Here is a 252,973-nt window from a genome sequence, read left to right on the forward strand (position 1 = left end):
CTCCGATTCTTGTGAAAGTGTTTATTGTGCCAACAAACCGGGCCTGGTGTTCATTACAGCGTGTTCATCGTTAGTCAGTGGATATTAGTTACTGGCTAACTCTTTAAAAGCACAGTATACATAAGGTATAATTTGGGTAAATATACCTGAAATAACCCGTTATTACTTTAATGCTGTTTATTGCTTTTATATAATGTCATAAATAATTGTATTTTATTTATATGTAGTCTTAAAGGAGAAGGAAAGGCATTATCACACGTTTATCACTTGATACTCCTTATGTTGCTGAATGTAACCATCAATAAGTATAGGGAAGTATATTATTTATATTTGCTTCCATGATGAGGGTGATTTTTGAAAATCCTACATGTCTTTGGCTTTCCAGTGCATTGGACAGGTTTATGGATATATAATACAGGCAGGTAATGATACAACTGGGGTTTATTAGCACACAATCCCTTTATGCAATAGCAAAGTATAACTGCTCAACAGGATCTTAACTTTAGGGGTAATTTGTAACGCATACCCTTAGAGAGCGCTTTTTGCTTCAAATGTCTAATTATTATTAACCTGTACTGATAAAGTGTCAACATATTCTGTAGTGCTGCACACCGAACATACATGTTATATGTAAGGGGTAGAGAGGACTCTGCTCAATAAAATGTACAGTCTAAAAGATAATAAATCAGTAGCACTAGTGTGAGGAGCACTAGTGTGAGGAGCACTGTCATAAGATGCACACCACTGCCCTGTACATTTATATATGCGCTAATGATCATAAATTAGGATAGCACACACAGTTATATAGTCCAAGTGCACATACCCACACACAATAATATCAAATGCAGGTGCACTTACCCACACACAATTAAAACATTTGAAACATAAATGTTCCACATATTTTAAATGAATGGGTGTTTATAAAGGCCTAAATGTGTAGCTTTCCTACCCTGCCTCTGGTAAGATGTGCGAGTGTCTCAGATGGGGGTGGGTAATCATTGCAGAAACAAAGGCAAACGGAGGGAAAGGAGCAAAGGTTGGATTAGGTTCTGCTCGATGAACAGGATAATTGCAACCCATGGAGATGTCTCCACGTGGGGTCCAGAAATGTTTCCTTCGAGCATAATAAATGGTGCATCTCTCCCTATTTGTTGCTGCTCAGTTCTGCCCAGACTGTGCTGCCGAGAGCCTTCTGATCAGACTATAGCAGACTCTGAACTAAGGCACAGGCACTACACATAGCTTGAACTGGGATCTCTTGTGATGGACATCAGCTACATATATCATAACAGTTTTCTGCTGAAACAGGGGTGGGTGTTTGTCATACAAACTTTACTCCATTAAAGGAGTAAATAAGGTGCAGCGTTTCCTTTCCTCCTTGTCATTTATAAAGTTCCCAATTTATTAACATATATAATTTTTCTAGACCATTACATATTACAAAGCTATTGTGCAATGTTTTTGACATGAGAGAGTGTCCGGTCATGACTCCTCCAGTTACATGGGAGTAGGAGAAACAATAGGTTAATATTACAACTAAAAATATACATTTGTTGGTTCAATAATAAAATTTTAAATGGTAGAGTGAATTGTTTGCTATGTAAACAGTGCTTTTTGTAGGAGACTTGACCACAAGCATGGATGCAGAGCTAGTAACCATTATCTATCAAGAGTATTGCTAGCAGTGCATACAGTTGTTAGAATGTTCTATTTCTATATGTTCTGGGTGCCCCCTACCAGAAGTCAGTTTGTCTGTTGTTTGATAAAGGTCATTTTAGGAGGATGAAGAGAAGAAGCTCCGGGGGGTGGTTAGAACAAGGATGGTTGTTTTGGTTGGAGGAGGCTAGTCAGTGAGTCTTTGGGAGACAAGGGTGCCTGTTTAAGAACCTAGAGTACTTCCATTACAGCCTGTAACACTCCAAAGAAGTACAACACTTCCCTTAACCCACAAGAAAATTATTTTCTTCTTACACCTAAAAGTTTGCATCTGTCAAGAAGGCCCCTCTAGGCTGCCTATACCCTGGATATGATGCCTATGCTGTTACACCCCTGCTGGTATTTGTCACTCATGGCAAGCTTGTTACATATGCCTAATGAAGTCTTCAGAGATTGCTAGTTAAAGCTTAGGAATACTGGTAAATGTAATTGCATTCCAAAAATGAATGGGCTAAACAACCAATGCCTCTCTTGTATATGTGCAGATGTGTATGCTAAACAGAGCGCACTATACCATTCCAGCACATACTCCCATTCTGCTGCCATTCATCTTGTTAATAATGAGCACTTGGCTGAAAGATCTGTGTCAGAACATGTCAGGCTTCATCTAGATACCAGTAAAAATGGTTATACAATGTCTTCCCTCAGTTGCTTTGGCAGAAGCAATAATATATAGAGCATTAGCATGCCCGTGATAATAAAATTCAGGGCACTTTGTACGTTGGTAAATGCACATAACTACATGCAGTTATTTGTAAAAACAGGCATATATAATAGGCCGGCATTGCTGCAAGGCAAATGATTTTGAACAACCACTTTGGATTATTAGAAATGATTCCATAAAAGAGGCACATGTATTAATCTGTTAACAGAAATGTTTCAGTGCATGGCCCCCCTCTTTCAGCCTTTTTAGGTGTTCTGTATTTGTAAAGACATACATTTTATTATATTTTATCATAAGGAATGGCACACAGGTTTTGCCTATAAATGACTAATACAATTTACAGTCCTAGGGGCCATATTATAAAAACAACTGTAAAACTGTAAAAAACACAGTAAACAGAACCTGAAAAGTGCACAAGCTTGGATCTTATATAGAAAAGCATCTTACACCCACTAAGATCATTTTATAATGGCCTTAAGTTGGCCATACACGGGCAGATTTAAGGTGCCGATTCAAGTCAATTGGGCAGTTACTCTGCCTGTGTATGGGGACCCCTGATGGCCCTATCTGGCCGAAAATTGTCCAGGTGTGGATAGGGCAGGTTTGATTTATTTAATCTGATTGGGGACCGCATTGGCCCATTGATGCTGTCCTTGCTCTGACCACTCCTATCTCCATCACTGTAATTCGATAATTTGCCCCCATGCCTCAGCAATTTCATTAGTCTGATATCGGTGGAAACACATGTCATTTGTGCATTTGTGGCCCCCAATCAAATTTCAGAAATCCTTCTGCTATTATGAAAACATATTCTGAGAAACTCTTACTTTTTTCCACCTTAGGGAACTGTTTGATCAAAACAACTCCACCCTTAAAGTCCAGGAATTGCCACAAGAGATTCTCAGCAAGTAGTGTTTCTATGACCCATACCAGTAGTGGAGATCAAGACTCCCCATGCCGAGTTGCTAGTGCTGCTTTAACTATTAAACCATTATCACAGCCCAGATAAAACCCTCATTCAAAACCTCAAAGGACATGTAAAGTTTATTTTACTGGGGGGACCAAAATGTTAGGTACCCTCAGTGAAATAGATTGCTAAGTTTTTTCCCCAGACTGGTGCTCCTGTTGATGAGCAAATTTTTGCACCAGAGTATACCTGTCAATATTTTACAGTAAGATAAGGAGATGCCAGCACAGTGCTCACACAGTTTCTCTCCATTTCAGTTTCTCTATTTCAGTGGAGGGGGGTTGGGGCTACTATCACTTTGGCACCCCCAGTGACTTTATATGACCTATAATAAGGCAGGGAAGGAGATTTTGTTAGGGGAGGCTACACAGAGAAGGCTTTCCATTTACGACCTTATAGTTATATATATATAATAGCCATAGTTCTATTGTTGGGGAGACTAAGGAGGTCATTTATGTCTGCAAGCACCATGGGCAACTTTTACTCTTCTATGCAACTTGATGCAACTGTGGTAGGCACAGCGCAATTGTGTCAAGAGAATCACATGCTTGTGTCTACAATGACAATGTAATTCTAGGTAAAAATGCTGCACCATGGGAAAAAACACTTGGCGATTATTAAATTGCTCTTTACATACTATGTTAAGGTAAGTGAATGTACCCTTAAGTCTCCATAAATCTTAATTATGCTTTTCTTATGGATCTCGGCTTATAGACCTGCTAGCCTATTTCTGTCAGAAATGAATTTTTCTTTCGTGTGACAATTTTTTCTTAAGTGCTACTTTTTTTTTACACTAGCTACTAGTTTTCTCGCTCCATGCATTGGGCTTTTTTCGCCAATGGCAAAATGTGGAATTTTGCCACAAATCCATGCCTGGTGAAAACATTTGCTCATCACTATTCCCAGATATTCATCCATGATTTTGGTCCATGTGATGTCTTTGCAGAATTTCTCCAATGTGACTCCCGAAGTCCCCGAATGAGTGATATTTGATGCACTGAGGTTAGACAATAATCCAATTAAAGAACAGCAAGTGTATCTCCTATCTACAGCTAGATGGATGTGTCTAATGTAAATCTGCCTATCCATTTTAGATAAACTAGTCTGGGAAAAAGACTCATCCATTTAACCCAAACTGAATTAGAAAAGCCCATGTGGGAATGCAAAAACGACAGAATCTTATAACAGGATTTGTAAGAAGGACACTGCTTTCTTAGTAGGATGGGAAATGTTTATCACCAATGGTCCTCCTTTATGCTTGATCCCTTGTAAAGGACAGTCTCTATGTACTGTATATGGGCAATTTCTGTATTTCCTGATTGGCTGGGGAGTGCTATTGGAAAGGACTCACTAGATGTATAGCTTGAAAGCGGGATTCTTACAGTTAATTGCTGTCTCTAATCTTTCCACTTCTTTCTAAGTGAGATCATGTTTAAAGATTAGTAAACCTTGTGCAATTTACATCTAGTGCAATCATGTTAATTGCATTTTTCCCAAGCATCTTCCAGTTATTGAACAATCTGATCACCAGGTCAGATTTTGTCTCTATTCCTCCTTCTACAGAATCCTCTTCTCCCCTCCCCCCCATTTGAATTCCTCAGATCATGAGCAGTTTTATTTAACCCCAATTATTGTTAAATACCAAATAGAGATTTGTAACTGAACTTTCTAGTATAAAATCCTAAACCAGCACCAATTTTAGGGCAGGAAAGAGTCTGGCACTTTATATCTACTCCATTAAGTTGCCAGGGAGTAAGAAGTCCACTCAGAATTCACCAAATGCAAGTGCATCTAAACTGCAGTTTGTTGTCTCCTCCCTTTGGTTATTCCCCACGATCCAGTCAAATCTCTGCTTTAATATATTCTCTCTAACTGTTCCACTTCATATACCTACCATTAATCTACACAAAAGTCACACATATTCTCATATCTGATACTTCATTCTAATGCTTTTCTTACTGGGATGGCATCACCAACACCCTATTCCAGCCCCCTCGCCTCTGACTTTGTCAATGGGTGAGCAAAAAAGGCCATCCAGATAGAGGCTCATTGACTGGATGTGGCCCTCTAGTGAAATGATATTTCCCCCATGTTGCCCCAAAGATCCATTCATTTTATCATAATTGTATTATAATAAAACCCCAAATGTAGTAAATTGCATAATTATTCTACTACAATCATCTAGTACTTTGCCTTAGCACCTCTAAATTATTCATATCTATTATTTTTTCTGGTGCCACCAAATGTTCTTATGCTGTTCTTCCCAGAAAAAGGCAAAATTGGTCATTGGGTTGAAAATGTTGGTTTTGACTGAGTAACAAACTTAATAAAACAAATATAACAAACACTTAAAAAACTCTTAGTAATAATAAATAATACAGTTCCCCTTAAAGGCTGTGGAAAGTGACAGTTTCTATGTTACCCAGCTTGGCAAATATGCCTTAAAGAGGATTAGTGAGTATTTCTCCCAGCACTGCTGCCCACACAGCAGAGATTCTGAGGACTCCAGTCCATGGACACTTCTTCCCTTGGGACAGTCAATGTCTCTGTAAGCCAAGGATGCTTTTTATGTTGAAATGCATTTGTTCCTGAAATGACTATACACAAGGGGCCAATTATGACCACAAACACATTTCCCATAATCCTAGTGCCATTGCAGTTGGCAGGTTGCATTGTGTCTGACGTGTAACTATTGACACAGTTTATGTTGCACCTCGATGCAAAATTTCTGGTTAATGCCACTTGCTGTCCTCCATGTTGTGGCCTAGGCCAGCTGCCTACTCTGCCAACCCCTAGTCCTGGCCCTGAGTATAATTGTTGACCAAGATCTGTCTCTCAAAAAAAACCCACAATTGTTACTAATTAGTCTTATATGTTCCCCAAAACCATCATCCTAAGCAGAATCTTTCAGCCAACCTTCACCTTCCCTCCCCACCTTGTATCTGTGATTATTACTGTGCAGTTCAGCAAGTGTGTGAGTTCTCTCTTATCTCTGTTGAACTGATTGAGATAAATAGTTTTCTTTTTCTGTTTAACAGACTCAGTTTATCGCAGGCTGTTTCACATTAATGATTGCCCACAATTTCACATAATAATTTGGAGACATTCATCAAAGCTTGCATAACTAAATTATAGGCCTCTGGTCCTGTAACGGCTGAGTACACCAGGCATGTTCAAGAATAGAATTTACTATTGAAAAGAGAGACACTTTATACTGCATGCTCAATCAGCATATAAAAGAGATAGGGTTTAAATCTGAAAGATAATATATATAGAAGTGCTGAAACCTTTCCTATGGACCCACATCATCCAATCCAATAACAGTGAAGGAAACAGAATTACATAGATCTATACTTTAAAAGAAGATGCATGGTTTACCTAAATACAGCTATAAGATCCATTATATGGAAACCTGTTATCCAGAAAGCTATGAATTACAGGAAGGCCGTCTCTCATTTTCAGCAAATAATTCAAATTTGTAAAAATGATTTTCTTTTTTTTGCTGTAATAATGAAACAGTACCTTGTACTTGATCCTGACTAAGATATAATTAACCCTTGTTGGAGAAAAAACAATCCTATTGGGTTTATTAAATGATTTTTTAGTAGACAAAGTATGGTTATCCTTATGCAAAGACCCCTCTTCTGGAAAACCCCAGGTCTAGAACATTCTGGATAATACCTGTTGGGATAAATGCACAATAAAGGATGGATACCAGTAGTTAGTGAGTGTGTGAGCAAAGAGTACAGGGGATCAGGGTTGGACTGGGCCGCCGGGACACCGGGAAAAATCCCAGTGGGCCCCGGCGGTCCAGAACTGAACTCTGACGCGTCAAATTTACACGCTCGGGGGAGGACGTCGGGTGGGGGACCCTGCGAGGGGGGTTAGGGGACGTGCCCGGCTGGAGGCACCTGGAGGGCCCATGGGACGGGAGCCCCGGTGGGCCCTTTACCCCCCAGTCCGACCCTGCAGGGGATCACTGGGTAGTCAAGTTGCTGGGGGCATACATTATAGGCTTGAATAAAAAGGTGGGTTTTAAATAATAGTTTGAAGGCCTAAAGGTTCTGTGAGTGTCTAATGGGACAGGGAGAGAGTTCCAGAGGATGGGTGAAGTAGGTGATTTGCAAAGTGCTGGTTATATCCGGGGGTGTACTTGGTATTTAGTGTGGATATGTATAGTAGCGCAGCACTGGGGAGCACTTTGCAGGTGAGTATAACAATCTTAAAGTAAATTCTGTGTATCACAGGAAGCCAGTGCAGGGACTGGCAGAGAGGGGTGGCAGGTGAGAAAGAGAAGAGGTATAGAAGTCTATTAGCAGTGTTCACAATGCAGTCATAGGCCCCTGGCACTCCCTAGCTTCTGAATGACATGCACATTAGTTGGCACACCAGGAGACTCCAAATGCAACTGTATCAAGAGGCAGGTGCAGTACTTTCCACTGCATTAGGAAATGCTTGTGCCATAGAAGGTTTAAAAATGCAAAGAGATGGAAAATATCAAATCAAACTTAAAAAAAAAAAAAATCACTTTACAAAATGTTATAAGAACTTTCTAGCAAAAGCAGTAATCTGGTCTTGCTTTATTGCAGGATGTAGCTATACTCCTGAGCAGGGCAAGTGTCTCACAAGACAAAGTAGGATCAATTATCCTTTATTGTGAAAGGCTCATTTAGATTTACAGCAATGCTGTCTGTAGGCAGTTGTAACAGATTTAGGTGTGAGAGTGGGAAATATATAATATCCAAACGGCTAAGGTGACAGGATCACAGAACACTACTAAATCACCAGTAAACAACTACAGGGGATATAAAAAGTAATTTACGTGGCAACACAATCCTTTAGGTAACTCTGGGTTATCCAAACAAGTCTTGATATAAATGTTACAAATGGAAAGCTGGGTGATAGCCTTAATATTTGCAATAATTAGTGACAAATACTGATGAGAGCTCCTTCTTTACCTCCTGTATCAGTCAGTATTTGTTTTATCTGAATATTTGATTTGTACACCAGGTCTGGACTGGGATTCAAAATAGGCCCTGGCATTTCAAGTAATCAAAGCCCTCAATTGCCCCCAGCCTAATAAATAGTGACTGTCTATGGCATCTTACACTAGCACCTCTGGCAGTGGCATAACAACACGCCTTTACCCTAAGGTAGCAACCAGCAAAGGCCCCTAGATTGAATTAGCAGTTACCAACCTCCTTTCACCTTTTCCTCAGACATAAACTTTTGCAGGTGCTGGAGAAAAGGGAAAGACTATTCGCCCATGCAGAACATCCCCTTCACCGCTCAGAAGAACAGATTTATAGTCATTGCACAGAATATACATCATTGTGCATTGGCCTTTGCTAGCTAAAACCCTAACACAAATATCAAGTCTTGTAAAGTTTTTTGTTGAGAGTATGGATGTTTTGTTTTCAGAGCAGCGAATATTGCGAATGTTTATTTCATTTGAAGTGATTTCTCCTGCTATTGTAGTTTATTAGAGGACTTTCATGGTGTTTGATCACAAAAAGTAATTTGTACTTATCAAGGACATGCAAATTACACTTTGAAAACTCCTGAATTCATAACATTGAATGGGTTTAGGACTGATCCAATAGCAGCGAGAATACCCTAATTATGTATAATGGATTTATTCCAACTTGAATATGTTTAGAGGCTATGACTTATCCTTGCCTTATTGTGGCTCTCGACTTTTCTGTACAAGCACAAATTAATGAAATGTTTAGGATATGTATATGTGGTAGGGAATCCTCTTCTAAATTGTCAGTCATTGTACAAAAGCATCTGGGCAATATACAGTGTTTTTAGGCCCAGATTTGTGGAACAGCAACAAAGGTGGCACGATTTCAGGGTTGCATGCACTGTGGGACAGGACGGAGAGGCAAAGTCCTGTCAAAATCTTCTCACCAGCTAGTCCTCAGTGCAGATCACTAGGAGTGGGTTGCAAATGGAGGATTATATTAGTGGCTGGGCGCCCCAGCCTTTAGGGACACATCATGTATAAAATGAGCCCTGGTGTTTTTGTCACTTCATTAGATGTTGCACAAAAATCCTATTTTAGAGGTTTGTTGAGGTACCCTATTAAAAAAAGGATTGAATGAATCATTTGTGAGTGTTGGCACAGTGTGCAAAGTGCAAATTTTGGACACTATTGCCATATTTTTGAATGGGAAATGTGCCTGACACAATTGCAGCTGAAACGTAAAAATTCTTGAAGTGGAACTTGCACTTTGGTGGGAATACTATTATGCCGAAAATCTTGTTAGTGTTTTTGTCATTTGAAACAGGCTGCTCTGGGAAACCTGGAGCTACCATCAACTTCAGAAGTAATGGTATCTCCAGAGATCCCCTGTGTCAACTGATGCACTGCGTGCAATTTACAAGAGGGTGCATGATGGACCAAGCAGGGTTTAGCCCAACTACATGTAAGTGACATGTAACTGAGGCAAGCATGTGGGACCCCAGCTGCAATTTGTTGTAGTAAATGTGCCCTCAATTGTTTTATTTGCTATACGATATCCTTGGGGGGGCCTATAATGGAAGTTACTTTCGTACGATTGGTGTCTGCCAACAATTTCATGTTCAGAATATCCTCCGATTTGTTATTTTTAGGGCTTTATCCTACAATTTCAGTCTGAATGTTAGTTTTAGATTGTTGCATTGAAACGTATGACCGATATCCGAACAAGCTACTAATGGACCAAAGCACAGTTAAAATAGAATTTAAGCAGATTGAACACTGCTAGCATCCCTAGGGTTCCCAGAACATACTAGCCAGAAGGATGGCCTATCCTAAGTCACGGAACCATATGTCTACAGATTCATTTTAGTTACACGAAAAGGATACCGCTAATGGAATCTGAAATGTAAATTCTTCCCAGAAGTAAGGGGAGACTCGTAAATCAGGAATGAAAGGAATCATAAAGAAACATTCTAGCAAGAAACTTATCAGGAGCTGTTTGCTTTATGAGGGAATGAATCATGTATCACCTAAACTTCCCTGTATCTCCTCTAACCAGACTGAATCTAATCACTTTGACCCACTCATGTTTCTGTTCCAAGATTTTTTATTTATGTACAAAAAATAATAACGATAATTTGTTTTCAGCCACAAGACACCTTTGTGCTCCTATGATTTACAATCACAAGGTAAAAAATGGGCACAAAATCCAAATGCTTTTCATTTGCACCTCAGTTCAAAAAAATTAGATTATAATCTTTATGACATGGTGACCTTCTAGTGTGTTTATGATATCAGCCTAAGGCAAGATTTGATGCAGATTATTTAGTTAGAAAAATTATCTCCTTATCCAATTCCAAACTTCCCCATCAACTTCTATGCATTTTTCATAGAATAAACTATACATGTTTCTAGTGAAATTAAATCTTGCCAATTTTTTCCACTTTCCTACAGATTAAAAAAAGATTGCACATAAATATGCATGGTCATGTCACCAAGCTTGCACATATGCCTACTGGATTTGTACCCCTTGCCGTTAAATGGCATGGGTATTGTTGCCTAGTACATGGCAAACTGGTGCACTTGTTGCATAAATCTATTTATGTTCCCGGCTGATACATTTTCTCTACATGGGCACAATCAGGATATTCTGGAGTGTGTTTCATAGTTGAATTTCACCAAAATGTACCTTTTCTCTGTACTTTGTAGCAGAAATAGTGACTGTTTAATGACTTTGGGCAAAGTGAAATATTCCTGGATGGAAATGTAATTGTTTCTACTGTATGAAGAATAAAATACAGTTACAGACTGTGTGTGATGAGTATACAGTATCTTAGTCTCATAAGCTGTAAAATGTTGTTCCTCAAGCTCACCATTTCTAATTTCCTTTTCAAATGGCTACCAGAAAAAAAGGACTGGCTAACATGTGTTTGCTATGGTCACTAAGCTTTATGGGGTTAAACTGATCACATGATTATGTCACGTTAGAAAGGGTATTTAATGATAGTGTTTCACTGTATGTATATTGCACCCGAGGAAGGGGGGGTTCACCTGAGGTGTGCTTCTCCCAGTACAAGGTATGACTATAGGTCAGTGACCACTTACTGTCACTCCTTAATATAGTGATTTTGTCTTCTATCTGCTCAACGAGATGGATGTGTCTTGGGAGTCTGGTGTCAACAAGGCCTAGTAAAGAGTTCTACCCGAAAGGAACAATCATTCTAGAGAAAGTTTGGGAACAGGAACAGCGTTAATGAGGATTAGTCAGATTACAGGACTAGCTTTGTCAAGAGTATGCTCTAGTAGTTAGATAAGATAATAAAGCAAGCTAGAAAGATCTGCATTGTGCTCCACCTAAGGACTGATAGCTGGAGGTAGCTCTTCCTATGCATTACTGTCCTAAAGTGAGGGGACCACATTCCTGAATGGATTCAGGGTTAGTATATTGCTCCCTTAACAGTTTCCAATGTGGAGATCTGGATAACTGGCTGGTGGAAGCCTTAAAAGGGGTGTTCTCACTGTTGTGCCTGGACTCCCTTAAGATATTAGATATTAGTGTTCAGGACAACAGTTACCTACAAAGTGTCTCCACAGTGGTGTCACCCTGCTCTACCTCATTGATGTTTGAGTATTGATCCTGCGGTGTGGTTGGATAAAACCCCTTTAATTTAAAAGAACCTCTGGCCAAATGTAAGGCACCCCCAGTGATTGTAATCGCTTACCTGATACCCCAGGCTGGTGCTCCTGTTAGTAGAAAATTGCACCAGCCTATGGTACATGCAGGGGAGCAATCCTCTTCCTTCTTCCTCCTTTCGCATTCGATCCCAGGGCCACGCAAGCCGACTTTTTGTTAAAGGGTTAAAGAGGATTGCTCTTCTGCATGTAAGAAGCACCAGCCTGATTTATCAAGTAAGTGAATATAATCACTGGGGGGTCCCTAACATTTTGGCACCCCCAAGTGATTTAACCTTTCTTTCTCCTTTCCCCTGCTAGGTGCCCAATTTACCAATGTATGGACTGATTACATAACAAGCTTCCTCGCTCCTTATTTAAAAAGTCATGACTAGATGCAAGTAACGTAGCCAGCTGGACTATTGTCTGGATATTGTCTTATAGTGAGGGTTGTTTAGATGTTGGTTGGTAAAACCAATGAAATAGGAACTAAAGCCTAATGTTGTAATGTTGACGGATGGCATTTACTTACAGGCTTCTGGCTGCAACTTTATTTTGAATTTGTGGAGTATCTATTTTGTGTGGGTAAAAGGGTAGTTGTTCTAAATGTGTAGAGGGCTAATGTCCCTTTATAACATAGATGTAAACCTGTGACCCTCTAGATGTTGGGCTAAAACAACAATCCTGTCTCAGCCTTCAGTTGTAAGTAATAGAAATGGGAATTGAAACCCAGCACCATCTAAAGGACAACGGGGCCAGCAAACCTTGTATAGAAATAGGTTACAATGATGTTTCTGCCTTTGTTCATTTCATGGATGTAGTACAATGCTTCAATAACAAAACAACTAAAGAAGTTTAAATTAACAATGTGTGCCCTAGAAATGGGAAAGCTGTTACTAGGATACAGAGGTTGACAGACGGTCAGACAGATATCATAGGAAGCTGTCACTAAAGTAATGGTTGCTGGGGAAGAATATAGCATGCCGACTGGGCAATAAACAGCACAGCAGAGAATCAGGGGCATGGCAGCATGGGGTAAGAGCCAAGGGCAACAAGCAGGTTTATTGAAAACTATATTTGTGCATGTTTTAAGCATTTCTATAGTGCAAGAGTATTAATTAATACTTGTGAAAATTTTAAATACATTGATATCCCATTCATCTAAATGAAATGTAATGGAGCAGCAATGCAGATATTGAAAGTTCCCAATGGTAGAACACAAAATCTGGGTGCTATAGCCAATCATTGCTTCCTTTTGGTGTCCCATAATGCCTCAAAAAAGTGCATCAGTAAGTAGTAGTAGTGTGTTGTGTAGATGGAAGAACCCACACAAAAACAATGAACCCAAAAGGAAATGTTCATCTGTGCTTATGCACAGATACATGATTGCTAGTGATGAGCAAACTTGCACAAAATATCACAAAACTTGAAAAATGTACCCAAAATGTGTTGAAGTCAATGGAAAGGCAATATTTGGCCTAGGTTAAAGGAACAGTTCAGTGTAAAACTGGGTAAAACAGATAGACTGTGCAAAATAAAAAATGTTTTCAATATAGTAAGTTAGGCAGCAGTGGGCAGATGTCTAACATAATGGCCAGATCTCTACTTTCTCCTTTACAGCTCTCTAAGCTGTTAGCAGTCAGTAACCAATCAGTGACCCTAGGGAGGGGGGGGGGTATGGGACATAACTGCTCAGTTATTTTGCATCTGAATCTGACCTGTGTGCTCACAAACTATCTGAACAGTTATGTGCCATGTGGCCCCCCCTAAAGTCACTGACTAACTAAGAGGTTAGAGAGCTGCACTGTTTCCCTCCCCCCCCCCCCCTTTTTTTCCTTTCTGTATCCCTTCCCATAATCGCAAAATCTAAAACAAAGAATTGGAAAAAAAAAGAGGTTAGAGAGCTGAAAGCAGGAAGTAGTGTTCTGGCTATTATGTTAGACATCTGCTCAGCCTTTATAGATTACATTTTTGCCTAGCTAACTTTAGTAGAAATATTTTTTATTTTACCCAGTCTCATTTTTACACTGAACTGTTCATTTAAGGCTTTGTTAACTCTGCAATGGCTTACTGTATACATTGCCCTACCTGAGAAGCTCCTTTCAACTGTTCTTTATAGAAAACAAAAAAATCTTCCAACATGGCACCTGGACAGCTCCTTGGATATACAGGGGAGGGCTGGGGTGAGCTCCAATCTCATTGGTTGATGTGCATAGCAAGGGTGGATAGTAATGACATCTGCTATTTTCTTTTCTGGCGCAACAGAACGTTGTTGTTTTCTCCAGTGAAATAGACTGCATGGTCAGAAACAGACTGCACGTGAAATTCATGGATTCTCACCACTTGTGAAACTGCAAATTTTGCTACAAAAATTTACCAGACAATAAAGTTTGCTCATTAGTAATAATTGCCAGACATTCTTTCCAGTTCAAAACCGGACAAGTGACAACCCTAATGATCCTCATTACTCAGTGCATCAAAATAATGGGCATGTTATGTCAAATACGGAACATGAGATTTTTGAGAAAAACATATTCAGTGAGTTTGGGAATAGATAGATAAAATATTCATTTTAAATATAGAGACAATAGAGTTTGGAGATGTTTGCGGATCAGCTAACCATGTAACAAAGCATTGCAGCAACTTGGTGATATCGCTGTGTACCATGGCTGGAGCCAGATTTATGTGAAATCAATACACTGAGGTATTTAAAGGAATTCATGCAAATTCATGCAATTAGGGGATTGCTGGGTATTAGTGTGGTGGTGTGTGCATACTAACCATACATATATCAGATCAATCTCAGCTGAACAGTTTTGGTTTAATTCATTTGGTTTTGCTTGTTACTGATAATTCCAGTAGAATGGCCAATAAATGTAACTATAACTAGTGATAAGCGAATCTGTTCCGTTTCGCTTCGCCGAAAAATTGGCAAATCTTTCAAAAGATCCACGAAACGTTGAAAATGTCGTGCGGCAAAAAAAATTGTCGCCCGCGACTATTCTTTTGTCGCCTGCGGCTATTATTTTGTCGCACGGCTATCATTTTGTCGCCCGCTGCTATTATTTCATTGCCCGCGGCTATTATTTCGTTGCGTGGCTATTCTTTTGACGCCCGCGACTTTTCTTTTTTGACGCCGGCGACAATTTTTGGACGTGCGTCGAATTTTTCCGCAGCAAATTTTTTCATCCGTTTCGTGAAACAATCCGCCAATGGCGAAACGTGGAAATTCGCCATGAATCCATGCCTGGCAAAACATTTTGCCCATCACTAGCTATAACTCATCTTAAACTGGGGCACAAATCAAATCGCTCTACATTGGGAAATAATGCACCCCTATTTATTTCAGATAGAAAACAGGCATAGTCCACATAAGGATACCAAATAGACAATCACAGTGCTTATTTGGCATCCCCAAAGAACTCAAAGGGATTTTTCAAAAAAAAAAAAAACTCAATTATTTAATTAAACTGAAGTCTATGGGAAATGGCTTTCTCGTAATCTCTTGCTGTTTGAATAACGGATTCCATATCTGTACCTTGTACTTGATCATAACTAAGAGATAATTAATCCTGATTGGAGGCAAAACAATCCTATTGGGTTTAATTAATGTTTAAATTATTTTTTAGTAGAGTTAAGGTATGGAGATACAAATTATGGAAAGATCCTTTATCCAGAAAGCCTCAGGTGCCAAGGATTTGGGGTTATAGATCCCATACCTGTAAAATCTTTTTTTTGTGAGCCTAACTATCTTACACAAAAATATCAGGGGTCATTTACTAATTAAATAGCAGTGTGTAAAGTGCCAAAAACAGGTGCAAACCACCATGCGTCCTGCTCTGTACTGTGAGGAATTGCCACCATGACTACGATCATATTCTGTAGATTACTGGAGTTCTATCTTACAAGGAAAGGTAGTGGAAGTTCTCTCTAGAGTGTTTCCTTACTGAGCTAGCTTTACCCAGATTAATTGCTTATAAATTTAAATGATGTTAACAAAATATCATATTGCAAAATCATTATATCTTGGGCCAAGTTTTATAAATTGATCAAACCCAGTAGCCACTTGGGTTCATAATAAGGAGCGCACAGAAGAGAGATCTAAATATTTTATTTTTCCACCACATTCGTTACTGACAAAGCCCTTGCTAAATATTCATTAGAAAGTCATGGAAGATGTTCAGAATAAATGATTGCAAGAAGTTCAATGTTCAAAGCATCAGCTGACCTTACATAGAAATATCTTCTCACTTGTGTAGGACACAATGAGTGTATCTTGGCCTAGTTTGGGCACCCAAGATGTGGGCTAAAATGGGCTGACCTGATCATGTGGCCCCTGGTACAACATGGGGGTTACATGATCCTCAGTTTTTCTGCCTCTCCTGATTACTGTCTTATTCAGTAAGATCAGTCAGGTCCAATGCACTGACCTTCAGTTGGATAACTCATTCAAAGGGTCCAAGCCAACAGTTGATATCTGCTGGGCACCTTTAATGTGCATGTATGAGAAATGCTACTTTACGATCAGTCATATGAAATACAAAAGACAATATACCAGTCAGAAGGCATGTTAAATTATGTTGATTTTATCAACAAAGGATTTTGCCTGACCTTTCAGTACTATGAGTAGTTAAGCACTGGGTTATATCAAATCTGATGATACATTTCATTCAGAGTCAAATAGATTTCACCCCGAGCACCTGAGACTTATTAATACAGAATTATCTAGATATATGTATATATAGATGAGAAAAATACCGAACCAAAAATCTCATTAATAACTATGTCAGTATGAAAAATGGCATGAAACGCTCTTCTAAACGATATATAGTTTTCAGATCTTAATGATCTCTGTTTTCCTCTCAAGCACGTCTTTAACCATTGCCACTCACTGAACGGAGATTTTCTGGCTCTCAGCGTGGGTTCTTAAATTTAATCTGTGTGTTGTTTACGTTTGAACTGCAATAGATTTTCTGGTTATGTTTACAGCGAGTCTTCAGCGCGGATTCTTATTGTGGGCATTTCTGAGAATTCTCTCTGGGACCTCAGATTCAGCCTCGCGACTTTGTCTTATTGTCTGACAAAGATGTTGCAAGCAGCGTTCCCTCTAATTACTTTCCGACCATGTGCACAAAAATCATCTCTCCTTCCGAACACAGTGCGTTTAGAGAGGTGGGGGGGGGAAGAAAAGGTATTAAATTGTGTGTTTTCACATCAGATTCAATGTGTGCGCTGCAATTTGTTGTGTGCGCTGGCCTCACCGCTTAGAGGGAACATTGGTTGGAACAGTAAAGGCATGTACTTTAAAAAAGCATTTCACCTTGAAGTTATAATAAAAAAGGAAGGAAAACGCAGACTTAAACAGTTTAACTCCGGTTTCTTTGCTGAGCGATTTACCGAAGGCTTGTCGGGAATATTTTGCCGGCAGGTTCTGTTACATTTTTCTTTTGCTAAAGGAAAGTTTGTCTTTGAGCAGCCAGAATGGATATTTTATATCCAGTGGAGATAATAAAAGTCTGGATAAGGTTAAGATTTGAGAACTGGGACACACTGATCCCGTTAGGGGCAAGTTTATTCAAATTTGTGTTTGCGTAACTTTCCTGGATTTTTCTACCACAACTTTACTCAGTTTTAAAAAAAACCACTAATGTCCACTCATTGGTTAAAAACGACAACAAAGTGGAAAAAAGTGGATGCAAAAAACTGAAACAAAACCGTCAAGTTGATTGTTACAATTCGCCCAGGACAACTTCTAATGACTTCTACAGGACCTTGACAGCTTTTAGATAGCATATTTTTACTTTTAAGTTTGTTGTAGTTTTGACGCTAATAAATGCTGAAAAAATCCTGATTTTTTTTCACCCCATAAATTTGAGTTTAAGCGCAAAAAATGTGAATTACAAAAAAAGAAATACATATGTTAGTAAATGCCCCCTTAGGGATCATTTACTGTGCCCATGGGTGCAAGTATAAGAGTACTAAGGAGTGCAAAAGCTTGGTCCTTAGTGTTCTTAAAAAAGGCACGTGTGTCTGGCTGGGACAGCTACATGTCTTCACCCGCTCGGCCCTCATGGAATACAGGACAAACACAGACAAACGTTTCTTGCATGAAGACTATAATGAATGTTTTGATTGAACCAACGTGTGGTACGGTACCCCTGTTTAGCCTCTTGTGTAACAAACAACCAAGGCAAAGAACTTGTAACATCATGGGGTCTTGCTCCTCCAACACTGTACAGTTTAACAACATCCAGTCGAACCTAGTTATGTAGCTTCCACCAAGTTCTTAGTCCTCCCATGACCCCAGGTACAATGACACTTCCACGTCTGCCGGGTCCCACACCCTGCCCCCCCCCCCCAAGTAAGGGAGAGAGAAAAGCTGCCAGAGCTGCCCAAAGTTTACTGACCTGCTCCCCTGCTATTTCTCTCTTATCTCACCCAGCAGCCAATCCCTTCCAACCCCAGGAAAACTTATCCCTCCCCAAACCTCACAAATCCCAAGTGAAGAGAGAGGTTACTAGCATCTTAACTCCCTCATGCTCTGCTTAAATATGTGTTACTGCACAGTCACAAGTATTTAAACTTTGAAAAACAATAACCTGACTAACAACATATAAGTACTTGCTGTCACCCACATTGACATATATTACAAGTATTTGGTTCCTACATCCAAAACTTTTAAAGTTTCCACTAATTAAAAAAGGACCAAGCACAATCCCATATTGCACAATGAATTAAATAAACATTGTTTTTCTCCAGATACACGTATGGGACTCATTATCCATAAACCTATTATCGAGAAAGATCTGAATCACAGGAAGCCTATCTCTCACAGACTTCATTTTAATCAAATTATTCTAATTTTGAAAAATGACTTCCCTTTTCTCTGTAATAATAAAACAGTACCTTGCACTTGATTTTAAGATATAATTAATTCTTATTGAATGCAAAACAATCCTATTGGGTTTAAATGATTGTTTATTAGACTTTAGGCATGGAGATCCAAATTATAGAAAGACCCCTTATCTGGAAAGTCCCAAGCAGTCTGGATAGCTGGTGCCATACCTGTATTAGAATAATCTGTAACCTGTAGTATGTGGCAGGAATGTTCAATGTGCATCCCTCTAGTGGTTGTACTGAAATATTCATCATCTTCAAGAATTAGGTCTTTGCTCATGATGGGGGGTTAATGTGTTAATGTTGTAGGGTTTACAGGCCGAGCAATGCTGTTTTCTGCGTTAGAGAACTGCCTGAATGAGCAAATCCTTTTCTTGTGCCCACTGCCCACAGAAGAAATAATGAATACTAGTTACTCAGCAATACATACAACATATTAATATTGTGCATTACACCCCTGCTTTTGTTCCTTCCTAGATTGGGGGATGTCCACTGTTTGGTAAAACTAAGAAAATAACTCCAATTCCAACCATAACAAACAAATAAAAGCCCACAGATGTCTCAGTTCACTGCCAGATTACAGGGAACAAGCATACTGTACAAATACTGCATCTGTGTTCAAGAAAAAAGAACAAGACAAACGTTTGTCATTAATGATGTCATGATGTAATTATACTTCAGAACTATACAGTATATATATATATACACACACAGCTCTCAACAATTAAAAATTATAGATTAGGGCATTTAAATCCACATCAAGTTATTATCAGGCACACTTTTATGCCTACCACTGCCCACTTCTTGGTAAGGCCTTTTCTGTACCCCAGTTTGGTACTACCCAGTCCGAATCATTGTGGATATAAGCAGAGCTGGAAGTAAGGGTAAAAACAGCAGAGGTGCCATTTTGGGAAGTGTGGGGGGGGGGGGTGCAATTTTAGTAAAGAATTATAGTGTTTTAGTTGGTGTTGTTTGTTATAAATATCCAGTTTGCACCTGTTTCTTGGATGCCAAATTTCCTCAGACCCATTCTGGATATTTATAAATATATGTATGTGTTTATTTTGTGTAGGTTATAAACACGTCATAATGATGCAAATAGATAAAGCATACCTATTACAGATATTTTAGGGTAAAAGATACAAAGATCATATGATTAACTGTAATTACATTTCACACACAGTGCAGGGCATAGTTAGACCGAGGACTGGGTTTGTAAAGAAACATTATGCCTGTAATTCAGATGGAAGTCATTGCTGTTAATGGCTGTTTTACAATTACTTCCATAATGCGTTCATGCTCCGAATAGGAAATGGCTAAACTGGCACTGATCCCATAATGCAATATTCCTGAAAGTGTTTGACAAAGTGAAAAACAAAGAAACACATATAACATTAGAGGTAACATTCAGTATTACACCAGTGAGGATACATCTTGCCTGATGGCTTATCTCTGCCAGATCTCTTGGGTACCAGTATTTCCTTCTTTGGGATGTTGTTTGTTAGAAAGAACATTGTATAATATAAAGCTAATTTATTACAGGTATGAGATCTGTTATCCGGAAACCCATAATCCAGAAAACTCCAATTATGGGAATGCTATCTACTATAGATTCAATTTTAATCAAATACTTCCCATTTTTTAAATGTCTTTTTTTTCTCTATATTTATAAAACAATAGCTTGTTTTTTATTCCAATTCCCAACTAAAATATCATTAATCCTTACTGGAGGCAAAACAATCCTATTGGCTTTATTTAATGTTTAAATGATTGTTTAGTAGAAATATATTATGTAATCCAAATTTCGGAAATATCCCTTATCCTGAAAACCCCAGGTCCCAAGCATTCTGGACATCAGGTCCCATACCTGTAATAGAATTGTCTAAACAAGTAATATTGTGCAGTAAGCACCATTAACATTGCTGTATATCACTATATTTATTATCCCATTGGACTTTACTTTTATCGTTTTATTTATCAAATTGTATTGCAAAATGTGTTTATCACTCACAGCGTCTCCAGTACTGGCAATGCTTTCAGTGACAAAGAGTGGCTTCCCGCCGTACATGGTATGCTACATGGGCATATTCATTGCAGTGCTACCATCTTTTTCAAAATAACAGTATATGATATAGTGAGGGCAGACACTGAGACACAGTTTTTCATTCTGTAGTTCTGTGAGAATGGGATCTGACCACTATGCGTCTTCGTAACCACAGTGTTTTGCACAGCTTGTCTGTTATCTGCTATGTAAATTCCAGCCCTTTAGCCCTATTTCAACCTGAATGGATAAACTGCAGCAGAGATTCTTAAGCAAATACACAGTGTGAACCCATGCAGTGTTATAGTAATTAAACAGTAGTAATTAAACACATAAAACCCTTTGGTGTTACCGGACCTTACAAAAGACAGCTTTTCAAGGGACAATCAGACAAAGACAGAGAGTAAAATCTATGAAGCCAGACAGTGAAAACCACTGTAAATTAGCAACTACAGGAGTGCATACACACACTCACACATATATAGGATGGATACTATGACAACGATTGGATAAGGCCCCAGGGCATTTTTAAGACAGCTGAGAGAAGCAGAAGTGTGGTAAATAAATCAGGAGTAAATCAGCGTTGCCCAACACAGGTTCCCTTGTACCTCTGCAACTAACCCTTACATGTATGGTAGTGAGTTAGCCAGTGGGTACCCCTAATTATTTTCCTTTGTCAACATCGCTCCCCCATTTTCTCTTCATCACTCTACCCACTTTCTCCCACCTTCTTCAGAACACATTCCTTCTATTCTGCTTCTCACTCTCACTCTCTCTCTCAGGGCCTTTAGAAGAGAATCCATAATCCAGCAGGATGTATTTGTGTGTGTATTTTTGCTTATAGCTTTGGAGAGGATAAGGAGAAGTAAAGGCGTTTGCAAACAAACTCAGTATACAAATCTGAGTCAAAACAGATTATCTTTGCTTTAAGAGTTATTATGGCGCCAGAGGAAGAAGCTTGTTGCTTAAAATCTCTGTAATGCTTTGCCATTAACTGTCACACAAAGTTTATCAAGCAGTGTAATGTGCTTCGACAAATACTGCCTGGATTTCTACATGGTTATTAAGGTGTACAAACATAGGAAACTGCGGTTTGGATTTTACAGCTTTGGGCATCAGAGTGTACTTGACTTGCAATAGCTAATTACACAGGGCAGGGGGGTATAGGAAGTGTATGTGCTGTACAGCAGCCAAAGGGGAGCTCAGAACCTTTGTACCAAGCTGTCACTCTGCACTTACCCTTTCTGCCCTGATCCTACATACAGCACCTCCAGTTGTCCATGCAACCTAAGGCTGATGCCACACGGCGTATTCTAGGCAAGAGGAAAAACGCTTGCCAAGAATATGCTCCACTACTATAAATTTACCCTACCTTGTGCCTGCAGCCGAATGAATATGCTCAGGTGAAGACAAATGTAGCCGATATACATCAAAAAACGCGAGCCTTCATATTTTCGGTGGATATCGGAGGATGTGCCTGCACCCGAGCGTATTTCATTCATTTGGGTGCAGGCACAAGGTAGGCTCAATTTCCAGTAGCACGGTATATTTTCATCAAGCGTTTTTAGGCTTGCCTAGGATATGCCCATGTGGCATTAGGTATTAGACTTAAATTGTCCCATCATCTCCAACTGACTTAAATGAGAACCACCTGACAGTGCCAACTTGAAAATCATCACTAGAGCTTAAAACAGCTCCCTGCGTCGTTGGTCCTAGTGTTGCAATAATTGAATACAGGACAAATAGCAGGTTACTTTTTCCATCGTAACCTAGGGTGAGAGTAACTTGTCTGGCAACAATTTACACAGCAAAAATGTGTCTGATCACCATGATAAACAAACAAATCACTATGAATTGCCTGGTTAATGGGGTGATTCATCTTTACGTTAACTTTTAGTAGATTATAGAATGTCCTATTCCTAGCAACTTTGCAATTATTCTTCCTTTTTTGTAATAGTTTTTTAATTATTTGCCTTCCTCTACGTTGTTCTAGCATTCACGTGGGGGTCTCTGATCCCGGCTGCTAAAAACAATTGCTTTCTGAGCTTACAATTGTAATGTTATTGTTACTTCTTTTTATCTTTCCATTCGGTCCCTCTCCTTTTCATATTTAATCTCTCATTCAAACCACTGCCTGGTTGCTAAAGTATACAAGACCCTAGCAACAAGAGATATGATGAAATACCAAACTGGGGAGTTGCTAAACAAAAAGCCAAAATAACCAACAAAAAAAACACAAAATAAGACATGAAAACCAGTTACAAATTGTCTCAGAATATTGTTGTCTATGTCAAACTGAAAGTTAATTTATAGGTGAACAACCCCTTTAACTGCCAAATGTAGCCTTCGCCTGCGGCTCTCCAACTGCAGGGCCAGTTTATCAGTTCCCAATATTTTTCATTGATCAGTAAATAAAACATTCTGAGAAGTTGACCCGTGCATCTTTCCTGTCAGAAAGAACAGATTATATTGTTGGAAATTCTTATATGTTCCCAGGTTTAGCCCCAAAGCGTTGTTGGGTCTGTAGGAAAACCATAAAGCAGTATGGCAATGTTCTTGAATGAGCTGATGTTTAGTTCTGCAGCCTCCACATTAATGAGTGACCCTGTTTCTTTGTTTTTTAATTGGTATGTCTTAATTATGTTTAATGCATCAGAGCCATGAATATTCTGCAAAGTGTATTCTAATATATGGGGCTTAGTGATGTCATTACTTGGTGATGTCATCATGAGGAATCAGCACTAACTCATGCGATTTGTGTCACATGACTCATTACCACTTGTGTATTATAACAATGTGTATTATAACAATGACGGTGATGGCCCACGGAGAGATTAGTCCCCAGTGGTAGCCGAGTTTTAAGCATGGGTGGGTATTCTCCCAGTGGGCCATCACCCTAAGGGGTACATTATTAACTGTGTAAACACTGGAAATGCAGTGCTGTACATTTGTACAATAGATTCATAGTACAAACAGGGGGACACGCTTTACATTGAATAAAAATAAACATAGATAAGATACACAGCCACACAGAGCTTACATAAATACCATGAGCAAATTGAGTTTTTTATTATGGTCCATATGTGCTACTTGTAAAACTTTGTGTTCATGTACTTGTAGCTTTGATATTGTTGGAGAATTATGGGTTACAATGAAAAGAAACTATTAGGAACCACTTCAAACTCAGATAGTACTGCTTTAATACCTAATTTTAGACCTGGTTAGAGATTTGACACTTTGAAATAGTTTGAAATGGTTTGTTCTGTACAGTCAAGAGAAATTCAACAGGGTTAGAGGAAGATGTGAGGCACATTGAAATGTATGCAAAGAATTTTCCTTGACCTTCCTCCTCTTACTTGGTTCGAGTGTCTTAGCATGATGGTAATTCTTCTGAACTGTGTAACCCTCGGAATGTTCCAGCCTTGTGAAGATGTCGACTGCTCATCAGAGCGATGCCAAATTCTTCAAGTAAGTTGAACAACTGGGACCTGTACTTTACAGATATATACTATTATGGGGGAAATAGTAATACAGTTGTTGCTATGATATCTATGCATATCACATAATCCTTGCAGCTGTTCTAACAACAGAAGCAATCGAGTGGGCCTGGATGTATAGGAAATTTGCAGCACTCCATGTTGGCATTAGAAAAGCTTGCAAATGTGCAATCACCAGCAGGCAAACAGCGAAAGTCTGACTATTATTTACTAGAACATTGATCCCCAACCAGTGGCTAATTAGCAACATGTTTGCCCAGTGGCCCCAAAGCAGGAGCATACAGTATTTTTGAATTCATGGCAAGTTACACCTGGTGTACCACCAATCAGAGCCACCTATTGGCTGGCAGCCCATATAGGGGCAACCAAATAGCCAATTACAGCACTTATTTGGCACCCCCGTGAAGCCTTTTCATGTTTGTGTTGCTCCCTAACTCTTTGTACATTTTGTGTGTGACTCAAAATCGAAACCTATCTATCTATTCACGAAACTGCTGAAAAATCTGCAAAACGGCAGAAAATCTGCAAAATGAGGCTACTGCACGCGATTTTTGTAACGCAAACGTGGCTTTATTGACGCAATTGGAACTTTGTGACGGGGACACAACTTTTTCCTCAATCTGCAAATTTTTGACGTGGAAAATTTTTTCAGCAGTTTCACGAAAACAGTTGCCAATGGTGAAATGCAGAATTTGCAGCAAATCCATGACTGGTGAAAAAAATTGCTCATTACCAGTCCCTAATATAATCTAATGGCCTATTCTTTTTTAATTTTTTTTCAAATGTTTAGAACCCTATGAACAGGGGAAGGGCCAAACCAAATGTTGGACCACATAGTGGGGCTTGAGCCAAAATGTCTTTAAACCCCATTAATGCTCCTAGGCAGCCTTATAATTACAGAGAAATTAATCTGTTGATCATATTTCTGTTTAATGGGCAAAACACTCTACTGCATGGAGTACTTTAATTTCAGTGCAGATAGCAAAAAAAAGCGATTTTCAATAATTTTGCGGTCAGGACTAAGTGATTTAGGGGTCAAATTTCAGTGATTTAATTAACCAGAACTGTTGTGCATTTAATTCATCCTAATGCAGTTTCTATATATGCTAATACATGGCCATATGGTAATGCCTTTACTATTAAAGGTTACGCAAGACTTTTAACAATGACCTGCTATCTTAACAATTAAGGCCTGACAAGAGGTGACATTGAGCCTGCAAATATAGTAATGTCCCTGCACTGCGCTTCAGCTGAGCATTTCACACACCGATACCATGTTAAAGGAACAGTAACACCAAAAAATGAAAGTGTATAAAAGTAAAATATAATGTGCTGCTGCCCTGCACTGGTAAAAGTTGTATGTTTACTTCAGAAATTCTACTATAATTTATATTAATAAGCTGCTATGTAGCCATGGAGGCAGCCATTCAAAGGAGAAAAGGCACAGGCACATAGCAGATAACAGATAAAACACTATTGTATTCTACAGAACTTGTCTGTTATCTGCTGTGTAACCTGTGTCTTTTCTCCTTTTTTCCAGCTTGAATGGCTGCCCCCGTGGCTACACAGCAGCTTATTATATAAATTATAGTAGTGTTACTGTAGCAAACACACCAGTTTTACCAGTGCAGGCAACAGTGCATTATATTTTTATTACTTTAAAGCTCTTTTATTTTTTGGCGTTACTGTTCCTTTAAGATTAAACACTTAAAGCTGCGATGAAAATTCTCAGCTTTCCACGACTGATTTATATGTAAAAACATAAAAGTTGGGCAGAGTGTGATAAAATGACAAATATACTGATTGCTTATATTTTATATTATCTGATATCATTCTCTATTAGGTCTTCGATGACTTTATATTCATCTTCTTTGCAATGGAGATGGTCGTGAAAATGGTGGCCTTGGGCATCTTTGGGAAGAAGTGTTACCTTGGAGATACATGGAATAGGTTGGACTTCTTTATAGTCATGGCTGGGTAAGTTGCTTCTTTCTTAATCAGATATTGGCAGTAGTGTTTTGGTGAAACATCTGGCTCATTATATGTATGCAGTGGCTTTTTTTTTTTTTTTTTTTAAATAATCACAATGTGTATGATTTAAGGTGAGTAGTAGAGGTAGGAGAACACTGAAGCCAAGAAAACAATAATATTAGACAGAAGATGTGAACAAGGAGAAATATATACATATATATATGAAGTACAGTAGATTCCCCAGCTTCAGTTACTGATAGCTAGTAGCTAGATTATTTCTAAGCTGTCTATAGAGCAACTGTACTGCATTGTGCTGCATAACGTTCTGGTTGGGTTCAAAAGTTAAAGTATATATTCCATCAGGCGCAGAATTCAGGGCCAGTACTAGCCCCTAGGCAGGGGCCTCCTCTGCATACCCTTGGTCCAGGTTCTGTTGTCCCTACCACCACTTGTCACCTCATGCTCCCCCGCTGTGACATCACCGCACAAACACGTGCCTAGAGCACCTGGCCAGCTTTGGCCAACTCTGGCGGAATAAGACAAAATGAAGTCTCTGGCAATGCAGAAAACCTGCAACCTACTTGTGAATAGGGATTCATATTATATATATATACCATTTTTATATGCTGATATCCAACCGCAAAAAAAGTTCTTCTCTTTCTGCATCATTTGAAATCCTGGTAGGGGAGGAGGGACTAAAACACTGATGTGACATATTATAACAATTTGTCCACAGCTTACAGACAGCATGCAGGAACTACATAACCCACAATGCATTGTACTGTTCCTTTCCTTATTGACATGATGTGTGCAGGGAATTGTGGGATTGGGAGGATGCAGGTTGGAGGCAGGCTGAGGACAGTCAATTACTCTCAAATTAGCCAGCCAGATCAGCAGGGGAACAGGGGACCAGGCTTAGGTAATTGTTCCAAACCATATTATTGTATCATGAAAATGCTGCATATTTTTTAATTGATGTATATTGCAAAGTTGCTTGAAATTATGTTTACTTTTCAAACAGCTTTAGTTGTGTTTGGGTGGAGTTCCCCTTTAATATTGTATCCGCACTACCCTAAAACCAGTCCTAGTCAATAACAAGATTGTTCTTAGGACCGTGTGGCATTAATGGTCAGATATAAGTCAGGCTTGCACGCCTGTAATATGGTATAACAAGCTCTGCAAATGATTGTGCTTCTGGGCTGTAAGCAAACCAATTTCATCTGAAATGTTGCAAACCACTTTGTGCAAAATGTCTAAGCTCTAAAATAAAACATTTGTTTTCGATAATACGTTCAACAGACAAAAGAATGCTTTTAGAAATAGGGAAAACTGCTATTATTGATCCTCACTGCGGCAGGTAGAGAGAATATTCTTGCCAGCATCCTCTGCTCGACTAGGGAGAAGAGAATAGGGCTGAATAATTAGAACAATTTCTCAAAATATGTAGCTGCTTGTAGTATTTCGAAATTGTATAGAAACGTAATTCCCTGTTGTATTTGTTCATTTGCTTGCTAAACAAATGAAAATGTTTAGTGAAAGTATTGCCACGAGCCTCCATGCCTGTGTATGTATTTGTGTAATGAAATCAAATGTAGGCTTTTCCTTGTTGCATTTATTGGAAAGGAATGTAACTTTTCCCCAGTCCTGTCTAGAAAAGTAATGACAGAACATTAGTAATCAAGATAGAATATGGAATGAGGGTGTGGGTTCGTCACGGTCGCTGCGAGAGTTTTTCTATGCTATCCACATAGAACATTAGGCATTCGGCATGGTACAGCATGCTCTGCTCTCCGTTCCTCGCTATATCTGTCTCTCTGCTCCAGCACTCCCTATCTCTCCCCTCACATACAGCATACACTTCTTTTTATTTAAAGGCCGCATTTCATCACAAGTCACAGAAAGCACACAAAAGAACAGTGATGGATTTAGAGGGGGATGTTAGAAGAGGAATAAAAATAATCCGATGTTTGTATCAGAGGGAGGCAAAATATATCTACTGAGCAAAACAGTATTCTCCTTAACATACATGTGCAAAGTAGTGGAAGGGCATTTGGAACTGCATTACTATTTTATAGCTTTTCTCTATCGTTCTGATGCCTTGCCTGATACACAGCACAGTATGATAGTTTAATGTGACTTCTGGCACACAGCAACATTGCTTAAAGAGGATCTATCGTGTGCTCACTGTATCTTCTGCCACATAAATACATATCTCTAACTATATACATATCTCAGTTTATAATATGCATGCATTTATTTTATTCATGCATGTTATATATGGGCGCTGCAATGACACCTAGTAGAATTCAAAGCTCGGCAGGCTGTGTGACTGCTTTGACTGATATCAGTCTTCCTTCCTCAGAACAATTGATTTGACACTGTAAGTGCAATAATGACCCCATATCGCCTGCAGGCTTACTGACATTTATATGGTTATGCCACTTGTTGAGCAGAATATACAATGTGACAGAGCCAAGTAAATACAGTCTGTGTATATTTGGAATGTACAAGTCCTTACCATTCACAGGGCTGTGTTCTACTTATGCTGTAAACTACATTTTTTTACATCTGGGCATGGCTCATGAGAAAAGTTTGGGGATCCCTGCCCTAGTTATCAGGCAGAAGCTGACTATGAAGATCTTCATTCATCCATAGTATATCTAGCATAAGTAAAATCTATGGTAAATCTAAAGCAACTAAGTATAAGTAAATTTAAAGCTGTTATCTTACTTACATACATAGTTACGTAGTTACATAGGGTTGAAAAAAGACCAGTGTCCATCAAGTTCAACCCATCCAAGTAAACCCAGCACACCTAACCCACACCTACCAATCTATACACTCACATATATAAACTATAAATACAACCACTAGTACTAACTGTAGATATTAGTATCACAATAGCCTTGGATATTCTGATTGTTCAAGAACTCATCTAGGCCCCTCTTAAAGGCATTAACAGAATCTGCCATTACCACATCACTAGGAAGGGCATTCCCCAACCTCACTGCCCTCACCGTGAAAAACCACCTACGCTGCTTCAAATGGAAGCTCCTTTCCTCTAATCTAAAGGGGTGACCTCTGGTGCGTTGATTGTTTTTATGGGAAAAAAGAACATCCCCAACTGCCTATAATCCCCTCTAATGTACTTGTACAGAGTAATCATGTCCCCTCGCAAGCGCCTCTTTTCCAGAGAAAACAACCTCAACCTCGACAGTCTCACCTCATAGTACATATCTTTTTTATTGCCCCATAGGTTAGTGACCACTTTCTGAAACACTTTATTATGGTTATTGGAAAGGGGTGGTCCTTCCTCTTTGGGCTTCCATCCTTTGTCCAGGTGGATGTGTCTGGGAAACCTAGTCAAGTAATACAATGGCACTCAGGGCTACAAACGGGACAAGCCGTTAATTCAAATTTTATTGCGGTAGTGCACTACCGCAATAAAATTTGAATTAAGGGCTTGTCCCATTTGTAGCCCTGAGTGCCATTGTATTACTTGACAATTTCTGGACTTTTGGAGGGTGCCGATCCCTCTGGCAGTGAGCACCGGGCACTTAACTCATTCTGGAGAGTTAAGGGTGTGCGAGGAAGGTCTCTGTTGTAGGCTCTGGGAAACCTAGTGTCACAAGGTGCTATAAACAGTTCTGCTGTAGAGGGACAACCCTTCTATTAAAAGTTGGGAACAGGGACAGCCAAAGAGAGATTTAGTCAGATTACAGGACTAGTTTTGTCAGAGAATGTTCTAGAAATGTAACATAGTAGGAAATCTAGAAATAGCAGCATTATGCTCCACCCTAGGATTGATAGCTGGAGGTGGCATTACTGCCCTAAAGTAAAGACATCATAGTACTGAATAAGGCTTCAGGCTATTGTGTTTCATGCCTTAAACCATTTCTGCTAGAGGGAACCCTGACCTATAAAACCTACCAAGCAGTCTCCACAGCAGTTTCACAGAACTCTGCTCTACCTATGACTGTATCTGACATGTACAAGTACCACCTCCTTGATCTATGAGTATAAACCCTGTGGAGTGTCCTGTTTGTATTTCTATACAGAAAGAGGTTGTGGGAGCACTCCAAGGCTAAATAAAGTATACAAATACAATGGAAGTGCAACTGATCTGGCCAAATTAACTACAAACATACAAAAAGACAAAAGGGATTGATCAATGCACATTCCCTGGTCCCCTGTTTCATAAGTAAATTGTCTATTAGTTTCATGCTAGAGCATACAGTATATTGACAAGAAACAGGGGTTTTTAGTTACAAAATTATGATCATAAGATTGGTAAGCCCTGTTTGTATTTCTACACAAAATTAGAGAGCGGTAGTTGCGCAACCCCCTCATTCTTCCTCCTCTTCTTAGCGAGGGCCCATTTGGGAAAAAGAGTCAAGTGTGAACCATTTTCTACCTTCACAAACTGAAAAGACTTATCTGAAGCCAAGATAGGGTTAGTTTTTTACATACATATATCATGCATGATATTCTTGAACAGTAGCCTTTCCAAGCACCATGTGTGCAGCAAACCTGCTGGCAACTGGCAGAGAAAGGGATTCAATTTATTACTAACACAAGAATAAAAAAGGGATTGTATTGGAAGAGCAATGTTGTTTTATTAATACTGTGGTGGTTAAATGGAGAATCTCATAGCTAAAGGGCTCTAGGGGCTTGGTGGCGTAATTATTTATTTGTATATTCATTTTTTCACTCTTAGAAAATTGTAATTATTTGTTTAGGGGAATGTAGACTGAAGAAAATTGATTCCTGTCTCCAGTAGGGAAATCATATCCTGAATCTATGAACCAACACTGTAGTAGAACCATTAATCTGTAACCTTTTATTTTCTCACTTGCCATCCTTGCTATCCAATTCTTTCATAAAACATTGCAAAAGTATCTGGCATGGATGGGAATTCTACAACTTTACATCTTTACTTATATGTTAGGCATTATGTAGAGTAAAAGTGCCCATACACGTTCAGATCTGCTCGCCTGGCGATGTCACCAAGTGAGCAGATCTTCTTCCGATATCCCCCTCCTACTGGTGGGCGATACCGGGTGAATTAAGGCTAATTCGGTTGTTTGGCCCTGGGGCCAAACGATCAAATTAGAATGCCGGTAATAGGCGCAATCGGTTCAGGGACCACATCAATGAGCCGATACGGTCCCTGATCTGACTACATTTTTTAACCTGCCTGATCGATATCTGCCCGATTTCAGGCCAGATGTCGGTCAGGCAGGCCTGTCGCTTGTGCGCCTACACGGGCCGATAAGCTGCCAAATCAGTCTAAGGGACCAATATCAGCAGCTACAATTGGCCCGTGTATGGCCACCTTAACACATCCCAAAAGCACTGCTTTTGTTAGTATTGCTGCAATTCTGCAATGTCAAAAGAATTGACTACTTGTATCTGTATAGTTCTACCGGTTTATCGCCAGTACATTTTTTTGCAATTATTTTTGCATATGCATATCTTCAATCAGTGCTGGGAGAAAGTATTGGAGCTAAAAATGGCGACCACAAACTCCATGGAATCCTTAACTCTTCAATAGGGAATATGGAAAGTAGCTGGAGAATTTGAAAGAAAAATTATTATGGTTTCCTTCTCATTTAAGGGCAATGTCACACAGGAGGGCTGAATCACTAAAGTGCGATAAAATAAGCGCTATTTATAGCATGCATTAAAAATTTTATCGCTTCTTATTTTCCGCGACAATGCACGATTCACTAAAAGGATACTTGCGTTAATATAGATGCGATGCTGTTTGCGTTATTTAAGTCGCAAAGACTATTTTTGTGCGGTATTTGACACAATGCACACTAATTAACACAGTGCGCACAAATTGTCACCGCGTGTGAAAAAACGCACACCATATTAGCCATACACGTCATTACTTTCGGAAAACTACTGTTAATAATGCCCATTTCCCTGCAAACTGGAGGCTGCATCACTCTGGGGCCAACACAGACTTGAATAAATCCCACTGCAAACGCCATATTGTGTTGCCAAAAGCTCACAAACCGCAATTTTCTTTAAGTACCGCCTGCCCCAAGTAGGTGTTAATATTCGCATAGACTAATGCGATATTTAGCACGTTTAATGCTTCATATGTATTTGTGAATCATGCGTTAATACTATTTCTATTTGCTAATTAAAGCAATGCGTTAAAAAAAACGCATTTGGTTGCGTGCTATTTAACGCACGCGATATGCGACTTAACGCATGCGATATCGTGCAGTTTTTTCGTGTCAATTTTAACACAAAAATGCATGCAATAACGCTTATTGCACTTTAGTGAATCAACCCTAGGATGTTTTGTCCACCACTCCTATTTGGCTGAAACTAGTGATGAGCGATTTTTTTTCACCAGGCATGGATTCACTGCAAAATTCCACATTTCACCATTGGCGATTTTTTTTTTTCCTATTGGATGCACACAGAGTGGTGATAGGGGAACCTCAGTGTCAAAACGCTTGCTTGACCAGACTGAAAATGTTTTACCTTTCAGAACTTGCTATATTTTTGCATTCTACTCTAGCTGTCCTGCTCCAAACTGTTGTAGACAGAATCTGGTAAGAGAGGACATGTTAGCAATGATTCTGGACCCTTTTTGCCACAGATTGTACTTACGTTCCGGGCTGGATCTAGAGGGAGACAAAATGTGCCTTGGGTGGTATGCTGAAGTGGTGTCCAGATGGAGCATATATCCCCATATAACAGTAAACTACCTAGGTCTATTCTGACCCTCTGCTAGTCATATTCCAGTCCTCTGGCCAGGTGCTTGTGCCAATGGAACCATAGCAGCCAGATAATAGTTTGAATTCTAAACCTTAGAGTTGCAGAACAAAATGCTAAATATTTTTAAGGGTAGCTGCTTCTTTAACAAGATCCCAAAATGTAATACAACTTTGCATTTAGAGAATATTTTGATGTCTGTGATACATTTTAATCCACCATCATGTTTAATTATAATGAGTTCTGGATTAAGAGGATTCCAGTCTGTACTACAGTAGTGTCTTCTCAAAGCAGCACTAAACCTGAGCTACTTACTGATTTATATATGTGAGAGCTGCCGGTAATATAACATTCCCCCATTACATATGCATGACTTCAGGATTTAAAAAGCTAAAGAAATCTGACACAAAGTTGTGATCACAGGATAAAAAATGTAAAATGTAAAACTTCCAAACTTCCAAAAAATCCAAACTTGCACTGAGTTACACTCTAATGATCCATCAACACCGATCATTAAAATGAACAAAATATATGTCATGTGACTTCTTTTTGGAGCAAATTGTAAGGGTGCATTTGCTTTATCTGTAGCTAGAGATAAATGCATGTGTTTAAAGTTCTGAAAGTAAAAGCATTTTTAAGCATGTAAGAAGCGCAGAATTGTTTCACAACTGCAGGTCCTTAATTATTTCCAGGTCTCCAATTGAAAAAGAACTTCAAGCTGCTTTAAAATGGCTGCTTGTGCACTAACACAGCTCTTATGAAAGAACAGAGTGTCTTGATTTTTTTGGGGGGGTGCTGTTTTAGTAACCAACCTAATTTCTAATTGCCAAAGATTTGGAAAAAGATTTAGTGCATTTTTTAAAAATAATCTGACAAATACCCTCAGCTGAGTTAACACTACAGCACCAGTCCAGAATGGCTGTGTTTTCTTCGACCAACATTGCTATTCACAGTAATGAAGCCAAAGCAGCAGGGGTTAGAACCAGTAGGAAACACACAAAAGATTTCAAAGAGAGAAAGCAAAAGCAATTCAGTGAATGCAGTGAATCTGAAGGGTCACAGTCATTATTGCATCAAGTGACAAGTCTCTAGACAAGTCAGCAGTATTAAGACATATAGATGCTAATCCTTGAGATAAGAAATAAAATACATTAAGCCAATGATGGAGCAAGGTTGGCCTGCAGCTGTAGGATAGTGCACCTTGACACTTTCATATACTTGGATTAGGAAACCTTTTAGCAAGCTCTTCCAAACCCATTCTTTGCACAAGGCACCAACTATCTAGTAGTCTAGAACAAAAGAGCTTCAGATATTCTGACAAAGTCACAATGGGCAAATTCTAATAAAATGCTTTAGGAATGGGCTAGATCTTTGCCAATCCATGTGCCCCATGGTACTATGTCACTATTACCCACTGTCTGGAAGAGTTAGTGCCAGTCAAGGACCAACTTACATAAGAAGTGAGGCGAGAGAACTGTATTTAACTATAATATACATTTCTGCAAAGATCTGCAGGAATGTTTTGGCACTATATAAATAATCAGATAAATAAATTAAAAAAATATACTAGGCATTTTCTATTGTGGCCCACTTTAATAGAGATCAGTGCCAGTAGTTGGCTAACTGGACTGTACTGAACTAAACAAATAAGCATTTCTTCTAGTGATTGGTGACATTTTTTTGTGTCTCTTAACAAGATCATATGACAGTATGGATCTGCTCCAACTATACAACAAAGCTATGTTTGATTCTACTAGAAATGTCCAATTTCCGCGAATTTCCACATTTTACCATTGCTGTTTTTTTGTAAAACAGGCACAAAAAATTGCCATGGCCAATAAATTGCAGCGTGACAAAAAAAAGTTGAGTGGGGCCAAAAAAATTACGCACATCAAAAAAAATGCCCACAGCAACTTTTTTTCAAAACGTTTTAAAAGTTTCACAAATTTTTCTGCCAGGAAAGTTAGCTTGTATGGCATTTGTATAGTCTCCTTTATTCACTATTCTAAGTTGCTGATATCTATTGTTGTCAACCTTGAATAGTCAGCTTGTGACGAGGACTAACTACATCACATGGGCTTTGTGACTTTGTCACCTGGAAATGATCTTTTGGTGGAAAGTGGCAGTAATGGTAATGTTAAATATTTTCTATTCAGGTAAATGGGAGGTGGCAGATGCAGTTCTAGACACTTCTCTACTGTCTATAATATGCCAGTCAGGAAAATGCCCTGTGTGCCATCAATCCCAAAACCTTTAACAATGTTTCTATAGCCCTTAAGTATCATCCCACCACCCCACACTCAAATTATTTACCCACTTCTGTGCCTGAAACATGTAGGGCTTTAAGGCTTAGATTGGCTAAGTATTTCTTAAGCACAAAGACTTGGCATGAGTCTCATTCAGTTCTGTGGCTTTCAGTGACTCCCTGTGGCTCCCACTGGCTTCCACTAGCTCAGCTCTTCTCTTTTATTGCTTTATCTTTCCAATGTAATATTGTAGAATGTCTTAGTGTAATTACTCTCTTATAATATTCATAGGATATTAATGAAATTACATGCAAAGGGTAAGGCAATCCATTGGTTGGCAGATTTAGCCCTCAAATTTCTTTTTTTTTCGTTTTGGATGTTCCTCCACCTTCTTCATGAAAGCATTCATCTGATATTTGCTCAGTGAAATTAAGATTGCTCTTTGAATAGAAGACATAACTATAAAGCTGCAATACATTACACACCAGCTGTTATTAGCTGAAGACAAAACTATTCCCAAAGTGCTATCCAGAAATTATTTTACCACTATATCATATTGAATATTCTAATATTTTAACACAGCGGAAATTATTGTGAAGCTACATTACATAAGCATCTGCACTTTTATTGCCACAAAATAATCTGCAGTATCTATTTTGGCAGTAGAAAATCAAATAACCATAAAAATTGTTTCCTGATAAGTAACTGTAAGTTTAAACAAGTCGGAGGTACGAAGTGGGTTTCAAGCAGAGACATGTCCATTGTCTTTCAGTTAATGTTAAAAATGTCTGTATAATGAAAGTCTTCACACTCTGATTGGCTGCTAGAGATAAGTGAAATGCCCATGGTTGAGTTTCTACCAGAAACAAATCTGGTGTTCATGGAAACAGTTACTGTACAATAACAGCACTTTTGTCTGTTTTTCACCCCCATTGGAGTCAAAGTAGGACAATAGTTCCAAATTACCCAAAGCATTTGCACACTACTAAATCTGTCAAGTTTTGAACTTCGATCAATAATGTTGCCGTCTTTTGAATATAGGTTGGGTCTGTTCTAGCATTGCCTATTTCATTGCTTGCAGAAATGGTAACAACAATGATAATACATTACATCTTATCCAATTCTCTTTACTTGGACTTACATAACATAATGTGTGAAACCATCCTATTCATTTAGGATTACAATGTAAGGTCACATCAGCCAATTAATTTGGTCATACAAACATATTTACCTTATCACTGCACAATTTCAAATATTTCATTGCATTTTTTTATTGTAAATACTTGTACCTTTATTGCACACTTTTATTATATTTAATATTTGTATTTTTTTTTGTCTATGTAAAGTTGGGAGGAACACGAGTCAAAAAAATTTCATTACAGTAATGATGCTTCATTGTTATTTGTATATGACAATAAACTTGAAACTTGAAACAAAATTATGCAGAATATGTTTAAATCTACTTCTCAATTCCTGGATTTACTACAGTCAATACCAAATTAATAGAACCAGATAAATGCCAATGGACCAGTAATATTCCTCAAACAGAACATATATTTTCTTACTGACTTAGAAATGCTTTTGCATTATTATTATTGACAATCCCACCATATAACCAACTCTAGAAGCACATTGTTGAGGCATTATACCTGCCATCTCTCTCCCCACCAAAGATCTTCCTTCAATAACTTTAATAATTTAGATTCAGTTTAATGAGAATATATATGTTATGGTTTATTCTGGAACTGAATTAAGAGATAAATTGCTCTGATAGAAAATAACATAGACAATAATTCTCAATAGATTGCTATGATTTTCTTACAAGAACCTATTTCCTAGGTTTGACTGCTGCAGTTTTGTGCTGTGATGGCTCTCACATTGAAACCTTTCTAATCTGACCTTAAAGGAGAATTAAACCTTGACTAAGAAGTGGGGTAGAAATGCTACATGTTTGGAACTTCTGTACAAGCTCAAGGCCACCACCACAACCCTAGCAGTAAAGATCTACATAGTAACATAGTAACATAGTAAGTTGGGTTGAAAAAAGACATACGTCCATCAAGTTCAACCATAATGCCTATATATAACCTGCCTAACTGCTAGTTGATCCAGAGGAAGGCAAAAAACCCCATCTGAAGCCTCTCTAATTTGCTGCAGAGGGGAAAAAATTCCTTCCTGACTCCAAGATGGCAATCAGACCAGTCCCTGGATCAACTTGTACTAAGAACTATCTCCCATAACCCTGTATTCCCTCACTTGCTAAGAATCCATCCAGCCCCTTCTTAAAGCTATATAATGTATCAGCCATCACGACTGATTCGGGGAGGGAATTCCAGAACTTCACAGCTCTCACTGTAAAAAATCCTTTCCGAATATTTAAACGGAACCTCCCTTCTTCTAAACGGAGTGGGTGCCCTCGTGTCCGTTGGAAGGACCTACTGGTAAATAAAACATTAGAAAGGTTATTATATGATCCCTTTATATATTTATACATAGTTATCATGTCACTTAAGCGCCTCTTCTCCAGTGTAAACAGACCCAACTTGGCCAGTCTTTCTTCATAACTGAGACTTTCCATACCCTTTACCAGCTTAGTTGCCCTTCTCTGGACCCTCTCTAATTCAATAATGTCCCGTTTGAGCACTGGAGACCAAAACTGAACAGCATATTCTAGATGGGGCCTTACCAGCGCTCTGATCTGTGCCTACATTACATGGAAACCAGTGCCTTCTACATTGAAAATGAAAATGTAGCCATGTAGCATCAGCTTCTACACCAGACAAACCTCATTTTCTGCTTTATGAATTCTGAAGAAAGCCCAAGTGTAGCTTCTCAACAGCAGCCCAGGACACACTAAGCATCTCCAGTATTGACACCTAAACGATGTCCTAAATATGGATCATTACTGTTATAGGAATGCTGAACCTCCAGGCTGGCTCAGTAAGTGCAGTATATAAAAGCAATTTTAGGCATATTCTATCATTGGCTTTAGATCTTCTTTAATAGGGCCACCCCTTATGCATTCACATACATTTTCTCTTACTACTATCTCCAATTTCTTTTTAATACATTTAAAGACAATGATCCGTTGATAAACGCACCTTTTCTTCAAAGCGATTCCCTAATAAGTGCTTTCCTATTGATCTCTACAATCCTGCTCACCATTTCCACTTCATTCAAGAATACCTTCCATGTACGAGTTAAATTGCAAAAGCCACCTCTTGACTACAAGCCTTTCCTCTAACTGCCACATGTTTACAGTATATTCCCACCAGTTTCTCTCATAACTAGCTTCAGCTCCAGTCTTGTGGAGAGCTTTCTGCTCCATGTTGCACTACACTATGATCACATGATTAGATGTCCCCTACCCAGTAACCTGGAAATTCTCTCCTATCACCCCTGTTACGGTGCTACTTTATGTTAGACTATAAGATTTAGAGGCAGGGACTTGCCATTCTTCTGTTTGCTTCCATGATTATGCACTATGCATGATAATACAGAATCCCAGTTCCTTACATCTTCATGTAAATGGGTGCTATGAAGCACAACAAACAATAGTTTAGCAGTTCCCTATGACTGCATAGAATTTTGTAGCATTTTGTTGAATTTAAATGACTGTTTACCAAAGAGCAAAACAATGCATCTCTAGCAGAATATAATAAAACAGTATTAAGTTCAGTATTGATCCCAGTATAATATCATAATATAAAAATTCAGCGGACAAACATTTTTATTATTATTACAGAGAAAGGAAATCATTTTAAAATAAAAAGCATTTACTTCTGGCAAATAGCATTCCTATATTTTGGAGCTTTCTGCACTGAAATCCATTTTTTGAAAGAGCAAGCAGTTTTTTTTTATATTTAATTTTGAAATTTGAGTCGGGCTAAACATTCTTGGTTTCCCAGGAGCTCCCAACCATGTGACCCGTGCTCTGATAAACTTCAGTCTCTCTTTACTTCTGCACTGCAATGGGAAGGTAACAAGAGAGCATCTCCCTGACACCTCTGCTAAGGATGAAGACACATGGAGCTACTTAGTAGCAGCTACTTGTCACGGTTACTAGACGCCAGAAAAAACCCTGCCATAGACAATATTGAGAATTGAATCTCCTAACATGTAGACACAATTATCAGTAAATAATCAGCATTGTCTATTTCAGTAGCCACAAAGTACCTGCTACTAGTATCTCTGTGGGTCTTCACCCTAAAGGATTCAGCTGTCTGAACTGATAGTGCCTCCATGGGCTAATAGCACTGCTGATACTGTACTGAATTTTAGTCAGTGGGTAAACAGGCAAAACTGCCTTTACTGCCTCCCAATAATTTAGGGTGGCCTTTTAGGCCTTTCTCAGTTAAAATACACTGTGGGAAAAACTGCCCCATGTGCCATTAGCCTCAACAAGTTTATACAGTAAAGGAAATATACATATATACAAACAGTATGCACTTGGAAATAATGGTATATTGACTTCTATGAACAATTTCTCCTTATTCTAAATACATTATACAGTTGGGCAGAAGTAGTGGCACCCAAAAATACATTAAATACAATGAGAGACAGAGGGTAGTAGCACCCAAAATACATTGAATACAGTGAGAACTTTAGCCCCAAATACATTAAATACAATGAAAGACAATGACTTCTGACACCCCCAGCCCCCCTACCCTTACAAAAAGCAGGTTTTCTGAATACTGGTTCAGAATGAGACCATAAATCATTTGCATTGCTAAACGTACCCAGTGGTAGACATGAGAATAGTACACAAGAAGGAAAACCCTGTTTTGCTGTTATACAACTTGGATTGTGTTGACAGTACATTGGAGAAGGGGAAACAATAGCATATCTGAAAGCAGTTATATGATGTAGTGCTGGCTCCTTCTGAAAGCTCAGACTCAGGCACAATGCACTAAGATGGCACCTACACACCAGTATTACAGCTAAAAAATACATTTGTTGGTCCAAGAATAACTTTTTAAATGGTAGAGTGAATTATGTTAACAATGTAATTTAGAAATAAATGTGCACCATAAAATCATGACAGAATCCCTTTAAGGAAATGTGGATACAGTAGTACTTTGCCCAGCTTTGGGAGTAGTTTTTCTGGGGTGCAGGGACTGGGAATACGTATTTGTCATTTTGACTTTGACACTGTTATCTATGTGAAACTAAAACACAGACAAAAGTTTTGCCTCTTGGGAAAATGTCACTTGGATGAAACAAAAGGAAGTAAAATTGCAAATTCGTCTGTCATTTCTGTGAAAATGGTGTACTGTTGATAAATAGGCCCAATAAGCTTCCGAAATAACCTCCTCTTAAAACTCCTCCATAATAATCTAGTCAAATAAAAGTCAGTATGCCATCCCTGGCTGTGGCATCCACTGCGTAGGAATAAGCTGTTTTTCCAAAACATTATTCTTTACAGATGAAGCATATTGCTGCTTTTCTACACTGCGCCACATCCCATAAATTGAAATTATTTTGTGTAATGCCATAAAAAGCTCCCTAAGCTCCCTGGCCTCGAGAGAGTTAAACAATCTGGTTCAACTGAGGAAGGCAAGAGGGCTGCTGTGGAACAAACAACCTCATAAACCCTGCGTCCTCAGTGTGTCAGCTGGGAGATTGCTTAGCTTTTATTACCTGCAACCTTTATTTTCTGATCATTCCATCTGTTTTTTTGTTTTCGGCCCGACAATATTCATTTAGATAAATGCCACACAGAGTGAAAAGTGCAGGCACAATGAACACATGCAGAGGAGCTCAGCCAGAAGCTGTCACATGCAAAGCCATTATGATATACAGAGGCGTTCCAGTATATTCATAGGCTTGCACCATTAACCTTCTTTATAGATGGGTTGTGTAGCAGGAAACGTGTGAGTATATTTAGAGACCATGAAGACACATATGAAATTTACAAATACTACTTAGAAGCTTATATTTATGCCTGTCTATTCCTAATACAGAATCTGGGGATCCATTAAGTATCAGTAGAACAATTTCAGTCAATGAAAATATCACAGACTGATATGTTTGGTAAGTCTGTTTGCTACATGGGTCAGTTATGACTGATTATCAAGCTATCCTATTGTTTTACAGTTGATCAAGCCAGACCTGAAAATATATTGTCTACTGATACCTTCCCCTGGGAACTGTTCAAGGCCATTAGCTGCTCTATGCAGTTTAGTCATCTGTGTGTGTCTCCAGATTGCAAGAAAATCTTATTGCTAGGACCATGCCTGATAGATCGAGGATTAGCTGTCCTAGTGGTAAATATCTTTGGTCTTGGTCGTCCCAAAGGAAGTGAAGGGGAAGTGCAGCAACTCTTTACTTTTTGCTGTTTTAATCAGGCAAGTCAGACCAAACAAACAGAACAATTCAAAAATGGGTATATATGGGCACTCTACTACTATATGGACCAGGAAGGATCTGAAATGTGTCAGGCTTCGAGCTTTTGCCATGGCTTGAACCCAGATGTTTTTACTCTGAGTGAATAAAAGAAAAGTCTTTACTCTACGTTTGAAAGTGTGGCCTACTGTTTCCTGTGTTGCCTGATGAGCCGTTTCCTGGGGCCTTGCACTCTGTATACCATGAGTCTCCGGAGCTGAGGGACCACGTGAACTGGTATTTTGGCACATTTGGAGAAGTACAATTTCATTTGTCTCTTCTAATAAGGCATGCATTACTTTGAGCAATGGGGTTATATCTATAAAGCCTTCCGTTTATATATATATGACCTTGAAAAAGGTCCCAAAGGGGTCCAAAACGTCGGTTGTACATGCAATTATAATACACTAATATTTGTTTGAACCACAAGACCCTTGGTGCTGGTTGTGTTTGATTTGGTATCTATATGGTATTCCATGCACAGGGGCAGCTACATTGTAGCAACTTTCGGAGTGTGGTTCTGTCGTGTGGGCATTTTATATATATATATATATATATAATTTTTTTTTTATTTTTTTTTTTTAAGGCTGACATACCTGATTCCACATACTGGGAGGAAACTATGATACTCCCAGGAACCAATCCTTAGACTCACAGTGTAATACAACCCTTACATTGTTCCATTATGATGTGATGGATTCTGGCTGGATATTGGGTGGTAAACATATTCTCTGGAAAGTTAAGGGACTTCCCAGAATCCATCACTTTACAATGGAACCAGGTGAGAAATGGGTTGCATGACTGTACACTACTAGACCTGTAGTAAACTTTACACCTTCAGTCTGACTAAAGTAAACCTCTTATGATAATGCACAAACCTTGATCAAGTTGTTCTTAAACAGAGGAACCGACGAGGACCGATCCATATAAGAAACTCAGACCATACGTGACCCCCTTTAAATGGGTCCTCAAATCTCCAAAGCACCATGACAATCTCTACTCATCATCAGTGGACCCCCGGAGTATTACACAGACTGCATGGTGCCTGCGGGTTACTTGACCAGGAAAAAGTCAGAGTTATTTATAGATATAGTGGGAGATAATGGAATAGAAAAATAGTATTGCTCAGGTTGGGATAATTGCTTGTGCCAAGGGGCATCAACTACCTTATCATGTGTGAAAATTAGGGTTTTTTGGGGACAAGCCATCTATTATGGGGCAAAGCACAAGTGAGATTCTACATTTCTTTTATCTTTTTTCACAATGGCACCTCTAGATTGTTACATTGCATTTATAGGGACAGAAAGCCAGAAAAGCACTTGACCAGGATCTCAGCAACTGTGGCGAACATACCTGTATATTGCACTCCTCTAAACATTTAAAACTAAACACCAATGGTAAAATGGAGTCTATTTTGTAAGTAATATAACTGTACTCAAAGACACTGATGCTCAGAAGCAACATGATACTAAGTGCACTTACATATATATATATACACGGGGAGGTTGGTGATGTCATCACATTGGAATCTGTTACGTGTGTTCACTTACTGCTCGCAGTTTTCCCGCCATGCACAATTTATAAGGTGTGTGTATACGTCTCACTGTAACTTTGACAAAGGCTGGTGGTTCAGCCGAAACGTCTGTTGTCGTGCCTTTCTAAATAAAGTTCTTTATGGATGACTAAGACCTGTGAGAGCGGTTCTTTCCTGCATCATTATATATATATATATATACATAGTTACATAGTTACACAGGCATGTAAAAGCACTGGGTTGTACTGTAAATGTGTCTCTAGGGGCCCAAGAATTGCAGACTTTTATGAGCTACGCAGCTGAGCACAGGTGGATTGGTAAGCGGATGGGTAATTCTGTGAGATCTCTTTGAGCCACCTCTGCTTTTGTTTGGAGATTCGGGAAAACTGCCGCATCCTTGCATGCTAACACTAGCAAACCGATATTCCCAGTTACGTGGATGAAGGAAGCTCCTTTCACCCCACGCGTTTCAACATATATCTTTTTGTCACTAAAAATATTTTGGTTACCATGGAAACATCTCCTCCAGCATCATCACCTAGAACTGAGAGTAGAGACAGAGAGAGAAAGAGAGGGAAAAAACTCCACTATGAATAAATTACTGACTTTAATGTGTCATTGTTATGACACAGCAATTGGAGGACAGTAACTACAGGGGCTTAACCTCCAGGACCAGACACTTCCAGATTTAACAAGAATGGTAGCACTTTAGGGATTTTTGCTTCTCAGTAATCTGTGTCTGCTGTTTCGGGCCCATCTACTCCATCTCCCCTGTCACTCATTAGTGATAATTAAAGTTTTGTTAATGGGGTTGTTGGCTCTGAAAATACTGATTCCTATCCGAGTCTTGTTAAGGAAAGGAGCTAGAGGGAAGGTTGCGACAGCTGTACAAGTTGTCAGTGCCAGCCTACTTACAAACTAAATGAGCCCCTGTCTATACCTAAAGACCAGAGAGGAAGATAAAATTACATATTATACTGGTGATGTACAATATCAGCAATACTGCCATTCGTTTTTGGGTGATAGTTCTAGAAACACCACATTAAAGGCTTTTCTAGAGGACCTAGTAGCATTCTGATTCTGCTGAACTACAGTTTCCACAATAAACCGGAAATGACAGCGCATTGTGGATTGTGGTAGACAATAGTTTCATATTGCATTAAGTTTCATAGATTTATGAAAATGTTACCACTACCTGGTATTCATTGTGCCTGCTGTGCCCTAATTTATTTTTAATCCGCTTCCAGTATTAATATAGCCCCCTGGTTTCTGGTCTTAGGTATAGGTTTCACTGCAGGAAAGGGTACTGTGCACTTCTTTATCAAATAAGCAGGACTTCAACCCACTGATACCAACACACACGGGGAGGGGGGGGTCTGGGGAGTTTTGTAGAGAACAAGCTGTGTAATTCCAGGAAGTGCCACTGAGTGGCTACTGAAGAAAATAAAGTGCTGTCTTGTATAAAAAAGGGCATTGAGGGATGAAAATAGGGGCTTGGGGCTTGGTTGATTTGTTGAACAAGCATAGTATCCAAGGCTTTTTTTATACTAATATCTACAGTGAGTATAGCTATTGGTGTGTATAGTTTATATATGTGAGTGTACAGATAGGTTGGTATCAGTGTGTGTATATAGGTGCACTGTGGTTCATTTGGAGGGGTTGAACTTGATCGTCTCTGGTCTTTTTCAGCCCAGCTTAACTATGCTGCATCTAAAACCCAAATCCCAAAAAATATATGTTAACAAATCCCATGTAAATCATTGCACCATAGCTCATCAATAGGTTGCATCAAGCATTATTTTTACCTGCCGCGTGACAAACCTTCTTGTCAGTCCATGCTTGGTAGAATTGTGGCAGTGCGCTGTTCAAGGGAACTATTGCTTGACAAGCTCTGGCACAAGTGCTTGCAGGCAAATTCAACTTAAATCTATGGGGAGCAGTTTCAGCATGTTTGGTGCCCAGCTTTTGGCTTGCTTAAAAATGCGGCACTCAGATCCCCCATAAATACCCCATTTGTCATTATCCTTAAACAAAATACTGTATCCTCCTGGAAATGGGAGAAGTTTGCTTAATCAGCAATGAGAACTGTAAAACATTTTTCATGAAATGAAATGTAAGACAACCAATTTAAGGCACTACTTTAAAATATAGTATTGCTGGCAGGTTATGTGCTTGCAGCATTTATAATGCCACTCACTGAGCCTTTTCCCCATGTATGTAAATATAAACTGGGCCACTGAAACTAGCACATCAGTGAAGGTAGCTGGGTTTTTCTGTATGTTGAAAGACAGCTATAGTGCTTATCTCGGCTGATAAAGAAGCCAGCTACGAAAGAGGTTTTATCAGAACTGGCGAGGACTTACGCTGAATCAAATCCCCCTTTAGAATTAGATGTAATTTTATGCTCCTTTTAACTGATTTACACAGATTATAATGGAAATTGTGTCTTTGGTTGACAATTACCTGATATATAAAAAAGTGTTGGATTTTGCAAACCATGATTGATCATGGGAGATGCATTCCTAATTAGCCACTGTGACTAGCCTGCTGGTAGGGGTGACCATTACATTCTAATTGCTGATTGGTTTTTATGGGCAACAAAACCTGTGATGTTGGCTTACACCAGGGATCCCCAACCTTTCTCAGTCAAATGTAAACACAACACAAGCACCATAAAAGTTCATGGAGGTGCCAAATAAGGGCTAAGATTGGCTATTAGGGCCTCTATGCACACTATCAGCTTACAGGGGCTTTATTTGGTAGTAAATCTTGTTTTTATTCAACCAAATCTTGCCCCCAAGTCAGGAATTCAAAAGTAACTACCTGGTTTGGGGGCACTGGGAGCAACATCCAAGGGGTTGGTAACAAAGTAACATGTTGCCCCCGAGCCACTGGTTGGGGATCAATGGCTTACACACTGTAATAAATATGCCCCTCTATAACCATCAGGTAAATTCTCTTTCTTTGATGGATAGTTATAGAATCTATAAATGAAGCTCATTTAATGAGCAACGGGTTCTAGCCTGGAGGCCTGTTTGGATGAAATTTAGAAATTTTGGGTGGATGCTTATTTTACTGCCTAGAATTGCCCAGGATGACTGCTACACCAATGTGATATATAATTATCACACTATTATAACAGGGGTTGCTATAAAGGGAAAAAAACTACTTATCAAGATATTCTTGGAATCGTAGCAGACAGACAGGGCCTATACAAGCAACACTTGAACCCACAAACTTGTGCATGGCACGGAGAGCATCTCACACAGATGTGAGCTCTGTCCTAAATATACTTTAAACAGCTTAATTTCATGAAAAGTGACATTTGTTTTGTGAAATGGGGAACATGCACCCACTGAAACTGCAAAACGACAGCATAAATACAGGAAAACTTAAAATGCAGGAACATAAAACTGAGGTTTGACAGTTGTTTCAATTGTGTCCAATTATGTACAGTTACTGCATATCCAAGATGAGGCCTCAGTGGGCTTAAAAATCACTGAATGTACGTTACTAACATCAGTCAAAATTTTTCTGAAGGTCTGCTACAAAGGGTAGCTTTAGATATCAGCATGTTATGGTCTTGTATACTTTTGATTTGGATTGCCGTAGTTTAAAAATATGTAAGAATTATCTTGAATACTCTTTACTTGGAATTTGCAGGTATTTGAGTTATGGAATGTTAGTCGTCTGGCACTTAAAGGACCAGTTCAGTGTAAAAATGAAAATGGGTATAATAGACAGACTGCGCAAAATAAAAAATGTTTCTAATATAGTTAGTTAGGCAAAAATGTAATCTATAAAGGCTGGAGTGAGCAGATGTCTAACATAATAGAACTCTACTTCCTGCTATACAGCACTGTTAGTCAGTAACCAATCAGTGACTTGAGGGGGCCACATGGGACATAACTGCTCAGTTATTTTGCATCTGAATCTGACCTGCGTGCTCACAAACTAACTGAACAGTTATGTCCCATGTGGCCCCCCCCTAAAGTCACTGACTAACTAAGAGGTTAGAGAGCTGAAAGCAGCAGGTAGAGTTTGGGCCATTATGTTATGCCCACTCCAGCCTTTATAGATTACATTTTTGCCTAATTAATTATATTACAATCATTTTTCTATTTTACCCAATTTAATTTTAACACTGAACTGTTCCTTTAGGGGACATGTAGCCACTAATACTTCCTATAATACCATCCAAAACATTCACTGGAGCATTACTTCAGTTCATGTTTTGCCTTTTCCCTACACTAACCTCTGCACAGAATACACAAGCAAAGATATCAGCACAGCATTTCTCAGCATCATGGAAATCTTACAAGGTCTGCCCCAGGTCCCTGTTAAAAAAATCAGTTTCAGATTAAGCAGGATGTGCAGAATGAGATATTTATTATTCTTTTTTATTTAGAAAGTGCCAAAATGGATCTCCATTCTTATCAGTCTGGCTTTGTACTGACCTCTTACAACTCTGGCCTTCCACTGACATTTCAGTCTTTTCCGTCCCTATCAAACCAATCCTTAAGGAAGAGTACAGCTGGGAGCTGTTTCCGACATACAAGTCCAAATGTGCCATCATGTTTATAAATATGTCAGTCTGACACACATTACAGCTAAACTCCATTTTTATTCACGTTAACTGGTATTTAAAATTTTCTTGGGACCCAGCAATGGTGAATATCATTAGGGGAGCAACTGGCGAGCGAATCTGTCCCGTTTCACTTCACCGAAACATTTGCGAATGTTGGCTAAACTGCCAAAAAAAATAGCGAAGCAGCAAAAAAATTCCCAAAACTCATAGAGGTCAATAGGCACCATTTTTATGCTCAACAAATTTTTACGTGTGCAACAATTTTTATACATTACTTTTTTTCCTACTCCAAATGCATTAAAGTCAATGGGTGGGGGTTTTTTTGTCTCAGTGACATTTTTCTTGGCAAATTGTTTTGACGACTTTTTTTTTGCAGCAAATTTTTGCCGCAGTTTCAGAAAATAAGTTTGACGATGGTGGAATGCAGAATTTCATTGCAAATCCATGCCTGGTGAAAAAGATTCGCTCATGACTAAATGCCAAGCGTCAGCTAATCTTGCATGAATAAAACTATCATGTCTTTAAGGAAATATTATTTTCCCAAGCAGTTGTACTTCTTGGCCTGCAGAGCCAAATTTCCATTAAAAAATTTCATATGATGGAGAGATTATGGCAGAATCAGCCCCGAGTTAGTCTCAGAGCTCCATGACAGTAGTGAGATATGAGGTTCTGCGGTCTGTGTAAATATAAAATATCTGTGGCCTTAATGGCCTATGAAAGAAAATGGCTAAAAATGTTTTGCTTTACATACTTACTGCAAAGGTTCAGCACAGCAACCATGTAACACTAATAATCCATGTCTTCATCTGTAAGATAATAGCACATTGCAGACTTGATAATATTGTTACAACTGTTATTATCAGGATAAATAACAGGGTGAAGCAAACAGGGCTGTCACATTAATATCATTTAACACAAAATAGCCTTTATTTTTAAACATGTGCTGTAAATATATAAAACATATCAGAAGTTACCTTGGCATCTATGACAAACATAAAGGTAAGAGAGCTCCTAATACCTTTATCATGTACAGTTGGAGAGGGCCAACAAATATACCACATATTACTTCACTGGTTAAACGGCCCTTCTTGTTAACTTGTTCATTTATTGTTACCAGACCCTAAAATTGACATGGAAGTGGTGAAAACTGAAGTAAGTAGCTTTGACGTGCGCTGCTGAGCTAGGCCTTCCATGTGTCACAATGCATTCCTCATGCGTCGATGCTATAACAATGCTAATTATTACAAGCTTCCTGCCCGATTAAGACAAGTCATGTTTTGATTTCTAAGAATCACATCTTGCTGAGATCTGCGAATAATCCAACCTCCACTGCCATATATTTTGTTGAGATGGTGCTTATCATTTTGGGTCCAGCCACTTCCCAGGCAAGCAAGATTAGTGTTGCACACACTACACAAAATATGAACAATGTATTTCTATATGTGTTATAAAGCCATTTTCACAAATTAGAAAAAATGTAATTCTCATTATTAGCAGAAAGCTAATGGGCTGATTTTCCTCTTGCTGCGACATGCATTTTATACTTATTTGGGATATAACAAGCTGCTAAATATGAGGAGAAAATGTGTTATATATACAGTAAATGTTTCTATATGTTTAGTACAGGTATGGAACCCGTTATCCAGAATGCTTGGGACCTGAGGTTTTCTTAATTAATACCCTAGATCTACTAAAAAATTAAATAGGACTGTTTTGCCTCCAATAAGGATAAATTTTATCTTAGCTGGGATCAAGTACACGGTAATGTTTTATTATTATAAAGAAAAAGGAAATAATTTTTAAAATTTTTAAAAATCTGAATTATTGATTAAAATGGGACTCTATGGGAGACAGCCTTCCCGTAATGTGGAGCTTTCTGAATTACAGATTTACGGATAATAGATCCCATACCTGTATTTAATTTGAAACTACATAAAAATCAAATATATTGCAGAACAATTCTCTATAGTAGGATATATATGTTGTATATGATTACTCCCTGTTGTTTTTATTATTATGTTTATTATTAACATGTATATATAAAGTGCCAATACCTGGTGCTCTTACCTTCCAGTTTGTGCCTGTATGTTACCCAACCACTTAGATTGTAAGCTCTAGGGGGCAGGGACCTTCTTCCTACCCTGTCTCATACCACATGGCACTTAAATATATATATACATATATATATATTTATTGTATTTATTATATCACTTGTCCTCCCTGTGTGAAATTTTGTACTCTGTAAGATTGTACAGCGCTGCGTACCCTTGTGGTGCTTTATAAATTAGGTTATACATACATACATACATACATACATACATAAAACGCCAATATATTCAGCAGTGCTGTACAGTGGTTTTATCCAATGGACTTACATCATTACATACAAAGTAACCAATATCTGATACAAGAGGTGAAGAGGGCCCTGCCCAAAAGAGCTTACAATTATAAAGATAGGGGGTTGAGACACAAGATGTATATTTACAGATACAAAAAGGGCATTTAACAAATAACTTGTTTCATGATTTATTAAAGGGGTTCACCAATGCTAATTTAGTCACCATTTGGATGGTCCCTCAAGGATTGTGCCAGTTCCCCCGCACCCCCCAAGGTGCCCCTGCTGCGTCCCCCTCACCCCCCACCAGGGGCCCCACAGCACCCCCTAACTCCCCTGCCCTCTCCTAAGCGCACGTAAGTTAAATTTACTATTAGCACTTTGGGTGAGGGAGACAGGCAGCCTGGGGGTGGTTGGAAGGGATCTGGTCTGGTCCGGTGGGGTACTGGGAAACAGGTGGGCCCCACCGGGCCAGTCCAACCCTGTCCGTATGTGAGCTAAATGGATACACATGTGTGTGATCCTGGGGGGTATAATGGCGGCCTCTGGTCGCCATAATTAGAAATCCGGCGCTGCAGAAGAAACAGGAGAACAGAACAACATAGCCTACTAATGCCATTTTGTTTTATTGCTTGCTTGGGCAGTGACTGGAGACTTGTCACTTTCCGATTAGTAATGCACGGGATCTAATGTAATAGAAATACATACTGTATGTTGAAATTCTGGATTTTATATTTTACTGTTTTCTAGAACATTTTTAGACTAAAGATGCAGGATATCATAGTAATCCTTAGAGATCCTCAAAACACTATTTTATTGCAACTATAGTAGCCTCTGACAGCATTTGCAGCTTTAGAAAATATTAATAGCCTTGAGGTTGGCTTTACTTTGATCCCTATCTAGTAGCACAACTGTAGCTTTTAAGAGAACACATTTTACACAAAATTGTGGCAATTCTGTTTATGACTGTTCAGACTTACTGGCACAATTGATTCTGGTTTATACATCAATTGCACTAGATTGCACTGGCCTAGGGCCCTCACATCCATTGATACAGCAGTGCCAAAGTGAAAGTCAATAAGAAGAATAAGTAGAATGGGTAAAAAAGGGGAGTCAGATAATCCCCTGTGTAACCAAAACTGCTGGACAGTAAAGTATTGCTACATTATTAGCTTCTCTAGGCTGAACCTTAACTGGAAGCATAACTTTTAAGTGCTGTGACAGTATAAAGAATAAAAGAAATGGGTTCCAGTGGTTTAAACCATAAAATGAAGATTTATTGGACAGAAACAGTTACTTCTGTATTTAACAAAATGGTTGAGGCAATTGATCCAGCAAAACAATATCATGCAATATATAATAATCACACACTCAATTAGGTTAGAGAGTCTTTTAGTGGATAAGTCCCTTTCTACCCGTGGCCCCTACAATAATTCTCTTTGGTGGAGCACAGTACTGTTCTTGCTCACTAGCCTTGACTTATGACTATTTTACTCCCCTGGGGGGTACAGTGACAGGATGCTGGTCACTTGCTCACCTCTCTCTAGGGGTCCCTGTACCCTGCTTCAATAAGAACTTGGTCTTGGACTTCCTGACCTGTAGGGGAAGTTAACAGTTTAGGTCCACTACATTAGCAAAACACTTGAATTCCACTAGTAGGAATATTGCTTAGTAGCACTAGTTATATAGAAATGTGATTCTACAGTCACTAATATAGAGCTGCATACACAATACACCTCCATGACTCCATGTGGGAATTATCTTTTGAAGCATGTAAATAATGTGAACATGTATTGTCTTCCAGTTTTTAAAAACTCTGTATATAATATATAATATTTTGGTGATGTTGGTCTTAAGATAAAGTAGCTTTGATACGTGGAAAAGGAAAAGGTAGAAATGTCTCCAGTTAGTGATCTACACTGGTTCGTGCCTTTATATCCACTGACATGCTTATTGAAATCAGTCTTTCTATTTCAAACCACAGCAAAAAAAATTGAGTGAAATACTTTTTGATGGATGTCCCTCCAGAGAAAAAAAACAATAAGTAAGGTTCTCAGGAGTGGTGTTTTAGTATTGTTGTGTTCAACGGCACCTTGCCGAGTCATACAGAGATGTGAAGCGATAATACATTCACATTAGCCCTGTCTCCTTCACTCAGTACAGCCATAATTGGAAGGCTTTGCAGGAAGCGGAGATGTTTTAAGGAAGCAACACAGTATTATTGAGGTTGAATACTGAAAGTCCGACGCTTTCACAGCAACTGAGAAGAGGGGGAATGTGTTTCTTACCTACATGGTTTTTGTAAGTGTTTATTATAGAACAACAGATGAAAGGGATCATTATTAGTCTTTCTCAGTTTCATTACTATTGCAGACAGAGCAGTTATTCTTGTGCCAGATAGTTTTCTTTATGGGATCCAGTTTCCAGTTACAGTATAACACTGCTGTCTAACTGGACACTTGAAGATCCTGTGCAGCACTCCAAGGACTTTATATGATTGCCAGCCTGCTGAAGGCTTTCATGGATGTCTTGACAGTGTCGGACTGGGATGTGCCAGCCGTCATGGAGCCCTTCTGCCCCTGATGCAAGCTGCCACTGTACCTGCCACTCCACAGCAACCTCAGCAAATTTAACCCCCGCTCTAGTCTTAGGCAGTCTCCTGGTGCCCAGCTGGCCCAGTCTCCCCCTTTCCATGTTGCTATTTTATTTACATTTAGTTCTGGTGGGACTGCCTGAAGGGCCCTGAAAGAAATGCTTTCTGAACAGAGCTTAGTTGACAATGGCATGATAATGATGAGTGAATCTGTCCTGCTTTGGCGAAAAATTCACAAATTCACTTTTTTGACGCAACTGCAATTTCTTCCTCACTCAGAAATTTTTTTTCAAAATGAATTTTTGCAGCAGTTTTGTGAAAAATTTGCCATTGGCCAAATGTGGACTTTTGCAACGAATCCATTGCTTGCAAAACAAAATTGCTCATCACTAATAAACAACCATAGTTGCTTATGCAGAAACAAAGCAAAGTACAGACAATGTACTTAGTATATTCTGTAAGTATACATAATGAGACCATATCAGCATTAGCCCTGGGAAGGAAAAACATAAGCAAGGATGAACATAGGCAAGAAGGCTTCTCAGGCAACAATGAAGGGTTGAGGTTTCCCCCTCTGAGAGAAAGTTATGTAATACAGCAGTTCTATTTTATCACCCAGGCCTCACAACGAAAATGATGGTTTGGTCTACAGGAGTTTGCACACATTACTGTTACATTTTTATATTGCCTCCATAGAGGAGTCAGCAAGAGCAATAGTAGTAGTAACAAGTACAATTGGCATTTTTGGTACTTTAAATAGGTTATCTGAACAAGGGGTAGCAGAGAGTGATATACATGGGGCAGAAGGACATTTTCAAATCTCTGTAGTCATATGGAACATGACAATGTGCTTAGTTATCGTTTTTATAAAATGGGGCAGAAAGAGTCGGCACAAATTTGCAAATGAGCCTCACAAAAGAGGTAAAGAAATTCTGATGTAAAAAAGAAATGTCCCAGATCTGGTCCTGTCCATACAGATTTGTTACACAATGTGATAATATATCCTTTATGTTCTTTCCTCCAAAGAGGACATATACATTATATCTAGTCTGTTGATTTTAAGTTGTTACAGCTGAGGGCTGATATATAAAATATGGAAAGAATTTGTTTACTTTAGAGGCAGGAGAAAACAAGAGTAAAGAAAACTATGTTGGATATATTATAAGGATAATGTTTGAAGCTGCACAGCTAAAAAAGCTTAAGGAAGAAAGAAACCAGGTCATAGGATTTGTAGATTGAAGTACAGGTGTGTGTGTTTGTTTGTGTGTTTGTGTGTGTGTTAGGGGTATGGGGTGCAACAAATATAAAACATGGCTAAATAAGAGAGAAAGAATAAGTGAAGGAATTGCAAGAAATAATACAAATTACTGATTAAAAAGAGAAAAATAAAAAGGAAGAAATTCCCTTCTGAAGACACAGCAAGTAAGTACAAACCCCCTAGAGAGGCTGCTGGCTGTGTCAGAGATGGCCGCTGTCTGCCAGAGCCGCTCTCATCCAGACATAATGAGCTGTCTGCTTGGGTTACTTATCATTGCTACCTGCTTCTGCCTGACTTCCCAGGTATGTTCCTCCGAGGAGAGGAAACATACAGCCAGCTAGAAAAATGAAACAAGACACCTTGATCGCCACAGGCTGGGACTGCAGCATTACTTTTCTATGTACCAGTGGATAAAATGGTTCTAGTAGCATCACTTCTTTAGTGTATCATATTAAATGGATTCATTGTGAATGGTTTCAGAGATTTAATATAGTACATTACTAACAGATATACTATAATGAGTGAAAAGAGGGCTTTGGGTGATACCGGTCTTTACTCATATTGTTGTTTTCTTGTCCACGTTATATATATACTGCATCTGCAACTTTTAATATGAAGTGTAACAGATTCAATACTTGTTATATAAGTAATAGCTAATATACTAGATAATGTATTATGTTGATATTACTACAGTAGGGATGTATAGCTGAGAATACTCCATGATGTACAGTACACGTATGCGCTGGGGGGGGGGGGGTGGCACAAATGGGGGGCGGCCTCGGGTGCTTGGATTTGAAATCTGGCGCTGATTGCTACACTTATGATAATCAGGTCAGTAGTGATGGGCAACAATTTTGGCCAGGTTTCCCCGGAAAAGAATAGCCCATAGACTACAATGTATTGTAAAAAAAAAGTTCCACAGCATGGAAAAAGTCACAGTTAAAAAACGCCTATTGACTTCAAAGGGTTTTGTGAATTTTCACAGTTTTGCAAATTTTCTGGTTTAATGGGACAGATTCACCCATCACTACAGCTCAGTCTTTTTCTGTGGGTTACGCCCATAACTACAACTCTGTAGTGTTCTGTCTACTGGACTCGATACCTACAGAGTGGATGTTATGGGGCCATTTGCCTTATTCAACCCCCAGTTCCTAACTGAACTGCAATACACTTATTATCTAAGTTTTTATTGTAATCAGACTACCACTTATAACATAGAAGACTAATAATAGTGCTTTAAAAGAGAATAGCCTGGGAGAAAAGCTTTACTATAGGAAGCTTAGCAGGTATTATCTCTGAATTGAGTGTAATGAAACCTTTCTTAGTGAGACAAGAGACCTATCAAAATTCATATTTGTGAGATTTTAGAGGGTTTTTACTACTTTGATTAAACTCACAATTTAAAAGGCCTGAATGTTTGCAATATGAAAAACTTGATTGAATAAAATTGTGGAAAGTGGATAGTATAAGCTCAAAAAAAGCAAAAAAAAAAATCAATAAATAGTTTACATTCTGCGTAGCTCCCATTGACTTCTACATGACCTCACAAGCCTTTAGATGCCGAAGTTTTGTATTCAAGTTCTTTTTAGCTTAATAAATACTTGATTTGAAGTATAATTTGAGTTTTTGAGTTTTAGTGCAAAAAAACCTGGATTATGGTAAAAATTAAAATACAAACATCAATAAATTGGCCCTAAGTATGGCTACTGCTAGCAACTATAAGAAAAAGAATTTCTACTAAAAATTTTGGTCAACATTGAGAATAAAAGTCACTTTGGGTCAATTCCCCTTGTCTTTAATGCGTGACAGGGAGCCCCCAGACTGGGTTTTGTTGGTATTTTTTAATATACCCGAACCTTATTATAAAACAAGACTTCTCAGGTTCTCAGCATAACTGATGCTTTATTTATGAAACAAAGTCAAAGTCTTGTGGAAGCTTTTAGCAACACAGAACAATAACTGAAATGTGTCACAAACAGCTTCAGGTGAGACCTGAAAGTCTCAGCCTTTTATAGACATAGCTTATCTCAAAACTAAATGATGCCCCTTTTATAACTTTTATAACTTGTACTCTGTGGTTACAGCTGTGCAAACAGTAAAGTGTATGTGGGGGCTTCACTAGTCAGCACTATCACGTCAGGTCCCTGTGGTTTTATAAGATGGCATATTGAACTTATATTTTATACTTTAAATACAGGTTTATGGTATATTTACATAGTTTTACCTCTCCTGCCTTGGGTTGGCTTTATAGGGGATTTAATGTGTCCCTTTATACAGAACTTACCCATCATAAGTGAGTGTTTCCAACAATTTACCCTATGAAAATGTCACATATTAAAGCTGGACAAAAATATAAGCAATTCTCTTATAAAAAATGATGTTGTGTGCTGTCTGCTGCCTTATCAATGATAAGGAAAGATTAGTTAAACATTCCTACTTGTTTCAAAACTCTTTGTTTATGAAACTACCACTTGTTTGAAGCTTAGGCTGATGCCACCTGGGGCGGATTCTCAGCCTGCGGATAAACGAAGGCCGAGAATCAACCCCCAATGTTTCAAAATCTTATTGTTGTGCCTGCCCCCAGAGCCACTGCATCAGCCAATTCTGCTTTATTTGCCTATCACATGTTCAGGACTCTACACCATTTTTTAAAAGAACCACAATCCAAATTCCTGCCATAGCATCTATACTTTATTATTTAGTATCTCCCAAAGTATCTTGCGGCTCCTTATTGTGGAGTGTGCAATAATTGACTGCTAATTATAGAATGTCTTTTAACTCTTGATCAAAGATGATGCTGAACTTGCCCTGACACTATCAGAGGTACATCAAGGTTCTTATCACAGTTTTTATTGAACTCAGGCTGCACATACTATGGGGATCACAGCCGCTAACGCTAAATGCGAAAGTGTAGTACATGGAACACCAAGCCTCTTATCTATTATATCTTGACTGACAAATTCCCTCTATCCTGTATAGCATCTTCAGCTACCCTAATACGCCATGGTCATAACCTAATCTACAATATTTCTTGATTTTCAAAGATTTCAGACTTAAAGAACAGGTTGCTTTGTGTTGCCTATGTCAATCACAAATATGTTACTGGTTCCAAAACTTGAACAAGTTTCAACTCGTGAAAACTTCCTTTTAACTGACAGCTTAAGGGCATCTGCCGTCAATCTCATTTTTTCCATTGGGCAAACTCAAGAGGCAATGGAAAGCCGCCCCCCTTACCCTTATAACAGGGCCAAATTTCCATTTTGTTAACTAAAAATGTTGCTTTTTTATTGTAGAGCAACTGTACTTTCTGTGCTAGCAATCCTGTCCACCTTTGCCCTGGTCTGCCCTGGGGAAAGCTGGCCCAGAGGTGTTCCTGTGTAGAGTATCAACCACATACATATGGTACCTTCTTAGAGAAATTAGATTTAAGGACAAGGAACACTAAAGAAGCGTGTGTGTGCGGACTGAATGAATACTGGGTTTTATGTGTTCCCAAAGCCTGACTGATTTCTCTCCTTCTTTTCAGTGAGCCTGCTCTCCACAGGCTTTTTCAACAAGCTGATTTTCTGTATCAAGTGGAATTATATTTTTTCAGCCCAAGTGTATAAACTGATCAATATTCTCGCATGGATGCAGCCTTGTTGATTTAAATAGAGTATGATGACAATGTATTCTTCTTTAACAATTTTTCCTTTTGAGGCTAGTAGTGACTTTGCAATCATAGAAAGCCCGAGGCAACGGTTCCATTAGACAGTCACCATGACTGTATTATTAAAAAATAATCTTTTTATATCAAGATATTGACCTTGACTCTCAGTTGGCAGGTGATAAGAGTTTTGCAAATTATCTGCCCTTGAATATTGTGTCCAAATTGTCAACTGGGACCTGCACAGTAGCAGTGCTGGGATTAAACTCTCACAGGTTAGAGCTGAACGTTAGCCTTTCTGAACTCTGCAACATATGATAATGGCTGTAGGTCTCCAGAGCTTTCCTCATCTCATTTGCTATGGCTTTCTGTATTATCACGGATTGACATTTGATGGGAAAAGCACCAAGACAACTGAAGTTTCCTCTGTTTTTATTCTATTGTTTCCAACAGTTTTCATGTTAGCAAGTTGGTTTATAAAGGGATATAAATAATGTATAGCTTTCTGTGACTGGACTAACAGCTCAAACTTTTGAGATATTGCTGAAGGCTTGGAGTTTAGTTGAACTGGTGACTTCTGTTTCCTCTAAAGACAAATATGCTGTAAGCGAAGCAAAAATGATACATCTTATTTTTTTTTAATATCCCTATCCAGCTATTAAAGAAAGTGTCATCTTTAGTGGTGATGGGTGCTAGGTTCCAAGAATAAAAATGACTTATGTGAGGCTTCCCTAGGCAAGTGAGGTCTCTAGAATGATATGGTGAGTGGACTGAGCAAAAGGAACTGGAGCGATGCATTACCTGCTAAAAATCATTATCAAATAACAGAGAATTAAAAAAAGTAAATGCTATAAGATGAAAGAGACTGGGACTCCCATTCATGGCAAAGACATTTTTAAAAGCTGAGTAAAAGAATGAATAGTATATGATTCTTTAATTGCTTGCTTTATCAGCAGTGCTATCATTTAGATCAGGATGACACCAAAGACTGGTTCCTAATGGATTTGCTTCTGTTATAATCCAAAGTCTTGGATTTATAATGAATGGTGATGTACACTATTATGCTAGTGTTGCAAACAACTTTGAGTCTTAATAATAGTGAATGTTAAGGCTTCCTGGGGAATTTCTATTTAATTGTCCCATGACAATTACTGTTCCAGTGTATCTTTCTATAAAACTGACTTCCTTGGCTTAATGTGCACACAATCCAGATGGGATTGGTAAAGGGTCAATGTAGACCTGAAATGTTGCTATCCTGGTCTGTGCCAATTATGTGAATAAAGGAGTTTTTAAGAAGACTGAATTTGGAACGCTGTTCATAATTCAATCACAATCCAGACTGGGCAAACAATGGTATATTTTTTTATAAAAAGCACCCTATGGAGTGCTCTGTCCCCTGCACTAGGATAGAGCTCTATGATGGGGCACACTGACATAATGAGAAAGTGTCCCAGCTCCATCATTATCAGGGGACATGATAGTAATTTCGGTTTATTAATGACCCCCTTAAATCTTTGGACTCCCTCCAGTTCCATGATGCTGCATTTAATAAACTGCCTTTCCAAAACTGCACTGCCTGTTTGCGATAGTGTCAAAAAGCTTTATGGGGATCAAAAAATGATTATTCTGGTCTAAATACTTTTTAATGCAGTGAACAACAGATGATAAGGAAACCCTTTCCCTGGGTTAGTGTACCTCAGGCATTCTTCTGTAATAAAATACATGCCTTTTGTTGAAAAACTAAGCTATATCTAGGAAGAAAATGAATGCATAATGATGCCATGGGGCTATACCTTACAATGGTACAGTGATCCAGATTAAGTTCATGAAGCCAAACAACTACAAATATAAATTGTCTAGGAATTATATATAGAGCAGTTATGAATTGCAAATTTTCAAATATATAAATTGGCTGCACGCTCTAGCTCTGCATTTTGCCCTTAAGAGTTTCCAAACTTCAAACAGTTTTCACTTTACACTAAAAAGGGAAAATAAGGGGATATATATGTATATATGGGAGAGCAACACCCAGGGTAACTTCAAGCAAGTATCCTTTTGTGTATTCACAGAAAAATTTTCCACAAAACAAGACACTCTTGAATAGCATAAGCAGGAAACAAATTAAAGTTAATTCTTCTGATACCAAAGCAGACTGGGCCATTGGCTGTCGGAATATCTAACAAACCTGTTCTTAGGAAGGGCCTCCCGAAAACAAATTCAATAGTTTACTCACAGTATCATTTTTTTTCCCTCTATAGCTCTCCTCAAACTGCCTCAGCTTGTTTCACCTACTTCCTGGTTCCTATGTCCAGGAGATCTCAATTCTAGCCCAACCCCGTTCATCATAGGTGATGACTTATGCCTGTATGATGATAGATAGATAGACAAAAGGCACAAAAGGAAATCCCTACCTCTAGGGCCACATGAAAAAACAATTACTGACCAAGGCTCACTAAATAGTAAAGAGATACTTATTACCATATCTAGAGATACCTCAGTGTCCTTAGCCGCTCACCTCAAATGAATTGCTAACTTATCCCAAGATTGGATTTGTTATGAAGCCACCAGTTAATTTTGTATAGTGCCCTGATTTCATAATATCAATGCCCCATATTTCAAAAAACACCCCCAAATAAAAATTATATTGGAACTGCCTGTTTTCCACTTAACTTTTAAGATCATCTTCCTATCTATAACTGACATGGCACAGATTTATTTATCTAGTGCATGGGTTCCTCAAACTTTTTTTAAGCAAGAGGCCAGTTCATGGTCCCACAGACTGTTGGGGGGCTGGACTAAAGTCCTCCCCCCATGTCCTCATACTATGGCCTGCTCCCCAATGCATCCTCTGGCTCCCTCCTGCGTCCTCCCACTCCCCGCTGCTTCCTCCGGCTCCCTCCTGCATCCTCCCACTCCCCGCTGCTTCCTCTGGCTCCCTCCTGTGTGCTCCGGCTCCCCGTTGTGTCCTCACATCAGATCATAGTGGGGGCCAGGTAAATAACCCTGGGGGGGGGGCATATAAGGCCTGTAGTTTGAGGATGCCTGACCTAAAGGAAATTGAGGAACTGGCATGGACTTCAGAGATATGATGGTGGGTCATCTACTTCTCCTGCTCACATGGCTTATAGTTAAACAATATAACCGAGACACTATGACAGATCAGTTAGCCGCCTTGCAGATCCATTTAAAAGTTTTTCACTTCACCCCACTGCAGAATATTGTAGGAAAGACTGCTTACTGTTAATGAGCTGCCATGGCCATGCAGTGGAAAACAAAGAACGTATCCAGACATTCTGGATTTGTTCCCTTTGTTAATAGAAACCTTGAGCAGTGTGAAAGCCTTACCACTACCTTTGCTCAAACATAGTTATTACCCTGTAGGAAAAGTACAGTCATATTCTACATTGCTTAGCTATTTTCTCTATACATTGGCAAGGATATCCAGTACAAGCTACCCATGAAGGTTTGTGGACGTATACGGCAGCTGTAACATGGTAGCGTTATGCAAAAATCCTCCCACACACCCTTCATTCCTAGTTAAATGCAGCTCACGGAACCAATTTCTAAATATATAATAAACAATGCATTAACTTGCCATCAGCTGTCCCAAGCAGCTCTTCCTTACTGAGAAAGATATATATGCTCAATAAATCACACGCACTTTGGGAAGCTTCTTTGTGATAGAGATTAAACTACAATTAAGAGATTATTATGCATAGAGGTCCCTATCTATAAATATTACCAGGCTATCCCATTATATTTGTAAAAATATATATATACTAGATAGTCCATTTCTAACTTTTATGGCAGCCTTAGTAAGGTATGGTTCACTTCCCAGTTTTGCATTCAAATTCAATGGAAAGCATAGATCTGCATTACTATATACAGCAGGGATCCCCAACCTTTCTTACTCGTGAGCCACAGTTAAATGTAAAAAGACTTGGAGAGCAACACAAGCACCATAAAAGTTCATGGAGGTGCCAAATAAGGGCTAAGATTGGGTATTAGGCAGCCTCTATGCACCCTATCAGCTTACAGGGGGCTTTATTTGGTAGGAAATCTTGTTTTTATTCAACCAAAACTTGCCTCCAAGTCAGGAATTCAAAAATAACTCCCTGGTTTGGGGGCACTGAGAGCAACATCCAAGGGGTTGGGGAGCAACATGTTGCCCCGAGCCACTGGTTGGGGATCACTGATATACAGTATGACAACCACACTATGTAGCATTTAACATGGGGCTATTTATGTTGTAGAATTTGCTGCAGGCCAGGTAGATTTTACAGACTAACAACTCAAAAAATTTAGTGTTGATGCTAAAAAGACCTGTATAGATATCCAGACCTGCATATCCCAAGGCAACAAACTAGATTAAACGCATTCTGACACCAAAACCGTTATTTGTAACAATATTCTCAGCAATATAAATGTCGTTCCTAATAAAATTATAACAAAAGCATTGTATGGGTCCTTATTCTTTTTTATGAAGAAAATCATGGTGCTTATTTTTAAGTCAGTAGAGGTTTGTCTCAGGTGGCTTCCTATTATAACTTCTCATTGCTAAAGACCAAACACAATACATACAAAATAAAGGTGCCTAAACAATGTGTTTTCCATTATTGTAGCACTGTCAATCACATACCTTGTATCCCACAGGCCTGGGTGCTGCTAGATGTCAGTATATCAGCACCCGAATATGTTACGCAATGTTCCTCAAACCTTTTTTTATTAATACGCACAACCCATATGCAATCCCTGCTGCATCAGTTATGTGAGCTGGAAATGACATGTTCCTATAAGTTTATATGTATAAAATTCACCTGACGTTAGGTTTTGTGTGTGATTAATTGATTAAACTGCAATTCTCATGTACAACAGACTCGTACTTTAAAATTCTTCCCCAATTAAAAATGTAAAGGGTCATTTACCAATGCAAGAGCAGTGTGCAAAGTGTAGTTTCTGATACAAATCGCCAGGGTTTTACCTATAATGCAGCATTTCCCCCATAATTCCAGTCTAATTGCACCCATGCTCCAAAAAAGGCATCCATGGAAACTGCGCCTGATATGTCAAAATGGAATCAACAAAGCTTGCGTTTTAATACAAATAAGGTGCAAGTTGAGTTTGGAGAGAGTGGGGCTGCGTCACTTTCGGAGCGTGCATTGAAAATGGCTTTTGTATTTGCTTCAGCGGGTGCAAGTCTGGAGGTCATGGAACCGACTGTAAGTAGCTCCAATTGGCACAGTTGCATACAATTCAAGAGGCATAGGCCTGGACTGGCAAATGCCAGAGGGGCTGCTGTAAGATGCCATAGACAGTCACTATTTATTGGGCAGGTGGGGGCTGTTTGGGCCTCTGTGTACTTGAAATGCCAGGGCATCTTTTCAATCCCAGACATAAAGAGCTGTAGGACAGATGCATTGCAACCATGTGGAAGTGCAAGAGCATGTTTAGATGCAAGTACCCTTACAAACTGTGTTACTACGCACTCTCCATTCCATCTGTTTAAACTAGTGATAAGCGATTTTTTTCGGCAGGCATGGATTCACAGCCAATTTTCGCATTTTGGCATTTTGTTTTGTGAAACTTCTGTGAAAATTTGCCGTGGAAATATTTGTGGTGCGGAATTTTTTTTTGTCGCATGTCAGATTGGGAGCGGCCACATTAAAAAAGGGTGCGGCTGCGTCAAATTGGGCGCGGGCGTGTCAAAAAAATAATTTTCTTGCCGTTTCGCAAATTTTATGGTGAAGCAAAATGGGACAGATTGGCTCATCACTAGTTTAAACCAATCACCCTTGGCAATTTGTATATTATGGCAAATGTCAGAGGGTCTGCTGTATTATGCCATGTGCCATCATATTTTTATTGGGCTCAAGTCTTTACAGACTATTCACCGTCTACAAAAGTGTCCAACAAAATGATTTGCATGTAGTCAATTCATATTCCAGCACAATAACAGGAAGACAATTTGCGCTAGGGAAGGCACAGGATAGAAGGATAGACCCAAATACATCACAGTCACAACTGTACTTGGAACTTAATGATTACAGCAGTTATACAGCTGATCCAGAGACCCTGAAATCCCTGAAAAGAGTTGAGGCGTAGGATTTATTAAGGAAAACGCTTCCAATTAAATTATCTTGGTGGAATTCTGTAGGAGTAGAAGTGTGTGTCACTGTTTGTAGTTAGAGCCATGCAGAATAACTTTCCATTAATCAATTCATAACATGGCAGATCAGAATGTTTTTGTGAATCACATGTGTCAGGATTAACCCTGCAATGCTTTTTTTCTATTCCTTTGAATAGAGCATGAAATACTATAATCTATGTTTCTGGCACTATAACTTTCTTGGCAGGAATTTAACTGCCAGGGAAAGAGTCAGGTAAGACACCCAAGTTGTTTCTATTTGAGCAGGTATCTAAAAAGACAATGGGATTTTTCATTAAGGAGAAAATTCACCTTTAAAGGGAAAGTATACATTCCTTTTTAACATTAGCTGAATGAATAGGGCTTGTGCTAAACATACTTTATGCCAATTGTTTTACTTAGGAATATGTCTTAATTATGAAATATCTATGTTAATTGTTATATTTGGCACTAGGAACAGGAATAGGATGACAGTTTCACTTTAGCACTTCCTGTTACTTCCTGATCCCAATGAACTTAAAAGGAGCTGATAAAAATAATTACCAGTCCGCCAAGAAGCCTCTGATAATGAGCTGTTCATAAGCTGCTGCTTGGATGAGGGAGATGTTTGTTTGTTTGTTTAGAGTTAGAGAGGGAGCTCTGAACACATTGTCCTGTTTATAAAAGAAGAGAGGAAAGAGCAGTGAAAATTGCCCAACTTACTCCAAAAATCAAAAAACATGGATTTTTTTTAAAATGAAAACAATAGGCAGGATGTCATTTCAATACAAGTCCTATTTAATGTGTTCAATTTTAGCAAAGGTGTTTTTAGGTGTATACTGTCACTTTGATTAAAGTTTAATATGCAATAGATGAGCCTCTAATAATAAACAGTTTAACTGATCTTCATTTTTTCTAAAGATTGTGAATTATTGGTCTCCTGTTCTGCTTCTTTTCAGTATTCAGCTAAAAATACTATCTAGTTGTCAGAGTCACTGACCCAGAAACCAAAAACAGATTGACTGCAAAGTTTCAATGTTATTGTTATTCTTGTTTTGTGTTGTATTGCCTTAATTCTATCAACAGAGAACATATTTGCCCTCGCCTTGTTACTCACACCAGCAGTTATGTTTTACTTGTGGCGGATAACCGCAGGCTGACAATCCACCCCTACACTTAAAATATCTACTAGTTCCCCTCACTTCTTTTGAAAGCCTAGTGTTTCATGGGCTCCCCCAAAAGGGCTTGATTCTGATTATTTACAAACTATTAGCCAATCCCTTTACAAGGGAGAGCTATAAACTTAATTACATGCTAAAGTGGGACACCCACATTGGCAGAGTAATTGATGAAATTGAATGGGAAGCCATATGGGACCACAGGAAACGTGGGACTATTGTGTACAGAAACAGAAAAATATTTACAAAATAATCATGTTCTGGTACCGCACACCAGTTAAGCTCCATGCACTGTGTCTAGGAACTACACACAATTGCTGGAGGGGATGCGGACAACCAGGGGCCCTACCCCACATATTTTGGCTTTTCCCATTTTGGGATGAGGTCTTGATGCTATTGAGCCAGATCACTCTCCTAACCCTAGATAAGGACATCCTCACTTTACTCTTGGGGAAGCCCTTTAAAAAACCCTCGAAACATACACAAAAGCTGGTCAACCAGGTACTCTTGGTTGCCCGCATTTCTATGGAAGACACCCACCATCCCCTTCCTCTCAGAAGTAAAATAGAGGGTTAATAACATCAAAGAATTTGAATATGGTTTGGCCCGGTTACAGACTAAACCCCCCCCCCTCCACCTTTGAAATTGCTCTGTGAGGCTGCCATTTTATTGTTACTTTTTATTACTTAACTTTTAGGCACTTTACTATTTATCTTCCAATCTCTCCTTTAAACTACTGCCTGGTAGCTAGGTAAATTTAAACCCTAGCAGCCAAATTGAAGTTGATATTCCAAACTGGAGAGGTTCTGAACAAAAAAGCTAAATAATTCAGTTGCTAATATCTCTACTACATCATCTCATAGTTTATCATATAAAAACTCTATTGAAGTCTATGGGGAAAAACTGGACCTGAATTAAGAGAAAAGCATTCTCTCGTAAAACTGAATCTCGAATCTCTCCTAAAACTGAATCTCGTCCTTAGATTTCACATTTGAAGTTTCAAATTTGAAGTTGGACTTTAATTTAAATCTTTATCAGGATATTTCCAAAATACCAAAGCAATACCAAAATCATATCACTTGCTCTAACTTTTATTTTACTTTGATGTCCATCAGCATTTCCTTTTGCTTGTCTGATTATTGTTGTAAAGTTTGTTGTGTTTGATAAGCTAATTTATATAAACTCTTTATTAAGAATTCTATATCTGTATTTCAAGTTTATTTTATTTTATTTTATTTTATTTTAGTTTGTGCACTAACATCCTAGGGCTCATTTGTTAGGGATACAAGCTCAAACTTGCTTTGTGCTGAATACAAACTGTTGTGGAAATTTCACATACCGAAAGTAATTTGTGGTAAAAGAAGGTATGGTTTATTTGACATGTACGTGCCTTCTGAACAAAGCCAAGGGTTAGAACTACAGAACAGAAAAACACTGGGTATTTATAGACTTTGTCACATAAAAAACACATAAGCATTGTTGTTATTAGTTTACCAGTGTAAGTGCATAGAGATATCTGCTCACAGCTCAGAAAACAAGGAGCTGCTCTTAAAACCAAAAAGGTGGCTCTGTCTTCAAGGCCATGGTAGTAGTAACCAAGGCTAGCTTGAGAACAGAATCCATCCAAGTCAGAGAGGCCTGTGGGTAAATCTGCAAAAACAGAATATACCTTATCACTACCTTGAGTATAAGAAAGAAGCCTTATATGGGGAGGCTAGTGTCCTCTCTATGTACTGCCCTTCTCTATGCACAGGCAGCCATTGTCAGCGCTGCATACGTAAGCAGATGAAATTCTATGCAGTTCTGTGTACTGTGTATGTAGGGTTCTGCCTATGAACCTTTATAAGGGGGGTAATGAGAACATTTTGTTAAGACTTTTGCCTTGCACTCTTTTTTATCATATCTTTCTTCGCTACAGGATGGTGGAATATTCTCTTGATCTTCAGAACATTAATCTATCGGCCATCCGCACTGTGCGTGTTCTGAGACCCCTAAAAGCCATCAACCGAGTACCCAGTAAGTTTCCCCTCTTCTATCTGTGACTGCAGCCTTGTGCATTTGACCTTACTGTGGGAAGAGGGTGGAATATGTGAATGTATTGTCTGTGTCTGGTGCCCCTTCAGCTCCAGGTCTTTCTTTTCTTAGTATATTTCCAAAAACAAATAGTGCTTAGCCCAAGTTCTAACAAGGGATACGCAATACTTTCTAGCTATAGTTTAATTTCTTTTTTTAAGCCCTGGGCTTCTTTAGACCTGGAGTGAAGGGTACACACTGTATGATCCACCCTCTCTGTTTTATTGTACTGTCTGTCTGTCCATACTGTACTTCTTCTCTCAGGGCCACTTCTGCCTTTAGCTCTCCATCTCATCGCCTGTCTTTCTCCGGCCAATCGGAGGCTTGCCTTTGTTACTAAGCCCCGCCCATTCCATGCGTCCTCGTCTGGTTGTGTCACGTAAGTGCTTGTTTCTTTTATGTACCTTACTGTTTCTCTCTGCTGATTGTATTCATTGCTTCAAAAACATTGTGCCTTCCATCTTCAGGAGAAACTAGGGAGAACAGCCATAAATGTATGAAGCTACATATGCTTTCTGGGCTAAGTTCCAGTTATTATGTTCAGTGTCAGAGACATATTCATATCAAGAGCTGACTGATTGCTGGTGCAGTCTATTAGAGAAATAAGAGCTACTCATTTCACAAGTGAGAATGATTCTTCAGCCACCTGAGTATGATCAGTACACAATGGAAACCTAATGAAACCATAAGATCTCTCTTGGGGTGCTTTTACACGCGGTGTGAAATCCTGATAGAAGTCATTGAACAACTAAATAGTGCAATTTTGTAGCTCCCTGAAGTGAACTAAGAATTGGGACAAAATCCCAGTAATCATGAAATTGAATTGCGTTAGATTCTGTTAATATGTTCTTATGTCTGAAACAGTCTGCTAATATGTACTGCAGGTTAGCTAAGCTTTCATAGAGGCTCATGGGAAATGCACTGGGTTCCAAAGCAGCCACACAATTATGCATTGAAGAGTGTGAAAGAAAAATGTAGCAACTTCCAGTACTTGATGATGGAGGAAGGCTATAGCCCCATTCTAAGGGGTTACACATATACGTAATAAGGTGTCTTTTGGCGACACATTCACCTGTAGGAATACAGTATGGTGCAATAACAGCTAGTGAAACATGGAAACAACGAACAATTTTTGCAAAATGTATTTTGTTTCTACGGATTGTTTAAAAACATTTCATCCAATAAAATATATATCTTGCAACTGTCATATATAGGTACCATTACTCAAGGTACTAACGTGGTGCGAAATAACTTTTATGGTGTAAATTTCCACCCTGCAAGAATGTTACATGTTTATTTTAATATGCATTACAAGCTTAGCACTGGGTGAAGTAATGAGAAAGGTTGTGCATACAGGAAGGGGAGGGACACAGTGTGTGGAGGGAACAGCCACTAATAAAGCTGAGTTCTACCCTGAAGCCTCATAGACCATATGCCCACTATCCAAGCTTTCCTCACCCAACCTCTTTATTTTCCTAGTCTCTTTTATTTACATGCTAGCATCTATTCTTCCATCTATTTCTCCTCTTTATTCCAATTCAGAAATAGGGAATTACCATGAAACAGGCCAAATGGTAAAGAGCAGGAGGGCCCACTGACACCTGGGCCCACCGGGAGTTTTCCTGGTATCCTGGTGGGCAATTCCAACACTGGGTTCTTCTAGTTCTGCTACACCCTACACAAGGTGTAATCAAAGGCCCAAGTAACCCTTTAGGGTACATACCACTGTAAACTACAGGAAGGACTTTTAGTTTGGAGAACCAGGAGAGCCACACCAGGACAAGAGAATTTAAACATGGCGCCGTCCCTGCACAGCTCACTATTACTGTGGAAAGTGGGCAGCATGCCGCTCCTAAATCTTTGCTGCCCTAGGCCCTGGCCTTTGTGGCCTTTCCTCAAATCTGGACCTGTCACCACCTACAGTGAGCTCCATGAATCTAGCATATCCCTATCTACCCTAACTATTGACTCCATAGGGAACCTTATTGAGGTTTTTCTCATTTGCTCTTCTTTCTCATTTGCTGCATCTTTTACTCTTTTTTTCACATCAGGCAAAGAGAATGTGGCACACTACTCTATGCCTTATATAGCCTTTCTAGGGGAAGCCCCTCAAAAGCCACAGAAGAGGAGAAGAAGCCAGAGAAGAGAACCCTGCATCTAGAACCTCCTCAGGGGGATCCCCTATGTAAAAGCGCCATTTATTGATAGACATAAACCAGTTCTACTTCTTACACTTTCCCCTTGTTAACATAGCAACATCCTCATTGCTAAGTAAATTAAAAAAAGAGCTTTAATGTAAATACACCACCCCTTAACATGTCAAGAGATAAATCTAAAATGGCCAATAACCAATTGTGTTCAGTAGCAATGAGGCACTTGTAACTAAAACCTAACTTATGTTTATTGTGTCAAAATGTCAGGCTGCAAATTTATCATTGGACCCTATAAAATCCCCTCCCCGAAACATTCACTCCCTGAGGACCTATTCTTCAGATCTCTCTGTTGTTCATGGAGACCACTCTAAAGCAGCCACTACACCATCTTGTACTGGGATTTTAGAGTGAAAGGGTAACACATCCAAGGGGACTAGAATGGTACCTCTAGTAACTAATACATAGATGACAAGTAATATTTTCATACAAAGAGTATGTATGCCTTCAACCCAAACACAGATTTTCTCAGATTCGGATGAAGCAAAATTCTGTGCAATGCAAATTCATTTTTATTGAAGTCAGTTGAATTTTTTTCTGTTTATGTTATTTTCATTTTTTGCTGGTTTATGCATAGTGACATTTCATTAGCCTTTCACAGAGCATGAAACATAGAAGGAGCAAAGATGACACCAGTAACCCATAGCAACCAATGAGCAATTAGCATTTACTGGTCTATTCCAGTTAGAATAATGAAAGCAACCATCTGATTGCTTGCTATGATTACTGTACTGATGAAAATTTTACCTAAATTACTACATGACCAATAAAATTTAACACTACAAAATGGCTGCACAATCTGTGTATAAAGAATAAAGGGCTGTTTAGGTTCACACTGAGACCAAAGAAATGATTGTAAAGAAACTTTGTAAAATTGAGGTTTCACTGTATATCTAGTGATAAAGGGCAAGTAATATGCTGAAATATTCCTTTTATCATCTGTAGGGAGCTGAATTGCTATACCAGCTGGATGGAAGTTAGACTTCCTTGACCTTCTGTTTCTATAAATATAGAGAACATATGATAATTATTGTAGAATGTACTATTAGGTGGTCTGCACTATTATTAAGCTTTAAATGCAACTTGCAACTTGTGCTATTGTCCTTAATATCATCTGCATTAAGTATTAGTTGTAGTGATGAGCGAATCTGTCCCGTTTTGCTTCACCATTAAATTCGCGAAATGGCAAGAAAATTCACGAAACGGCGAAAAATTTGCGAAACGCATTTGTCGCTCGTGTCTTTTTGTTTGTCACCCGCGGCTATTTTTTTTGTTGCCTGCACTTTTTTGATGCGACCGCGCCCAATTTTCACAGAAGTTTTACTAAACAATTTGCCAATGTCGAAATGCAGAAATTCGCTGTGAATCCATGCCTGGCAAATAAATTTGCTCATCACTAATTATTTGTACCATCCAGCCAGTGACCCTAACAACCCTACCCAAAGACCTCCAGCTGTAGTTGAACTGTTGTAGCAGCTAGAGTGTGTAAGCCTAGAGATGACTGGGTTAGATGGACCCATCCTCATTAACTCTGGCCCTGTTGTGTAGTTTGCTAGGTGGCGTCTGTGTTAGCTAGATATCTTCCTTATAAAACAGTTAACATTTTGTAGATATTGATGTATCTTTTACACACAGTATCTTCTTATTTGGCCGTGCAGGGATTCTTCTGCCAGTCTGTGGGATTGGGTTCACTAAAAAGCAGGAACTCTTTGATGCCTCCTTCTAATGAGATATGTGCTGCACTAAGTATCCATTCCATCCTCTCTCTCATTAACCTTGCTACTGCCGCCACAATAGTAGCACCCCTCTCTGGCACCCAGCTGCCAGTGCTACACTCAAAGTCACTACAATGTCAGAGGCCTCGCTCACATCAACACTCTCATCTGATCAGCTCACAGCAGGAACCTCTACACTAGGTAATGAGGTGCAGTTTAAAGGCCAAAGCACCCAGTGGCAGTTTGAGAACACGTTCATGGCCGGGTTTTCACATTACTGACAGCCTGAAGATTTCAAAACATTTTGCCAGCAACATGTAGCTGCCAAGGTTTATAAAATAATGTTAATGCATATAGTGGGTTTGTATTGGCAGACAGACAAAACTAGTGACAATTCCTGGCAATTAGGCATTGTATAAAACTACCACAATATCCAGGGCCGCTCCTGCCATGATGCCCGGTGGGAATCATGCCTCAGGCGGCAGTGAGCTGCCAGTTACCAGGTGTGGCGGTAACTATAACAGCCAAATTTCTGATTTTTAAAAACAGATATTTAGCTCTGCTAGTGCAGAGCAATGTAGCCCTCCCCCGACCCACAGCTATTCCTGGGGGGCAGCTATACCGGGGAACCCCAATCCTGCCCCTTGCACCACACTTACCTCTTGAATCTGAGCAAGCTGTGGGGATGCCACATTACTAGTGCAGAGATTTCAATTCCATGCTATACACTATGGGGTAAATTTATCATGCTGTGTAAAAAGTAGAGGAAAAACATTATCGGTGATGTTGCCCATAGCAGCCAATCAGTTGATTTGCTTTGGTTTTCAAACTGTTAAAATTTAATTATTTATCACGGCATGATAAATATACCCCTAAAAGAGTAGAATTTCCAGTAAATAAAAGAAATTATTTTCTTAAAGGAAAAGCACATTTTGAATACATGTAAATAACCAACAGATAATATATCATAATAAGTGACCTGTTAAAGAATTGTACTGTATTGCTATTTACATATCAGTAAATATTGTCCATTTGAGCCATCATTGTGTGTTGCTCTGTGTCACTCACAGATCACCTGACAGGAAATAATGCAGTTTCTAAATGGAACAGGAAGACATGGAGGAGCTCTGTCTATTTACAACCCAGCATGTATGTGTGCCCTTGGTTTGTGTGAGAGTACAGTGTCTGAAATGAGCCAGGGGGGGGTGCTTTAGTACTGGGCATTTAAAATGGAACACAATAACAGAAAATTATAGTTTTCATTTCTACAGGGGCTGATTTCTATGATATATTAGTATAGAGACCTGAAATGGTCAATATAAAGAGACAAACACTGCTCAAAAGAAAAAAATGGCCATTGACTTCTAAGTAAAACTGATATCCCTAAAGAAATGGCATAATTAGAATCTTCAGAAAGTTTATATTTTGTGGTCTATTGCTGTGGTAACTAGATCTGGGGTACACATTGTGACATTTACACATTTACAGCATTTCCCCAAAACAATAAAAGCTAAAGATTTGTTGCTTCTCTGCACTGTTCCTGACAGTGTCAATTACATAGGCTCCCTTACCTTAAGCTCTTTTTCCCCACCCCCAGTACCTCAGAGACAATAATGACGTCCAGGATGGGATATAACAGGCCACAGCTTTATTAACAGAAAATAAATACAAAATAATTTATAAAATGATCAACATTTTAACAATAACCCATTGGAATGCTTGCCCACTCCAAACCACCAACCATGGCTGCCTGCCATGCCGGCCACCTTCCGCAGCAGCTTCAGATGGGCAAGTGAGAGCAGGCAACCAGAATCCACTACTCTCCTGGGACCCTTGTCCGAGGAGGTTACCCTCCACCTTTTGACACCCATGTGCCAAAACTGGGGCTTAGCCCCCACCTTCCAGCAAGCAGTCCTACCGCAAGCTGTGAAGGCATAAATGAACCCCTCCCCCTAACCCAGTCCACCTTGATTGTATTCAAGGGCGGGTGGGCGGGACAATGCTCCTTGACTCTCCACAAGGTAATGGTACTGCCTCTTCCGCTGCTGTTAGTTTCCTTATCCTGGTCCCTCCTCTTACTTACAAGCCCTCCTTCCCCCCAGTCTTAGCCTCTATAATTAACCGCTTCCACTTCCCCTGCTGTTCCTAGCACCGTCAAGGCTCCTTCCAAGAGAATAGCAAAATGTGGATTTATCTGCCACCTACTGTAGGTGAACATGTGCCGAGGGGAATATGCCTTGCATGTGCTTTTCGGTACTGGGCCCTGAACAGAGATGTGTTAATGGAGTTGGTTGTTGGTACCTGTGTAATGCTAGCAATAAAAGGAAGGATCACTTTGGCAACTGTGGAGCTACAATTATTTAGCTTGTTCTGAAGCAGCCAACATAGAGCCAGATCCAGGCTTGGTGCCATCCATAATAAACTGAGAAATGTGTGTGTAGAGGAGCAAATACATTCACAATGGATAGTGATTGATCAGCTGCATGCTAATGAAACAGTTCCATTCATGTATATCTCCTGCAATAAAAGCTTGTATTAGACATTGCTACCATCTCTGAACTTGGCAGGGATCGGTAATATATTCTGTTAATACACAAAGGAAATGGGAATTGCCCCACCCTCACTCACTTTCCCAAAGCTAGGGCTTTATCAACACAAATACTTGCGTCTGTATTAGTAAATTGCATGCAAGTTGTGGCACAAAGGGGCTCATTAATGGTAGGGCAAGATGTAAAGTGCAAAAAAAACAAAAAATAAGCATGTGTATAGCACAACTTGTTGAGCTCAAAAAGTGGGACAACTAAGTGCCCTTTTTAGATGTTTTTCCTTTTGATAAAATATTGTTAAGCTGCCCTTATTCAGACTTGGCCCAGTTTAGTACCCCACTGTTCCCTCTGCTGCAAGTCTGGGTTATATATACCTGGACCCCATGTACTACTTGATGAGTTATGCATGTCTTACTGGCTTACATACAGGATTTTGATTGTAAACCTTGATAGATTTGTCATACGTAAAGGAGAACTAAACCTTAACTATAGAAGTAGAGCAGAAATGTTGTACATTATGTTTTGAACTTCTGTACCAGCCCAAGGCACCTATAGCCCTTTAGCAGGGAAGATCTGTGCTTCCATATATACTCTCAGTAGCTCCCCATCTTCTTTTCTGCTTATTCCGCACACCTGCTCTGGGCTGCTGTCAGTTACTGAGCTGAGGCACTGACTCACAATATACTGTACATGCAGAATATAAATGTCACAATGCAAGGCTGATTAGTAATTAATACAGATAATTACTACATGGTAGCTCTTCAACCAGTGCTGCTAGCATCTAAATTTAATAGTCAGCCCTGTAGAATCAGCTTATGACAGGCCAGCCTCACTCTCTGCTTGATTATTTGCAACAACATCTAAGCTTAGCTTTTCAACAGCTGCCCAAAGTGTACTGAGCATGTGCAGTGTCACTGACACTCCTAACACAATCCAAGATGGAGTGCTCCTGTGACAACCTTGAAGTCCTGGATCCTTGTGGCTATAGTGATGCTGAACATGCTTAGCAGTGTTCATTTTCTGGGTTTAGTTATCTTTAAAAGAATACTGACACTTCTTTCAAATTACTGCTTCTCTGAGCCTACTTTCACAATTATTAGATAGAGGTATGCCAAGAGGTATAGCTTTTATATAGGACCACAGTGGAAATAAGAATGCAATGATGGGAACTCCTGGAGAACCTTGGGTACTCTGTTTTGCAAGTTTCTGTATAGTTTAAACTTCCTAAGCAGATCAGAACCGTTTGCTGTGTAGCAATGGTACTCAATTTCATTTTTCCTTTACTTGTATCCATTACCTGGGATTTATTCCCACACCTACTGTTTTGCGAGTTTCTGACATCTCTTCTAGCCACGGTTAAATGCACTTACTCAAGCAGTGTATGACCTTTCAGGAGTTCCCGTTCCAGCCTGCACACAAGACGTCTCCTCTTCTCTCCCTCTCTTATCTTTTCATTAAATATTTCTGCCTTTAATTAAACCTACTCTGTGAAGTCTTAAGCCTGGAAGAAATCTGTTAGCTCAGCCCTGACCAGACAATGCGGATATGCTCCTCAGTATCTCAACTCAAATATATTAATTAGCCCAACACTGAGGTATCATCTGCAGTTTGATTACTTACTTGTGATTTCTCACTTGCATGAAAAGCTCTTTAGCTGATATACTCCTTTAGCTTTAAGAACTCTTATTTCATGGGCTGGTGTTTTAGTTCTGCATATAAATAACAATCAGAACCAAAAGAAGAGAATCTTTAATCTTCTAATTTGCTGTTTTTTTCTTTTATTTTACTGCTTATTTTTCTGCTCAGTCATTCCACTTTTGTATATGTGATAGCACATGGGTGTAAGAGGAGGTGGGGTCCCTGTCAATGCAGTTGGGGCGCATCTGATGGTGGAGGAAATCAAGGTTCCCCCAACTCTCAGCGTCCACACAACAGTTAAGGAGTGCCAGAGGGATTTTGGACACAGTAGAAATTGCAGAAACAACAGATGGAAGGCCCTAACTTGGTTATCTTTGAATTGTATTTGTATACAACATGGGTAAACAACTGCTGAAGAGACTACTCAAGATGACAGTTCATTTTTGCAATTCACAACCATGTTCATGAATTGGGAAAAATGGCATTGCCCTGGGCTAACCAGAATTTGGGGAGCCAGCATCAGACCTTTTTTCTGCTTTAGCATTTGACTTAACTCATAAATAGTGAAGGGCAAATGTTTTCAACTGGCATGGTTCAAGTTTCTGAAATTTCTGAATTTCGCAAAATGGGTGGCAAAATTTGCCACGGAAAAATTTGCCATGCCACAAACAATTGTTGCCTGCATCACAAAAAATTGTTGCATGTTGCATGTGCAATATTTTTTATGCGCACCTGCAAATTTTTTTATGCGCTACATATTCGCGTTTTGAAAGATTCGCACATTTTTCGCTCAAGCCAAACAGGACAGATTCGCTCATCACTACTCATAAACTCACTATCTTTAAGAAAAAAATCTGATGCTACCATCTGGAGCACTAAAGCATTATTTTGTCTAGTCTTGCGCTTAAGGGCAAATGCCCATACCTGATGCACTCCTACTTTTCAATTTGTGCCTGTATGTTACCCAACCACTTAGATTGTAAGCTCTACGGGGCAGAGACCTCCTTCCTACTGTGTCTCAGACTACATGGCACTTAATCTTTGTGTATTTATACTTATTTATTGTATTTATTATAACACTTGTCCTCCCTGTAATTGTGTATATTGTAAGATGGTACAGCGCTGCGTATCCCTGTAGCACTTCATAAATACTTTATACATGTAATTATACATACATACAACTACAGATCCCTCATTTTATGCATCTAGATGAGCTCTACCATATTACCATTGTGATTTATTTTCTGTTTTCTGTTCTAATGGTCAGTTCTAATAACAAGTGTGGATCTTTAGTTGAGGTTATTTTTTTATTGTGTCCTATGTGAAGCAGGATCTGAGGTTCTGCTTGCTTGTGTTTGAGCAATGAGCACAACATTAGCAAATATCTGCTGCAAATTGCACACCAATGAGATCTTTGGGCACACCAATGAGATCTTTGCCGCCTGTACCATACAGTAGCCATGTCCAGAAAACAAAATGACCAGAATAACGAATAAAAATACAGAGCATGCAGTATCACCCGTGAGGCATTGCCAGGAACATATTTTAAATTCTCCGAGTTGAAATGCTACAATCTTTTAGCAAACTGTACATGAATATTTTTCTCTGAACATTGGCAGGGACTTATCAAAAACATCTATCCAAGGTTTGGCTTCCCTGAGGGAAGATCAAAGAGAATCGTTTCAGAGAGTTTGTACTTTCTTTACAATTCCTACCATTAGAAAAGAAGCCAACTTTACTCGTAAGCAAATAAACAAAAGGAAAACAGATAAACCTGATGATTCTCCTGTGAAAGGTTTGTCAACATAAACAAATGCTCCTGCTTACAGACATAATGAAGAAAGCTGCACTGACTACATTCATTTTGAGATTGTGTAGGGAGTGAAATCATCAGGGTTGTTTTAATAAATGGACATTTACCCAAGGCCCATCAGGAATATGGCCCACCATGAGATCTCATCCCCCAGAATTGATAGACCCTCTCATAAGCAACAAGAACAGCTCATAGCCACTGCAATTTTTTTCTTTAACTTTATAGAGGAATAAATGTTTTGCGAGTGATATTTCTAATAACCATCTTTATCTTTGCCCTTGGCCCACCTATACCTTAAAGTGGACCTGGGTTTAATCTTCTTTAATGATTTTTGGCTGAGATATCTTAATAACAGAGCACCCAGACTACAGTGGTCATTATTCTTGCCTGAAAACCTGCTATACACAAGCAGATTTAAGCTGCCAAATCAGGTTCATCAGACCAATTCAGCAGCTGATCTGCCTATTTATGGGCCCTCTGCCAGACCTATGCCACCAATATCTGGCTAAAGATCAGGCAGGTTTGATTTTCCAGTCGGATTGAAGACTGTATCAGCTCATTGATCCAGTCCTCGCCCTGATTTATTGTATCATTGTAATGAATGAAATTGAATACCCAAGGTGGTAACAGCAATGGAAATATTCGCTTGTTTGGCGACCTTGCCAAATGAACAAATCTTACCACGCATGGCCACCCGTAGAGTATGTTTTTGTGTATATCACTGAGTTTTTGTGGTTGAAGCATTTTTCCTCAAAAATGCCAAATTAGTGTGTACATATACAGGGGGTGGAAAGCAGCAGATTGGATTTTATCCATTGTGTTTATACATCAGTTTAGAAAAAGGCCTGTGTGCCGTTAGCCTTACTCTTCAACAATAAACTTTTCACATAATCCCCTGAATGAATACTTAACCAACAGTTTATATCATATTAAATGGCCTATTAAAGAATCTTAATAAACTGTAATATGTCAGTAAATACTGCTTTTTTACATCTTTTCCCTTGAGCAGCCATTTTGTGCTGAGTGCCACTTGGTAAACCACTCTTTATAGAGAAGTAGTATAAAACAGAGGAACCATATGACCACATTAAAAACAGGTTTCAGGGAGAGATTCTGGAAGAGTACAGGGAGTTCTGCTGACTAGAGCAAACAAACTTTTTTCTAGTTCTTGCGAATGGGTTGCTAGGTAACCAGTACAGTTAAGTTGGGGAAGCTGGTAGCCCAATATACGTAATAAAACATTTAAAGCATATTATTATGTGGAGCCACTAAAACCTGAAGGAATCTAAGGTGACTTCATTGGGTATCTCATTTTACGTCTTTAGCTTATATCTTAAACATAATACAGTTTGAGGTCCCTGAACCTGGAGGTGAAACTACTGATCTTTTCCTGTCCCCACAGCATAATCCTGCAGTACTGACTGCAACTCTCCCCTCCTTACAGCATCTCACTGTCTGCACTCACACAGGAACGTGACTTCGGACCCTCTAAAGACATTATGGACTAATCATAGAGAAGCAAGAACGCTGTGCTTACCAGAGATATCACAGGTTTCGTGCTGTGGTCTCATTTTATGTTTGCTGCCATACGGAATGGATTATTACCTTGATATCAATAACACATGGACTGGTGCCGATGCTCTTAATAATTTATCCGATGTATTCTGTGTAGTAAACACACAATGCTGCATGTTGAACGTGGCAGGGAACACAGCACCTGTCTGCTGGCATTGTTATGTCTGGGGGGTTAAATTATTCATAATAAGTTCTTCAAGCATTCTCGTTTTGAGGGATTAGGCATGATCCAACCAAGCATCAGATTTTTTTAATTTGTACGTAGAAGGTTCACTGCTAGTAATGAGTGAATTTTTTCCGTAAGGCGTGAATTTGCAGCGACTTTCTTTGTAAAACGCCGCAAAATTTCACTGTTGAAAAGTTGTGGTTGCGTCAAAAAAGTCATGGTTGTGTCAAAAAAATTGGAGTTGCGCAAAAAAAGGGTTTTTTTACCAGATTTGCTCATCACTATTCACTGCAAAGACCCCTTGAATTGGTCAGTACAGAATCCCTGTATTAAGTGCAATATGCAGTTTAATTGTGCAGTTGCTGGTTAGAACCCTTGCGTGACTTTGTGAACGTAGGAAATACTCAGTGCATCTGAAAGTTGACTTGTGACAGTGCAACACTCAGCTAAACATGATGTTCCCATCAACTGCACATCATTAGTCAATAATGTCATTTACAGTTTGTCTTTTGTTTCTTCTATGCTGGGAATTGCCAATATCACTGGTGTCCACTCAGAATAGACCCATTTCAGCGTTATTGCTAACTGGTTTGATTTGTCCTGCCTGTGCAATAATTAAACAGAACAATTAATTAAGCTGTGTCCTGGACACATCAATAGCACGGAATCTTGCTGTGTTTCAGTGACACCAATAATGGGAGGGGGGGGTTATACAACATAAACGCAGGCTCAGTAAAGCTGGCCATACACGCACCGATACTATCGGACAAGACCTCGTTTCGTACGATATTCGGTGCGTGTATGGCATGTCGGCGTGTCGACTGATATCGCAGGAAGCTGCTGATATTGGTCGACTCGCCGATCGGACCGGTTAAAAGATTTTGATCGGGCGCCATAGAAGGCGTCTGACCAAAATCTGCGGTCAGGGCTGAATCGGCAGAAGGAGGTATAAATCCTATTGTTTCTACCTCCTTATCTGCTGTTTCAGCCCTGACGGTGTGTGGCGGATCTGACGATATTTCTTGCGACCGATGGTCCCACGAAACATCGTCAGATCGCCATGTGTGTGGCCACCTTTAAAGTGAGATGACCCATTTTGCAACAACTACAGCTGCAGTTGCAATCCTGCACAAAATAGACCCACTTGTTTTACATATTGACGCCATTTATTCTGGTATTTGTGCCTAAACATGCTCCCTGCACTTGCACATATACATAGGGTAAGTATGGCGGCTCAGTGAGTAACATTTATACTTTGCAGCTCTGGGGTACTGAGTTCAATCCCAGTCAGGGTGCTATCTGCAAGGACACTTTAATGCCTGCCCAGAAGTGCAACTGCAGGCATTTTTATGCAGTGGATGCAAGTGTACCTATTGCAAATTCGCACACAGACAGAATTATACAGGTATGGGATCCCTTATCTAGAAACCCATTATCCAGAAATCTCCGAATTACGGAAAGCCTGTCTCCCATAGAGTCCATTTTAATCAAATAATATGGAATTTTAAAACGGATTTCCTTTTTCTCTGTAGTAATAAAACAGTACCTTGTAATTGATCCCAACTAATATATAAATAATCCTTATTGGATGCAAAACAATGAGGTTTAATTCATGTTTTATTGATTTTTTTAGTAGACTTAAGGTATGGAGTTCCAAATTACGGAAAGATCCCTTATCCAGAATACCCTTGGTCTCGAGGATTCTGGATAATGGCTCCTATACCCGTACTGGAATTGTGCTGTAGGGATCCATAGGGTTAACTAGTCCCTATGGCTTTAAGCCCTGCAGCTTCCTGGTTTTGTGCCATTACTGGGCAAAGACCCATGTATCAGTTTTGAGTTCATATGTGTGATTATTGGGTAACAGGGAGACCACTCCCTTGGCACTCTGATATAGTGCTTAGCAGGGGGTGGGTCTGCCTCTTTGGCTGCCTGTGTTCACAGGGGAAGGAGCACTGTGCTGGAGGCAAGGAAATAGGCCCCCAGTAAAGCCATGTGCCCCAGAGTGTGTCAGCCACTCTGGTGAAGTCGGGGACAGGGACCCCGTGAATGAGGGCCAGTTAGATAGTAAGTTTTGTGGAGCACTTTCTAGTAAAGTGAGATAGTGAGGGAAGAGAGCACGAGCAGTTTGGCTCAGAGGAAAGTAGCTGTGGGAGTACCCTTCCAGACAGGCACTGTTGCCTTAGTGTAGGGCCACGGTTTAGACCTAGGAGGCAGGTAGAGTGAACCCTGATCCAAAGTTGCCGTGGGGCCTGAGGAGTGTGGTATCCAGCTGACTGTTCCACAGAGTGAGCAACTGAACCGGTGGCACTGATCCTGCCCAGGCTCAAGCGGAGTTGGGAGGAGCGGGTGTGCACCCTCTCTGTGCTGTCCTCAGAGACTGCTATGCTAACTGATGTGTGAGTATATTGCATAACCCTGCAAGTTGCTTGTTGCTGAAAATAAACCAGTTCTACTGTTAAACTGCAAGAACCTTCTGGCGCCCGTTTGTTATTCTGCACTGCACACAGCTACAGTGGGTTGTAGTTGCACTACACCATAGCTCCGTTTGGTTACTTCCACATAGCGAAGGCCCATCCTGAAGGACTGAGTCGCGTGTACCCCATGCTCTAGGCCTATCTAGCCGTGCTGTTGGCTTGTTACAGCCAAGAAAGGGTTACAGTGCCTTCACACATAAAAGATAGGCTGCAGCCCCCTGTCAGGTCTTGCTAACTGCCAACCTATCAACTGGGCATTGGCTGCCATAATGTAATGCAATTTTAAATCTTTTTTTAAAGAGTTGCGTGGATTCACCTTCATAATGCTCCACTGATTACTTGGCAATCTGGATTTTAGATTTTTTTTATTGAAGACAAAAAAGCTGCAAAGTGACACCTATTACCTTAAAATCCAGTCCCAAATGTTCCTAGATAACATTTTCCATGAGGTGACGGTTAAGAAAAATCCCTCTGGTGTTCTAAAATGCATGGGGTTGCCATTTTCTTTGCTGTCCATTTATCTTGATAATTTGAGTTGTATACTCTTTACTGCAATCTATACTGGCTAATGAAGATGAATGTACTGACCGACTAGTAGTCTTATTTCTGCCCTGCGCTTCACAAAATAAAAATACCATGTCACTGGCTCTAAACATTTGGTTCAGGGTATGAACTGTGTTGTGTAAGCTGCATACGCATTCCCTTGAGCTGAGCTCAACTGAAAACTCAGCCTGCAACCTTATTGGCTGCCTCTCAGCATGCAGCATAACCCTAATGTTTGAGATTGGCATTTACTTGTATTCACATGGACACCAGGGACCAACACAGCTAGACTGGGGGCTCTGGGCACCTCTAGGTGAGAAGCATCTACAAATTCACAGCATTAAAGAATAAGTCTTCTACAGGGGTAAAACGTATATACTGAAATTGATTTATTTTTCTTAGATTTCTTAACAATCAAATATTTCTTGTTTTAATTTATTTATTTTTGCTTCTTTATTGTTCCTTTTCAACAATTGGCTCATTTCTGTTCCTTATTTTTCATTCTCCCCATTTTTTTTTTTGGTGCTTCTCTGTCTCCTTTGCCCCTTTCTTTCTTACTGTTGGTCTGAACCTGTTTTTCTTTCTTTTTCTTTCCTGTCCATCTCTATCAGTATCAATTTAATCTTTTAGTCTCTACTGATTTGCTTGTTATCTCGCAAGAGAAGGATTTGTGCTGGCAGCCAAGAGCTTAGCAGTAAAAGTGAGTGCATAGCAGGAAAGAAAAGCTTTCCAGACAGACTCATGATTCATGCTTATGTGGCTGTGAAACGCACTTTATTGAGCTGCTGATGTTTCATAAAACTTACTGGATGGAGCTCAGAGCGTCTTGTATATGAAATTGCTGTTTTACAGAAACATCTTTTTGTGACGAATTTTGCTGTCATAGATGTCACAGATGCCACATGATGTCACCGTATTCCTTTACTAGGAGAGATCAGAACAGAAAGCAGGGGAACAGTAGGATGCAAAACACAGGAGCGATTCAAAAGAGATTTGTGGGGCTGTCACATTGAGAAGTGAGCATGGGAAAAGGCGAGATGGGGAAGAGAAGAAAAACACGACAAGTAGTAGAGACTATAGAGAAATTTAGTAATGAATGCGGGAGTACTGTATGCAAATACAGCCAATATATACTGTAGGTTTATAGAGATTATTGAGCAATTCTAAACGAGATTATTCAAGAGAATTTACAAATCTGGCATGTTTTGTCTGCAGTCTCTTGGCTATTGTATTCCATCAGCCACTTTTTTTATTAGAAGTTCTTGTAGTAGCAGACTCCATGATCAGAAGAATAAAACATACAAATTCATTTTATTTGAAATTCTTTTTACTGCTATGCTGCTGGGAATGCCAATGGTTGACTTAATAATGAGCATGAAATAGATAAGGAGGCTTAAGCTGGCCATTCAGGAATGTATGTATCTATCTATATGTTCACCTTGAGGCTCACAACAAGGGAAATGGTGCCCATCAGGGCCAGGAGTGCATCATCAAACGGAAGAGTGGGAGCTACAACATGGAGGGGCCACTGCTTCTGTATAATCTATAGCAAAAAAGGGAAAGTTGTATGTATGTATGTATGTATGTATATCTTTATTTATAAAGCACCACTTATGTACGCAGCGCTGTATAGTAGAATACATTAATACAAGCAGGGGCAGGGCACTAAATGTTAAACCTTGAGGTGGGGGTGCAGTGAGGCTGTGACCACAAAATTATTACTGACAGAGGTAAGAGATCCTCTGCACTCAACCATTATCAATATGTATTTAGACATTCTGTGCATTAAGCTACAAGGAAATGCCCTCCCATTTAAGCAAAACAGGGATTGTTTGTCCATATATTGCAATATATTCCCGCTGGCCAACTAAATCAATGCCAGATATATAAATATATCTATATAAAGATCATGAAATGTCTGGGAGTGAAACATACTTCATGAAATAATCTATCTCTAGTGGTGAAACAAGACGGTACGGACCATGTAGCTTCAGGGGAGTAGGGGCCCACAGGAGGGGGGGGGGGATCAGGGCTAGAGTGGGTGCTCTCTAATTTTGCATGTGTGGTGAGTCTCCTGCTATTCAGCTGGGGGGGGGGGGTGTGGCTGAAAAATGTTTTTGCAGGGGGGCCCAGGCCCCCTTTGTTATGTCCCTTGCGTATAACACAATTATATTTTATATACAATTATATTTTCTCCATCTTGCATTGAAGCTTGTTACTTAACAGCAACTATCAGCCTTCGTTGGTTTCAAATATTTTAGTCTTTTGTCCATTTTAATTCCCCTTAGAAAATCCATAATAAGCATTCAGTTCCTATACTGCAGCCCTGTTATTTCCCAGGGAGTGAAATAGAGCTATATTTAATCCTGACAAAAGGCCCAACAAACACACATAGATATTTCTAGAAGGTATTAAACCTTAAAAAGGTAAGCAATATTTAAAGGATATGAAAGATTCTTTAAAAGGTTTCAGCAACAAAAATGTACGTTTGAAAAAAAATAAAAAATGAGTGGGTGGGCTGGCATATCCAACCTAGCTATTATATCATTAAGTATCTGAAATATATACCAGCATATGCTGGGAAACAAATAGATCTATAACAGATCTTTTAACAGATTTTTACACCACACACAGGGTTTTTACTGTACGCTTACCACATATTTCTTTGATGCTTTAGAATGAACCACAGCTACTGTACGGTACTTGGTCTCTTGCATGAATCCAGCTGGAGTGAACTTAGGGTTCTTACTGTTTTACTATATCCAGACAAAACTGCGGGAAGTCCCCACTTGAATTTCCATTAATTGGCCAGGGCTCCCTTGAAGGTCCAACCCTTGGTCAGTAGTTCTTTTAGTTCAGGGATCCTCAAACTATGGCCTGCGGGCTGGATCCGGCCCCCCAAGGTAATTTACCCAGCCCCCGCTGCATCTTGACGCCTGGCAGTGTGGGAACTGGGAGAGGGAGGATGGAGTGGGGAGCGGGAGGACACAGCGGGAAGTGGGGGAGCTGGGAGGGGGAGGATGGAGTGGGGAGCGGGAGGACACAGCGGGAAGTGGGGGAGCTGGGAGGGGGAGGATGGAGTGGGGAGCAAGAGGACACAGCGGGGAGTGGGGGGCTGGGAGGGGGAGGATGGAGTGGGGAGCAGGAGGACACAGTGGGGAGTGGGGAAGCTGGGAGAGGGAGGACACAGTGGGGAGCAGGAAGGATGCAGCGGGGGAGCAGAGAGAACGCAGGAGCAAGCTGTAGTTTGACCCCGCAGCAGGGAGCAGACAGCAAGGGTGGGCCATATTCTGAGGATGCAGCAGGGAGCTGGAGGGGGTGGAAGTTTGAGGACAATAGTCCGGCCCCCAACAGTTTGAGGGACCATGAACTGGCCCCCTGTTAAAAAAGTTTGAGGAACCCTTTTTTAGTTCATAAAATGAAAACTGATATGGAAAAAAAATTGGTGTATTAGGTGTTCAGTCATGACTTTAACAATATCTAGGACTGCAAATATGTATTCATATATTCTAATTCTTACTGACTTTCATGCTGTGCCCCTGCCATTGCCCCAAGCCCTGGAGGAGTACTAGTCCCACAGTTTGGGTACTACAGTACTTGCCTAAGGTATGAAATCCTTATACTACCACTCACTGTATTAGTTAATGCTCAGTTATTCAAACCCTGCAATGTCATGGCCACTCTGGGTATACCGAGTCACATGTACCCTAACCCTACTCTAATGTTTGAGGGGTGTGGGTGGTTCTCCAGACATGTATTTTAGTTGATCCTTAGAAAGTGATTCATCATTACATGGCCATCTCTAGGAAGAATTAAGGCAATCAGAGCTAACAAAAAGTAAGAACGTTGAAGTTGTTTTCTCTAAAGAAAAGGATACTGGCAAGTGGACAGGATTACTCTTTAAATTAGAGGACATAGACAGATAGTAGGGGGCAGATTCTGTTAATTTCCTTAGGAGTGGCTTGGATGACTTCTTTATCATTAATAAGTGTTCAGCTTGAAGGACTATTGCCTTTTTTCAACCCACATTATCTTTGTTTCTGTATAACTACATGGATCCATCAAATTTAGTGGTTTGCTCAGTTTGCATATAGTTAAACCCTTTAAATGTGTGTAATTCTCTAATAGCTGACGTTACAAAATTTTACTAAATAAAATGAAACCCCTCTTGTTTAATTAGAGAAAAGAGCATGGTATGATTTGCCACATCATTGAGCTTCCTAGTTATCACATTTTGCCGCCTCTAAGTGCATCTCTTGCAGAAGGTAGAGGAGGAGATCTTGGGATATCGTTAAGCACTAGGGATCTAATAGCATCATTAAGACCTCCAACATTTTAACAAACACATTTGCATGTACATTCTTATTAAGTAGAGTGAATATATGACAGAACCAGATGGGTCTATAGGTTCTAATCTGCAAGGAAATTGTGAGAATGTTTTATGTGTATTAATTAGTGTTGTTTTCCTCCTAGTCTATGCTTAAATAGCTCAAACAATAACCTAAAGGGTGTTTAGCACTGTTTGTTTCAGCTTCGCTACAATATAGTTACCGGATTTGAAAGTCTATTTCTCAGTTGAAGATCAGTGTTCCCTAATGGAGAGCTTTCAGATCCCTACGGGGCAGAAACTCAGCAACTTGGAAAGTTGGCTACTCATACCTTTGTGTCTCCTTTATGTGGCCAGTAGACATATTTTTTTGATGGTGGCCCAGACACATCCCCTGAGCTTGTTAGGTTACTTGTTAGTGCAAAGCATGTATTATTAATGTTCACACCAAGCAGCTTATTGCATTAGTTTTAAATGCTCACCATGTAAAGTTTAGGTTCAAATGCACTTTCAAAGCTTTTCAAGTCCTGCATATACTGCCCTACAGTGTCGGACTGGGACCCCAGGGGCCCACCGGGAAAACCTCAGGCCCACTCTCCAAACTATTTTTCCTTGTTTCCTTACCCAGCATCTTTATTTCCCCAGTCTCTTTTATTTACATACTAGGATCTATTCTTCCATCTATTCCTCCTCTTTCTTTCCATACAAAAATAGGGAATGACCATGAAGTAGGCCAAATGGTCAGAAGCAGGTGGGCCCACTGACACCTGGGCCCACCGGGAGTTTTCCTGGTATCCTGGTGGGCCAGTCCGACACTGCTGCCCTATACTGTATATATTTGCAGCTTAATTAAATATTCACTGTGAACTACAGAAATGTGCAGAAACAGATGAGCAAGTAGCATATATTTATCAGCAACGTCCCCCTTTGAAAACCATAATAATTCCTAGTTTCTGACTAACAGTATGGTGTATGTGAAATTAGCAAATAAGCATGTAGCCTGCAGGCCAATCTTGTGATAAATAAATAAGGATATATAAAATCTTTAGTTACATAATTCATCTGTTTCTGCCTTACCACACACAAATGTACATATCATAAACCATCGGCCGCTAGGCCATTAACCTGCAACCTGCAAAAGGATTATAATACAATAGAGGGATATGGAGGACATTCAGCACTATGGCCGATGAGACTTAGCTAAAAGAAGCTAAAGATAAAAAAAATAGAAAATAGAATAACATTTCTATTGGACAAAGGGAAATAAAAAACATAACCGTGTATGTTTGAAAAAAATGTAAATTATTATAATGTTCATTTGTTTATTTCTTGTACCGGTATAGGAGCATATGCAGGAAACAGATATACTTTAGCAGGGAGCATGGTGTGAGCTATTGATAAAAGCAGAAAAATATAGATTAAGTGATTCCTTTTATTGGCTAAGTAGATAACAAAATGTAATGTTTCAGGACTGCTTAGAATTCTTCTTCGATATCATTGACCATACATGAAGTAGACATCTAAACAGACCCAATAACTTGCATTTTTTAACCTAAGCTAGTCAATACAAGGTATCACTTACTCTGCATTTGCCTTAATGGATTTATTAACCAGCTGTGCTAAAGAAGGTTGCACCACACAGCTCTTTACTGCACTGCAACCACACATTTCTCTGGCGCTTCATAATAAGCCATGCCTATAGTGCTTATTTTTTTGTGTGAATCCAGGCTGAACTGGTGTATCCGCATAGGACCACATCATAATTATTTAAAGTACCGTTGAACAAAAGATAATCTTATTTAAAGTGCCCAGTATTAGAATCTTAGGGTAACCCCATGAGTTTGGGGTTTCAAATCTAACAAGGCCCTTGGCATAAGTATTGCTTTGAATAAAGGGACTTTGAATATTCCTTGAGAAGAACAGGGAGAATGCCCTTGGTTGTTTTCTTATAAAAGGATTGTAAAGAGATGAAGTTGTTTGCTCAGTTTCACAGAAACGAAACATTCAGAATGTTGTCCTTAATCCTGTGCAAACCTCTAAAGACTTTGCCAAGCAGCGGCTCTCATACAACTGTCGCTGTTATAAGTCTGAGTGAAATTTGTTTTGTCATTGAACTTTATTTCATATAATGTAATCTATCCCTTTATGAGCAAATATTGATTCTCTTAAATAAAGATGTTAATTCCTTAAGTGAGTGACCCTGCCTGCGGGACCTGCTCGGAATGATAAAAACGCAGACAGTTCATAAACTAATATCTTGCTGTAATAATACTGTGATTATCAGCAATGTGTTCTTTGCATACAGGAGCAGTATAGCTCAAATGCCAATGCTGGACAAATTTGCACCAGGGCAGTAACCCATGGCAATTAAAAATGTTTCTTTAATTGTTCCACTGGCAGTTTGCTGAAGAAAGCTAATCACTGATTGGTTGCTACAGCTTATTGTCTGGGTTTAAATCTACTCACTGTTGATCAGGGAAGGCTCACTTAAGGGCAGGGGGAGTAGGCAGGGGCGTAACATGGGGCAGGGCAATGATATCACAGGGCAAGGAAATAGGCAGAGTGGGTGAAGAATGGGCAGACAGGGTGGGGGAATGGGCGGGGTATAGGTGGATCTGTACTTATAACAAGTAATTCTTTAGCAGAAAGGGTCAGGAAAGGGAGATATTTGTAGGAAATTACAAATTTGTAATTCCAGCCCTGGCCCTAACTGGTGATTTACCACCCTATAGGTTATGGTTGAAAAGAGTTTTTATAAGACAAAGATAAAAGAGTGGTGCATTTTCACACTAAACTGATCAGTAATTTTAAAATTAGATAAACCATAACCAAAACACAGGGAGAAGCAGCACTTTATATACTGTATAACCCACTGCCCAGCACTTTTACATTACATGCACCCACATTATCCACATTAATCATCGTGCTGCTTCCATTCAGGGTTGAGAGAAAAACTCCTCCCAGGGTTAGGAGGAAATAGGAAAAGCAAGTAATAACTGGATGAGGTGTTCTCTCTGGTGTGAGGGTGCTGTGGATGGAAAAGGAAGTAGATTGCAGCTGCTTTAACCCTAGATATTGCACAAAAGGGCATAACTAACATGTTACAACTGTGAACTTTATCTAATAAGGATGTTTTCTGTATCTGTGCTTTTTCTTCTGTTAATACACTGACTATTAAGGGTAAAGAAACATGGAGCTACTTAGCAGCACCTACTTGTCTTGGCTACTAAATGCCAGAAAATACCCTGCCATAAACAATACTGAGAACTGCCTCTGCTAAAACACTCATAGAGACAGATCAGTAAAAGATCAGCATTGTCTATTTTAGTAGCTGTTACAAGTAGCTGCTACTAGTAGCTCCATGTGTCTTCACCCTTTAGAACCAGCAACACAAACATATATATAATGTGATGTTACCCATTACTAGTAAAAAAACAAATGTTTATATTTGAAACACCACCATAGTTTATATAAATACACTGCCTTGTAACCACGGGGGCAGTCATTTAAATTAGATAGGGCAAAAAAAGCACTGGTTACATTCATTCATATAAACTAGAAATAAAATGGTTTTAGTTTTTATAACTAAATGTCGTTCATAACATCCTACACGGCTATAACTATAAAACATTCCTCATATGCTGTACATGACACAATGCCACAAAGCACTTATTATTGTTATGTATTTGAGATACAAGAAGGACACTTGTTTTGTATTTTGTCGCAAGGTATTCATGGAGTATTATGGGTTAAATGTACGTGAGCATTGATGGCCCCTCCGCCTGATACGCTGCCTTTGGCACTTAAGTAAAGTCGTCACTTTTTTTGTAACCATGGGGGCAGTCATTTAAATTAGATAGGGCAAAAAGGCACTGGTTACATTCATTAATATAAACTAGAAATAAAATGGTTTTAGTTTTTATACAGGGATTAAATGTCGTTCATAACATCCTACACAGCTATAACTATAAAACATTCCTCATATGCTGCACATGACATTCATTCTTATGACATCTGAACCCACAGTTTATATGAATATATAAAAATAAATGTATGAACCTTGAGAAATGTAGATGACATATACTTGTCACACAAAGAAACTGTTTTATTCCTTATTGCTGCTCTTTTCAAGTCAGGTACTAAAACAGAAGTTTAGTATTTTAAGTTGGATTGACATCAGGGCTCGTTGTAAGCCATTTGCCTTTTTGTTCTGGAGTCATTCTAGTTGCTTTGCACTTGTGTTTTGGATCATCCTACACCAGAGTATGGTGGTAGGAGTGTCATGCTGTGGGGCTGCTTTTCACTAGCAGGGACTGGGCATCTTGTTGATGTAGGGAAGAATGGAAATTGCCAAATTTCAACAGGAAATGTGTCCCAAACTCAAGTAACATTGTAGTGACTCAAGGACAAAAAAGTGAATGTCCTACACTGTCCCAGTGTAAGCTCTGATCACATTCCATTTAAGAATCTGCTGCATTATATTAATATTCTTGTGTGCAAGCATTATCCGACTAACCTGAACAACCTGGAGCAAATCTTCCTCCAGAACAGCGGGCAAAACTGGTATATACTTAGTTTCCAAAGACTTCAAGCTGTTTTTGCTGCAACGATGGCTCTTCAGAATATTAAAGTGTGGGAATTTAATACTTATTATGCAAATACCATATTTCATTTTTTCATTTTGCTTAATTTTTTTTTATTTTTAACATAAAACAATGTCATAAAAAGTCATGCACACTTGAGTGCTCAGTAGCTGAAATTTTCCCCATCTGCCTATGAGAGAGATATTGTCTCCGTCAGAGCAGATACCCGGGGCAGTAGGGGGCTGTATCAGTGTTTTCTGTCAGCAGAGAATACTGCTTGGATTCAGAAGCAGCACAATGATTTAAAAACAAAAATAAACAAAAAAACTAGACTTATTTATGAATACTGGGCAATTTTGCACCTGTGCTATAACCTAACTGGTTATTAGTGTTGAACAGGGTACTGAGAGCAAATATTTGGTTGGGCTACTGCATTTCCTTAGTGTTAAAGGAACAGTAACACCAAAAAAATGAAAGTGTATAAAAGTAATTACAATATAATGTACTGTTGCCCTGCACTGGTACAACTGGTGTGTTTGCCTCAGAAAGACTACTATAGTTTATATAAGTAAGCTGCTGTGTAGCCATGGGGACAGCCATTCAAAGGAGAAAAGGCACAGGTTACTTAGCAGATAACAGATAAACCCCCATTATATGGGACTTATCTACTAGTTATCTGCTATGTAACCTGTGCCTTTTCTCCTTTTTTCCAGCTTGAATGGCTGCCCCCATGGCTACACAGCAGCTTATTTATATAGTAGCTTTTCTGTAGCAAAAAACACCAGTTTTTAGCAGAGCAACAGCACTTACAATTACTTTAAAACGCTTTAATTTTTTGATGTTACTGTTCCTTTAATAAATGGCCTACACTGAGTTCTACGATATGTATTTATGGATTCATTTTCCTTTACTTCTACAGAAATGTCCCAGTGCCAATGTACATTTTTTGACTAAAACCTATCCAATCCTGCGTGCATCTGTTCAGTCGGTGTATAGTGACAGCATGTAACACACATGGGATAGGTCTGGATGAGATCAGATCATTCTCTGCCAGGCTAATAAAATGCTTAGTGTACCATAGCTCTTAAAGTAGAAAACAAACTACATAACATGCAGGTCATTAATGATGGCTAGTTTGCAGTGCTAATGGTTGCTATTAAATGGACGTACTGTATTTTGACTTGGAGTAAAAAACATAGCAGAGTGCTTCAGGATTACACATTACCAAGTAGCGCAAAGGGGCTCTCAGAATCCTAATCAGCTCTTGACTCCACCTCCTCCCTTTATTTGAAGTAATTACCAGCTTCTAAATCCTAATTAGTAAATTAGAAAGTGCCCAACATTAAATAGACAAGGGCTTTTCATCTGATGGTTACACTAAACATTATCCTTCTTGTGGATCCTGAACAAACAACAGACTTTGGGTTTCAAAGCAAAATTAGAAATTATTGAGTCCAACTAAACAAAGTCCAACTAAACAAAGTTGCCAGAGCAATGGCAGTGGGAGATAGAGCCATCTGTTTGAACACAAAAGTAAGAAGAGGATGGAAACCTTCCAACAACTGAAATGGCCGGGGATATGTAATCTTCTTCTTATCATGCTTTTCATGTGGCCAGCAAGCTTTCTAAAAGCAATTACTACCAAGGGGCCAGCAGCCCATTCTTTAAAACCTTTTCTGGTAGCAAGAAACCTGCACAACTAAGTTGTGATTATTATCTGTAATTGATTATGTTTAGGCAGGAGTGACTCCAGATAAATCCCTGCAGCCTGGGCTACAAACATGTAATGGCTGGCTTTGCCAGCTAAAAGATCAGCATATTCTTTTTCTTTTATTTCTTTGTGTACTTCCATATTGATATCTAATAATTTGCAGTTTACTGAAAGCATTCTGTATTTATATTCTATTAATGGTTTCATCATGAAGCAACTGGAGAAGAAGGTTGGGCGACTCTGACCGTTAACCTTAAACATTAGTTGGATTGATAAAGGGTGGGCACCTATGGCTTATACTGATGGAAGTTGTTCAGCCTTGTGCCTCCCCCTCTCCTCTCCTTCTTTTGTGGCAGCACAAGTTGAGCACCCTGTAAGGCGGCCCCTGCATTTAGCTAACATTGTTCTGCAGTTACACAGAATATAAAAATAGTCCTTTTTTCCCCACTTCAGCATTCTTTAGTTATATTTTTCTTTATCTCTAATGCTCACTTGCCTTCTGTCAGAGGGAGCCCATGTGTGAGGTCTGTTATGTTTCCAAGCACAGGAATTGCAATGCCAGCAATTATGGCTTATATTCCATATTTCCATGCTCGGAAACTTGGACGGTAAAATCTCGGTAAAATATCCAATCCGTACTGCGTAACGCTGTTTTTGTCTTCAAAGGAAGTCATAATGCTACGATAAAGGATTTCTCAGTCCGAATACAGGTGAGGTAATTAATAAAAAAATAATCTTGTCATTAAAAGTATATACGGTAACCTCCAAGATTGTGTTGAAGCCTTTATGTGGGAATTAATTACAGATGAAGGAGTCTCAGTGAATTGCTGAGAACTGATGAGGAGGTAATTATATATATATATATATATATATTGCTTTACATATATGCATATAATCTGCACTGGAACTTCCTTCTGTGTTTTGACTCACTGGAAAGAAAAATAGCAATTTCTCAGCACAGGGAAAAAAAATCCATTGACTCCAGTGCATTTGGTGCATCAAAAGACACAGGAAAGTAGCCATGACCAATGTATTTGGCGCACAAAAAGTTTAGGGAAAAAAACATCTATTGCTTGTGATGCATTTGGCACAAAAAAACCCCCAACCCCCCAAAAAAGCCCATTGACTTCATTGCATTTTCCCCAAGTAAAAAATGCCCACTGACTCCAATGCATTTGGAAAATTTCACCACTTAGCAAATTTTTCTGTAGTTTTGCTAATTTTTTATTAAAGAGAAAGGGGGCAATATCTCTTATCATTTTGTTTAAACATCGGGTAGATACACAAAAGTGTACACATCACTAGTTCCACTATAATCGAGGAACAGATTAGCACCTGTAAAGAAGGCTAGTGGTCTAGTAGCAGCCAGGCAGTATAAAAATAAATTCATTGGGTGATTCTAAACTTTTTATAGGAATTAGGGAGGTGTGTCCTGACCTGGGTTGCTACTGACCCCCTGTGTATGCTGTTGGTAATTTCAGAAGAGAGATGATTTCCAGTTTTTATATGAATTACATAAATCATTGAAACTACTTTGAGTTGCGCAGAGAATGGTCAGTCAAGTTGAATCAAATGATCCTGTTGTATGTTATTTTTTATGTGATTAGCTTTAGTGTAAGCATTGGGTGAGATATTTTAGTAATTAAATGTATACCTTGATCGATGGAAGTGCCCTATTTGTACCCCTCCACCAAACTGCTAACTGTCTAGTGTCTGAGGAATCAATTTGATTGCAGATTCCATTAACTTTCTTTGTTTTCCCCAACCCCCTTCACTGAGTGTAGGCAACCTGCAGTTGGCCTGGATAACAATGGATGAAGTGTAGCTCAAGAACAAAAGGCCCAGGTTGCCTACTCCTGTGACCAACAGGCACCTTGCATGCCCTTCGTGTTTCCATGATGTTCTTGTTCCTGTCCTTATACCTTGTGTTTTATTCCCTTTTGCTTCACATTCCTACTTTTCTCCCTTGTCTCTACTCTTCTTCCCCCTTCTTTCTACTTCACCACAGGCATGCGGATCCTGGTGAATTTGCTGCTGGACACATTGCCTATGCTGGGGAATGTACTTCTGCTTTGCTTTTTTGTCTTCTTCATTTTTGGGATCATTGGGGTGCAGCTTTGGGCCGGATTGCTGCGAAACCGCTGCTTTTTGGAAGAAAACTTCACTATGTAAGTTGGGGGTCAATTTGCGGAACTGTTGATATTACTGTAGATTAAGACAATCAGTCTTGGGCATAACTACGTCTCCTACCATATCCTCACCAACCAATAAGAGGGTGGAGATGTGCTGGTATTTGCAACAACTGGGGTATCAAAGATTTGCTGTATGCTATTACCACACCACTTACAGTGAGAATTGTGCTCTATAGGCAATTCCAAATGATTATAGTGGGTAGTGATTTGCATGTATTGCCTGTTTTTCCTTACTGGAACTTTGGTTAAAAGTTGGTTGCAGACTGTTGAGGAGGTTTAGTATTGCTAAATTCCCTTTAGGGATAAAGGAAAGGGTTGGTCATTTGAGCAAATGGTAGGTTTTAACTTTGGGGCTTGTTTTCTCAGAATATTATAATTATATTTATGTTTTTTTTCCCAGTCAAGGGGATATAACCTTACCACCTTACTACCAGCCAGAAGAAGATGATGAAATGCCATTTATTTGTTCTTTGTCTGGTGACAATGGAATCATGGGGTGCCATGAAATCCCCCCATTAAGAGACCGCGGTCATGAGTGCTGTTTGGACAAGGAGGATTATTATTATTATAACTCTATCCGTCACGAATTTAATGTCAGCGGCATGTGTGTTAATTGGAACCAATACTATAACGTCTGCCGCACCAGCAACACCAATCCTCACAAGGGCGCCATCAATTTTGATAACATTGGCTATGCCTGGATTGTCATATTCCAGGTAGATAAGTATGATGACGAGCCTTCTGCAGTAATGATAATTGGTACATTTTTGTTCATTTTTCTCGATAACCCTTCGGGAAACTGTAGTCGCACCACATAGATATTATTTTATTCTTCTGTAAACAATTGAAGCTGTCATGCATTGAGTATCACTAATGAGATTTCTATTTATAGGTTATCACTCTGGAAGGCTGGGTAGAGATAATGTACTATGTCATGGATGCCCACTCCTTTTACAACTTCATCTATTTCATTCTTCTTATTATAGTAAGTGACATTGAACTTCAGACAGTTTAAACATGTCTTCTGCTTTGGCTTACATTTTGAATGCTGAAAGTAAAAAAAAAGGCAATGTTATTAAAGCTATGTATATATGACTTTTATCTCTAATATCTCTTATAGAGGTTGCCATTACACCCTATTGGTATTCTGTAAAAAAAAAAAAAATGTAAAAAGTTTTTTTTTTTTATGGTGCCATGGTAAAATGCCATAGACAGTCACTATTTATTGGGCCTGTGGGGACTGTTTGGGCCTTTGTGTACTTGTGAAATGCCAGGCCCCATTTTGAATCTCAGTCCAAATCTCATCCCCACCGTCCAGCAGCCATTCCTCATCACCACACACACACCCCACCCTGCTCCCACTGGTGGCAGTTAAACTTAAGAGCAGGGCCGGAGTTAGTGGCAGAATGGGCACGTGTCCTTGGCACTTGCCTCTTTTACCAACAATTTGTCCCACCACATGTGTGGTCAAATCCCATAAGAATTTTTTCATTTGGTGACCTGGTCAAACAAGTGGAAATGAGTCTTCACTAAGTTCCCTATGAATAGAAATATGGTGAGAGTGTTACTTGGGTCTAATTCATTAACGTTCAGAATCTGATTCATTGATTTTTCAAGCAGATTAGCCTCTGGATTTTCTCCTTTTGTTTAAGAAGCATCAGCAGTTTTTTTGCAGTTGGGATAGCCTCATCAATGAACATTGCGTCTTCCTTATTTAAAGAACCAATTTTATTTCCCTTTTTTGTCTGTGGTAGAGCATTCTGTTGATGGGGTGATGAAGTTCTTGTAACAAAACAGGGTAGTTCTGGAAGAGACTTCCAGGGATTTGCGCTACCTTTTCTTTCACTTGAGAAGCTGATGTGTCTTTGGTACTTTGCAGCTGGATAAACATTTTTGTACAAGAATAATTGTCCCTAAAACTGTACTCTACATTAAACTTAAACTCTTCATTAAACTTTGTACTCTACATTAAACTTTGTACTCTACATTAAACTTTGTACTCTACATTAAACTTTGGATCACAACACATTGCTCACCAACACCTTGGATGTTGCTCCCAGTGGCCTCAAAGCAGGTGCTCATTATTGAATTTCTGGTAAGGAGGGAAGTTTTAGTTGCATAAAAACCAAGTATAATGCCAAACAGAGCCTCCTATAGGCTGCCAGTCCACATAGGGGCTATTAAATAGCCAATTAAAGCTCTTACTGGCACCCCCAGGAACCTTTTTCATGCTTGTGTTGCTCCTCAACACTTTTTCCATTTAAATGTGGCTCCTGGGTATAAAAGGTTGGGGGTCCCTGGCCTACACTGTGCTTTAGAGAGTCTTCTTTCTAAATTGCCTGTGCTTTACTTAATTTACAAGTTAAGTTCAGAGAAAATATATGGTTTGGAGAATATTTAAATTTGCACAGTGTCTCTGTATTTTACTTTTACTTATAATGTTATAATGGAAGAATCTAAGGAAGAATAAGAACATCTGCATTTCTTAGGAGAGCTCGGCTAGCACTTTATTATATATCTGTGCATGGAACATTTTGCTTTAAATTGTAAGCAAGTAAGTTTGTAAGCACCAAATACTTGGTAAGAGTCAGCATTATTGGAAAAGCTGGCAGGGACATGGGAAGAAAAGGAGATGATTAGCCAATTACCTTTCAAACACATATAAACATTGATCTTGTAGCTCCATGAAATGCAGATGGGCTGGCTTTAAAGAACATTCTGGCTTTTTTCAGTTGAAGCAGAAGTGTCGGATATGATTGATATAAAAGAGACAAAACCTAATACCAGATTTACAAACACACAGACTGAAGCAATGCTGGCCTGCAGTCATTGGCTATTAGTTACAATCATTTTGTGATACTTCTCTTTACTCTACTTTTATCGGACTTGTCATTTATTGTAGTGAACTTATGTTTCCTTTCCCTTTTGTGGCTGCTGCTTATTTATTTTCTCTATTACCAAGCCTTACAGCAAGGGAAACAAAGCATATACTACCTGAGAAAAATGTCCTAAAACCACATTTGCTCTTTATTACATATAGCTGAGAAAACAGGATAAGCCGATTTTCAGTATGTGTCCTTTGTTATAGGGTTAAAGACACATGCATAACATTTTTTATAAAATCAAGTATGTAGAAAACCAAATCCATGTCTTGACAGAATAAGAGATAGATTACATTCCTATTTAGTAAGCCCAGAGAAACATTTTTCTATGCAGTTATGACTTCTTAATAGAGGGGCCACTGTCTGACAAAGCAGACTATAACAAAACCTATGGAGAGAAATGGCTTTTTACTTCCTGAAAATAAGAAAAAAAAATGTTCAGTTAATGACATATAGATGTTGAGGTCTGGACAGATAAGTGCACATGGTCTTTTTTAGAAAGAAGAATATATGCAGATTCACATGCCCTCTTTTTTAGAACATGGGGTATCAGCACATGCAGAAAGGCTATAACATGCAGGAAGGCTCGGGGCTATAACATGCAGGAAGGCTCGGGGCTATAACATGCAGGAAGGCTCGGGGCTATAACATGCAGGAAGGCTCAGGGCTATAACATGCAGGAAGGCTCGGGGCTATAACATGCAGGAAGGCTCGGGGCTATAACATGCAGGAAGGCTCGGGGCTATAACATGCAGGAAGGCTCGGGGCTATAACATGCAGGAAGGCTCGGGGCTATAACATGCAGGAAGGCTCAGGGCTATAACATGCAGGAAGGCTCGGGGCTATAACATGCAGGAAGGCTCGGGGCTATAACATGCAGGAAGGCTCGGGGCTATAACATGCAGGAAGGCTCGGGGCTATAACATGCAGGAAGGCTCAGGGCTATAACATGCAGGAAGGCTCAGGGCTATAACATGCAGGAAGGCTCAGGGCTATAACATGCAGGAAGGCTCAGGGCTATAACATGCAGGAAGGCTCGGGGCTATAACATGCAGGAAGGCTCGGGGCTATAACATGCAGGAAGGCTCGGGGCTATAACAATGAGGAAGGCTCAGGGCTATAACATGCAGGAAGGCTCGGGCTATAACATGCAGGAAGGCTCAGGGCTATAACATGCAGGAAGGCTCGGGGCTATAACATGCAGGAAGGCTCGGGGCTATAACATGCAGGAAGGCTCAGGGCTATAACATGCAGGAAGGCTCAGGGCTATAACATGCAGGAAGGCTCGGGGCTATAACATGCAGGAAGGCTCGGGGCTATAACATGCAGGAAGGCTCGGGGCTATAACAATGAGGAAGGCTCAGGGCTATAACATGCAGGAAGGCTCGGGGCTATAACATGCAGGAAGGCTCAGGGCTATAACATGCAGGAAGGCTCGGGGCTATAACATGCAGGAAGGCTCGGGGCTATAACAATGAGGAAGGCTCAGGGTATAACATGCAGGAAGGCTCGGGGCTATAACATGCAGGAAGGCTCGGGGCTATAACATGCAGGAAGGCTCGGGGCTATAACATGCAGGAAGGCTCGGGGCTATAACAATGAGGAAGGCTCAGGGCTATAACATGCAGGAAGGCTCGGGGCTATAACATGCAGGAAGGCTCAGGGCTATAACATGCAGGAAGGCTCGGGGCTATAACATGCAGGAAGGCTCAGGGCTATAACATGCAGGAAGGCCCAGGGCTATAACATGCAGGAAGGCTCAGGGCTATAACATGCAGGAAGGCTCGGGGCTATAACATGCAGGAAGGCTATAACTTGGAGTTAATGGTGACATTTTTCTAGGAAACAGTTTAAGATAAAGCGTAATTAATATCCTGATATTTTTTATTTTTACCCTTTTGTCTTACAGTTGTGCCATAATTTGGAGTAAAAGGGGCAATAAAGGGTAGACCAAAACCTTGCCCCATGGCTAAATCCCATAAATAGGGACACAATTAGGGTTACAGCTCTGGTGCAGGGGAAAGTAAAGGGACAGCATGTTTTTTTCTGTAAATCCTTATGTTCCTTTCATCCCTCCTAAGCAATGAATATGCATTTTCCTTTATTCTTGTAAAATTCTGAGGCTTCAGATGCCAGTTTTAATCTTCATGCTCTCTTTTGTTGTAGGTGGGATCATTTTTCATGATCAATTTATGCCTGGTTGTTATTGCTACACAATTCTCGGAGACCAAGCAGAGGGAGCACCAGCTGATGCAGGAGCAGAGGGCTCTCTATTTATCCTCTAGTACTGTAGCCAGTTATGCTGAGCCTGGCGACTGCTACGAGGAGATCTTTCAATATGTGTGCCATATCCTGCGCAAGGCCAAGCGCCGTACAGTAGGCCTCTACACTAGCCTTCAAAACCGACGGCAAAGTCGCCATGAGCTGACCAATGCTAAGCTTGGGATCAATGGCAAGGAACAGCATCATCTGTGTAAGGTTCAGATGTAACCCAACAACCCAATAGCATTTCAATGGCAACTTGAAAATAGGCAGAATGTGAATGATAAAAATGTAAACAACTAAAATAAAGAAAATAATATATTATAATATAATATAAAATAATAATGATGAATTGAAAGGTTGCTTAAAACAGTACTATTAATAACATACTAAACATTAATTTATATCATATAAGGTAAATATCTCAGTACAGACTAACATAGTAAATTAGGTTGAGAAAGACAAATGCCCATCAAGTTCAAACTTTTATGTCTATATATAACCAGCCTAGTTACTAGTTGATCTAGAGTAAGGCAAAAATGATTTCTTTTTTCTCTGTAATAATAAAACAGTATCTTGTACTTGATCCCAACTAAGATATAATAATCCTATTGGTTTTAACTAATGTTTAAATGATTTTTTAGTAGATTTAAGGTATGGGGATCCAAATTATGGAAAGATTCCTTTTCTGGAAAAGCCCAGGTCCCGAGCATTCTGGAAAACGGGTCCCATACCTGTATTTATAGTTACATATGTGCTATATCATATTATACAAAGATGATACTTTCTGCTACTAGACCCTGGGTAGCCTGTGGATGTATGGACCTCAAATAAATATTTCAAAGTGTCCTGATTTTCATATCTCAAGTAGTATAAAACCCATTATAGTTATCTACTAAGAGTGTAAGCCAGTATAGGAAACCTCTCATTTTTTTTGTATCTGCATTCAACAAATGAGAGACAGAATAGTAACACAGCATTTTTATGACTTTTTTAGGGATATGTCAGAAACATGGCCAGCTGGACTATGCTCCTCATGCTATTGTGCAGCCTATCGCAATGACCTTAACGTCTGACCTCTCCAATTGCCCACAATGCACCAAAACCAAATGGGAGGATGGCCGTAAGCTATCAGCACCAAACAGCACCAGATCAAGCCGAGAGGGGACTCAGAGACAGAGAAGTGAGAGCGAAAGGGAGAGCAGGAGTGATGGAAGCACATCCGATCTAGACAAAGAAGAGGAGGAGGACGGTGATGAAGGCTTCTGTAAAGGACTCTGTGGCGAAGTCCGTGTAAAGCTCAGAGGAATCGTAGATAGTAAATATTTTAATCGGGGAATTATGATTGCCATTCTTGTGAACACAATCAGTATGGGAATAGAACATCATGAGCAGGTGAGTAAATCTCTAATGGTTACTGTGGATTTAAGTAATAATAATATCCAAATATTTAACCATTTGATTCCTTGTATATCATTTATTATTATACTTTATTTCGCACTGAAATGTACTGCAGCACTTTACAGAGATTATACATTATTCAGCCCCTGCTTCAGTGGAGCTTGCCATCTAAGATCCCTACCACATTCTGATGCACTGTGGTTAGTTTTATCAGGAAGTTACAACAAAACAGCACCGTTAATTAAAAACTATGCTTTGCTGACTTCCCTGCCAGTTTGGTTTGATTTTTTACTTCTACACTGACTATGTGACATTATTATGTGATTATTATGTGATTATTAGCTAGTAGGCTGAAGTTTTGTTGTCTATTTAATAATGCATCTTGTTGGTTAGAGATGAGCTACAACCTTGTTGCATATAAGATTAAGCCCAGCCCTCTACTCAGTTCAACAACCTAAAGAGCACAGAGAATGGAAACTGTGGTGAACTAAACAAAGAAACATCCAATTAGATTAAATGTATAGAATTGTCAGTATCCCAGATATATAACACGCCATGCCCTTATTCAGTTGTTGTTTGAAAGGACAGAATTTGCTGGAAGAAACCCCTTAATGATGCCTTGTTCTGTGCAACCTACTTTAATGCTCAAAACATTAAATTATTGATCTTTATTCAGTTGCTGTTTATATCAAACAAATTGCCAATGCCCAATTGTATTATTCATGATTGCTTTTTAAATATATAATGAACCTGTTGTGCTTTGCAGCGAGTTGCCCACCTGTCTGTTGTCGGTCCTGGTTTGCACTTGTGCTGATATCACAAAGCAAATGACAGCTTCCATGTAGAGTTTTTTTCTGCAGATACAGTCCAATAGAGCAGGAGAACTAACCTGTAAAAATGAATATGGCTAAAAATGTTGTAATGACTGCAATAATTCCTATAATAGTAATGATCCAGGCCTTTAGAGTTGTGCACATGAGTTTGCCATCTTGGATTTTATTAGGTTGTTTTGTGTGTGTTAGTGACACTGTACCTGCTCAGTATTGTCTGCACTTCTGTTGAAAAGCTTAGCTTAGGGGTCTTTGCAATTCATAATAGTACAGGACTATTCTGATGCAGACTGCACTGATTTCTGAGCTGCTAAATAATCTAAATGAATTACTAATATATTCTATATGTACATGTATATTATAAACCAGTTGCTAAGCAGTTCAGGTCATGTGCAGGGAATCAGCAGAAAAGAAGATGGGGGGCTACTGGAGCATCTTTGGGGGCACAGATCTTCCCTGCTGTGGGCTGCGGTTGCCTTGGGCTGGTACAGAAGTCCAAAACACAATGTGCAGCATTTCTGCCCTATTTCTTTGTTAAGCTTTAGTTCTTCTTTAAGAATAACATCTATAAATATTTATAAGAATAATAAAACACCTTCAAAAGTAAAAAGAAATCACTATGAAATTAACAGCACATTAAATTAAATCATTTTTGTGTAGTAACATTCTTTTATTTTTCCCTGGTTACATAAACCCTAGAGCCCCCGCTGTCCCATTTAGACTAGTGTGTGAGCAGCTCTAATGCATGCCATTCACTTGGCCATTACGCTACACACACTGCCTCTAATTGATGCCTTTCCAGTTGCAGTAAATTCTCTAGTTCAGAAGGTCACAGGCACGTACTGGAAGTGACAGTAGATTAGGAGATGAAGATAACATGTTGGCTTTCAAACACCCTATCATACTGAAGGATCTTGGATTGAGTGATGCCCTAGACTGCACTGCCATACCATTTGGATATAATAATAGTGTCGCCCTCCACCACTGTCGCATCACCACTGTTTATTCCTACAATATATTGACAAAGGATTACAATAAGCCTTTTGTCTTTGAGATGGTAGTCCTTAGTCCTTAAACTTGGAAAGTCAAGACCTGGCCTGGTCAATTTCTGTGTCAATTCCTTTAGACACTGAGCTAAGAAATTTAATTTACTGTATTGTACAGCAGGTACGTTGTTGTGCACTGACACACAGCTCTTAGTATAACCTGTAGCTCTGTACAGAGGGGATAGCAATAATATTTTGGTCAATTTTAATGCTAGTTCAGTGAACATCCAGGTACAAACAGCCACTTTTTTTACTGAGATTCCTTTAAAAGCTTTGGTCTTGTTTGCCTGCATTGTATTGCGCCAAGGTGGTTTTTTCTATAAAATAAATTACATACGTAACATAAACTTAACATGGTGGACGGGAGTGTTAACTATACTGTCATGGGTAGATGGATGCATTTATTACTGAGATATTCTCAGTAGTTAGGAAAGGGGTTTATATATATATATATATACTTAACTGCTAATGAGCGCACTCCAGGGTCTTTAGCTTAAAAAATTCGATCTTTATTTCAAAGTTGCCATCATATCAACGGCCAGAGCCGAAACATTGATATGATGGCAACTTTGAAATAAAGATCGAATTTTTTAAGCTAAAGACCCTAGAGTGCGCTCATTAGCAGTTAAGTATATTGGATATTTCCCAAGCGGCACCCGGGCACTATTCTACAGTAATCATGAGTGCGGATCGTTTTTCTGAATATATATATATTATATATATATATATACTATATACAGTATACTATATATATACAGTATATATATGTAATATTGGAGCTGAGAACTTTCCTTCTTGTGTGACAAGAATTTCTCATAGTTATTATTTGAATAAATGCCATTAACAGCACCCTGTTTAATAATGTATGAGGATATAACACAGTGCCAGCAAGCCTTGCTCCACAGTATTACACGGCTGGCAATGTCTTTGCTCAGGGCCTCCTGTCTCACTGCTGCGCTCTTTTACTGTTGTTGACGGTGGCCCTAGGTTTCTGCAAATACTTTGTTGTAAATGGATTTCATAGTTAATAAAATCAGATAACTGCAGCATGAAAATTTATATTCATTGCATTACTTAACTCCTAAGGCTAATGTCCCATGGAACGAGTTAGTCGCCCACGATAGATCTCTGCTACTGCAGGTGACTAAACGCTCTGAAATGCCTTTCCACCAGTAACATTAGGAGTCGCCAGTGGAAAGGCCTATACGTTGTTTCGTCTTTCCAAAGTCACGCTAAGTTGCCTACAGGAGGAAGTCAGTATAGGAAGAAGTATTAAGTATAATCAAGTACTCTCTGGCCATCCTTGATGTCAATAACATTTCTACTCCATATTTTGTTTAGCTAAATATGCTTGCTTTTCATTTAATTACATATTTTAAAACTGCATTTGAGTTGTTTCCTCTATATTGCTAGGTTTCTTATCTCTATAACTCTGCTCGCTAATCCTGTTAAGGGTGCTGGCATAAGGGACACTGTGTCACATGTCAGAAACTGCTCTGCCACAATGCGCCTGGAAATACTTTTGCATGGGGACAAATGTAAGTCACTGCTTGTCAAACATGTCCGCCACAAGGTGCCTTGGAGAGCATCTTCCCAGGATGTAAATCAGTGGATTTAAGATAGGATCTCAGACTACTGTGGTCAGAATATGCTATAATAAAGAGAAAATATCAATATAGCAACTGAGCTGCTTTTATGAGAGAAAGAAAGAAGATTGGAAAGTAGTTCCTAGGCAGGCAGAAGAAAATTTCATTTTTCTAGTATAACCCAGAGCATTGCTTATTGTTTTTGGTGGAAAGAAGATCCATTCATCATGTTTTTACCCATAATGCAACACAGATTTTGCATCTGATGCATCAGTGCTGCTGTGACCCAATGCCAGTATGGATACTTCTGTGCAAATAGCCTTTACAAATATGTAATGGCATAGGGTTTGTTTGCAAGAAAAATGCAAACAAATGTATATGTATCTGACCCCTTATTTGGAAATCCATTATCCAGAAAGTTCCAAATTACAGAAAGCCAATCTCCCTTAGACTATATTTGAATCAAATAATTCACATTTTTAAAAATGGTTTCCTTTTTCTCTGTAATAATAAAACAGTACCTTGTATTTGATCCCAACTAAGATATAATTAATCCTTATTGGAGCCAAAACAATACTTTTGGGTTTAAATACTGATTAATAATTTTCTTAGTAGACTTAAGGAAGGAGATCAGAATTATGAAAAGACCCCTTATTCGGAAAACCCCAGGTACCGAGCATTCTGAATAATATATATATATATAAATAAAATACAGACGCAAAGGCATGAATATGCTGTAAATTTTATCCTTATAAACGTTGCTTGGTGATGTCATGTGTTATAATTGGTGCTTAGTAAGGTAATTTCTGTACTTGTGTGTTATAATAAATAATATACCATTGTTGCACAATATGAGGATGATAAAAGTTACCTCGGGGTTCCCATTGACCTATTTTACAAATGGGGGTACATTATTGACTATATAAATATATATATAGCACATGTGGTGCCTGATTTGCCCATAGTAATTATGCCTATTTGCAATTGTCGGTTTGTTTTGGTTTTTCTTTTAGTTCTCAAGCCATTCGCATGTGAAGGAATAGAAATCTAATGAAAATTAATGAATGCAAAAACTGTGGTAAAATGAATTCACTAAGGAAAGTGTCTGTTCTAATAAATCTGTAAGAATGTAAAACCGTTTAGAAGCTAAAATGTAATTGCTAAATAGCAAAAAGGGAATGCAAAATAAATTAGCATTAAACATGCTTTTTAGCATCAGAAATATTCGGCCTGTTTTTCATACATGAAGGTTTTCAGATGCTCGTGTCGTTATGTGACCTCCATACATGCCTATAACATTGCATCTGCTCATCACCAACTGATGACAGTCAGAATGACTAAAAATATGTAGAACCACATTGTTTTTCCATATGTAATGTGTGTGCACGTGTGTTTGCACTATACCATAAATGCACACATATTAGCATTAACCATCAACTCGGCATCATCAAAGATGTTAATTAAAACTGTATGACTGGGAAACATAGCCATTAAAAACATATGAATCCCCCCCAGCAGTTCCAGCACCCTGCAGCTATATGCAGTCAGAGTGCAGAAAGTGAACTATACACAGTATTTCCCCCATCAAGAGATACAGTATATTTATTTTTAGTTCATCATCATCTTCCGTTACTCCTAGTGTGTGCATTCAGGAAAGCATTAACATATGTAATTATATATGTGCAAGGTTTGTTTATACAAGCTCATCACAAGCAACTGGGGCATTATTATACATCAGGATAAAAACACAGGCTGATTGTTTCAGTGACAATTCCCCTGCACTTGGGACAGGAACGGATGCACTTCTTTTTGTACATTTTATAGGCAAAACAATATAAAATAATTGTGTATATTAGGGAATGTAATTACATCTAGATTGTAAGCTCTATGGAGCAGGGACCTCCATCCTCTTGTGTCTCTGACTCTTATCTTATTGCAACTGTACCTTGTATTTGTGCTTATTGTAATACTCTGTATTTATTGTAATACTTTGTATTTATCTTTTTATCTTAATACCCCCTGTTTGTATTAATGTATTCTACTGTACAGCGCTGCGTACATAAGTAGCGCTTTATAAATAAAGATATACATACATACATATCTTTTAAGGAGATTGGTACTGGATTCTCTGATCAGTTGTGGAATTAACATACAGCAGACCCTGTAGAAAATGTACAAGGGGCTCAGATCAGGGCATCTACTGTATGGTTGTTGCCCTTCCCCAGCCAGCCACTTTACTGCCCACTCACTCTCTTGTTTGCTGCAAGTGGTGGAGCTTCAGGGGAAGAGTGCCTGAGAGTGCCTGCAGAATACTATCAGTGTGTTGGACCAGCTGGCATAACTATAAAGCAGTGATCCCCAACCAGCGGCTCATGAGCAACATGTTGCTCACCAATTCCTTTGATGTTGCCCCAAGTTGCCTTAAAGTTGGTGCCAATTTTTGAATTTCTGACTTGGAGGCATGTTTTGGAGACATAAAGACCATGTGTAATGCTCAGCAGAACCTCTGGTAGTCTGCCAGTCCACATTGGGCTACTAATTAACCAATCTAAGTTCTTATTGGTCGCCTACAAAGAAACATTTTTATGCTTGTGTTGCTGCCCAGCTTTTTTTTCATTTAAATGTTGCTCATGGGTAAAAAAGGTTGGGTATCCCTTCTATAGATAAAGCAGACCCCATGGTCATGGGGGATGGGGGGGGACCATGGTGTCTGCTTCCTCTATAGGTCTAGGAACTCCCCTCTCCTTAGCTACTCTGAGAGAGGGCTGGGTTAGGGGCCCCACACCTCTGAGGTGCGTCATTGTTGCATTGCTAGTCAGACCCTCCTGCAAGAAATCCTAGGTGGCCATACACTGCTTATTCTGATAAAAAAGGCTAAAAAGGTTAAAGTTTCTCTTTTACCAAATGTATGATAGTAAGCTTCTTGGTTTGCGTATATTATATAGGCAAGAACTATAGTTGTACCTCAAATGCTGTACCTTCATGCAATCACCCCAAGCATTAAATCTGGTCAGCTGATGACCCCTGATTACTGTGTGACCATGCACCAGGGTAGCCAAGTAGATTTTCCATACATGATTTATATTAGCGTGTGTTTTGGTTCCCTAAGAAGCATCACATACCCTGCCTGTTGTTTTAAAGGGATTCTGTCATAATTTTATGGTATTCTTTTTATTTCTAAATTACACTGTTTACATAGCAAATAATTCACTCTACATTGTAAAATTTTATTCTTGAACCAACAAATGTATATTTTTAGCTGTAATATTGGTGTGTAGGTGCCATCTCAGTGCATTGTGCCTGAGTCTGAGCTTTCAGAAGGAGCCAGCGCTACACATTAGAACTGCTTTCAGGTAACCTATTGTTTCTCCTACTCCCATGTAACTGGAGGAGTCCCAAGCCAGACTTGGATTTCTTACTATTGAGTGCTATTCTAATACCTACTGGGAGCTGCTATCTTGCTCCCTTCCCATTGTTCTGCTGATCGGCTGCTGGGGTGGGGGGTGTGATATCACTCCAACTTGCAGCGCAGCAGTAAAGTTTGACTGCAGTTTATCAGAGCACAGGTCACATGGCTGTGGCACCCTGGGATATGAACAATAGCCCCATGTGAAATTCGACTAAACTCCCTCGTGTGCCAGAGCCCTTAAGGAAATTGCATAATTGTGTCAGACAGTACAAAATCTTATCTCATTATTACATTTGTCATTCAGACGTTACAGGGCTTTATTTTTTGTGCTCCAGTATATCCTTAAAACTTAATATTTATTATTTTGTACCTTAATTTGTTTTATATCTTAAATGATTTGTTCCACTCTTTGAGCCCCTATTGCAAGAAACATGCTTGGTCTGAAATAATTTCTTCAGCTCCAGCAACCAAATCAGCAACGCTGTTCCGTGTAGATTAGCAACATTAAAAAAAGCTGAAGATTCTGCCGAGCATGCTTTGTTTTTTTTTTTTAACTTTTCTTCCTATGGACTATTTGTCACGTAATGGGACTTTTCTGCTGTCTGTTTGATCAGCCTTTGTAAGCCTGTAATTCATTGTGTTTGTACCTCCTCCCCTGTGTCCCTGCCAGGCTTTGCTCTTATCTCCACCTCTCTGCTTGTCTCTGCCATTGCACATGCCATCACAGTGGGAATGCTTTGACAAGTGATTAATAGCCTATTAGGACCAAATTACTAGATGAATGTTAGGCTGGGAAAAAGTGACAGAAAATGTGACAGTAGCAGTGGTAGACCCAGCACCTATGCATTCGGCAAAACAAATGCAACTTGAAATGGAAGTCGTTGCTGTGGTTGGAGGTATTTAATCATCCAGGTAATAAATTGAGCAGTTATGATAAAAGAAGTAAGCCAAAAAGCAGTGTAAGCGGAACAGGAATAAAGAGCCCTCGGGGACTAACATACAAGTGAGCTCTTTGTAGTAGTGCTCGCTATAATGAAACAAGGCTGGAAGCTGCATTGAGCATTGTTTTTCTCTAAACTCCACAGGACTCTCCGCTACATTTGGCAGGGCCATTATATATCACTCACTATTTAGCTGCTGGCCATTGTGCCCAAGTAACACAAGCTGCTGAGCTCTTTACAGTACTTCTAGATTGTTATCGACTTGGATAGGTTCTTCCATAATATGATGCAGAGGGTTGAGCAGTAGGGTAATATTGGCCAAACCGCTTATGCTGGTGTGGATATGGTGTGGGTAACTTAATTGAGTGGAAAATACTGATGGTACATTGAAGGCAGTTGACCAGAAGATTTTGCTGTATTTTATTAGAACATGTGTGTATGGTGGGAGATATATTCTGTGCCCTCTTTAGCCCATTTCTTACATGGTGCAATAGCCCAGCCAGTAAGGCCATGTAGTATCTGCACCCGAGGCAATAATACTTGGGTGCTATGCACACTATCTCCTTCCCTGTCAAATTGCTGCTCTGGCTCCCAGTACATCTTTCTTACAAGAGCAGTGTACTTCTCCTACTACAAACACTTACCAACTCACAACTTCCGAATAGCCAGTCGTTGATCTGTTCTTTAACTTTAAATTGTGTCCCTTGCCCACTTCTGCCCTTGACAGCTGCCTATGCTGCCTACCCCTAATTCCATCCCTGTGCCCAATGATAGAGCATCCCTGGAACTTATGACAAAATTCTGTGTTTTACCATCTGTCGTTTTTTTTGTGAAACCGCTGCAAATTTTGCGGTGAAAAAACGCATGAGAAAATGCTGCAGAAAAAAAACACCCATTGACTTCAATGCAATTTGCCTGGAAAAAAAATACCCACTAACTTCAATGCATTTTGTACATAAAAAAAGCCCATTGACTTTAATCCCATTGACTTAAAGCAAATCCCACAATAATTGCTGTTATCATTGGTGTATTGTACCTACTGTATATAGTAGAGGCTAGAGAGAACTAGCCGAGCAGCCTCCTGACAGAGAGAGATTTCTATGACCCTGGCACAGTAAAGGATCAAAACCCTACCCCCTAGGGTACACAAACGCATTTAGATACACACATTCATCTCATGTTTTTCAGAACCTACAGACAGTTTTCTGGTTTGCAGTCTGTGTGTGGGTTTTTTTATTCATTCTAAATTTTTCACCCAAAATATGGAGTTTTCAGCCAACCAACCAGGCCAGGATCTGCAAAACCCAGTGGAGTAAAACTAAGGGCAGTATGGATGAACTACACACTGGAAGGAATTCTAGCTCTTAAAACCCCTCACTACATATTCCAGCTTTTATTATCAGATAAATCCAATAAAGCAACTGAACTTGAACACTGTCACCTCCGTTTAGCATCTCATTGAGCCTCCAATGATATTGTCATTAGCACAGTACTATACCTTCCTCTCTTGTCAGGCTGTTTTTTAAATTAGGATTAAATTGCTCCCTATTTAGATTTTTGCAAGTCTTTTCTTAGAAAAATGAAAAGGCAAGATGAACTAAGATGAAACCTTTGTGACACAAAAAGGTTAAACTATAACCCATAATACAGATTGTTGCTTGACATTTATTTCCCCCATCCCATAGACACACACTCATGCTGCGGCTTGTCCCAGAATACATGCAGTGGCTCCCTCGGAATAGCCATGAATCACAGTAGGACCTGGTTTGCTCCCTTAACATCACCATCACTTACATCTCCCATTTGACAGCTGTCATTAGTACATGAGCTGTTGCACCTAATTTACAATAGCTTTGTGCTCGCCTGGGGGATGACAGCATGGGAACAAGCCTTAGTCAACATAAAGTTAGGGTTTAAATTGCAGTATTACTGTGGTTTTAGTTAAAAACACGAGCATATTCTGCTAACAGATATTTATGTATAAAGCAATAGAGGAAAAGCTTAGGTCTTAATGAAATCCACCATCAGTTATAGTGACTCAGTTAAAGCAATGGCTGATATATTGGCTATTAGGCAGAAACATGAAAGTGTCCTTTTATCTTTTGTCAAAAGCTATAACCAGTTATCCATATGTGGTAGACTGTAGCCTCCAAGCAGCATGAAGCCAAGGGTCGGCTCAAATGACTGGGGCTTTATGGGAAGGGGAGGAGGTTTTATGGCACAACAACGCAGTAATGGAGTTGATTAGGGAGCTGTCAGGACAGATTAAAGGCTGCTCCCCTAGAAAATTATCCTTACCAAACGTAAAAACAGCTCGGTGGTAGGAAGCCATCATTTTTGTTGAGGAAAAGCACATCCATATCTGAGTAATGGGAACAAATAAAAAGAGCATTGGCTTATACTATCCTCCTTTTAGTCAGTTGCACAATCTTTGGGTATATAATGGCATTATATATATTCATTATACTTGTACATAGTAGCCACTGGCCTTATATATTATTAAACCTTTCTTTAAGACTAATGTTAGAGAGAATTTAATCTGTGAGTGTATTGCCTAATACAAATACTTATTATGGGAATTTGGCATCCTCTGTTTTTTCCATTCACTATACGCTCTTTAAATCGCAATTTTAGAATATAAATATATTTTCACCCTCAATAACATCTTTGCTGAGCCCTGATTATGGGCTTTTCTGCACAGCTTTAGGCTACTTCTGATAAATGCAAAGCCAAGAATCAGCCCCTTTGCTAGCACCAGCCTTTTCCTGTTCATGCTCCTGGAGCCACTGCATCAGCCTGGGTGCCGGCACATGGAGCAGATATTGGCATTTTGGCTCTGATCCACTTGGTGTGCCTGCACCCAGGCTGATGCAATGGCACTGGGTGCAAGCACAGGGAAAGGCTGATGCCAGCGGATGGGCTGATTCTTGGCCTGCATTTATCCCTGTGTGGTATTAGCCTTATGCGACTTAGTCTAGTACAAAAAGACTAAGGGCACCGTGTCCAAGCCCAGTTAGGAAACAAAAGGAACAAAAGTTCTGTTGTTCAGTTATTATATCTTATGCATGATAGGTACTAGTAATGTGCAGTTGACCCGAAACCCACAGGTCAGGTGCATTCAGGTTAAAATTTGTGTGACCATTGTGGGTTGAGTGTGGGTCAGACTGGAGAAGTACGACTCTCTGCCCCCAAAGATACCCTTTTCTTCAAACCAGAGATGCGCACAGAAGTAACATACTGAGTGGGTAGGGGTTGGGTGCGGGTGGCAATATTTTGCGGGTTATGAGCGTGTGAGGGTTGAGTTTTTTCCGACCTGCAGATCACTAATATGTACATATATGTGTGTATATATATATTGCAGCTAGTGATGCACAAGCTGCGTGAAGCACAAAAACGCTTGGAGACTCCAAAGGCCACAAAAAAATGTTGTACAGTAAAAAAAAAGTTGAATGATATGGAAAAGTAACCACAAAAAAATGCTCATTGTCTAACAAGTAAAATGTTTGCGGTTTGCAAATCTTCCGGTAAGGAACAGACAGATTCGCTCATCACAAGTTGCAGCTGTTGCATTGAAATGGTTTTGGGGCTGTGCCCAGACTCAAAAAGTCAAAGAGCACCTGTAGACAAAAGGCGTGTCCCCGCTGGGGTTGGGTTAAATCTATGGAAAGGGCGACCAGTCTAAGGATGAGGATTGTTGCATGACTTTTCCGGTTCATGATAATGAAAAGGCACAATATTACCTTGTAATAGTCCATTGTTTAAGATCATGACTTTTCTTTCTGCTCCTTATCTGTTAAACCTACAGTGGTTTTGTTTTCTTTTTCATTTCATAATTATTTTTGCTCTCAAACGTTAACAATGTAAAATGTGACAATAAGAGTGGGTTATATTAATATCTAATATTAAAATATAATGCCCAACTCACCATGCAATGAACAAATTATTGTTAACAAAGGAACTTTAAATTGTGATTATGTCACAAAAACTAGGTGTGGGTTTGAATACCATGACTGCTGGGGAGTGATTTAGAAAGACTCCGCTACACTGGAAGCACCTAAAACGAGATGTGTACAGATTTTATTCTTAAATGTGTTAGAAATACAGATTTTTATGAGCTTAAGTATCCTTGCATTTCACTGAGGGGGAATGAGAGAGAAAATTAATTTAGAAACCAAGGAGATTAATTTAATTTGTTCAGGGTTGTTAAACCGCAAGACTAATTAGCAAAGAAAAAAAGTTTGCAGTTTTGTTAACGAGAATACGGATGCTGACAGGAGACAGAGGACTGTGTGAGGCACAGAAATTGGTACTGAATCTTGGATGACTCCTTCGGTTTGATCGTCAGATGAGAACTGACATGGGCAGTCAAGGCCGCGCAGGAATTCATTCAGTCGTGTCTTTCCACTGAGAACGCAGGACTAACCTGATACAGAAGGACCACAGTCATTTACAGAGAAAAAACTGACACGTGTAGGGAAGGCATCAGTCAGGAACAAAGAGTTCTTAAAACACAGCGGCTGAAGATGCCCCGAGAGATGAGAGAAGTGGCGTTTGGCACCAGAGAAGCCTTTCCCGATATCATATAAATCTACACAAATAAAATAAAAGGCTGCCAACTGCCAACTGAGGAATCTTATTCTACCATAAACAGAAAAAAGGGTTATTGCAACTGTATATAAAATGTATGTTTATTTATAAATAATGTTTTATATAATACATAAAAACCTCAAGGAGGCAGTGAAAAAATATTCCTTTGGCAGCAAATCAGTGAAGTTACTGTAAAATACAGAGAATATTGTATGGGCTTTTGTGAGTTCTGTGACCATATAAAAGAACAAAGCTTCAGGCTGAATACATTTATGCATGTTATGGATCTCTGTGGCCTCTTCATATCAATGTCATTTATCTCCATTATTCACAATAGGGGGTACATTATTTTTTATGATACAAAAGTGAGTTGTGAAACAAGTGACATCACTAAGAGACAGATGACATTACAGATGACAATCAGCATGGTTCATATTTTAAAGGTTACTTAAAGATCTGTATTAGCTTATAGCTGTGTATTATAAAGTTATAAGGAAAATCCTTATAAATGTTGCTTAATGATGTCATCAGTTATGATTCATGCTTAGTGATGTCATTTGTATAACTCACCAAAATTATAAAAATGCTATATTGTATATATTACAATATATGAGGATATTAGAAATCACTTCTGAGTTCAATGACTGTTTTGCTTAACCAGAAAATTTGAAATTTTGCCAAATGCATTGGAGTCAATGGATATTTTTTCACCATCTTCTTTTTTTTCTTGCCACATCCTTTGGAGTCTTAAGCTGGCCATACACGAGAAATAAACTCACATTTCAAATACTTGTTTATTTATTTATAAGAAAAACTTTTTTGAATAATAAACTCAAATATCTCGAATTTATGAGTTGACAAACACAAAAAAATTAGAAAATTTTGAATTCAAAATATGGCTTGACTTTGCCTAGGACAATTCCCATCAACTTCTGTGCTTTTAGGAAGGAGGGAATGGGGGGACACCCCTATTGTTACCCAAAATAGTGTCCAGAACCAAAGCTGAGTGTTGTAACGCTCCTTGATCACACTTTGTTCTTGAGGGGAATTATTCTGTGAGTATATACCCTCTTCAGAGTTTAAACCCCACATACTATGCTACACGGAAAATGCTCTATTTATGATTGTGGGGTATTACTTCCTTGTGGACATTGTGTAGACTGAGAAGTGGTAATAATTTGATGTGTTTTAGGGTCCATTGGCTCTATTTTTTAATAGATTTTCTTTTCCTGCTATTCCCCATAGGGCCCATAGGTGAATTGTAGCCAATTGTTTCCTAATAGTGTTTAATACATTGGGTGGCCACTCTCTTTTCTTTTCAAACTGTGAAGTTCACCATGCATCTGTATCAGTTAAAAAAAAAGTGCTTATCCCTATATTTAACAGAAATCACATGTTGTATTACTAAAAACTGTTCGATTTGGTTTTTAAATGGAGCTTAGACATAAATTATATAGCCCCAGAGTTCCCTAGAACGACATCTCCCAGTTGCTTCTGATAGGGCAGTTCAGCCTGCGGCACAGTGATGTGTGATAATGGCACATTACAGGGAGACTGGTGATAACTAATTTTGTTTGGTTTGCAGCTAAAAGTGTGAGGAAAACATTTTCTCAAGGAGTATCGGCAGCCTGATGTCTTTAGTGCGTTCTTAGTTACCAGCTTTACAATACAAATGTGCTTCTGTGCATGCCAATGCGGCATTAATACACTGCTAATTTCAACTTTGATTCTCACTGTTAATTAAGAAGGGGATAAGTCCAGTAATCATTGTCTTTTATGTCCTATTAGGGATGGGAAAGCTTCCTTTGTTTGCTTTAACCTCTTTGTATATTGGAGTGATTTTTACACTTTACTAGCAAGACGTCATATTATTTGCATTTTTCATTTCAGAGACACAAAAGCTTATAGACATACTAATATATATTTAATACTATCATGGCATATCGCACCACTTTCCTGGCTTTTTATCTGCACCAGAACAATCATTGCCATATTCCCATCTGCATTTCCAAGATGACCTGTGAGTTTCTGGAACCTATTATATTAATTGGAAACAAACATTTCATTTGGGGACAATAACTACTGCATTCGTGGGCCTCTCTTGTGACCTCCAGGGCCCTCCTCCCAAAGTTCGCCCCACCCTCGCTGCATACCCTCTGCCTCCTTCTCTTCCTTTACTTTGCAGCTGTGATTGGAGGACAGGTGGCAGGGGAGCAGGCCTGGGTTTATGGGGCCTATTGGGTTTTTTACCATTGGCCCAGTCTGACCATGCCTGCTTGCTGAATATTTAAAGGAGAAGGAAAAGCTAAGTCACTTGGGGGTGCCAAAATGTTAGGCACCCCCAAGTGACTTGAATCGCTTACCTCGTACCCCGGGCTGGTGCCCCTGTTAGGAGAAAACAGCACCAACCTGGGGCACCTGGAGCGCTTCCTCCTTCTGCCTTCGTTTCGCTGTGACTCCGAGTCCGGCACATACGCAGTAGAGTGAAAAGCCGACTTCTCTGTTAAAGTTCCACTATTCACTCTACTGTGCATGCGAGCACAGCAAAGAAGGAAGTAGGAAACACTCGCTGCTACCCTGGGCTGGTGCTGTTCTCTCCATACAGGGGCACCAGCCCGGGGTACAAGGTAAGCGATTCAAGTCACTTGGGGGTGCCTAGCATTTTGGCACCCCAAGTGACTTAGCTTTTTCTTCTCCTTTAAGCTCTTGTTTTCCTTCAGTGTTATTTTATCCCTGTAAATTTTCCCACAACCTTCCAGCTTACATCCTATAGATGCTGGGGCATAGTATTATATAACTTGTGTGGCTATACACATGGACTTTAATAGAGCACCAGAATATTGGCATTAGCAGGAATACTTCATTATTTGTTCTATGTAGAACAGCTTATTTAGCAAGTAGCAATTATTTGTTAAAATCATATCCACAGCTGTTTTTTTTTGTTATATTTCAGAAATGCCCTGAACCAGTCAATCTGTCATTTCATAGTTTAAATGATATTTTTCTAAACACCGCAGAGACCACAATAATATTCACTTCTCCTGTTATTCCTGTCTGTTTAACAGTGCAGTATTTATTTGCCCTTTCTGAGCCCGAGAGTGAGCAAGTAGAATAACAGGAATAGATGCAATCAGTGTAGAATGGGGCCACAAGCCATCACAAAAGCGTGTATACACTCTGTAACCAGTGAATGCCCCAATGAACACCGGGGAATGTAGCTTTTAAACCTTGATACTCAAAGTGCATGTAAAAAATAAAGGTGCATCGAAAGACTTCACCGGGTCCTGTCAAAACAGTTTCTCTAAGAGCAGTGCAGTTACATGGCAACTTTCAGCATTTCTCACCCTAGGTGATGGTTAAGACTTCTCATTAAAAAGCAGTCCATTTGTTTTTGAGCACTGACAGTGGTGGCCATGACAGACATCACACATTGCCTAGAAACAGGTTTTTTTTTTTTTCTGAAAAAGGACTTAAAAACACAGAATCTACAGTGCTGCCAAGCTAGTACTCCTGGGGCAGTGCTGTAGACTCTATGTCCTAGCAAGTAAAGTGCAGCCTTCCAGCTGTTGTTCTACGGTACCAGAAATAGGGTTCTGGGATCTGAAGTTCAAAGTTACCTGGTGGCCATAGGCAGCACCGGATTTCTGTTTAGGGCACCAAGAGGCTGCCCCATTCTCCACCCCCTCCTCAGGATTGCACGCATAAGGAGCACTGGGGACGGGACGCTCTGAAGTTTTCTGTGCATTCTGTCCTCAATGCTTCGTATGTGAGCCAAATCTACATGCGGCTGGGCGGCATGCCACCCCTAAATTTATGCCACCCGAGGCCTCAGCCTTGGTGGCCTCACCAAAGATAGGTAGTGATGAGGGAATCCTGTTTTGCTCGCTGAAATCAAAGTCAACGCATTTTTTTCTCACGTTTTTTTCTCTCCAGATGCATTAAAGTCATTTGGGATATTTTTTTCTCACTTAAGCCGCACATGCATGACTTTTTTTTCTCATTCCAAATACATTAAATTCAATTGGCGAATTTTTGGTCACAACAAATTTTTGCCACGATTTTTCAAATAAAATTTGCTGATGGCAAAATACGGAATTTCACTGCAAATCCATGCCTGGCGGAAAAATCAAAAGTTTCTAAGGTTAAAATGAATCTTTCAAACCACAAAAACTTTGTGGTGTTCTTTCTCCCCACCTACACACAGCAATGCACCTAAAATAAATGTAACTGATGGTAAATATGTATATCTACTTACTGTATGTATGTTCATACCTGTACAAAATGCATCCAGGATGTGGATCGGGCTAATTTCTGTTATCTGCTTGCCCTAAGGAGGAAGGATTAGTGATGGATGAACAGCTGAGAATATTTGTGGAACAATCTTGTCTATAAGGCTAGAGGAGCATGTAATCCAGGCTGAGCAGGCTTGCATCCATCCCTTGTGTTGTGTGGGGAGAATTAAATGAAGTTTGAACTTTTGTCATTCATGTCACTGCTTTAGGGATTTCGTCTCAACTGCTTCTTTTTGTTGTGTCTCAATATGTTCTCAGTGTAAGCAGTTTAGTTGCTGTGGGAGGCTTGTATGTACTGTGTAAAGGGGCTTTTTTACGTTTTTTGGTGAAAAAAAAGCTATGGGCTCCCATAAACTAAAGGGGATGAGGTGCAAATTGCAAAATATTTGCGTTATTTGTGCCTGGCAGCAGCGGAGCAGTGTGCAGGCAGTGACAATGAATGGCAAACAAGTAGGTTCAGCCATTAGCATGCCAACACTTGCACTTAACCATTAAAGAATGAGCCCTTGTATTAAAATGAGAGGTCAGACATGTTTTTATTCTTTTAATTTTAATAAACAACAATAATCAGAATAAGATTAAAGACAGTTTATGTTTAGGGCGCTCATCAATAAGTACCACCTCAGATTGCCACTGCTGCAAAATAGCTTTTTTCAGAAGAAAACAGTAGTCATAGGCAACACTTTTTGTTGTGTGACTTTGCACCAAGGTCTCTCAAAAGGCCTAAAAGGCAAAGGCTAGGAGAGCATATGCTAGGGAACTAGCGTACTTCACTAAGGTAATTCAAGATTGAACTCAGAATTGTCAAAAGTCAGAGCCTACTGAGGTGTTAGGCTCAAGTAAATTTTCCTAAATTGTGCCTACTTATTTGAAGTTGGAATAGTTGTTTCTGGGACCTTCTCATGGGCATCAGCTCACATTCCCTCATCTCTACTAGGGATGTCCCTCCTTTGCTTTGCGTTTATTCTAGTCCAGGGGTTAGAGTTGGTTTTTGTCTATGTAAATACACCTTTAGGGCTGTCCTTACTAGTTTCATTGGCCTTATGGAGATTTAATTATGTTTTAATTAGAATTTAGAAGCCACTTTTTTTATTTAGCTGAATTAGCTTTACAAAATATTCCCTTTGGGCTTTCTTTTTAATAATAGCTCATAAACCCATTTAAACCAAATTTGTGTCCTTAGGATTCTCAGGTATAACAGGTGTAAAAGTATCATCCAGGGCAAAGTCTTTTTTCCAGTAGGTCTGTGCTTGATGTGCATGGTTCTGAAGCTCTGGCAGGGGGTGGGCAAAGGAGTTCACACCAGACAAGATAACGTCTCACCAGCTAGTGCCGGCCTCGGAGAACGACAGGCTCTTGGCAGACCTACAGATTCATGTTGGCCTTGAGCCCTGATTTGAATAATTGAAATCAAATATTGCAGTGCTTTTCTTTGTGGCAAATGTTGGTCTCATTGTGAGATGCCTGAAACATGCGAGACAAGGACTCTTCATGAATTCTAAGAAAAGTTGAAAATTGCAGCTCTACCTGTGTCTAAAAATCTCTATACCTGTCTCAAAACGCACATGTTTAACTCCTCAAAATGACAGCAAGTTACAAAATAATGTTCCTCATACAAATCTGCAGTGAGTCATGGCTGCCGCTTGCAAACCCCTGTTTCTTGTTTTTTGCTGTGCATTAGAATGAATACTTTGTGTTCCATGAGACTGAACACAGAGAGAGATAATGATAGATAGATAGATAGATAGATAGATAGATAGATAGATAGATGATAGATAGATAGATAGATAGATAGATAGATGATAGATAGATGATAGATAGATGATAGATAGATAGATAGATAGATAGATAGATAGATAGATAGATAGATAGATGATAGATATATTGGTAGGTAGATAGATAGATAGATAGATAGATAGATAGATAGATAGATGATAGATAGATAGATAGATAGATAGATGATAGATATATTGGTAGATAGATAGATAGATAGATAGATGATAGATATATTGGTAGATAGATAGATAGATAGATAGATAGATAGATAGATAGATGATAGTTATATTGGTAGATAGATAGATAGATAGATGATAGATAGATAGATAGATAGATAGATAGATAGATGATAGATATATTGGTAGATAGATATATAGATAGATAGATGATAGAAGTTAGATAGATAGATAATACTTTTGTAAATGGCTGCAGTTTTTATTTGATACAGCAGAAACAGCGAGCTACTGATGGCTGCCTATTATATTGCTTGTTTACGTAAGTTACAGCTATAGTGAGTAAACTTTTTGGCTTTTTCTATTACAAATATGGAAGTAAATAATTCCTGTGTTGCAGAGAACAAAGGAAAATGTGCGAAGAGGGATCCTCATTTGGACCAAATATTATATGTTAAAGGGGTTGTTTACTTTGCCTCTGGGTGCAAGTGCTAAGTGTTAATGCTTATGCCAAATGTGGTTGATAAACACAGGCTGAAAATCAGTCCCCACACTCCTATCACCTTTTGGATGTGTCTGCGCTTTCAGCCTATGTACCAGGCTAGGTGCAAGGCATATGGAGATGATTTGGGCACCTAAATGTATGAGTATGCATTGTGGCACCAAAATCTACTTTGTGTGTCTGCATCTGGCCTGATGCAGTGGCTCTGGGTACAGGCACATGGAAGGCTGTTCAGCCTGTATTTATTCTCTGGCTGAGAACCAACCCTATGAGGCAGCAGTCAGAGCAAACTCTTGTCTTTAACACCTCCTTCCAGGGGGCAGATGGTAAGAACAGGGCACCATTGCAGCCTTAGTCCTCTCCCACTCCCTAAATTGCACGTCAGAATGACATCTCTCTGTCAGCACTATATTCTTCAAATGACCCCTTGTGTCTCATGGTTATTTACCCTAAAGGGGTAATTTATAACCACAAGTGCAGTGGTGGTCATGCTAATTTACCTGCAGTTGTGCAAAAAAATACCATAGGGTTGATTCACTAAAGTCTGATAAGTGTTATCGCATGCTTTTTTGCGTTAAAATTGACGAGCAAAAACCCCCCAAAAATTTGCATGCGTTAAGTCGCATATCGTGTGCGTTAATTAGCGCGCAACCGCATGTGTTAATTGTACCGCATTGCGTTAATTAGCGTGCAGAAATAACACTAACGCATGATTCACAAACACTTGATAAATATCGCATTAGTCTATGTGAAAATTTGGGGCAGGCGGTAATTATAGAAAGTACAGTTCATAAGCTTTTGGCAACACAATATGGAGTTTGCAGTGGGATTTATTCAAGTCTGTGTTGGCCCTAGAGTGATGCAGCCTCCGATTTGCAGGGAAATGGGCATTTTAAAAAAAGTAGTTTTACGAACGTAATGGTGTGTATGGCTAATATGGCGTGCGCGCGATACGTCAATGAGTGTGCGTTTCGACGAATACCGCACAAAAATAGTTTTCACGACTTAAATAACGCAAATAGCATCGCGTCTAAATTAACGCAAATATACTTTTAGGGAATCGCGCGTTAAGACGCGAAAAATTAGACACGATAACATTTTTAACGCATGCTATAAATAGCGCTCGAAATATCGACCTTTAGTGAATCAACCCTCATGCCTTAAAGGTACATGTGTCATAAAGGTAAATGTGCTTGGTGCTTCTTGGTCTGTCCCACCTCTGGTTTCAAATGAAATGCTTACTGATGCAGGCAAACCCTGCAAAAAAGAATCATATGCAGGTGTCATATTGACAGCAAGTGGTTCAAGTGACACGATCACCAACACAATTAACCTGAGATTATGGGAGGGGAAATGCTGCTGTGGGTGTAAAATGTGGTGACTGCACATAAATACCCCCTTTAGTGTAGACCAATGACAATGAAAAGGCTATGAAGGTTCTTTGTTGTTCCTAAGTGAATATAGATAAAATAAATGCATACAGCATTATATGACCACCACATGGGAGCAATTTCAACTGGAAGATCTTGCCATTCTTTTATTTTGCACATGCTCCAATTAGCCTCTGCTACTTGGGTTCCACAATGGCGTATTGTTGTTATTTGGCATACAGCAGCTGTGCCCTCAATGAATCTATTTAATGTAATAAAGAATCTATATGAAGGGCACCTCTGGCATGGTGTATATTCAATTATCCAGTTCATGATACGCTAGCTGAGTGTGATATTGCCATATCTCTGGCTTTCTAAACATATAAAATTCTATTTGTGCTGTATCTCATGTGCACATTGCTGAATGACAGGGAATACAGTATAGTGGGCACTAGCAATGTCCTATGGGAAGGGTCAGATTTACTAAGATCTTAAAATGCATGTAACAGCCCATGTGCACTAATTCAATTTAGTGGCTATATTACTAAAGTACCTACTATACAATTCCTTACTGTGACATAAACTGTACTAATCTCTGGGAATCCAATGAAGATTATGCCATAGATCTTCCTTGCGCTTCCTCAAGGTACATAGATGCCAAAATTGTTACATTGCTAATGGGGTCCAAACCCAAATAGTCTGAAGGGTTGTGCCCTAGGGATGGTCAAAGCAGTGGCTGGAGAGACACCTGGGTAAATACTTATTTACTGTCCTGAATTCTCATTAATTCTAGTGTGACTCATACAAAGGTGTTTTAATATTTCTGTAAGCTCATTATAAAAGGTACAGGCTCCTCTGCACCTGACAGCACTGCGCTCTGTATTCTTAAATAAACCCAAGGCACAGAGTCAAGTCTGTACAACCCATCAAACCCAGGTACTGAGGGCTTCCCTCCCAGAATTCCTTCTGCCTTGCTTCTAAATGTGTACACCTCTCCTCTACCAAAATGCATTTTTAGTAGATACTAGTGATGAGCGAAACAGTGAAAAATTTGTCACCCGCGACTATTCTTTTGTCGCGCAGCTTTTCTTTTGTTGCCCACAGCTATTGTTTTGTCGCCCGCGGCTATTGTTTTGTCGCCCATGGCTATTGTTTTGTTGCGCGGCTATTGTTTTGTCGCCCGTGACAATTTTTGCATGCGCTGCAAATCTTTCCACAGCGAATGTTTTCATCCGCCAATGGCAAAACGCAGAAATTCGCCATGCCTGGCGAAACATTTCGCCCATCACTAGTAGATACTCATTGCTTACCCTTTGCACTGCTGTGGAAATGCCTGCCAGGTTGAAGATATACCTTTAGGTTACCAGCTAGTGGCCCAAATACAGGTTTTGTAATAATGTTATCATGCATTTTCACAAATCAGTTCATTTAAAACCTGTTTTTACATTTTTGGAGCTCAGAATACAGTGTTTAACAGCAGGTTTAATAGGTTAAACATTATTTTTGTTACACTATGCAGAAAAATCTTTGCAAAAATTGTCACTGGAACATGAATGACCTTTAATGAATGTGGAAAAATAATGATCTGCTAGGAAAGTGAGAGAACTTCATACATTTGCTGCAGTAAAATGTATTTGCCCTTTGATTACTTTGCCCCGTGAGTGATTTTAGTGAGCATGAAAACTTGTATTAAGAAGAACCCTAATACAACATATAATATCAAATAAGGGACTTTTTATTTTAATCTTTCTTTATTGGTTTTTATAAAGCCAGGTCAGGGGAAGCGGGAAATGCATAGTGAAAAAAAAACTGTATATTGACATTTTGTGGCATACGTAATATGCACAGAAAAAGAAATAATAAGAAGAAAAAAACAATACACTTTTCCATCTTGTCATTACAATACAATTTTCCTGGAAACAGGAGGGGTTTGTTAGTACGCGTTGCAATAGGGAGATGGGGGGGGGTCCTTGCACCCCGATTTTTTTCCAGCTCTTAGTATTCAGGATCGTATTTAAACAGTTCCTGTGTTATTGGTGTTTTGGGCCTCTGGGGTTGTAAACATTTGTCTGCATATCCCCAAGTATTGGGCTCTACTCCATGCCTTCCATGGAGTATTATTTTGCGTTCTGGGTGTTTTATCCGTATCTAGTCTCTCCTCCATTCTTATGTTTTTTTCCACTTCTTTCAAAGTGTGGGAACAGTCGGGCTATCAAAGTTGTGACTACAAATAGAAGTTGGTGTGTAAGGAAGGCCTGTCCTTTTTCCATGCTTGGTGGGAGCACATTTAGTAGCTTCATTAGTGGTGTAAGTGTGAGGTTGATGTCCATTTTGGTTGCCAGAAACCTTGACAAATTTTCCACACGTTCTGGATAACTGGGCAGCCCCAGAAAATATGTTTTATTGTACCTAATGCCCCACATTGTCGTCAGCAGGCTGTTGTTGTTGGGTAGATCTGTGCCAGTCGTTGAGGGGTTAAGTACCAGCACAGAAGTAGATTAGAGTAGTACTCTAGGCGATTTGCACATTTGGTAGATTGTTTCACTGCCATAAATGCCCTTTCCCAAGTCACAGTGTCTAGATGGGTATGGAGGTCCTATTCCCATTTTAGCAGGGGTTTCCCTGACTTTTTAAAGCTACACAATGATTGGTTGATTAAATGATTGATTTAATCATTGATTTTGATTAAAACTGCACTGTGATTTTTTACAGACATTAGGGTTATATACAATTCTTCGGGCAGAAGTGCAAAACTACTAAAGGTTGCAAGACCTTGCAAGTGCCCATCAGTGCTTATTTAGACATCATTTCTGCCCAGCGGAATGGCTGTGAAGTGCACCATGGGCCAGTTAAATCCGCTTTGAAGTACACAGGGTGGCTCTCTTGACCTCTCTCGTGTGGCTTTCTCTTGATTTATTGCATTGTATTTATCATGGATCCATTTGGTATCTCACACACCAGATGAGTAATAACATTTATTAACCTTTTTTTTTTACATTTTTATATCTTACAACTGGTAACATGTCAAAGAGGTTATGTTAATACAAAGCATTTCTTGTCAATTTTGAATTCTCAGGTTGTTATGTTAGTTATTTTGCTTAGGAGCAGATTTATTAAAATTTGAGAAATTCTTCAAATTGTTTTCTCATTCATATCACGTGTTCGAAAGGTTGCAAAATGTTGAATTTTTCCTATTAAAATCTGTGTTTAATTTTTTTTTGTCAGGGTCAAGGCTGAGCAGGCACATTTTTGTTGCATTGCCTGGGATTTGCACAGACTTTATCTGTAAAGCAACTCGACTGTTTTTAATAACGTCAGAGAACTCTTGTGTTGGCGGGGCACTAGGGATAGTTCCTTTTCCAACATGCGCTGATGTACTTACTGGTTTCAATGGATCTTGAGCTCCTGAATTCTGTTGGGAGAAGACAAATTAAAAATGTATGCATTTCTTTAAATCTCGAGAGAAATGCAACTTTTTCATCAAGATTTAATAACATTTTTGTCTTGCCCCCAGGGAGGTAGTTTTATCAAAATTGAGTATTCTCAAGTTTTTTCTGAATAAAATAGATATAAAATGTGAAGAACTCGAATGCTAGCTTATTTATGAAAAAGCTCAAATCTCAAAAAAGTGACTTAAAGTGGTGTAAAAAAACACAATCGCACTATAAACATATTCTACTACATTATTAAAAAGTCTGGCAAACATTCTTTTCCAGAAACTTGGCAACTTTTAGCTGCAGATCTTTTGCATTCAAGCTTTTTGCAGTTGATAAATCTCAAATATTCAAGTTGGCAAAACTAAAGAAAAACTCAAATTGCAGGTTTATGCTGCTAAAAACTCAAATCCCTTTAGAAACTCAAATGTTGATAAATCTGCCCTTATTATGTGCAGGGGGAAATTTTGAGCCACAAAGTTCTCAATGTGTTGTATGTATTTTATATGTCAGTGAATCTGTGGCAATGATTGCATTACCAAAATACTTCATCCTTGGGGTATCAGAGAGACGGAGCTCCCTACTAACATGTTCTGATGCTTGATAGAATGATTCCATATTATTTTTACCCTGTGTTTGCTTGTCCAACAGCCAGAAGAACTAACAAATATCCTGGAAATCAGTAACATTGTCTTTACCAGCATGTTTGCTCTGGAAATGATGCTGAAGCTCTCAGCCTTTGGCCTCTTTGATTACCTGCGAAACCCATATAACATCTTTGATGGCATCATTGTCATAATCAGGTATATTTTATTCTCTTGCTTATATATTGAGTCCCTATTGACATGTTCAGAATGTATCAAAAGGAACCAGAAATTGTATGTCAATTGTACAAATATAACAATATTTACATATAAAACAAATACCATTGCAGTGAGGAAACTTTTCTTACAGCTGCTTGCGTAATAATGAAGTAGGGTTGCCACCTCTGCCGGCTTTCTTAGCCAAGCAGGGGGCAGGGGTGATATCGGGAGGGCAGGGAGGAGGCGGGGCCATGACATTGCAGGGTGGTGAGAAGGCAGGACTGTGATGTCATGGGGTCAATGTTAGTGAGTTCTGCCCCGTTTTTTTTAATTTGGGAAACCAGGCAGGAGGCTTTGACCTGTACAGCCCTTTCGAAAACCCGGCTGTCCGGGTCAAAACCAGACAGGTGGCATCCCTATAACGCAGTGCTATTATATGTTCCCTGTAGGTGCACTGTATGGCAGCACAGGGAGACTGGTGCAGTACTAAATAAACATCCGTAGCAATTACAAGCATTTATCTGAGATAATCAGGGATGGGGATACTGTGTTAAAGGGGCAATATACCCCCTTGTTAATCATGAGTGCAATGAATGTGACTTGTGCTGAACATACTTTTTTCCTGTTGTTTTAATCATGAAAAATCTATGGTTTATGTTGTTTTTTAATCTAAAGTGGGCAAACAGGGACGACCATGTTTGGTCCTTGAGAGGTAGATTAGAAGATTACCAGTGCACAGATAACCCCCCCCCCCCCCTATATAATGTACTCTTACTAACAAAACAGTCACAACAGAGTGTGTTCTGTATTCTGCAAATATAATTACCTGTCTCACAAGGACCAAACATGGAGCAAAAATGGCATAACTTTGCCCATTAATTGGCTAATGTGACCTAATATGTATGTGTGCCCTTGGCTTGTTTGTGTGCACCATCATTTGTATGATCCCAGGGGACGGCCCTTAGTGCTTAATTGCCAATTTGCTATGTGGGATTGCCCAAGGGCACATACACCTATTTTTTTTTCATTTTTTTATTAAAGTTATTTATTTAGATGAAGCAGGGTTATATATGAGTTATATATTTTTTTATAGAGACCTACATTGTTTGGGGGTATAGTTTTCCTTTAAGTTTAGTGCTTCTGTGCTGACTTGCAAGAAGATGGGCTACAATGAGTTTGTGCCAAGTCAGAAAAGCCTGACCAAAGCTAGGGATGATTCTGGCTTATATAATGGTTTCATTTGTGCTCTTGCAAGTGAAAGGGGGGGTAGGGTGCCCAGCTCTCAGTTAAATAAAGACTATTATAGTAAATCAATTTTTGGACAACATTTTGCATTCATTCTGCAGACTGTTTGTTGTTCTTTCAACTGATAGATTAATAATGAAGAGCTGAATTCGCATTGTCTTGGTAATTAAATATTGAAGGCTTCCATGCATACAGCAAGGCTAGATAATTTAAAATAATAAAAGAGCATCACTTTGCACAGCAATTTTTGCCCATGAAACATATATAAATCTGAAATGATTAGGTGAGTTTTCTCCCTTGTAATAATCAGCAATTCCTATTCGTTAAAATCCCCTTTATCTACAGCATATTTAATGGTCCATCACTTAATACGTATTCAAATATTTCTTTCCCATTTCCTAATCCATTTTTCAACACTTCACATAATAAGCTGTTTCTCATCCAGTAAGCATTTCTAATAGAGCAGACCTTGATGAATAGACATTTTTTCTAATAAAATTATCAGTCTACAGGTAATTATATTATATTTACTACTCATTTGATTGTGATCTTGTCTCCAGTGTCTGGGAGATAATTGGGCAGAATGATGGAGGGCTGTCTGTACTGAGAACTTTCCGACTTCTGCGAGTACTGAAGCTGGTCCGGTTTATGCCTGCCTTAAGGCGTCAGTTGGTGGTTCTGATGAAGACTATGGACAACGTGGCCACATTCTGCATGCTTCTGATGCTCTTCATCTTCATTTTCAGGTGCAGAATATTAGTTCTTGAAAAGCAAGTGAAAATCATGTACAGTTTATACATCAGGAAACAAACTGGGTCCCTGTGCCATTTAGATTGGGTCTTTGTCATCACCAAATAATGTAATGATTCTGCAACATAAGTTCCCTGTTATTAGGTTTATAATATATTACATAGGAACATATCACCTTAGTGTGTGTGCCTATTGCAATCACTTTTTAGTGGGCAGAGATAAGGACCTAACTTTTCAGAGCATTAGAACGTTTTCATGCAAACACCTTCCTGTAGCCACCACTTTTTATAAAATAGTCAAAGTTTGCACATTTATAGTCAGACTCCATCTCTAATATGATCAGCCACATAATTAGTGATGTAAATTTTTTACTGGAAAGTTTGGAAAGTTTAGAAATCCAAATGTAGATTTTTTTTCATGCACAACAAGGGTTTTTTTTCTCTCAATGTAGTATCCTTGGGATGCATATCTTTGGATGTAAATTCAGTTTAAGAACTGATTCTGGAGACACTGTTCCAGATAGGAAAAACTTTGATTCGCTACTGTGGGCCATTGTCACGGTTTTCCAGGTTGGTGCATAATGCTTATTCATATTTCATGTTACAAAATGTGTGCTTTAAGCTACTGCCATTCTAAATTCCTTCTTGTGCAGGTTTAAATATTTATATAGGAGCCATAGTGGAAGCACTTTTTGCTAGTGTTTTGCACCACTTTTTTGTTTTGAACCAAACCTGATCAATTTTGTTATTAAACATATTTACACTGAAATGTAGATGTATCCTTTCTTGGTTGCCTTCAGGGCCGGAACTAGGGGTAGGCAGAAGAGGCAGCTGCCTAGGGCGCAACGATTGGGGGGCGCCAGGCTGGAACCTCTCCTGCCTACCCCTAGTACACGATCAGTTTTGCGTCGCGCCGCGCCCCCCCTGTGCTCAAACTGCGCATGCTCGTGGGGTGCACGATGTAGGTGCAGGGGCGAGGTAGCAGACCGGGTTGCCTAGGGCGCCCGGTCGGCTCGGCCCGCCCCTGGTTGCCTTTGCCACCAACAGGCAGTTGACTTTTCAATTAACATAGTAATTATTTAAGGTTAAAAAAGTCATATTCTAAGCAAATTCCATGTTCTAATCATAAAGAGATATTATAGGTGTCATTTACAAAATGCAGGGTGCCTTTCCCATGAATACAGTGAAGCCTGCATTCAGCTTTATCCTTTTAATTGCATTTTGTGACTATTGATATTTCAGTAGTGCGAGTAATAGTGATGAGTGAATCTGTCCTGCGAAAATGACACATGCTTCATTTTTTTTTGAGGCGTTATGTTTTTGATAATTTTGCCGTAGCAAATTTTTGCAAAAAAATCTGCCAATGGCAAAACACAGAATTTGCTGCAAATCCATGTCTGGCAAAACATTTTGCCCAATTTTTTTACCAACCTATCAGCAGTAAGCTACAGTTGTAGTTCAGGAAAGGGAAGCTGCACATCCAGCAAACATTAAAATGTAATTTTATTATAGTCCATTTATAAACATTTAAGTACAAGTCAGGATTGGTATTGCCTGGAGCATTTTGAAGTTTTTTTCTGAAACTTACTTACGTAATTTAGCATTCAGTATTTCTGAAAAATTTGAATAGCAAAAATTGTTTTTTCAATTCGCAAAAAAATCTCATTTACCAAGAAGATCATATTATTCCATTTATCTTCCCCAGTTCCAATGTTTAAAAACTTTGAGAAAGAAAAAGCTTGCATGTTGAAAATATACCTCTCAGGGAATAGAGATACAAACCCTCGACAGGTTTCTGCTAGTGAATGTTTTCATTTAAAAGTTTTGGTTTTTTTTCGATAAATCTTTCAAATTGATGTCACTGCCAATCGCAACACATGCAGAAATATACATAGCAATATATTACTCGTGTTTGTATTGCTGGTTGGTACATTTTCTATCCATTATACAAATACTTAGGGTGAAAATGTTCCCTGTGCAGTCCATGATCTTCCCTTGTTTAGAATCAGCCTATACAGTACAATTGCCCTAGTATCCAAGTATTGTTTTGATCATTCTAACAATCCTAGACCAGCATTTTGCCCATGTTGCTTTGTACCCAACAATTGTTTTAAATGATTTGATATTCAGCTGAAGTCTTTCTTCCATTTGTACTTGAGTTAAATCAGGCAGAAAATATATCCGCATGTCTATAGAAAGCGGGGCTCAGGTGTGCAATCAAATCGACTCCTTCTCTTCAGTCGTGATCATTTTTCTGTAGAATACTGAGATATCCTTTCCAGTGCAGAGTAGTCAGTGCTGTAGATACTGTGTTATTGGATCAGCTTCTATGATTTCTTCTAGAACACTGTCTTCAAGGTCATAGAAGTGGTCTTTAAGGGAATCTACCAATAATGGTAGATAAATGTTATATGTTAATATAGCAAAACTATTTATATAAAGTTAATTACAGGTATAGGGCCTGTTATCCATAATGATCGGAACCTGCGGCTTTCCATATAAGGGTTCTTTCTGTAATTTGGATCTCAATAACTTATATCCACTAAAATCATTCAATTACAGGTATGGGATCCCTTATCTGGAAACCCGTTATCCAGAAAGCTCCGAATTACGGAAAGCCTGTCTCCCATAGGCTCCATTTTAATCAAATAATTTAGAATTTTAAAACTGATTTCCTTTTTCTCTGTAATAACAAAACAGTACCTTGTAATTGATCCCAACCAAGATAAAAAAAATCCTTATTGGATGCAAAACAATCCTATTGTGTTTTATTAATGTTTTATTGATTTTTTAGTAGACTTAAGGTATGGAGATCCAAATTACGGAAAGACCCCTTATACGGAATACCTTTGGTCCCGAGCATTCTGGATAACGGGTCCTATACCTGTATTAATTTAATTATTTGATTAAAGTGCAGTCTATGGGAGATAACCTTCCCATAATTTGGGAGTTTTCTGGATAATGAGTTTCTGGATAATAGGTCCGATACCTGTACAATGAATATCTATCCTTTACCAAGGGAGTGTATTACTGGTTTATCAAGGGAATGTCTAAATTATTTCACCGAAACAAAACAAGAGCCCTGCAGTATATTATACAGGTATAGGACCCGTTATCCAGAATGCTTGGGACCAAGGATTTTCCAGATAACGGGTCTTCCGTAATTTAGATCTTCATACCTTAAGTCTACTAAAAAATCAATAAAACACTAATTAAACCCAATAGGATTGATTTGCATCCAATAAGAATTCATTATATCTTAGTTGGGAAAAAATACAAGGTAGTGTTTTACTGTATTTTTATAGAGAAAAAGGAAATCAATTTTAAAAATCTGAATTATTTGATTAAAATGGAGTCTATGGGAGACAGGCTTTCCGTAATTCTGAGCTTTCTGGATAACGTGTTTCCAGATAGCAGATCCCATACCTGTACTTCAAACTCTAGCAATCCTTAGAACATTCTGTCCCAGTTGACCAAAAGTAGGGATGAGCGAATCTGTCCCATTTCGCTTCGCTGAAAAATTCAAAATCGGCAAAAAATTTGTGGCATTTTTTTGACAAGCAACAAATTTTATAGCTGTGAATTTTTGCAAAACAATTCGCCAATGGCAAAATGCGGAAATTTGCTGCGAATTCAGGCAAAAAAAAAAATCACTCACCACTAACCAAAGGGAGTAATATCATAACTGCTGCAAAATCCACATCTAATAACTCATAGTGAAGAAGCATATACAGGTATAGGAACTATTATCCAGAATGCTTGGGATCTGGAGCTTTCCACTTAAGAGATCATTCCATAATTTGGGTCAACGTACCTTTATGTTAGCCATACAAGTTCTGCTTATTTGGTGAGAGCTTCCATATTGAGGTGGGGAGTATGACAAGTTTTGGAAAATTAACTTCACATTGTTAAACATTTTCTTTGCATTGGGGTGAGTTCCCATCTCCTCTACAGGTGAACTTTCTCCAGTGAATATTGTTCAATTTACTAAGAGCACACCCGGCTCAGGTTGGTGTCTATGTCACCATGCAAATTTTCCACATACATTATTTCTTCATATCGAAAATTCTCTCGAGAATTTTCTTCTCTACAACTGTATGGGAGAAATTTACACCCGGAGCAATTTTTACCACATTTCTCCTGCATTGTACATATGACTTTTAGTAAATATGAGAAACTGGGGAACTGAGGTGAACTTTAACATACTTTAGTAAATGTGCCCACAACTGCCTGTTGATTGGTTGATATGCATTATACCATGGTTATTGCATTACTCTATTGTAGACTTAGGGGCACATTTACAAATCCGCGAATCCGAATTGGAAAAAGTCTCCCATAGGGCTCAATGGCACTCTGCAGCTCCAACCCGGCCCAAGGAAAGTCTCCCATAGGGCTCAATGGCACTCTGCAGCTCCAACCCGGCCCAAGGAAAGTCTCCCATAGGGCTCAATGGCACTCTGCAGCTCCAACCTGGCCCAAGGAAAGTCACCCATAGGGCTCAATGGTACTCTGCAGCTCCAACCCGGCCCAAGGAAAGTCTCCCATAGGGCTCAATGGCACTCTGCAGCTCCAACCCGGCCCAAGGAAAGTCTCCCATAGGGCTCAATGGCACTCTGCAGCTCCAACCCGGCCCAAGGAAAGTCTCCCATAGGGCTCAATGGCACTCTGCAGCTCCAACCCGGCCCAAGGAAAGTCTCCCATAGGGCTCAATGGCACTCTGCAGCTCCAACCCGGCCCAAGGAAAGTCTCCCATAGGGCTCAATGGCACTCTGCAGCTCCAACCCGGCCCAAGGAAAGTCTCCCATAGGGCTCAATGGCACTCTGCAGCTCCAACCCGGCCCAAGGAAAGTCTCCCATAGGCTCAATGGCACTCTGCAGCTCCAACCCGGCCCAAGGAAAGTCTCCCATAGGGCTCAATGGCACTCTGCAGCTCCAACCCGGCCCAAGGAAAGTCTCCCATAGGACTCAATGGCACTCTGCAGCTCCAACCCGGCCCAAGGAAAGTCTCCCATAGGGCTCAATGGCACTCTGCAGCTCCAACCCGGCCCAAGGAAAGTCTCCCATAGGGCTCAATGGCACTCTGCAGCTCCAACCCGGCCCAAGGAAAGTCTCCCATAGGACTCAATGGCACTCTGCAGCTCCAACCCGGCCCAAGGAAAGTCTCCCATAGGGCTCAATGGCACTCTGCAGCTCCAACCCGGCCCAAGGAAAGTCTCCCATAGGGCTCAATGGCACTCTGCAGCTCCAACCCGGCCCAAGGAAAGTCTCCCATAGGGCTCAATGGCACTCTGCAGCTCCAACCCGGCCCAAGGAAAGTCTCCCATAGGGCTCAATGGCACTCTGCAGCTCCAACCTGGCCCAAGGAAAGTCTCCCATAGGGCTCAATGGCACTCTGCAGCTCCAACCCGGCCCAAGGAAAGTCTCCCATAGGACTCAATGGCACTCTGCAGCTCCAACCCGGCCCAAGGAAAGTCTCCCATAGGGCTCAATGGCACTCTGCAGCTCCAACCTGGCCCAAGGAAAGTCTCCCATAGGGCTCAATGGCACTCTGCAGCTCCAACCCGGCCAAGGAAAGTCTCCCATAGGGCTCAATGGCACTCTGCAGCTCCAACCCGGCCCAAGGAAAGTCTCCCATAGGGCTCAATGGCACTCTGCAGCTCCAACCTGGCCCAAGACAAGTCTCCCATAGGGCTCAATGGCACTCTGCAGCTCCAACCCGCCCCAAGGAAAGTCTCCCATAGGGCTCAATGGCACTCTGCAGCTCCAACCCGGCCCAAGGAAAGTCTCCCATAGGGCTCAATGGCACTCTGCAGCTCCAACCCGGCCCAAGGAAAGTCTCCCATAGGGCTCAATGGCACTCTGCAGCTCCAACCCGGCCCAAGGAAAGTCTCCCATAGGGCTCAATGGCACTCTGCAGCTCCAACCCGGCCCAAGGAAAGTCTCCCATAGGGCTCAATGGCACTCTGCAGCTCCAACCTGGCCCAAGGAAAGTCTCCCATAGGACTCAATGGCACTCTGCAGCTCCAACCTGTCCCAAGGAAAGTCTCCCATAGGGCTCAATGGCACTCTGCAGCTCCAGCCTGGCCCAAGGAAAGTCTCCCATAGGACTCAATGGCACTCTGCAGCTCCAACCTGGCCCAAGGAAAGTCACGATACTGAAGCTTGAATGAATTCGAAACTTTCGTACTCGGCGCGACGGCTACGAAAGAATCGCGACAATTCGCGCAAGTCGTAATGCTACGAAAAAGTTGCAACAATTTACGAAAAAGTCGTAACGGCTATGAAAAAGTCGCGACAATTTATGAAAAAATTGCAAAATACAGATCATTACGAAAAAAACGCATTCGGACGCTTTTCGGCTGTTCGTGGATTAGTAAATGTGCCCCTTAGAGACTTTAACTAAAGAAACTCAACAATGGAAGAATATCTACACCAAAATAATTCAGAATTTATTTAAAAAATGTATTAGAATTAATTTTTGTTTTAATGACATCCTTTTATTCTGATCTGCCGTGTTAGTGGGTTAGTGGCCTGTGATAAGTTTTAGATAGTTTTCCCCAGAAATAAACATGGTTTTTACCTTTGATTTTCCTTAAGAACCCAGTTACCCCCCTTTTTGTTTTATTTTAATGAAGCAGCAAAAGGTAATTAAGCAGATTGTTTTGTTGTGGTGGATTCATTATTAGCGTTGCTTGCAGAACGCTTATAATCTACGTGAACAATTTTAATTAATTAGCTCTATATTAAAGCACAATCTAAATACGTTTTAATTTACTCTGGTAAATGAGAACAGCTGTCCATTCTAATAATAATGATTATTTTTTTAACAATAGCGGTATTAATTCTCTGACTTCCTTGCCTTCACTAACAAATGCCTGTTATACTTGTAATTGGAGATGATTTGATACTGGCAGAACATTGGTTTCAAACTATCCGAAAACTTCTGTTTTTTCCATGAATAAACTTTGGGTGTTGCCATGAATTCTCAGAAATAATAATCTTGGCTCATTGGTATAACAGCTCTAGTTTGCATGGCCGAATGGTAAACGTGCCATCCTGTGTGTGTTATGTCTGAGGAACAGTGGTCGTCTATGATGAATGTTCTTTGCTTCCTCCTAGATCCTTACCCAAGAGGACTGGAATGTGGTGCTCTACAATGGAATGGCCAGTACATCTCCCTGGGCTGCGCTTTACTTTGTAGCATTAATGACGTTTGGGAATTACGTTTTATTCAACTTGCTTGTCGCTATATTGGTGGAAGGGTTTCAAGCAGAGGTAAGAAAGGGCAGAGAGGTGGAGCAGAAGGACAGATCTCTTATAAAGCACTAGTTAACATTGAACCATTGATTCTTTGTCTATGGGACGGGAACCAAAATGAGTTCTCCCACCTCTGTATGTTGGGTCTCCATGACCCACTTTAATAAAGTGCATTTTCTTGCTACAACAGGTAGTAATAATTAAAATAAGGTACAAAATTAATTCTAAACTAGTGTTTGTGTTCCAGAGATTAAAAATTCTGATTAAAAACATTGATTTGCAACAGGCCTGGGCTGTGATTCTGAATTGGCCCTGGCATTTCTAACACACAGGGGCCCAAACAGTCCCCCACCAGCCCAATAAATAGTTAGTGTCTATGGCACCTTACAGCAGCCCCTCTGGCATTTGCCAGAACCCACAGATTGCCAGTCTGGGCCTGATTTCCAAATATATAACAAATAAGGGTTGCAATATAATTTAGTATTTCAGTGGTAAAACATATTGGTCCTGATTCACTAAAGTGCGATAAAAACTATCGCACATTTTTTTGCGTTAAATAAGTCGCGATAATTAGCATGCGATTCACCATAGTATTATCGCGTGCGTTAAGTCGCCATTTTCGCATGCGGTAGTTTTAACGGATGAAAAGAATATGATCGCATGATTCACTATAACTTAGGCGCGCTAAATATCGCATTCAGCTATGCGAAAATTAACACCTACTACAGGCAGGCGAAAAATTATAGAAAAGTACAGGAAATGAGTTTTTGTCAATAAAATATGGACTTACAGTGTTATTTATTCAAGTATGTGTCTTTTTACTCAATTTTACTAAAGTCTTGGCATGTATGGAATTTCGCTACTATTATACAGTACTATAGCGGTAAAAATTTAGTTGCCAAAATATACAGTACAATAGTGGTAAATATTTAGTCGCCAAAATATACAGTACTATAGTGGTGAATATTTAGTCGCCAAAATATACAGTACTATAGCGGTGAATATGTTGTCGCCAAAGTATACAGTACTATAGCGGTGAATATTTAGTCACCAAAATATACAGTACTATAGCGGTGAATATTTAGTCGCCAAAATATACAGTACTATAGCGGTGAATATTTAGTCGCCAAAATATACAGTACTATAGCGGTGAATATTTAGTCGCCAAAATATACAGTACTATAGCGGTGAATATTTAGTCGCCAAAATATACAGTACTATAGCGGTGAATATTTAGTCACCAAACTATACAGTACTATAGCGGTGAATATGTTGTCGCCGAAATATTTAGTCGCGATATTATACAGTACAATAGCGGTAAATACATTACTAGGTATAATAATTATAGAAAAGTACAGTAAATGAGCTTTTGCCAATAAAATATGGCAATAAAAGTGCTATTTATTCAAGTATGTGTTTCCCCTAGAGTGACGCAGCCGCCAGTTTGCAGGGAAATGTTCATTTTTAATACAGTAATTTTACGAAAGTATTGGCATGTATGGCTAACATGGCATGCGTTCATTTGCGCGACTATTTATATGCGACTACAAGTGATGAAATGTTTCGCCAGGCATGGATTCGCAGCAAATTTTTGGACGTGCGGCGAATTTTTACGCAGCAAATTTTTTCATGCATTTCGCAAAACAATCCCCCAATGGCAAAACGCATAAAAAAATTCCCCACGCGAAGATTCCCCGCACGTCCAAAAATTGACAAAGGCTTCAAAAAATAATAGGCTCGGGCAACAACTTGCGTTAATTAGTACGTAGCGTATTTTCTGCCGAGTGTGATAACTCTAGCACTTCTTTTTTTTTCTTACTTATATTTTTATTGGGTTTTGGGGTTTTTTTTTGCAAATAAACATTTATACAGCACCTCTCTAGCACTCTGTGCTCTCCCAGGGCAAAATGTCGGCAATTTTATGCTGCCGATTTTCGCGTGAGTAATGTCGCGACAATTAGCGCATGCGATAAATAGCGTGTATGCGAAAAATACAGCGCACGCTATTTATTGCGACAAAAATATCGCATGAAATACCGCACGTAAAATATATCGCAAGTATGCTTATAGTGAATCGTACGAAAAGTCGCGAAAATTAAGACGCGATAAAAATTTTACCGCACGCTATAAATAGCGCACGTTTTATCGCACTTTAGTGAATCGGGCCCATTGTGTTCATTTTTTTGCCACATTTGTTGCAATTCTATAAAAAGGAGCAGCATAAGTTGCTTGCAATATACATGTATAATTGATTTTTAAGACAAATGTATAGAAATTCTCCATAAAAATAATGCAAAATAGTGCTGTATCTAGATTGGTTGATGATATTCAATTTGGGATGGGATTTATGATTTGCCAGGGTTTCAAAGGCTTGAGAAAGCTACTATACCGCTACTCTGCCCCTTAAAGAATAACTAAGTGCAGGGCAGCGTGCAAATAGCCTTAATCTGCCATGTTTTTTTGTATTTTGCTCCCTGCTCTGCACTTTAAAAAAACTGCCAGTTTCCCCTCCCTTCCCCTAACTTGTGCATCATTTAGACACACCAGTAAGTGAACCCCATTGGACATCAGCTGCAACAGAGCCCCATACTTACCATCTGCACTGTGGTAGGCTTTAAAGGGGTTGTTTACCTTTATATCAAATTTTGGTATGATGTAGACATTGATATTCTAAGACAATCTGCAATTGCTCATCATGTATTTTTTATGGTTTTTCAGTTATTTAGCTTTTTATTCAGCAGCTTTCTAGCTCCGTATTTGAGCAGCTATCTGGTAGCCAGGGTCTTATTTACCCTAGTAACCAGGCAATGGTTTGAACAAGAGATGGAAATGTGAATAGGGGAGGGTCTGCAATAAAAGATAAGTAGAAGAAGTAACAACAACAAAAAAATGAAAACCTCACAGAGTAATAGTTTTTGGCTGCCAGGGTCAGTGACCCCAATTTCAAAGCTGAGGCAGAAGAAAAAGGCAAGTCATTTAAAAAATATAAATAATAAAAACCAATGACAAAGTTGCTAGGAATAGGACATTCTATAACATACTAAAAGTTAAGTCAAAGTTGAACCACAGAGTGTTGATGCACTATATACTGTATCTAGTACTTAATTTTCAACCCCGAACTAGGTGCAAAGGGAAGCCAGACCCCTGCCCTTTATTTGTGCCCTTTAGTGCTCCTGCTCTTGTGTCCAGAGTCAACGTGAATGACCCCTACTATCTTGCTGTGCCACACACCTGCCACTTCACACCACAACGTTTTAATCTCACTCTCTCTTTGCTTCTTACCGTCACAATTTGCCCCCATTCATTTCAAATCCTTCCCCCTGGATCACTAACATTATCAGCAAATATTACAAAATAAAGAACAAGAGTTTGGGACAGAATATTCAATAAGTATGAAGTTCTATAAATCTGGCAGTTTACATGGTCATTTAGTGCATCTCCCTTTAGAGATCCTTGTCCGCCCGGCAGTGCAAAGTGACATTCGGCACAGAGCCTAATGTTTAGTTAACCACTTTCACATGTCTACAGGTTGTACTAGTAATTTAAATCAAGCTAAATGGCACAGCTGCATTCATTTGCTGCGCATATATTAATGCACATTAGAAAGATTTCATGTTTAAATAGCCAGCAATTACAAGCCTCTAATTATAATTAGTCTCTACCATCTGTTGTGCTGGGCTATAGTTATATCCCTTGTTCTTTATAAAGTCTTCTTCAGTTTCCATTCAGTTACTTAATCAGAGAATACAGACGCCTTTCTGTCTTTCGTCAGCCATTTTCACAGAGCAAGTGTAAGCGATGCAGATAAAAATGTATTAAATGAATAAACTGTGGATCAGTTGTGGAGATTATGAGTTAAATGACTTGAAGAGGAATTTGGGGTAGGGGATGTAGGAAAAAGGTGCTTGTGAGGGGACATGATTACTCTGTACAAGTACATTAGAGGGGATTATAGGCAGATGGGGGGAGCTTCCATTTGAAGTAGCGTAGGGGTTTTTTCACAGTGAGGGCAGTGAGGTTGGGGAATGCCCTTCCTAGTGATGTGGTAATGGCAGATTCTCTTAATGCCTTTAAGAGGGGCTTGGATGAGTTCTTGAACAAGCATAATATCCAAGGCTATTGTGATACTAATATCTACAGAGTATTAATGTTGGTATATATGATTTTTGTATGTGGTAGTATAGATAGGTCAGTATGGGTCTGTATGTGAGTGTATAGATAGGTCAGTATGGGTCTGTATGTGAGTGGATAGATAGGTCAGTATGGGTCTGTATGTGAGTGTATAGATAGGTCAGTATGGGTCTGTTTGTGAGTGTATAGATAGATCAGGATGGGTCTGTATGTGAGCGTATAGATAGGTCAGTGTGGGTCTGTATGTGAGTGTATAGATAGGTCAGTATGGGTCTGTATGTGAGTGGATAGATAGGTCAGTATGGGTCTGTATGTGAGTGGATAGATAGATCAGTATGGGTCTGTATGTGAGTGGATAGATAGGTCAGTATGGGTCTGTATGTGAGTGTATAGATAGATCAGTATGGGTCTGTATGTGAGCGTATAGATAGGTCAGTGTGGGTCTGTATGTGAGTGTATAGATAGGTCAGTATGGGTCTGTATGTGAGTGGATTGATAGGTCAGTATGGGTCTGTATGTGAGTGTATAGATAGGTCAGTATGGGTCTGTATGTGAGTGGATATATAGGTCAGTGTGGGTCTGTATGTGAGTGGATAGATAGGTCAGTATGGGTCTGTATGTGAGTGGATAGATAGGTCAGTATGGGTCTGTATGTGAGTGGATAGATAGGTCAGTATGGGTCTGTATGTGAGTGGATAGATAGGTCAGTATGGGTCTGTATGTGAGTGGATAGATAGGTCAGTATGGGTCTGTATGTGAGTGGATAGATAGGTCAGTGTGGGTCTGTATGTGAGTGTATAGATAGGTCAGTATGGGTCTGTATGTGAGTGGATAGATAGGTCAGTGTGGGTCTGTATGTGAGTGGATAGATAGGTCAGTATGGGTCTGTATGTGAGTGGATAGATAGGTCAGTATGGGTCTGTATGTGAGTGGATAGATAGGTCAGTGTGGGTCTGTATGTGAGTGGATAGATAGGTCAGTATGGGTCTGTATGTGAGTGGATAGATAGGTCAGTATGGGTCTGTATGTGAGTGGATAGATAGGTCAGTATGGGTCTGTATGTGAGTGGATAGATAGGTCAGTATGGGTCTGTATGTGAGTGGATAGATAGGTCAGTGTGGGTCTGTATGTGAGTGTATAGATAGGTCAGTGTGGGTCTGTATGTGAGTGTATAGATAGGTCAGTATGGGTCTGTATGTGAGTGTATAGATAGGTCAGTATGGGTCTGTATGTGAGTGGATAGATAGGTCAGTATGGGTCTGTATGTGAGTGTATAGATAGGTCAGTATGGGTCTGTATGTGAGTGTATAGATAGGTCAGTGTGGGTCTGTATGTGAGTGGATAGATAGGTCAGTATGGGTCTGTATGTGAGTGTATAGATAGGTCAGTATGGGTCTGTATGTGAGTGTATAGATAGGTCAGTGTGGGTCTGTATGTGAGTGGATAGATAGGTCAGTATGGGTCTGTATGTGAGTGGATAGATAGGTCAGTGTGGGTCTGTATGTGAGTGGATAGATAGGTCAGTATGGGTCTGTATGTGAGTGGATAGATAGGTCAGTATGGGTCTGTATGTGAGTGGATAGATATGTCAGTATGGGTTTGTGTGTACTGGGTTCACTTGAAAGGGTTTAACTTGATGGTCTTTTTTCAACCCTGTGTAACTATGTATGTAATATACACAAGGGAGATGTAAAGATATGCAATACAATGGCAAGGATAAACTTGCAGCAGGTTTTTTGCTGATCTACAATTCAAGTGGGAATGGAATACAGTACAATTATAGTTACACCCAGAGTTTTACAATATGTTTGTGACTACCCACCTGCCCATCACTAGGGATGACTAACAGCTTTACAAATGTTTATTTCTAAATAGGGAGATGCCAACAGATCTTATTCTGATGAGGAAAGGAGTTCCTCCAATATGGAGGAATGTGATAAATATCGGGAAGCTGAATCTCCATCTGGTAAGAAGATTCTCTCTCTTTTTTTTTTTTTTTTTTAGAAAACTTGTAAATCCACAGGAACAAGACAAGAATGCAGGAACAAGCAGGTACAGGCAGGGCTCAGAAATAAATCTGGACAGATGGGCAAATAAGTTCCACTAATGAAGGTGTTTATAGCTGCTTGTGCTGAGAGGCTATTTGCCAGTTGCACTTGCTTGGTGCCTTGAGCAGGTGGTGATTCCAGTGCTGCCTTTCCATTTTGCACCCACAGGTGCTACAAACTTACATGATGAGAAATGTTTTGTACAATGCTACGCAGGATTTTTTCATTCCCCACACATGCGACCCAACATTCCCTTTGAAACAGGTATGATTACTAGAAGTGCATTCCCTATAGTATAGGCATGATTCAGAATGTGCTGCTCTTCCTTTCAAAATTGCCTTTAAGTATGTATTTTTTACATGAACAATGTACTATGTAGGGCAGTGATCCCCAATCAGTTGCTCTCAGTGCCCCCAAACCAGATAGTTAGTTTTGAATTCCTGACTTGGGGGCAAGTTTTGGTTGAATAAAAACAAGATTTGCTACCAAATAAAGCCCCCCTGTAAGCTGATAGTGTGCATAGAGGCTGCCTAATAGCCAATCTTAGCCCTTATTTGGCACCTCCATGAACTTTTATGGTGCTTGTGTTGCTCCCCAAGTCTTTTTACTATTGACTGTGGCTCATGAGTAAGAAAGATTGGGGATCCCTGATGTACGGCTTACCTTATTACATAGTTATGGGAAATGTCGCATGTAGGCCCTGTTGAAATCCCTGCAATCACACATATTGAGTGGATCTATAGGGAAATATCAGGACAGTCCTTTATAATACATTTTTTTTTAAAGAAAACACCACCGGCTGAGCCAGTGAGGATAATTTACTGACATACGTCATTTAATTGCACTACTGCAATTACCAATAGCAACCAATTAAAATGTTTTGCTTTTGTCTTTCTAACTTCTAGTAGACTGTTCAAAGCTAGTCCTGGTGCCATAGGCACCCTCGCTGCCCCATCATTGCACCCTAGGCATGTGCCTCTTCTGCCTACACCTAGTTCTGGCACTGGTGAGCATTACTGTCCTTTAACAAATGCAATTGTAGGGTGTGTCCATTATATATGAGTATATGGAGATCATTTACTACTGTACATGCAAGGCAGGGTGCAAAATGCAAACAGGCTCAACCTGCCTCTCTGCACCTCTAAAATGGATTGTGGAAACCTGTGTTTTATGATAAATACAGGGCTGCCTGCAATTAGAAGCACTGTATCCACTTGCCCACCATTTCTGTACCTGTCTACTAACTTGCACATCATTGAGACTCACACGTTGGGAGCACTACTGCGTGCAGGCTGCAACGGGGCCCCATGCATATTAACTGCACTATTGAGTAATTTAGTGAAAAGCACTCCAAGGTATAATACCAAATTTAAAAAAGATCAAGTTGAAGGATAGTACAGGGACAGTTTCCTAATGTAGGTGCTAAATTGCATCCGTGTAGTAATCCATAGTATAATATGCATTATGGGTTGCTACATTGGTGCAATTTAAAACCTGCCTATATCCAGTGTAGTGTAGCTCTTATATGCATTGCACCTCTCACTGTAAAAGATGCCAATGGAAAAACAACTCTTTGATAGCAGTGCAAGTTCCTCTACAGCTGCACGTCTGTGCCAGCTAACCAGCATCGGGCAGGAAACCTGTGGTTCTCCAGCTGTTACTGAAGTGGGATGTGAGGGACCTGTAGTTTAACAACAGCTGGAGAGCCACAGGTTGCAAATCCCAGAGCCAGAGTATGGGGACGTATGCCAGGGCAGAGAGCTGAAAGGAAATCACTTCCCTAAGACACAAAGGCAATTAGCCATTCTTTAACACTTTTCTTGTTATTAAACATTATTTACTCTAAAGATGCCAAATCCTGTTCTGAACTACAGCTCCCTGCATCTCCGCTATCTGGCTGGCAACATTGGGAGCAATTGCTCATAACAACTGTTCTTGACATCCCTGATCTATTACAGTATGTTAGCATGGCATTACTGAAAGTGACTGTGTGCCAACTGCCAGCATCTGCCAACCTTACCTACAGCAGATGTAATTTTCCCAGCATTAGGCAAATAAAAGAAAACACAGTCTTTAGAAATACTTTTGGGTCTTAGGGAAATAAAAGAAAATCTACATAATCCTTCTGGGTATTTGACTGCCCCCTCCAGCAGTACCCTCCAGTGTTACGCAGCTCTGCACATTGTCTAAAATGATTTAACTGAGGGCAGGGTTTCATTCCCCCAGTGCCAGCCTTCCCAGGCCCTTATTTATACTGAATTAAACAATTACTCTGATTTATTGTGCCACAATGTTGACTCTAGCTGCTATATCATACAATAACATAGGGAAATAAAGAGGTTATTTTAAAACAAACCTATTTATTTTTTTATCTGCAGTATAGATACACAGCCTAACTAACTAAGTGCTATCATTCTATCACAAAGGGGCCACTTTCTTGCATTTTTTCCAGTATCCTTTTAGTGGCAGTTTATTTACTGATTTCTAGGGGTAACTCACTCAGTGCCAGGAGGGCACCTCAAGGCCTCTTCTCCTAAAGAAGCATATAACAAAGGCATCATACACCTTACTTTTCTGACTGGTATCCCTGGAAAATGGCTGCAAGGAGCCCTTTATAGCCTCTGGCGGCACCACTCTTGGTCTGCGTGGTAAATCAATTCTCCTTCTGGCTTCCTAGCAGCCCCCAGCATCCCCTAGATACATATTTCACCCCCCCCCCCCCCCCCAGTCATTCGGATACACTATATATATATATTGTTTGTATATAACATTTTTTGCAGTTAAAAAAGATTAATGAATAGAAGCCTCCATATTGCTTGGTTCATTAGAAGCATTCTGACTAGAGCAGCAACAACACCGTTTATTTACACTAACAATTTATTCCAATATACTAAATGGCCCTCATTGATGTAACTTGCTCCAGTAAGTATATGGTATTTAGTAAAGAGCAAGCTGGATAAATAAGATAAATAAGATCAATATAAATCAAGATATATTCAAGATAAATCAATCAAGATAAATCAATCAATAAAACAATCAAGATAAATAAGATCATATCTATGTATGCACAGGTATTGGACCCCTTATCCGAATAGACCAAAGGGGTTCTGGGAACAAATTATTTAAGGCTTCTAAAAAAAATCCCATTTACATGGGTTTATCCTATAGGCTAAAGCTTACCCACTGGGTTTTGAAAGCAAAACTTTAGCCTATAGGATAAACCCATGTAAATGGGATTTTTTTTAGGAGCCTTAAGGAATTTGTTCCCAGAATCCCTTTGGTCTATTTGCATATGTATGAGGCGGTCTCCTCAACCCGTTTGACCCCTTACCCGGAAAGATTACAATTTTTTAAGATTACAATCTATTAAGAATAGGAGGCAAAAACAAAAACAGGTTGGGATTATCACTTCAGAATTCAAAACAATCATGATTGTCATTGGAAGATCTGCGCCATAACACCACCTGCCTGATAAATAGATAGATAGATAGATAGATAATAGATGATAGATAGCTAGATAGATAGATAGATAATAGATAGATAGATAGATAGATAGATAGATAATAGATAATAGATAGATAGATAGATAGATAGATAGATAGATAGATAATAGATAGATGATAGATAGATAGATGATAGATAGATAGATAATAGATAGATAGATAGATGATAGATAGATAGATAGATAGATAGATAGATAATAGATAGCTAGATAGATAGATAGATAGATAATAGATAGATAGATAGATAGATAGATGATAGATAGATAGATAGATAGATAGATAATAGATAGATAGATAGATAGATAGATAGATAGATAGATAGATAGATGATAGATAGATAGATAGATAGATAGATAATAGATAGATAGATAGATAATAGATAGATGATAGATAGATAATAGATAGATAGATAGATAGATAATAGATAGATAGATGATTGATAGATAGATAGATAATAGATAATAGATAGCTAGATAGATAGATAGATAATAGATAGATAGATAGATAATAGATAGATAGATAGATAGATAATAGATAGATAGATGATAGATAGATAGATAATAGATAATAGATAGCTAGATAGATAGATAGATAATAGATAGATAGATGATAGATAGATAGATTGATAGATAGATAATAGATAGATAGATAGATAGATAGATAGATAGATAGATAGATAGATGATAGATGATAGATGATAGAAGATAGATAGATAGATAGATATAGATAGATCCACCAATTCTTTTCTCCAGCAGTTAGAAAATTAATATGAAGTATTCTTAGCTATGAAATATCTAAGGAATCTTGGGATGCTGACCTCTCAGGTGCTTTTTGATGTTATGTGGAGTAAAGTAGTTAGCCCTGCAACCCTATGTATATATCCTGTAAAAGGACATTCAATTTAATGAAGAGTTTCATAAAAGCATGACATTGCATAGCATAGATAGCTCATATCTCTGATAAAATTATCTTTGCCAAAACATTTCATGGTACTCACTGCAATGCACTCTGCTGAAATCAATACTCTGTATTTGTTGGTATTTGTTGGCTGCCTTCATAGATATTTTTCTTCTTGAGAACACATTTAAAAAATGAGGCAATTATTTACAGAGCCTATAACTAATCAACAGACAAATTACTCTTCTTTTTGATTGTGTTCAATTTACTGGAAAGTCAGATTGTTGCTTCTTTTCAATATATTAAATCTTAGGAGTTTTTTTGTTTTCTTTTTTTGGGAGAAATGGAAAGGTTGGGCATTTTTTTAGAAAGGAGTTCTTTTTCAAAGCAGAGGGAATAAGTAGTGTGCGCCATTATGATGTCTTCTTTGAGAAATACAAATGGGAAAAATAAGCGTGTGAATTACACATGAAATAAAGTGGCAAGCTGATGAGGATAATACGTGTCCTAATGTCTTGCATTAAAGGATGAAAGACTGAGATCAGATAAAGGAGAAGAAGCAGTAATTGGGATATATTGCATGGCCTCTCATCATTTATTTTTTTGTGCTTAGATTCCAAGCTTTGCTCAGTACCTATGACTCCAAATGGACATTTAGAAAACAGCCCTATTCCGACCCAACAAATCCCCACTACCATAATGAATACATCAAGGAATTCTCTTCAAAGGGACCAAGTTCTTGTAACTGTTGGCTGCAGAAAGAGTAGCGTGATGTCCCTGGGGAGAACGTCCTACGACCAGAGGTCACAGGTAAGAGTCAAATCAGGAACTTAGGCCAAAAACTAAACTAAGGATTTGTCAGGTGTGGTAGGACCCTTGTTTTATTTAGCAAGAAAAGCATGTAGTATTTATAAATTCCATACTACTGACTGTCAGAGCTATACCAATTATAATTACATTAATAAGATGTATTTATAGAGCACTGACATAGCCCTGCTTAATAGAGCTTTTCAGTTATAAAGTAATGTAGAACAAAGTGGAGTGTTGTGATAATCAGAATAAGCAAAATATTGAAACGCAAATCAAAATAAAAACAACAGCAAAACAACAGCAAAGTGAAATGATAGGTGGCTCTAAAAGGCATTAGGGCTCTTTTACAACTGCAAGTACAGTGTGCAACTTGTACAATCACTTTCATTAAAGGTATTTGCATCAAAATGTGCTCCATGCTCCTCGAAATGGCACTTTGCTCATGTAAATGAGCCCTATCATGTGTTATCTTGCCAGGCCATGCTCCATTGTGCCCTTGTCTACTCAAATCCTACACACTTTTTTTTAAAGCCCTGTTGATTGGTTAATATGTGTTCCATGCACAGTGAATATGAGACTTCTCATAAATTAATTCTTATATTAAACAGATGGGGCCTCGACCCTCACACTGGGGAAGAAGCAGTGCATGGGGGAGCCGCAGATCAAGCTGGAACAGTTTAGGGCGTCGTCACAGTATAAAGCCAAGAACATTCACAACTGAACATGAATCATTGCTGTCACGTGGGGAGGAACAGAGGGAAAGAAGTCACTCCAGGAGATCCTCCAGCCTAAAGCACAGAAGAGCAATGTCTCTAGATAATAAAGGCTCTTCAGATAACCCAGGGGATACAGTAACTCATCCCAACCATCATAGAGGCTCTTGCAAAGGAGCATCTATGCCAGAAGAACATCGTGAATCCATTGGGAAAACTCCACCAATCATGAAGGAAGTGTTTCCCAAAATGAATAACCGCAAAGATAAGGAAGAGGAAGAAGAAGAAATAGATTATGTGAGTTAATAAAAACTGAGTCTACAACAGGTTCGACAAAATGAAATTAACATTAATGCATGGTGCTAACTGGACAAACAAAGAGGCTATTAAATCTCTGTACTCCTTGGTGGTGCTTTAGACTTCTCAATTAACTTGACCTACCTATCTTTTACTCCTAGATTAAGTAAATGTAGGATGTAGCCTAATACTAGCTAGTCCTTGGGCTCATTGGCTCTGACTTCTCTACCTTTTACTGAGGTTACCCTCTCTTAAACAAGTGGTCTCTCATTTCACTTAAGCTTCACAAAAAGCCCAACATGTCTACCCCCCATTTTAAATAACCCAATAAAAAGAAACCACCTGACATCCCTGTACCAGTGTGAATCCCAAAACCCACCTTTCTTAACACCAGTTTTCTATCTAAGTTCATTGAACTGCATAGCAACAAGCAACCAAGGGGGGAAGGTTAAATCCCTGCTTTGCTGCATTTCTGAGAAATAAACTCATGACAATAGAAAGCTGAAAATTAATTTTTCTTGGTATTGTACTCAATTTTCAGCAGTGTAAACACTGGGACATGTTCAGAAAGATTGCCAAGAAACAGTGACAGATTTTAGCATCGTGACAGTTGGCAGCTCCAGTTCAGTGTAAACAAGCGACTTGTAAAAATGAATTGAAGTGAGGAGATGTGCCTGGTCATGACAATTTATTGATGATCTCTCTGCAGAGTCTGTGCTTCCGGATCCGGAAAATGATTGAAGTGTACAGACCAGACTGGTGCGAGTTACGTGAGGACTGGTCTATATTTCTATTCTCCCCACAGAACAGGTAAGGGGCCTTTAAATAAGTCTATCTCTGCTTTGTTTAGTGATCAGGGTCTATATAGCTATGAGTACTGAAAAAGCTTATTACTCAGATTTCATTAGCATGTACTTTTTGCAGTAGCTCGGGCCTTGCTGAATTTTTTTACCTGAGAGCTAGGAACGAGAAATGACAGGCTGCAATGTAGAACCCAGACATCCCATTATACCTACTGAGTAAGCAATGACCTTATTTAACACAGATAACAAGCATAAAAAGAGTTGACAGAAATGGAAATTAATCTAGTCCTTTAGTAAAAAAAACTGCCCTGATGCAACAAGGCATAATCCTCTGATTTAGCATTAATTCTACTAAATTAAGTGAAATCTCTCTAGAATTAGGCTTTAAGAAAAAAAAAATCCTCTCATGGCAGTGGTTAAAGATATGCAAAAACTGAGTTTTAAATATTCAGAGGAACCTACTTAATTATACTCAGTCTTGTTCCAATGCTGGACACACACATGGATTTACCCTCAATCCACTCTTAGTTTATTAATTGCCATGAAAACTGTGGGAGGTTATACATGCTATGCCTGGAGAGCTGGCAAATTATATAAAGTAGGTTTTCTTTTTACCTCAATCTGAGCTTATGCTGTGTTCCGCAGGACATATGTACAGATGCTCTTTCAGCTTTACTATTTCATTTTACACCGTATTATGCAATGTAACGTTCAGGCATCAGGTTTTAATTACAGGAGTATTGCACAGCATAATCTGGGAGAGATCACTGCTAAATCCTCAAGCTGCTCCTGCAGTCAGAAAATATACAAGTGCTTATCTGTTTTATGCAGACCTAATCTATTACTGTTTTCAGTATGCATTACACTGATAACAAAGAGAACAGCAAGCAGGGTAGAAGTTGAACTGGAATTCTTTACAGTGCCTATTATTGGGTCTGTCGTGCATTAGAATCCAAACATTGACTGATTGGTTCCATGTAGGTTCCGCATCATGTGCCAAACAATAATTGCGCACAAGCTTTTTGACTATGTGGTCCTTGCCTTCATCTTCCTCAACTGCATTACTATCGCCTTGGAGAGGCCTCAGATAGAGCACAAGAGTACGGTAAGAGACAGCTCGCTTTAATATCTTGGTTGGGCACTGCTCAGCAGAAGCTCTATGCTGCTTGTGCTTCCAATGTTTTGAAGTAAAAGAGTTGTTCTGTTTTTGTATGTCTTTTTCCTATGGAAATTTTTTTTTTTTTTTTAAATCTGTTTTTAATGTTTAAAGGAACAGTTCAGTGTAAAAATGAAACTGGGTAAAAGAGACAGACTGCGCAAAATAAAAAATGTTTCTAATATAGTTAGTTAGGCAAAAATGTAATCTATAAAGTCTGGAGTAGGCAGATATCTAACATAAAACCTCCTTTGTGCATGTAGAAATATCGGTAGAAGCGCATGAAAATAAAAAACAAAAACAAAATATAGTGCAGATCGAATGAATAATATGTGCACCAAATCCCAAAAGTGCTTTGGCAAATTGCTTAAGACAATGTGAAACACCCGATCAAAGTGTCTAGTATATATGCTCACCAGACACCTTTACATATGCAGCATATAGATCAACCCAGCCGGGCCTTGATTGGAGTGGGATCAAAATCCTCAATATATTGTAGAATGGAGAAAGAGGCAATAATAGTGTAAATAGTTTAATGAAAAGATAAAACCCTGCTCAATGCAGGCTACTTACAGTATGTACAACAGTAAAAGCGATTAAAAGGTAGAAGCCCAAACACCTCCTTTAGGGGAGATTAGTTGCCCCCAACAAATCTTCGTTGCTGCGGGTGACTAATCTCCCCTCAGTGCCATCCCACCGGCAAGAATGGAAATCGACGGTGGCAACGAAGATTTGTCGCAGGGCGACTAATCTCCCCGTCTGTCACCTCCCTTACAGCTCTTTAACCTCTTAGTTAGTCACATGGGGCCACATGGGACATAACTGTTCAGTTAGTTTGTGAGCACGCAGGTCAGATTCAAATGCAAAATAACTAAGCAGTTATGTCCCATGTGGCCCCCCTCAAGTCACTGATTGGTTACTGACTGCTAACAGCTTAGAGAGCTGTAAAGCAGGAAGTAGAGTTCTGGCTATTATGTTAGACATCTGCCCATTCCAGCCTTTATAGATTACATTTTTGCCTAACTAACTATATTAGAAACATTATATCTTGGGTTCTCTCGGGTTCTCTCGGGTACAGGAACGTTTACATCTGCTTGTATATGATGCACTATCACTTTTTACTGCAGTATAGATGTTTTGCCTCCACAATTTTAAAGAGCAAGATGAAATGCAGGAACAATTTCCAGCTTTTCCTAGGCAGTTTTTGGGGGTGTTTGGCAGTATAGTTGCCCAATATACATAAATAACAGCCAGGTGGAATCTGTTTCCAGTTCAGCATTTCTTCCAGGTGTTTATTATGTGACTAGAGAGTTTTTTTCCCCAGTAAAAGTAGCACAGATAAGAAGGTCTCTCAGTCTGCTGAACTGTTGTCAGGGGCAAAGCCAATTAACAGTGCGGCCCTCCCCTAAGGCACAAGGGTACTTGATGTGCTGAAGCACCCCCCCCCCTCGTATCCAGCTTTCTGCAGGAGTGAACTGCACAGCAGCCTGTGGTCCTTACTCCTTATACTAATTAAAACATGCCCAATTTAAATTGCCCTCTACTTGCCTTTTAATCTGTGTATTTCAGTTCATCTGCATTGATTACAGTGTCCACCATTTTACCAATGCGGGGAAGCTTGTGGTTCAGTAGGGGGGTCTGTTAGTGTGTCCCCCTAACCAGAGAGCTGTATATAATAGCGCACAGCCCTGGTGGGAAGCTATACAGTAAATCTGGAGTCCTTTAAAATCTTTTTAAATGATGCCTGCAAATTTGATTTCTAATAACCGCTACTCATATCTGTGGGAATAGACTGTTTCTCTCATTTATCTTTTTACAGGAAAGGCTGTTCCTGAGTATATCAAATTATATCTTCACAGCCATTTTTGTAGCTGAAATGACATTGAAGGTAAGTCATTTATTTTGTGTCCAGTGGACTCAGAGTTATCTCAGTGATTAATGTACTGCTCATTTCCTTACTTTATCTATGGAAATACATTGCTTCTTATTTCTGTTGTAGTATAACACATCTTTAGTTTTCCTTCCCTGCCATTCTGTAGGTGGTCTCTCTGGGACTTTACTTTGGGGATCAAGCTTACCTCCGGAGCAGCTGGAATATTCTGGATGGGTTTCTCGTCTTTGTATCCCTCATTGATATTGTGGTGTCTGTAGCTTCAGCCGGTGGAGCAAAAATTCTGGGTGTCTTAAGGGTTCTTCGGCTTTTGAGGACATTGCGACCTCTCAGGTAAAGAAATGAGAAGTCTGGGGTTAGAATAATTCTATTACTTACAGGCAGGTCATGCCGCAAAATACTTAACCCTTTCCTAGCTAGATGGGTTGTCAATGCAAATATCCAGGGGCAAGGAAGAGAACATGGAAGTGTTTTTTCTAGTGAAGAGCAAAATTTTTGGCCAGGTATGGATTTGCCACGAATTTCTGCATTTCAAAATTTTTTTGTGAAACTGCTACAAACATTTGGCTAGTGAGGAAAAAGTTGCGCTTGTGTCAAAAAAAGTTGCAGTGGCATCAAAAACCAGCTGCAGTTTCATCAAATAAGTCACAAAAAAGATGCGCGATTGCTGCATTTTGGGAGATTTACGCCATTTCGAAAAATTTTCAGCAGTTTGCAAAATTTTTTCCAATTTGCCCATCACCTGTTTCTTCATAAAACAGCTTGGTGGTGAGATAATTTGGGCAATTGGGACAATTACAGTGGTAATTTTTTCTCTAGTTTTGACAAAAAGGAAACACTCAAGTTCTTTATAAAAAGAATTCAATGAAAAGAAGAACTATTTGAGCAGATTTCTGGATAAAATAATGCTATAAAATATTTGTCTGTTACTAAAAAACGCTAAGTCCAGATGACTGTATAAGTTACTGATATGAGAGGTGTGTGGCTGGAAACACTGCTCCATGTTAGCCACTGAGATGCCATGCTATTAGCATTTCTCTAATGAAATATAATTGTAAGAGTTTGTGTTCTAGTTCATTATAAAAAAGTGTTGGTTTTTTCCCCACTCAGGGTTATCAGTAGAGCCCCTGGCCTGAAGCTGGTGGTGGAGACCCTGATTTCTTCTCTAAAACCCATTGGAAACATAGTTCTGATCTGCTGTGCCTTCTTTATTATTTTTGGAATCCTTGGTGTGCAGGTAGTACCTGTCATTTCTTTGCTGTCTGTTCTGTAAAATGATTTTTATTCTACAGGTAAATCTGTAATTAATGGTATACTGAATAACAAGGCAACACCACAATGTAATAGGTTACAGTAACAAAATCTGACTTTCCCAGCTAGTGAACTCATTCAGCACTTAATCAATAACCCCTGAGTAGGCACTGTAGGATTATATCAGCTGTTCTGTGCTGGCTAGGCAACTGAAATGGTCTTGGTCTATGTAATAATGATGTGTGGGTCAGGAAAAACTCAACCCGCACCCAACCACAACCAGCAAAACCTTAACCAACACCCAACCCCCAACCCACAAAATGGTCCAGTGTAGGACCCACACTTGTGTATTTCGGCTCTATACACTTCTTCTGTGCGTGCCTTAGTATTCAAGACAGAGAAACTTTTGAATCAGAGGAATGTGTACTTTCCTAGTCTGTCCTGCACCCAACCTGAACCCACAATGGTTGAGCAAAATTTATATATATATACATCCTGATGACGATCCTGTGGGGATTGAAACGCGTTGATGCGGTGACTAAATAAACAGACTTTTTCTACACTATAATGCCGTGAGTGCTCTCTATACATAAAATATATAAAATATTTTCACCATAAAGATCATGCATATGATACTTGAATATTTCGAGATGATGGACAGCTGCAGTTCCCAGCATCTCAGTGACAGTAGAAGCTGTTGCTGTTGGGGGTTTGCAGGTTGGATAGGGCAGATTTATACTGCTCATTATCAATGAGACAAAGGCTTAAGTATTTCTGTAACACATCTAGTTGCACACTGTATTCTTTGCAATTGCAGTCTATATCTGGGCATGCACGATAAGATCTGCCAGCCACGAATGTGGATTTTTGCTTATTTAGCCACCAGTCTGTTGGGCCAAATCTGGCTGATCCAATCCTTTTTCCCCAGTGCCAACCACATCAACAGGCCATCACCCAACTGTAAACACATATGTTATTGCTTCCTTACAAAGTATTTTTTAGGATTATAATAAATCTTAACTGGTATGTTAAAATATAAGGAGAATTGCATTGTGGGGGAGTATAGAGAAGGCCAGTGCTGGATTCAGATATGCAAGGAAACAGCTTTCATTTGATACTATTTGCATGACAATACGTGCGGCTGATTTGTGCATTCTCACCGCTACGTCTAAGAAGAAAATTATACTGTGTCATTATGAATCATGCGTTACTCGTTTTTCTTACTCATTTCAGCTTTTTAAGGGTAAATTTTTCTACTGCCTTGGGGTGGACGTTCGAAATGTCACCAATAAGTCAGACTGTGAGGCGGCCAATTATAAATGGGTGCACCATAAGTACAATTTCGATAACCTGGGGCAGGTAATTGCTTTCAGCCAATTAACAACGTTTTGTTTATTCATGCTGATCATCATTGCAGATACCTGTATACAAAATTTATAAAAAAAATTATGTAATTTTTATCTCATTTCAGGCATTAATGTCGCTTTTTGTCCTGGCATCAAAGGACGGATGGGTTAATATAATGTATAATGGACTTGATGCCGTGGCAGTGGACCAACAGGTACAAAAAATCAGAAAATCAGGACAAACGCTTTGAGATTTTGCAGCACATCTCCAATACACTTCCGAATCCCGAAAGGGAAAAAATCGTATTGGAAACAAAAAAATTTCTGACTTTTTCGTCGCCATCGTGATTTTTTCATATTTATCGCAACTTTTTTGTTGCCATTGCAACTTTATCGGATTTTGCGCAACTATTTCGGCACCGTCGCAATTTTTTTGTATTGATCGGTTGTAAATGGCGGAAAAACCAATCCGATTTTTTCGCGGCGGCGACAGAAAAGTTGCGGAAAATATACGAAAAAGTCGCGGAACATACGAAAAAGTTGCGATGGCGACGAAAACTACCGATCATTACGAAAAAACGCATTCGGACGCCTTCGGACCGTTCGTGGATTATTAAATCTCCCCCTAAGTGTAACTGCCTGTCTTCCACCACAAAGATTAATTCTCACGCTGTAAATGTGAGGTCACTATGGTAGAAAACCTTTAGATTAATGAAGAACTGGTCTTTATGGTAGAAACCAATTGGCTTGTATTTAGTAACCATGCAATCACAGCTACAAACATAATCTAGAGATGAATTATGCACTTTGCTGGTACAGGCTGTGGTCACTGATTAGAGGCAATATTGGAGATATATTTAAAGTTCTTCAGAAAGTTGGACTTCCCAGTTCTATCACATTGTACTAATTGAATTAAAAGACAATAATTAACATTGTTATTTTCTCTGTGAGATTAAGGTGTTGTTAATTAAGAGGGTTACCACAAACATTTAATAGAAGTTCTCCATCATGTCACTTTGTGTACTGTCTTCTTTATGCCTGAACCAAACCATATTAGGCTACAGAGAGTCTTCTGCTACTCAACTAAGAAGGGTTTCTCTTTTTTCCAGCCAGTGACCAATCACAACCCATGGATGTTGCTGTACTTTATCTCATTTCTGCTGATCGTCAGTTTCTTTGTACTGAACATGTTTGTGGGTGTCGTGGTTGAGAACTTTCACAAATGTCGGCAGCATCAGGAAGCCGAGGAGGCCCGAAGACGAGAAGAAAAACGCTTGAGGCGCCTGGAGAAAAAACGAAGGAGTAAGAGAAAGCCTAAGTGTTTGGTTGGTTCGTAGGACCTATAACTTCTTCCTCATTTCTTCCTCCTGCCTTCAGTGCTGCTTTTAGTCACCATAATATATCATTCACATTTTAGATTTTTAAAAAAAACTTCACTTTTTATTTTAGCATTTATTTTGCTACACTTACATGTCAACCTAGAGCTGAAATTTGAAAGATCTCAGATTTTCTTTGTTTTGCATACATTAACTTTTAGCTCCTTATAATGAGGAACTTGTGGTAATGAAGACCATCAGAAATATAAGTTTTCTCCCTAAAAAATATATAAAACGTTCCCCTAAACCTTAATGCTGAGAGCTATCAATGGGAAGCAATCAATTAGTAGTACATTGACCCACTCCATGGTCTGCCATTCTCAATGTTCTTTTAGTAATAACTATACAGTAGTTATTGGATGGATACAAATAATCTCTAGAAAGCATGAAAGCCCTGCAAACAAAGGTTACCAACAAACTTCTCAAACATGTGAGATCAGACAGGAAAATCCTTTAAAAGGAAATCTAGAGAAGGGGGAGAGAAGAAAGCTTGACAAGCGAAGAAGGATGTTGTATCATTTGTAACCGTCTGCAGGTAGGGTTGCCACCTGTCCAATTTACTACAACAGTTCAGGGCTTGTTCTATTTTCAAATTCTCTTAAAAATGGACAGTAATTGGCTACAAAGCCTCATTTACAGTGCATTGTAAAAAGCACAATTTTTGGACACAAATTGTTTTTACCCACAAAATTGGGGAGACCAATATTTCAGATTTTTAATTCTGGTTATTTTTGTACACTCACACAGTGGAAAAAGAAATCTTGATTAAATTCCATCAACTTCAACAGCGCAGGCTAGAACGCACTATTTATTCTTTAAATAGTAAAGAGCCCTATAAGCTCCCTTTGTTTGTTTAAAATAGCAGCTGCCATTTTAGCTTGGTCTGACAACACTGGGTCTCCTTGAAGGCTGCTGCCTGGTAGCTCTGGTCTTAGGGAGAGGAGAAGGGAGAAGTGAGGGGGTAAGGGAGAGAGGGAGAGGGGAGCAAGCTTGGCATACTCAAGCCCGAGCCCTGAAGGTTTGAGCTGAGAGAAGGAAGTCTGAGACAAACTCGTATGTGCACATTAGAAGGAAAGAAACACATTGTTTCTTTTCACAGAGGACTCAGAGCAGCAGTTCTGAGAGTGCTTATGGCTGTATTTACATAGACCTCTCTCATAAAACTTACTTACTTTGCACAACCCACAAAAGGTACCATGGAATGACTGCCTGGCAGCCAGCAATCCAGCAATTGTTCTATGGATTCCTTGAGTCAATACATGCTGTTGTGCATAATGCATCAGCGTAGGCAGAAGGGACACATTGGCACTGGCCACATATTATAAAGGAGTATGTATTGGTCAAGTACCTATAAGAACAACACTCAGTTTTGTGTCCAATCTAATGTTTTACATTTGCATTAGTAAATGAGATTTGGAGGTTCTACTTTCTACACAGAACTAATTCCATTATATTACAACTAAACAACTGATAAGTAATTTTGCTTGCTTCCTTCCTTTAGAAATATTTGGGTTTTAAAGAATGAATGGGTGGCAACCCTGTCTGCAAGTCTGATGTGTTTATTTGCACTGTTATTGGCGCTTCCCCTGCAGGCTAGAGAGTTTTGTTCAACAGCAGCTTGAAAACCCTGATGTGCTTTGTATTATTTATCTTCATAATACACCAGTGCCATTTAGGCTGTTGTTTATAATTGCTGTTCCATAAAAGACGCTCTTTAACTGAAAGCCATACTTTGGTTCTTTCACTGTGGCTTTAATAGCAAACCGAAAAATTCTGTAAATATGAGTTTGCATGTCTATGTCTCTTACTGTTTGTGTGCATCCTGGTTTTTAGCCCCAGACTTGTCCATATCTGACTTTTTTCACTCCAATTAGCCGTTTGTTTTGTGCGTGTTTTTGCTCACAGTGATGTGGATTACAGCCTTCTATACTTTTTTACAATGCCAGTTTTATCTTTCTTCTTTCTACTTGACATTCTCTGCTTATCTTCCTTCCTTATCAATCTTTTTCTCTTTATCATATCTCAGTGGGATTTGTCCCTAAAGCCTCTCTCTGTTCTGTTCATACAGAAGCCCAGCGCTTACCGTACTATGCCACCTATTGTCCTGCTCGCCTCCTTATTCATTCCGTCTGCACCAGCCACTACTTGGATATTTTCATTACAATCATCATTTGCCTTAACGTTATCACAATGTCCTTGGAGCACTATAGTCAACCAAGGGTACGTCAAATGGTTTTGTTTATATGATGTTTATCCCCTAAACAGCAGTTATTTATACACCAAACTTTTTTCTCACCAAAGAGTTTTGCAGTAAAATCATAGGTGCCTTGTTTCAATTCAGACCTTTTTTTCTGTCCAAATTAATAAATGAGAAAAACAAGATCTGTTAAGAAGAAATAATGAGACTAGTCCATATTTGCATGCTGTATTCATAAAAATGGAAATAGAAAACAAGGAACATATTCACCACCTGCACAGAAGCACCCTCTGTTGCTTCCAATTCCTTTGCATGGGAATAAATTGGCAAAATAAGAAAGTGGTGTATTCCAGCCAAAACAAACATACTTTTTGGCTAAAGAGCACCAGTCCCCTACACTGCTATACTAATGCATTTCAAGTAAAACAAGCTGAAATGGCAGTGTTGGATGCTTCTGCCCCAACGGAAGAAACCACTGGCATTGTATATGCACTGTGTGGTAGCCCATGTGCCCAGCTTATTTAACTCCCCTTGGAAAAAGCAGGGGGGACTTCTATCATCTCGGTGAAGAAAAACAGATATAAACATGCTATTTAATGCCTGCAGTGGGCTAATATTTTATTTTTCTTTGTTGGAAATATTAAGATTTAACTATATAATGATGCCCTTGATGGGCTTTCCTTACCAGTTTAATCATGCAACCAATAAAGGTCCTAATCAAACTCCAATTGCCCCATTACTCTGTCCACCGTTACAAAAATTACACTTAAATATCAGGTCAGTCACGACAAAAACAGACACCTTTATGCTCATAGAGAACTCTTTAATTACGTACCTAAATAATAATATAAATGTAAAATAACTGTAAAATCTATAGTGGAACTATTATAAAAAAAACCTCACTGGGCTGTAATGGAAGTATAATAAATGATCTACATTAATGTTTTTCTTACAGATATTTATTATCTATCAATTCTTGCACTTAAGTGGGATGGATGTTTATAGGAACGACAATAATGAAACTGCAGTTCACTGGGGGGGTGCCAACCTCTAAGTCCTTCCCCAGTCAATATAATCACTAAAATCTGACCCTAGGCCAGTGCTCTTTTTGAATAAGAAACAAAGCGGACTATGGTATGTTCCTAATAGTAGCACAGCTCCATCTTCTGTCTTCTCCAAGTGGTCTCTTTTGCTGTTTTTGGCTGTGCTTGGGAGTATCTTCTCCCTCCTACCAATGGTCCCTTTGTCTGTGCAGGATTGTGCACATACACACTGCTCACCTCCATGTGAATTACAGTTTCCTTGTCCTTTAACATAGAAATTAAAACATATTGGGCCCGATTCACTAAAGTCCAAAATAAGGAGTGCTATTTATAGCATGCGTTAAAAATCTTATCACTTCTTATTTTTCGCTCGATTCACTAAAAGGACACTTGTCATAATTAAGAAGCGATGTTCTTGGCGTTATTTATCTTGCGACTACATATTTTCAAGCAATATATTACGCAGCGCACAACATATTACGCAGCACGCGATATTTTACGCAGAGCGCAAAATTTTCAGAACGGTAGTCTTCAGAAAGTAATGGTTACGTGGGTAATATATTGCGCTCTGCGTAAAATATCGCACGCTGCGTAATATGTTGTGCGCTGCGTAATATATTGCTTGAAAATATGTCGTCGCAAGATAAATAACGCCAAGAACATCGCTTCTTAATTATGACAAGTGTCCTTTTAGTGAATCGAGCGAAAAATAAGAAGTGATAAGATTTTTAACGCATGCTATAAATAGCACTCCTTATTTTGGACTTTAGTGAATCGGGCCCATTATGTAAATATTTAATGCTTACTTGAATGAAGGAAGTCCATATTAGTTTAAATATAAAAAAGAAAGTAAAATGACACTTATACAGCACATGGGTTTGCTAAATGGGTATTAACCTCAGCATTTATTCTGCCCTAAAGGCAATGCACTGTATATCAGTATTAATCCCCTATGTCAGGTGTACCAGATGAAGGGCTTTTCTCACTATATGAGTGTGTAAACACAAAGTCTAATCCCTATGATGCAAAGCCATGTGTCACCTAGTATATCTTTGCTATTGAAAGGGGTGTTTGCTTCAATTATTGTTTTCAATTGGCATTTATTTGGTATTTTCAATGAACCGTGGTCCGTTACCCTAAAAGCCAACTGAGACATACTTGTCATCTAGAAACTTAAATGCCTTTTGTCTTTTGAGTACAAATATCATTATATATTACATGTAATCTAACAGAATTACTACACTATTTCTTTGATCCTCAACCCTTTGTTATGTGTTTGACTTTTTCAGCTTTACCAATAAGTATTTCAGACTCATCTTGTAGATGTTGCATTGCAGGCATTCATAGGATAGAGTAGAGCAGTATAGAACAGTGTGCTGAGCTATTGGTTCATATCTTTAATTCTCTATTTTGTCTTCATTGTTTTGTAGTCTCTTGAAATTGCTCTAAAGTACTGTAACTACATGTTTACTACAGTCTTTGTACTTGAAGCTGTGCTGAAGCTGGTGGCCTTTGGATTCAGACGTTTCTTCAAGGACAGGCAAGTCGACGATAAGACTGTGCAGCTAACAGACATAAGATGCATTATAAAGACTTATACATCACTTTGAAAGTGAAGAGGTTGAAAACAACTTTAGAGGTTTATTTGACAATCCTGGGTTAAACCTGCTCAGTGCATAAATCAAGTAAAAGAGGAATATCACACAGAGTGAAAATTCTAAAGCGTAAAATCAGAGCAAATGGAAAGCTAAGGGAAATGCATAGTGGTTACTTGCACTTCATTATATTCTGTAATTGCCCTGGAAATTTCATTCCAATTTCTGAGTTCCCCTACAACCTCCCATGTGCCTCTTGCAACATTAAATCAACTGAACCGCTTAAACTTGAAGTCAGGAATTTCATCTCTCAGCCCTCCAACAATAAAGGTTGCCTGCCCATATCCTCATCTACATAATACTGTTATACTGTTCTTTTCCCTTACCGACAGGGCTGTTTGAAGCTCCTATGTAAACATGGGCACGAAAAGAGTTTATGCAGGAATCTTAGACCAGTATTTTAAAATTATACATGAAGATTTTGTAGAATAAATGTAAAAATACTGTACATAAATAGATCCCAGACTCCCTAAATAAGAAACAGCAAGTAGAAATCACCAACTCTAGAATTCCCCAAGTTGCTGGTGGTCTTGCTTTTTATGTTGACAAAAGATTTTAAAGACGTGAATAGGCACAGAAAGCAGTAGAGGGGAACCAATGTTAATTCTTCAGATAAACCATATGAAACCCACTTTTCAATTCAGCTTCACTTGGAATATAAAACATAAACTGTATTAGTATAGAGATCCTACATCTTTAAAGAAGGCACAAATATTAGAGGGCTTGGTTAGAGGCTTTTCTACATAAGCAGAAGGACTAGCTGCATGCCCCTTATATATGTGAGTCAGATCTAGACTTCAGCTTGGCCTTATTAGCTCTATTGGGGAGCTGGAGCAAGGAAAGCTATTAATGGGCGTACAAGATTAGTTGTACTGACACAACAGTAAATTGTAACCCCTTGGAAAATGAAAAACTAACTTACTGAGGCTGAAAAAAAAACCTGAGTGCATGAGATTCACACCATGTGTCTCATTATATTTATTTATTAATTTATCATGGCAAAATGGCAGGTATTGTTTTGGTGTTGTTTTAATGAGATTCCAAGATCTGTACAATAAGAGCCATAATCATTGTACAGTAAACTAGAACAATCGGCAAATGTGAGGGAGGAGAAAGGAGAGGGAAAGAGACAAAAAAAGAAGAAGATTGAAAGGGAGTAGAAATACAGTGCAAATTTTTGGTGGTTAGGTTATAAGCTTTTAGTACATATAAGCTTCAATACATAACAAATGTCAAATACAGGGGAACAGGGTTACACACTTCAAGCATTGAGTAAAGGTGGCCATACACGGACCGATTTTTTACTTACAAACGACCGATTCCCGAACGATCCGATGCTATCGTTAAGTTATCATATAGTTGGTGGTGTACGAACGATCGTCGGCCCACTAAACGAGCCGACATTATCGTCCCCAAAATCGATCGGCCAGGTTTAAAAATTTTGGTTGTTTAACGATAAAATCTGCCAGTTGGTGTGAGTGTCAGACATTTGTCTTTCAACGATTGTTCTCTGCGCATGTCACGATTGCCAGCAGCGGAAGTCAACGACATTCGATCGTACGTAGATGTACGATCGTACGTATTTTACGATAATGATGCGACGAAATCTTTCCCGAATTATCGTTGCCCGTGGATGGCATATCGTATGGGAACTCGATCGCCATACGATCGTTTGTCGATATAATCGTTCATTGCACAACGAGCGAAATCGCCTCGTGTATGGCCACCTTAAGTGGTAGGTGGGTTGCAATATATATCTGGGGAGAATACATAAATAAGGAATTGGGGTTATGGAATGGTGAACCCTGTTATCATACATGTAGAGCAGAGAATCATTTTCACTTTCCATGGGAGCCATATTTTGTCTCCATGTCATTCTTGAGTAAGTTTTTCACAAGTTGCTATATGCCTTATTCGAGCTTTCAAAATTGATAGTGGAAGTGTGGGTTTCTTCTAGTCGAAGGCTATAATTAGTCTTAAAGCTAGTAAGATGTGTTGGCTCAATCTGTGCGCTGAGTTAGTAGATTTGTTGGGTTTTTTACCTAATAACTGGGTGAAAGGATGTTAGAGAATTTGGCATGAAGTACTGTTGACAGTACATCAAACAGGGACTAGGTAAGTCGTCCTGTTGAGAACTTTAATAGAGATTTCTCTGATGGATACACAAGTGCTCCCTTTGTTAGCCATTAGGCTGCGCAGTCGCCACTATTTAGTTGAAAGTGCTGTTTAAGGTCTCTCCTCATATAGTTTAGCTTTGGGTTGTTTGGAATGGGTTGATAAAGCATTTTGTATACCAAGATGAGGATTCCAGGGGCTATCGGGGCTTGTGTGCAAAACAAAAAGTCATTAAACATATTGTTTAATGATAAGTTAAAACAACTTTGGTTTTGGTACAGAAAATAAAAACATGTTTTTAGTGAACAGTGTACAACATTTTGAGGCAATAGCTTTTTAAACCTATATGCCATATGCTCCTTTTCATAAAACTGCTTGTGTTTTCCATAGAATGTAGAACATAAAGTACAAGAACATAAGAATATAAGAGTATAAGAACATTTTACATCTTTTAGGGGACCACAAAAAAATTCAATGAAACTGTATTGAATTAATAAGAAATTCATAGCTTTCTGGTGCCTTTTTTTTGGTCTCTTTAAAATTTGGGATCTCCTCCTAGTGACAGTGTGAGAATGTCTATGATATGCTTGAGTGCTTTTGTCATATCTTTGTCACAGTTTGGTTTCTTTCTCCTTCTGATACAATACCTCTTGATTCATGTGGGGATTTGTGTGACTGGCATGCATTGAAAGCACTTGCAATGTGAAACTAATAGCGTATTCTTATACATTCATCGATATGTCATTTTAATCTCTTATCTTCTGATTTGACCTTACGTACATGTATTTATTTGAAATATGCCAAACTGTTCCTGTGCTCTATTTCTAAGTGACTTTCCCATAGATGAGTATATACAGGTATAGCACCCGTTATCCAGAATGCTGCATACCAAAGGAATACCAAGGGAATTATGGATAAGGGGTCTTTCTGTATTTTGGATCTCCATACCTTAAGTCTACTAGAAAAATCAGTAAAACATTAATAAACCCAATAGGATTGTTTTTTCATCCAATAAGGATTAATTATATCTTAGTTGGGATCAAATACAAGGTACTGTTTTATTATTACAGAGAAAAAGGAAATTGATAAAAAATCTGAATTATTTGATTAAAATGGAGTCTAATGCAGACAGGCTTTCCGTAATTCAGATCTTTCTGGATAACGGGTTTCTGGATAACGGATCCCATACCTGTATATATAAGCAAAGTGTTCTATAGCCAATGGGACCTCCGGGCATAAGGGTAACAAGCTGGGCAGGATATATACAATCCCGGGAATGGAGAGCAATTCTGGAAGCCAATGCAGATTTATAAACAGCCCTCCAGCTTACAAATATTGGATATGTACTACAGGGCTAAATTAATTTTTATCAAATAAAATTTACTTTTTAAAAAACATTTTAACATTCCCTGAAGATTTAGACCAGGATAAATGTAGCTTTTAAATGAAAAGCTTCTTTTGGTGACTGCCAAACCCCTAATTGTATTATGCGGTGTGCAATTTATCATTGTACAATGATCGGTTAATGTGTCACTTTTACTGACAGCTAATAGTGATTCCTTCGGTGCCTGGCTGTGGTGCTGTATTGCTAGCCCAGTTCCAGGGGTATATTGAGACTACTGTAATTAACTGGAAACTATTGGTGATCCTGACCAGTGGGGCGTACAAGGGATAGTAGGCAAGAATTCATTAATGCTGCCCCTACCCCAGTGAGCAGTGTAATTAGCTGAGCTGCTTGCATGGGGATTCAGCGGAGTGAAGTGCCGCAGGCAGGTTTGATGATCTTGCCTCGCTATGTGTAAGAATTGGCCAATAGTTACTTCTCATACTGAGTCCCATGTGACAGAGGAAAATCCCCACTGAGGGTATGTAGCACATTTGTACTCACTCAGCCTCTGAAAGGATTTTAACCCTTGAGCACCAGAGTATTACTTTTACCCATTTTGCCATTCTCTGGCGTAGAAAATTGGCTTAGGAAGTGCTTTCTAAATACCACAAAGCCAACCTGCTCTGCATTCAGCTGGGGAAAGAGATCTATCTGCTTTATCCACCTCATCCACCCACACACACACATATACAATAGCCATAAATAAATACTCCAGAAATAGTTCCATTCCCTGTATAAAAATAGACACGGGATCAGTTACCTGAACGTTTGGATTTTAGATAACAGGGTTTGCCTAATTTGCACAATGCCTGAAATCTGCTAAAGAATATTTAAACAATAAAAACACCAATAGAATTGATTTGTCATTAACATGGATTTGTGCCGGGTTAGTTAACATCAACTGCAGGACATAAGGGGTCATTAACGAATGCAAGTGCAATTTTAGAAACAAAGCACAGGTTTTTTTACCCATACTGCAGCATTTTTTCTCTATAGTTCCAGCATAATTGCAGCCCCGCTCAGAATTGCCTTCACCATAATTGCATCCCATGCATCCAAACAGATGCAGCTGCGCTTGCTTTCAATTGTAAGAGCAGGGGTTGATGTCACATTGGAGCAAGGGTTTAAATCTGCGTTTCTGCAAGTCTGGCAAACCTATAAGGGCTCATTTACAATGCCCCTGTGCAAAGTGCAAAAAAAGTCTGCAATCTGACCACTGCATGGGGCATTGTGTGATTAGGTGTTTCAGAGCGCAGAGACCTGTGGCCTGCTTGGGTGCCAAGGACCAAATCTGATAATATCAGCTGGCACCAATAAATCAAGCTATTATATTAAGAAGACACTGGAGACTGTTATATGGTAAAAATTATTGGCCACAGCTTTATTAATTGTGCATATCAAACAAACCAAAGACATTATGCCAACTGCTGCTGTCAGCGGGCGTGAATGGGAAAACAATCACCAGGAGTCCGTGGGCTACAGGTCCCTTTGCAAGCTTAACTCACCAAATATGTTATTCATTCATCTGGCAGTGCACAAACAACCCTCTAAAGCTGTGACAATAAATTGAAGAAAAAAGAAACATAAAGAGTATCCAAGAAACTACATTAGCTTGGGACAAATTATGTAACATCTGGAAAACAACAATACATAAGGGAGGGAGGGAAGCTGCCAATTCCCTGGGAATCTCATGAAATGGCACAGACGGGCAAGTGACGCCTGTACTTAAATTTCCAACTCCCCTTGTTGGCCATTTAAAGATATGTATAGAAAAGAGAGGTTACTGTAATGCAGCGGTTCTCAACCTGTGGGTCGGGACCCCTTTGGGGGTCGAACGACCCTTTCACAGGATTTGGCTAAGACCATCGGAAAACACATATTTCCAATGGTTTTAGGAATAATTTTATGGTTGGGGGTCACCACAACATGAGGAACTGTATTAAAGGGTCTCGGCATTAGGAAGGTTGAGAAACACTGATGTAATGGGTTCAGCAGCCATGGCCCATCCCCTCCCGAATGAGGGGGTTACTGGGCTGCCTTTCTTAATCTAGTCAGGCCTGGATTGGGCCACTGTATATCAAAAGGGAGGGGGTGAGGCACATAGGCATTGTTCCCTCCCCTATAGGGTTGCCATCCGGCCTAGCCAGTAAAATACCTGCAAAGTCTGGGGCCAGAAACTTACCCTTTCTCTTCCTTTTTCTCTTCCCCGATCCTCGGGGTCAGACTTGCCCACAGGGGTACAGGGAGAAAGTCGGGGGGGGGGGCTCTAATTGCTGCTGGTGACTTTCTCTGCCCCCTGAAAGAAAGCTCCTTATATCGATCTACATAAGAAAGTGAATAATTTTTAAGGGAAAAAAACCCTTATTCTTTTGTGGATCTCTTAGGTATACTTATAAATCATTGCTATAAAGTCTTGTTTTGAGATCTGAGATTCTGCTAAATTTATATATTTATGTATATATATATCTATAATTAATATCTGTTTGTTTTTATAACTAAGGTGGAACCAACTGGACCTGGCCATTGTGCTCCTGTCTGTGATGGGAATCACTTTAGAAGAAATTGAAATAAATGCTGCTTTGCCCATCAATCCCACCATTATTCGCATCATGAGGGTGCTGCGCATCACCAGGGGTAATACAGCCTTTTTATTTCAGTTAATAGTCAATATCATTACTAAGAAATTCAGGCACATTATTATTTCATGTAGTGTTGGGATATGGGATGTCAGAGCTTCCAGGTACTAAAGGAATTAAAACATGGAATTAGAGTAGAGGAGATGAAGTACATTTTAATACAACACAAATACAAAAATGAATAAATAAATTGGATTCATAATCAATTTTAATACACAAATAAGTAACCCTTTACTTTCATTTTTCTAATAATTACTTATCCCTTGCAGTGCTGAAGCTGCTTAAAATGGCAACAGGCATGAGGGCGCTACTGGACACTGTGGTACAAGCTTTGCCTCAGGTAATGGAAGAATGAATCCCCCTGTTCCTTTCTTTATGAGCTATTGGCTTCTATGTGAACACCCTTACACCATTGGACTTACATATGTGTTTGTTTTGGAAAACAGTGAAGCCCTGCATAGGCAATAATCACCATAAACATATATTGGTATGTATTCAGGTGATAATCAAATACAGAGGCCCTGGCCAGAATGCAAAATTGTCAGATGACCCCCTGATTAGCCTTAACAGGTGTTTAAATGGTATATATATTTCAGATTGTAGAGAGTATAAAAAGGGGAAAGGTAATAAAAGTCGCAAAGTTCGTATGAGGCCTAGAACCCCATAGCAAGCATTTAGTTGTGTGCTTTCAAACAGATAACTAGTAAATTCTGCCTGCTGATTGGTTGCTATCGTTTACTAGATCTGGTACAAACTTTTCAACTCTATCACCCCAGAGTGCTAATGTATGGGCATTACTCTGTATAGATATTTAGGTTATATGTGCTCATTGGCAACATCTTGCACTAAAATATTTGTTATTTTTTTTTAAAAAAAGCTTGTGTCTGTGTAGTTAAGTAAACTAGGGTAGTCTTTAATGAAATGTATAATTGTTATAGGCAATAAGCAAGAAGGGAAGATATCAGAGTTAGGAAGGGCAATTTTTTCCATTTTGCATCCTTATAAGGAAAGCTTAGTAAATTCATTTTCTGCTTCCTTTCTTTCACAAAGCAGCAGTTCTGTAATGCTTTATGGCAGAGCTTCTAGCTATATTCATAACAGAGCAGTCATAACGCGGCTGTACAAGATTCCATCAAGGGTTTTGTGTTTAAGGTAAAATGTTAGCTATTTATGGTTTCCGCCAGCGTGCCAGCAGCCTGACCTTGCACTCTACTAACATCTGTTATTCCGAATTTTTCTTTAGCAAAGGGATTTAAATGTGATTGATAAACTATATTAGGGGTCATTTACAAAGAGTGCAAGAGTGCAACGTTAAACAAAAGCACACCCATTCGTGCCTATTCAGGGTGCATTTCTGTCTGCAGTCTGAACCTAGTTTAAGATAAAAATCTATCATGAGGTGCAGAGTGTAGGTGGGCACAGGTGGCCCTGTCCCTACATTTTCAAGTTGTCTGGTCACCCTATGGGGGAGCCACAGGCCTCTGTGACAGAGTGACCTGCGGCAATTCACCTAGCATAGAAAGTATGGTGCAAAGTGGACACAATTTGCATTTTGCACCCTGCCTTCCACATCCTAAGTGACCCTTAGGAAATATATTGCCCACTTTTTTCTCCAATAATATCCATTTAAGATTTTTCATTGTAAATGCATTGGGTCGGGTTTGTAATATTTTTCAATCCTTAGTCTATTCATTTCAATTCTTTAATTCTATTTTGAAATCAACAAACCTTAGTCTTTGTACTTTTTAAGTACAACAACCTGCATACCTGTATGAATTAGACCAGTGCAACTCTTTGTAATGCTGGCTGCTCTATAATCTCCTGCCATGCAAGGACAGGGCACATAGATTGTGGCCTATCACCCTACAATATTTACTGAAGTGCCACAATGTAGGAATTTATTTTAGTATTTTTAATAAATATTGTAGGAACTATAGCTCACAATTAGTCTGTGTGCCCTAAGCCTGCAAACCAAAATGTACAAAGCCTCTGCCAAGGGAAGCAATGTAACAGCTCTCCATTATATGCAAAAGAAAATATTCTATGCTGGCCACAAATTGCTTCAATATCTATGAGAAAAATAGAGTGACAATCTAATGAAATTTTTTAATTCCAGGATTCTTTAACAAATTACATTTTATATTGTGTTATTATTGTAATCATGGCAAGTTTCAGACTCGGAGTAATGTCTTTCATTGTCACTTATATTTTATTCTTTGGTAATACATCTTAATTTTTTCATAATAGCACCCCTCCATCTACTCATAGCAAATCTGTTTTCTAATGACTTTCTAGCAGTCTAGCCTTTGGGCCAATGCCTTGTGCTGTATGAATGACCTCATTTAACTCTACTGGAGCTATTTTGGCTCTATGTACACCTTCCTGTTCTGATTCCTTGTTGGTATCACCAACGCTCTGATCAATATTTCTCTTCATCTGCTATTGATTGCTTCCCTTTCCCTATCTTCTTTACTTTAACATAGCGGGACTTCCCAAAGTAGCATAATTGAGAAAGAAAACTCCAGATGCATTTCATTTGAAGGGGGTGGAGGTTTGACAGAAGGTGTAATGAGATTTATGTCATTCTCCTGATGGATGAGCTGGCCCCGAGCGAGTCTCATTCCTTCGAATCTTAGGCAGGTGATCATTAAGGAAGGAACAAAAAAAAGACAACAGCGGTATTGATTTCAAATCAGATTACTGTTCTTACATCAGACTGGCTGATTTTCACTTCATATTGGTGCTCATACATTAGATGGTTCTCCTGAGGCCATATGTACACACTGTTATTCTGCCAATTTGCAGACCCATCTCTGCTCCGTCCCCCTCTGTTCCATTTACCAGTTGTTCTCCTAAAGTAGCTAATCGCTGGAGAAGCTGCTTGGCTGTTATCTTTATTCCCAGCAGCATCACTGTCTGCAACAGATGATGATTTGTCAGCCTGATTATATTTCCAAGATGTTTCACACATTTAAAAACCTGCAATGTTGGAGATGAATTTCTAAAACTCTGACAAATATGTTCCTCCTGTTAAATGAGCAGTAATTTGTAAGAAACTGTGATATGCCCAGTAATCAATTTACCACAGTGGAATGCTTTGGGAGAGAGTATAAAACTATCTCTCTCCCTCTATATATGCTTTTATACAGTATATATGTATATAGAGAGAGTAAATTGAGGTTCACTTTGTTTGTATCCAGTAATAGTTGTTTACTTGACATAGGTAATTGGCATATGTAAAGATCTTGGTTGCTCAGAATGCTTGTTCTTAGGGCAATGTCATATTTTTGTGTATTTGATTAGTTATTCTTACTTAAATATTGATACAATGCAGTCATTTGGAATAAAGTTCATTTCCCCCAGGGTCGTCTTGTTTCCATTCGTCTCTGCCACTGCATTTGTCTTTTTCCTCCTTTCTGCTCCAGTTAACCTTTTCCACTCCACTGGTTTCCTCTCTTCCTTCTGCTGCATCTCTACCACTTCTGTATTCTCATTTTCACATCCTTTCTCATTTACATTTCACATACATACAATACCTTATAGGTGTATTTTGCTACAGGTACTATGTTTTGCTTGTGGTGGTCTGTCTAAAATCTCATTTCCAGGAAAGGGAGACAGATTCAAGGTTCAAGTAAAAGAAAAAAAAATCACAGACAAAAATAATAACAAAAATAACAACATATTTTTTTCACAGCCATATTGATTTATTTTCAATAAACTAGGGGAAAAAATAAAATAAAGTTGCTTGAAATTTGTAGTCAGTAAATCATCCAAATCATTATTGGTATCTTTCTACCTGAAGCAGAAGAACATAATGGGCAAAAAGAAGCTGAAGGCAGCTTAGTACATTGTTTTCTTGTAACAGTCATATATTTAATAAATGCTTTTCTCATGATACTTGCTAACATCTGTCATCTTTTCCTTAGTCTCAAATAGCAGCTGTGGTTTTGTTGCAGGTAGGAAACTTGGGACTGCTCTTCATGCTTCTCTTCTTCATCTATGCTGCTCTGGGAGTGGAGCTCTTCGGGAAGCTTGGTACGTTTATTTTCTGTGTAGAACTAAGTAAGTGCTACACGTGATCCACTTATTCATTCTTGACATTAACCTTGTCACAGTTTGCAATGATGATCACCCGTGTGAAGGAATGAGTCGCCACGCCACATTTGAGAATTTTGGAATGGCCTTCCTGACCCTCTTTCAGGTTTCTACTGGGGACAACTGGAATGGAATAATGAAGGTAAAGTAGAACATCTAGTAGAATAAAACATGCACAACACAGTAGTGTTTATGCTGCAATGAGTAAAGTTTTGATCTGTAGAGACACTGGACCGGTTAATCACATGGAATTCCTTTTACTTCACACTTCAGTAACTTAACTAATTTATATCAAGCCACTTTGATCCACATTATCCTGTACCTTATCTGTTTGTCCCTTGCAGGCCCCCATTTATATGACTTTGTTAACACCTTCCACACACATTTTTTCTGGTTATTTGATCTATGACTGAATGTTGTATATATATCTGAGAGCACCACAGCTTCATTGTAATCAGCTTGAAAAAGGAACTAAAATGTTCTGAAAGCTTGCTATGATTATCTTAGTTAGCCAATAAGGTATCACCTTTATACCACTTTTGTTATTTTTTATTCCAAACGGGTTACCCTGTAACATTTTGACTGGCTAGCACGGTACATCACCTTTTCCTGGATCTAAGTTGAGAAATGGCCAGTCTAGTTGAGCAGACAAATGGAGAGTTGACTGGTTCCTTAGAATTGTAAATGCAATCTAATTCTTCTAATGGGAACTGGAGGGAAACTAGTATGAATCACAAATAAAAGTAGCGATATCAGGACATTCCTAATCTTTCCCAACTCATCTTTGAGCATGAGACCATTTGAACATGTTATTTATAAATGCTAGCTTCTGCTCAATGGTATCTGCGCTTCTCATAGACATAGTAGCAGCATGGGAATATTCATATTTAATTTGCAGTTATAAATGAAACCTGCAGACAATCCACAGTGTATTAATTTGGTTTTTCAGAAGTCCATCCCTTTTATTTAATTTGCCTTTACACAAACAGAGGTTCCCCTAGGATTCTTTTAAGAATCACTGTTCTTTCCAAGATGAAATCCGATTCAGTTGCTGGCATTAGCGAGAGTCAACAAGCTAACAAAGCCACATCTGACTTTGTCCTTATTTATAATTAGGCCAAAGAGATTGATTTGTTACACTGTCAACTTTTTCTCCTCCCCTGGCAGGATACCTTGCGTGACTGCACCAGTGATGATCGCAGTTGCTTGAGCAACCTCCAGTTCATCTCGCCTTTGTACTTTGTGAGCTTTGTGCTCACAGCTCAGTTTGTGCTAATTAACGTAGTAGTCGCTGTGTTAATGAAACACCTGGATGACAGCAATAAAGAAGCGCAGGAGGACGCTGAGCTGGATGCGGAGATTGAAATGGAGTTGGCTCATGGCCTCTGTTCTCAAACATCGCCGGTCTCTGGTTTAGATAATGGAGGACGCGGAGGAAGACCTGCAACTGACAGTCATCGTAGCTTAAGGTGTTTTTCTCCTGCTCAGGTAAGGGCCAGTGCAATGTTTGTGTAGATATCTGTGCTTGCTTAAAGGGCTTCTTAAATGATTTTTATGGTATTATATTACTATATTACAGTGTTCACATTGCAAATAATTCACTGTACTATTTAAATTTTATTCTTTAACCAATAAATGTATTTTTTTTAGCTGTAATATTGGTGTGTAGGTGCCATCTCAGTGCATTGTGCCTGAGTCTGAGCTTTCAGAAGGAGCCAGCGCTACACATTAGAACTACTTTCTGAGCCAGACTTGGATTTTTACTACTGAGTGCTATTCTCATATCTACCACTAGGGAGCATTTTCAGCAATGCAGGTGTCAGTGAGCTGTTATCTTGTTACCTCAGTAGTAAAGTGTGACTGAAGTTTATCAGAGCACAAGTCATGTAACTTGTAATTAAATATAACAAATATCTGTGTGCTCTTTTGAAAAACTGATTTAAGTGCAGGATTCTGTTGGAGTCGCACAATTAACTGATGTGTTTTGTTAAAAAAAAAAAAAAAACATATGTTTTCTCATGACAGAATCCTTTTAAAGGAACAGTAACACCAAAAATGAAAGTGTTTAAAAGTAATTAAAATATAATGTACTATTGCCCTGTGCCCTATTAAATACAATGGTGTTTTATCTGTTATCTGCTTTAAATCTCCTTTAAATAGCTGCCCCTATGGCTACACAGCAGCTTATTTATATAAACTATAGTAGTGTTTCTTTAGCAAACACACAACATTTACCAGTGCCAGGCAACAGTCCATTATATTTTCATTACGTTAATACATCTTTATTTTTTTGTTGTTACTGTTCCTTTAAGTTAATTAAATATTGTATTAAAGACATGCTATCATCGAATAAGTATACTAATAATACCATTTATCTTTCCTAACCAAGCTTTAATAGAGTTCTGCCAGCGTTTATGAGATCAATGCTTATGTTGACATTGCCTCAACCATTTGAATGGCCAGAAAGAAATGCACAGTAACACTCAAAGATATCAACTTAGAACATTTTTAACCAGAAAGCTGGCATACCTGTTGGAAACCATTCATAAATAAGTGAGAAAAGGAAAAATGTAGTATGAAGGGCCACTATAACCTATGCTGCCATATTTCATTTGTACAGTATTTGCCATTAGAGGTGCCATTCATCTGTTCATACCAGCAGCCGTGGCACTCTCCCTGGGCTGTTACACCACCACCTTGTAGCTTCTGGCAGCAGGATTATAAGGGAAAATACCAAATAAATCTTTAAGAATGTTATGAAAAAAATATGTATTATTAAATACACCTTCAGCAAACTGAACTCATATGAATGCCAAATAAAACAAATGCTGCTCTTTTGTTCAAATGTATAATACTAAATTCTAAAGTATATTATATAATAGTAAAGTGCATGACCGTGCCACCCATACTCACCAGCGCTATTCATTCTGTAGGAGAATTTGTGGTTGGACAGTGTGTCCTTAATCATTAAGGATTCCTTTGAAGGAGAGCTAACAATCATTGATAATTTATCTGGATCAGTCTTCCACCATTACTCCTCCCCAGCCGTCTGTGAGAAGTGCAACCACGACAAACAAGAGGTAAAATACATGGAAGCACACCCACGTGCCACTATTGGTAAAATACATGGAAGCACACCCACGTGCCACTATTGGTAAAATACATGGAAGCACACCCACGTGCCACTATTGGTAAAATACACGGAAGCACACCCACGTGCCACTATTGGTAAAATACATGGAAGCACACCCACGTGCCACTATTGGTAAAATACACGGAAGCACACCCACGTGCCAGTATTGGTAAAATACACGGAAGCACACCCACGTGGCACTATTGGTAAAATACACGGAAGCACACCCACGTGCCACTATTGGTAAAATACATGGAAGCACACCCACGTGCCACTATTGGTAAAATACATGGAAGCACACCCACGTGCCACTATTGGTAAAATACATGGAAGCACACCCACGTGCCACTATTGGTAAAATACACGGAAGCACACCCACGTGCCACTATTGGTAAGATACATGGAAGCACACCCACGTGCCACTATTGGTAAAATACACGGAACCACACCCACGTGCCACTATTGGTAAAATACATGGAAGCACACCCACGTGCCACTATTGGTAAGATACATGGAAGCACACCCACGTGCCACTATTGGTAAAATACACGGAACCACACCCACGTGCCACAATTGGTAAAATACATGGAAGCACACCCACGTGCCACTATTGGTAAAATACATGGAAGCACACACACGTGCCACTATTGGTAAAATACATGGAAGCACACCCACATGCCACTATAGTAATTGAGTGCCACTTTTCGATTTTTCATATGCACCATGAGTGTATTATTATGTGCTCGTTGCTAGCAAAAATATCTATATGTATTAATAATTAATCTATCTATGAGCAGTCTTAGATGGCACTATATACAGGTATGGGATCCCTTATTCAGAAACTCCCTTATCCAGAAAGCTCAAAATTACAAGAAGGCCATCTTCCATAGAGTCCATTTTAAGCAAATTATGCTAAAAAATTATTTCCTTTTTCTCTGTAATAATAAAACATTAGCTTGTACCTAATGGAAACTAGGCTGCATGATTCCATATTGGTGGCAACACAATCCCATTGGGTTTATTTAATGTTTAAATGATTTCTAGCAGACTTAAGGTATTTTATGGAAAGATCCCATATCCAGATAACCCCAGGTTCCAAGCAGCTGCACATAAGGGTTATACATTAGATAGAAATGATAACCATAAGCTGAAAGTAGCTCCATGTTTCTTTTCATTGTGTGAAATAGTTGTAACATGATGACAAATATTTTAATCAATAAGCCCCAGAGATCAATCCTGAACATGGTCATATGGTCCTCAATGCCAAATGGATGATTTATAGTTGTTTGCTGGTAAGCCACACACTTTGGTTATTAAGGCATATCTAACATGGCTTCTTCTATATGTCAATAATATGTTTATTTGGTTGGGATTTAGGTGACAGAAAATAATTCTTTAAATGAACTAATTTATCTTTTTCACAACAATGAATATGTGAGGATTTATAGTAAAGGTAGACTGATAACTTCACTTTCTTTTTGTCAGAGTAGCTAGCAGGCCTCCACATTTCTGCGGGTCCTTCCTAAGCATTTACATATATTCTAATATGTGATGTGTATATATAGCATATTATTATTATGCCCTGCAGAGCTTACAATCTAGCATGTAGTGTATGATTTATAAATCTGGGCCACAATGAAAGCATCTTAAACCTTATGTTAAGATCAATATTGGTAGTATATCAATGGTATTGGTATTATTAAAAATAATAATAATAATAATAATACATTACATATAGAAATATAGAAAATAGAAAAAAGAACATATATAATATAATAAATGAATCCCTAATTTTTAAAAGCACCACTTTCAGGATTAAATGACTCCTTTTTCCAGGAGCAGATGTAGTATCTGAGCAATGTGCTGTAACAAGTATGGGATTGGCCAATGGCTTATGGGTATCAGAGACTAAATGAATGCCCTTCTTCTGCACTACAGGCCCTTCCCCAACTTGCCACACTCCATAGTCTATATTGTTTCTGCATCTACAGGTATGGGATCTATGACCAAGAAACCCATTATCCAAAAACTTCAGAAATACAATTTTTATGTAATAGTAAAACAGTACCTTGGTGGCAAAACAGCCCTGTTGGGTTTACTTAATGTAATAATTTTTAGTAGACTTGAGATTTGGAGATCCAAATTACAGAAATATCCCTTAACCAAAAAAAAATGTCCATGTTACTACCTCACCACAAAAAATGGTTATATATGAAAGAATCTGCTAGACAACCAGTAGATGGGGTGAGTTTGCTCTGCTTATGACCATAAAAGGCAGTAGAGTTGGGGTGCAACCTGGTCCCATTTAGGGCCATAAGCATTAGAAGACATTAACCAGCATACAACCAGGGTTGTTTAAAAACAAGGGAAATACTTGTTCTAGGGCAGTAACCCACAGGAACCAATGATCAGCTAGGTTTTAAGGATCCGCTGCTCTCCCTTTATATAAATAGTCTTGTAGAATAAGATATTAGCTGGACAGATTGGATATTTTTTCCTGTTGTAATATTTGTGTTATATAATAAACTGCTCTACTTAAACTGCATTATAAAGGTGAGCAGAAACACTATGTGATAATTGTGTGATATCCAGGACTTCAACCCCCCCACGGACCAATAGCTGCCTTAGAGAGGAAAGAGTAAGGAAGTAGTAATGCCAAATTGCCCACCAATTAACTACTCTAACTTTTCTTTTGTTTTAATCTATGTATGTGTTTAACAAGAAAAGGGCTAGGGATAATGAAAACTTCTGGTGAAACTTTAATTAGCTAAATGTGGCCTCCTTTAATGTAATACTATTCTTTTCTTTAATGGCGTACATTCTAGAACAGACAAGGAGTCTAGGAACCGTTGGCATAATTGGCAGTTAAGCAGCTGCAATGTGCACTGATCAGTTCAGCTCTTTACTGTACAATTAAAGTCCCTCTGCTCTCCTAGACATGAACAGGCTTGCAGGTACGCCAATGGGTTTAGGAAAATTAATACAACACTGACAGCTTTAAAATCCTTATGATTTGCTTTGACTCTGCACACTGCAGGACTAGCCTATCAGATTAGTGTAAAATACCCGCTCTCCTATGGGCAAAACTGTCTGGGGGGTGTTGCTAGGGCTTCATTTTTTAATCACAGATTGTAGGCTAAGCAGGACACAAGAAATGTCTGAATGGGTTAACTCACAAATCCCTATAACTAATAATGGTTTTGCTTAGGTCCAGCTGGCAGAAATGGAGGCCTTTTCTTTAACCTCTGACAAGTCCTCGTCAGTACTGACTGATGAACTCAGTTCAGAAGATCAAGGTGTCACGAGTCAGTTAAAGGAGATGAAGGTAAAAAAGCATATTTTGTGTGTAAATGGAATTCAAAATAGAGTAGCTTTTAATTATTGACCTTATCCCCGTAGATTATCTTGGGAAGGCTCATTAAATGTAACAACAGTTTGCTGTATCTTTTCATGTAACTGCTCCATGGAAATGCCAAATTGCATGTTAATAGAAGGATGATTCACAGCTACAAAATATGAATATTCAACCTCATTGGCTCAGCATAGAACTGAGCAGCATCTGAACTCCTGGAAAGAATACATACAAATGAGAAACAGAAACATACAGTATATTTCTACAGCGTTTTAATTGTTATGTGCAGAGATTCACGTTGCTGTTTAGTTATTTATTGCTCTGTTAGTTCCATTGGCAGAACAAGGAGATTGTATGCATATGGAAAACACATTTACAATTTCTGATTCATTTTTTTCCTAATGAAATGCTGCAGCTATAATACAGAATCTCCAATTCTAATCACTCCTATAGCAAGCTAACCAGGGACGTTAGCTGAACCTGGGAATGAGGAATAGAAGATGTGTGACTGTGAGGAGCACTCAGTAAGAGCTAAAATACAATCAGGGCTGCGCAAAGGTGAAAATAAATGCACCTACGGATACTAAGTTACTACAAAGAAAGCAAGGATATGATTTACTTTATCAGGTTAATTTACTGCCACAAAGATTATTATATCTGAAATAACCTGCTAGATCACTATTAAATCGGGGGAGTTTGCAGTCTTATTACTGTGCTATGGAGTCGGTAGGAACTTGGACCTTGAATGGGCTTTCATCAAAAAAGCAAGATGTTGGCTCCAAAATGTGCAGCGTTTTGATGCTTCCCAACTTGCCCTTTATTCTTATGCTGGACTCATCTGAATAAATTGGAAGCTTATATAATCACCCCTCTTCTTTAACTCTCATGCCCTACTATCCCTATAATTCCCTATCTCCCTGCACTATATAATGCAGTATTTAGGTAGTTGTGATATACATCCACAAAGCACAAAAACAATGTCAGCATTATACAACTTTTTATTGCTACTTAAAATAAAATGGAGAGAGATGAAAGGTTACTTTACTATAATTCTGATTTTAATTAATAATGCAGAATATGGGGGGATAGAAGTGCTATATATGGCCAAATGCACCTGGATACCTATGCCCAGTGATTTGTTTAGCAAGTCATATCGTATTAAGTGGAAATAATCTGAGGTAAATGGGAAATGTAATACAGGTGGTTCTTGCTGATAGTCTATGGAGTTTTATGTAGTTTAGATGCCAGGACAGAGACAGAAATGCAGTATTTTGTAGTTTTCTGTAAGGAAATAAAATACAGTTCCCATAAATGAAAAAGGAGGGGCAGACTGTTTTTATTATTGTTGATAATGTGTCATGGTAGAGTGGTAATAACATTTATAAAAAAAACTATTGCTCCAGATATTTTTCAGTTTCAATTATTCGCCCATTTGCCTCTTTTGTTATTGGTACTTTGTATTACTTATCTTTATATTTAGGCTCTCTCCTATGCACCTTTCAGTTTCTTGTTCAAAGCACTGGCTGGTTGCTAGGCTGATTTGAAACCTAGCAACCAGAAAGCTGCTGACATTCCGAACTGAGAACTAAAGAATCTGAAAACCACAGAAAAAAAAATTAAAACTGTCATTCTAGTAGATGAGAACAAATAATGGTTATGCTCGTAAGTAACAGAGGGTGGATGTGCCAGAGGCAAAGTTTGTGCTGGAGATACCCGAAATGCTGTCAGCGTTGGCATAGGAATGTAATTCTTATACACTATTCCTGGTTAATGATAAGGCGAGAGGTTTAACCCACTCAAAGAGAAATTATAGACAGACAAAAAGATTAGGGGGAAAGCGGTTACATTAGCTGGGAAAGGAGATTTTTATAGAAGAGCAAATTTAGTGCTTCTAAAATTGCCCTCAGCAAATGTCTGTAGAGCCGATCTGTGAGGACACATTTTCCTCCTTATTAGAGTCAAATAATAAAAGCTCTGTGGAATAAGCTGTTTCATCCTCTGCTTCTTCCTACTGTGTCTTTAGCTCTAATGAACTAAATTCTAGCGACGGACTGTGGCGTTGCAATCAATACTGCAGGACCATATGCCCACCTCATATTCTGTGACTATATACATGTGTATGTATTTATATATACTGGCATGACATTGTATATATGTATTTATTTATACAGCGAATAATGTACCCCCTACTGTACACTATAAGGATGTTATAAGTCCTGAGGAGTTCCTTAGCCATATAAAGACACAAGGCTGAGTGCTTTTATACAGGTCATGGAACTCCAAGGTGAGTTTTAATGTCCTCATATTTTACAGAGGGTACTTTATTTTTTATAATGCACAAGTGCACCAATTATAACTGATTACATCACTAAGCACCATTTATAAGGATATACTTTACAGGATATTCATGGCTCTTGTATTATATGAGCCATGGATGTCCTGTAATTATATCCTTATAATACACAAAAGCCACAAATGTCCTGTAAATTACATCCTTATAAATGATGCTTAGTAATGTCATCAGTTGTAATTGTTGCTTAGTGATATAATTTATGTCACATCGCTCAATGAAACTTGGGCATTATAATAAATAATGTACCCACTGTTGAAAAATATGAGGATTTTAGAAGTCACCTTGGAGTTCCATGACCATATACAGAAAAGTGATTTTATACAGGTCAACTGTCACCGTGCAATTTAGCAGTCCTCTTTCACTGCCAGGCATGCCACAAGCTGGTACATATGTATTTTTAATGTTTTAAAATCCTATTACAAGAAGAATCCATAAGGGAAGACAGCTTGAGACCACTAGGAGCATAGCCATCCAAACAGGGCCTTGCCATAGCCTCAACGGAAATGTACACACATATTATACATCTATACCAACATGGATATTCCCCATAGTAAGCACAATTCAGCAGGAAAATATGAGGAAATAGTGGCCCTTTGGGGTAATTATGTTGTTTATTTATACACTAGGTATGAAATTGTTTTCCTTAGAACAAGGGCACACAGATCCTTTTGATTACTACATAGCTCTGGGGGAGAACCATGGCAATCAATGCACCCTTAACTGCTGACAGCTGCTTCCCTTTCTATTGAACTGGAAATTGTGAAAGAACCCCAATGATCAAAACAACCCTTGGGGCTGTAACCTTCACAGTAGTTGACAGCCTGTTGTAGCCTGACCTACACACTTGCAAAGAAATAGAGAATAAAATTACATTTAGTATTTGCTTCTTGAAGGTGGGAAAGGTGTCTTATCAGAGAGTTGTGTGAGGCTCTTGCTTTGGAGATAACTTATCATCTGTGGGCAATATTAAATATGTATAATGTATTATTATTATTAATGCACAAGCCATTTGCTGTCTAAGAGGACAGACCTTTACTTGTACTAACTAACTATACATCTATTCCTTGTACTATCTGTACATTCACCCCTCTCTGGATGTTACTGCACTCTTCCCATCCCCCCTTCCCCCTAACGGCCTATAACTGTAGTCTGTATATGGGCATGGATAGTAGATCTCCCATTCTGGCACAATTTTGGGGTGATACAAGACCTGCCTTGCTGTGATTGTTGTGAGTTCCAAGACTGGAGAAAAATGTAAATATTTCTTATAGTGTTAGTAAAGTTTATTGCGCTTAACTAATATGATAGAAAAAAAAATTAGAATTATTTCTTAGGGTGACAGGTCCCCTTTAAAAACTAGATCACCCTGCCTTTGGAACAGGTGCTCTGCTCATGAATTGTTCCATTTTTCTAAACAGAGATCTGTTCAGATCTGGCAAGGAACCATTGCAATACGCATTGTTAGATAGGGGACACCAAAATTTGACATTTGTGTCTGTAAATATCTCCGAATCTATCAAATGTAGGAACAGTGAATACCTTGTGTATAATTTCCTTGAAAAGCTGCCGATGTGGTTTTTCGTAGGCCTCGGTGCAGCTGTATGTGTTGTGACAGCAGTGAAACCAAGCTGCATTAATATTAAAGCTCAGTGCAGAGGAGACCCATACTAACCACAACTTCTTCCAATCTGGGTCACAGGCCGTGTGATTACAGCGCATCGCCTCGCAGAGCATTCTAGTTTCAACAGCCTCATGCAGATTTACAAAGCTGTAAATTGGGATCCATGAAGCAGATGCTCTCTGCCAAAATGTGCCATCCCCTTTCATAGGATAACTGACCGGCTATTCTAGCCAAGATGCTTCAAGCTGTGAGGATAACAAGTACCCTGGTTCCTTTGTCGTTCTTTAGAGGCTTGGCATCACACAGAGCGATTTGACTTTGATTATACTACATAAAGACATGTTATTTTCCTAAAGAATTCTGAGTCACTTAGACTTTTATGATATACAGTGGCAAACCAATAAACTAAAATGTGTAAAATGTGATATTTCTTTTTTTTTTTTTTTTTTTAAAGATAAGTAAATCCTTGACTACTTCCTAGGCCCCCATTACTGTGCCATGATAGCCAGCCACAGCAGGAAAGAACAATTTGGAAGATATGTTTTTTGCAGTACTGGTAGTAAAATACGTGTGTATGGGGCAGGCACTTAATGACAGTGTCAGTCCCCAAATCACTAGCTTGCCTAGGGTTTCCTGTACAGGGGTTGTTAACCTTTAAATTAACTGTTACTATGACATAGATATTGATATTCTGAGACAATTTGCAACTGGTTTTCATTTTTTATTGTTTTGTGTTTTTTTAGTTATGTGGCATTTGGTACAGCAGCTCTCCAGTTTAGAATTTTAGCAGTGGTGGTTAGGGTCCTGTTTACCTTAGCAACCAGAGAGTGGGTTGAATGGGAGGCTGGAATATGAGTAGGAGAGGGCCTGAATAGAAAGGAATAAAGAGAAACAATATTAATAAAATTGTAAACTCACTAAGCAATAGTTTTTTTGGCTCCTGGTGTTAGTAACCCCCATTTGAAATCTGCAAAGAAAGAAAGCAAAGGAAAGCAACGAATTCAAAACTATAAACAACTATAATGAAATAATAAATAATGAAGACCAATTGCAAAATCACTAGGAATAGGATGTTCTATAACATGCTAAAAGTTAATTGAAAGGTAAACAACCCCAATCTGCTAATGGGTTAGCAATACTGGTTCTTGCATCAGGTAACATCTGCACTCTCTCCACTTTTTCCATTAAATAAATCAGCTTTATCAATTAAAAACCATGTCAATGCTTTCAAGCAATGCAAATCCCAATCCTGTTTTTATTTGTAGGATGGGCAAGATAGTCCTGATTCCTTGGGAATGTTTGGAGAAAATATCTTCCCACTTGCAAGCATTCCCGGTTCCCCAACAGCGGAGCACTTTATGTGTGAGTTTGAGAAGGTCTCATTAACCCCGGCTGAGTCATGGGAAAGCTGGCTGAAGGAAGAGAGCAGCCCAGGTGAGCAATGCATCATATGGAATGTTATTCTTAATGTGATACGGGTATGGGATCTGTTATTTGGAAACCCATCATCCAACACTCCAAATTACAGGAAGGCCATCACCCATAGACAAATATTTCTTTTTCTCTTTAATAATAAAATAGTACCTTGTAGTTGATGGTAACTAAAGCTGGATGAAGCCATATTGTTGGCAACCAATCCTATGGGGTTTATTTAATGTTTACATTTTTCTAGTAGACAAAGCATCAAGATCCAAATTAAGAAAAAAAACAGAAAACTTCAGGTCATAAACATTCTGGATAACAGACCCCATACTTGTTTTATGTTTATGTTTATGTGGAAAGGCAGTACATTTTCAGCCTACATACCAAATTGTCAGTGCAAAGGCAGTGACCTTTATATAGAAGTGTTTCAGTGCAAACCAAATGTTTGTTTACCATACAATAACACAGCCTTTTGCTCCTCGTGCTTTCGCATTAGTAAGTACATTACTACTGTAAATGGGTCATTAATGAAAAGAAAAAAATAATTCTTCTGCATGTAAGGGCTTATTTATCAAGGGAAAGCTGAAGCACTAGGCAAGCTTAGGGGCACAATGGAGTTCTCAACTTATGGAATGGAAAAAAGGGATAAAACTACTTTGTGTGTTCACCAACATCATTACAATATAGTGACATATAAACAATATATTCTTGCCCATGTTCCCCTATCAGCCCATTCTTCCCAATCAGGTCGTACTTATTTAGGTAAGCGTTCTACGTAGGTAGAATATGTGTAAGAGCCATTTATAGTATTAATGTGAAATCATCTGTTGTCTCGTTCCAGGGAAGTTCAATATTGAGGTTCAGTTACCATTATGACTTGCCTTATTTATCCTTATGCCTACTCACCAATGCGCTAGATGTGCTTTTTCTAAACTTAGCGTGAAATAAAATTTTCTTAACCAGTTTTTGTCCTTTTACCTTGTACGACAGTCTCTCCTTCCCCGCTATGTGCGGATACAATGAGCCCTCTTTTACCAGTCCCAGCAGAATTTTTCCATCCTGATCTCTCTGCAACTGAAACAGATCGAGAGATTCCAAACACCAGAGAAAATACTTCCAAACTGCCATCTCAAGAAACGTGGGCAACTCTGCACTCTCCAGATATCAATTGCTCACTTCTTCGGCAGGTAAAGCAACATATTGAAAGTATGCACTTGGTATGAATAAAAGTCTCCTCTCCTTACTTATAAACATCTTCCACTTTAAAGAGAACCATCTTGTTTTGACCCCACATGCAGTTACAGTTACACATACAGTTACATACAATAATCACTTTTAGTCTTATCCAACTTTCTATAAATGTGGTGACTTTTTACAGACTTAGGGGCACATTTACAAAGGCACGAATGCTCGAGCGTTCATGTGACCGCTCCGAGCGTATTTTCGCAGATTTTTTCGGGCGTCCGGACGACTTTTTCGTACGCCACACGACTTTTTCGTACGCCGCACGACTTTTTCAGACGTTTGCACGAAAAAATCGGAAAGGTTTTACCACTGTTTACAATTGTTCGGTACAAAAATTTTGCGACTTTCGGATCGCCAATACGATATTTTCGTGACTAATACGATTTTTTCGTAAGCATTTTCGTGATATTTGCGATCTTCAGAAGTTTTCGTTTCCAATCCGTTTTTTTTCCATTCGTGATTCAGATTCGTGGATTAGTAAATGTGCCCCTTAGCCTCACTTCCAGAGTGGATTATGCTCATGGATACTTTGGGTCCCTCCTAGGGATCACTTAGTGCTTGAGGACCTGACCAGTGGTAGGATAGCTACTTACTGCAGGAAAAAAAGCAATTTTGAGAATATGGATTTTGGCAGTTGAAGAGTGAACTTTGAATCACTACATGTTCAGAACTTTATTTGGTTGTATTTCCCCCTATAGAACACATCATCAGTTAGCTGTTAATAGCTTCTAAGGTCCTGTAGGTTAGTTACTACATAGCTTCCACTGGAGGAATGTGGAAACAGGTGCATTATTACTATGGGTCTAGTAACTTAGCAACTGACACCTCCAAGACAAGTATCCCATCTCTGGATGTTCCACAAGCCCTTGCCCCACTATGCAAATGTCCAAATGGCTACTGAGCAATTAAAAGCAACTTATTAAAGACTATTCCATTTCCATATTTATTTACTAACAGCTCCTCCTCCCTTCTGTATCTTTCTGTACTCACATTTTTAAGTTGATTATTAGATTTTCATGTTTAGGGTTAAAGGTCAGGTACAAGTATTACCCTTCAAATACTTTTGATTTAAATTGGCTCATTGCAGCACCTCAAGAAAACATTTCTGCAAAAACATATATCTTATATAACACACGTGAACATGATTTTTCTGATTCTAAAGTATCATTAGCAGGGTATTCTACCTTCTTACCTTTATGGTTTAGATTCAGGGCTGTACTGGAGGACATTTGTGACCCTCCAAGAAATGTTGATTGCCCCCAACATGCCCATGATCTCTGCAGTATATACAGTACCTCCTTATATGATATCATTTATTTATAATAGTCCATCTGCCAAACTTTTGAATGAATGGCCCATGGCTTGGAAATGTAATGTCCTGGATATGATTATTGAGGGCCCTAATTCAGTACATTGTATAGCTCTGCAGGCAGGGAACACTGCTATACAATGCCAATTTGTTTGCCATCCTACTATCTCTTTGCATAAAATGAAATTAGTAAGAAATGCTATTCTGTTTTTACACAGGCAACAGAAAGCAATTCATCTATGGAAAGTGGTAGTGCAACGTCTGAGGACAGTTTACAGACCACATTAGAAGATAGCCTAAATCTTAGTGACTCACCCCAGTGCACATTGGATCTCCCAGATCTCCGAGCAACACCTGCATCGCACCATACTCCATTGCCTATATCATCTCTATCCATGATGCAAAGGAGAAGTAACCGCCCTAGCTTTGCCCTTCAGAAAGTTCGACGTCACCAACGGAGCCATAGCAGTGGTGGTAGCACTAGTCCTGGATGTACTCTTCATGACTCCATGGACCCTTCTGATGAGGAAGGGGCAGGTGGAAGCCTGCGAGGTGTGAGCGAGCCCTCTGAGACATTTAGCAGCTTATCTCTGACCTCCCTCTTTTCACCACCTCCTTCTTTAGCACCACCCGGGGGCACAATTAAAAAATGCAGCAGTGTCAATAGTCTTTCTGTTGCTCCTTCTAGGGTAAGAGGAGCAAAGCAATTTTACACAGTTGATCCACAGGGCTTCCTTTCTATGCCATCTTGGGTTATGGATTTTTACCAAACTTCGACTCCCTCAGAAAACCAAGAGAATAGTAGCAGTACCGAAAAATTACCAACTATGGAAAAGGGGTTACCACCCAGTAGTGTCTCAGGAAATGTGGATTTTGGCAATAACAGTCGTCGAAACAGATGAGACTTTTTTCTGGGTGGGTGGCAGGATAAATCTTCTGGGGTATGATTTTCTTATTCTGCAACAGGGGATAAAAAGCCTTATGGCTCTCAAACAGACCGTCAGGAAACGCTACATTACCTCACTGTGTGAGCCAGCCAAGCAATGCAACTGGGGATATTAGAGGTAAAGGCAGTTGAGCTCTTGTGCTCTGTGTGAGTGGGGAGGAACCGCTGTACTGTAACCAGCCTGTGAAACTATTACATATAGTATATATATATATATATATATAATTATAAATTATTTTATTTATATACTTTATTTTTACTCTTGCTTGGGACTTCCTCACAGTTTGTATTATAGAAGACATCTTTATGAGGCAATACAAATATTTGGTGGAGAAGGAGAGTTCTTGATCCTGATTTTGATACTATTAATCTACACAGACTTCATACAAATACCTTTATTTTACATCAGAAAAATGAAAAATGTCACAAATCAGAACCTCACTTAGTTGCTAATCTTCTTATAATAAGAAGGTATATAAGGAGTCATTTAGGAACTCACCCACCAGTGCTGGTGCTCCAAAATGAATGCGATGGAGAGCACATATCACAAGTCATTAAGGTATTTGTGTTCAAATGCGCTCTGCACTTCTCCATGGTTGCCAGAGTATCCATCCTGCATTTTTCTGATGCTGTAGCTGTTGACACTAGAAAACCCTGAAATTGCTGCCCCGCGGACTAGGAGGTAGATCCTGGGTTCAGTACAATAGGACCACATACAATGATTATGATACAGGGGCTCAACCTATATATTTAGTCATTGCCACTTTAACATGTTGGGATGGATGTCCACGTGCCTTCATCATGACAAATGTAGGATGACACCCCCAAAAAGAGTTGGTAATGGCTGAATAAATGGATTGAGAACATACATAATTATCAGAGAGACTGACCCCCAAAAGCTGCGTCCAAGGAATTGCACCATGGAAGAGATTCATACAAGGTGGTGTGAGGAGCAGAGTATCTCCAGGGTTCCCACAGCAGGTTGCATCAGTAGACGCACCAGACTTGAGCCTAGGAAACTGGATGTGAATGCTGTTCTGGTCCAGAGTGAGAGAGCTCCACTAAAGGCAACTTGCACCTGCTTCAAAATGCTAATGCATCGGTTTTAATGCACTGGGCACAATTGTGGTGGATGTAACTAAGAGCACAGCCACAATTAAGTAGGTATTATGGGAAAACTCGCATTATGGGTAAAAAAAAAATTAACATTTGACTCAAAATTTTACATTTTACTTTGCACACTGTACTTTTTGTACAACTTGAGTCATTTCTCTGCAATTTTTATTTTTTTTTTAATTTGAATCGCCTTTAAAATTGAAAATTGATGGTTAGTAAATGAGCCCCCCTAATGTGGTGTTCAGTAATATCTTTGGACGCAAGTACCTTAATGAATTGTGTCAATATGCGTTCTCCATTGCATCCATTTAGAGTACCTGCACGTCTAGGTGCATTTGGTAATGACCCCTAACATTTTCTCATTATCTTTTAGATCTTTAAGCATGGTTATGTTTCCAGATTGTCTTTTATTTGTGACATCAGTCTGAGGTGCGTCATGGCACAACCCATGGTTATTGTTGCAAGTTACATGTTATGTGGGTGCCCCAAAATGGAACTGACCTTATTCCACTATTTCTGTTCAGCATTGCAATGTAGTGCATTGAAAACAGACAATCAGTAGGTCGATTTGCCGAAAACAGGGAATAATCTAAGGAAATTTGTTGTAGAGTTCTGGCTGATTAAATTGGGGTCTGACATTCTGATCATTTCAAATTCAAAATATAGCTTTCAGACATCCATGTCAAAATTTATCTACAGGGTAAACGTGATTTTTGCACGTCTTCAAAATATGCTCCAACTTGTAGCCTACAAAGCTATTTGTTTTTTTTTTCTTTAACTAGCTAAAAGAGCTCTACAATATATTCATTTTAAGATGTATTACAAACAAATATTATTTTGGCCAACCCTCAAGGTTTTGGTGCAGCTTCAGGGGATTTATTCAATGGATTTGGTGATAGACGATGTTGGGCACAGCAAAGGAAATATTGCACTGCAGAATGAAGAATTAGCATGCCCTCTGCAAGGCATTTTTATTTTTTTATTTCCAATAAAATTGTCAGCCATTGAGACAGAAATTCCCATGATCACCCTTGCTCAGTATTTATAAAGGGGAAAAAGTGATGTCCACATGCTTGTGTTTCACTGATAGAAGAATGAACCTGTTGAAAGATCATTTCCGCGTGCCCCCCCCCCCCAGTCTGTAACTCTCTGATCCAGTGCTCAGCGGTTCTTTAATAAAGGGCTTTGAACAAACTAGTTTTCAGATGGTAAATAACTTTCAGCTAACCTTCTCCTCCTCTCTCTCCCTCGGCGCCGTGGAACACCAAGTCCCCTGCAGAAGCTCGATAAAAGCAGCCGCCGCTGGGAAATGTAAACAGCCCTTTCAAAACCTTTGTTTAAAAGGCAACTCCAAATGACAAGTTTGCTGTAAATAAAATGAAGGAGCAATTTCACCTAAACATCCCCCTTATGACTTCTGGATTGCGGCTTCCATTATCGTCTCTAATTCAAACTGTGATGAACAGCTGAGTCTTTTGGATGGGATTAACCCCATGGGTCCCAGAGAGGGCTTGATACGGACAAGCCATTCATTGAGCCACCTTTGGTACTTGTGGGGTTAAAGCAGAGCAACATTCGGTTCCAATTATGCAGAAGCATCTCATCCGCTGTAATAATTCATTTTTCTTTCACCTAGGGAAGAAAACAAGTGTGCCTGATGCGCTACAACTGCTGTCCAAAATCATTAGCAGCGGAAGCCAATTCTTATTTATTCCTTTTGTTTCTAAGCCATTGGTGTGTGCTTATCTGGTTCTCTTCCTGGCGCTGTTAGATTCTACATTGTTTTTTGGGTTCGCATTCTCCTAAAGCCAGAAGTACCTAAGTAGCTTGAGAGCATTCCTGATCCCAGCAGAAAAGCAAGCCGCTATGTCCTAAACAGCACAAGACTGCATAAGCAATAAAGCACATGGCGCTGTACTATTATATCATATTGAATGGCCTATTAAAGAACCTTACCAAACTGGAATATATATATCAATAAATATTGGCCTTTTATATCTTTTCCCTTGAGCCACCATTTAGTGATGGGCTGTGTGCTCCCTCAGAGATCAGCTGACAGGAAATAATGCAGATCTAACTGTAACAGGAAGAAGTGTGGGAGTAAAAGGCAGAACTCTGTCCATTAATTGGCTGATGTGCCCTAACATGTATGAGTGCCTTGGCTTGTTTGTGTGCACTGTGAATCCTATGATCCCAGGGGGCGGCCCTTAGTACTTAATATGGCAATTTTTTATTTAGTATTACCCAATGGCAGATGCTACAGGTATCAGACAACTTATCTGGAAACCATTATCAAGTAAGGTCCAAATTACGTCCATCTCCCATAAACTCCATTATAAGCAAATAATTGTAATTTTACAACATGATTTCCTTTTTCTCTGTAATAATAAAACTGTACCTTGTATTTGATCCTAATTAAGATATAAGTAATCCTTATTGGAGCCAAAACAATCCTGTTGGGTTTAATTACTGTTTAAATCATTTTTTTAGTAGACTTAAGGTAGGAGATCCAAATTACGGAAAGACCCCTTAACCCAGAAAACCCCAGGTCCCGAGCATTCTGGATAATGGGTCCCATACCTGTACTAGAAAAGTACATTTTTATGAAAATGGTTTATTTATGTGATATATTTTTATACAAACCTAAATTATTTAGGGGTATAGTTGTATCATTGTAATGAAAGGGTTAGAAATGAATGACAATAAGGAAAAGGTAACATTTATTCCATGGTGCATATAACACGTGTTGTGTTTGTATATTCATTTACCAGGGGACTAACTAGACGGGGTACAACCCTGTTCCCTAGGCCTAATCCTATACCCACCCCCTAAGCAGGCTCCCCCAGCTGCAGGAAGTAAGCTTGGCACTTCTTATCACTGAGTCCTGTTGGACCTGCTGTTCTGCCTGTGGAATTTATTCAATAGGAACGGAAAACATATCCATAGAGGCAGGAGGAATGTTAGCAGGGAAGATTTATTCAGGAATTTCTGCAACATTCACATGTAAGATTTAACAACATTGCTGAATATAAATTTTCATTATGTGATGGTTTAAGGGCTGCTTTCAGTGATAGGCGTACAGTACATTCCAGGCAATGAATTTTAAATGCAAAATGTTGCTTTTTTTTCAATGATCCATAATTTGCGAAATAACAGGCCTCCATGCAAGATTCTTTTTATTTTCCAGAAGCATTTGATTGTAATTTGGGGCTTCTGTGATTATATTCACTGTGTGCTATTGCTTCCTTGGGTAAAAAAAAAAAAGCACAAAATTTCAGCAGTTAGTACAGGTCGATGGAATGTATAAGAAATGTCTTCAAAATGAGACTACAAGGAAACCGCAAGCATTTTAGCCACACTTGCTTAGCTACCCTTTAGCCTTTTCATTCAGTTGAGCTACCTTGGATCTAGAGAAAGACACAACCATTAGCTTTTAATGTTTATCTTACGTATTATAGCTTTTAGATGTATTTGTCTTTGTGCTTTTGTCTTTTTCCCTAGGTTCCACAAAAGAGATATTGACATAGATAAGATTTTAGTCTTGAGAAGCTCTCTCCTTCTCTCAGACTAGTTGGTCACATCTTTCCAATGTATTTTAATGCTCTAAAACAAGATATCTATGCAGGTGGCATATAGGGTTACCATCTGGCCAGTAATTCACCAGCCTAGTCGTTAAATCACCTGCAAAATGTCCCTTCCCCACCCCCTGTGGCATCACCAGCACCTTCCCTTGGCATTGGCTGGTAAGTTTGGGCGGGAAATGTTATGTTCTCCATATATTGGTAACCTTGCCACATACATTTCATACATAAACCCTTCTCCTGGGCATGGTCAACAGAACAGAGAACAAAAAGTTCTAACTGAAATTGAATAGGGGTCTAATGGACAAGAAAATGGCGACACACTGATTGTCAGTTTAATTGTTCGGTTACTGTAAGCTATAATAACTCCACCCATGTTTAAAATCAGATTTTATTACCTTTGTTTTAGTTACACTGAAACACAAAACTGTGGAAGAACATTTCTCACTTATTATATCCCAGCAAATCAATAAACTCACATAAAGTGATTTGGCCACCTCTAAATAAATGAACATATTTTACAAGGTACAGTACAGGTACTAGTATCCCTCTTTTACTCACATGTTTCCTTTCTTCAGGCAAAATACTGACAGCAAGTAATTCCGAAGGCTTGGCTTCTGGCCAGTGACACACTGGGCATTGTACAAATGAACAATAAGAGTTATTAGTACAAATGGCAAAACTGCCCAGTTTCACTGTGCCAAAAATGTCACCAAAATTTCATCAAATGCATTGGATTCCGTGGCCATTTTTGCTGGGTTTTTTCTTGCACCAAATGCATTGGAGTCAGTGGGTGTTTTCCTGAGTTTTTTCTCACTCCAAATGCACTGAAGTCAACTTGTTCCAAACGCATTGGCGCCAATGGACGTTTTTCCTTGCATTTTTTGCAGCAAAATAAAACACATGGGGAAGCATATTTTTGGCGACTTTTTCGTACCTTGCACAACTTTTTCATATTTTGTGTGACTTTTTCGTACTTTGCGACAAAATTTGTGCTACAAAATCGTATTGTTGCGCCGAGTACAAAGGTTTCAGATTCATTCAAGCTTCGGTATTGTGACTTTCCTTGGGCCAGGTTGGAGCTGCAGAGTGCCATTGAGCCCTATGGGAGACTTTCCTTGGGCCAGGTTGGAGCTGCAGAGTGCCATTGAGCCCTATGGGAGACTTTCCTTGGGCCGGGTTGGAGCTGCAGAGTGCCATTGAGCCCTATGGGAGACTTTCCTTGGGCCGGGTTGGAGCTGCAGGGTGCCATTGAGCCCTATGGGAGACTTTCCTTGGGCCGGGTTGGAGCTGCAGAGTGCCATTGAGTCCTATGCACTGAAGGATCAAAGTCGGAAAGGTTTTCCTGCATTTTACGATCATTCGGTATGAAAATTTTGTGCTTTTTTTTTTTTGTAAGCATATTCGTGATATTTGCAATCTTAAAAAATTATCGTATCCAATCCAAATTTATCCCATACTCAAACTCTTGTTTTCATGAATGTAGCCCCAAGTGTTTACAGCAGTGATCCCCAACCAGTGGCTCAGGGGCAACATGTTGCTCACCAACCCCTTGGATGTTGCTCTCAGTGCCCCCAAACCAGGGAGTTATTTTTGAATTCCTGACTTGGGGGCAAGTTTTGGTACTACCAATTAAAGCCCCCTGTAAGCTGATAGTGTGCATAGAGACAGCCTAATAGCCAATCTTAGCCCTTATTTGGCTCCTCCATGAACTTTTATGATGCTTGTTTTACTCTCCAAGTCTTTTTACATTTTTTGCCTTCCTCTGGATCAACTAGTAGTTAGGCAGGTTATATATAGGCATTATGGTTGAACTTGATGGACGTATGTCTTTTTTCAACCCAACTTACCATGTTACTATGTTACTATGTTACTATGTTACATTGGACTGTGGTTCACGAGTAAGAAAGGTTCCCTGGTTTACAGAGTAAGTTGGGAGCCAGCATTTCAAAGATTTATATATCACAATAATCCAAGCAATTACTACTACATATTGTGTTACTGCACCCCATAAGGTGGCCATACACGGGCAGATTTAAGCTGCCAAATTGTTTACTTCAGGCTGATTCTGCAGCTTATCTGCCCATGTATGGGGCCCTCCGACAGGCCTCCCGAACCAATATCTGGTCAGAAATTATCCAGATGTCAGACTGATGACTGCATCGCTCATTGAAGCAGTCATTTTTCTGGCTTTTCGTATTTCCTTCATTGTAATGCAGTTCTCTGGCTTTAGGGTCAAACAATCGCATTAGCACAATATCAGCATATTGGGGAAAGAGTTGCATGAATATTACTGTGTATGGCCTTCCTTTACAGTGGGTTTCAGAGATTACTTACTAGTATCATATGTTTCCCATCCCCTATTCCTCTTCTGCGCTTCAACATTGGTCAACCAGTGCTTTTTTTTATTCGGAATCAATCGTACTTTGATAAATGTGCCCCTTTGTTTCATTGTCGAAGTTTTTATGATGAATAATCTGAACAAAATGAGTTTTTTAATTTCTGGAAATTCAGTATCTTTCAAGTTCACAGAGATTGCCATTTTGCTGAGTAGAATAAAGATGAAGAACTCTATATGAGCGCAGAGGAGAATCCTGATATATAAAAGGCATCTCATTTGCCCTAGTGTCAGAGGGCAGTGCCCCACAATATGTTCCCTGGTACCACTTTGCGGCCAAAGAGGTGGCCAATATTTGAAGCGGTAGCAGCCAAAGAGGTTTGTGTGCGTATCTCTGCCCCTGTGTTCCCGTCCCCCGCTGCTCAGAGCTAAAATAAAGCCTGCATGCCCCAGGAAAGAGGTAGCCATGGAAACTAAAACCTTCTGTCATCTCTATGGGATTTTCTTTTTCTTTTTCTATTTTTTTTTTAAGTCTCTCTTTTAATTATTTACAAGATTTTGCTGAAAGGTAAGAGGATGGGAGGAAGACATGGCAAGAAAGAGAAATATTGATGGAGAGTAAAGGGGGATAAACAGATCAGGGAAGGGTTACTGACAAAAAGTGATACAAATAGGGATAAAAATAAACGCAAAGATAAAGCAGCTATGAACAGAGGAGCCATATAATTGCGTTAGGGAAAATGCGTAATGAAGCATATTAATGAGCAGCGCAGTGTGAAGCTACTTTACAATCATCCAACATGTGTCATTCAAGGGGCAACCTTTTCTTCTTTGATGTGCATCCATAATTATATATAACATTCACAGACATGTATCAGTACATGGCAATCTTCACTTGCCCCAGGCAGAGCTGACACTGTTCATACACAAGCCTTTACTTTATTCTTGCTAAACATTAGCCCCATGTGCACTTGGGTATTACACTGTGACATCAACAACTAGTCAGGGCTCAAAGGCTATTGGCCCAGAAGGAAACCATCACTAGTCCTCCCAGTCTCCTCCTTACTATCTAGTCATATCTACTTATATTATATATATACAGTGTTGGACTGGAATGCCAAGAGCCTACTAGAAAACCATAGACCATGGGCCCACTCCCAAACTATTTTTCATCCACATCTTACTCAGTCTCTATATTTTCCCAATATTTTTATCTTTACTTACTATAATCTATTCTTCTATATATTTAGTTGCTTTGTTCCCATAGGAGAATAAGTAATGACCATGAATTAAGCCAAATGGCTAGATACAAGAGGGCCCACTGACACCTGGGCCCACTGGAAATTTTCCTGGTATCCCTGTGGGCCAGCCTGACACTATATATATATCGAGAGAGAGAGAGAGAGAGAGAGAGAGAGAGAGAGAAAGAGAGAGACTTTAACCTATTTGGTACATCTGTTACAGGGGGAAAAATGTTGTTGCCATGTGAATTCAGTACATAGTAAATGGGAGCTTCCAAGTCCTAAGCAGCTGCAATTTTTGAAACCTGGACCCATTTACCCACAACCCACATTTATATCCCCTTGGACCCACTACCTGGACCCATTACCCACAACCCAATCTGCTATCCACTGACCACCATAAAACTAGAAGAAGTTGCATTATTAGTAGTGGAAGGGGGTGAAAAAACACAGGAACAAATGAGGTAGAATTTGCTTATATTGACACTCGCCAACTAGCACCTATACCTACAGCAGGTGCTGTGCAGGTAGCCTGAGTATACCCAGTGCTGGACCCAAAGGCAAGGGCGCAGACCCACCGACCAGCACCCATAACCACATTCCACATGTCCTACACATTACCCGAGGGTACCTAGTGTCAGGCCCAGTGTCAAGCCCATAGCCACATTCCACAAGGCCTACATGTCCTGCATCCATGGGTACCCTGTGTTGTACCTAAAGGTGAAAGCAAACTGTGTAGGGAGCACCACACACACTTAGAATGTGCCATAACTGACAGGTTGTACTAACTTCTTAGACACATGGCCATGTCACAATAACAATCTCACCAATTCTTTATTGTGCAATTCCCGTGTTCATTGATGAAACACTGGCTACTGCATTGTGCTCAAAGTTGACACACTCAACCCCCAAATGCCCCCCTCGGCTGGGGGTCCACTCGCACACCTCCCCCTACCCGGACAGCCCAACTAGGAGAAGGCAGGCAGAACCCAATCCATGACTCCCAGTGAGTTTGAGTACATGTGACTATATAATGTTCACTCTTCAGCCTCTGGTGACGGCTCAGTAATTCAGAGTCACAGCAATATGGTGTCAGCACCGCGGCAGAGAAAGCCTAATTCTAAATGCAAACTTAAAGCCACCTCATAAATCCTCTTAGGCTACTTCCTGTCAAATACGTCCTTGACAACCCCACACAACCATGAACAATCCAAGCTAAATATTGCCATTTATTCAAGCAAGAGACAAGAAAAATCATGGTGGCCACTTGCCGTTATTTTTTCTTTTTTTTATATAATTTTTCTAACAACTGAATAGGAAATAAACAATACGTGGCAGTCAAATATTTCTTGCCATCCTACTGGATTAACAAGGTGAGTCTATTTCACTTAAATATTTTTATGCTAATAAATAATTTGCTAAAAAATCCAAACATATCTTTTATAAACAAGATAAAACTTTAAACTAAAAAAAGTTAAAGTTAAGACCACTAGGCTAAGGCACAGATAACATTTCAAGTAAACAAACTAATAAAGGGCAACTTTAAACAACGTTTATATAATAAGTCCACACAAAACGCTCTCCAGAGAACCCCACTGGGTGACTGCACGGCATGCTGGCTACTTTCAGTGCAGCGTTGGTTAGTCACATGAGAGCTGGCAAACATAATGAGACCCTTTCATGAGGAGTTAACCACCTAAGACTGGGGCCTAGCCCCTCACCCCCGACATGGTAACTGTAACACCCTTACACACCTCCCATTCCAACTCCAAGGATGGGTGAGATGCTGCTCCCTGGCTGCCCACAAGTAAAAGAGACCTACACTTTCTGGCTCACTATGAACCCCTCCTCTGACCTCACTTCCTACCAGCTTCACTACCAGTCCCGGTACTGCCCCAGCAATTCATCTGGTTTCCCACCTGCCCCATTCCTGGCACAGTCCTGGCACAAACTCCTCTGCCTAAAACAGCAGGATCCCCCTTCTCTCCACATGCGATACACGTTGGGGAGTCAGGATTCAGACTCGTGCTGCTGCTGAACCCTAACACTCCATTGGCAAGAATAATGCGTGGCTGCAAAGTGCAATCAATTACATTCTGATGAACTGACAGGTATCAGGGTTTATTAATGCATCAGTTATTAAAAACTTTTTAAATAAGGAAAAATCAAACTGTTGGCATTCTTTCAGGATTCCATGTGTAAATATTTTATAACTCTAAAATATTTCTGCTCTTATTTCTAACACATACAGTACTCTTCCAAAGCCCTCTTAGCTCCAGCGTTTTGTTTTTTTTATATTTAACACTGAAATCAATGCAGAATTTTTTTTCAGTTTGCACACTTTGTGGGGCATTGTGAATACATCCTAATAATTTTTCCAGCCCCTTACACACAGTAGCTAGATAACACTGATATAAATGAGCTAGTTCAGCCTTGTGGTGATGGTACTTCCATGGTGGTCTGCTTATGATGTTGTGTAAAAAGACTTACAAGGGAAAAATGATGTTGAATAAATAGCTATCAAGATTTATATTTAGGCTGCACAAGTACATTATTATTTTACACCAATTCACAACAGGCATTTGTAATTAAAGCCAATGGGAAAAATCCCGGTGGCAGGCAGTAAGTGTTGCCCTGAGGCGGCCTAGTGAATGCCGACCCCCTTGCCCCTCGCTGCCACATATAGCAATCTGGATAGTCTTTTTTAAGCTTTTTTTACTTGTTTAATCAGAAATAACTATGGGATGAATTTAAAAAGTTGCATAATATAGTAAAGTAGTGCATTTCAATGTTATTGTGTATTCTTTGCCATTTTGTCCTAAACACTGAGGACAAATGAGAACACTCACTGATTGATATTTATTATCACTATATAAACCATATTCATTAAAGTAAAGCTTTGACAAACTCATATTCCAGTTTTGGTTAAGACTAACAATGGGATTTGTAGTGGGTATCTAGATGTATAAAGAAAGGTTTTACATAGGAGTAAGTATTTTAACTAAGAGTCTATCAGAAAGGGAAAGACTTGGCTCAGGTTACAAGTGTTTCCATTTAATCTATAAGTAAAGGCTCTTAATGAGTGCTCTCTGCCATGGGAAGATATTGGAGAACAGTTAGCAATACGTTGCTGTTGCTGAGAGGGTCACAATGAGTATGGCAAACAAACCTTGAGGCTGTGCACTGACATCCATTTGCCTGTAACCTTAGCTCTTATTGCAGGCGGATTTATCACTAATTAACCAAGGAAATTAGCACAAGCCCCGCCGAGTAGATACTCTTGTGCTGTCACCTGACTGGCACCCACTATTTATCAAGCAGCCGGATTTGCTCTGACAGGTATTACTGCTGTTAGAACAGTTTTGAAGGCAATGTGCTTTTAGAAGAGCCCCTATATTAATAAATGACCTGTAAAGTGTAAGTAATGCAATTGCCCTTTGTAGCCATTTTATAAATCATCCAGATTGTGTTTATTTTGTGCCCAGCTGACCCTGTACATTGGGGTAAAGTAGCCACTATTAAAAAAGTGACAAAGGATATTAGAAGTTATTTTATATAGGAAGCTCCTTGGTGACTTTTAATTTCATTATAAATGACAGCAGGTTGTAGGTACCTAAATAATGAGAGGGTGATATATACAGATATGGGATCCATTATCCAGAAACCTATTAATTACAGGGAGGTCAACTCCCATAGACTCAATTATAAGCAAATAAATCTAACTTAAAAAAATGATTTCCCTTTTTCTTGTATTCGATTCCAAATAAGATATTAATAATCCTTATTGGAGGCAGAATAATTCTGTTGGGTTTATTTAGTGTTTAAATGATTTTTCAGTAGACTTAAGGTATGGAGATCCAAATTACAGAAAGACCCCTTATCCAGAAAAAGTCCCAAGCATTCGGAATGATAGGTCCCATACCTGTATTACATTTTGCGGGGGTTATATAGAATATCCTGGGGTTGTGCTGTGTACAACAAACTATATTCATGTAGGGTGCTGTGTTTGCTGTAGCTAAATTGCCAGTTTCTATTTGCACTTTTTTCATTTTGGTGCCACTACACAATTTGCTAAATCTATGTGTAACACTTGTTTGGCTTAATAGGGGTATTATACCAGGCTAGTTGGACACTTAGAGCACGTGTTACATGCAACCCCCTTTCCCAGGAATGGGCCTCCGCTATATGGGAGCTATGTCAGGGCTAGATGATGTAGTTGAACTACAACTCACACTGGTGTTGTGCAATATAATAAGTGATAGGACGCCAGGAGCTCTTGCAGTTAACTGGATGATACTTTATTTGGACAAGGCACATATAGAATAGTGCAGCAGGGTATATACTCACAGTCACAGCAGTATAGAACTTGGTCACAGAGAACACAGCAGAAGTGACACTCAAGGTAACAGTATAGCCCACTTGGAGGATATGCAGAGTATTAGCTGTATGCCAGGAATGGATGCCCTTTACTGGAACGGATCCCCTCCAGCCAACTATGGTTCAGGGTAAGGAACTGCCTGAATCCTGCGTCTTAACTGTGGTCCCTACAGCAAGGCATACAAAGCCTGGGTTATACTAAACCCGTACAGTCTCCTTTGGTGGGGCTAGTGCTGCCCTTACTAAATAAGCTATCTATGCTCACCACTCCTAGAGGGTGCTATTACATATGACTGACTGTGCTGGCTTTATCTCATTCACGGGGCCCTGTCCCCGACTTACAAATCAGCAGTTCTCTTTACTGGGGCCGAATGCCTCAGGCTCAGTGACATGAAGCCTCAGGACAACATCAGCCAAAGAGGAAGCCACTTCCTTGTGCCAGACACTATATAGTCTGCACAAGGGGAGTGGTCAACCTGGCTAAACCTATAGGGGGTAGCCTAATACTGTAATCTGAGTGTAGAGGGCTCTGCCCTATTACAACACAGATAACATAAAGATAGGGGATAACACCATAGGGAGCTTAACCCTATGGGTCCCTACATATGCATACTGGGCAATCTGCTCAATAGAAGGAAACAGCATAATGGCTTTGATATAAAGTAAATAAACCAGAAAGAATTCATAGACAAGACTTATTATAACAGTGGGTGTGCCTAATAATTCTGGGAGGGGCTTGTTTTTTGGCACACAGTGCTATGTGCAGTGCATGTAGCATCCCTCCACTTGTTTCACCACAATATCAACTTGTAAAGTAGTGTAGTTCTTTTGCTAGGATTGTCCAAGGTATAAATGAAGTTATGAATAGGAAATAAGCCCGGGAGGAATGAGGGGGTGGTGCTCCTTCTGGCAGTGTTAGAATGATGGACAGCGGTCTTTTCGTGAGGGAGAGATTAGAGTCAACTTGTGTATTGTCACTGAAGATTCCAATAATATAGCTGAAACCTGGTAAAGCAATCAGGTCTTCCATATTTTTTCCTGAAATTTACAAACTGATATATCTAAATAAATGGAATAACTCCCGCCAGTCTACCCTGCTGATGGCATCGCTGTTCCTCATGAGCTGCAATCTGGGGATTGGGGGTTAGTGTCTTCCCATTGCTTCTGTCTTGCCTGCAGCAGAAATAACAAATTCCCCTGTTCCTGAGACTCTAATTAAAGCCACACAGAGAGTGACCAATAACTAATGACAATGGACTCAATAAAACTTAGTAACTATGGAATGAGAGTAAAAGTGGTTTTAGTGCTGAGTTTAAATATGTATTACTAATATTTTTATGGTTGTCAACTTGGCTGGATAATATTAAAAAAAAATCTATGGAGAGGAAAAGTGAGATAGTAACTTTAATTGACAAGCAGGGGCAAATGATAGAGTGCATAAGTACATGACAGGTATAGCTAAAGAGGTTTGCAACTAATTTTCAGAAACCATTTACTGGTTGTTGTTGGTTGATTGTTTATGTTGCTATACGTAACTGCACCCAGACAAACTTTGTGCCTTTACATGTGGGGAAAAGAGCCTGAAGCACGGAGCTAAAGTTGGTAAAACCAGTGGGTTCTTCCTGGGGGTGATCAATTGTCTTCGGGTTCTGCAGCATTTCAGGTGACAATGTATAAGATAATATTAGCTGTTTACCTCTTCTAAAGGCTTTAAATATATTTTGCAATACAATTCCCAGCCGTATTCACTCGCAGCTGTAATTTGATATTTACTCATGCGAGGGTGCCCTCTTCAACTTAATGCATTTGACTTTCAGGAGACTCTGCTCACCATGTTCTGTGCTGCTCAGTGGCAACAGTCTCTGCATTAATATTATTATCATGGTGATTTAACACAGTCCTGCGGGCTACCCAAAGCACAATGTGCCTAGTATAAGCTCATTTTAGCGTAGTAGTTACCATGGAAGCATCTCTCCATTGCCACAAAGGAATGTGATTTTTTTGGATCTTTTGTTGATCATTTATACAATGTTGGGAGCCTTCCATAGATATATATATACAGGAAATAACCCCCTATTGTCACTCTAAGGAGTTCAGGTGGTTGCACTACCTACCATGACGAAAAGTCTTCTTCACAAGAACAGTGTTTTAAGGCAGTGCTACTCAACTGGAGACCCCCCTCCCTTACCATTGTGTAAACTAGTGCCTGCATTTTTAACACCTCAGATTCAGGCTGTAAGCCCCTGCATTGCTCACACCATAATCTGCCTGCCTTATGCTGCCTGTGTGTGCCATACTCTGCCTGCCCTGCAATGCCTGAGTGTGCTATACTGTGCCTGCCCTATGCTACCTGTGTGTGCTATACTATGCCTGCCCTATGCTGCCTCTGTGTATCATACTCTGCCTGCCCTATGCTGCCTGTGTGTGCCATACTCTGCCTGCCCTATGCTGCCTGTGTGCCATACTCTGTCTGACCTATGCTGCCTGTGTGTGCCATACTCTGCCTGCCCTATGCTGCCTCTGTGTATCATACTCTGCCTGCCCTATGCTGCCTGTGTGTGCCATACTCTGCCTGCCCTATGCTGCCTCTGGGAGGTGAACCTATCAGGGCTTTGTTCTGGTAGTTTGTTAGCATTTGGAAATAGTTTTTAGGTGGTCTCTAAGGTGTGTAATCATGTGCTGGGGTTACTGTGTTACCTACAGGGGAGAAGGAGGCATATGAATTTAAGGGTATGTCTTAATATGATATAACAACCTTCTTTCACATATGAGTGATGGGTGGGGACTCCTCAGTTGACTCTTCACTTTCAATTATCCCCCTTTGTTACATACCTTAATGAAACAACAGGAGCCAGAAATGGGTAAAATGGCCACAGCATTTATTTACATTTATCAAATAAATGACCATGCCAGCCTCACCCCAAGGCAATATTCAAAGTCAGAATTCACTAAGAGATTGCTGCTTCTATCTACAGAGAGGATGGCCTCAAACAGCAGGAGTTGCATCGCCAACCATGACAGAAGTCTTGATCATGGGAAATCCAAGCAGGCTGTCACCTAGTACAAGCAGTAGTAGCATCTGTATCAGTCAACCCACCGTGCGGTCAGAGGAGAGAACTTCCCTTTCTCCTGTGCAGTATTCTGGCAAGGTCCTAATGCTGCTATGACAAATAAAACTTAAAATATTATATATACACTTATTGTAATTGTTATTCAATTCATGTTTTGTAATGGAAAAAAACTTGGTAAAATAATATGGACATTAATAAATAATATGAGTGCATGAGTTTCCATGCAAAAAACTCAAAAACTAGAATTTGACCATTGATAAATGTGCCCCTTAATAAATCTGCCTCCGTGAGTTGTTTCTGTATTAATATTAAATTGAAGAGCACACTAGTGCTTGTTACCTAATGTTATATATAGGAATAAAATCTGCTTTGTATCTAACAATTATTTAAGTGTAAAATGATAGCGGAACAGAGTAAATCTACCCCAGCCTGTGCCTGTGTATATATCTCTATTGTGTGTGGGCTGCTGCCAATTTGTGCCGTTGTGGGTTCATATTTGGGGAGAAAATGAAAATAAAACAAAAAATACAGTTCCTCATTCTCCCCACATGAACGGTTTTCTAGAAATGAATTCCCTGAAGCCGCTCGCCAGCGAAGTTTTCTAACTGGTTTGAAATTCACCTAATTGCCTTTTCAGTAAATTTATGATTGCAGTAATGTGCTGAAATTTCCTCTCTTGCTCTGCTGTAACTGTCAGCTTACAAAAAGATAAAAAAAGGCTGTTATATTTGAGGATTTATATTCACTTCTCCCAGTTGTCTGAATGTGGATAAAAGCTTCATTTTATTTAGAGAGCAAAATGGAACATGGGGAATCATTCAGAGCATCTCCATCCATACACCTCCTATTACTATTGGCTCTATGAGAGGAATGTTTCTCTCTATCACACTAATTACTGATAAGTGGAGAGTCATTCATATATTATCCAGTCATATGTGTTGATGCGATAGGGACCATAGATCTCCAACAGGGGCTGGGACAGATGTGAATGATGTATAATCTCTAAAAAGTGCTGCAGAATATGTCAGTGCCATATAAATAACAGATAAAGCCAATTTGCACCAGCGCAGTAACCCATAATAACTAATGAGCAGTTAGCTCTAATCAGTCTGCTACAGGTAGGATCATTAAACCAAATCTATTATTTGTATTGATGAGCGAATATGTTTGGCAGGCATGGATTCTCTGTAAAAGTTCTGCATTTAGCCATTGGCGAATTTTTTATGGAAACTGCTGAAAAATTTCACAGTGAAAAAAGGCATGGTTGTGTCAAAAAAGTTGCAGTTGCATAAAAAAAAGGCTCAGTCTCGTCAAAAAAGGTGCTGTTTTTTCACGATTTCACAATTTTTTTTAGCAGTTTAGCAAATTTTTTGGGAAAGCACAATGGGACAGATTCACTTATCGCTAACTATTTGTTGATGAGAGTAATTGGCGTGGAGAAAATTGGCTTCACACCCCCACCCAATGATATGAAATTTGTGTCTGCTGAAACTCACAGTTCCATAGAAGCCATATTGTTCCATTATGGTTAATGTTATCAGGAGCCAATTAACCTGCCTGTATGTATTTGGAATGCTGGAGGAAACAGGAGCACCCGGAGGAAACCTATGCAGACACGGGGAGAACATACAAGTTCCTTGCAGATACTGCCATGACTGGAATTGGTCCCAGGACCCCAGCACGTCTTGACAACAGTGCTAACCACCAGCAACAGAGCACCAGTTGAAATAGGGAATTTTACTACATAATGGATTTCTAACTCAGTGGGAGACTATCAAAATGTTTAAGTTGGACCCTTTGGATGCTGGTTTGGATGTTTGCAAATAAAATGATTGGAGTGCAATTCAGAATCTTTTGTCACCGACCTGACAGGGAGTTTACCAGTGTAAAAAAAGATCAGTTTATGTTGGGGAGCAAAATAGCTAATATACAGTATTACTGAACAATCCCATTACTAGAAGCAACAAGAGGAATTATGTTATTAGAAATATCAATGAAACTGATGGGGTCCCAGGGCTCCCTATAAAGCCACATGAGCATTCAACCCATATGTAACCATTACTGACCATCAGGCTTACCTCCTTATCCACTGCTTTGAAGCCCTTGGTGGGTGCAGCTCTGCAGTTAGGGAAACTCTGATATACAGGTTCCCTGGGCATTATGTTTATACCCAATTAAGATGTACTTTCCCCACAGCATAGGTGTAGCCTCTGCAATATAAAAACAATTTACATGACACGATTGCACATAAGGACACACTATTTCTGAACCAACTGATGGCATGCTTGTCCCTGACATATTTCCAGAATTCATAATCTGCACTGACCTTTGCTAGCAAAATGTCATTTCTATCTCAGCCCTACAGGCTTCTCCCAAGTTTGCAAGCAGCTCTAGAAGATTTTTAACTTACATTTTCATTTGTATTTTTCTCAGTCTTTGTGTTCCAGTGATTCTGTAGGAAAGATGGAGCCACGATGATAATGATGACGAATACATGTAGGTCTATACACAATATGGAATGGTATGAGGGGACAGTGTAAGTACTGGGCAGTGGGCACCACAGCAAATCATTTTAGGAACACTCCTAAACTTCACATAGAAGATAATCGTCATTATATAATCAAAGTCCTTATTAGTTAGGGCTCCCAACAGTCACAGGGTTTGCCTTTTCAATAGTTATATCCCTGCCAAGAACATCATGGCATATATGAGTTGCACTCTACATACTAATGTATATTATTTTTATTTCTAATAATCTTATGGATGAGGCAACGCAGTTCTTTATATGATGCATAATGCAAGTCCTTTCAGACAGCTATTGCCTCTCACTGTATATAATATATTAGGGGTGTTTATACACAGTCAGCAGGATTTTCCAAGATTAACAAAATGTTCTAATCCTTAAAGTAAATGGGAGGCAGCAAGGGCAATTTTGGCCATTTTTCTGCTAAAATATGAGGCATTTTTCCCACCAACACTAGGGATGCCGCCTTACTGGCCTTTGGGTTTGGGGGGGGGGCAGGCAGTGAAGGCACTTAGGGGTGGGCGATGACATCATGGGGCAGGAAAATAGGATGGTTAGGCAGGAGAATGGGCATGTGGAGCAGGGAAAATGGGGTAATGGCCAGGGAACACATTGTCTCTATTTAAAAGGGGCTGATCAGGCATGGAGAGAGTCAGGGAGGGATGGGATTTATGGGTAGGGTTGGCAGCCTTACAAACTTACCAGCAGGTATATTGCTATTAAATTTGTAATAGCTCAGGATTTGCAGACTAGGCCGGTCACATCCCAGCCGGGTGGCAAACCTAAGCAGCACTTGCTATTAGCCTTAAACAGAGCAGTGACAGCAGCTTAGAAATATGGAGCTCATCACCCAATTTGCAGCGCAGCAATAAAGATAGACTTTATTAGGGTACAAGTCACATGGCTGGGGACACCTGGGAAATTAAGAATATGTCTCATGTTTAATTTCAAAGTCAAATATAAAAACATATATTTGCACTTTTGAAAGAGAGATTTCAGTGCACGAGTGCAATTACATTTTGAAATCAATGTTTCCCCATGAGAGTATCCCTTAAACACTGTTTGGTTTCCATGTGGCACAAGAAGCTAAGCTAAGTTTGGGAAGGCAAGGGATTGCTGGCTGACCCACAAATGGGAAGTGCATCCCTTTTAGATGGACCAAAGGCCATCATGCATCTGCTATCGCAACTTGTAGCTGCCTGCAATATGCCCATCACTACCCCTCCTCTCTCTATATACTCTCTCCCCTATCTCTTTCATACTACTCTTTCACTACCTCTTTTCAGCTTCTTTCTCTCTATATACTGTGTATATTGTGTTATCTTTCAAACTAACAAAACAATTAAAGCTTGGTTTAATAAGTGCAGATATTGTTTCTTTTTAGTTTATCTATGGAAACAATATACATTATATTTTAAAATATGTTTAATCTTGGTGCTGCATGCCTAATCTCACATTAGAGGTTAGACACACAGGTTTTCAGTCTTGTCATGAAGAAATGAACAACCATAGTGCTCAAACTACCATGACCATGCTGTAGCAACTTTTAGTCTCTTTGAACTGGAAACTTTCTACCTATGGAAGTTGGTGATGGGGCCATGAGTCAGTTAGGAAGGCTCATTTCTCCAATGTTCCATAACCACCCAGCAGTACCAGTATCTAACATATACAGCTGGCTTCTTTATTTTCAATGCATGAGCAGCAGCTCAGTGGTTTTTGACAACCTAAAACTCCACATCTACAATGAGCCTATGGCCACAATGGGCCATTCCCACATTTCTTATTCCATAAAATCAACAGACTGGTCAGTCAAATCGACACTGCAAACCCCGGCAGGATATGTCTAAAACTAAAAGCCCCTAGAGCCTTGTTTCTCCCTTTGCCTGGTATTCAGCAAGATCCTTCAGTCTCCAATTGAGAATCCATTTCCTTAAATCATCTCACAGATATCGGCAGCATAGAAAGAATGCAAATGGAACAGAAATTAGCAAATGAAGAACACTGAATATATATGAAAATAAATGAAGGACAAAAAGTGTTCGGAGGAATTAAAATGGTAATGCAAGTAACGTGTATTTATATGTCTAAATAGTCTTACAAGGCTCTCAGGAATGACTTCTTGAAATGAGCAATTTCATTGATTGACAAGGTCTAAAGCTGTCCCTTTAATCAGAGTGCGCTGTACTGCAACCCAGTGATTACAATCAGAACGCCATGCATTTCATTTACTCGCTGCCTTCCCTATTAAACTACTTTCTCTTGTTTTCCATTTCCAAGGTGCACTTTTTGGAAAGCATTTTGGGCTGCAATGTGAATGTACAGAACCATGGTGTGTCCTGTTATTTACCAGGAGAAAAGTTTGTTCAAATGAAAGGATCCCGGGAGAGGTTATCCATGTTTGTACATTACCTGTTCATATGGCACTCTACACTGTGGTGCAGGGGTTGGCTTGGCACTAGTCACATCACATGAGGCAGGATTTCTTGACCTTTATATAATTTGCAGTAAAAGTCTTGGCTAAACTTGTGAACTTCCATGTTGGTGTAACCACTTTTCTCTCATTTTATAAAAATATAGTAAAGGTTCTGGGAAGAATGTTTTATCAACAAGCATAATTCTCTTTATCTCTTAACATGTTCAGCAGCTCAGTCTACCCCCACCTTTAGGCTAATGTTCTGATGGTAAATACTGGAACAAAGCAAGCGCTCCATATAGGGCTCCATTAAGTTGTTATAACACCGGTGGATGTAAAGTAACAGTTATGTACAGCTAAGTACCTTTTTGTACCATGCAATATCTTAAGACCAGGTTTGGACTGAGTTTCAAAAAAGGCCCTGGTATTTTAAGTACAAAGAGGCCAAACATCCCCACCAGCCCAATAAATAGTGACTGTCTATATGGCATCTTACAGCAGCCCCTCTGGCATTTGCCACAGATGCCAGTCTGGCCTGCTCAAGACCCTCCCTTTGAGATGTAATTGCACCTTGTGTGGTTGGGCCCAGACCCACAATAGAGCTCATTCACAACTAGAGATTAACAAGGGGAGGGGCAAGGTGTAATAGGGAAGATGAGTATATCCAAGAACCTGTGAGACTATACCATATGCCTAATTTCATTACTGTTACTACTTCACATATGAGAACCCGCCCACTGGTCTTATGGCTTTTGGTATTTTTTTAATGACATCACTAAAAGTTAGGTTTTAATCACAGACATTTCCCCCTTGGCTAAATCCCTCAATACACAAATCATCAAATCACATGGTGCGGCAATCTTTTACATATCTTAAAAGGGAACCTGTTTAATTTATCACATGTTCCTCTGCTAACTTTTAGTCATTTGACATTTTCCTGTGGCCAGCACAGGAATACACTAACCGGTCCTCTACACTGTGGTATGTTGTTAAACTCATCCAGTCTGTTTGTCGTTTGTTGCTTAGGGGGCCAGAGATAGAAGGAGATGGAATCTGTCACAGAGGCTGCTTGGCTGCTCCTCACTTTCCCAGTGTCATAACCATGTGGCTACTGTATATGACAAACACTTCTGTTTAGAACAATGTCAACAAATTTGTCATCACACTTCCCCAGACTGTAGCTCACAAAGTCACAATTATATTTTTTCTCTAAAGAGAAAATGAACAAAAAAGGAGAATTCAGGCTAGGACTGCCTGTAATTATGAACTATTATGTGCAACCCCTCTATAAGCTATTATGTACACCCACCTCATTGCAACCCCAGAAATCCTCCTTGGCTTTATTAAGGGCATCCAATAATGCTTGAAACAGTAACCCTGCATGTCCACAAGGTGGAACTGTAAGAATAATTAGAATGTACACTGCAATCTAAATGGTATGCTGATCTTGGGTGTGGGCATCCTCATTCTAGGAGCACGCATCATAACTCAGTACAGAAAAAAAGTATTCTTAATAGATTATAGAGCACTAAGGTGTTTTGCAGTAGGACTTCATACACCAGACTGATAAAGCAGACAAAGAGTGCCTCACTCATAAGAACCTATATGACAAGAGGAAAGAATAAAATATATTGAGTGCAGCTCAGTTGATGGCTGAGCACCAGAATGCCGGATGAAACATGAAAGTAGGTTGGTACACAAATGACAGTTTCACACTCATAAAGTGCTAATTACTGTCTCTTACACTGTCACAACACAATCAGGGCTTGGGGGGGATGTTGATGTGCAGCTGAAGGCAGAAAAATAAGGATAGTGAAGGCTATAGCTGGGGAGTTGCCATGTGTAAGGGTAAGGACTAGGGTTGCCACTTGTCCAATTTTGACCCGGACAGACCGGTTTTCGGTAGGGCTGTTCAGGTCAAAACTGCCTGCCCCATTTTCCTAATTTGAAAACCAGGCAAGATTCTGGAAGACTGACACGGCTATTGGCCAATCGCCCATCATTGCGTCATAGCCACGCTCCCATGATGACGTGACCTGTCCCAGTGACATCACACCCCGCCTGTGACCACAAAATTAATATAGACGACAACAAGAGCCCCTCTGCACTCACCCATTATCAATATATATAGGACATTAAGACATTCTGTGCATTAAGCTACCAAGCAATGCCCTCCCCTTTAAGCAAAACAGGGATTGTTTGTCCATATATTGCAATTTACTTCAAGCTGCCCAATTGCGTCCCAGTCATCCCCAGTCTGGCCAGTTCTACACTCACCTTCATCTGATTCATTCTACTGCTTCATTATACATTTAACAAAGAGACTGAGTTTAACTGCAACTTGCTTGCTTTCAAGGCTATGATGACTGTGACGCAGTTGGCCAGCTTGAAGTATATTGCAATATATGGACAAACAATTCCTGTTTTGTTTAAAGGGGAGGGCATTTCTTAGTAGCTTAATGCACAGAATGTCTTAATGTCCTATGTATATTGATACTGGGTGTGTGCACAGGAACTCTTGTTGTTGTTCACTGCAGAACCACCCATATATATATGCATAAATACTTCCTTACTGTCTATGATACCCAGGGCCTATAGTAAGATCACTGTTGTTTGTGCCCTTGTCATAATGTAAGAGGCCTGATCACAAAGAGGGGAGCTGATCCCAAAATGTCTAAAAACCTCTGATTTTAATCATTATCATGAGGCGACATATAATAATAGATGTGTCACTTATACACTCAAAAGCAGATTCATTCCAAACAAATGCATGCGATAGCAGCCCTCCTATCACCTTCCATTCATCAATAATCCTATAACTCTACATGGACAGTGTGAAAGGAAATATATGATGATCCCCACGTCCCCAGTAAACAGATTTCCAAATCAAAGGTCATTAGAATCATTTGTCATTTTTATCTCTTTCGCAGCAAAGACCAGCAGCCGCCATGAAGCGTATTTATTCAATCCTAGCGAGGCAGCGCGTGAATGCGATAAAATATTCTTTAGTCAATGAACTCATCATTCTGCTCGCAGAAGCCCTCCTGGCTCATTAAGGGCGCTTTTTTTCACACTACAGTAATCCTGTATCTCATTCACACATTCTTCCATCACTTACCTTCTCGACTGTCTTTTCCATTTGTAACCTCTGAATAAATCATATTTCATTATAGCAGCTTTTTTAGGAGGAAGAGAGGTGCAGCTTCACGGCTGCCTTTAAGCAGTAACACTGCGAATCAATAAACAATTAAAACAACATCTGGCTCTATTTACTAACAGATTTGAATGTTCAGTAAAAGTATTTGCTCTTTTCATGCATGCTGGTGCAAGGAGTATGCAAGCAAGCAGGGTCAGACTGGGCCGCGGGACACAGGAAAGAAAACCTGGTGGGTCCCAGCCCTTGTGGGCCTCACCCGACCAAGACCCAATCCCTGCCTGTAAGGGGGAAAGGGATTGGCAGTGGGTGAGTGGGTGGCAGGGGACCCAAAGGGGGTGTGGGAGCCCCTGGGGAAGTGCCCCCTGTCAGTCTCACACACCCAACAACAAGATGCCTTATCTCGTGTTGATCTTTGAGCCATGTTGTTTGTGCCTGTAGCCTTACGCCTTGTCTTTAGAACTGGGTGCAAGATGGAAGTCAGGAAACGGCCAGGTGCTTCTGGAAAAAAGTGATCAGTGGGAACAGTAGTGCATTGTGTAAATAAAAATATAACATGTACAGGTATGGGATCCATTATCCAGAAACCCGCTGTCCAGAAATTTCAGAATTATGGGAAGGTCATCTCCCATAGGATCCATTTTAATCAAATAATTCCAAATTGTATAACATATTGCCTTTTTGTCTGTAATTATAAAACAGTACATTTTACTTGATCCCAAATAAGATATAATTAACCCTTATTGGGGCAAAATAAATCTATTGGGTTTATTTAAGGTTTAAATGATTTTTAGTAGATGATAGGTATGGAGATCCAAATGGAGATCCTTATCCAGAAAATCCCAGGTACCGAGCATTCTAGGTAACAAGTCCGATACCTGTACTTAGAGCCATGAACCATCCAAGCTGGCTCAGCAATGCAAGCTCAGTGCAGATAAAGGAAAGGAATTGAGACAGAGGCTGTTTTCATTACTATTATCAGGGGAAAATGTAATAAAAGTCATAAACATATTTTTTTTACACCAATGACTTTAATTACACTCCAACATAAATGCTTTATTAATGGGATATTTTAGATGTCAGCATCTTTATAAAGTCTTTATATGCTCTCTCAAAGGAACTGGGCAGACTGTTGTGGTATATTCTGCTTCCTTAACTTAATGGAATGCCTCCTTGGCCAAATAGTCTAATTTTTGTCCATAGCATTGACACCAATAATGTCTTGGAAAATTGTTCCCCCAACTCTAGCACCAAGGTTAACCCTCTTTCCTTGCATCCACCATATTCTTTTTTCTATTCCCAATTTAAACCCTCAGCCTTATGGATAAATCAAAGTTGGTAGAAATAAATTATAGGGCCCTAAAGCTTTCAGTCTAAAATAGACACATGGAAGCGTGCCATGTGTGGGCAAACACAAAAAGAATTAGTTTGCAGTCGCATCTGGGCGCATCTGGGCCATTTGTTTCCCTTCCCTAAACAATTGGGGTTTAAATTTAAAAATTCTCCCCCCTGGGGCTAAAGGCATTTACAGAAAGGGGGCCTTTGATGTAACACCTTCTAAAGACAGGTATTAATTCCTTACGTCTGCCCCCCCGTACCATGTACCTTGCATACAATTCACAAAAGCAGGCGGAGCCAGCGCCTTAGTGCCAGGAGTGAGGAGCATTTGCATGCAGCCATTTTTGCACTGGATCTTGCAATCAAAAATAAGCCCTAAAAAGTGCACTCCTTTTCTTGAATTAGGTTTATGCAAAAATTATATATAAAGTGAATTTAGGGAAATATCAAGTATTAAAATGAAAACATCCCCAGCTGGTAAAGGGTTGCGGCCCCGCAGTCCCAGCCAGCGATTCTTTATTACATCATCATCACCATCAGTTGGCTGCGTATTTCCCTTCTTATGGACTTGAGTGACTGTTTATGAACCTAGCAAGTAGGGTTAAATTTGGGGTAATTTTATTATGATTGTAATATCTATCTCCTATATATCTTCATACCATGGGCAGAATTGTGCCTGTTACCTTCTGGTGTTATCTCTGGATTTATTATTAGATAATTGCCCCATCCTGTTATAGTGTAAATACTTAATGTGTGTCCCACCTTCCCCTGAGTATAATATTTCATGAAAAATTCTTTCAGTAGCAGATAAATGATTGTTTTGCATGTTTTATGATTAAAATCACAACTTATCTTTTCAGTATTGTTTGTCTTTTCCCCCCTGGCTGGGTGGAGGCAACTCATCCAGCAGCAAAAACATTAACCAATTAGAAACAGAATGTGGTGGTTCAAAGGCTATTGTAAAAACAGAGTCATGTTGGCTAAGATGCAAAATCAAGCTGACAGATCACATTTAATGAACACGACATTCAGCTTGGAGGGACCTTTTGGAAGAGAATGCAGCGTATTTCTGATGGCTTGCATAGGCCGGGATTATGGTTTCTATAGCAATTAGACTGCCATGGGGATAAAAGGCTGAGACGTGGGACTAAAGGTAAGCAGCAAAAATAGAACTTCCACAGAATTCTAACAAGTTTACAACATTTAATTGTAACCTTCCAGAACTCTTGTCTCTGTGTACAAACAACTCAGCCAAAATGTACATGTTATGCTGCTGCCTGAAAAGAGACAAAAGACAGATATTTAGGAAGGTAAAAAAAAAAAAAAGGAAAACAGAAAATAAAATATAAAAATGTATCAGAAATAAAACTGAATTGTATCGGGCCCCTTCCTCTAGGTAGGAAGGCACTGTTAAGACATAAAAATAATAAATGTGTCTCTTATAAAGTGCTTTGTTCAGATAAGTGGATTGTATTATTTATCAACATTTCATAAATTCTTCATTCTGAGTTTGACAAAACAATGTGAAAATAAAAATCCCCCTAAACACTCAGTAGCCTTGGGACGTTTGGTTACGTTGAATGGATGATTGAATAATGTAGTATAAAGTGTAGTTCTTCTTGAGGTAAATGATTCCTATACCTGACTTGTGTTGATTCAAGATGAAAGGCAAAAGGAGTGAGTGTAGAAAGAACATTTTGACACAATTACCTTTAATAAATGGGGGTTTATTGCGTAACTTACTGCAGGGAAAATACAGGGAGCACAACTGCACATGCAGACATGAAATGAGCCCTATGGACTATTCTACTCCACATGATATATATATACACTAATGATTTGAGCACTATAATGAATTTGTTTCATTATTTGCCCTATGCATTACTTTGCTGTATAGGTGCTCCTCCCATGGATAGTATACACATATATATATATATATATATAATTTAGGTAAACAGAATATTCAAGGAACAACCCTGAAATCAATCCCAAAGCACTGGAGCATATATCCCCTAGCCGTGCCTTAGCTGCACACAGAAACAACCTGACCGTTCCTTTACAGCCGCACACCTGCAGAGACACGAGCAGACCCACACATAGAACAATTCATTTCATTTGCTTCTGTTTATAGAAAACACCACAGATTAATAAAACAGGAAACCTTAATAATGTGAAGTCACTTTGTTCAAATGCAAGAACAGTAAATGACTGCACAGCAGGTTTCTGGGGGATGCGTTGGTGACTTACACATCATTATCATGGCTCATATAATTACATCTTTATTACAGTTATATACATTTTAACACAATCATTACAGGCATGGATTTCACAGTACAATGATTTCAGATTTATTTGCAAATAGTAAAAATGTAGCATTTTCCCTCAGGGAAGGCTGGGCCCTGGATTTACTGTGAGAGGATCACTTAGTGGAATTGTAGTTCATAGGAGCTGACCATCTGTTGAAACCACCATTAAAACCATGTTTAATAAATGCATTCATAGTAGCTAAATGGAATCCATGCACAACACGTAATGATTAATATAGTAACATACAATTAAATGATACAGTTAGACAGAACAACATTGAATAGTGTACAATAATGGAGTTTTAAACTGCCAACATAAATCAGAGTGAGCCAAGGCTCTTGGTTCTGCTAAGGAGTAGTACAGATAGAAATAGGGATTCTCTCTCCAGAAGTCACTGAGGATCCTTAACAAGGCTGCCAGGCTCAACCAATTGCCTTCCTATTAATACTCTGGATTTCCCACTACCCTAAATGTAGATGCTGTCCTATCCCCATTATACAAACTAGCTAATACTTAATACCAGTCTATCAATTCACCCTTATAAGAGAAGAAAAGGTACAATCACTGGGGGGGTGCCAAAATGTTAGGCACCCCCGAGTGATTTTTATCTCTTACCTTATACCCGGACTGATTCTGCTGTTAGGAGAAAACAGCACCAGCCAGGGGTAGCTGCGAGAGTGTGATCCTAGAATGAAAAGCTGAACTTTAATACGAAAAAAAAAAAGACAGGAGGAAGAGGATCGCTTGTTGGCAGTTTCCCCAGGCTGGTGCATTTTTTCCCAACAGGGGCACCAACCTGGGGTATAAGGTAAGCGATTACAATCACTGGGGGTGCCTAACATTTTGGCACCCCCCAGTGATTGTACCTTTGCTTCTCCTTAATGTCTTTACCGCTGCCTCTGGGATTATGCATTGACTGCTTTGCACTACTCTTTCTTATACAGCCCATCTGTGGCATTCACATGTTGGCACGTGGGGGAGGAATAGGTACCTGCTTCACTTTACCATGGTATCTCCAAAAAGCAACATCTGAGATTGCAGCTACTGGGTTGCCCTACTAAAAGCAATAATAAGGACTGCAAAAGAAGCTCGAAGTATAAGTGAAGCAATATTTAGAGAAGGTGCCAGCAGATTGGTTTAGGGGCCTTGACACACGGGGAGATTAGTCGACAAATCTCCGTTGTTGTGGGCAACTAATCTCCCCACAATGCCATCCCACCGGCTAGAATGTAAATCCCCAGTGGGATGGCATACGTGGCGCCGCGATTTGCAAAAGTCGCTGAAGTTGCCTTGAGAGGAAACCTCGCCGACTTCGGCAAATGACGGCGCTGCGTATGCCATCCCACTGGTGATTTACATTCTAGCCGGTGGGATGGCATTGCGGAGAGATTAGTCACGCACAACAATGAAGATTTGTTGCGGCAACTAATCTCCCCGTGTGTCAAGGCACTAGGAATGTTGGTACAAAATAATAGATAGCATTCATGCTAAAATCTCAAACAGATATAGATCTGTTATATGGAAACCTGTCATTTAGAATGATCTAAATCATCACAACACCATTATACACAAAAAATATTTTTTCGCATCTGATTCCCTGTTGCTTATGTTAATAAAGCAAGTTTAATTAATCCAGCATACATACAGACAGAGCAACAACTGGATTACTAGAATTTACACATTGTGCTCCATATTAAAATTTTGGATTCCATGTATGTATGTATGTATGTATCTAAAAATAATTCCCATTATTTCTTGTTGTTTTCAGAGAATTCAGGGTCTTTCTTAGCACTGTAAAACCAGGGTTTACTTAAAGTAACTGCCTTTCTGGTAGACCAGACAAAAGCCAAGTCTGCTTTATTGTATATAGACCTCCTGGGTGGTTACTATATAAAATATATACTAATGATATTTATACTAATATTTGTTATGGTGCATACAGTGGAGGAAATAATTATTTGACCCCTCACTGATTTTGTAAGTTTGTCCAATGACAAAGAAATGAAAAGTCTCAGAACAGTATCATTTCAATGGTAGGTTTATTTTAACAGTGGCAGATAGCACATCAAAAGGAAAATCGAAAAAATAACTTTAAATAAAAGATAGCAACTGATTTGCATTTCATTGAGTGAAATAAGTTTTTGAACCCTCTAACAAAAAAAGACTTAATACTTAGTGGAAAAACCCTTGTTTGCAAGCACAGAGGTCAAACGTTTCTTGTAATTGATGACCAAGTTTGCGCACATTTTAGGAGGAATGTTGGTCCCACTCCTCTTTGCAGATCATCTCTAAATCCCTAAGGTTTCGAGGCTGTCTCTGTGCAACTCTGAGCTTGAGCTCCCTCCATAGGTTTTCTATTGGATTAAGGTCCGGAGACTGACTAGGCCACTCCATGACCTTAATGTGCTTCTTCTTGAGCCACTCCTTTGTTGCCTTTGCTGTATGTTTTGGGTCATTGTCGTGCTGGAACACCCATCCACGACCCATTTTCAGTTTCCTGGCAGAGGGAAGGAGGTTGTCGTTCAGGATTTCACGATACATGGCTCCGTCCATTTTCCCGTTAATGCGAATAAGTTGTCCTGTGCCCTTAGCAGAAAAACACCCCCAAAGCAAAATGTTTCCACCCCCATGCTTGACGGTGGGGACGGTGTTTTGGGGGTCATAGGCAGCATTTTTCTTCCTCCAAACACAGCGAGTTGAGTTAATGCCAAAGAGCTCTATTTTGGTCTCATCAGACCACAGCACCTTCTCCCAGTCACTCACAGAATCATTCAGGTGTTCATTGGCAAACTTCAGACGGGCCTGCACATGTGCCTTCTTGAGCAGGGGGACCTTGCGAGCCCTGCAGGATTTTAATCCATTGCGGTGTAATGTGTTTCCAATGGTTTTCTTGGTGACTGTGGTCCCTGCTAATTTGAGGTCATTAACTACCTCCTCCCGTGTAGTTCTAGGATGCTTTTTCACCTTTCTCAGAATCATTGACACCCCACGAGGTGAGATCTTGCGTGGAGCCCCAGAGCGAGGTCGATTGATGGTCATTTTGTGCTCCTTCCATTTTCGAACAATCGCACCAACAGTTGTCACCTTCTCTCCCAGCTTCTTGCTAATGGTTTTGTAGCCCATTCCAGCCTTGTGCAGGTCTACAATTTTGTCTCTGACATCCTTGGACAGCTCTTTGGTCTTTCCCATGTTGGAGAGTTTGGAGTCTGCTTGATTGATTGATTCTGTGGACAGGTGTCTTTTATACAGGTGACTAGTTAAGACAGGTGTCCTTAATGAGGTTGACTAATTGAGTAGAAGTGTCTAACCACTCTGTGGGAGCCAGAACTCTTAATGGTTGGTAGGGGTTCAAAAACTTATTTCACTCAATGAAATGCAAATCAGTTGCTATCTTTTATTTAAAGTTATTTTTTCGATTTTCCTTTTGATGTGCTATCTGCCACTGTTAAAATAAACCTACCATTGAAATGATACTGTTCTGAGACTTTTCATTTCTTTGTCATTGGACAAACTTACAAAATCAGTGAGGGGTCAAATAATTATTTCCTCCACTGTAAAAGTAAAAGGAAATACATTACATATGGTTGTATGACCTTGGGTAAAGTTTGGAGTTCTGACTCCAGGGGGAACCAGTAGATTATGAGACAGAATGAGACTGGAATCCAGCACCATTAAGAATGCATCAGGGAGGTGACTTGTACTGTATGGTTGTGTACAAATTCTGCCAAGAGGATTTACTATGACTTATCACCTTGGTGTTCCAATGCATACAGTAGCACTGAAGGAACTGCTTGAGAAAAAAATGTTTCTAAAAGAGACGTATGTCATATACATTGGCAGTTGATAATTAGATCTTAAGTAGAAGAGTATCATTTTACTGAATCTACTAGACAAGGAAAAAACACTTAGGACTTGGCAGTACATTAGAAATAAATCAGAGGTGTTATTGCCCACAGATGCAGAATAGGTTAGCTTTGGCATCATCACTGGGCACTGCAGGCAAAGAGTATGGTAGCTGGAAGGGAGGCAGAGATATTTAAGAGGTCCCCATCCTAAAATTGGTTTTGTCTAAAGAAAAAGCTGTAATTTTCAGCAATTTTCCAATAAATTCAAAATTTTCAGTGGTTATAAAGTTACGTGTAAATGTTACTGCTTTTGAAAGATATAGTTTTATATCTTCTGCACTCCTGACTCTGACCCCCCATAGGTAGCTACGCCTCCCCAAACTTGCCTGTGACACCTTGAAAAACACTAATAAGAACGTTGTGCTTTGAAGTGGGTTATTGGGCTGGTGGGGGCCTCTGTGTCCTTGAAATGCCAGGGACTATTTTGAATCCCAGTCCAGGCCTGTCACACATAGACACATTAGCCTACCCTACTCTTGGCCGAACACATGGACTGACTGGTATGTTCCTCAGAATTAATAATGTGGGAAAGACACGGGTGCCCAGCAAAGGATGGCATACCTCTTGATGGTCTCAATTTTGGGACCTGAAAGGGGAAGGGATTCACCCAAAATGGGCAGTGCTTCAATCAAAATGGGCAGTGCTTTGGGTATTTGGGGGCATGGCCTAGTTTTTCTCAGTTTTGAGTTCTTAGTTTGAGTTGTTATTGCCCACAGATGCAGAATGGGTTAGCTTTGGCATCATCAGAACAGTTGTCTGTAGTGTCTTCAAGCTCAGAGTCTGAAAAGACTATTTATTTATATGTCTTGACAAAAAAAACAACCACAGAAACACATAGGTGCAAGCTACAAAGATAAGTGTGCCACCCCTATAGCCAGCCAATCTCTGCTGGGATTCCTTTGGTGTTGATGGTGGAAAATGCTATACAGTTATATATCTCTGATCTTGAATCAGCATTGCAGAGGGAGAAGAGAAAAGAACATATAAACCCACTGAAGATAGAGATAAATGGCTTCATCTAGTCTGCCTGGCTGTGATGAATATTGGGCCAATTAGCCATTAATCTACATGAACCTTGGCATTTCTCATACATACCAAAGCAGGTACAGTTGAGAAAAAATAGAGAAGAAAGACATGAACAAACACCAAAGGCAAATATGATTTTCACAAAGTGGGGTTGGCATTAAAAATGTACTAATTGGAAGGAAAAGCCAATTCCATTCTCAATACAAGTTAAAGGTCACAATATATTTACAGTGTATTATGTGCTGTGGTTTCTATAGAGACTACTTAATTGATTTTCCCTATTGATCCCTTATTTTCTTGGATAAAGAATTGTGCAGCTGCCCTCAACAGATGAAGAGACTGCTGGAAAAATAAGAGGCACACATGTAGTTTGTATGTTCATTACTTGTAACGTATAATGTTCTGCAGTGGTTTACATTGGTTATTCAAGTAAATAATAGAAATGACAATCATCTAGAATAATAGAGAATGTTATGAGCTTCGCTCATTTTCCAGATGCAAAACATCCATGACAGATTATAGTGGGCAAAGTGAGAAGCTTGCCACATTCTTGCTACATTACCCCATTGCTGGGTGGCGAGGGCTCCACATGCTGAGTAAGCAAAGGCTGACTGGAGAGATACCTTAGTGCATCTTCCCTGGTCCAAGCATGGAGTACGTTGGGTGCTGGGACACTTTTACCCACAGAACCTTGATTTTCTCATCCTTCTCAATATCTAAAGAAATAGAATATTTAGGGAAAAGGATGTTTTGTGAAGCTTATTCACTATAATATTCATGATTGGAGAAGGAAAAAAACCTTGGTGTTATGGTTATCAAAACCAGTGCTTGGGCCCTCAACATGAACTTTTATTTGTAGGTGATACTGGGCACTGCAGGCAAAGAGTATGGTAGCTGGAACAGAGGCAGAGATATTTAAGAGGTCCCCATCCTAAAATTGGTTTTGTCTAAAGAAAAAGCTGTAATTTTCAGCAATTTTCCAATAAATTCTAAATTTTCAATGGTTATAAAGTTACATGTAAATGTTACTGCTTTTGAAAGATATAGCTTTATATTTTCTGCACTCCTGACTCTGACCCCCCATAGGTAGCTACGCCTCCCCAAACTTGCCTGTGACACCTTGAAAAAAACTAATAAGAACGTTGTGCTTTGAAGTGGGTTATTGGGCTGGTGGGGGCCTCTGTGTCCTTGAAATGCCAGGGACTATTTTGAATCCCAGTCCAGGCCTGTCACACATAGACACATTAGCCTACCCTACTCTTGGCTGAACACATGGGCTGACTGGTATGTTCCTCCGAATTAATAATGTGGGAAAGACACAGGTGCCCAGCAAAGGATGGCATACCTCTTGATGGTCTCAATTTTGGGACCTGAAAGGGGAAGGGATTCACCCAAAATGGGCAGTGCTTCACTAAAAATGGGCAGTGCTTTGGGTATTTGGGGGCATGGCCTAGTTTTTCTCAGTTTGAGAACAATTAGGGTGGTATGTGGTTGTGTGTGGTGGTGGGGTGTGAGAATCCATTATAATAATGCTCACTCAGGACAGGGGATAAGTAGAAAATGTAAATGTTTACTGGTTCAAAAGTGAAAGTGATATTAATGTAAATTTTAGAAACAGGTTTAGGTGATTGCAGATCTTGTTGTCAGTAGAAAGATATATCATCACACAGCACAGTCACACCACAACAAGGTTTGGCTCCACAATAGAAGAGCCAATATATTACTGAGTGCAACACTGGAGCCTGGTTTTACTCTTCAGATTTTTAATATACTGGAAATGAATCATCAATGTGAATGGCAAATCATGAAGTAATATAGGCCATGTTTGGCCAAATAGCCGAAAGCACCAAATAAAAGGAAGGAGATTTCCCATAGAACCCATTATAAGCAAACAATTCTAATTTATAAAAATGATTTCCTTTTTCTCTGTAATAATAAACAGTGCTTTTTCAGTGCTTGTTCCCAACTAAGCTACATGAATCCATAATGGGGGCAAAACAATCCTATTGGGTTTATTTAATGTCTAAATGATTTTTAGCAGACTTGAGATATAGTGATCCAATTACAATAAGATCCATTATTATCCGAAAAACCCCAGGTCCCATGCATTCTGGATAATAGATCCGATACCTGTATATAATTTGTAACCCTTTCTTGGCACTGATATCCAGGGCCACACTGGGGCGCAAACAGGAGAAATCCCAAGCCTCCGCTAAGTGGGAGATTTGCAGGGTTTGGAAAGTTTAAGTGCCTCCACCCAGGGCTAAACCATGTATTAGTGGGCAACAACTCCCTGGGAACTGCGACAGCAGTGATTAATATACCAAATGCAATGGAAATAAACCACACAATTGATAGATATGAAATAAATTGTAATATATATGCAAGATGCAATGAAATGAAAACAATAACAGTTTCACATAACACATGTAATAATTGACACTATTCCCCTTTGTGTAAGAATATGTCCCTTGTCACTTTAAGAACTTGAGTGTGCACAGGTTAACTCCTTGTATGAAGGTAGGGGTAACAGAGTTATGTGTTGCAACACCAGATTGTAGCACCCCGGGGTGTGTAACTGTAAAACCTCACCAACTCCTGGTGGCAGTGAAAGGGGAATAGATCCTGTGGGGCAGGGCAGATGCAGGGAAGCAGTCTGGCAGCTTTAATCCTCACTGAGCTTGAGATGCTGGAGTAGAGAAAGGCTTCTTGGGATCCTGATGGAGATTCACTGCAGGTGTCACGGAGGCTGATGGGTAATCCCACATCCAGATCCAGTGTACACGCTGGTAACTCACTACAGGGCTGAAGTCCTAACTATCCTACAGGGATTACTACCCTAACAATAGCTCAGGCCTGCTGCAGTAATCCCATTCACTAAATGGCTGAATGGGAAGGGTTAACTAACTCCCTATGCTCTGATTATGGGGTTCCCTATATAGAATAGATTGTTCTACAGGTGGAACCCTAGCTCCCTACTTGTACAGATTACAGGAACACTCACAGGAAAGATGGAAAAACCTCAGGCAGCTCCCAGTAATACTGTGCAGAGTCCATGCTTTCCTTCTCCTCTCTTCCTGAACAAGATCTGCCTCACTTTCATATCTTTTTGGCTCCAAAGCTCTTTCAGCAGGGTCACAAGGTCAGAAGCCAATCCCCCCCTGCTGATTGGGCCAGGCTGTTACTGGGAACTGTCCCTTTGCAGTACAGTCAGCAGCCATGTTTTTGGTTGCTCCAGATTTAAAGTCACAGGGTTGTGTGTTTGGGGAAAGTGTAAATTAGCCCTTCCCTACAATTTGTTGTTCTGAAAGCCAGCTGACTACCAGACCTATAAAAAGAGTTATGAGTCAGAACAGGACAGAAAGGGATAAACAAAAACTGTTGTCATCGTTATTTTTAAAAATAACTTAAAAACCTAATGACATAATTAATGAATATATATTGCAAATGTGCTAACTGTATCTTCATTAATCGTATCAAAAACAGATTTTTGGGCCATGCACAAATATTACTTTATATTTTTCCCATACACAAATAAAAAAATGTCTTAAAATCATTTACAGTACAAATCATAGATATAATTAGTATTTTGCCTACTGACATTTTCTGGACAAAGGGACTGTTGTCTCTGGATAATTGATCTCTTAGCCCAACCCTGATCCGTATCAGTAAGTTATTAATAGCTGGGAAAGGCTGTAATTTCTGGGAAATAATAACATTTCCAAACTGTCAGAGAGGAGCAGGTGGCAGGTGGTGAGTGTGATTGCAGCGCATTATCTGATAGCAGCGCATGTGGAACAGGATATCCTCACTACATTCTTTGTACTGAAGCGAAAGCTTTTTCTCTCAACCCTCCTGCTCGTGTAACCCAGCACATACTTGTATCATTCCTCCATGTTATTAGTTCATGTTTAAAAAGATTAATAGAACGGTGTTGTTGTTAATTTTTAATGTGCATTTGCTTAACGGGAATCGTTACTACTTGTGATTCTTGCTCTGTGGCACCAAATATCTGCAATATGATCCTTAGTGCTTAACTGGCCCGCAGTAGGTACATTCACATGACCTTGGGGATATAAGTCCCCCGTGCAGGTAGAAAATGTGTTTCTATTCATATGACCTTATGGAGATAAGGTTTCTGTACAGAAAATGTCTCTATACGGCTGCAATAATGAAAGTAAATCGTTTTTTTCTGCACAGTGTTACTTATCTCTCCATTACAAATGGCTTTGAACTACCAATAAAACCTTTTCACTTTGTACATAGTGTCCCTTACAATAAGCAGTGCTATTTAAGTTACAGAAAAGTTGTTTTGCTTGGCATGAGTAGGTAGAACTCTGAGCATGTGTTTATTGCTCTTGAAGCTGACACTGAGAATAATAAATCTGTGCAGTGTTAATTGAGAAAATATTGCAAATGTGGTATTAGCTACGTAAGCTAATTTTATATTGGTACTCACACAACCGTAAGCTACACCAATACTTTTGAATGAGACTATTTGTCTCAGGCATGAGCCCAACCAACTATAGCTCTCACGGAGAAGGGCACCAGTGTTTCTTGAACTTAACCGTAAACCGTTTCTTTAACTAAATACACAAAGGAGTTTATAACAACAATAATGCATACATAGCACAGATTAGATTTTACAATACTTATTCAATAAGACGCTGCCCCTCATGGTCAATCAAAGGACATGTGGAACCCAGGCATTTCTCTATCTAGCCCTGAGTCTGTACACTGGTTTCCTGCTTCTGGCAATAGTAAACTTCAAGAGTAACAATCCTTGTTAGAGCCAAGAGCTGCTCTACCAGCTAACTCTAACTGTCACACCTAGTATGACCTATCATAGAGTATATCCTGATCTATCTAGACCTAAACCTAAGGTGGACTCAGGTGGTCTTCTACCCCAAAATTGATCCAGAGCACATGGCTGCTCTTCCTTATATATTATAGCACACTACAAACGTGTGGCCTAATCATAGAAACACATTGGTCACACTTACCAAGGAAAAGGGGCTTACTTCCCTTCTAAAATAAGGACCCCCCCCCTATAGGCATCTAAATTACTGGGGGACTGCCAGGGAAAAGGGCATTCATTTAACCAATCTCCAACTGCTATAAATGCATGTATGTATGTATATCTTTATTTATAAAGCGCTACTTATGTACGCAGCGCTGTACAGTAGAATACATTAATACAAACAGGGGGTTATTAAGATAATAATAGATAAATACAAAGTATAAAATAAATACAAATAAATAGATCAAAGGAGGTAGGACACTTGTTAGTTTTGCTTTAAACATCTAATTGTGCCAAGGCTGACCATAGTGGCAAGCTTTTTCTAATAAAAGTACTAGGACTATGTGGGGACATATGATGGGTGACATATCCTTCAGGGTCTAGATAAGTGAGCTTTGGTTTAAACCATCTCTGGTAAAGATCTTGTTAGTTCAAAATGTTGTTGTTTCTTGATCCCAAAGGGATCCATTAAGAACGTGTAGGCATGGATATTACTTAGGTAGATCTGTTGCCTTTTTATGACTTTAGCTGGCCATACACGTGGCGATCTGACGATGTTTCGTGCGACCATCGGTCGCACGAAACATCGTCAGATCCGCCACATACCATTCAGGGCTGAATCGGCAGGTAAGGAGGTAGAAACAATAGGATTTCTACCTCCTTCTGCCGATTCAGCGCTGAAGGGAGATTTTGGTCAGGCGCCTTCTATGGCGCCCGATCAAAATTTTCAAACTGGTCCGATCGGCGAGTCGGCCGATATCAGCAGCTTCCTGCGATATCGGTCGACTCGCCGACATACCATACACGCACCGAATATCGTACGAAACGAGGTTTCGTACGATATTATCGGTGCGTGTATGGCCACCTTTAGTCATTAGTATATTAATGTTTTCAAAGTGTGCCAGTTGTATTTCTCAGGATATTAAAAGACAGGATTCATCATGGTATACACGCCTCTGAAAAAGTATGTGACAAGAGGGTTGCAATACTATGGTTTATACAGGTTTAGCTTGGTCAGCAAGAATTAAGTATTGAATGTACTTTCATACAGATTGGTGAAATGTATTTTTGGGGGAGTTAAAAGTGGGTTTGGTAATAGGAACTTGCCTGAATCACATGTTCAAGACCAAGCTAGCGGGGAGAAAACTTATACAGAGAATGAGACGAAGCTGTAGATTTATAGGAGTAGTTTCAGTAGTGAAGGTGGCACTTCATCTGTATTATTATTTGAGAAGTCTTTGTCCTCTAGGGAGACTGCTGGAAACATACTCTTATAATATAAGAGTTTAAGACCAAGGGAGAATTGATGCTTTGTCATTAAACTTTTGACATTCAACATATTTATAAACCTATGTAGAGCATGTACAGGGCATGGAGGCTGGAATTCAATGACTCTTGAATCTCAATATCAGAAATGTGTAACCATATCTTGCTTTTTCATATAAAATACTGGAACGGCAGCTGCAGTTTTATAGTGCATGTGCGTGTCCTTTGTATTTGGCTCAAGCTAAGATAATGTTTCCTTTGTTAAAGAAAGAATTTTTTTTATGGCTCTGATAAAGCAGAGCTTTAGAAGTACTCTGCGGACTGAATGTATTATTTAAGCAAATAATAGTCTTGCCAGTTTCCAAACAATATTTTATTTTAAAAGCATTTTCAGCACTATACATTTGTCTTTTGTATTTAGGCTTTTTCCCCCCGCTCTTTGCAGTTGTTGCCATCCACTTATGTTTATTTAACCTTTCTGACTGAAACTAAATGTTTTTAACCCAAAAACATTTGTGTTGTCGAATTAATTCCTGATTCCAGATTGCTGCATTTGCCCAATTAATACAATTAGTAGCCTTATCATGTTCTGCAGGACTAGTATGGGGCAGATGGCAGCATATTTATCATTATAAATTCCATAGCAGATAATTCCATATTAGGCATGTCTTTTATAATAAGAACCATTTTGGGCACTTAGAAGGAAGGCAACCGCAGAGATTGTCCATACACAATCCTAGCATTTGGTTCTCTATCCTTCAGAGCTAGCATTAGAAGCTCAAGGGACAACCTCTCTGGCAACTTAAGAGGGCCAATGGTCATTGAGTGGCAATATCCATTACCCACAAGTTCAGCAAACTCCATAGCTCTGAAGCACCTCCAGACCAGGTAATACACTGAAGGAACCATGCTATTTATTACTGGCACCCAAAGCAATGATACTTGGACTTGTGGTCTGCCTGCCACCCCCAATGCCACTAGCTAACAACCCTGCCTCACTTGTTAGTCCTCAGACCAAATACACCCACCACCCCCAAACGCTGCTGCTCAGCCCTCCCTCTCCAACTAAACCCCTGCCCAAATTATGGTCCCCCCACCAACTTCACTCAAGACTTGCCTGTCTACCCCTAATTTAGACCCTGCACAATAATGTCAGATAGAAGTAATTATATCCACATTATGAGGGTGAGGAGTAAATTAACGTAGGGCAATTGCAGATTCAAGTAAGTTTTTACCCATATTACAGCATTTTTACCCAGAATTCCAGCATAACTGCAACCCCACTCCAAGTTGCATTAGCTGCAACAGCAGCTGTTTCATCAAAATAAGCCAAATTGCACTTGTGTTTTGGTGCAAATTGGGCACCTATTGCATCTAACATTTTCAGAGTGGGGGCTGCTTCACTGCAGGAGTGCTCTCTGAAAATGGCATTTGCCTCTGATTTACTGAGCACAAGTCTGGTTTGCCTTTTGACGTAGGCAGGATGGACACATTGGTGCCCATGTGAAAATGCAGGAGTGTGTTTTGGCACAAGTACCTTAATTGACTGTGTCAATATGTATTTTCCATTGAATTTAGAGTACCCGCACTTGTGGGTGTGTTCATAAATGACCCCTGATTACCCACAATCAGGAGCGAGCATACGCAGAAGATGTGGGGCGGCCAACTTCATGATGTAAAGAAGGCTACATCGGAGCAGTCTAAGGTGAATTACGCAAAATAAGAGTTTTTTTATGCAAAAAAAATGTAGCGATCTGGTACAGCAGGGGCATTGAATTATATGCTTAAAACTTGTAGTAAAGAGTTTCCTTATCCCTTAACAGACCATTACCCCTCGGTAAAACTAAAAGAAGGGAAGGGGGTGGAGCATAAGGAAAATAATTCTTGACCATTAGAAAAATAGGGCATACTTGTCTTTTCAGTGAGCTTTAGACAATTCCCCCATTTTATTATTACTGCATTTATTCATAAAGTACTACAATATTCAGCTCTAGATTAGCGTGCGTAACAATTGGGTTACAGACTAAAAGTCACCTGAAACTCTGAAGTACTTAATATCTGGTAATGAAAGTTATTATTTTATGTATCAGAATTAGAGAAAAAGGCTATGGTCAAGCAATCTATAAGAACCAATAAGTAACTAGATTGTACTAAAGCAATGAAGTAAAAATTACTGCAGCTAAATTGGTTACTGCGGATAACTAGGCCAGGACAAACGGCAGCCCATTTACTACTATAGACAAACCCTACATTTTGATGTCAGTTTACATCATGAAAGACATAAGTCATTGTGCTTTCTGCTTAAAAATAAATAGGGCAGAAAATGAGACAGAGGTCTTTTTAAATCATTTGCTTAGTCCCTAATTGCCATCTCCGCTGATACCTGAAGTGGCGTAATATCATTTATATCTGAAGTGAGCTTGCTGCCTTTGACTTCTCCAAGTTATAAAGTAATGTGTTCCAACAAGCTTATTCTTTGCCATGTATCATTAATAAGGAAAAAGAACCATAATTGTAATATTTTCTTTGAATTCCGCCATTCAGGAAATGTGATGTGCCAGGAGTATTTATCACATTAAGGAGTGATTTAAGGAGTTTTCCTGGGGGTTGTCTATTCTGACTTATTATTGTTCTTATCCTATTAAAAATTTCTTGGTGACTATTTTTTTGATTCCTTTATTTTTGGAGACTGGTTATTCCTCATCGCATTTGTAGGCCACAGAAGAGATCTAGGTGAAGAAGAACTCACTGCAATACATATGGCAGGCACTCACTGATCCCACAAGCAGGCAATAGAAGATAAAATCAAAGAAGCTTTATTGTAGACAATTAGACCGCATTGTAGCCTTCCACATTTCGTGCACTTGGCACTTAATCATAGCCTGGTAAGAAGAAGGACTCACCCAACAGATCAGTGGTCACTTTTACATGTGATTATAGGCCAGCTGTACTGGCCTAGGCTACATTGATGCTGTTATGGAGTGGCAGGCTTTTTCAAATGTACCTTATAATGACCATAAAGTGCCCCATCAGTTGTGTTCTGGTGACAAAGCTCCATATTGGTTATTGGTGATTAGGCCTGTAGCAATTTTTATTAGATAACATTTTCCTGCCAATCCTGACCATTGACTTGGTGTAGCCACCAGTGTAGGACTGGCCAGAAGGGATGACTTTGACGTAGTTGGCCACCTTTAAGTATATTGCAATGTATGGACAAACAATCCCTCTTTTGGGTCTGGGGGGGGAAAACATTTCTTAGTAGCTGAATGCACAGAAATGTCTTAATGTCTTATGTCTACATATTGATAATGGGTGAGTGCAGAGGATCTTTTGCGGTTGCAGTTACATTGACTTGGTGTAGCCAGGGCCAGCAGGACACCATGAGAAAACATGGCGGACCCTGCCATCCCAGACCCGACCCCCACCTGCTGCTCCCCGCTGCCCTCCCTTCCCCGATCACGTCAAATTATAAGGTATTCAAACAGTGGGGGGGCTGTTGGGAGCCCCTGAGTGGGGTGGGGGTCCTGGTGAGCCAATCCCAATCTGACCCTGTTGACTTCACTCTTCTTTGTCTGCCTATAGCTTCTCAAATGGGTTTAAATGACTTGTCAGTTACACTAATCCTAATGGAAACATTTAATTCTGTTATTTCCGGGGGGGTCCAAGAAGTGACCTCAACTGTAAGTAAAAGTGGCTGCTATGAGAGAAGTATATAAAATATAACATTTCTATGCATATTTTTTTTAGGTTTAGTTTTCCTTTAAAAGGCCGGATTCATTGTGCAACAAGGCCACACGCACACAGACAAAAAAAAATGCGTTGGGAAGAACCCTTGGAAGTAAATAATGGTGGGGCATTATTCAGATACTTACCGTGGAAGTGAGTTAATATAGAAATAAATGAGCAGTATAACAAATTATTGCAAAACGTAGCAGATACAAACACAATGACAACGCACTGCAATTAAATGATACCTTTCTGTGTGTTCGGGAGTGTTTTAAAAGAAAATGTTCTTTCTGCAAATACATTTACAGAATTAAACACCGGGCAAGGGAAGAGTATGTTATGTGAACAAGGAAACATTTTCCCACAAACAATACATGGCTGCAACGGAAACGTGTAATTTGCTTCAGTAAAGCGGATTAAAAACCATCCAATGAAGATGCAGCCCTGTCCTTTCAGAGATTTATCAAGTGAAGAATTCAGCAGCTAATCTCTCTGAAACACATGCAAATGGAGGTGGCTTTCTCAGAATTGTTTTCCATAAGTAAAATATCAAGTATGCAGTATTTGAACACAAAAGAGTACACCACCACACGGTGCCATTATGACATCTTGTTTTATGTAAAATAATCAAGAAACTGGGAAGGTACATACACAGGATAAGCACAAATAAAGGGATAAAACACAAAAAAAAACAGTTGAAAGATTCAGGATTCAGACATTTTTACATAAAAGAACAAGAGGAGTTGATATGTTGTACTGTAGAAACTCAAAGGGCGGTTCTAAAGAACCCATCCTCCATCATCACTTCAGTAGGAAATGGCTTCTGTCATTTATTAAAACCATTAAATGGGGTGCAGTGAGGGTACGACCAGCATTCATGCAGACAAAGGCAGGAGGGCCTCTGCACTCACCCGGTATCAATATGCTAAGGACATTCTGTGCATTAAGCTATCAAAAAATGCCTTCCTCGTAAAGAAAATAAGGAATTGTTTGTCCGTATATTACAATATACTTCAAGCTGGACAACTACATCAAAGCCTACATCAAAGGTTTGGCCAGTTCTATACTTAATTTTATCTGATTTATTAGAAATTCTACTGCTTCAGATAGATTACAGAAATGCGGGACATTCATTGAACAATCCGGGACAGTGGGATGTGCTGGCTGGAGCCGCGCTTCTGCTCCTTGTGCAGCTCTGCTCCTTATGCGGCGGGGACAGGCCCTTTTATAAGGTTGCGCCACATGTGTATTGACATCACACGTACACACAAGGCGCAACCTTATAAAAGGGCCTGTCGCCACCGCTCAAGGAGCCGCATAAGGAGCAGAGCCGCGAAAGAGGAAGGATGAGTGTCTATGGGGGGTACTGTGTATGTGGGGTACTGTGTATGGAGGGTACTGTGTATGGAGGGTACTGTGTATGGGGGGTACTGTGTATGGGGAGTACTGTGTATGGGGGGTTACTGTCTATGGGGGCACTGTGTATGGGGGGTACTGTCTATGGGGGCAATTGGGGGCACTGGGTATGGGGGCTACTGTCTATGGGGGCACTGTGTATGGGGGGTATTGTCTATGGGGGCAATTGGGGGCACCTTCTACGGGGGCATTGTGTATGGGGGGTACTTTCTATGGGGGCACTGTGTATGGGGGCTACTGTCTATGGGGCAATTGGGGGCACTTTCTATGGGGGTTTTGTGTATGTGGGGGTACTTTCTATGGGGGCACTGTGTATTGGGGGGCTACTGTCTATGGGGCAGTTGAGGGCACTTTCTATGGGGTCAATTGGGGGAACTTTCTATGGGGGGTACTGTCTATGGGGGCAATTGGGGGCACTTTCTATGGGGGGCACTGTGTATGGGGGTACTGTCTATGCGGGCACTGTGTATGGGGGTACAGTCTATTGGGCCATTGGGTGCACTGTGTTTGAGGGGTAAAACTGGTACATAGTTATAACTCACTTATAGCACATTTTGCGTCTCTATATAAAAGGAGTATTTTTTATTTTTAAAGGGGTGTGGTATTTTGGGTGCGCCCATAAAAGTGGGCGTGGTCAAAAATGTTGCCACTCTGCACGTGCCAAATCTTTTTGTCCCTCTTTTTATTTTTCAAATGTTGGGAGGTATGATATTGCAATATATGGACATACAATTCTTGTCTTGTTTAAAGGGAACGTAATGATATAATGAAACAGTAACACCAAAATATGTTACTTAATTTACCCCAAAACGGCTATAATAGAGGAAACTTCAATAGAATTTTATTTACAAAATGCTCAGCAGCAGGGCAAACACGTGACAGGCAGCTTGCATTCCTGTGTGAGCTGATCTGGAATTTAGCTTTGTACCAGAGGACCTTCGGCACCTAAGCTTTTTATCAGCATCTGCAGTTTAAACCTATGCTTACAACATTACCCCCAAAGCTGTCTGGAGCAATAGAAACATACATTTAAACTGCAGATGCTGATAAAAAGCTTAGGTGCTGAAGGCCTCCAGCGTGAAGCTAAGGATTGCAAGCTGCCTGGAATGATTGTGCCACGCTGCTATGGAGCAGTTTGAGTTTGATGTGTTGAACGGCTGGGGAAGGGGAGCTACCATACAGCAGACCCCACCATCCAGGCCCCCCGCGTCCACCCCGTGTCTGCCCCTCCATGCTGTATGGTAAATACATCGCTGCAATGTTTGATGTGCTGAGTCAGTTCCAAGAGTCCCCTTTCTTGTTTTTCTTTTTTGCAGATTTCTCATTTATGGGGTTTTTTAGTTTTGTTAATATATTATTCCACATCTATCATGCTTTTATGAAACCAAAGAAGAATTCTATTCATTTAATGTCATGTTATTTTACAGGATAACAGGTAATAAAATCAAAAAGCACCTGAAAGGTCAGCATCCCAAGATTCCTTAGATATTTCATAGCTACGAATACTGAAAATCCTCAGATATAACTTCATATCAATTTTATAACTGCTGGAGGAATGAATTGGTTTAAAAAAAATGAAAAATTGATTTATTTATTTCCCATCACGCCTTCACTCAGTTTTACTTTATGCTACTTTCAATATGCTTCCTTAAGCGCACCTTCAGGTAATTTTCTATTATCTATCATCTATCTATCATCTATCTATCTATCTATCATCTATCTATCTATCATCTATCTATCTATTTGTCTGTCTCTCTATCTATCTTAGGGTATATGTCTCTCTCTCTCTCCATATATATATATATATATATATATATATATATATATATATATACACAAAGGATGGCACACCGCTACATAACATACCTCGGGTGCTCGGTAAAGGGTTCCAATAGTATAAAAAAGACCAGCAACTCCGGGATTTCTTGTGAAAAATCAAAACATGTATTCAAAGTAGCATAAACAGCCGACGTAACGTTTCGGTCCCCATTGGGACCTTTCTCAGGGCATCCATGCCCCATATATATATATATATATATAAATAAGGGGCCTAGAGACATCAACCCAGGCAGGGCTTAAACTGTGTAGAATAATTTGAGTAGTGTCTCTTGGCATAACCAGAGGTAACGTTGTACGAGCCCACTGCCAAAAGTGCCAGTATTGCACCCATGTTCCCTCTGACGTGCCTGAATGCTTACTGGGCTTGTGTACATTGAACTTGATGGAGGAACTTGAAACCCAGGGAAATGACGTATGATGATGGGAGACGGAGGGGAATTGGCCCAGACCCAGTAACTCCCAACTAAATTCTAAGATTCTAAGATTGAAAACTCCAAAAAGATAGGTAATGTTGTCCAGTCCCTATAGGGCCCTGCAGACTTGTGCCAATGCTATGTAAATAGTGATGAGCAAAATTTTTCACCAGACATGGATTTGTGGCAAATTTCCACGTTTCACCATTGGCTGCTTTTTTCACAAAACAGCTCTAAAAGTCACTGCACGTCAAAAAAAAAGTATCGTGCATCAAAAAAAAATTGCATGTCAACAAAAAATGTCACATGTATCAAAAAAGTCTTGTGTGTCAAACAAAAATGGCGTGTGCCTCAAAAAAGTCTTGTTTTGTAAATTTTTCTCTGTTTTGCAAATTTTTCTCTGTTTCGCTAAACGTGACAGATTTGTTCATCACTATTTAAATTAAGGGTTAATAAGGATTGAACATTACTAATTATACAACACATAAAGTTCTATCTAACAAAAGTTATGTGGCCTCAGCTGAGATGTATATAGAGAGACTTTTGGTGAGAGAGTGTTACAACATGCATACAAGAACCTTCTAGAAAACAATGGTGCCACACACAGACCAAGAATGGACCCGATTCATAAGCAGCAACACGCACAGAACATGAGATTTCCGTCCCAGTGGGTATCAACCTTTCATACAAGGCATAGGGAAGTTGCCTCTAATATAATCCTGCTAAATCAGAGCGTCATTCTTGCAGATGACAACAGAATCTCTATTTTGATGGCAACGAGTCTCTAATTTAGCAACACTGATGAGCCTAAAACAACAAATGAATAATCCTTAATATGTAACAGAAGTGATGAGACTCACATTTGACAAATATATTGTTTTTGAACTGAATGACATGTTCTCATTGCCTTCTTTTTTAAGAATAAAAGAAAAAGGAAAAGCACTCGTGGCAAGGAAAGCTGCACCACTGCATAGCAGAGGGATCTCAGCTTTAGTCTTTCAGGAAGACCTTTGACTCTCTGTTACATGGTTGGCATCCTGTTCCTTGGGCTTCTTTCAGAAATGTTCCCAGACTTGTGCAGATGTCAAGCAACAAGTAGAATGTATTAGACTCTGCTTGGTAATTCCGTTTTTTTTTTTTTTTTTTTGCCTTCCTCTGGATCAACTAGCATTTAGGCAGGTTATATATAGGCATTATGGTTGAACTTGATGGACATGTGTCTTTTTTCAACCTAACTTACTATGTTACTATGTAATTTGTTGACTGTGCTTATTTTAAGAATTGTACCCAATTACACACAACCCAGAAGGAACATTGATCAGTTGCCCCTACACTAGCTTGCATGATTTACAGACGAAGAAATCACCCATAGAAATGAAAATTGCTACTATGCATATTGCTTCAGGGAAGATACTTGATAGGGAAAGGTCAACCAGGCACTTTCTTGGTGACCTTCCTTTTAACACATAAGAAAGCTTACTACCTTATGGGTAGGGTGCACAGCTAGATACTTATTCATCTTACTACCTTTTAGCATACAGGTTCCTACAACAGTTAAATCCTACAGCCCCCCCCCCCCCCACTTTTTTATGAAGTAATAATATGCCTGTTAATTAAAGTGTAACTAACCAACAGATTTATATCATAACAGTTTATATCATATTAAGTGGCTTATTAAAAAATCTCACCAAACTTGAATATATATATCAGTAAATACTGCCCTTTTACATCTTTTCCCTTGAGCCACCATTTAGTGATGGGCTGTGTGCCCCCTCAGAGATCAGCTGACAGGAAATAATGCAGCTCTGACTGTAACAGGAAGTAGTGTGGGAGCAAAAGGCAGAACTCTGCCCATTAATTGGCTGATGGGGCCTAACATGTATGTGTGCCTTGGCTTGTTTGTGTGCACTGTGAATCCTATGATCCCAGGAGGCGGCCCTTAATTTTTAAAATGGTAATTTTCTATTTAGGATTACCCAATGTGCCACTGGGTAATGCTAAATCGAAAAAAAAAAATGTAAAATTTAAAAAAAAAAAAAATTTAATTTTAAAAATTAAGAGCTGCCTCCTGCAATAATATGATTCACCTCAGTATATCAAACTTAAGTATATTTTATGAAAATGGTTTATTTAGACAAAGCAGGGTTCAACATATTAGCGGCATAATGCAATATTTTTTTATAGACACCTACAATGTTTGGGGTCTAGTTTTCCTTTAAGTTCAGAAATTGCAGTAAAATGTCAAGGAGACAAAAACCCACAAACTATAGCTTATAACACACGTGCTACTTTAACTAACAAAATGGCTACCAACAAACAGTCCTAAACAATACAATTAAAACACTAATACTTCGTTTAGGTGGTAAGGTTTAACAGCGGTTCGTGAGGGGCTGCATTCTTTGCACAAAAGTAGGATCTTGTGGACAAACCATAAACAAAACCATGTGGGCTAATATGTTCTAGCACAGTGGCTCACAGGCAAAATGTATCTCCCCAACCCCTTGGATGTTGCTCCCAGTGGCCTCAAAGCAGGTGCTTATTTTTGAATTCCTGGCTTTTGGGCAAGTTTTGGTTGAATAAATACCAGGTGTACTGCCAAACAGAGCCTCAGGTAGGCTGTAAGTCCACATAGGCCCTGCCAAATCGCCCGAGGCACACCAGGAACATTTTTCATGCTTTTGTTGCTCTCCAACTCTTTTTACATTGAATGTGTCTGACAGGTTCACTGTTCTAGCGGTTAAGTCAAAGTATTTCTATGTGGGCCTACACATCTGAAAAGCCTATTTTTTAGTTTACATATCCCATCAGAAATAATTAGATATTTATTACAAAGAGTCAAAAGTCACTAATATAAACAAACTGATACAATTTTCTTCTTGGACAACAGGAGGATTAAGAACGCCACTTCTGCAACATGCTGAGCGACAGTCAACCACTGGCTTCTGCTTATAGTATAGTATAGTAGTGAGATGACTGTAACATTGATGAAACGCAACAAAACAGATACAGATTAGATAAGAGCAGGACCCACTTAATGGCAACCCAATGGCAAATGTACAAACTTGCCAGTGCTTCATGAAATTGCAAGCTTACACAGACAAAGGCAAAACACAAGTGTGTGTGGATAGACAGAGAAGCTCATCCCAAGAAACACCCCAACACAGAGTTCCCAGGTGCATTCCCAGCAACCCTGTCTACTCACTGCTGAATATTCCAGCAAGAATAATGAGTTGTGCCATGCAGAAGTAATCATTTTGCTAAAATTATATCATGAAAAATTTATTTACTCGGAAAATGAGCAGTTATATTAAAACAGGATTAAATAATTACTTGCTTTCAGAATCTGAGAACTGCGTGTTCTTGCTTTGATACATTTATTTACTCTAATGTGCACTAATGAAATCAACTTTAAACATGTGAAGTAAATGCTTGAGTTTTTTTTTAATATTGCATTACCATCGATTTGTTTGATTTAAATGTTTTCATCCTTATATGTATATGTTTTTTATTTGGTTATAATGTTTTATGTCGATTCAGCATCGGTAAACAGTTGTTACCTTCTATCACACAGTTGCCTTCAAACGTATATGGAGTCATTTATGAAGGAAAGCGAGGTGTGCAAAGTGCAATTTCAGACAAAAACTGCTGTGTTCTTTTACCCATAATGCTGCATTTTCCCCACTATAATGGCAGTGTGATTGCACAGCACTCCCACCTACACCGGCTGCAATTGTTACTAAAGTGTCAAATGGACATAATTGCACTTATACATTTTAATGCAAGTTTCGTCCAACATTTTCAGAGTGGGGATTCTGTGACTTGTAAAAATGGTGTTTGCACCCAATTCCCTGGTGTGCCTGTCGATGAAACCAACAACAAATAAGCTAAAACTGCGATAAATTGGTGAAAATGAATATGCATATGAAGATTTTTATTTTCAGTTCAAGTTATTCAAGTTATTGTAGGTATTTTCCGGAGTTGGTACTTTACTTGTTCATTTGCAATATGTCTACTGTATGTTTTTTTTAACCAGTTTCCCAAGAGACCCAAATTGATCATTTATTGCCCAAAATGTTTCTAATTGGAAATGTATGATTCTACGCAGTGACTGCTAGTTCCACCCAGGATGCAGAAAGTTTCCCCTTTATAGGCTCACACCAAACATCAGCAGCCGACAAAGAACAGGATACAAATGCAAGAGCATTTTTACATTGTTATTACATTTAATATATTCAGTTTGTTCCTTTTTTATTGAAAATTGGCTCGCTAATCCGCCTGTGATGTCTCTCCTCGGCCTCATATGTTTGTAAAATACTTAATAATTTAATAAGAAATACAAACAAAATCATTATTTTAATGGCTGTTAACATCTGATAGCTCAAGGTCTAACGGGATCTCGAATCATTTACATGCTTTGCATACTAACTTGGCACATGTTTTATTTTAAAAAAGGATAAAGATATGTTATTAGACTTCAGTCTCAAAGAGTGAGTTATTGTAGGTATAAATCTTGGTTTCCAAATAGCTTAGCTTCCAATTAGCTACGGTTAAGTGTAAATCTAAATACTGATTTGTATCCATTATATGCATATGTAAGGTTAATGTCATTGATACTAGAAAAACTTATATTAGATATTTAAAGGAGTGCAGACTTCTTTAATTGGGATACATTAGTTTTTTTTTTTGTTTGTTTTTTTTAAATACTGCAATGTAAAACACCCTAAAAGAGACTAACAATGTTATGGAGGAAGATTTTTCTTCTCCTTCTTCTTCCACCTGCTAACATATTCCATCATTCCTTCCTGCAGGGACTACTTTACTATTCAACTCTGACCCACACATCTGGGAAATGTTCATTACTATCAAGGTCGGACTGGGCCCTAATGGGCCCCGGCGGCCCAGACCCGACCCCTGTCGACGCTCCCCCACCTGTAGGTGTCCCTCCCCTGATGTGTTTCACTTATGCACAATCAGGTAAGGATGTCGGGCAGTGGCTTGGGGCCCCTGTTGGGGGGGTTAGGGAGCACTTCACCCCCCCAGTCCGACCCTGATTATTTATCTGCCCAATAAATCCTCTAATCAGCAAAATCCCCCTCCTCCTGAAAATAAATGCAAATTTTTAGGCCAGGGTCCTCTCAAAGAGAACTTCAGTGATGAAAATGCCCTTTAATGCTTGCAGTTACTTTACATTGTAGTAAAATGTCCTGCCCTTTGGCACACTGCTTTGCTACTTAATATTATGAATACAGGTTAGTATACTTCAGCACTTATTGCAGAAAACTGTATGTGAGTATGGATTCTTCTTCCCTAGAAATAGGTTTGGTTGCAAAAAAACTTCGGAAAAGCATTTGGAAAAGAATCAGAATTAGGTGGCTTTTTATCACTGTGTATTTTCTCATGCCAAATGCATTGAAGTCAGTTAGCATTTTTCTTGCATTTTCCCTTGTGCCAAATACTTTGGAGTCAATAGGCATTTTTTTCATGACATTTTTTGCCCTAGATGCAAAGTCAGTGTGCATTTTTAGTTGTTTTTTTTTTTATTGTGAAAAAATGCAATTTTTTCCTGCAAAACAAAATGCACTGCGAAATGCTAGTGCAGATTTCCAAAAATGTTCGCCTCTAGTGAAAAAATTTAATTTTGCCATGAATCTTTGATTAAAAGCTACCAAATAACATTGCTTCCATATTGAGCCTATGGGTTTTTAGTAATTGGACACAAAGGGGCAGATTTCAGGCTTGAACATTCGGATACCTAAACCACTCGAGAGTTCCAAAACTTCTTCTTCTGTTGTTTCTTTATCTGAATAGCAATGCTGTGTGCAAATCGTTTTTATCTTTTCCCTACAAAAAAATAAAAAGCTTGGCAAATCAGTAAACCCAATCTGCATAAAGCGTGCTATTCAGATAAAGAAACCAAATGAGAGATTGGGAACTCTGGTGTGGTTTTAGTATCCAAATGCTTGAGCCAGAAGGCCCAAATAGTTGTGCTGGATAGAGGCAGGTATAATTGTGCTGGAATTATGGGGAACAAAAGTGCTCTTAGTAAGTTCTTAGTAAGTAAGCTCTTATTCTTGCTTAGTGATAAACAGATCCATCTGTGAGAGGAGCCCTCATAGAAACCTCAGTGAACCTCAGTAAATCATTTTTCTTTTACAAATGTAAACATCAAAGTGAGTGAAATGCAGACGTTTGTACAAATCAGTTACAAAAACAACTCTATGAATGTGTTTAGTCAAATTGTGCAAAGTAGTGAAATATCTGCCTGCGATGTGTCAATATTATCCTCTGCATGAGAAATATCCGTGATGAAGTTTTTGACTGACAGCGCTGTATTTTATGTCAGACCCAAATGACACCACATAATGTTCTCAAACCCACCCTACAGATGGGGCATGTGACTTTGATCCTGACTTTGGTTTGATATGTATTGTGACATTTTGGATAATGCCTCTCCTTGCAAGCAACTGACAATTAGCAAAGTGTATAGTGATTTCATTTGCCACTTTTATTTTATGCCTGTTTAAAAGCCTTTTTGGTATTTTGTCCTGTTTTTTTTCCAAGCTTAATAATAATGTTTATCCCTATGCTGCTTGTCAGACATTTCTCAGAAACGTTCATTTGAAGAAAAAAAAAAAGCACTTTAATCTTCGGCAATTACATAATTAACTGAAAGCAATAAAATGTATTTTGGTGTCCCAAACGCAAACAAAGAAAAGGCATCTTGAAAAGAAATTCACATACATTAAATAATCAAGCGAAGAGGATAAAATGCAGTTAAAAAGCCAAAGCTTGTGTTGCTGATACGTTGCACAGCCATCTACCATAATGAGCCAAACGGGTTTGAACTTTTGTATTAGTGGTCAAACTACCAAAATGTATTAGAGGGAAAATATACCCCTGAATAATGTTGCATAAACAAGTTCATATGTAAAAACTGTTTCAGCTAAATAAACCATTTTCATAGAAACGTACTTTTGTATGTGTCACTGCGTAATCCTTAATAGAAAATTGCCTTTTTAGGTACTAAAGGCCGCCCCCTGGGATCATATGATTTACACTGCACACAAACAAACCAAGGGCACCCATAACTGTTAGGCCCCATCAGCCAATGAATGGACAGAGTTCTGCCATTTACTCCCACACTACTTCCTGTTCCAGTTAGAGCTGCATTATTTCCTGTCAGCTGATCTCTGAGGGAGCACACAGCCCATCACTAAATGGTGGCTCAAGGGAAAAGATGTAAAGGGCAACATTTACTGATTTATATATTGTAGATATTGGTGTTTTAGATTTCTGCTATAAACACAGTTATTATCAAAGGACAAAGATTTAGAACAGAACACAGGCACAGAACAACTGCAATTGTAGGATGGTTTTAGACATTCTGTTTGCTTGGGTCTTAGAATGTTTACACAGAACAAGGAATGCATCTGTTCTCTGCTGTCACACGTATCCCTAGTGCAAGGTTAAGAATGTCACAAATAGTCTCAGAAACACCAACTGCACAAATACCATTTAGGACACTGTGCTGACAGTGAGACACTTAAGCCTTCCCTAAAGAAGGACAGAGAGACACAGTTATGCTAAAACAAGGCTAATGATTGGCTGCCATGGGATCAGCCCCATGTAGCAAGAAATGGGTAAATGGCAACATTTTTGTACTTGAATTTGTTTCCCCTCACGTCCTCACGAGCTTTCAGGACGTATGAGCTATTATTTAATACTCTGTATTGTAATACTCTGTATTAATGTAATACTCTGTATTAATGTATACATCCAATAAAGCTGCCTGGTTAATATCCTTAGTGAATCTGAATGATTCAAGTTAGGTCAAGGGGGAACTTTGGGGGCCAGGCTCGATTTGAGTAAGTATTTATTTAAATCCAAGAGTGACTTACTCACTGTGAGCGAGAATCATGTATCCCTAGTGGAGGATCAATTATAGAATTACGACATATATACAGTATTTTAGTTTATCCATAAATGCCTTCCCACTGGTGATTCACTTTATTTCCGGTGGGAAGGCATTTTGAGGAGATTAGTAGCCCTTGGTAGCTTTAACTAACCACAGGGATTTAATCACAGGCTACTAATCTCTCCATGCCCCCTGCCTTAGAAACACGTCACCTAGAATTTGTCTGTGACTTCAAAAACTTTAATCAAAGATTTATATTTGGTGTTATTGGAAGTAGCAGAAAGGATACAAAAGTAGTGCTAGAACCCTATACATGCTGCACCAGTCATTTAGTGGCCTTGCAGTGCAGGGGATTACTGAGCAAAAGCGAAGTAAAAGTGATTTGTGTCCCAAAAGAATTGGAACAGCAACCCTAGCAAGGTAGGACAGGAAAGTCCTGGAGCTACAGTATATGTGCAGAGGCTGCATGACAAGGGATCCAAATGACCAGCAGCCAGATTACACTGGTTTATGTTTAGAGATTAGCAGAATCAGATGCAGCTGTGATTGGGTGAGAAGCAGTGGGCCATGGGTGGGGAAAGCTGGGCTGGGGGGGAGAAGGATAGGGATGTGATGTCCCGGGAGAAGCAGTTTACTTCCTACCTTCTGAGCAGGTAGAAACAAACTCCAAATTATTCACACACAACATTGGGACGAGTTTATGCACTACCCAAGTACAAACAGGTTTGTGGATTCTTCTTAACTGGATTTGAGCTTGTGTATAAAAATGATTTATAAATCATAAATGGGAATGAAAAAATAACACATATTGGAACATTTAGGGGCCCTTTTATGACTGCTGAAGCTTTCGTGCTGTTTTGTGCTGAAAAAAACTCAACAATCTTCTTAATTTTTCCCTAACAGATGTTTGGAACGATTAAAAACTTGGCAGTGAGCTCGGACTAAACTCCAGAGGCAATTTAATAGTGGCAGTTGGTAAGGTTAGTGGATAACTGGGTAGTCCTGGGGGAAGGTGGATAAGCTTGAAGGCAGAACCCATCCCTGGGCTCAGGCTCAGTCCTCTTAAAAGGACAGAGAGAATATTTTAATGCTGTTGTTTAATTGTTTGTTGTAGAAATGGTTCTGTTAATTAACACCTGCAGCCGTCTCTTCCCAGTTGTGTTCTGGAGTCCAGTTATAATGTGGGGGTGCGAGAAGGAGCATTGCAGATCTCAAAGCGGCATTGGTCTTGGCTTATATCATATCCGATTTGAGGACAGAGAGTGTAATAGGAAGATTCCATTGAATCTTTATCACATGCTTTCTAAACATCAAGGCAAAAGGAAGTTTTGAAGGTGAAGTTCTAGGGTATGAAAGCCAGACTAATTTGCTAGATTGTAGAAATCTATTTTGTTTAAATTACTGCCTGCTTACTGATTAGCCGCGATCAGCTGGACATGGATGGAAATCTCTGCGGGAGGGAACATTTACATGAAGTGCTGATGGCACTGAGAGGAGGAACGGCGCTTTCAAAAAACACTTAGGAACTGTATAGATGAACAATGATTTCACATTAGAGCATCTTACACAACTCCATCCTCACTTTGTAGTGAGACTGAATTTCGGCAGGTCATTTAATGTTATTTCCAGCTGAATGCCTGTGGGCTGATCATATAAAAAGTAATTGATTTCAAATCCTGACAAGCAGGAGAAGGGGAGAAATCAATAAGTGGATTTGACATACACATTACCTATTTAAAAAAAGCAGATTACTAATGGGTCGCCTATGTCTAAATGTTAAACCCATTTGTTAAATTAGCCCAAACACACAGGCAATATATGGACTGGAAACTAAGGAAGAAGGGAAACAAGACGTTCAATATTTTGCAATGGGTATAATGAAATCAGGCAAAAACATCTCCTCCAATATCTGATTTAAAATTGTACATAACATCAGCTTGTGTTGTGTTCTCTGCTTCTTAACACCAGCAAGTTCCTTCACTTGTTCACATAAGTGCTAGGTGTAAAAACAAATAAATTGCCATGCTTTTTGACCCATAGAGGAGCCGGTTGTCATCTGATGATCATAAATTGCAACAGAATATATTCAACACATATGTGCAGGTTTCTGGGAACTGCTGAATATTTCTATAAGTATAATCCCTGACCATCATGTACAGTATGTTGTATTATTTGTATGATTGTCAGCTCAGCTGCACTCTAGGGATAATTACAGTTTGCCCATTAAGATGTTTGTATAGCAAACCGCAGTCTTTAGAGTCATCAAATAATTTTCTTTTGACTTATATGCTATATAAAGGAATTTTTGCACCACAGAAATAACTTTTAGCATGCTGTACACGTTATAAAAAAATGCAAGAAATTTTTTTTTTCCTGTGGGTTTTCAGATTTTTTTCATTTTGCAGCTGTCCATTATGGAATTTGCATTCACCCTAAGCAACCAGGCACCCAAACACACAAACGACTTGCCCCTAATCAATTGCACACTAATGCTATTTCTGGTGTCAAAATCTATGCTATTTGCACCAGTATTAAGGTAAGTGTTTTCATTGATATCTCACACAAGTTGGGGTGCATTCTACTTTTTGGGTTCCTTCACGCTGATATTTTGGGAAATGACACTGTATTGTGGGTAAAAAAAATAGGGCAGATTGTATTTGAACTTGACATAGATAAATCCTTATTAAAGAATAGGTAAACCTTTTTTTTAAGATCTTTAAAATTACTTTGTACAGCCCCTAAATTAACACACACTTCTCTCTGCATTCAGAATTATTTTGTTTTTCTATCACAGTCTGTTCAACTACAGCTCTTTTACTGACTTCTAGCGTGAAGCTCCAGCCCTTTTGCATTCTGAGAACTCCACGAGAGTCATTTATAAACATATTTACCCTGAACAAGACTGGTGCATTTAATGTGCTAAATTTTTATTCGCAGTGCGGATGTCCTTAAAGCTTTTTAAATATGACATATTCGCAATTGCAAATACAGGTATAGGACCAGGACCAAGGGTATTCCGGATAAGGGGTCTTTCCGTAATTTGGATCTCCATACCTTAAGTCTACTAAAGAATCAATAAAACATTAATTAAACCCTATGGCATTGTTCTACCCCAATAAGGATTATTTATATCTTAGTTGGGATCAATTACAAGTTACTGTTTTATTATTACAGAGAAAAAGGAAATCAGTTTTAAAATTCTGAATTATTTGATTAAAACGGAGACGGGCATTCCGTAATTCAGAGCTTTCTGGATAACGGGTTTCAGGATAAGGGATCCCGTACCTGTATTTGTGCACACACTCTGCATCTGAGTTACACCACAACTGGTGGTCGAAAAAATATCTGTTAAACTGATTTTGCAAATTGCGACTTTATATTTTTAAAGAGAAAATCAGTGCTATATCTGCGCATAATAAACAAGCAGAGAGGGCATGCCTATGAAAATCGCAAACTTATTTGAGAATTTTTGTGCGCAATTCACATTTCACTGCAATTCGCAAACAAAAAAGAAAACACACAACAGTGCAAAATGTAAGCGTTTAGGGGAAAACATAGGCAAACAACTTACTTATCCTTTAAAGAAAAGTGTAAATCAGTGGTGGGCTGCCAATATGTTCGGCACCCCCAAAGGATTACAACAACAAACCTTAAGCCCCAGGCCAAAGCTCCTCTTTGCTGAATATTGCACCAGCCCAGGGTATATTCCTACCAGGGCCGCACCATCATCTTCTGATGTCAGGAAATGAGCAGTACTATAAAATAGTGATGAGCTAATTTTAGTGATGGCGAATTTTCCGTAAAAATGTAAAATTAAAAAATTAATCTTTTTTAATTTATCTTTTTTTACACACATGTCATTCTTAGGCGAAGCGAAACGGGACAGATTCGCTCATCACTACTATAAAATCTTTGATTTCAATATTCTCTTAACTTTATGTTTTAAAATAACAGCAAAGTAACTACATTCCAGCAGAATCTGAGGCCACTGGGGGACCCAGGCAGCAGTGCCATCTGTATTGTTGTCCCCCTCCAGTCCACTAAAGTTTGCAGCAGCTGAACGTTCGAGCAGGATTGGGGGGATTCAGTTGGGTGTGTGCTCTAGGCCCCCTGAAGATTTTCTTTCCAGGGGCCCCATCATCTGTAGTTACCCCATTGATAAATAATATGAAAAACCTAGCCTCAGGATTAATGTGCTGTTTGCTTTTTGACACCTTTAGGTTTCACTTTGGCTGTTTGCATTTGTTTGAAGGAATTTTAGAACTGTAGTCATTTCTTGTAGATTTGTTTGGGTGAAGGTTAATGCTGACCCATAGTATATATATAAAGGAGTCTATACGATGAAAGTTATTAACCAGTTTTTCTACTACATGAAAGTTTTTGAGCTGGAAGGGATCCACGCCGGAAAACTGGTTGTTTGGGACCTTTACCTTTAGAATTGCTTCCCATTTATGTCTTAGTGCTTCCATTACTCTGAATAATTTCTCAGGGACTGAAATACCCCTTTATCAATATTTGCCCAGCTGTGCAGCCTTTTCTTGTTTTATTGGAGCTGAGCCTCATCCTCTTAAACCAAAGTGAACTCACTTACCCCCATCCTATGCATGGTTTAATATATATAGCTTCTTTCTGCCCTAAAACAGCTGCACATCAGTGAGATATATATCTTATCTCTATAAAACAGCCTGCAGCCAACATAAAAGTCTGCCCAGTTCTATAGCATGGGACACAGGCAATAACTCTTAGATCACTAACCTTGAAATATATTGCATTAACTAGGTAAATAATTATTTCAAGTGATTTCTTAGGACATTACACCTTCTTTAGCTTGGCTTCAGTGTACAAAGACATCTTATTGATTGACTCAATAATTACCGGTAACTTGATTGGTATGCTACATGCCCAGCCCATTGTGACAGTATCCTGTATTTAGGGCATCAATACACCCGTTACATACTAGACCATCAACAAACATCACTTCAAAAGTCTTTTAAAACCTGGCCCCGGGACTGATCCCTGAAGAGCTCCACTTTGACAATTTGGAATATCTTCCATAATAAAGCTTTCTGATCTGTAATCTTTAGCCGTGTTTCAACCCAAGTCCATTTACAGCAGCTTTTTAGAGAATACTAGAAATATATAACTATAGAGTGTTCAGAGAATAAGACAGTTTATAGGTTCAGAGGGAGGCCCATGAGTGCAGTGAAGTAGAGTATTTTCTATAGAAATGAAAGTTTTACTGTTAAGTGGGTTCAGACATATAGGATAAAGGTTTAACAAAGAGGCCCGGATTTGTGGCGAGGCCACAAAGGCCTGGGCCTAGGGCGGCAAAAATGCAGGGGCGGCATGCCGCCCCGCCACAATGAAATTGTGAAATTTTCTCCCAATACGGAGCAATGGGGATTCCTCCCCACTGCTCCGTATCAGAGTTTAAATGAGCGCACATGCGCCCTGCGCGGCGGGGAGGCGGTGGTACGGGGAGAGAGAGGTTTGTTTGCGCATGCGCGCGCATGGAGAGGGCGGGGGGGCGAATGGGGGGCGGCGGCCTTGGGGCGCCCGGATTTGAAATCCGGCGCTGTTAACAAACAAACAGTTGTTGTGGATAATGTTTATGGGAGAGGGATTTTTTAAATAAATGTCATACAAGGGGCTATGCGCCATGCATTTATAATAGAACATATAATACTGCCCATCATGATCTGGTTTTCTACCTAGTGTGCTAAAATATTGCAAGTACAAATCAGCCAAACCCTCTCCTTTTATATGGGTGGATACCATTCAAAAGTTATTTCTATGACACTTCCTGTGTTAGTTATTTTTAAAAGTGTAAATGTTTTGGCCAAACATTTCCTATAATCGTTGTGCCCCTGTAAACACTGAAGAGAAAGAGTCACATTCAGTTATAGTTATTAGTGCCACCGAAGTTCCCTTTTTTAAGTATGATTGTTAATTTGGGGAGGTTCCATTGGCAGCAACTAAACAGAAAAGAGATGCTCAGACTTTGTGTAAAAAAATTGTTAAGATAAAGCCTTTTAACTTTTAAGAGTGTAAATCTGGAATTTCCAGATATTTCTTTTTGACTCTCAGAATAGAAGATACTGTAAATTGGTAAAGGCACAGTTATATATGCACATGAGTTCAGTTCAATTGCAGAAATTAGGCACCGGATTAGAGCTGCATGAAGTGAACAGCAGGATTGCCTCACAAAAATAAATGGAATTTAGAACTGTAGACACATTAAGGCGATAAAAACTACAAATACTGTGTAATATTTTTGTATATATTAACTGGTAGTAATCATTACACAAATAAATGGGAACAGACTAAAGAGCTTTTGTGATAGTAGATAGCAGATGTAAATAATCTGTTTATACAAGTATGGGACCTGTTATCCAGAATGCTCGGGGCCTGAGGTTTTCCGGATAAGGGATTTTTCTGTAATTTGGATCTCCATACTTTAAATCTACTTACAAATAATTTTACATTAAACATTAAATAAACTCAATAGGATTGTTTTGTCAGCAATAAGGATTAATTATATCTTAGATGGGGTCAAGTACAAGGTACAGGTATGGGATCCTTTATCCGGAAACCCATTATCCAGAAAGCTCCGAATTATAGAAAGCCTGTCTCCCATAGACTCCATTTTAATCAAATGATTCATAATTTTAAAACTGATTTCCTTTTTCTCTGTAGTAATAAAACAGTACCTTGCAATTGATCCCAACTAAGATATAATTAATCCTTATTGGATGCAAAACAATTCTATTGGGTTTAATTAATGTTTTATTGATTTTTTAGTAGACTTAAGGTATGGAGATCCAAATTACAGAAAGACCCCTTATCCGGAATACCCTTGGTCCAGAGCATTCTGCATAATGGGTCCTATACCTGTACTGTTTTATTAGTGCAGAGAAAAAGAAAATCTGCACTCTGCGTTCTTTTCAGTGACACCAAAGTGTATTTTTGGTTCAAAAACCATACATTTATTTCAATGACTGTGACCTTTCTCAAGGGAATAAACCAAACAGTTAATCACCCCCCCCCCCCCCCCCCCCCATAATAAATTGTACCAAGAAAAAAATTACCATGGCAACATTTAAATAAGAATTACTTATAAGCAACATAAACCAAAGTGAAACCAAACAAAACCCATAAAGCAAATATCAACATAAAATGATGAAATAAAATGCTGAAATCTGAGCACTTGGTGTCCTATAATATTGACAAGCAGACATTATTGTGTGATTACAGGGATCTGTTAATATCTGACCATATAGCAACTTTTCATTTGCTCTTCATGTTTTCTTTGTTATAGTTTTTGAATTATTTGCCTTCCCATTTTGACTATTACCAACTTTCAAAGGGGGATCCCCCGACAGCCAAAAAATGATTTCTCTGTAAGGCTACAGTTTTATTGTTATTGTTTGTTTTTATTATTTATCTTTCTATTTAGTCCCTCTCCTTTTCAGTTAAAGTTCAGCACTACTATGATTGCACCCCAGACAGATAAATGTGTAAATGTGAAACAGTTTTATTCACTCACAAGTGTACCATATAGGAATTATTAGTCAGTAAATTCTGGTCACTGTGTTTGTCCTATAAGCCAAAACTGCTATAACCAAATGCCCATGTTTTACAAGCTCACTTCTTGTCTGGCCAAAGACACCATTGTGCAAAAAAGGGTTAAAAGACAAAGTCAGACAGCAATACATTAACTTGGGGTCAGACATTTGAAGAATGCACCTACTTTTGTCAGAACACATATATATTGTATCAGGAGACATTATCATGTATTAAAAGAATAGCATTGTATCAAATGAATGTCAATAAAATACCAAATTGTTGCCAGCAAACTCAATGTATTAAAGGCTTTTGCAATGTGCTAAAACAGTGGCAGTACTTTGCAAATGATATTTACCCATTACAATCAGATTTTTAAAATTTTGAAATGCCAGGGCCTGTTTTGAATCCCAATTCAAGCCAGTTGGGGCTCATTTAGGGCCGTGACAGATGGGGAGATTAGTCGCAAATCTCCCTTGTCGCGGGCGACTAATCTCCCCGAAATGCCATCCCACCAGCTATAATGTAGATCGCCGGTGGGATGGCATATGTGGCACCAAAATCGCGAAGTTTCCTCTCAAGGCAACGATTTTGGCAAATCGCCGTGCCGCGTATGCCATCCCACCAGCGATTTACATTCTAGCCGGTGGGATGGCATTTCGGGGAGATTAATTGCGCGGCAACTAATCTCCCCGTCTGTCACGGGCCTTATAAACACTGGCTAATTTGCACATGGGCAGTAACCCATAATAACCAATTAACAACTGGATTTTTCAACAAGCTGCAGGTTAAACAATAAAGGCAAACATTTGCATAGTTGTCATGGGTTACTGCCCGGATGTTAGCTTTCTCACTGTTTGTTAATGAGCCCCTGATGGTGTCTTAATGAAGGAAACTGTTTTAAGATTTTGCCCCTGGGAGTAACATTTTTCTCCCTGTGATCTCCTTTTATCGTGCTATAGTTATGCTATAATTCAATATCCTGTTAGTAGGTACAAGAGAACGTAGGGGTGGAAATATTGATGTTCATTCATCTTGGATATTGTGTGTTTGAAAAAGATGCATTATCTTGAGGAGAGAGTGGGCCTGTGGGTGTATCCAATGACCTGTGAGCGTTTTACAAAAGGCCACATTTAACTCCGTAAATATCAAGATGAATTCTTTGGATATTTCAGAATGTCAGTTGGAACATTTAAAGAGCTGCTGGAGCTGCAACCTCCTCATCTTCTTAATACTGACACAACAATCAATATCTCCTGAGGAGCATCTGTGTTTTTCCTTAATTATCAGTAATTATTAATCACTTTTTATATTTAGAAATTACTTGACAGTTTAGGTTATTATGTTTTATATGCAGATTAAACAGGGCTTAATCCAGAATGCAGAGTGTTCATTGGGGGGTATGAGATCATTTACAAATCAGCTGTAAATATTAATATAAAAGCAATAATAAGTTGTTCATTAAACGGAGATAGCAGAAAGAGTTCACTTTCCTTCCGTCTCACACTTTTTATTATATATTCTTTATTTTGATTTCAAGTTTAATTAGGGTTCAGAAACGAAAGGGATGGGAAAAGAAGAACATTTCCATTAACAATTCTGTGAATACAACAAAAATATACAAGATTGACAAGAAGTTTTCTATAGCATTGGGGTCACATGGTTATGCTTTCAGTTTAGAAAATTGTAGGAGATTCCTATGTCAATGGGTTTGGGTGGGGTTCTTGTTAATGAAAGTGATCCAGGGTCCCCAGAGTATCCAATAGGTTGTGCTATTGTTATGGGCCATGTATGTGATTTCCTCTAGCTTCCTAATTTCCACCAAATTTATCCATTCTAAGTACATTGGGGGCCGTCTCTCCATTTGTTTTCATCGCTCTCTGTGCTTTCTAAAAACTCCATGAAGGGTTGTAGGCCAACTTACCCCTTACATTTTCTAGCTGTACCCCACCACTTTCTATGCATGGAAAATCTATGGCCATTTTGAATCAATACTGGATTTCTAAAGTGGGTGCCCCTAGTCCTAGGCCATTGCCACCCCACCATCTCCCCAAGTGCGCACACCGGCTCCTTAGCTTGTTGTTCCTAGCAGAGCATTGGGGACTGAGCAGGCAGGAAATGTAAACAATTGTCAAACTCTGCTAGGCACTCATCCCTCATTACTCTGGGTGCATATCCGGCTGGGGGCGTGCCGCCATCAAAATTTGTGCAGCTGGCACACTTGCATTATGGCACACTTACAGTAACCTTGGGATCTTGCTGTCAAAGTTTGTCTTGTTTCTTAGTAGTCAGCAAAGCTGCTTCTCATTTTTACTTCTTCAATCTTCAATCTATACAGTAGCCATTGTGACTTTGCGGGGTAGGCATTATGCAAAACCAACAAAGCTACTAATAATAAAGCAACATTCACTAGAATTCCAGTGCTGCTTTGTGATCATATAACTATATAAGAGGACTAAGTAAGAAGCCTACATCTCCATGAATGCTTTGTTGTTTAAGGTATGAATACTTTTAAGGTTTAACGCTACGTTTAAAGTATAAATGCACAGAATGGATCCTGCCTTATTCATCACTACAAAAACCCAAAAGAGATTATGTTAGAGTCTGCTTCCACATAACTGAACTAACAGTTAATGGTTGCCAAATAGTCAAATAACACTGCAAGTAAAGCAAAAGTTGTAAGAAGAAGTAACCAAATCAGTTCAACAATATATAGTGTAAAGCAGAAGTGAACAGCAGACATAAGTCTTTAAAGGAGAACTAAACCCTAAAACAATTATGGGTAGAAATACCATATTTTATATACTGAACACCAGCCTGAAGGGGCTCCCCATGTTGAATAAAATCTGCTTGTTCCAGAAAGCCCACAATGACACTAATACAGCTTGTGCCCCAGTGCTGATGTAACAGGATCAAGCAGTAACAGGCACTACATTTGTGGCACTTGCATTTAATATAAAAGTAAGAATGTTGCATTATGGGTAAAAACATAGCTTATTGGGCCAATAATTGACAGCTTGCACATGGTTACTAAATTAGCAATTAGGTAAAACTTATGTAAAAGTCTGCTCCACAACAGCTCTTGGATACCTATTAATTTCCTCTCCACAACAAATCATATCTACCTTTAAACTTTCCTTCCACAACAGCTCCTGGGTACCTATCAACCTCCTCCCCAAAGCAGCTCCTGGGTACCTATCAACCTCCTCCCCACAGCAGCTCCTGGGTACCTATCAACCTGCTCCCCACAGCAGCTCCTGGGTACCTATCAACCTCCTCCCCAAAGCAGCTCCTGGGTACCTATCAACCTCCTCCCCACAGCAGCTCCTGGGTACCTATCAACCTCCTCCCCAAAGCAGCTCCTGGGTACCTATCAACCTCCTCCCCACAGCAGCTCCTGGGTACCTATCAACCTCCTCCCCACAGCAGCTCCTGGAAACCTATCAACCTCCTCCCCACAGCAGCTCCTGGGTACCTATCAACCTCCTCCCCAAAGCAGCTCCTGGGTACCTATCAACCTCCTCCCCACAGCAGCTCCTGGGTACCTATCAACCTCCTCCCCACAGCAGCTCCTGGAAACCTATCAACCTCCTCCCCACAGCAGCTCCTGGGTACCTATCAACCTCCTCCCCACAGCAGCTCCTGGAAACCTATCAACCTCCTCCCCACAGCAGCTCCTGGAAACCTATCAACCTCCTCCCCACAGCAGCTCCTGGAAACCTATCAACCTCCTCCCCACAGCAGCTCCTGGAAACCTATCAACCTCCTCCCCACAGCAGCTCCTGGAAACCTATCAACCTCCTCCCCACAGCAGCTCCTGGAAACCTATCAACCTCCTCCCCACAGCAGCTCCTGGGTACCTATCAACCTCCTCTCCACAGCAGCTCCTGGGTACCTATCAACCTCCTCCCCCAGCAGCTCCTGGGTACCTATCAACCTCCTCCCCACAGCAGCTCCTGGGTACCTATCAACCTCCTCCCCACAGCAGCTCCTGGGTACCTATCAACCTCCTCCCCACAGCAGCTCCTGGGTACCTATCAACCTCCTCCCCTAGCAGCTCCTGGGTACCTATCAACCTCCTCCCCACAGCAGCTCCTGGGTACCTATCAACCTCCTCCCCACAGCAGCTCCTGGGTACCTATCAACCTCCTCCCCCAGCAGCTCCTGGGTACCTATCAACCTCCTCCCCACAGCAGCTCCTGGGTACCTATCAACCTCCTCCCCCAGCAGCTCCTGGGAACCTATCAACCTCCTCCCCCAGCAGCTCCTGGGTACCTATCAACCTCCTCCCCACAGCAGCTCCTGGGTACCTATCAACCTCCTCCCCCAGCAGCTCCTGGGTACCTATCAACCTCCTCTCCACAGCAGCTCCTGGGTACCTATCAACCTCCTCCCCCAGCAGCTCCTGGATACCTATCAACCTTCTCCCCACAGCAGCTCCTGGGTACCTATCAACCTCCTCTTCTTATATAACAACTTCCTCTCCACAAGTAGTAGCTACCTATCATCCTTCACCCCACAACAGCTTCTGGATACATATTAATTTCCTCTCCACAACAAATTGTAACTACCCTTCCGCTTCCTCTTCACAACAGCTCCTGTGCACCTATCAACTTCCCTTCCACAATTAGTAGTTACCTATCAACATCCTACCCACAACTCATAATTACCTATAAACTACCTCAACACAACTAATAGCTACCTATCAACTTCCTACCCACATTTAGTAGAAGCCTATTAACTTTCTTTCCCTACAACCTTCTGGAAACCTATCAAACCCCTGCCAGCAGCAGCTCTACCTAATAACAGTCTTTCCACAAAATCCAAAGAAGACCTATGAGGCTGAAACGTTTGTGTTGGCCTTGTGTCATTGTTTGCTTGTATAGTGCAGCTAAGTGTTATGCTTACCTTTTTCATAAAATTAATAATAAGCAAACATTTAAAAAAAAACTTTTTGTACAATATTTAATGCAAAACAGCAGTCAGGCAAAGCACTGGTTTATTTTCTTAACTTCCCCTTTACTTTCTACTGGCTTTGCCCTCCCCAGGAAACCTGGAGAACATATGAGAGAAACTAAATATGTAAGCATTGCTATGCAGACTGTGGGAGAAAGCAAATATATTACCATTAACAGATAGCTTTAGTATGATTAGCTTTCATTAAATTCTTGTTTATATGACTGCCAGTACAAATGCAGCTTTGAACTACTGTATATTGTGTCAGTGAACTCCTTTCACTCTTTCTGCCTGTTCTTATAGGCTTTATAGGATTTATTTGTATAGTTTTACTTTAAAAAAAATAGTACTAATGTAGTACCACATACTGGCCCTGTTTATTCTCCCAAAAAGATTTATTTGTGTTTATCTGTGTAAAATCAGCTATGATTGCTCTGATTAATAAACGTCATACCAATGCTGTAACGAAACAGTGCCCTCTAGGGGAAACATTTTCATGAAAATGAGAATGTTTCTTGGGCATTACTAGCCCATTTATGCAAAAACACCAAACTGTTTGTTCTACATAAATACATTTGCTTAACATAAATACAGGTGTGGCATCTGTT

General features: G+C 39.4%; 1 protein-coding gene across 1 annotated transcript; it reads left to right on the plus strand.

Annotated features, from left to right (window-relative positions):
- The first annotated feature begins 24,284 nt into the window (after positions 1–24,284).
- Positions 24,285–188,170, plus strand: cacna1i (calcium channel, voltage-dependent, T type, alpha 1I subunit). The gene is made up of 35 exons (XM_018093215.2): positions 24,285–24,391; positions 26,264–26,397; positions 66,934–67,031; positions 94,401–94,560; positions 94,985–95,300; positions 95,477–95,569; positions 99,633–99,939; positions 100,726–101,123; positions 125,727–125,878; positions 127,684–127,869; positions 128,325–128,442; positions 134,992–135,147; positions 141,136–141,226; positions 146,322–146,518; positions 147,127–147,528; positions 148,238–148,338; positions 149,313–149,436; positions 151,307–151,375; positions 151,527–151,711; positions 152,489–152,615; positions 153,863–153,988; positions 154,101–154,190; positions 155,085–155,277; positions 157,420–157,571; positions 160,022–160,131; positions 166,249–166,382; positions 166,654–166,724; positions 170,341–170,419; positions 170,500–170,621; positions 171,647–171,967; positions 173,413–173,559; positions 176,821–176,937; positions 182,204–182,372; positions 183,351–183,547; positions 185,133–188,170. Exons 1-35 carry the CDS (start codon positions 24,299–24,301, stop codon positions 185,814–185,816), a joined length of 6,219 nt encoding a protein of 2,072 aa, XP_017948704.2. The 5' UTR covers positions 24,285–24,298; the 3' UTR covers positions 185,817–188,170.
- The last annotated feature ends 64,803 nt before the right edge of the window (positions 188,171–252,973 follow it).

This window comes from Xenopus tropicalis, chromosome 4 (genome assembly GCF_000004195.4).
Source record: "Xenopus tropicalis strain Nigerian chromosome 4, UCB_Xtro_10.0, whole genome shotgun sequence".
Taxonomy (NCBI): Eukaryota; Metazoa; Chordata; class Amphibia; order Anura; family Pipidae; genus Xenopus; species Xenopus tropicalis.

Coding starts and splice junctions, on each gene's coding strand:
- cacna1i (XM_018093215.2), top strand. CDS start 24,299: ATGATGGTAATTCTTCTGAACTGTGTAACCCTCGGAATGTTCCAGCCT. Junction 95,301..95,476: donor CCTGGATTGTCATATTCCAG/GTAGATAAGTAT, acceptor TTCTATTTATAG/GTTATCACTCTGGAAGGCTG. Junction 99,940..100,725: donor CAAGGAACAGCATCATCTGT/GTAAGGTTCAGA, acceptor TGACTTTTTTAG/GGATATGTCAGAAACATGGC.